Genomic DNA, 288,358 nt, shown 5'->3' on the forward strand with positions numbered 1-288,358 from the left:
ATTCATATTTTATAAATGAATAAACTCAAGTGCAGAGAGCTGCATTTTCCAAGATTATACGAGTGAATGATAGAACTACCTTTCAAAATCAGTAGCAGAAAAATTTGCCTAAATTCACCCATTGTTGCTTAATTGGAATTTGAGCACCCTTCAGATTACTCTAGATGGTTGTTTAAAGTCCCATGGATTCTAGTTTTGCCCTTAGACTTTGTACTTGTACATGTAGCTGTGGCCATTTCTCGTCTTCCTGACTCCAGTCGTCTGATGATTCCTGCTGTGACTCCACTGCTGTTCCCTGAACGTGAAAGGTCTCACGGGCCTGCCTCTTCATCACGTCTCCCACAACCAGTGCTTGCCAAACACTGACCAAAGTCTGCTGTGGGCATCAGTGCTGTGCCAGGGGCACCGGGGACTGAATGCAGGGACGTTTTCTGCTGCAGCTAGAGGTGTTCATATTGATCCTGCTGGCACTTTTTACTGTGATATTTGGTTTCAGTCAAGATACTGTTGCAGGTTTTGTTGTTTGAGTTCAGCAAAAGGCCACATAGCCAAGAATTAAATACGTGAGAGAAAAATACAGTGCTGTACTTGGTATCATCTTTCAATTTATTTTTAAAAAGGATATACAGCAATTTTCCTGCTCCTGGAGTTCATTTAATTTCTAGACTATTGTTCACTCTTATACCTAAATAAGATGTCAAGGGGTAGTTCCTTCACTGGGGTTACAAATGCATAGAATTAAGAAATACTAGGCTAAAGCACAGATGTTTACAATATAAGTTGCTTATTCTTTTCTTGATCAGTGTTATTAACTGTCAAGCACCCTGAAAACAGACCTTGTCTGGAATCTTTTTCTTCAACAAGCGTGAGACGTCATTCAGTGTGTGTTGAATTCCTGGATGCTGGGTCACCAGGCAGAGTATCCCCTTTGGGAAGTGGCAGGGCTCCTGCCCCTGGGAATGGTGAGAGACAGCAATCTTTTTTTTTCCGTCACTGTAATCAATGCTGTCTCTTTTCTGGCAAAATAAAGGAGAAAGGCTCAGAATCACTGATTTTTTGTTGTTCTTATTTGTTTCTTTGGATCAATGAAATGTTATCTAAATCAGTGAGAACTTTCTATGCTTCAAATGGGCCCATACACTTACAAAAGGCAGGAGGTAGGAAGGGATGTACATTATCAGTCTAAATATGTAGTACACTGTGATGACATCTATATGGGATCTAATGCAAAAGTGGCAGGAGCACTGGAAAACTAACAGACATATCTAGTTGGACTGTTGAGTAATTTATGTCTTCAGCATGACTTTAAAGGAAGAAAGAAATGCAGCACAGAAAAATAAATATCAGTCTGTGTTTGTGAGAAAGCAAAACCATGGGGTGTACAAAGGATATGCTATCTAATAGGTGGTCAAAAAAGATAACAAATATGCCAGAAAGAAGTGTACTTCAGCCGGCAAGCAGCATTGCTGACTATTATACGTTGAGTATGATCTTTTTCGATTTTTGTTTTTATGTGTGTCTGAAATTGTAAAGCCTATTATAAACAGGAGCACCAAAGAGGAAAAGCAGGCTTTGTAACATTTCCAGTGTTCTTTTACTTGATGAAAGAGAGGACTATGGAATTTTTAATGTGGAAAGCATTTGTTTTCATTTTTAATAATTTGCATATTAATTGCATACATTTAGATTTTATTGTTATTTTCAATATAACATGTTAATATTAGCATTCTTTCCAGATTATGACATTGCTCATTACTCATTGAAATGTGCATATGGGACTAGCTTCTTTTGTTCAACATGACACCTGTGAGATTCATTCCTACTGTTGCCTGTTGCTCTACTCCATTCTTTCCTCATTGCTATATAGTATTCCCTTGTACAAATATATAATTTACTTACCCATTCTTCTTTTGACAGGCATTTGAATGATTTACAGTTTCAGGATACTATGAATAAACCCATTCAGATCAGATCAGTCGCTCAGTCGTGTCCGACTATTTGCAACCCCATGAATCGCAGCACGCCGGGCCTCCCTGTCCATCACCAACTCCCGGAGTTCACTCAGACTCACATCCATTGAGTCAGTGATGCCACCCAGCCATCTCATCCTCTGTCGTCCCCTTCTCCGCTTGCCCCCAATCCCTCCCAGCATCAGAGTCTTTTCCAATGAGTCAACTCTTCGCATGAGGTGGCCAAAGTACTGGAGTTTCAGCTTTGGCATCATTCCTTCCAAAGAAATCCCAGGGCTGATCTCCTTCAGAATGGACTGGTTGGATCTCCTTGCAGTCCAAGGGACTCTCAAGAGTCTTCTCCAACACCACAGTTCAAAGAATCAATTCTTCGGTGCTCAGCCTTCTTCACAGTCCAACTCTCACATCCATACACGACCACAGGAAAAACCATAGTCTTGACTAGACGGACCTTTGTTGGCAAAGTAATGTCTCTGCTTTTGAATATGCTATCTAGGTTGGTCATAACTTTCCTTCCAAGGAGTAAGCGTCTTTTAATTTCATGGCTGCAGTCACCATCTGCAATGATTTTGGAGCCCCAAAAAATAAAGTCTGACACTATTTCCACTGTTTCCCCATCTGTTTCCCATGAAGAGATGGGACCGGATGCCATGAACTTTGTTTTCTGAATATTGAGCTTTAAGCCAACTTTTTCACTCTCCACTTTCACTCATCAAGAAGCTTTTGAGTTCCTCTTCACTTTCTGCCATAAGGGTGGTTTCATCTGCATATCTGAGGTTATTGATATTTCTCCCGGCAATCTTGATTCCAGCTTGTGTTTCTTCCAGTCCAGCGTTTCTCATGATGTACTCTGCATAGAAGTTAAATAAACAGGGTGACAATATACAGCCTTGATGTACTTCTTTTCCTATTTGGAACCAGTCTGTTGTTCCATGTTCAGTTCTAACTGTTGCTTCCTGACCTGCATACAAATTTCTCAAGAGGCAGATCAGGTGGTCTGGTTTTCCCATCTCTTTCAGAATTTTCCACAGTTTATTGTGATCCACACAGTCAAAGGCTTTGGCATAGTCAATAAAGCAGAAATAGATGTTTTTCTGGTACTCTCTTGCTTTTTCCATGATCCAGCGGTTGTTGGCAATTTGATCTGTGGTTCCTCTGCCTTTTTTAAAACCAGCTTGAACATCTGGAAGTTCACGGTTCACATATTGCTGAAGCCTGGCTTGGAGAATTTTGAGCATTACTTTACTAGCATGTGAAATGAGTGCAATTGTGCGGTAGTTTGAACATTCTTTGGCATTGCCTTTCTTTGGGATTGGAATGAAAACTGACCTGTTCCCGTCCTGTGGCCACTGCTGAGTTTTCCAAATTTGCTGGCATATTGAGTGCTGCACTTTCACAGCATCATCTTTCAGGATTTGGAATAGCTCCACTGGAATTCCATCACCTCCACTAGCTTTGTTCGTAGTGATGCTTTCTAAGGCCCACTTGACTTCACATTCCAGGATGTCTGGCTCTAGGTCAGTGATCACACCATCGTGATTATCTGGGTCATGAAGATCTTTTTTGTATAGTTCTTCTGTGTATTCCTGCCATCTCTTCTTAATATCTTCTGCTACTGTTAGGTCCATACATTTCTGTCCTTTATCGAGCCCATCTTTGCATGAAATATTCCTTTGGTATCTCTGATTTTCTTGAAGAGATCTCTAGTCTTTCCCATTCTGTTGTTTTCCTCTATTTCTTTGCATTGATTGCTGAAGTAGGCTTTCTTATCTCTTCTTGCTATTCTTTGGAACTCTGCATTCAGATGCTTATATCTTTCCTTTTCTCCTTTGCTTTTACTTCTCTTCTTTTCACAGCTATATGTAAGGACTCGCCAGACAGCCATTTTGCTTTTTTGCATTTCTTTTCCACAGGGATGGTCTTGATCCCTGTGTCCTGTATAATGTCACGAATCTCAGTCCATAGTTCATCAGGCACTCTGTGTATCAGATCTAGGCCCTTAAATCTATTTCTCACTTCCACTGTATAATCATAAGGGATTTGATTTAGGTCATACCTGAATGGTCTAGTGGTTTTCCCTACTTTCTTCAATTTAAGTCTGAATTTGGCAATAAGGAGTTCATGGTTTGAGCCACAGTCATCTCCCAGTTGTTTTTGCTGACTGTAGAGAGCTTCTCCATCTTTGGCTACAAAGAATATAGTCAATCTGATTTTGGTGTTGACCATCTGGTGATGTCCATGTATAGAGTCTTCTCTTGTGTTGTTGGAAGAGGGTGTTTCTATGACCAGTGCATTTTCTTGGCAAAACTCTATTAGCCTTTGCCCTTCTTCATTCCGTATTCCAAGGCCAAATTTGCCTGTTACTCCAGGTGTTTCTTGACTTCTTACTTTTGCATTCCAGTCCCCTATAATGAAAAGGACATCTTTTTTGGATGTTAATTCTAAAATGTCTTGTAGGTCTTCATAGAACCGTTCAACTTCAGCTTCTTCAGCGTTACTGGTTGGGCATAGACTTGGATTACTGTAATATTGAATGGTTTGCCTTTGAAACGAACAGAAATCATTCTGTTGTGTTTGAGATTGCATCCAAGTACTGCATTTCGGACTCTTTTGTTGACCTTGATGGCTACTCCATTTCTTCTAAGGCATTCTTGCCCACAGTAGTAGATATAATGGTCATCTGAGTTAAATTCACCCATTCCAGTCCATTTCAGTTCGCTGATTCCTAGAATGTCGACATTCACTCTTGCCATCTCTTGTTTGACCACTTCCAATTTGCCTTGATTCATGGACCTGACATTCCAGGTTCCTATGCAGTATTGCTCTTTACAGCATCGGCCCTTACTTCTATCACCAGTCACATCCACAGCTGGGTATTCTTTTTGCTTTGGCTCCATCCCTCTATTCTTTCTGGAGTTATTTCTCCACTGATCTCCAGTAACATACTGGGCACCTACTGACCTGGGAGTTCCTCTTTCAGTATGCTATCATTCTGCCTTTTCATACTGTTCATAGGGTTCTCAAGGCAAGAATACTGAAGTGGTTTGCCACTTCCTTCTCCAGTGGACCACATTCTGTCAGATCTCTCCACCATGACCCGCCCATTTTGGGTCGCCCCATGGGCATGGCTTAGTTTCATTGAGTTAGACAAGGCTGTGGTCCTAGTGTGATTAGATTGGCTAGTTTTCTGTGAGTATGGTTTCAGTGTGTCTGCCCTCTGATGCCCTCTTGCAACACCTACCGTCTTACTTGGGTTTTCTTACCTTGGGTGTGGGGTATCTCTCCATGGCTGCTCCAGCAAAGTGCAGCCATTCCTCCTTACCTTGGACGAGAGGTATATCCTCACTGCCGCCCATCCTGACCTTCAACGTGGGATAGCTCCTCTAGGCCCTCCTGTGCCCTCGCAGCCACGGATTCTTGGATGTGGGGTTGGTCGTCCTGGACCCCGCCCCTGTCCTTGGCGTGGGGGCGTGGGGTAGCTCCTCCCAGCCGCCACCCCTGACCTAGGATGCAGGGTAACTCCTCTCGTCGCAGCCCCTGACCTTGGACGCTGGGTAGCTCCTCTCGGCCATTCCTGCGCCATCACAGTCCGGTACTCTCGGCTGCTGCTCCTAACCTAAGATGTGGGGTAACTCCTCTTGGTCGCTGTCCTTCGGGCACGGGGTCCTCCCGCCTTTTGCCCCTGACCTCGGTGGCGTGGCTCCTCTCGGCGGTGCTTAGCGCGCTGGTCGCAGCCGCCGGCGCTTAAACTCATTCAGATCAGATCAAATCAGTCGCTCAGTCGTGTCCAACTCTTTGCGACCCCATGAATCACAGCACGCCAGGCCTCCCTGTCCATCACCAACTCCCAGAGTTCACTCAGACTCACGTCCATCAAGTCAGCGATGCCATCCAGCCATCTCATCCTCTGTCGTCCCCTTCTCCTCCTGCCCCCAATCCCTCCCAGCATTAGTCTTTTCCTATAAGTCAACTCTTGGCATGAGGTGGCCAAAATACTGGAGTTTCAGCTTTAGCATCATTCCTTCCAAAGAAATACCAGGGCTGATCTTCAGAATGGACTGGATGGATCTCCTTGCAGTCCAAGGGACTCTCAAGAGTCTTCTCCAACACCACAGTTCAAAAGCATCAATTCTTCGGTGCTCAGCCTTCTTCACAGTTCAACTCTCACATCCATACATGACCGCAGGAAAAACCATAGCCTTGACTAGCCGGACCTTTGTTGGCAAAGTAATGTCTCTGCTTTTGAATATGCTATCTAGGTTGGTCATAACTTTCCTTCCAAGGAGCAAGCGTCTTTTAATTTCATGGCTGCAGTCACCATCTGTAGTGATTTTGGAGCCCAGAAAAATAAAGTCTGACACTGTTTCCACTGTTCCTTACCCATTACGTATATTTTAATAAATATCTTCTTTGCACCTGCGTGCATGCTAAGGTGCTTGTCATGTCTGACTCTTTGCAACCCTATGTACACATGCACTTGTTTCTGTTGTGTATATTCCTATGAGTGGAATTGCTGGTTATAACACATATACATTTAACTTTAGTGGCTAATGACAAGTGCTTTTTCAAAGTAGTAAAATTAATTTACATTTACATAGATAGTATTTGAGAATTACAGGTGGTCCACATTCTTATCACCACCAAAATTATTGGGTTTTTGTTTTGAAGTGTATACACACTAGTATTTCATGGTAGTCTTGATTTGCATGCCTTTCATGAAATCAGTGAAGCATATTTTTTAATGTTTTTCTGGAATTCCCTTGCTTTCTCTATGATCGAATGAAAGCTTGCAATTTGATCTCTGGTTCTTCTGCCTTTTTGAAACCCAGCTTGCACATCTTGAAGTTCTCAGTTCCCATACTACTGGAGCCTAGCTTAAAGGATTTTTAGCATAACCTTGCTAGCATGTAAAAAAAGCACAATTGTGTGGTAGTTTGAACATTATTTGTTATTGCCCTTCTTTGGGATTGAAATGAAAACTGACCTGTTCCCTTCCTTTGGCCATTGCTGAGTTTTCCAAACTTGCTGGCATAATGAGTGTAGCACTTAACAGCATCTTCTTTTAGAATTTGAACTAGCTCAGCTGGACTTCCATCACCTAAACTAGCTTTGTTTGTAGTGATGCTTCCTAAGGCCCACTTGACTTCCCTTCCAGGATGTCTGGCTCTAGGTGAGTGATCACACCATCGTGGTTATCTGGGTCATGAAGATCTCTTTTGTACAGTTCTTCTGTGTATCCTTGCCACCACTTCTTAATATCTTCTGCTGCTGTTAGGTCCATATTTCTTCTGTCCTTTTTTGTGCCCATCTTTGCATGAAATGTTGCCTTGTTAACAGTGCAAATGAATAGAGGAAAAAAATAGAATGGGAAATGCTAGAGATTTTTTCAAGAAAATTTAGAGATACCAAGGGAACAACTACCAGGAATAGTGGTAAATCCTTGTGGGGACCTGCAGGAAGGAACCTGATGCAGGGCCTAGTTGGCAAGCTCCAGAGTGTCTCTTGAATAGAAAAAGTCAGCTTTAATCATCTTCCAAAACCAACAAACTGGAAACACAACAGCCGAGAAAGAAGTTCTCTATTTTATGCCTCTCCTTATTTTTCTAGCCCTATTAAGGCAGAGAAACAGCTGCTAGGGAGTAAAGGAGGGGTGGATAAAGAGGATGGGGGAAAGACCTCTAGCTTCTTCCCAGTTGTTGGTTTAAAATCTGAAACAGCTTACAACTGGAACAAGGAAGAAAAATTGAAGTCTAGTTTATATTCTTACATGGAAGTAACATTATTGTATGGGACTAGGAGATGTGCAGAAGTAAATTTATAGTAAAAATGTGAAGCTATCTTTAAAACCACGGTAGTCATTGTTTTTGCTAGAGATTTTAATTCAGTGAGGAAAAGCTTTCTCACAATGAAGTTTAAAAGGATGGTATGAGACAATATGTTGTGTGTGTGTGTGTGTATGTGTGATTGCTTTTCCAACAAACTGGCTATAAATTAATCATTCTGCCTGCCTTGTGCATCAGTTTCAATGTCTTCTAGTCACTTGTCTTTTACTTTGGTAAACCTCTCTTTAATAGATTCTTATTTGCTATTCAGCCCTGATTTCAGTTACTACATTGTTTAGTTTTATAGCCATTATTTGATGGGTAAAATAGGTTCTGGTGCTTTTGTGAAATTCACCATGTTATCCTATTTTTTTCTTACTATTAATCACAGTTATTTTGAAATCTCTGATTGCTCCAACTTCTGAAACACTTGTGGATCTTTTTTTAAATTTTTAGTTTTTATTTTTGTTCCTGTGTCTTTTTAAAATAAACTATCCTCCTTGTTTTAGAATAGTTTTTTATTTATAGAAAAGTTTTGAAGATAGTACAGAGAGTTCTCATATATCCCCATGCACAATTCCCCTGTTATTTACATTTTACATTATTTTGGTTTATTCATCATACAGAATGATCTATATTCATGCATTATTATTAAAGTACATATTTTGTTCAGATTTTCTTAATTTTTAAATAATGTCCTCTTTTTTTTTTTTTTCCTATTCCAGGATACATTTAGTTGTCAGGTCACCTTAGGCTCCTCATTTTCTCAAATATTTCATGTTGTTGGTGATCAATTGAAGAATAATTGTCAGGTATATCAAAGATTTTACTGTACTGGAATTTGTTATTTTTGCATGGTTAGACTGGAGTTATCTTTCTTTTTTTTGGAAAAAGAACACATCTGTAAGGTACCATTCTCATCACGTCATATCAAGGGTGTATGCCACCAAAGTGATTTGTCATTGTTGATGTTAATCTCAGTCACCTTACTAAAGAAGTGATTGACAGATTTCACCAATGTAAAGTGTTGTTTTTTATATCGCTATCCATACAGTGTTCTTTGAAGAGAAATCACTTTTGGTCAGCCCATCCTTGAGGGAGGGGAGTTATTTTCTATCTCTTTAAGAACAAAATATCTGCATAGATTATTTGGAATTTTCTTTGTAGGAGATTTGTCTGTTATATATTAAGTTAATAATTATTTTACTCTTTATTTATTGCCTAAATTGTTGCAGATTTGGCCATTGGAAACTCAGTTTGCTGCTATGTCCATTTGAGATGCCGCAGTCCCCGTTTTCTTTCTTTTTTAGCACTTCCTTACCCCCTGACATTATAAGAAGCATCAGACTTCTCTTGTATATTTCCTGAGACCTGGAATTGGTCATGTCTCTAAGGAGCCCTGGTTTCTTTAATTGGTATTAAAAACCAAAATCTGGATATTGGGCCTGTTCATTACTAGTGGTTTTGATTGCTTCTAAACCCACACAACAGATAAAATAATGGAATATATTTTTATGCTAACCCATTCCCTGTGTCCTATTTCTTTTAATGCTTAATAATTTTTGATCAATTCCTCAATATTGTATAATAAAAATGCAGACTACCTGAGTGATATTTTCTTCCAACAGTGATATTTTTAACTAATATTAAAAAGTGGCTCAGACAGTAAAGAATGTGCCTGCGATGTGGGAGACATGGGTTCAGTCCCTGGGTTGGGACGATCTGGAGGAGGGCATGGCAACCCACTCCAGTACTCTTGCCTAGAGAATCCTGATGGACAGAGGAGCTGGGCAGGCTACAGTCCACGGGGTTGCAAAGAGTTGGACATGATTGAGTGACTAAGAATAACATATTAATTTTTTTCCCAGCAGGAAGATAGATTGCTGCTGCTGCTGCTAAGTCACTTCAGTCGTGTCCAACTCTGTGCGATCCCATAGATGGCAGCCCACCAGGCTCGCCTGTCCCTGGGATTCTGTAGGCAAGAATACTGGAGTGGGTTGCCATTTCCTTCCCCAATGCATGAAAGTGAAAAGTGAAAGTGAAGTCGCTCAGTCATGTCGGACTCTTAGCAACTCCATGGACTGCAGCCTACCAGACTCCTCCGTTCATGGGATTTTCCAGGCAAGAGTACTGGAGTGGGGTGCCATTGCCTTCTCCAGGAAGATAGATTAGGAGAATATAATTTTAATCCAATTAGAGATTGAGTAGATTAAAGATGAGATTTCGTTCTTCATATGGCTTGGTCTAATTTTGATTTTCACTTACAAGTAGAGTCCCAATGAGAACCAGAGGCATATGTGGGGACCTCTTCATTGTTGGAATCTAAACTTGTCTGCTTAGCACATGAGACTGCCATAGTTCACTTAGCTTCTCAGCTACTTTCTTAGTTGTTGCCCTCTACTTAGATGGTTCTGTTCTGTTCTGTTCTGTTCAGTCGCTCAGTTGTGTCTGACTCTTTGTGACCCCATGAACTGCAGCATGCCAGGCCTACCTATCCATCACCAAATCCCAGAGTCCACCCAAACCATGTCCATTGAGTCAGTGATGGCATCCAACCATCTCATCCTCTGTCATCCCCTTCTCCTCCTGCCCTCAATCTTTCCCAGAAGTACTTCTTGGAAATTGGCAGGTGTTTTGAGTGGAGAACTATAACAGGTCACATTCAATTCTTTAGGCTCTTGTTACTTCAGGATCTTGTCCTCTCAAGTCCAGGCAGCTTTTGTAGCCATAAAGTACAGTTATTGTTTTTCAAACCCTATGAGACTTTTTTTAAAATATAAATTTATTTATTTTAATTGGAGGCTAATTACTTTACAATATTGTATTGGTTTTGCCAATCATTGACATGAATCCACCGCGGGTGTACATGTGTTCCACATCCTGAATCCCCCTCCCATCTCCCTCCCTGTCCCATGCCTCTGGGTCATCCCAGTGCACCAGCCCCGAGCATCCTGTATCATCCGTCAAACTTAGACTGGTGATTCATTTCACATATGATAATATACATATATCAGTGCCATTCTCTCAAATCATCCCACCCTCGCCCTCTCCCACAGAGTCCAAAAGACTGTTCTATACATCTGTGTCTCTTTTGCTATCTCTTATACAGGGTTATCATTACCGTCTTTCTAAATTCCATATATATGTTGTATTATACTGTATTGGTATTTTTCTTTCTGGCTTACTTCACTCTGTATAATAGGCTCCAGTTTCATCCACCTCATTAGAACTGATTCAAATGTAGTCTTTTTAATGGCTGAGTAAAACTCCATTGTGTATATGTACCACAGCCTTCTTATCCATTCATCTGCTGATGGACATCTAGGTTGCTTCCATGTCCTGGCTATTATAAACAGTGCTGTGATGAACATCGGGGTACACGTGTCTCTTTCAATTCTGGTTTCCTCAGTGTGTATGCCCAGCAGTGGGGTTGCTGGGTCATATGGCAATTCTATTTCCAGATTTCTAAGGAATCTCCACACTGTTCTCCATAGTGGCTGTAATACTTTGCATTCCCATGAACAGTGTGGGAGGGTTCCCTTTTCTTTATACCCTCTCCAGCATTTATTGCTTGTAGGCTTTTGGATAGCAGCCATTCTGACTGGCATGGAATGGTACCACATTGTGGTTTTGATTAGCATTTCTCTAATAATGAGTGCTGTTGAGCATCTTTTCATGTGTTTGTTAGCCATCTGTATGTCTTCTTTGAAGAAATGTCTGTTTAGTTCTTTGGTCCATTTTTTGATTGGGTCATTTATTTTTTTTTTTTTTTTTTTACTTTTTACTTTTTTTTTTTTTTTTTATTTTTTATTTTATTTTTTTAATTTTTGACTTGGTCTATTTTAACCACAACATTGCAATTTCACAACTTTGAAAGAAAAACTTTTAATTTAGTAGAAATTTTTTTTTTTTTATAGTTTATCTCTGTCTTTATTTTTTTATTTTTATTTTTATTTTTATTTTTTACCATGAGGTACTTTAGTTATTTTCAGTATTCATCCCACTTGCATAATATCTAAGACAGAACTATGTCATACCATATTTTTTTTTTTTTTTTTCTGAAAAAATTTCACAATATAATGTTGATAGTTTACCATGAAGAAATTAAGAAAAGAGAATAGTTTCTAATGTTTATCCATGTATTGACTGTTGTAGTGCTCTTTACTCCTTCCTGTATTTCCCAGTTTTGTTTTGATATTATCATCATTCATAAAGGACTTTATCATTTTATTATAGCTCGTGCATGCTTCCTTAGCTTTCATTTCTCTGAAGGTGTTTTCACTCCCATTTCAAAAGATACTTTCAATGAATATCTATTACAGAATTGACAGCTTTAATTTTTCAGCACTTTATTTATTTTTTATTTGATAAATTTAATGCCTTTTATTGCCATACCTCATTTTACTGTGCTTTGCTTTAGTGAGCTTTATAGATACGTGTTTTTTTTTTTTTTTTTTTCCTTGTTAATTTTCTGTTTAGTTGATCTATCCATAAGTGTGAGTGGGGTATTAAAGTCTCCCACTATTATTGTGTTATTGTTAATTTCTCCTTTCATACTTGTTAGGATTTGTCTTACATACTGCGGTGCTCCCATGTTGGGTGGATATGTATTTATAATTGTTATATCTTCTTCTTGGATTGATCCTTTGATCATTATGTAGTGACCTTCTTTGTCTCTTTTCACAGCCTTTGTTTTAAAGTCTAATTTATCTGATACGAGTATTGTGACTCCTGCTTTCTTTTGGTCCCAATTTGCATGGAAAATCTTTTTCCAGCCCTTCACTTTCAGTCTGTATGTGTCCCCTGTTTTGAGGTGGGTCTCTTGTAGACAACATATGTAAGGGTCTTGTTTTTGTATCCATTCAGCCAGTCTTTGTCTTTTGGTTGGGGCATTCAACCCATTTACGTTTAAGGTAATTACTAATAAATATGATCCCGTTGCCATTTACTTTATTGTTTTGGGTTCGAGTTTATACACCATTTTTGTGTTTCCTGTCTAGAGAATATCCTTTAGTATTTGTTGGAGAGCTGGTTTGGTGGTGCAGAATTCTCTCAGCTTTTGCTTGTCTGAAAAGCTTTTGATTTCTCCTTCATACTTGAATGAGATCCTTGCTGGGTACAATAATCTGGGCTGTAGGTTATTTTCTTTCATCATTTTAAGTATGTCTTGCCATTCCCTCCTGGCTTGAAGAGTTTCTATTGAAAGATCAGCTGTTATCCTTATGGGAATTCCCTTGTGTGTTATTTGTTGTTTTTCCCTTGCTGCTTTTAATATTTGTTCTTTGTGTTTGATCTTTGTTAATTTGATTAATATGTGTCTTGGGGTGTTTCTCCTTGGGTTTATCCTGTTTGGGACTCTCTGGGTTTCTTGTACTTGGGTGATTATTTCCTTCCCCATTTTAGGAAGTTTTCAACTATTATCTCCTCAAGTATTTTCTCATGGTCTTTCTTTTTGTCTTCTTCTTCTGGAACCCTATGATTGAATGTTGTAGCGTTTAATATTGTCCTGGAGGTCTCTGAGATTGTCCTCATTTCTTTTAATTCGTTTTTCTTTTATCCTCTCTGATTCATTTATTTCTACCATTCTATCTTCTAATTCACTAATCCTATCTTCTGCCTCTGTTATTCTACTATTTGTTGGCTCCAGAGTGTTTTTAATTTCATTTATTGCATTATTCATTATATATTGACTCTTTTTTATTTCTTCTAGGTCCTTGTTAAACCTTTCTTGCATCTTCTCAATCCTTGTCTCCAGGCTATTTATCTGTGATTCCATTTTAATTTCAAGATTTTGGATCAATTTCACTATCATTATTTGGAATTCTTTATCAGGTAGATTCCCTATCTCTTCCTCTTTTGTTTGGTTTGGTGGGCATTTATCCTGTTCCTTTATCTGCTGGGTATTCCTCTGTCTCTTCATCTTGTTTAAATTATTTATTTTTCTGGAATTGAGCTGCAGGAGCTGTTTGTATACTTTCGAGATTAATTTTTTGTCAGTTGCTTCATTTGCTATTATTTTCTCCCATTCTGAAGGCTGTCTTTTCATCTTGCTTATATTTTCCTTTGATGTGCAGAAGCTTTTAAGGTTAATTAGGTCCCATTTGTTTATTTTTGCTTTTATTTCCAATATTCTGGGAGGTGGGTCATAGAGGATCCTGCTGTGATGTATGTCAGAAAGTGTTTTGCCTATGTTCTCCTCTAGGAGTTTTATAGTTTCTGATCTTACATTTAGATATTTAATCCATTTTGAGTTTATTTTTATGTATGGTGTTAGAAAGTGTTCTAGTTTCATTCTTTTACAAGTGGATGACCAGTTTTCCCATCACAACTTGTTAAAGAGATTGTCTTTTCTCCATTGTATATTCTTGCCTCCTTTATCAAAGATTGGTGCCTTTATCAAAAATTGGATTTATCTCTGGGCTTTCTATTTTGTTCCAATGATTTATTTCTGTCTTTGTGCCAGTACCATACTGTCTCGATGGCTGTGGCTTTGTAGTAGAGCCTGAAGTCAGGCAGGTTGAATACTCCAGTTCCATTCTTCTTTCTCAAGATTGCTTTGGCTATTCGAGGTTTTTTGTATTTCCATACAAATTGTGAAATTATTTGTTCTAGCTCTGTGAAAATACCACTGGTAGCTTGATAGGGATTGCACTGAATCTATAGATTGCTTTGGGTAGTATACTCATTTTCACTTTATTGATTCTTCCGATCCATGAACACGGTGTATTTCTCCATCTATTTGTGTCCTCTTTGATTTCTTTCACCACTGTTTTATAGTTTTATACAAATAGGTCTTTTTTTTATTTCAGTTCAGTTCACTTGAGTTCAGTTCGTCAGTCGTGTCTGACTCTTTGCGACCCCATGAATCACAGCACGCCAGGCCTCCCTGTCCATCACCAACTCCCGGAGTTCACTCAGACTCACATCCATCCAGTCAGTGATGCCATCCAGCCATCTCATCCTCTGTCGTCCCCTTCTCCTCCTGCCCCCAATCCCTCCCAGCATCAGAGTCTTTTCCAATGAGTCAACTCTTCACATGAGGTGGCCAAAGTACTGGAGTTTCAGCTTTAGCATCATTCCTTCCAAAGAAATCCCAGGGCTAATCTCCTTCAGAATGGACTGGCTGGATCTCTTTGCAGTCCAAGGGACTCTCAAGAGTCTTTTCCAACACCACAGTTCAAAAGCATCAATTCTTCGGAGCTCAGCCTTCTTCACAGTCCAAACTCACATCCATACATGACCACAGGAAAAACCATAGCCTTGACTGGATGGACCTTTGTTGGTAAAGTAATGTCTCTGCTTTTGAATATGCTATCTAGGTTGGACATAACTTTCCTTCCAAGGAGTAAGCGTCTTTTAATTTCATGGCTGCAGTCACCATCTACAGTAATTTTGGAGCCCCAGAAAATAAAGTCTGACCATGTTTCCACTGTTTCCTCATCTGTTTCCCATGAAGTGATGGGACCGGATGCCATGATCTTCGTTTTCTGAATGTTGAGCTTTAAGCCAACATTTTCACTCTCCATTTTCACTTTCATCAAGAAGCTTTTTAATTCCTCCTCACTTTCTGCCATAAGGGTGGTGTCATCTGCTTATCTGAAGTTGTTGATATTTCTCCCGGCAATCTTGATTCCAGCTTGTGTTTCTTCCAGTCCAGCGTTTCTCATGATGTACTCTGCATGTACGTTAAACAAGCAGGGTGGCAATATACAGCCTTGACGTACTCTTTTTCCTATTTGGAACCAGTCTGTTGTTCCATGTCCAGTTCTAACTGTTGCTTCATGACCTGCATACAGATTTCTCAAGAGGCAGGTCAGGTGGTCTGGTATTCCCCTCTCTTTCAGAATTTTCCACAGTTTCTTGTGATCCACACAGTCAAAGGCTTTGGCATAGTCAGTAAAGGAGAAATAGATGTTTTTCTGGAACTCTTTTGCTTTTTCCATGATCCAGCGGATATTGTCAATTTGATCTGTGGTTCCTCTGCCTTTTCTAAAACCAGCTTGAACATCAGGAAGTTCACGATTCACATATTGCTGAAGCCTGGCTTGGAGAATTTTGAGCATTACTTACTAGCATGTGAGATGAGTGCAATTGTGCGGTAGTTTGAGCATTCTTTGGCATTGCCTTTCTTTGGGATTGGAATGATAACTGACCTTCTCCAGTCCTGTGGCCACTGCTGAGTTTTCCAAATTTGCTGGCATATTGAGTGAAGCACTTTCACAGCATCATCTTTCAGGATTTGGATAGCTCAACTGGAATTCCGTCACCTCCACTAGCTTTGTTCGTCGTGATGCTTTCTAAGGCCCACTTGACTTCACATTCCAGGATGTCTGGCTCTAGGTCAGTGATCACATTATCGTGATTATCTGTGTCATGAAGATCTTTTTTGTACAGTTCTTCTGTGTATTCTTGCCACATCTTCTTAATATCTTCTTGTTCTGTTAGGTCCATACCATTTCTGTCCTTTATCGAGCCCATCTTTGCATGAAATATTCCCTTGATATCTCTAATTTTCTTGAAGAGACCTCTAGTCTTTCCCATTCTGCTGTTTTCCTCTATTTCTTTGCATTGATCTCTGAGGAAGGCTTTCTTATCTCTTCTTGCTATTCTTTGGAACTCTGCATTCAGATGCTTTTATCTTTCCTTTTCTCCTTTGCTTTTTGCTTCTCTTCTTTTCACAGCTATTTGTAAGGCCTCGCCAGACAGCCATTTTGCTTTTTTGCATTTCTTTTCCATGGGGATGGTCCTGATCCCTGTCTCCTGTGCAAGGTCACGAACCTCAGTCCATAGTTCATCAGGCACTCTATGTATCAGATCTAGGCCCTTAAATCTATTTCTCACTTCCACTGTATAATCATAAGGGATTTGATTTAGGTCATACCTGAATGGTCTAGTGGTTTTCCCTACTTTCTTCAATTTAAGTCTGAATTTGGCAATAAGGAGTTCATGGTTTGAGCCACAGTCATCTCCCAGTTGTTTTTGCTGACTGTATAGAGCTTCTCCATCTTTGGCTGCAAAGAATATAATCAATCTGATTTCAGTGTTGATCAACTGGTGAGACCATGTATAGAGTCTTCTCCTGTGTTGTTGGAAGAGGGTGTTTGTTATGACCAGTGCATTTTCTTGTCAAAACTCTATTAGTCTTTGCCCTGCTTCATTCCTTATTCCAAGGCCAAATTTGCCTGTTACTTTGAGGTCAGGGGCGGTGGCTGGGTAAGCTACCCCACGTCCGAGGTCAGGGACCTTTCTTTCTTTAGGTAGACATATTCCTAAGTATTTTATTCTTTTTGTTGCCATGGTGAATGGAATTGTTTCTTTAATTTCTCTTTCTATTTTCTTATTATTAGTGTATAGGAGTGCAAGGGATTTTTTGTGTTGATTTTATATCCTGCAACTTTACTATATTCATTGATTAGCTCTAGTAATTTTCTGGTGGAGTCTTTAGGGTTTTCTATGTAGAGGATCATGTCATCTGCAAACAGTGAGAGTTTTACTTCTTCTTTTCCAATTTGGATTCCTTTTATTTCTTTTCCTACTCTGATTGCTGTGACCAAAACTTCCAAAACTATGTTGAATATTAGTGGTGAGAGTGAGCATCGTTTCTTGTTCCTGACTTTAGGGGAAATACTTTCAATTTTTGACCATGGATGATAATGTTTGCTGTGGGTTTGTCATATATAGCTTTTATTATGTTGAGGTATGTTCCTTCTATTCCTGCTTTCAGGAGGGTTTTTGTCATTTAATGGATGTTGAATTTTGTCAAAAGCTTTCTCTGCATCTATTGAGATAATCATATGGTTTTTATTTTTCAATTTGGTAATGTGCTGTATTACATTTATTGATTTGCATATATTGAAGAATCCTTGCATCCCTGGGATAAAGCCCATTTGGTCATGATGTATGATCTTTTTAAAACCTCTCTTGGGATGTTACTTTCCCTTGGGAATTCTTCTTCAATTCAGTTCAGTTCAGTCGCTCAGTCGTGCTCAGCCCTGACTCTTGCGACTCTATAGACTGCAGCACGCCAGGCTTCCCTGTCTATCACTAACTCTCAGAACTTGCTCAGACTCATGTCCATTGAGTCCGTGATGCTATCCAAGCATCTCATCATCTGTCATCCCCTTCTCCTCCTGTCTTCAATCTTTCCCAGCCTCGGGGTCTTTTCCAATCAGTCCATTCTTCACATCAGGTGGCCAAAGTATTGAAGTTTCAGCTTCAGCATCAGTCCTTTCAGTAAATATTCAGGACTGATTTCCTTTAGAATGAAATTCTTCTTGAGGCCTTTATATTCTTGTTCCATGCTGTTTTAAAAGGGAACCAAATACATTGAAAAAATATATGGTGTAAGATGTCATGATCACCTCTTTGAGTTTCCCTTGTCTTCACAATCTTGGCCACTCAGATCCTAGCATGGGTTGTTGTCTGATGCCTTCAAACACACACACACACTCCTTTATTTAAGTTAATCTTGGTGGGAAATTTGACCTGTTGCATATCAGAGCCAAAAAGGAAAGTTTCAGATGTTTTTCTTGATAATGATATAATACTAGAGCTTGGGAAATTGAAGAATCTCTGTGTTATTTAAAAAAAAAAAATTTGGACCAGAAATCTTGAATCCTTTATTCCTTTGGTAAAGTAAATATCATCTGAAAAATCTTTCATTCACTCTCAAATTTCATGTTTAATACATCAGTATTAATTTTAGTTATGTGTTCCACATATAACCATAGTAATTGAATTATTTTATCGATAATTCCAATGAGATCTTAATGATTAAGTTGAATATTTGAAAAACATTTTTTTTGCTAAGAACTAAGAATAGTCAAGGCCTTGGTTATTCAGTGGTCATGTATGGATGTGAGAGTTGGACTGTGAATAAAGCTGAGCGCTGAAGATTTGATGCTTTTGAACTGTGGTGTGGTGTGGTGTTGGAGAAGACTCTTGAGAGTCCCTTGGACTGCAAGGAGATCCAACCAGTCCATTCTAAAGGACATCAGTCCTGGGTGTTCTTTGGAAGGAATGAACTAAAGCTGAAACTCCAGTACTTTGGCCACCTCATGCAATGAGTTGACTCATTGGAAAAGACCCTAATTTTGGGAGGGATTGGGGGCAGGAGGAGAAGGGGATGACAGAGTATGAGATGGCTGTGTGGCGTCACCAACTCGATGGGCATGAGTTTGAGTGAACTCCGGGAGTTGGTGATGGACAGGGAAGACTGGCGTGCTGCAGTTCATGGGGTCGCAAAGAGTCGGACATGACTGAGCAACTGAACTGAACGGAACTGAAGAATACTTTGTAAAAAAGTCTCTTTTATTTTGCTAAGAATATGAACATGCTATGTATTTTTAATAATATTTATTGAATGTTTATCAATCTGTTTGAAAGAGTTACATGGACTCAGATTGCCTTACAAGTAACTAGTACTTTCATTACTAAGATCTCTGATATATCACATTATAATCTCTGGATTGCTGAATCAAGTAAAGATTAGCCTCACCTGGCATGATCTATTCAAGAAAATAAACTCTATATGTATTTTTAGCTAAAATGGTTAAATGAAATGTCAGTCAGTTATTACAGAATTTCATTACTTGGTTGAATTTGAATGCTCTAATACAATAAATAACACTTAGACTGAACTTTTCAAAATGGTAGCATTTTGCACAAGATAAATTAGATATTTGTAATCTGAAAGTTCAGTGATGATATCGTTCTCAAGTCCATAAGTATGAGTGATTGTAGTAGTGAGATGATTTTCTTTTAATCTCTTTTAGTGTTATTTAAAAAAAAAGGGAACATATATCTTGAATATTAAGTGTGTGTGTGTGTGTGTGTGTGTGTGTGTGTGTGTATTTGTAGCCTGTGTTGGCTTTAAGATTTTGAGAATCCATATATATATATCTATGTATATCCTTTTGAATTTTTAACATCAACTTTATGTATATTTGAAATTCTTATATTAGTTAGGTTAAAAGTAAATATTACTATTTAAATATGCATAAACATGGAGGAAATTGAGTAATAAAGGAAATAATAATTGAATGTAACATAGTATTATCTTAGTCTCTAGTTCCCCTTCCATTTTACTGTATTAATGAATGGATTTAAGGCTGTCATGTTACTTTAAAAAGGTCAGTTGGTTTACACCAGTTTCAATGAAAATTAAACTGCCTGTGCTCTCTAATATTTATTGTTACTTACTCTTCCATGATGTCTTACTATATGTAAAGAGAAACTTACTCTTACCTACCTTACCTTGCATACATGAAAATAGAAGCAAGTTCATTTACGTTGCTCAATAGTGTCCGACTCTTTGCAACCCCATGAATCACAGCATGCCAGGCCTCCCTGTCCATCACCAACTCACGGAGTTCACTCAGACTCATGTCAAGTCACTGATGCCATCCAGCCATCTCATCCTCTGTCGTCCCCTTCTCCTCCTGCCCCCAATCTCTCCCAGCATCAGGGTTTTTCCAGTGAGTCAACTCTTCGCATCATGTGGCCAAAGTATTGGAGTTTCAGCTTCAGCATCAGTCCTTCCAATGAGCACCCAGGACTGACCTCCTTTGGGATGGACTGGTTGGATCTCCTTGCAGTCCACAGGACTCTCAAGAGTCTTCTCCCACACCACAGTTCAAAAGAATCATTATTCGGCAGTCGGCTTTCTTCACAGTCCAAATCTCACATCCATACATGACCACAGGAAAAACCATTGCCTTGACTAGATGGATTTTTGTTGGTAAAGTAATGTCTCTGCTTTTGAATATGCTATTTAGGTTGGTCCTAACTTTCCTTTCAAGAAGTAAGCATCTTTTAATTTCATGGCTGCAGTCACCATCTGTAGTGATTTTGGAGCCCCCCAAAATTAAGTCTGACACTGTTTCCACTGTTTCCCCTTCTGTTTTCCATGAAGTGATGGGACAAGATGCCATGATCTTAGTTTTCTGAATGTTGAGCTTTGAGCCAACTCTTTCACTCTCCTCTTTCACTTTCATCAAGAGGCTTTGTAGTTCCTCTTCACTTTCTGTCATAAGGGTGGTGTCATCTGCATATCTGAGGTTATTGATATTTCTCCTGGCAATCTTGATTCCAGCTTCTGCTTCTTCCAGACCAGCATTTCTCATGATGTACTCTGCATAGAAGTGAAATAAGCAGGGTGACAGTATATAGACTTGACGTACTTCTTTTCCTATTTGGAACCAGTCTGTTGTTCCATGTCCAGTTCTAACTGTTGCTTCCTGACCTGCATATAGGTTTCTCAAGAGGCAGGTCAGGTGGTCTGATATTCCCATCTCTTGAAGAATTTTCCACAGTTTCTTGTGATCCACACAGTCAAAGGCTTTGGCATAGTCAGCAAAGCCGAAATAGATGTTTTTCTGGAACTCTCTTGCTTTTTTGATGATCCAGCAGATGTTGGAAATTTGATCTCTGGTTCCTCTGCCTTTTCTAAAACCAGCTTGAACATCTGGAATTCACGGTTCACATATTGCTGAAGCCTGGCTTGGAGAATTTTGAGCATTACTTTACTAGAGTGTGAGATGAGTGCAATTGTGCAGTAGCTTGAGCATTCTTTGGCATTGCCTTTCTTTGGGATTGGAATGAAAACTGACCTTTTCCAGTCCTGTGGCCACTGCTGAGTTTTCCAAATTTGTTGGCATATTGAGTGCTGCACTTTCACAGCATCATCTTCCAGGATCTGAAATAGCTCAACTGGAATGCCATCATTTCCACTAGCTTTGTTCGTAGTGATGCTTTCTAAGGCCCACTTGACTTCACATTCCAGGATGTCTGGCTCTAGGTCAGTGATTACACCATTGTGCTTATATTGGTCATGAAGATCTTTTTTGTACAGTTCTTCTGTGTATTCTTGCCACCTCTTCTTAATATCTTCTGCTTCTGTTATGTCCATACCATTTCTGTCCTTTATCGAGCCCATCTTTGCATGAAATGTTGCCTTGTTATCTCTGATTTTCTTGAAGAGACCTCTAGTCTTTCCCATTCTATTGTTTTCCTCTATTTCTTTGCATTGATCTCTGAGGAAGGCTTTCTTATCTCTCCTTGCTCTTCTTTGAACTCTGCATTCAGATGTTTATATCTTTCCTTTTCTCCTTTGCTTTTCACTTCTCTTCTTTCAAAGCTATTTGTAAGGCCTCCCCAGACAGCCATTTTGCTTTTTTGCATTTCTTTTCCATGGGGATGGTCCTGATCCCTGTCTCCTGTACAATGTCACGAACCTCCATCCATACTTCATCAGGCACTCTATCTATCAGATGTAGTCTCTTAAATCTATTCCTCACTTTTACTGTATAGTCATAAGGGATTCGATTTAGGTCATACCTGAATTGTGTAGTGGTTTCCCCTACTTTCTTCAATTTAAGTCTGAATTTGGCAATAAGGAGTTCATTGTTTGAGCCACAGTCAGCTCCCGGTCTTGTTTTTGCTGACTGTATAGAGCTTCTCCATCTTTGGCTGCAAAGAATATAATCATTCTGATTTCAGTATTGACCATCTGGTGATGTCCATGTGTAGAGTCTTCTTTTGTTTTGTTGGAAGAGGGTGTTTGCTGTGACCAGTGCGTTCTCTTGGCAAAACTATTAGCCTTTGCCCTGCCTCATTCTGTACTCCCAGGCCAAATTTGCCAGTTACTCCAGTTGTTTATTGACTTCCTACTTTTGCTTTCCAGTCCCCTATAATGAAAAGGACATCTTTTTTGGGTGTTAGTTCTAAAAGGTCTTGTAGGTCTCGATAGAACCATTCAACTTCAGCTTCTTCAGTGTTACTGGTTGGGGCATAAGCTTGGATTACCGTGATATTGAATGGTTTGCCTTGGAAACGAACAGAGATCATTCTGTTGTTTTTAAGATTGCATCCAAGTTCTGCATTTCAGACTCTTTTGTTGACCATGATGGCTACTCCATTTCTTCTAAGGCATTCCTGCCCACAGTAGTAGATATAATGGTCATCTGAGTTAAATTCACCCATTCCACTCCATTTTAGTTCACTGATTCCTAGAATGTCGACGTTCACACTTGCCATCTCCTGTTTGACCACTTCCAATGTACCTTGATCCAGGGACCTAACATTCCATGTTTCTATGCAATTTGCTCTTTATAGCATTGGACCTTGCTTCTATCACCAGTCACATCCACAGCTGGGCATTGTTTTTGTTTTAGTTCCATCCCTTCATTCTTTCTGGAGTTATTTCTCCACTGACCTGAAGTAGCATATTGGGCATTTATCGACCTGAGGAGTTCCTCTTTCAGCATCCTATCATTTTGCATTTTCATACTGTTCATGGGGTTCTCAAGGCAAGAATACTGAAGTGGTTTGCCATTCCCTGCTCCAGTGGACCACATTCTGTCAGACCTCTCCAAAGTTATGAAGAAATTAAAGCCAAGGTACTGTAATAATTATGTTCCTCTAGATCACAGGAGGCTTTCCCAGTATTATTGGGTGATGAACTAAATGTAGATTTTTGTATATATTCTGCTATTTTTCTTTATTTATTTTTAACAAATTAAAGAACAACAAGATCTTATTTTGAATAATAGTTATTTTATTTCATTCACCACAGGTATAATATTTTATTTTTCCCATTTTTAAGAATCAACAGCATATATTATAATTAGTGTTATGTTTGACAAGGCATAATCATTATTAGAAAACCTTTGAATCCTTGGACACCCCTTTTACTAGTTAATAATTATTATCTGTTGTTATAAAAAATAGATCACATTTATTAAATCTGATCTCATTAATTGTATTTATCAAATTAATACTTTTTTGTTTCTTTAAAATCTTAAGCAGGTCCACCAATATAAAATTTTAGCATATGCAAGTCTGTGTTTCCTTCTCTGGATCTTCTGGTTGTCAATGGCTCCTCAGAGCATGCTTCAGATAGAAGTAATGCCATCTATATTTTATCTCAGAATCAATGTTTAAAATGCATCTCATTATAAGAATAGAATAGATAAGAATTCCTCTGCTTGACTTTGAGCTTGAAAATAGAGTCTATCAACAACTTAATAAATGATTTATGCTTATCACCTGGAAGATTGACTGACATATGTACTTTCTTCTGTAGATGCATATATAAAAGTTATACACTCAGATTTTACAAAACAAAGAGGTCCTCAAGGTCATCTAATAAGAATTAAGGATTCTCTAATCAAAAATAGGTATAATCCAAATAGATAGCTAATAGGAGGCTCTTGTAAAATACAAGGAGCTCAGCTCAGTGCTCTGTGACAACCTGGAGAGGTGGAATGGAGGGGTGGTGGGAAGGAGGCTCTAGAAGAAGAGAATATGTGTATATTTATAGCTGATTCACGTTTTTGTACAACAGAAACCAACACAACATTGTAAAGCAATTATCCTCCAATTAAAAAAAAATAGGTACAATCCAAGACTGTATTACTTGTTGATAAAAGTTTATTAATAGTTATCCTACATATTTTGAATTTTGTCTAGAAATATTTTCTGACTCTGAAATTGCATTTTCACTATATGCCTGTATGTATCTTATACATATTTTCACGATGGCACTAATGGCTTTATGGAAGCTGAGCAGCCTTTTGGGATATTTGCACACAAAATCATGCAATACTCACAACTCTGTCAGTAGCTCAACAAAGTTTTTTTTTCTTTTTCTCCCATCAAATTCTCTTTCATTTTTGGTCATTTGCTTATTCTTATGCACTTCTTCAGAATGTAGTGTGTGGTTGAAGTTCATTTCTTTGCTCTGTTTAGTCCTCCTATCAGGGATAGATTTTGTTGACATATGTTTGGCACTTGGCGTACATTTTCTGTATGGTTTCTAATACTTATGCTTCTCCTGGAAAATTATCCTCTGTAACCCAGGTAGTATTGAACAAAATGACTTCGTCAGTATTGATTTAAGCAGTTGATGGTTGCACTGAAGAGGGAAAGTCATTCAGTTGTATCAAAGCGCTTTCAGCAAAAAGCAATTGGTTAAGCCTGAACTGAATGACACCCTCAAAAGACGTCTTGAGCAACAACCTGAAATTTAATTCTGAAGTTTCCTCTGCATAATCGCATTGTGCCTTCTCGTTTAATTAAGACATCTTTAAAGAAAACAAAAGAAAGTTTAGCTATGGCTGCTTGCTAAGCACCAAATTCATGAAGAAATTTTTTTTCCTGCTAGCATAAATCTTCTCAGCTGGCCTGTGAATTTGGTGGCTATAATAGTAGTCAGCTTTCTTAGAAAAAAAGCACAGCAGTCTGTTCTTGGGTTCCTATTTTGGGGACCAGTTTAGACTGGTTGCTACAGTTTTCTTATAGAAAAAAAAATCTTTATATTCTGAAAGTCTTGCTTTAGTTTTTCAGTTTAGAAATCATCACATTAAATAGTTTGAAGCTATTATTTCAGCCGTGATTTTCATGAGTTCTGAGTTAACCAAAATTGCCAGTGCAAGACACTTAAGAGATTCAGGTTCAATCCCTGCATTGGAAAGATACCCAGGAGGAGGGCATGGGAGTCCACTCCAGTATTCTTGCCTGAAGAATCCCATAGACAGAGGAGCCTGGCAGGTCACAGTCTATAGGGTCACAAGAAGTTGGACATGATTGAGGCAACATAGCAGGCACACACATGTGATTTTTAATATACACCAAATTTGATTAGTTGTTGATGCATAGAAAAACTTCCTCATTGCCTCCTGTTTGTTATCACACCAACTGACATTACCTGAGTGATCTCTCCTTTCCCCACTGTTCCCAATGGCCCTTAACTTGCCCTGGTTTGTCTTTTCTTCCATTACACACTACATGTAAACCAAATTTTATTTACTTATTATGATTATAATTTATTGTCAATCTTTCCCACTGAAATGTAAGGTCTATGAAAGCAGGCATTCTAGTGTACATTTAATTCAGTCATATAGCCCGATGACTAGAACAGTGTCTTCTACACGGAAGACACTTGATGAGCACCTTTGAGCAAATGAATCTGTTCTTTCATGCAAATGTTAATAATGATGGTATTCTTTCCAAGAAAGTCATTTACTAAGCAGCTTGTACATGGATATCTGTACACTATTTTGAGAAAAAAATGACAGTTAAATATACCCTTACTCTGCAAGAGTTTACTAAGATTACTTGTGTGTGCATCAGAAAGAAAGCTTCAAAGTCAGGAGGGTTTCTCATTTCTTCTGGCACAGCATCATGAAAAGTTTTATGGTATGGCACTCAAGTCCAGCCCTGAGGTAAAAGCAATATTGTCAGATTTGTTTCATAGGTCTCCCTTTTTATCACCAGTTTCTCCATGAGGTTTAGTAATCCCAAGACTCGTTGGTCCTCTTCTTGAGGGTAATGATTATCTCCCAGTCTACTTTTGTGTGGTCAGTATACAACTGTGGTTGTAAAATCTTTTTGTTCATTTATTAAAGTAGATATAACATTTTGCCTGTAGGTGATTGGATGTTTAAATATTGTGATGCCAACTAATATAAACCTTCCTTTTATTATTCAGACCCTTAGATTTCTTAAGCAGTTGTGTAAGCTTTGTTTAAAAGAGGTAGATCTAACTTAGGTCTCATATATACTATATTTATTAATATATACATTACATATGTATATATTATACATATATGAATTTTTAAAATATATCTCAATATATGATAGTTATGAAAATGCATCACCTATAAAATATATATTTGTATAACTATACCATATATCTTTAGAAAACAGATAATTACTAAGACAGGGAAGAAGAGAGGGAAAAAGAGGGAAATAGGGAGACTAAAATCTGTCCTGTAAGAAATACCTCTCCTGGAAAGTCAGAGAGCTATTCTTATGAAGATCCACATGCCAGACAAATTAAGCACTGTACAGGTTTGTGGCGAGGTCACTTGGACCTCATGGAGGATTCTGTTTATGTTAGAAACAATATAGGGCCTTGAACAAAAATAGGCTGAATAACTTGATTGATGTTAGCTATCTTTCTGAGCTTAGGTTGCTAAGATAACATGGATTATGAGGCTCTAGTAGGAAAGACAGACAAGAAAAAAAAAAAAATATAAGTTGAAGAGTGAAGCAAAAGCACAAGTTACCCAGCAGATGAGGGATATCTCCTCTGTCTCCAGGGCCTCCTGCCCAGTCCTTCTTGCCTGAGCAGAGTGCAGTCCAGCTGTCCACCCAACTCCCAGCTACATGGGAGAGACAGTGAATTAAGAGAGGAAACAAGTGACATGACACGAAGAGATGATTTTACTTTCATGAAATAGCAGTAGTGTCCAGCCATGTTTATACCTCCAGACTCTAGGAGATAGGAAGGTCAAACCATAACCATCATTCTGTAGGTTCCAAACCTTAATCTGGGCCCCTGAACCTAGCAAGTCAGGAGCACTTTCTCTCCCCGAAGGTAAAATGCAGTGAGCAGTAGAACAGGATGGCAGAGAAATCCCATGTTATTGGAGTCTGTTACTGTCAATAAAAATTGAAAACATATGAATATACAGGAGACTTCCAAGTTAAAAGATAAAGTATTGAAGGGAAAGTTGATGTTAAATCTTCAAAGGGAAAAGCCTCAAAGGGACTAAGTAGAGAATGAAAGTTAAATAGCAAAGTCTTTAGTTTTTAGGCAAAATAAAATTTCATTTACATTGTAAGTAAACACAAAAATATTTTATATCTTTCTCATCTAGGGAAATACACTTTGTAATAGGAAGTAGCATCTCTGTATACATTGACAGAGTATATGTTTTACTTGATGTTGAAGAAAACAAATACTTTAAAAATTAGTCTTAACCTGCAAACTTCCAGACTATGTTTGACTCACTGCGGAGAAGGCAATGACAACCCACTCCAGTACTCTTGCCTGGAAAATCCCATGGATGGAGGAGCCTGGTAGGCTGCAGTCCATGGGGTCGCTAAGAGTTGGACACGACTGAGTGACTTCACTTTCACGCATTGGAGAAGAAAATGGCAACCCACTCCAATGTTCTTGCCTGGAGAATCCCAGGGACGGGGGAGCCTGGTGGGCTGCCATCTATGGGGTCTCACAGAGTCGGACACGACTGAAGCGACTTAGCAGCAGCAGCAGAGAAAACTTACGGCTCTAAAAATGTGGTGGGAGGAACATGAACACTCGAGGACCACCCTTGGCTGACTGTTACTTTTTCTTTCATGGTCTTTCACCTGGTGCTTCTTTCTCCTCTTCTTGTTCTTGAAATGGCAGCATCTGAATGTAGATTGTGGCCCTAGAGGAAATACACATTATATACCACATTGTAGGTTTTCTTTAAATTATTGTGGCTTTAGATACTACATATAATAAATACCATATGAAAATGAACTTATTTGCAGAACAAAAATAGCCTCCGACATAGGAAACAAGCTTACAGTTACCAAAGGGGAGGGGAGTAGGAATAAATTAAGAGTTTAAGATTAAAATATGCACAGTACTATATATAAAATAGATAACCAACAAGGACCTACTGAATAGCACCGGAAACTATACTTAACACCCTATAAAAATTATAATGGAAGAAGATATAAAAAATATATATCTTGAATCACTTTGCTGTATATCTGAAACAAGTACACCATTATACATCAAATATATTTCAACAATAAAAAATATATTGTGGCTTTAACCCATGTGTGCTAAAACATGTGAACAATCTAATATTTTTCAGCTCAGTTCAGTCACTCAGTTGTCTCCTACCATTTGCAGCCCCATGGGCTACATCACACCAGGCCTCCCTGTCCATCACCAACTCTCAAAGCTTACTCAAACTCATGTCCATTGAGTCAGTGATGCCATCCAACCATCTCATTCTCTGTCTTCTCTTTCTCCTCCTGCCTTCAATCTTTCCCACCATCAGAGTCTTTTCCAATGAGTCGGTTCTTCGGATCAGGTGGCCAAAGTATTGAGTTTCAGCTTCAGCATCAGTCCTTCCAATAAATACTCAGGAATTATTTCCTTTAGGATGGACTGGTTGGATCTCCTTGCAGTCCATGGGACTCTCAAGAGTCTTCTCCAACACAACAGTTCAAAAGCATCAATTCTTCAGTGCCCAGCTTTCTTTATAGTCCAACTCTCACATCCATATGTGACTACTGGAAAAACCATAGCCTTGACTAGATGGACCTTTGTTGGCAAAGTAATGTCTCTGCTTTTTAATATGCTGTCTAGGTTGGTCATAACTTTTCTTCCAAGGAGTAAGCATCTTTTAATTTCACGGCTGTAGTCACCATCTGCAGTGATTTTGGAGCCCCCCCAAAAAAATAAAGTCTGCCACTGTTTCCACTGTTTCCCCATCTATTTGCCATGAAGTGATGGGACCAGATGCCATGATCTTAGTTTTCTGAATGTTGAGCTTTAAGCCAAAATTTTCACTCTCCTCTTTCACTTTCATCAAGGGGCTCTTTAGTTCTTCTTCGTTTTCTGCCATAAAGGTGGTGTCATCTAATAATTTTAGGCCTTACCTTTCTTTTTCTTAACATTAAACAGGTTTCCTCAGATATTTTACAAATTGGCAAACAATTTTAAATAGACAGTGACTGTATGTATTTTGCATACCTCATCTTTCATGTTTTATTCATTTTTGATAACTCATGATACTGGTTCCATTTCTGTTTAATTGTTTTATATATAAAGTAAAAAGAGATTGGAGTATGGAAGTTGGTTCTATAGTGATATATACTAATAATGTTCTATTGACTTGAAAAAATTTGTACTTCTTTAAATACATAATTTTATTATCAGAAATTGAATCATGGATATTAGGGATTAAAGTTCAGTTTCCCCTTGTCTACTATATTGAATGAATAATAATTCAAAATATGTACAGTGAAAATGTATATTATTCATTGCTCATAAACGTGTTTGGTTACTTCTTTGGGGCTTATTTTATCTTCAGCAGGTAAATTCATTTTCTTTTAAAAATGCTTCCATTTCTAATGCAGGAGGAATAATTTTTGCCTTGCTCTTCTGGGTTTGGTTCTGAGATATAGGATAGAAAAATGTTACCCAGGGAAACTTAGTATTTGGAAAGTATATTTGTAAGTTTGATTTTCGAAGGGAGAAGAGAGTACTGTTAAACAATTATAGATTTTTGATTATATTGATTTTGATTCACATATGAGGAAGGCAGCCTCTAGAATGTCCCTAGGAATCTCCACCTTCTGGTATTTGTGGTCTTGTGTAAGCCCCTTCCCCTGAGGAACTTCTTCTAACTGGCGCAATACAGCAACACTTAATTGTTACTTCCGTTCCTAGGTTACAAAGATTGTACCTTCCCCCTTGCTAGCTGCATCTCTTTATTGTCTCCTTGGTTTGAATTCTTTGATGCAATAAACTGTAATTTTGGAGAACCTCATGTGGAAAGAATCTGAGAATAGTCTCTGGTCAACAGATTGCCAGGAGCTGAGGCTCTTGGTCCAGCGACTCATGAAGAACTGTGTCCTGCCAACAACTGTGTGAACTTGGAAGAGAATCTTTCCATGGTCAAAACTTAAAATGACTACAGTGAAATATTTTGACTGTAGTCTGTGAAATACCTTGCAGTAAAATATTCAAGTAAGCTTTGCCTGAAGTCCACAAAAACTGTTGTTTTCAACTGTTAAGTTTGGGGGTAATTTGTTAGGTAATAATAGACAATTAGTGCACTGAGATATAATTTTTTCTTTATTTTGCCTGCCAGGTATATGAGATAACAAGAATACTTCATAATGGTTTATATAAAATCATTTGATGAAATCTGTAATTAATGGAAATATAAACATGGAGGTTTGTGATGTTTAAATAATTCAGTTCCATTCTTCCATGCATATTTTTATACATGTGCTCATATGCCTATGTAATTTGCATTATTTTATAATATGTCATTTTAGCATATTGAAGTAGCATGTTATTTTAGAATAATCCCATCTTATATGTCTTTAGTAGAAGTTGCTTAATAGTGCATAATATTTGAGGAAACAGATACTATACATTTCATATTTTATAAACAGTCATAATTTCAAAACTTATACCATATGGTTGAAGAAAGAATTAGCATAGATTAATGACTAACCTCCAGAACAAAAAAAGAGATCAATTTATTTTAAGGTAACATTGCTGCTTATATTTGAGAACGTTTTGCTTAGTTCCAAGATGATTCACACATATCCTGAACACAAATTTGAAGATTGGAAATCATTGTCATGAAATGTGGTGAATCCAAACATGTGTTTGCTGTTTTGCTGAAACAGAAGAAACAGCATATATAGATAGCATTGGTATTTAAAATGCACAGCTTACATTTGACTCTGTGTGACAACCAAGTGACAATGATAGATCCAAGTGCAGTCCTGACTTAGAGCATCAATTAGGAAAATGGCAAAGGCCTTTCCAACATTATAAATTACTCTGTGACTGCCAGTAATAGAAGCTCTCTCACTCCCTATAATTTTGCATGATTACACTTTGGACAAAAGATAGCTGATGATGGTGAAGCCTTGTAGTTATGAAGCTAAGAAATATTTCTCACTAGATGTATGACGTGAGCATGATCCCAATAGCTTCTATAACATACGTATTCAAACAAGTCAGAGATTTAACTTGCATTTTTATGTCTTTAAATAACAGCAGTAGTATTTTTGAATTATTAATACCCAAGTTGCTAACATTCACATAGAAAGTTATTTTCTATGAAAAGACATACATGCATGTCTTGATTATCAGTGACTTCAGTTACTGACTATGACAAATGAATCATTTTCTATTTATTGCAAGATTAGCTACCTCTTAAGAATGCCTCAGAATATAGTGTCATTATTGTACTCTGTTGGCTAGAAATTTTTAGGAAAAAATGCACAGCCCACATTTTATTTTGTGTGACAAATAAGTGGCCATTCCTTATTTAATTTGTAAATATTTTATGTTACTATTAAAATATAGTACATTTCTGGATTCCCTACTGCTCATAGTATGATAAATTGTTTGCTGGCACAGGTGTTAAAAACATCAAAAAGTGTAAAAAAGTGAAAGTGTTAGCTGCTCAGTCATGTCCAACTCTTTGTGACTGCATGGACTGTAGTCCACCAGGCTCCATTGAATTCTCCAGCGAGAATATTGGAATGGGTTGCCAAACCCAGGTCTCCTGCATTACAGGCAGATTCTTTACCATCTGAGCCACCAGGGAAGCCCCTAAAAATATCAAGCATCCTCCAAATAATGTTCCACCTTTGGTTCCTGAGACTGATCTTTGTGTATGTGTGTGTGTGTGTGTGTGTGTGTGTATATATATATATATATATATAATTTTTTTTTCCATTTCCAAGAGGTTTTTTTTGGCCAAACTGTGTGGTATTCGGGATCTTAATTCCCTGCCTGGGTATTGAACCCATGCCCTCTGCAGTGGGAATGTGGATGCTTAACCACTGGACCACCAGGGAAGTCTGAGCTTGATCTTTAAACAATAAAAAATTAAACATTAGTGAGAATCCAATGGTTCTAACTTTATTTGCATTCCTAAAATTTAAAGTTAAAAACTCCCTTAAAGTTCATGGTGTCCAAGTCCTGCATTTTCCTATGCAAAAAGGAAAGTATTTTCCTAAGGACATAAGAGCTCAGGAAAGTTAAGTGATTTCTTTGAGGTCAGTAAACTGGAAGTTTCAATAATGTTATAAGAAAATCTGGGGCTGGTGCACTGAGACGACCCAGAGGGATGGTACGGGCAGGGAGGTGGGAGGGGGTTCAGGATGGGGAACACATGTATACCCGTGGCAGATTCATGTTGATGTATGGCAAAACCGGTATAATATTGTAAAGTAATTAGCCTCCAATTAAAATAAATAAATTTATATAAAAAAAGAAAATTAAGTCCATTAATAGACCATAATGTCTTCTTGAAAGATGAGTTAACTTTATCAGTAATTGCTCTTCTACTCTCTCAAAATATTCAGTGTCCAGTCAAAAAAATAGAAACCACTCTAGATATTTCAAGCAGAGAAGTTTAATTCAGGGAATTGATTATAAAAAGTGTTGGAAAGACCACTAATAAAGAAAGATATTGCCAAACACAGAAAGTAACTGGCTTCTTCTTTGTTTCCTTCTGTGCTTCCAAACTCCTGTCAATTGCCCATTGCAGAAGCTTGAAAAAAACAGAAGACAAGAGAGTCAGGAAAATGTAGTTTGCAGGATTCAGCCCAAGAGGTACAAAGGGAATCATAAAAATTGACTGCAGAGCTGACGATAGAGATGATATAGTTGAAAATAAGTACTTTTTAAAGACTTCCCTGGTGGCACTAGTGGTAAAGAACCCACCTGCCAGTGTAGATAGATGTAAGAGATTCAGGTTTGATCCCTGAGTTGGGAAGATCCCCTGGAGGAGGGCATGGCAACTCAATCCAGTATTCTTGCCTGGAGAATCCCATGGACTGAGGAGCCTGGCAGGCTACAGTTCATAGAGTTGCAGAGTTGGACATGACTGAAGTGACTTAGCACAGCACAGCACAAGTATTTTGAGTGCTACAAAATAAAGCATGTTTTGTGTTCTCTATTCTGCAGTATTGCCAAAGATATATCAGCATTTTTATGATTTGCTCAATGGTCAAGTGAGGAAAAGGAAAAGGAGTTTGGCTTTCATCTCATTCAAATAGAGAAATTATATTTGTAACCAAATGAAGCATGTATAACAAGGCTTCTACCTGTGAATGCCATCAGAACCCATCCCTTACATACTGTGACAGATGCTCAGAGTAGAGAGAAGTGAAAAGTTTTCTCTGCAGAGTTTATATTTGGCTGTGTAGTAGCCTTGAAGCAAGTCTCTGATCTTCTTTAGATTTCTCCTGAATAGCATGTACCCAAAAAGGGATCAAGGTAGTCATAAAGTTTTTTTACAAAAATAACCTGAGAATTTAATGAGAGGTCCCCTTAAAAATTTAAATTTTAACCCTTTCTTAAATAATAGCCCACAGGCCTTCCTCTTTGGCACACAGCCACTATTATCCCTTCCCAGTCTCTTCAGGGTAATTTATATCTTACTTCATGTCTTTAAAGTATGTTCACTAGCAAATGCAGAAGCCCTTCAGCTCCAGTTCTTTCAGAAGTGCATGCTGCAGTTAAAGTTCCACAGGAAAAAGAATCTAATAAGTAGGTTTTGTGCAGCAAGTTTGCTGGAGAATGCTCTTAGGATCAGCATTTGTAGGGGGCTAAAAGAAGCAGGAGTAGGAAGAAGCAGAAGGTGGCCTCAGATGCAGTGTTGACAAAGGCTTCAGTGTGCAAAGGAGCTTTGGACCCAGCACAATCCTTCCCATATGGGTGTGAAGGAGTTCAGCCTTCATTCCTCTCACATAGACCCATCATTGGATGTGGCTGCCCTTTGAGGATGGTGTGACTTAGGATGAGGGAGCATATTTTAGCCAAGAGCAGTCACCAGGAATGGGTACTCAGCTGTGAGTTATCAACCATTATCACCATTAGTTGGAGAAGGAAATAGCAACCCACTCCAGTGCTCTTGCCTGGAAAATCCCATGGATGGAGGAGCCTGGTTGGCTGCCGTCCATGGGGTCGCTAAAAGTCAGACACAACTGAGCAACTTCACTCTCACTTTTCACTTTCCTGCATTGGAGAAGGAAATGGCAACCCACTCCAGTGTTCTTGCCTGGAGAATCTCATGGACAGAGAAGCCTGGTAGGCTGCAGTCCATGGGGTCGCACGGAGTCAGACACGACTGAAACAACTTAGCAGCAGCAGCAGCACCATTAGTATCTGGGGAGATGAGAGCTTTTCTCCAGTAGGAGACTTCTGGGCATGCATCACCATGTCCACTACTAAAGGGGTGGGTAGATTCTCCTTATATGACTGTTGTCACTGTTCAGTCACTACAATGTGACTTGGTCATATTAAGCTGCAACCTCATGCTCTCAAGGTCTGTCTTTGTAACTATCCAGCTGTTTTAGATACCAACCAGTCCTTGCTTAAGCATCCTTACTTCTTCTTCTTATTCAATCCCTAAGTCATATCCAACTTTTTGCAACCCCATGGACTTTAGCACACCAGGCTTCCCTATCCTTCAGTGTTTCCCAGAGTTTGCTCAAATTCATGTCCATTGAGTCAGTGATGACATCCAACCATCTCATCCTCTGTCATCCCCTTCTCCTCCTGTCCTCTTTCTTTCACAGCCTCAGGGTCTTTCCAGTGAGTCAGTGCTGTGGCCAGCACAGCAGGTAGGGATCAAAAGTGGTTGGCGCACAGTTTGGGAAAAAGAAACTAGAGACAGAATTAAAGTTTTAAAGATGGGACTGGGGGACTCAAGACCTCTTGGGTCAAGAACCCTGTTCCTTGGAGCCACATCACTTTTATTTAGTGTCTTGGCAAGCAGATAGTATCTGTTGTGCTATGATGAAGTCAGCCTCCAGTGTCCCTGGTCACATCTCCCATTTTACTGATTACTGAAACTATCTTTGTTATTTTCTTGTACAAGAGCTATTACCTAGCTGGAGGTCAGACACCCACATATGCCTTTTGAAACCATCTTAGTGTGAGCGCAAGCAGTGTTCTGAACTTGCACTGACCTGGCATTCCAAGGTCCACACTATGTTTTCCTTAGCTTAGCAGGGCATAACAACCCCAACTAATCAACCCAATGTACTTTTATTTGGGTTATGCTGAACTGCAATATTTTTCTTTTATTCTTTTCCCATGGTGAATTTCTCATTGCTAACCAGAACAACAGGTGGCTGACTATTAACCCCTGCAAGTCGGCCCTTTGCATCAGGTAGCCAAAGCACAGGAGCTTCAGCTTCATCAGTCCTTCTAATGAATATTCAGGGTTGATTTCCTTTAGGATTAACTGATTTGATATCCTTGCAGTCCAGGGTATATCAGTCTTTTATGTCCTTGCAGCCACCACCACAATTCGAAAGTATCAATTATTTGGCACTCAACCTTTTTTTATGGTGTAGCTCTCACATCTGTACATGACTACTGGAAAAACCATACCTTTGACTATATGGACCTTTGTCAGCAAAGTGATGTCTTTGCTTTTTAATATGCTGTCTACATTTATCTTTGGCCACCTGATGTGAAGAACTGACTCATTGGAAAATACCCTGATGCTGGGAAAGATTGAAGGCGGGAGGAGAAGGGGACAACAGAGATGGTTGGATGGTATCACCAATACAATGTACATGAGTTTGAGTAGGTTCTGGGAGTTGGTGATGGACAGGGAAGCCTGGTGTGCTGCAGTCCATGGGGTCACAAGGAGTCAGACATGACTGAGGTACTGAGCTGAACTGAGGTTTATCATAGCTTTCCTTCCAAGGAGTAAGTGTCTTATACTTTCATGGCTACAGTCCCTGTCGACAGTGATTTTGGAGCCCCCCAAAATAAAATTTGTCACTGCTTCCACTTTTTCCCTTTCTATTTGCCATGAAGTTATGAGACTGGATACAATGATTTGAGACTTTTTAATGTTGAGTGTCAAGCCAGCTTTTTCATTCTCCTTCACTCCCATCAAGAGACTCTTTAGTTCCTATTTACTTTCTGCCATTAGAGTTTTATCATCTACATATCTGAGATTGTTGATATTTTTCCTTGCAATCTTGATTCCAGCTTGTGATTCATCCAGTCTGGCATTTCACATGATGTATTTTGCACAGAAGTTAAATTAGCAACGTTACAATATACAGTCTTGTTGTACTCCTTTCCCAACTAGTCAGTTGTTCCATGTCTGGTTCTGTTGCTTCTTGACCTGAATACAGGTTTCTCAAGAGACAGTAAGATGGTCTGGTATTCCCATCTCTTTAAGGATTTTCCACAGTTTGTTGTGAATCACATAGTCACAGGCTTTCACATAGTCAGTGAAGCAGAAGTAGATAATTTTCTGAAATTCCCTTGTTTTCTCTATGATCCAGTGAATATTGGCAGTTTGAACTCTGGTTCCCCTATCTCTTTGAAACCCAGCTTTTACGTATAAAAGTTCTCAGTTCATGCACAGCTACAGGGTAGCCTGAAGGATTTTGAGCATAACCTTGCTAGCATGTGAAATGAGTGCAATTGAATAGTAGTTGGAACATTCCTTGGCATTGCCCTTCTTTGGTATTGGAATGAAAACTGACCTTTTCCAGTCCTGTGGCCACTGGTGAGTTTTCCAAGTTTTCTGACATATTGAGTGTAGCAGTTTTTTTTACCAGCATCATCTTTTAGGATTTGAAATGGCTCATTTGTAGTTTCATCACCTCCACTAGGTTCTTGGTAGTAGTGCTTCCTACGGCTCACTTGACTTCACACTCCAGAATATCTGGTTGTAGGCGAATGACCACACCATAGTGGTTTCCCAGTCACTAAGACCTTTTTTGTATAGCTCTTCTGTGTATTCTTGCCACATCTTCTTAATCTCTTTTGTTTCTATTAGGTCCTTACTGTTTCTGTCCTTTATCATGCCCATCCTTGCATCAAATGCTCCCTTGATATCTGTAGTTTTCTTGAAGAGCTCTCTAATCTTTCCCATTTTGTTTATTTTCCTCTCTTTCTTTGCATTGTTCATTTAAGAGGACTTTCTTGCCTCTGCTTGCTATTCTGTGGAACTCTACATTCAGTTGTGTATGTTGTTCCCTTTCTCTCTTGCTTTTCACTTCTCTTCTTTCCTCAGCTATTTGTAAAGACTCCTCTGATAACCACTTTGCCTTCTTGCATTTGTTTTACTTAGGAATGGTTTTAGTCCTGCATCCTGTACAGTGTTACGAACCTCCATTCATAGTTCTTCAGGCAGTCTGTCTACCAGACCTAATCCCTTGAATCTATTTGTCACCTCCACTGTATAAAGGATTTGATTTAGGTCATACCTGAATGGCCTAGTGGCTTTCCCTACTTTCTTCCATTTAAGCCTGATTTTGCAATAAGGAGCTGATGATCTGAAGTACAGTCAGCTTCAGGTCTTATTTGTTGTGGACTGTATAGAGCTTCTCCAATTTCAGCTGCTAAGAACATAATCAGTCTCATTTCAGTATTGACCATCTGGTGAGGTTCATGTATAGAGTCACCTCTTGGTTTGCTGTATAAGGATGTTTGCTCTGACTTCAGTGTGTTCTCCTGATAAACCTCTGTTAGCATTTACCCTGCTTCTTTTTATACTCCAATACCAAATTTACCTGTTATTCTGGGTTATCTTGGCTTCCTACTTTACCATGCCAATCCTTTGATGAGAAACACATCTTTTTTGGTGTTAATTGTAGAAGGTCTTGTAGGTGTTCATAGAACCAGTCAACTTCAGCTTCTTCAGCACTAGTGTTTGGGGCATAGACTTGGATTACTGTGATGTTGAATGATTTGCGTTGGAAATGAACTGAAATCATACTGTCATTTATGAGGTTGCACCCAAGTGCTGCATTCCAAACTCTTTTGTTCACTAGGAGGGCTACTTCTAAGGGATTCTTGTCCACAGTACTAGACCAATTCAGGATAATGGTCACCTGAATTTAACCCACCCACCCTTGTCCATTTCAGTTCACAGATTCCTAAGATGTCGATGTTCAGTCTTGCCATCTCTGCTTGACCACATCCAAATTACCTTGATTTATGGACCTAATATTCCAGCTTCCCATGCAATATTGTTTTTTATAGCATCAGACTTTACTTTCACCACCAGACACATCCACAACTGAGCATCATTTCTGCTTTGGTTCAGCTGCTTCATTCTTTCTGGAGCTATTAGTAATTGCCCTCTGCTCTTACCCAGTAACGTGTTGGATACCTTCTGACCTGGGAAGAGGGTATCATTTTCCGGTGTCATATCGTTTTGCCTTTTCATATTGTTCATGGGATTCTCCTCATAAAAATACTGGAGTGGGTTGCTTTTTTCTCCTCCAGTGCACCATATTTTGTCAGAACTCTTCACTGTGACCTACACATCATGGGTGGCTCTGGATGCTATGGCTCATAGCTTAATTGAGTTACACATGCCCCTTTGCCACAACAGGGCTGTGCTCCATGAAGTGGAGATTCTCCTGTACATTGATTTCAAAATGGGAATGTTTAACCATATTGTTCCAACTTTCAGTGAGCACGTATTTTTACATCTTGCTAAATCTAACACATTTTTTCCAAGTTGATACTAATGAGAAGACTGAAAACAACAATTATCATGCCCTATCTCCTGGTCCTCTACTCTTACTCCTTAGTCTGTGAAACAGCATAAGTCATCATTGAGCTACTCCTTTGGAGGTCTCATTACTGACCATCACTTCTCTTACTTAAATACTGAGTAAATTCTCTCCTTTCCCATTTGTGGCCTCTTCACCTCCCCATCCTAACCAGATGGGAGCTTTTCTGTGTCAGTGAAGGCATCAAGATTTTTCTTGGAATGTAAAGAATAAGTTACTCTTGATGGCCAGTCAGCAGTATGAGAATGCAAAGGTGATGTCTAGTAAGAAACTTGATGTACAAAATCTCTATGTTGTTGAAAGTGTTAGTTGCTCAGTCATGTTTGACTCTTTGTGGCCCCATGGATCTTAGCCCACTGGGCTTCTCTGTTCATGGTATTTTCTAGGCAAGAATACTGGTGTGGGTTGCCATTTCCTACTCCAGGGGATCTTCCCAACCCAGCGATCAAACCTGGGTCTTCTGCATTGCAGGCAGATTCTTTACCGTCTGAGCCACCAGAGAAGCCCCACAAGTCCTTGTAACTGTCTTCATTACTAAAAACACATTTAAGTGCTGTTAGCCACAGTGAAGGACACATTTGTGAGTTGAAGAATACAGATAATCCTAATGGTGACCCTGATAATCGTGTATCAAGTGCCATAGCTTCTGTCTAGGGGGTCTGACACCTCTCATGTGTCAGCTTGTTCTCAGCATAACTTAGTCATTCTCACTAATCTCTGACACATTTCTCTTTTGCTTTTTTGGTATTGTATGTAGTTTCATTTGTTGGTTCCACAATTTTAAGAGCTAACCACACAATTCTAGTTTAGCAAATGAAAAGAACATAGGTCCTAGAATCAGCCAAAGAACAATTTCCTTTTGAGAATACTCAAAAGTTTTCAGAAGTTTTGAGTTTTTTAAAAGCAGAGCCCAATCCCCTTTGCCAGCCCATGACTTAATGAGAGTTTTTGGATACTCCCAAGGTAGCTCACAAAATGCTCTACAAAAGAATATCTGAAACAGTGCATTCCCCTGACTTACAAGGAAGTGCTACTCAGAGCCCCTTCAGTAACTTTCTTATGATATTGGATCAAACACAAAGGATCATCATTCAAGTCAGACTCCCATCTTAGAATTTAACAGTCATACTAAGAGATGGATTCTGGTTAGTTATAGAGACCCAAAAGCAAGTGCTGCTAAATGTGGTATTTTAGCTTGTGGATTTTAGTTCTGATTTTAATAAGTAACTGGGATATGACTATCCTCTATTTTTGCCCTGTTCAGCTCTGAATCACACCCGCTATGTGCTTGAATTACACTGGTCATTTAGTAAACTACATGGTTTTCCCTGAAAAATATCATAGGGGGAACTTAGTTTGCATTGAGCAGCTCATAAAATTACATTTCTAAACACACACACACACTCACACTGACACACTTGAAATTTGCTTCCTTCTAAAAATTATACTGATAATTTCTATTAGCAGAGACTTTATCTCTCTCCACTTTCCATTATATTTTCAACCATTAAAACCTCCTCTTTTTACATAGAAGAATTTAACTCAATCTCCAACTTTCAATACTATTTTGTACCCACCATTTTCTGGAACTCCAGCTTCCTAGCATTTGGTAAGATTTATTAAAATACTGTTATATACTTAATGGTTATCCAACTGTTATTAAGGGAAGCCTATAAAGTCTTCCCTGGTGGCTCAGATGGTAAAGCATCTGCCTACAATGCGGGAGACCTGGGTTCGATCCCTGGGTTGGGAAGATCCCCTGAAAAAGGAAATGATAACCCACTCCAGTACTCTTGCCTGGAAAATCCCATGGATGGAGAAGCCTGGTAGGCTATAGTCCACGGGGTCACAAAGAGTCGGACACGACTCAGTGACTTCATTTCACTATAAAGTCTTCACTCAACAGGAGTAGATCTAATTCCAGAAGGTGGGATGGAATAGATTGTTCTAGTGGTAACAAGGCAATATACAATTGCCTTTATAATATTATATCAAAAGAAAGGAACAAAAGACAGCATTGTCATTGTTCAGTTGCTCAGTCTTGTCTCTTTGTGACCCAAGGACTGCAGCACACCAGGCTTTCCTGTCCTTCACCATCTCCTGGAATTTGTTCAAATCAATGTCCATGGAGTCAGTGATGCCATCCACCATTTGATCCTCTGTCATCCACTTCTTTTTCTCGCTCTTTCTGCATCAGGGTCTTTTTCAATGAATCAGCCCTTCACATCAGATGGCCTAAGTATTGGAGCTTTAGCTTCAGCATTAGTCTTTCCAATGAATATTCAGAGTTGATTTTCTTTAGGATTGACTGATTTGATCTCCTTGCAGTTCAAGGGACTCTCAAGAGTCTGCTCTAGCACCACAGTTTGAAAGCACTAGTTCTTGAGCACTCAGCCTTCTTTATGGTCCAACTCTCACATCCATGCATGACTATTGGAAAAACCATAGCTTTGACTAGATGGACCTTTGGCAGCAAAGTAATGTCTCCTTTTTTAATATGCTTTCTAGGTTTGTCATAGCTTTTCTTCCAAGGAGCAAGTGTCTTTTAGTCTCATGGCTGCAGTCACCATCTGTGGTGATTTTGGAGCCCAAGAAAATAAAGCCTCTCACTGTTTCCATTGTTTCCCCATATATTTGCTATGAAGTGATGGGACTGGATGCTGTGATTTTAGCTTTTTGAATGTTGAGTTTTAAGCCAGCTTTTTCACTCTCCTCTTTCATCCTCATCAAGAGACTCTTTAGTCCCTCTTTGTTTTCTGCCATAAGGGTGGTGTCATCTGCATATCTGAGGTTATTCATATTTCTCCCGGCAATCTTGATTGCAGCTTGTGCTTCATCCAGCCTGGCATTTCACATGATGTACTTCTGCATAGAAGTTAAATAAGCAGGGTGACAATATATGGCCTTGACACACTTCTTTCCCAGTCTTAAACCAGTCCATTGTTCCATGTCTGTTTCTAACTGTTGCTTCTTAACCTGCAGGTTTCCCAGGTGGCAGGTAAGGTGGTCTGATATTCCCATTTCTTTAAGGATTTTCCACAGTTTATTGTGATCCACATAGTCAAAGGCTTTAGTGTAGTCAATGAAGCAGAATTACATTTTTTTAAAAATTTTCTTGCTTTTTCTATAATTCAACGGATGTTGACAATTTATCTCTGCTTCCTCTGCCTTTTCTAAATCCAGCTTGTACATCTGGAAGTTCTCAATTCATGTACTGTTGAAACCTAGCTTGGAGGATTTTGAGCATTACCTTGCTAGCATGTGAAATGAGTGCAACTTTAGTATGGATATATAGTAAAGAAAAAAGTGTGAAAAATATGTGAAGTAAAGAAGTACTAAAATTAGAGAAGTCTGGACCAATTGTCACTTGTAACTAAAAAGACACAACATGAGCAGAAGAAAAAGCAGCAGTTCAAACCAGAAACCACCTTCAAGAGCCACATGCAAATAAACATTTTTGTAGTTTTTACATATATTTGCATCTGCAGTAACTGCATAGTAACATAGACTTCATTCTTATTTGATATGTGCGGTCTCTCATCTTATAGTTTTACAGAGACATAGGCATGTTTATACATTAGTATATAAACCAAATGAATTCCACATGACTGTTTTAGTCAAGATTTGATGTTTAAAGTGAGAAAGAAAATACTATATGGAATGATTCCTGAGCATCGCTTTTTTATACATGTGAATATACTGCATGCTACACAAACAACAGTAATGTTTGTCACTATTAGAGATACATTTCCCCCACTTTTCCTTTCCTCCTTTATTCTATTAGCTGTGTATGCATAATTCCAGCATAACTTGTATCTGGTGTCTATGAGCACATCACTTTTATAAGCAGAAGATTTTAAGAGGAAAGGAGAGACTACTATAAATATATGTATACATATACATGTATACTACATGTATATCATTATAATAATATATGTATATAGCAAGATATGATAAAACAGACAACACAATCTAATATTAATAACTAGTAACTTCAGAAAGTTTAGCAATTATTCAGTTATATGTCATTTGGTTCCTTAAATAGATTTTATACATTCATTAATATTAAAATTTAAGAGATCTGATTTTTCTTTATTGACATACCATAATCCTAGTTACTCTTACCTTAAAATGACACGAGAGATGAAAGACATGGAATATGTGTTCAAAGGGGTCATGAACAAATGAGAAATACAGGAAATAGTGACCATGACTTTGATGTATCTTTAGGTATTGCAGTTCATTTAAAATGAGAAAACAGTTAGATTTAACACCAGAAGGAATGTTTTACCCAACTCTGTAAAATTATCAGTTTGTACTTTGTGAAAATTTGAATGTATTTACCTTTTTAGGAAGCAGTAAAAATTGTTTCTTTTTTTATAGTATTACCTATTAAAATGTGATTTTCTTATTTTTTTTAATATGGATGGTTTGTAGTTTTATTTTCATTCTAGATGAGAAGGCAGTATAGTATATGTGATTCATGATTTTAACCACAGTGACTTTTAAATTTTATATCTTGATTGTATTTCACAACTCTGCTTCTCAGTTTACATTCTTTTGAATGCAGCTCTAGTCTAATCAATAGATACCCAAATGATTTTCTTTTAAATCCACTTTTGGGGAGCTTTTTAATCACATTGTTTTTATTGTCATCTCTGTCTTCCATTTTTATTAATCAATATGTAAAACTTAAAAGTTGTTCATGATGTCAGATTACTGAGGTTCATAATGAAATGGAGTATCTGTGTGCATATGTGTATTCATATATATATGTGTGAATATATGTGTAAGTGCATGCTAAGTCACTTCAGTCATGCCCATCTCTTTCAGACATGTACATGTACATGTACAGTCCATAGGACTACAGTCCACCAGGCTCCTCTGTCCATGGAATTTTCCAGGTATGAATACTGGAGTGGTTTGCCATGCCCACCTCCGGGGGATCTTCCCAACCAAGAGATCGAAACTGCCTCTCCTCAGCTCCTACATTGCAGGTAGATTCTTTACCCTTGAGCCACTTGAGGAAGCCCATATATATTTATGCATATTATCTATATAGCTATATCCATGTATTTTATCCCAAGAAATTCATTATCTTACAGATAACTTCTGCATATGAGGAATGGGATCTCATCTATGCAAATTTATTTTTATATACCAGTTTCTTATATTTTAAGGAATTCCAGTTCTAACTACCTTGGCTTGTGGTTACTTGACTCTTGATGGCTTAAAAATTATTTTTACTCTGTAGTGACAATTTTTCTAAAACACAAAGATATCATGTGACCCCTTTATGTCCCAAATCCTATGGGATAGGCTTTTAAACTTTGTAGTGTGTCCATAAAGGAGGGAATCTTTTGTTTTCAGCATTTATCCTCCCATGCAAAGTAACAGCGCTTTGATTTTTCCTCTGTGATTTTCCCTTTCTGCAATGCAAGCTGTCTTGGAACACATGTCCTATGAGATATCAAGTCAAATTATATGTTGTGCTCCCAAAGGAGGGAGTCTGTGGTTTTCATCAGACCACGATCAATCCCCACTTGCTCAGCAAAGGCAGTTTGTGTGTGTGTGTATTTATTCCTCTCACAATACATGCAGCCTTTTTGGGGTTGGCTACGTGTCTCTCACTAGTGAAACCACTCTCTACATTCTGGAAATTTAGATTTTAAGAGAAATAAATGGAAAAGAGTTGAAGCAATTGAGTCTAGCATCCTAGAGTGTTCTTTAGTTCTGGTTACTTTTCACCTCTCAGTAAATCCTTTCATCTTAATTATTTCTGTGGATTAGGTCTTTAGCTTTTATCTGAGAGATATAGCAGATAGTACCAACTGGGGTTTTTTTTGTTGTTGTTTTTGCATAAGTAAAAGGGTCAGTTGCTGTTGTTCATGATCAAAGGATGCGTGTCAATCCAGAGTTAATGATGGGCACTTTGCTTACCTCTCTTGCTCTATTTTGTACCATTCCAGAAAAGCTCCTCTGGTAGTTCTTACTCATCCTGATGCCTTATTATTGAGTAATTGTTTTGCCTGGAATGTCTCTCCTGGCTCCATTCTCCTTTATGTGCCTAGCTAATTCTTATCTTCTCCTCTTAGAATTGTTTCCTTTGCAAAGCCTTCCCTATGGTCCTTACCTCCTCCTCACATTAGAATACTTCTAACAGGTACTTCTTTCCTCTATTCCAATTGTGGGCAAGTTGTACGTACTTTAATCATAGCAGTAATAATGTAGGTAACTGCTTACTCCCTAATCAGCCTCCTCCAACAGAAATTTTGCTCCAGAAGTGGTTCAATACCTAAATATTTGTGTCTTCAAGACCCCACCATAAAATCTCCTAATGACAAATATAATGCAGTGTTTGTTAAATAACTGAGTGGGTAAACTCTTGTTTAAAAAGAAAAAAAGCACAGAAAGTTCTGATATATTGTGATTACTCTCTGTTAGAAAGCTCTGATATACTTTTCTCTAATCTTGGAGTTGTCCTTTATATGTCAGTTAAAATTTAACATTGACTTGCAGATGCAAATCAAGGGACATTGGTACATATCTTATGCTTGAGAGTAGTAAATAAGTCTGACTATCTATCATCATTAAAAGTTTGTAGCATTATTGCCCAAACTGTGGTGCTTTTAAAAGAGAAAGAGGGCTTGTTGTGCCAGGGTTACTGGTATAAATTGGCATTGTTCCAGCTGAATTAAAATACTAAGTCATTTCAGTTACAATTAAAGGACTAGATGGTGAAGACCCAGAGAGGTCAGTGTTTCTATGGTCCTTATTTTGATGGCTTCAGCATGTCCTGAAACAGGATTTTTTTTTTTTTTTTAATTCTACATCTTCAGTCTGAGTATGAAAGATATACTTAATGGGTAATTTCTTTAATTGTAACTTATTTTGTTTGTAAGTTCAACATCTATCTGGATGATTTGAAAGACAGGAGTCAACCCCAATTCCCACCATCTTTACTTCAGACAAGCCTGTTTATGAAAGTTATTTTAATGGTATTATTTATAAAGACTTTTGTTTATTTCAAAGACAGTAAGAATATTGGTTTGTAGTATCTCTTTTCAGGTCCTTTTCATTCCTTTTCTTGGGTTTTAGCTATTTTTTAATATCAGTTGGCTTGCAGCCCTACTTTAATGAGTTGAGTAAAGATTTATCCTGAAATTCGGCACTACTCAATCTGTTATTAATGCAGAGCTGAGGGGTCCTTGGGGTGCAGAGAACCATGAACTCAGACTTCCAAGCACTTAACTAAAAATGCTTTAAGCATCCCTTGCCCTCTAGTCTTCTCTGTCTCTGTCCACAGTCTACATTCCTGCCCTAGTTTCGAATGAAGTCTGTGAAAAAAATAGACTTGACATTGACTTTACTCTTTGTCCAAATTCAGTGCTTGAAGAAACATGTCTAAGAGTATTCTGATGAACTTTCCATTGACATTTAAAATCCACTAGACACTATTCTATCCCCAAGAGGAGCTCTGCCATTGGGGCTAAAATCTAATTTGACTGTCACAAAATGTAGAATAAATTTGGAGATTAAAAATAAAATAAAGATCTTTAACTCTCTGGTTAGCAATAATATTGTCTCCGAATAGCAGTCATCCTTTCTCAAGCATATGCAATAGGGCCCTGGAGGAAATCCATGTAATCTTTGAAAGAAATAAATGTTACTAGTCCAATAATACCAGAAGGAAATATAGAGTACTGTGAGGTTGAATACCAGAGTGGATATATTTGTCTTTGGTGGGCCAGTGGAGGGTAAAAGCAAGAGCATAAACATAAGGAAAAATAAAGCCTCCATCCGTCCAGGGACATCAGGGAAGCTGAAAAGCCTCGTGAATGTCCCTGGTGGAGACAAACTAGATTGGCATTATCTACATGGCATGTATCTCCTGGATACTGAAAGGAAAAGGAACAACCAGGGGTGGGCCCAGAAATGGTAGAAAAGACAGTGGCTCAGGATAGAGAGACATGGGTTAGTTATGGGTTCTATCTGTGGGTCAGGAAGATCCCCTGTAGGAGGGCATGGCAACCCACTCCAGTATTCTTGCCTGGAGAATCCCAAGGACAGAGGAGCCTGATAGGCTATGGTCCAGTGGGTGGCAAAGAGTCAGATACAACTGAAGTGACTGAGCACTCATGCTTGCAGGTTAGAAAAAGCTGAGAGTATATCTAGCTGCCCTGAAGACTCAGCACATAATATGCAGGCCTAGGAAACTTAGGAGACTGAAAATCAAGGTGTATCCCCCAAAGTTTCATACCGAAGGATGGAAAAGGTAATGTTGCTGCCATGGTTGTTATGAGAGAATAGATCTTTTTAAACTAATAAAACTTCCTAATTCTGTGATTATCTCCTTTGATTTTAATGTATGTGCTATTGATATTTTGATACGGATCTTGTTAATTATGATTTTTTGTAATTTACTGCCATGATGCTGGATTAAAAATTAATACACAAAATAAGTATATTTGAAAGTTATTTGATGTCAAGGTTGCATTTATTTTTTGTTGAAGTGTAGTTTATTTACAGTAGTATGTAGTTTCAGGTTGTAGAGCATAGTGATTCAATATGTTTGTAGATTATATTTCATATAAGGGCTTCCCAGGTGGCGCTAGTGGTGAAGAACCCCCTTGCCAGTACAGGAGACATAAGAGACACAGATTTGATCCCTGGGTTGGGAACATTCCCTGAAGGAAGGCATGGCAACCCACTCCAGTATTCCTGCCTGGAGAATCCCATGGAAAAGAAGAGCCTGATGGGCTACAGTCCACAGGATCACAAAGAGTTGGATACAACTAAAGTGACTCAGCATGTACACATTTCATATAAGATGCTGCAAATTAATGGTAGGTTGCTTTCTTAATGAAAACTTTCCCATAGAGTAAAATGTCTCCAAGAAGTTCAAAATCCTATGAAATGCTAATTACAACTTACAGCATGCTCTTTCTGTCCATAATAAAAGGTGCTAGAATGAAAGGACCATTTGTACTGTCATTTGCCTCTGCTACAATGAATAATTAATACAATTGTGAGCATATCAGAAGCTCTCTATAAGTATTAAATAAACAACATAATTATATGGAGTAAGTTGGAATAGTGTCTCAGTTTAACAAGATTATCCATACATGTAAATTGTGTGCAATATTCCAGACAATTTTGTAAGTAACATGGACGCAAATGTAAGTCAAGATTTTTCTAGTTGAGCTTTTTTTTTTTTAACTATAAAGAAAGGTAGATTGAAGAAAAAGGAAATAAAAATACTTTGCTAAATGCAATAAAAAATTGTGTCTAAGAAAGAGAGGTTTTATAGAGGAAGTCTATACAAGGCAAAGTCTGTGTTAGGCAAAAATAGGGCTAGAAAAAGCTTTATAGAGTAAATAATCACTTGCTCCTTAGAAGGAAAGCTATGAGAAAACTAGACAGCATATTAGAAAGCAGAGACATCATTCTGCTGACAAAGGAGCCTATAGTCAAAGGTATGGTTTTCCAGTAGTCATGTACAGGTGTGAGAATTGGATTATAAGGAAGACTGATCACCAAAGAATTGATGCTTTTGAAATATCATGCTGGTAAAGACTCTTGAGAGTCCCTTGGACTGCAAGGAGAGTCAATCCTAAAGGAAATCAACCCAGAATATTCACTGGAAGGACTGATGCTGAAGCTGAATCTCAAATATTTTGGTCACCTGATGCGAGGAGCCAACTCATGGGAAGAGACCCTGATGCTGGGAAAGATTGAAGGAAAAAGGAGAAGGGGACAGCAGAGGCTGAGATGGTTAAATAGCATCACAACTCAATAGACATGAATTTGAGTAAATTTCAGGAGATAGTGGAGGACAGAGGAGCCTGGCTTGCTGCAGCCCATTGGGTCACAAAGAGTTAGACACAACTGAGTGACTGAACAACAGCAACAAAGAATTATGAAGAAAGAAGAGTCATTATACCATGAAGAATAGGATGAGGGTATTTTGGATGGAATGAGGAATCTACTCAGAAACAATGAGCAAAATAGCAGTATGAGTTCCTGAAGTACAGATAAATCAGCATTGCAATGAGTCTGAAGATTATCCTCAAGAGGAAGAAAAAGGAGCAGATCATGGAGAATCTTCTGTGTTATGATGAGGAACTTGATTTGGGGACATTCACAATGGAAAGCTATTAAAATGTGGACATTTGAGAGAAGGGCATCTGTCTTTTAATTTTTAAATCCCTAGAGTTTTAAACAGTGTGTGGTACATAGATTAGTTACAGATTTTTATTTATTTATTTTTGTTATTTGTTACTAGTGATTGAAGAAGTGGCTAGGTGCCTAGATCAATTTGCATTGGAGTGATGCCATTAGATGTATATGTTAAAATCAATCTACATGACTATAAGATATATAGTGGGAATTTTTAAACCCAGAAATAGGGAAAACAGATAAAATGGTAATAAAATAGACCTTGTGAGATATAAGATTGTGAATTAAGGTAATATCAATGAGGTGGTCAAAAGAGCATGGATTCGTGACATGTTGAAGAAATATAGAAATTGTATTTGGTAATTTTGTTGGAAATGAAATCATGAAGAGAAAGGGAAGCAGAGAGTAATTCAAATTTTATGAACTAAATAACTAAATCATTTTGGTTATCACCATCTTCAGTAGGGATTACAAAGGCTTGGGGTGGAGGAAAAGTTCAGTATATGTCATTTGTTGAAATGTAGTACTTGTGCTATATTGGAACACAAAAATCAGATATTTATTTGGTAAATCTGAATGGAAACCAGAGATTGAAATGTATTCTCTTAGCTCCTGAAAATCCCTATTTGTGTTTAAATGTACCAATTTGCAAGTGGCAACATGACCGCTTTGCATCCTGATTATAACTTAGGATTTTACTGAGCAGCTTCGTGTATATTGGACTGGACACCTATCTGTAGAGATAAGCTAGGTCTTCTGGAGATTAGCAGATACTTATCCAGGTCAAAAAATGTGGATTCTGAACTTTCAAAAATAAAACTGATTAAACATCCTGTACCCAGATGTTCTAGAAATAATTAGATATAAATTAAATCCTTGCACTAATCCCTGATTTGTGCACTTACTTTTCTATTCAAGCCAGTTACTTTATTTAGGTGCTCAACAATTCTATACCAGGTATGCTCTTTGTACAGTTTCTTTTTCTGTCGCATCTTTGTGCTTTGAACTGCTTTGTAATTTCAGTGATGATACAAGCCTATAAACAACTTAAGACTTCCTCTTGTCAAGAATTTGAAATCATTGTGAAAATTCAAGGAGAGGACGAGGAAAGGACACAAAAGATACAATAAAAGAATTAGAAGACAAAGTCTAGTTTTTAAAAAAAAATGTTAAGTGCTTCGAACAGACAGGAGTAACTTCAGATAACTTGGAAATGCTTTGCTGGGGAATCATAAGTGTTATTCAGACAATATGAAAAAGAGAGGCTGCCACTAAAGCTTGGGATGTTGTTTTCTTTACTTTCACAAGGATTTCCTTGGATTCTTTTTTGTGCTAACATTATAATATCACATTAAAAACATTAGTCACACTTTATGGAGGCATTTATGGATAAAATATAGAGAAATTATTCTAATTTATGTAGACATTTATAGCAAAAAAACAAAAAAAATGAACTCAGTTACTAAAGAAGCACAATGCAGAGCTGCATAACTTAAATTTGTATTATGATTTTCAATAAACAGATTTTTACATAGGAATAGACTTTGAATCAGTAGCAATTATATATTATTTTTGCATATTTGTATGAGCAATAGCACAATAAGCTTAGATCTTAAAATTTCTGTGAATAACAGCTCAAGATTGTGTGCTATGGCAGAATAGCAATAATCATATCAGTGTCAGTACAAAACAGAATTTGAGATCTAGCAATATACTTACTACAATGAGCTTGCTGCATTTAGGAGGTGTACTTCTGAGATTCAGTGAGTCCCACTGTAGTCAAAGCACTAAATATTTGAAAAAATGATACCATTAACCTTACTACTGTACATAAATCCACAGATTTGTGCATATGATTGTTAACAGAATGTATAGTCATAAGGGAGAAGAAGCTTTATCTTAGGTTTTGTCTTGCTATATAACATTTTTCTTAATTTTTTTATAGTAATAGGAGTTTGTTTTTTCATTGTTTGTTTTTCATTTCATACCCACTTGTGTATCTGATGGACATTAAGAATACTTCCCCTTAGAAGATGTTAGTATGAACTCTGTTTTGCTTAAAATGTGAGAGAGATCACAGAAGCTTCCAAAGCCTATCCAAAGAAATAAGATCAATAATTTTTTAATTATATTTTTTTCTTTATGTGTTAGAATTCCCCCTCATCAGATTATTTCTGTCTTCTCAATCAGTTTTCAAATATCTCATCTAGAGCAGTTTTCTTTTACAGTCATATTGTGGGTGTGATTTTTGAAGTGGGATTTGGAATTGCTGTATGTCCAATCCTGATGTTTTCGCTCATATTTCATAGTATCATCTGAGACCAAACTGTGTTTTTAAGATGACATGAGTTAAAAAATTCCACACAATGTGGACAACTCTGAGAGTTAAAGAGTCCAGGAGGACCTAGTTAGAGGAGGGCTGCCATGATTTGTAAGATTTACTTTGAGGAGCTTGATCAGGTTCTCATAATAAATAGCAGACAAAAATCCCTTCCTGCTTCTGGTAGGGGGAGAAGAAAGGAAAAATTTTGAAACATATGAAAACACTCCATTGTTCTTAGCAAGGATTGACCTCAGGAGAAGCCAGTTAACCAGAGCTTTACTGGGGTATTATAAAAGCCTATATGTCATAGGGGAAGGGAAATACCCAAATCCATTCCCACTTAAGGGGGGAGGAAAAAAAAAAACAGAAATACATGTGAATTTCATAGACTACAGACAGAGGGTTACTGAAAGGCTGAAACCTAATTGTAGGACTATAGAAAGCTTCCCTTCCCTTCCCTCACCTAAATATCACATAATAAAAGCCTGATTATAGTAGTTCCTTTTACCTAGCACTGTCCAACTCTTTGTGACCCCAAAGACTACAGCATGCCAGGCTTCCCTGTCCTTCACTATCTCCTGGAGTTTGCTCGAACTCATGTCCATTGAATCAATGATGCCATCCATCCATTTCATCTCATATCATCCCCTTCTCCTCCTACCTTCAGTCTTTCTCAGCATCAGGGTCTTTTCCATTGAGTTGGGTCTTTGCATCAGGCGGCCCAAATACTGGCGCTTCACCTTCAGCATCAGTTCTTCTGATGAATATTCAGGGTTGATTCTCTTTAGGGTTGACTGGTTTGACCTCCTTGCAGTCCAAGGGACTCTCAAGAGTCTTCTCCAGAACCACGTTCAAAAACATCAATCTTTGGTGCTTAGTTTTTTTATGGTCCAAATCTCACATCTGTACATGACTACTGGAAAAACCATAACTTTGACTCTGTGGACCTTTATTTGCAAAGGGGTAGGTCTGCTTTTTTAATACACTGTCCAGGTTTCTCATAGCTTTCCTTCTAAGGAGCAAGCATCTTTTAATTTCATGGCTGCAGTCACCATCCACAGTGGTTTTGGAGCCCAAGAAAATAGTCTGTCACTGTTTCCACTTTTTCCCCATCTACTTGCCATGATGAAGTGATGGGACCAGATGCCATGTTTTAGTTTTTTGAATGTTGAGTTTTAAGCCAATTTTTTCACTGTCCTATTTCACCTTCATCAAGAGGCTCTTTAGTTCCTCTTTGCTTTCTGCCATTAGGGTGTTATCATCTGCATATCTGAGGTTGTTGTAAAGGCAAAATTATATGTTATATGAGCATGAATAAAAATCTGTGCTATTTAAGTCTTATTACAAATTCCCTCAGCTAAAGAGACAAAGCTGTGAACTATTACAGGCAATATCATTAAATCCTAGTGATATTTATGGCTTTTTCACAAAGCCAGTCAGATATGCTGCTGTTACATTTCCTCCCCCAACCTGTATTCTGTGAATGCATAGGCACATGTGTGCACATGTATGCACACATACACACACACACACACACTCACACACACTTACAGATAGCCCATACAAATAACACTTATAAAAAGGACAGCATTGCACACCCAGGCAGAAGTTAGAACAAGGTAGGTATAGAATAGATATTTAGCCTTATGCTTCCTAATGAAATAAACTGTTAAATTGCTCCAAAAATGCTCATAATGCACAGTTTCCTTGATTGTTTCAGAGGAACCCTAAAATTGTGATGAAAGTAGTTTTTTAAAACAATGTACTTTTTTTTAAATTTTATTTTATTTTTAAACTTTACAATATTGTATTAGTTTTGCCAAATATCAAAATGAATCCACCACAGGTATACCTGTGTTCCCCATCCTGAGCCCTCCTCCCTCCTCCCTCCCCATACCATCCCCTGGGTCGTCCCAGTGCACCAGCCCCAAGCATCCAGTATCATGCATCAAACCTGGACTGGCGACTCATTTCATACATGATATTATACATGTTTCAATGGCATTCTCCAAAATCTCCCCACCCTCTCCCTCTCCCACAGAGTCCATAAGACTGATCTATACATCAGTGTCTCTTTTGCTGTCTCGTACACAGGGTTATTGTTACCATGTACTTTTAATAAGACATGCCCGTATCACTTTGTATTAGTGATTATACACAGTCTCATTGTTCACTTGTATTTGTTTTAAAATTTAGAAGAGCCACCGGTTTGCAAGGAAGAAATAATGTCAATTCAAATTTGGGTTAAGGCCAAGTTTTACAAATGACAAACTTGCTGGCAGCAAATTTAGCAGCAGAAAGTACATCCTAGTACAGAGGAGAAGTGTCACATCTATCTTTAGTATGAACATTCAGTGGCTGTGCTGTCTGTAGATATAGTAGCTAGAAAAAAAAAAGATGCAATCTCAAAAAATAAAGAGTAGGGTAGAAACCAAGGGAAACCAAGGAGTTACATCAAAGAAATACCTGGCAACCTGTAGTTATATATGATTGAAGAAATATGCAAAAAATCAATTTTATGATAAATCATGACAAAAGCTCTGGGAGTCATGAAGTGTGCCTGTTGTTGGTAGGAAAGCCATGTATATGAAAAATTGATGCTTGCAAAGAGGCAAGAGTAAGATAAGACGTTGAGGCAAGTCCACAAAACATGAGACATAATATACTTCAGATGAATTAGACTTGAAACAGTAGAATGCACCAAGTGATTAAAATAATTAAAGTGGAGCAATTGAGATGTAAAGATGAAGGTGAATGCCTCACTGAAAGCAGCGTAGCATCCATTCTCCCAGTCAAGGATGCAGAGCAGCCTCTGTCCTGAGAGAGAAGAAGCTTGGTGCCAAGTCTTCACCCCAGGCTGCCTAGCAACCAGCTCTGCTAGGGAGGGCAGTGCCTAAGTTAATCTCTTTGGTAAGCATTTGTAGCTATTAATTTAATTAGCAAATGCAGCGTAGCATGAATGATCCTGGTGCAATAGCAAAATATTAATGAGGATTTTGAAATTCTAACCTTGAATAGGCATATTGGAGACTGTTCCCTAGTCATCTCAGGCCAGTGGAAACTCATTTAAAAAAAGTAATGCAGAAAACTTTCTCTGCTGCAATCAGGTTCTGTGGGGTTTCAGAAAGAGAGTACAATTTAAATTTTCTTCTTTCTTTTCATTGCACAGAAACTTGTTGTCTTGCTTTGAAAGTGGAGATAGAATGAGGTTTTTTTCTAACTCTGAAATTGTGTTACTCCCAAATACCATCCCCCACCAGTATCCCAGTTTTAATTTTACTGTTTCTTAGAAGACCATGGTTTTACCAACATAACTGTCTTCAAGGCAAACTGTATCAGGTATCTTTCAAAGGCTATTAATGCTTCTCTTGTTAGCTGGCTAGAAAGGCAACTGTTCAGTGATAACAAGAAATGTTTTATGGCTTTGACTCCAGGGCTGAGTGTTCTGTCCCCTCAAGGCTCCTGCCCAGACCTTTCCATTTCAATTTTGTGAAAGACAGTTGTGTTTCAGATGTTTCAGAAAGTCAAGTTCCACCAAAGGCAGATTACCTAGCATTTTATGTACTTTGTAACAACTTTTTCCTCTGGCAAAGTGCCTTAATGAGGTACTGGATCTTGACCTTGTAAAAAACAGTGTGTAATAAAGCTTAAATGTTGTCTCAAGCTTTAACGAAGATACACTGGGAAAAAAAAATTTTTAAACCTCCAAAATCCTTTCTTTTGCTCCTCTTTTTTTTTTTTTCTTTTCTAATCGGAGAGTGAAATTCAACTGATTTCTAGTTTCTGCAAAGAAAACTAGTTATTTGCTCTTTTTTTTCCCCTCTGGCTACTACTGTGAGAATGATGCCTTTCCATTTTATGTGAGAATCTGAAGTTCAAAATTAGTTCTGTGGGATACTTGTGAACTGATTATGAACAAGGTCAAGGATGTTAAATGCCTGGAGAAAAATCTTAGGTCAAAAACAAAGGGAAAAACAATAATTACAGTAGCAGAGATGGTTATTTAAAATCATGAACTCAATGTTTTATCTCTGAACATGTAACTCTTACGTGGACAGGAAGGAAATGTATGTGTGTGTGCACACGCGTGCGTGCGTGCGTGTGTGTGTGTGTCTTAATTAATTTACAGTTATAAGAACAGAGCTATTTATCTGGAATTGACTCATCTGGCTTCAATTCTTTACAAACAATGTATTAAAAAAGAAGGCATAGAGACAAACAACTCAGTGTTTCTCAAGCACCAGTTTGGCCAGATGAACAATCAAATCAACTTATTTTTTGTGTCCAAATTGGAAATTATGGTTCCAAAATGGAAATTCTTATCTAGGAATGTAATTGTATGAAACATTTAATATATTACTCTTCAAAGTGCATTTTTAGACCAGTATCATCAGTATCATCTGGGGTGCTGAAATGCAAATTATCAGGCCCTTGCCCAATACGTAAGACATAAAGTCGAGAGATAGGGCTTAGTAAACTGGGTTTTAAGAGACTCTTGCAGTAGTTCTGATGCATGCTCTATTGCTGATTATAGAGCACTGCTTTGATCTGTCATGTGATAGGTATATACTGTGCTTCCCAGGTGGTGCTGGTGGTAAAGAGCCTGCCTGCTAATACAGGAGACATTAGAGATGCAAGTTTGATGCCTGGGCTGGAAAATCCTCTGGAAGAGGGCATGACACCCTACTCCAGTATTCTTGCCTAGAGAATCCCATGGACAGAGGAGCCTGACGGGCTATAGTTGCAGAGTCAGACACGACTGAAGTGACTTAGCACACATGCATGTGATGTATACTGTACATCTTCCCACTAAAAAATTATTTTCCCCAATATCCTAGTAACTATGATAAAATATTGTTTCTTTATATAGGTTGAATTTTAATAATAATTTTTAAATCTGTTCTTATTTTTCTTTTAGTGGGATTTTTAAAATTCACACAGCTCCCACATAGTCACAGGACACTAGGAAAATATATATATTTTTAAGGCAATAAAAAAATGACACTCAGAGAAAGCCTACAGATAGCATTTAGTTAAAGGATGTTCTGGATGCATCTCTCTGTGTGTGTAAACTTGTATGTTCATGATCTACGATATTTGGGGGAAGAAGCTTTTATCAATTTTTTTTTTTGCCAAAACATAAATTCTATATTTTTTGTGAACGTTGTCCGAGTTATGTGTTAACTAAAGAAATACCCAAATCACTGCAGCATACCATGATGAGCTTTCAGTGTTTATCTTGAATATGTGTTTGTTACTGGGTCTTTGTGACTAGCCTGAGCTCCATGAACCTCATTCTATTAGGGCCCAGGCTAAAGGATCAGTCCCCATCTAGAATGTACTATTCTCATTGTCAAGAGCAGAAACCCAAACTGAACCATACAACCCACATGAAGCTTCCACTTTAGATGTTGTATATGCCGCATCCAATCCCATTCCACTGACCAAGTCACAAGATCATGACTGACAATGGAGTCAGAAAGGCTTATCCCCTACAGAAAAGTGCTGCAAGTTACAGGGAAGAGACTGGAGAGTAAGACTCTAAGAAGAAGGGAGCTGATTGTTAGGAACAACTGTCACGGTCTGATGTAAATATTTGTCCCCATCCTGTTTTTCCAACAGAGCTAATGCCACTATTGTCTGTGGTTTCTGCATTTCAGCTATTAAGCAAATCTTATTTTGGTTGCTTTTCCACTTCATTTTCCTTCCCTTAAGACTGTCACTCAAGCTGCTTCCACTGTCAGAATTACTTTTCATCCTCTTCAGCATTCAGTCACTGCTCTCTTCTTCCAAACCTTCCCTAAACCAAGACCATGTCACATCCTTCAGTTACATGCTTTATACTATTTGCATTATTTAGCTGCTATAATAGTCAATAGTGATTATATTCAATAGTGATTGTTTGCTGAATGTTTTACTCCAAAAAGTAGTTTCACGTTTCTATAAAGACAGAAACATGATTGTTTTTCCTCACTGCATCTTTCAATAGGATGTGGAATATAATAGTAGCCCTGTAAGTATTCACTGAAAGACTGAATGAAAATTTCAGTTTTTACCTTTTTATATATATATTTTTCTTCTTTTTGTTATGATAATTTGGGAGATATACAGTCTGTTTGCTTTATTCTTTTTTTATAACTTTAAATAAACCAATTTAATCCATATTTATTATGAACTTCATATCAGAAGCATTATTTTTATTCCTTATAGGAAAGATGAAAGAATTGGAACACTTATACTGTACTTCCTCCTCCAGTTATCTTTCTAGTATTGTGTTAGTCTGTTTTGTGATGTTTGTCTAATTTTGTGGCTTTTATTCCAGAGTATTTCTTTCAAGAAGTTTGAAGTGTACATTTTGCATGATACACATAATTCTAAAGAATTTTATATTTAGTTTTTTGTTTATAGACAATTAAAACTTGCTGCTTATTCTTTATAATTCATGATCATGATTATGTCTTCTTCATTTGGGGTACCTCTGTGTTAGTTCTGGTTTGCACTACTGAACAGGGCTTTGTGGAAAGAGTATAAACAGAGTAGAGCTTCTGAATTTTCACACGAGAATTTTTATGTTAGCTTTACAAGTGAAAAATGGCATTACTGGTGTAGAATCAAATTAAAGCATATTCTTTTTCAATTTGATTCTCTACACGTTTACCCTGGGTTTTGTTTTGTTGTTGTTTTCTTTTGTTGTTAAAAAGTTTATTATCTTTGGGGTTGATGCAGAAGTCTTTATTTAAAATCCTGGGCCTCAAATCCAGTTCTAATGCCTGACTGGTTGCTATGGGGTGAATTCTCAGGACTCATATTTGACCCCAAACTTCCCTTCCACCTCATGTGAGTTATCAGTTATGGATGTGTGCTAAGTCACTTCAGTCGTGTCCGACTCTTTGTGGCCCTGTGACTGTAGCCCACCAGGCTCCTCTGTCCATGGGATTCTCCAGGCAAGAACACTAGAGTGGGTTGTCATTCCCTCCTCCAGGGGAACTTGCTGATCAGGGATGGAATCTGCATCTCTTATGTGTCCTGCATTGTCAGGCAGATTCTTTACACTAGTGCCACCTGGGAAGCCCCATCAATTATGGATAATTACTCTTAAGATAAAGACCAAAGTCCTTAGCAGTCATCCAATTCCAACTTCCTCTTCTGCTCAAATTTACTGAGACCAAACAAATATTTCTGTCTCCAGTTGCTGTGCCAAGAGGAGATATATTATTTTTAACCAAAAAGTTTCTGTAAGAGGAATACTCCCTTCATTACGCCAAACTATGGTCTAAGAAGTTCATAAAGATTGAAATTCCCTGAACTAATAATGTGTCATCTCTCATTGCCACTCTTTCAACATTTGGCTGTGACAGTCAGCCTTTCAGAACGATTGAGAATCCAACTTTGTTGCTCTGCTCTTGAGGGAACATGTACATCAAATCCTAAGCCCAGTGGCTCCAACCAGTCTCTTTTATCCATTAATTTTACACTTTCTGTAAAACTAGTGGCTGATACTCAAAATGGATCTTCTCTCTTCCCGCCTAGTGTGCAGACTGGGGTATTACTGACATTAATAACTGACAAGTGAGAAAGAAGCAATGAAACCATTTAGGGTGGGCTTTAGGAAGCTTCAAGAAACCTGAGATTGGCTGTTATTGTTTGTGCAGGAGGTGATGTCACCTCTGTAATAGGAACTAGCAGCATAGTGGGAATTAGAGAACTTGTGTATCATATAAGTGTAAAGAAGCTAGAGGAAAGAAAATATTGTCCTGCTTCTTAACTTCAACTGAAAGAATACTTTACTTATCACTCTATTTTAAAGCAAATTTTTATTTACTAATATTTCTTTATTTTTCTAGAACAATTGACAAATATCGAGTTTTGTTTGGTCATGGACAAGAGTTTTTCTGTTTTCCTTAATCAATAGATGTAGATACTTTAAGCATCCTGTTATAACTTGAAATCTGGCAATAAACACTATTTTTCTCATGCAAAGTTACATTACTAAGGTAAAGGCTCAGGCAGTTGTTCTTTCTTTAATATTCAATAAATGAACATTTTGTGTGTGAACATGTGCATTGGTATGAGTGTGCCTATGTGCTTTCAGAGAAAATATTAATAGTTATGGCAATGGAGTTACAGATACTTGACTCAAGTGGCTAAAATGACAAGGGCATTTTTTTAATTTCACACAACCCAACGTCAGGAAGTAAGATAGTTTGAGACTCATTTGAGACTCCATTTATCTGCCCTTTCCTCGGCTCTTCCCTCAGTGGTATGCAGGTGTTTTGCTGTTTTTTTGATTGTTGCTTTCTGAGACTGCCTTTTCTCATGATCATAAGATGGTTGTTAGCAGAAAACAAGGCAGTGAGCTTCCTTGTTCACTTGTACAAGTAAGAGAAGAATATGTCCCAGGGCCATAGAATATAACATTCTTCCATTCATTCTGCCTGGCCCAACTTAGGTGAAGTGTTCATTCAACAACAATCATCAGAACATAAAATGCAGTGAGTAGTGTCAGCCATGATTCCTTAACCAATCTTTGGCAAAGAGCTGGGATGCCCATGAGGATCTGTAATATACATCCACCCTGGAGTTGGATAAGGGATCAATTTCTCCTGATTCATGTGGATTTCTTGGGAATGGGTGGCTCCTAGAGAAAATTAGAATTCTGAGGGGCAGATGGATCACTGTGAGGGCTTCCCTGGTGGCTCAGATAGTAAAGAATCTACCTGCAATGCAGGAGACCTGGGTTTGAACCCTGGGTTGGGAAGATCCCCTGGAAGAGGGCATGGCAAGCCATTCCAGTATTCTTGTTGGAGAATCCCCATGGACAGAGGAGCCTGGCTGGCTACAGTCCATGGGGTCAAAAAGAATCAGACACAGCTAAGCGACTAAGCACAGTGCAGCACAGGGTGACTGTGAAGGCCATAGACAATTTCTCCTCAAGAGAAAGTGTATCTTATTTTAAGAGATTCTGAGACCAACTATATTGGTAGATTCGACTACCAGGTAAGTAGTAAATGAGAAGTTTATTTTCTATTATCTTATAGAATGTAGAACAACCGTTATGAACTTAGCTTCTGTGGTGGCATGGTTCTCAAGTCCAAATTAAAATCTGTTGTTCATAGGCTGAATGAGTTTCACCAAGTTGCTCTTCTGTAAAATGAGGAAATAATAGTACCTACCACATATGTTTTTTCTCCAGTAATTATTTAAGTCTTATAGTTCGTGGGTTTGACAACCAATTTAATTATATATTTTTCATTCAAATTTTATTTTCACTCTAATCATTCTTGTTTTGCCATTTTATTTACATTTAAAATAATATTTGTTAGCCCTATTCTGCACATAACTGGTTTAGGTTTCTGTGCTGTCAACTGTACTCCTTAATGTTTCTAATATGTTCCTTGGTTGAATAGACAGTTTTGTTTTTCCATTTATTTCTGACAACTTTTTCCTTCTATTGCCCTAGCATTTCACTTTGAAATCTCATTTCATTAAATCTATGTTATTTAAAAATTTTAACATTGCTAAGTAGTGACTGTGTTTTGTTTTTGTATTTGAGGAGCAAATCAGTTTCCAGAATTGATTATTGATCTGCATTTTGCATAATAAACCCTTGGACTTATATATACATACATTTATTTACTTTCCTACTTACTACTTAACTTACTAATTTTTATTTTGTATTACCACATTAAACTGGTCTTATTTTTCTCTTCTTGCATATTTATCTTTCACTGGGGGTAATCTGGGTCTACTGTTGGCTTCATAAAATAAAAGGAATGAATAATCTTTGATGTTGCTTTGCATTCTAATCTTTCTGGTCTTGAGGTTAAGGCCTTGAGAATTGGCTGTGTTCGGTTGTCATTCTATTCTATGTTCTGCATGAGACAGTACCATACCTGTTGTGATGAATATCCAAACTTAAGCTTTTCCTATAACTTTAGGATGAACTAACCATTATGCAAAATTTGACTTTGGAGTACAAAATGAAGCAGGGCAAAGGCTAATAGAATTCTGCCAAGAGAATGTACTGGTCCTAGCAAACACTCTCTTCCAACAACACAAGAGAAGACTCTATACGTGGACATCACCAGATGGTCAATGCTGAAATCAGATTGATTATATTCTTTGCAGCCAAAGATGGAGAAACTCTATACAGTCAGCAAAAATAATACTGGGAGCTGACTGTGGCTCAGATCATGAACTCCTTATTGTGAAATTCAGACTTATATTGAAGAAAGTAGGGAAACCACTAGACCAATCAGGTATGACCTAAATCAAATCACTTATGATTTGGAAGAGACAAATATTTCAAAGATTAGACCTGATAGACAGAGTGCTTGAAGAATTATGGAGAGAGGTCATTGTACAGGAGTCAGTGATCAAGACCATCCCCAAGAAAAATAAATGCAAAAAGGCAAAATGGTTGTCTGAAGATTCCTTACAAATAGCTGAGAAAAGAAGAGAAGCGAAAGGCAAAGGAGAAAAGATATACCCAATAAATGCAGAGTTCCAAAGAAAAGCAAGGAGTTATAAGAAAGCCTTCTTCAATGATCAATGCAAAGAAAGAGAGGAAAACAAAAGAATGGGAAAGACGAGAGATCTCTTCAAGAAATTTAGAGATACCAAGGGAACATTCCAGGCAAAGATAGGCACAAAAAAAGGACAGAAACGGTATTGACCTAACAGAAGCAAAAGATATTAAGAAAAGTTAGCAAGAATACACTGAAGAAATATACAATAAAGATCTTCATGACCCAGATAATCACGATGGTGTGAACACTCACCTAGAGCCAGATCCTGGTATGCAAAGTCAAGTGGGCCTTAGGAAACATCACTATGAACAAAGGTACTGGAGGGGATGGAAATCCAATTGAGCTATTTCAATTCCTAAAAGATGATGCTGTGAAAGTGCTACAGTCAGTATGTCAACAAATTTGGAAAACTAAACAGTGGCCACAGGACTGGGAATGGTCAATTTTCATTCCAATCCCAAAGAAGGGCAATGCCAAAGAATGTTCAAACTACTGCACAATTGCACTCATCTCACATGCTAGCAAAGTAATGCTCAAAATTCTCCAAGCCAGGCTTCAACAGTACATGAACTGTGGACTTCCAGATGTTCAAGCTGGATTTAGAAAAGGCAGAGGAACCAGACAGCAAATTGCCAACATCCATTGAATTATCAAAAAAGCCCAAGAGTTCCAGAAAAAATATCTACTTCTGCTTTATTAACTATGCCAAAGCCTTTGACTGCATGGATCACGATAGAATGTGGAAAATTTAAAGAGATGGTAATATCAGACCACCTTACCCACCTCCTGAGAAATCTGTATTTAGGTCAAGAAGCAACAATTAAAACTGGACATGGAACAACAGGCTGGTTCCAAATCCAGAAAGGCGTACATCAAGGTTGTATATTGTCACCCTGCTTATTCAACTTATATGCAGAGTACATCATGCGAAATGCTGGGCTAGAGGAAGCAGAGGTTGGAATTAAGATTGCCAGGAGAAGTATCAATACCTCAGATAGGCAGATGACACCACCCTTATGGGAAAAAGTAAGGAACTAAAGAGCCTATTGATGAAAGTGAAAGAGGAGAGTGAAAAAGTTGGCTTAAAACTCAGCATTCACAAAACTAAGATCATGGTGTCCGGTCCCATCATTTAATGGCAAATAGACAGGGAAACAGTGGAAACAGTGAGAGCCTTTGTCTCCAAAATCAGTGAAGATGGTGACTTCAGCCATAAAATTTAAAGACACTTACTCCTTGGAAGAAAAGCTATGACCAACCTACACAGCGTATTAGAAAGAAGAGACATTACTTTGCCAACAAAGGTCCATGTAGTTGAAGCAAAGGTTTTTCCGGTAGTCATGTATGGATGTGAGAGTTGGACCATAAAGAAAGCTGAGCACTGAAGATTTGATGCTTTTGAACTGAGGTGTTGGAGAAGCCCATTGAGAGTCCCTTGGACTGCAAAGAGATCAAGCCAGTCAATCCTAAAGGAAATCAGTCCTGAATATTCATTGGAAGGACTGATGCTGAGGCTGAAACTGCAATACTTTGGTCACTTGATGCAAAGAACTGACTCATTGGAAAAGACCTGATGCTGGGAAAGATTGAAGGTGAAGGTTAAAGGGACGACAGAGGATGAGATGGTTGGATGGCATCACCGACTCGATAGACATGAATTTGAGAAAGCTCTAGCAGTTGGTGATGGACAGGGAAACCTGGCAGTGCTGCAGTCCATCAGGTCGCAAATAGTAGAACACGACTGAGTGACTGAACTGAACTGAACCATTATGGTGTGGATTCCTAGAGCACATATTTGTGTTTTAAGTGGTAATCTTTTAAACCATTTACTAATATTTATGCTGTGTTTGTTTGCTGAAAGAAAGTGAAAGTCACTCAGTCGTGTCCAACTCTTTGCGACCCCATGGACTATACAGTCCATGAATACTCCAGGCCAGAATACTGGATTGGGTAGCCTTTCCTTTCTCCAGTGGATCTTCCCAACCCAGAGATCGAATCCAGGTCTCTTGCATTCCCAGCAGATTCTTTTCCAGCTGAGCCCCAAGGGAAGCCCTTGTGGGATGTTTGTGTGCTACTGTTATCTACTCTGATAGTAGAATACTTTAGAGATTATTCTCTGTCCTTATTTCATGTTCTACACACAAAAAAATGGGAAACTGTTGATTTTTAGTTCTTCTTCTCATCCAAGCATTGGGATGTGACTTTTTTACTATAACAATAAAGGATTGTTTGAGAATACTTGGAGTTTTTCTCCAGAGTGCACTCATTTTATTCATCCCCACTTTATTAAGGGTGTGATATCAGTTAGGAATGTTCAGCAGGAAAGAACAGAATCTTAATGAACATAGAATAAAGAAATTGGATTTTATTACTATTATTATCTATTAGCAAGTATGAATATTTCTGAGGCAGAGATAAACTTCTAAATGAGAGCATGATTGACATCTCTTTATTTTCTTGGTCTTTCTTTCCCTCATGAGTATAGAATGCCATCGCACCCTGTATAGGAAATGAAAAAGATATTTTCAAGAGAAACTTAATGTTCCAGGAGAATAAACCCACAAATAATAAACTTTTATGGTCTACTGCTGAAATTCCTAGACATCTGCCCAATAATTAAAAAATTAACAAACTCAGTTTGAACACAAAGGACTCTCTCATGCATCACACTTGAATATGAGATGCACCGGATATTTGAGAAAAACCTACAATATAAAAGAGAAATATATAAACCAATATAAGCAAAACATTTTTTTTGGTATTTTTTAGGGTGGCTGGTAGCTGCGTGGTGTTCAGTTCTTTTTCCTTAGCTTGTATATAGATAATACACACACTCATTTGTATGCATTATACATTTTACATGAAGCAGCTGTTTAAAAAGAAACAGAATTAGTACACATGAAGGCAAGAGAAAGGACAGCACCAGCCCACTTTCTTTTCTATGTTAGTAGAACAGTTTTTTGTGGCCAAACACATTGGGCAGTGAAACTGCCAGAGGGGATTGGTCACTTTCCCATCTTCTGGGCTGGAGGAAGGTGAGGGAGAAGAGGGTTGGATCTGGTGTTGCCTAAGCTGAAACAGTGTCCACTGCCCATCCAACTCCCAAATTACTTTCTTCTCAATTCTTAAACTCTGTAGCCAAGAAAAGGCAGAATGCTTATCATCACCTGGATCTATGTAGGTTTTATTCCAGAGCATGTTCTCACCAATTCTGTCTCTTTGCCTGGCATATCCTTCATAGCTTTCTCTACCTGTGAAATTTTTACTTAACCTTCAAGCCCTGGCTAATGTGACAACACATCCATGAACACCCAGTCTTACTCATCATTCTTGATTAGCTCCTCTCTTTCTACTTTGAGCTGTGATTGCATTTTTAAAAATTTTCAAATCGCTTTATGTTCTGATATTGTACTAAGATGATTTCTCTACACTTGCCATTCTCACTAGATTGCAAGATCTGTAAAATTGACCTTGTATTTGCTTATCTCTTCCAAAGCACATTGTAAAGTGCTTGCATAGTAAATGCTCAGTTTTTGTTTCAGGAAAATTGTTCAATTGAATGCATCTTTTTCAACCAGAAAGTTGATGGATATTTAAAAATATTTCTGGTCTTACGTTTAGATCTTTAATCCATTTTGAGTTTATTTCTGTGTATGGTGTTAGAAAGTGTTCTAGTTTCATTCTTTTACAGGTGGTTGACCAGTTTTCCCAGCACCACTTGTTAAAGAGATTGTCTTTAATCCATTGTATATTCTTGCCTCCTTTGAATCAGTTCTAATGAGGTGGATGAAACTGGAGCCTATTATACAGAGTGAAGTAAGCCAGAAAGAAAAACACCAATACAGTATACTAACACATATATATGGAATTTAGAAAGATGGTAACAATAACCCTATATACGAGACAGCAAGAGACACTGACGTATAGAACAGTCTTATGGACTCTGTGAGAGAGGGAGAGGGTGGAAAGATTTGGGAGAATGGCATTGAAGCATGTATACTATCATGTATGAAACGAGTCGCCAGTCCAGGTTCGATGTACGATGCTGGATGCTTGGGGCTGGTGCACTGGGATGACCCAGAGGGATGGTATGGGGAGGGAGGAGGAAGGGGGGTTCAGGATGGGGAACACGTGTATACCTGTGGCAGATTCATTTTGATGTTTGGCAAAACCAATACAATATTGTAAAGTTTAAAAATAAAATAAAATTTAAAAAAAATAAAAAAAATTAAAAATAAATAAAAATATTTCTTTGCAAGAAAATATAAATATGTGTTTTAGTTTTTAATGTTTCAGTAAACACTCAAGCTAATTTTATCCACTTAGATACTTTTAAAAAGATGAGTATCTATCCTTGCATACTTCCAAGCTCTTCATTTGGTACATAGACTCTTTAGGAGAGTGGGTGATTTACCAGAGGGACATCAGTTTGATTCATCTTTTTTCATTCAGTCTCAGGGTAGCTACACTTTATCGGGTGAATGGCCTGCTGAACAGAGTTTCATAGCATTCTCCACTGATGTGAAAGTCAGTGACATTATGTAGTGACTGCATATACAGATGATAAATAATGCCAGACTCCATGCTACCTTTATATGTCTTTTTGGAGCACAGACTAACCTTTAAAGCTCTTAGTTGCAATTTCCCACCATCTATTACACTGCTAACAGTAAGATGGGTCCCTGGTGTTCAGCTGAACTAACCACAGTTCTACAGTTCAGAGGAAAGACATGGGGATTCTTGCTTTAAGGTTGCATTTCACTTCCCCTCTCCCCTTTTAAATTCTTATATGTAGTTACATTTTAGAGTTCTGTGGTTTTTTACACATTGCTGAAGGTTCAGTGCCCGGGTTAAGGTAAACACAATCCTTTATAATCCTTTCCCAATCCCTTTTGATTAAATACTGCTTCACGACTCTGTCTGAGTGGGAGCAGAGGTGCCAGTGAAGCTGCTTCAGCTTAATTGTTGTTGGCATTCTTTTTCTCTTGGGTCTTTGATGGGATGTTTCTCTTTGACATTTTTCAGCAGGAAAACTGCCTTAAATTCCCATACACTATGTTAGAATGTTTGCATTGGTTCGAGAGTCTAGATTTCCCCCCGCCCCTAAATTAACTCCTACAAAGGGAATGAGAATCTTCACGGTAAACTTTGTTGAGGCTCTCAGGGCCCCAGATGCCTTTATTATAATTTTCAAATATCATAGGCTACTTCTGAAAATATGTGTAAACTCATATATATATGAATGTATATGTATATTATAAATAAACATAACAAACATAACAATCTATACTATATTATATATTAATATATATATAGTATTTTAAATATGTGTAGAATATATTTCTTTGTATATATCATATAAAACAAAGTTTCAGTGTTGAAATTAAGTTTACAGTATCAAGTATATATGATCTGAAGTCTTGTTTTGTTTTCCTGGTTTAAACAATTTGTTGGTTTGGATTCAATAATATAGGTAGTTACCTGTATTTTATTTGATACATTTTAAAATATTTTCAGCAAAATGGACATAAGACCTCAGTCTAATATGTATGTACTTCAAAATAATAAGAAAATACTCCAGTAGCACATCTCAGTGTTAAATGAGAACATACCTTTCGTCCAACCTAAGCTTCTGTTAGGCTCAGTCAGCCAGAAAAATGCCAGAAGACCAGAACTTTCTAGAAAATAAAGGATTCATTAAGGAGTATCTTTAATCTACTTAACTATACATTTTGATATAGTTATCAAAATACAACTATTTTGTAGTAGTATTTTCTGTAACATTTTGTTAGTAATTTTCATTCACTGTACATATGAATGCTTTTGATAATTTTAGCACCTAATCTATTTAAAGGTAGAGTTTAGCTCTGAGGATAATCCTGTAATCCACTACTAGAATCAGTTCATTTGCTGTAAAGTAAAATTTTACTTAGAACAGTGATTCAAAATGACTATTGAATTAAGGGACAACTTATATTGACACCTTCTAACTAGGAGCTTCTTTATTCAAAATATTATGAAAGTTGATAGTCTCTATTTTTCCTACATTGCCTAAAATATGAAATACTCATGAACTGTAAGTTTTCAGCTCATACTTCTTCAAAAGAGGTCAAGGATTTCTGAAGTATATTTTAAAATAGTTATTCTTATAAATAAAAAAATATGTCCTCTTATCATCAGTACACAAAAAGACCATCAGGTATATTCCCTTTAGTTTTTTAAAATTTATTTACTTTTAATTGGAGGAGACTTGCTTTACAATATTATGTTGTTTTCTGCCAAACATCAGCAGGAATCAGTCATAGGTATATATATGTCCCCTCCCTCCTGAGCCCCCCTCCCACCTCCCACTCCTATATTTCCTTTGGCTACCACATTGCTATGGTTCACCTTACCTGTCTTAGCCACTCACTCCTTAGCAGATGTGTAGTCCTCTGCTCAGGTGTTAGCACTGCTCCCAGAGCAGAGCATTTTTCTTGCCTTCTTTCTTCTTATCATACTCAGTTATTTTTAGTTTCAGTCAAGTTCTTTTGGGGGTTTCCGCAGTGGCTCAGCAGTAAAGAACCAGCCTGCCAGTGCAAGAGATGTGGGTTAATTCCCTGGGTCAGGAAGATCCCCTGGAGAAGGGAATGGCAACCCTCTCCAGTATTCTTGCCTGGGAAATCTCATGGACAGAGGAGCCTGGTGGGCTGCAGTCCATGGGGTCACAAAAAGAATTAGACAGGACTGCCTGACTAAAACAAAAGCAACAACTAGCCATTTTACCATAACAAGCTGGAAGAGCATCAGTGTTTACAATGAGATTTTTAACCTCTTTGTGTAGCTTTCTCCAGGAGCCAAAGTCAGTTCCAAGAGCTTTGGATGAGAACTGCTTCTGGATCTTGTCATTTCACAGAATCTAAACTCTCTTCCTCCAAGAACCCAGTGAATAAAACTCTCAGAAGTTGCTTAATCTTTCTTTTAAATGCACAATGAAAAAGGTGGTGATGTGAACAATTTTTTTCCTTGTTTGTTTGTAATTTTAAAATTATTAATTAATGATTTTTAAATTAATTTGTTTGTTTTGAGTGTGTGGGACAGCTGCCAGTTTAGGAAATTACTATAAAATATTAATGTTTCAAAGATATCCTTAAAATTCAAAAGCAACTAATATACTTTCTTGAAATAATGAGGGAACAGATGTATTCATTAAAGCTTTGATTGTGAGATTTATTTCTTCGTAATATTGACCAAACAAGAGAAGTTAGTATGGAAAATGACATTAGAGTTACTGGAATGTGTTAAAATACTGGGGTAAGGCAAGCACTTAAATTAACAGAAAATGATTTACCCTAGTATTTTAAATGTAGGGTGTGTGTGCTCAGTCGCTTGGTCATGTCCGACTCTTTGCAGCCCCATGGGCAGTAGCCCACCAGCCTTCTCTGCCCATGGAATTTTCTAGACAAGAATATTGGAGTGAGTTGCCATTTCCTGTTCCAGGGGATCTTCCCGAACCAAGAATCTAACCCGCATCTCTTACATCTCCTACATTAGCAGACAGATGCTTTACCACTAGCCCAACTGGGAAACCCATTATTTTGGAATGATAATGCAAAGGCTTTAAAAAATATTACAAATAATATCTGAAACATGAGGGGTCTACATGCTGAGGAATCTCAAAGTAATTTGGCAGAAAGACTAAATAATCATATTTCTTTTCATGTGGAATGTTAAATTGAAATACAAGTAAATCTGATGGGTCATTAGTAACCTTTGATATGCAGAATACACCTCCCTTATAGCAGAAAGCTAAGAACAAAAAAGTCTCTTGATGAAAGTGAAAGAGGAGAGTGAAAAAGTTGGCTTAAAACTCAACATTCAGAAAACTAACAGAATGGCATCTGGTCCATCACTTCATGGAAAATAGATGAGGAAATAATGGAACAGTGAGAGGTTATTTTTTTTTTTGGGGGGGGGAGCTCCAAAATCACTGCAGATGGTGACTGCAGCCATGAAATTAAAAGACACTTGCTCCTTGGAAGAAAAGACATGACCAACCTACACAGCATATTAAAAAGCAGAGATGTTACTTTGCCAATAAAGGTCCATGTACTCAAAGCTATGGTTTTTCCAGTACTCATGTATAGGTGTGAGAGTTGGATCATAAAGAAAGCTGAGCACCAAAAAACTGATGCTTTTGAACTGTGGTGTTGGAGAAAATGCTTGAGCATCACTTGGACTGCAAGGAGATCAAACCAGTCCATCCTAAAGGAAATCAGTCCTGAATATGCATTGGAAGGACTGATGCTGAAGCTCAAACTGCAATATGTTGGCCATCTGATGGGAAGAACTGATTCACTGGAAAAGACTGATGCTGGGAAAGATTGAAGGCAGGAGGAGAAGGGGATGACAGAGGAAAAGATGGTTGGATGGCATCACTGACTTGATGGACATGAGTTTGAGCAAACTCCGGGAGTTGATGATGAACAGGGAAGCCTGGCGTGCTGCAGTCCATGGGATCACAAAGAGTTGGACAAGACTGAGTGACTGAACTGAACTAAAATCTGATGGGTCATTAGTAGTCATATAAAATATAATTATTGATTAAATCTTAAAGATATATTGGTATTTGGGGTTTTCTTGACTTTGAAAATTGTGCTTCAATGTGTGCATTTAATCTTTATCATATAATTTTAAATAGAAATCAGTTTAAAATTTGTTTAGGTAGCTTTACCTTGTCTAAATACAAAGAGGCTTTTTGGAGAATACACTTTATTTTTTAAAAGTTCAAAATTATAGAAAAGATTGCTTTGGTATACAGAACTCCTGTATATCTTTCAACCATATTCTCCAGTTATTAAGTTTACCATATTCCCTCTCTCTTTCCCCCTCAGTCACTTTGTGTCTCCATCTCCTTTTCACTCTATCCCAGTTCCTTGTCTCTCCATCTCTGTCTTTTTGTCTGTCCCTTTCCTCTGATATATCTAAAACCCTCTCTCAGATATTTAGGGATATCAGGAGAGGAGAGAGACAGAGAGAGATAGCTTTAGGAAGAGGGAGTGAAATGCACTTCAAAAATTTTAGTGTATATTTAGTTAAAAATAAGGATATTCTCTTATATAACTACAACAAAATCATCAAAATCACTGGTATAAAATTGTTATCTAGGACAAAACCTATACTCAGATTTGACAGTTATCTCAGTAAAGACTTCCAAAGCAAATAGTAATAGTAGCAATTATTATTACTCTAGTGCAATGCTATAGAAGACATTTATATTTCATTTATTTTATTATTCTTTATTTTGAAACAGTTCAGTTATTAACAGAATGTCTCATAATTTCCCTATTTGTAATTTTTCTCAATTACACTTAGGTTATTTTGTTTGGGAAGGCAATAGCACAAAAGCCATGTGTTCTCAGTGTAACATATCAAGAAGCATATGAAATTGGTTTGTCCTTGTGGTCAGTTTGATTGTTATTGTTGTTCAGTCACTCAGTCGTGTCCAACTCTTTGCAACCCCGTGGACTGTCCCTTGCCAGGCTTCCCTGTCCTTCACCAACTCCAGGAGTTCTTTCAAACTCATGTCCGTTGAGTCAATGATCCCATCCAACCATCTTGTCCTCTGTTGTCCCCTTCTCCTCCTGCCTTCAATCTTTTCCAGCATCAGGGTCTTTTCTAATGAGTCAACACTTTGCATCAGGTGGGCTTCAGCATCAGTCTTTCCAAAGAATACTCAGGATTATTTCCTTTAGGATTGACCGGTTTGATCTCCCTGCAGTCCAAGGTGCTCTCAAGAGTCTCCTCCAAAACCACAGCTCAAAAGCATCAATTCTTTGGTGTTCAGCCTTCTTTGTGGTCTGACTCTCACACCCATACATGGCTACTGGAAAAAAACATAGCTTTGATTACACGGACCTTTGTTGGCTAGTAATGTCTTTGCTTTGTTATATACTGTCTAGGTTGGTCATAGCTTTTCTTCTAACAAGCAAGCCTAAGTGGTAAGTGTGACAATTTTGATCATTTTTCTAAGGCTATGTCTGCCAGGTTTGAAAAACTGGTTCAAGACTGATTCATTTTAGTTCCCAGATTTCATGTTTGTGTGTGCTTTGGAACAGTATTTTTATAACTGGCCATTTAAAATCTCCTCAGTTGCCAAATGTAACCAGATGAAAAACTAATAAAAAATATATCATAATTTTAATTTTAATAATAATAACATAAAATATGAGTCTTATTCAGTTACATGTTGAGTAATTTGCTTTCCAAAAAATGCAAATTTTTCCATATAGTGATCAAATGAGTTGTCTAATGGTTCCAAGGACAAGTTCATTTGTAGAACATATTCTTCTTTGTCTAGCCCAGGGTCTATCTGTAAACCCTCATATTTTAATTGTTATACAAATAGCTATGAGTGTAACAATAAAGAAACTTAATGTTTGTCTCTCACTTGTTAATAAATTTTATTTATTAGAGCCGTTTTAGGTTCACTGGAAAATTGAACATCATATGCAGAGATTTTCTGTATACATCCTGCCCTCATACATGCATAGTCTACCCCATTATAAACACCATCTACCAGTTTTGTATGTTAATTAAAATTGAGACCACATGTGTATATCACTATCACCCAGAGTCCATAGTTTACATTAGATCTCCCTCTATGTTGTACACTGTAAGAGTTTAGACAAATGTTGTTTTCATTCAGTCGCAACGTCATGTCCAACTCTTTGCTACCCCATGGACTGCAGCACGCCAGGCTTCCCTGTACTTCACTATCTCCCTGAGTTTTTTCAAACTCATGTCCATGGAGTCAGTGACGCCATCCAACCATCTCATCCTCTGTTGCACCCTCTTGCCCTTCATCTTTCCCAGCATCAAGATCTCTTCCAATGAATCAGCCCTTTGCATCAGGTGGCCAAAGTATTGGAGTTTCAGCTTCAGCATTAGTCCTTCTAGTGAATATTAAGGATTGATTTTCTTTAGGATTGACTGGTTTGACCTCCTTGCTGTTCAAGGGACTCTCATGATTCTTCTCCAGCACCATGGTTTGAAAGCATCAGTACTCAGCTTTCCTTATGGTCCAACTCTTACATCAATACATGACTACTGGAAAAACCATAGCTTTGACTCTACAGCCCTTTGCTGGCAAAGTGATGTCTCTGCTTTTTAATACATTGTAAAATAATTCTCAAAATTCTCCAAACCAGGCTTCAGCAATACATGAACTGTGAACTTCCAGATGTTCAAGCTTATTTTAGAAAAGGCAGAGGAACCAGAAATCAAATTGCCAACATCTGTTGAATCATCAAAAAAGCTCGAGAGTTCCAGAAAAAACATCTATTTCTGCTTTATTGACTATGCCAAAGCCTTTGACTGTGTGGATCACAATAAACTGAAAAATTCTGAAAGAGAGGAGAATACCAGATCACCTGACCTGCCTCTTGAGAAACGTATATGCAGGTCAGGAAGCCACAGTTGGAACTGGACATGGAACAACAGACTGGTTCAAATAGGAAAAGGAGTATGTCAAGGCTGTATATTGTCACCCTGCTTATTTAACTTATATGCAGAGTACATCATGAGAAACGTGGGGAAGAAGCACAAGCCAGGAGAAATATCAATAACCTCAAATATGCAGATGATGCCACCCTTATGGCAGAAAGAGAAGAGGAACTAAAAAACCTCTTGATGAAAGTGAAAGAGGAGGTGAAAATGTTGGCTTAGAGCTCAACATTCAGAAAACTAAGATCATGGCATCAGAGGGCAGACACTGAAACCATAATCACAGAAAACTAGTCAATCTAATCACACTAGAACCACAGCCATGTCTAACTCAATGAAACTAACCATGCCCGTGGGGCCACCCAAGACGGGCGGGTCATGGTGGAGAGGTCTGACAGAATGTGGTCCACTGGAGAAGGGAATGGCAAACCATTTCAGTATTCTTGCCTTGAGAACCCCATGAACAGTATGAAAAGGCAAAATAATAGGATACTGAAAGAGGAACTCCCCAGGTCAGTAGGTGCCCAATATGCTAGTCAGATCAGTGGAGAAATAACTCCAGAAAGAATGAAGGGTTGGAGCCAAAGCAAAAAAAAATACCCAGTTGTGGATGTGACTGGTGATAGAAGCAAGGTCCGATGCTGTAAAGAGCAATATTACATAGGAACCTGGAATGTCAGGTCCATGAATCAGGGCAAATTGCAAGTGGTCAAACAGGAGAGGGCAAGAGTGAACGTCGACATTCTAGGAATCAGTGAACTAAAATGGACTGGAATGGGTTAATTTAACTCAGATGACCATTATATCTACTATTATGGGCAGGAATCCTTAGAAGAAATGGAGTAGCCATCATGGTCAACAAAAGAGTTTGAAATGCACTACTTGGATGCAATCTCAAAAACTAAAGAATGATCTGTTTGTTTCAAAGGCAAACCATTCAATATCACCATAATTCAGGTCTTTGTCCCAACCAGTAATGCTGAAGAAGCTGAAGTTGAATGATTCTATGAAGACCTACAAGACCTTTTAGAACTAACATCCAAAAAAGATGTCCTTTTCATTATAGGGGACTGGAATGCAAATGTAGGAAGTCAAGAAACACCTGGGGTAACAGGCAAATTTGACCTTGGAATACGTAATGAAGCAGGGCAAAGACTAATAGAGTTTTGCCAAGAAAATGCACTGGTCATAACAAACACCCTCTTCCAACAACACAAGAGAAAACTCTACACATGGACATCACCAGATGGTCAACACTGAAATCAGATTGATTATATTCTTTGCAGCCAAAGATGGAGAAGCTCTATACAGTCAGCAAAAACAAGACCAGGAGCTGACTGTGGCTCAGATCATGAACTCCTTATTGCTAAATTCAGACTGAAATTGAAAAAAGGAGGAAAAAACCACTAGACCATTCAGGTAGACCTATATCAAATCCCTTATGATTATACAGTGGAAGTGAGAAATAGATTTAAGGGACTAGATCTGATAGATAGAGTGCCTGATGAAGTATGGATGGAGGTTCGTGGCATTGTACAGGACACAGGGATCAAGACCATCCCCATAGAAAAGAAATGCAAAAAAGCAAAATGGCTGTCTGAGGAGGCCTTACAAATAGCTGTGAAAAGAAGAGAAGCGAAAAGCAAAGGAGAAAAGGAAAGATATAAGCATCTGAATGCAGAGTTCCAAAGAATAGCAAAAAGAGATAAAAAAGCCTTCCTAAGTGATCAATGCAAAGAAATAGAGGAAAACAGCAGAATGGGAAAGACTAGAGATCTCTTCAAGAAAATTAGAGATACCAAGGGAACATTTCATGCAAAGATGGGCTCGATAAAGGACAGAAATGGTATGGACCTAAGAGAAGCAGAAGATATTAAGAAGAGGTGGCATGAATATACAGAAGAACTGTACAAAAAAAGATCTTTCTGACCAAGATAATCACAATTGTGTGATCACTCACCTTGAGCCAGACATCCTGGAATGTGAAGTCAAGTGGGCCTTAGAAAGCATCACTATGAACAAAGCTAGTGGAGGTGATGGAATTCCAGTTGAACTATTTCAAATCCTGAAAGATGATGCTGTGAAAGTGCTGCACTCAATATGCCAGCAAATTTGGAAAACTCAGCAGTGGCCACATGGGTGCAAATGGTCAGTTTTCATTCCAATCCCAAAGAAAGGCAATGCCAAAGAATGCTCAAACTATCTCACAATTGCACTCATCTCACACGCTAGGAAAGTAATGCTCAAAATTCTCCAAGCCAGGCTTCAGCAATATGTGAACCATGAACTTCCAGGTGTTCAAGCTGGTTTTAGAAAAGGTAGAGGAACCAGAGATCAAATTGCGAACATCCACTGGATCATCGAAAAAGCTTGAAAGTTCCAGAAAATCATCTATCTGCTTTATTGACTATGCCAATGCCTTTGACTGTGTGGACCACAATAAACTGTGGAAAATTCCGAAAGAGATGGGAATACCAGATCACCTGACCTGCCTCTTGAGAAACCTATATGCAGGTCAAGAAGCCACAGTTAGAACTGGACATGGAGCAACAGACTGGTTCCAAATAGGAAAGGAGTACGTCAAGGCTGTATATTGTCACCCTGCTTATTTAACTATATGTAGAGTACATCATGAGAAACCCTGGGCTGGAAGAAGCACAAGCTGGAATCCAGATTGCCAGGAGAAATATCAATAACCTCAGATATGCAGATGACACCACCCTTATGGCAGACAGTGAAGAGGAATTAAAAAGCCTCTTGATGAAAGTGAAAGAGGAGAGTGAAAAAGTTGGCTTAAAGCTCAATGTTCAGAAAACGAAGTTCACGGCACCTGGTCCCATCACTTCATGGGAAATAGATGGCAAAACAGTGGAAACAGTGTCAGACTTTATTTTGGGTGGCTCTAAAATCACTGCATGGTGACTGCAGCCATGAAATTAAAAGAGGCTTACATCTTGGAAGAAGAGTTATGACTAACCTAGATAGCATATTGAAAAGCAGAGACATTACTTTGCCAACAAAGGTCCATCTCGTCAAGGCTATGGTTTTTCCAGTGGTCATGTATGGATGTGAGAATTGGACTGTGAAGAAAGCTGAGTGCCGAAGAATTGATGCTTTTGAACTGTGGTGTTGGAGAAGACTCTTGAGACTCCCTTGGACTGCAAGGAGATCCAACCAGTTCATCCTAAAGGAGATCAGTCCTGGGTGTTCATTGGAAGGACCGATGTTGAAGCCGAAACTCCAATATTTTGGCCATTAAACGAAGTGTTGGCTCATTGGAAACACTGAGGGATTTGAGGGCAGGCGGAGAAGGGGACGACAGAGGATGAGATGGCTCGATGGCATCACCGACTTGATAGCCATGAGTTTGAGTGAAATCTGGAAGTTGGTGATGGACAGGAGGCTTGACTTGCTGTAATTCACGGGGTTGCAAAGAATCGGACACAACTGAGCGACTGAACTGACTGAACTGAGGTTTGTCACAGCTATTCTCTGAGGAGCCAACATCTTTTAATTCTGTGGCTGCACTCACCATCTGCACTGATTTTGGAGCCTAGGAAAATGAAATCTGGCACTGTTTCCACATTTTCCTCATCTGTTTGTCATGAAGTGATGGGACCGGATTCCATGATCTTAGTTTTTTGAATGTTGAGTTTTAAAAGTTTTTTCACTCTCCTCTTTCACCTTCATCAAGAGGCTCTTTAGTTCCTCTTCACTTTCTGCCATAAAGTGCTATCATCTACATTTCTGAAGTTGTTGCTATGTCTCCCAGAAATCTTGATTCCAGCTTGTGATTCATCCAGCCTGGCGTTTCACATGATGTACTCTGCATATAAATTAAATCAGCAGGGTGACAGTATATAGCTTTGATGTACTCCTTTTCCAGTTTTGAAGCAGTCTGTTCCATGTCTGATTCTGTTGCTTCTTGTCCTGCATACATGTTTCTCAGGAGGTAGGTAGGTAATGTGGTTAGGTATTCCCATATCATTCGGAATATTCCAGTGTGTTGTGATCTACACAGTGAAAGGCTTTAGTGTGGTCAATGAAGCAAAAGTAGATTTTTTTTTTTTTAATTTCTTTTCTTTTTCTATGATCCAGCTTGACACTGTTGGCAATTTGATCTCTGGTTCCTCTGCCTTTTCTAAATCCAGCTTGTACATTTGGAAGTTCTTGGTTCACATATTGCTGAAGTCTAACTTGAAGAATTTTGATCATATTCATGCTAGCATGTGAAACGAGTAGAATTTTATGGTAACTTGAACTTTCTTTGGGATTGCTTTTCTTTGGGATTGGAATGAAAACTGACCTTTTCCAGTCTTGTGGCCACTGCTGAGTTTTCCAAATTTGTTGGCATCTTCAAACAGCATCTTCTTTTAGGATTTGAAATAGTACAATGACATATATCCATCATTTTAATAACATAGAGAGTACTTTCACTGCCCTAAAAATCCTCTGTGACCTATTCTCCTTTCCCCAACCACTTAGCCTTTTTACTGTTTCCAGAGGTTTGCCTTTTCTGGAATATAGTTAAAATCATATAGTATGTCAAGTTTCAGGTAGGCATCTAATATGTATTTAAGATTCTGCCATGTATTTTCAGGGCTTCCTTAGTGACTTAGATGGTAAAGAATCTGCCTGCCAATGTATAACACATGGGTTAGATCTGTGGGTTGGGAAGATCCCCTGGGGGAGGGCATGACAACCCACTCCAGTATCCTTGTTTGGAGAACTCTATGGACAGAAGAGCTGGGTGTGCTTTGGGGACACAAAGAGTCAGACATGACTGAGAAACTAACACTTTGACTTTTTCATATCTTTTCATGGCTTGATCGTTCATTTCTTTTATTGCCAAATAATATTCCAGTATAAAGATGTACCATGGTTTGTTTGTCTATTTATCTAACTGAAAGACACCATAGGAACTCCTAAGTTTGGGCAAGTATAAATAAAGCTGCTAAAAACATCTAGTGGAAGTTTTTGTTCATAGATATATGTGTAGATTATTTGGATGAGTACTAAGGATTGGAATTGCTGGATTGTATGGTAAGAATATGTTTAGTTATGTAAGAAACTGCCAAACTACCTTCCAGAGTGACTGCACCATTTTGCATTCCCACCAGCAATGACTGAGGGTTCATATTTGTTCCGTGTCCTCACCAGCATTTGTTGCTGTCAGCTGGGGACATCCTAATAGGTGTGTGGTGGTATCTTGTTTTAATTTTATTATTTTTTTATAATGTATGATGTAGAGCATCTTTTCATATGCTTATTTGCTGTCTGTATGTCTTCTGTAGTGGAATGTTTGTTAAGGTCTTTGGCTGACGTTTTAATTGGATTGTTTGTATTTTTTGTGTTAACTTTTAAGAGTTCTTTTTGTATTTTAGATAACAATTGTTAGTCTGATAAATCATTGCAGATATTTCCTCCCAGTTTGTGATATTCTTTTTATTCTTTTGACAGTACTTTTTGTAGAGAAGAATTTTCAAAATTTGATTTCAATCTCTCTCTCTTTTTTTTTACTTTCATGGGCTGTGACTTTGGTGTTGCATCTAAAAAAGTTGATGCCCAACCCAAAGTCACCTAGATTTTCTCCATATTATCTTTGAGAATTTTTACCATTTTGCATTTTACTTTTCTGTCTCTCGTCTGTTTTGAGTAAAATTCTGTTAGAAGTGTAAGATCTATACTTTTTTGCATGTGGATGCACAGTTTTTTCAGCACTGTTTATTGAAGACTTTTTAATCTCCATTACATTGCCCCTGCTCTTTTGTCAAAGACCAGTTTGCTCTATTTATGTGGGTATATGTCTGGGATAACTTTATATTTTGTTGAGCTATTTGTTTATTTTTTAAATACTATACTTTCTTGATTACTGCACTTTTATACTAAGATTTCAAGGTGTATAGTGTCAGTCCCTCGACTTTATTCTTGTCTTTCAATATTGTGTTGGCTATTCAGGATCTTTTGCCTCTTCATATAAACTTTGGAATTAGCTTTTCAATTCCTACAAAGCAACTTGCTGAGATTTTAGTGGGATTGTATTGAATCCATAGACCAAGTTGTAAATTCTGACATCTTAACAATATTGAGTCTTTCTTTCCAAGAATATGGTTTCTCTCTCCATTTACTTAGTTTTTTATTTCACTCATCAAAAGTTTTGTAGTTTTCATCATGTATATCTCTTATTTTTTTTTACATTTATACATAATTATTTTATTTTGGGAAGATGATAGTATAATGGTATTATGTGGGTTTTTTTGTTTTGTTTTGTTTTTGATATTATGTTTTTAATTTCAGATTCTACTTGTTCATTGTTGGTATATAAGAAAGTGATTGACTTTTGTTGGTAACCTTTTATCCTATAAAGCTGCTGTAATTGGTTATTAATTCTAGGAGAGTTTAGTTGTTGTTGATTCATTCAGACTTTCTACATACATGATTATGTCATTTGTGAACAAAGACAGTTTTATGTCTTTCTTCCCAATCTGTAATCATTTCCTTTTTCTTTTTTTTGGTCTCAGTGTACTATCTAAAATTCCAGTATAATATTGAAAAAGAGTGATGGGAGATAGCATTCTCGCATTGTACCTGATCTCAGTGGGAAAAAGTTGAGTTTCTCACCATTAAGTATGATGTTAGCTATATTATTTTGTAGATATTCTTTATCAAGTTAAAAATGTTTTCTGTATTTTTAGTTTGTTGAGAGGGCTTATCATGAATTGGTGTTAGATTTTGTCAGATACTTTTCTGAGTCTGTTTATATGATCATATGACTTGTATTCCTAAGTCTGTTGATATGATTATATGAATTCATTTTCAAAATTTGAACCAGCCTTGCATGGCAAGTGAGATAAATCCTACTTGATTATGGTGTATAATTCTTTTTATACATTGTTGGATTTTATTTGCCAATATTTTGTTAAGGATCTCAATTTTTAAAAATGTTTATTTATTTATTTTTTAAATTTATCTATTTTTTAATGGAAGGATAATTGCTTTACAGAATTATTTGTTGTGTTCAGTTTTTAATCTCAATTAAAAAAATATTGTGGGGCTATATTATAGATTGATTAACTGACTTATCCCCTGCCTTTAAAATTGAGCAGACCCTAGGTCTTCTCTGGTTACTTTTAAGTAATGAAAACTCCTGTAACTAAGTTACAAAAAGTCCCATTCCAGTCATCTTAAGTACTTTTTACTGTGTAGTAATCACAACTATGCACATGAATTAAAGGTAATTATTCCCTAATTCCTTGGTCTTCACAGGAGGTAGTCTGAAATCAAGGAAAATATAGGAACCCTTGGTCTAATCCTTTTCTCCTTTTTCTCAAGTCACTTTAACTTCTTGCTCCATTTTGGTAGCTGTGATCTACGCATTTACTAGGCTTATATCAAGGAAAAGTGGGAGCAAGGTTTAAACAGGTTGCTAGGGAACATGCTGAGAAGAAAAGTTATTACTCCATGCATATTGTGGTAGTCTATGCATATTGTGGTAGTGGTCTAGCATCAGTGTTCTCAGTAATGGAAAGAAATCTGTAGATAATCATGTAAGTCATGGAGATTTTAAGGAATTCTTCGGAAATATCTGTTAATATTATGAAGATTATTTGCCAATGTGTTTGTAATTTTTATGATGATTATTTTAAAATCACTCTTTCTCCTAACATCTGTGTCATATCTGAATCTATTTCTTGACAATGTGTTGCTAATCTTGCTTTCTTGTATGCCTTTAAAGTTGGTTGGATAGTCAGACATCAAGTATATGATAATAGAAATGGAGATAAATGGTTTTAATGCTTAAAATGTCATGTGCTTCCTTCTGCTAGACCTTTAATTTGGGGTTTTGAGTTGATTTAGTCAGGAGTTACCACATTGCTAGTGCCCCTAGCCACTTGCCATAAATAAATGTTAACTGTTTCTAGAGAAAAATAATATACTCCTAGGTCTTGAATTATTCTATAATTTTTAAAATACAGTATCCTGACAATGAAAAATTATCAAGTGAAAAGCAAGACCAAATGAGCAATCAAAGGAAGAAACAATATCAAGTTAAGCATCCCCAGAGGGACCTAAATATTTGAGTTACCAGAGACATTAATTCTATTTTCTTTGTTCACAGAAACAGAATATAATTTTCAGAGGGAAATGGAAAATAAAACACAAAATATGAGACAGAACACATTTGAGAAATGAAAATAAGGTAATTTCAGAACTAAAATGAGAACCCTCAAAACTCAGTGAAAAACACCATAGCAATGAGCACACCCAGGTACTGAGATTTGGGTTTCCAGTATCATGCTCCAGTAAAAGGAACCAGGGCTCCATGGAGAAATGACTGTTCTAGAATTGGGCAGGAAATATACAGGAGGATCCTAGAGCAACTTATAGTGCCAGGAAATAAGGAGGTGAAATAACAAGCAGACACAATAGTGGGGGTATGCAAAAGAGATATAGGAGCCAAATGAAAGAGGTACCAGTGACCAAAACTGGAACAATTTGAGCAATAAAACAAAACAGAATTTTATTAAAACTCAAAGTATAAATATTTGGCTCCACACTGATACAAATATACAATTGAAGAAAGAAAGAAAGATAAATATACTATCTAGAATTTTTTATCATTCATGTAGATAATATGACCTAAATGAAGAGGAAAATAATTCCTTAATCCTTCGGTACAGACTGCAGAGGGTGGCTTCCTTCCAGATAAAGTAGTATGGAAAAGGGGTAAAAAGAGTAACCTTACAGTAGAGAAACCTGACAGTCACTACTTCAGTGAGGAGGTCAATGTCAGCATTAGTACGACATATACCCTTAATAAAGTGATATGAAAATAGTACTTTACCTGCATTATGTCCCTTCCAAAAATGTATCAGTTCAGTTCAGTTCAGTCACTCAGTCATGTCCGACTCTTTGTGACCCCATGAATCTCAGCACGCCAGGCCTACCTGTCCATCACCAACTCACGGAGTTTACCCAAACTCACGTCCATCGAGTCGGTGATGCCATCCAGCCATCTCATCCTCTGTCGTACCCTTCTCCTCCTGCTCCCAATCCCTCCCAGCATCAGAGTCTTTCCCAATGAGTAAACTAATCGCATGAGGTGGCTAAAGTATTGGAGTTTCAGCTTCAGCATCAGTCCTTCCAATGAACACCCAGGACAGATCTCCTTTAAGATGGACTGGTTGGATCTCCTTGCAGTCCAAGGGACTCTCAAGAGTCTTCTCAAAAAACACCACAGTTCAAAAGCATCAATTCTTCGGTGCTCAGCTTTCTTCACAGTCCAAATCTCACATCCATACATGACTACTGGAAAAACCATAGCCTTGACTAGATGGACCTTTGTTGACAAAGTAATGTCTCTGCTTTTGAATATGCTATCTAGGTTGGTCATAACTTTCCTTCCAAGGAGTAAGCATCTTTTACTTTCATGGCTGCAATCACCATCAGCAGTGATTTTGGAGCCCAAAAAAATAAAGTCTGACACTGTTTCCACTGTTTCCCCATCTATTTCTCATGAAGTGATGGGACCAGATGCCATGATCTAAGTTTTCTGAATGTTGAGCTTTAGGCCAACTTTTTCACTCTCCTCTTTCACTTTCATCAAGAGGCTTTTGAGTTCCTCTTCACTTTCTGCCATAAGGGTGGTGTCATCTGCATATCTGAAGTTACTGATATTTCTCCTGGAAATCTTTGATTCCAGCTTGTGCTTCTGCCAGTCCAGTGTTTCTCATGATGTACTCTGCATATAAGTTAAATAAGCAGGGTGACAATATACAGCCTTGACATACTCCTTTTTGTATTTGGAACCAGTCTGTTCCATGTCCAGTTCTAACTGTTGCTTCCTGACCTGCATATAGGTTTCTCAAGAGGCAGGTCAGGTGGTCCGGTATTCCAATCTCTTTCAGAATTTTCCACAGTTTATTGTGATCCACACAGTCAAAGGCTTTGGCATAGTCAATAAAGGAGAAACAGATGTTTTTCTGGATCTCTCTTGCTTTTTCAATGATCCAGCAGATGTTGGCAATTTGATCTCTGGTTCCTCTGCCTTTTCTAAAACTAGGTTGAACACCTGGAAGTTCATGGTTCACGTATTGCTGAAGCCTGGCTTGGAGAATTTTGAACATTACTTAAATAGCAACCCACTCTAGTATTCTTGCCTGGAGAATCCCATGGATGGAGGAGCCTGGTGGGCTACAGTTCATGGGGTCTCAAAGAGTTGGACACAACTGAGTGACTTAACTTTTACTAGCATGTGAGATGAGTGCAATTGTGCAGTAGTTTGAATATTCTTTGGCATTGCCTTTCTTTGGGATTGGAATGAAAACTGACCTTTTCAGTCCTGTGGCCACTGCTGAGTTTTCCAAATTTGCTGGCATATTGAGTGCAGCACTTTCACAGCATCATCGTCCAGGATTTGAAATAGCTCAACTGGAATTCCATCACCTCCACTAGCTTTGTAGTGATGCTTACTAAGGCCCACTTGACTTCACATTCCAGGATGTCTGGCTCTAGGTGAGTGATCATACCATCATGATTATCTGGGTCATGAAGCTCTTTTTTGTACAGTTCTGTGTATTCTTGCCACCTCTTAATATCTTCTGCTTCTGTTAGGTCCATACAATTTCTGTCCTTTATCGAGCCCATCTTTGCATGAAATGTTCCCTGGATTTTTTCTTGCAATTCTTTGGAACTCTGCATTCAGATGCTTAAATCTTTCCTTTCCTCTTTTGCTTTTTGCTTCTCTTCTTTTCACAGCTATTTGTAAGGCCTCCTCAGACAGCCCTTTTGCTTTTTTGCATTCCATTTCCATGGGGATGGTCTCGATCCCTGTCTCCTGTACAATGTCACAAACCTCCATCCATAGTTCATCAGGTACTGTATCAGATCTAGTCCCTTAAATCTATTTCTCACTTCCACTGTATAATCATAAGGGATTTGATTTAGGTCCTACCTGAATGGTCTAGTGGTTTTCCCTACTTTCTTCAATTTAAGTCTGAATTTGGCAATAAGGAGTTCATGATCTGAGCCACAGTCAGCTCCCGGTCTTGTTTTTGCTGACTCTATAGAGCGTCTTCATCTTGGCTGCAAAGAATATAATCAATCTGATTTCGGTGTTGACCATTTGGTGATGTCCATGTGTAGAGTCTTCTCTTGTGTTGTTGGAAGAGGGTGTTTGCTATGACCAGTGCGTTCTCTTGGCAAAACTCTATTAGTTTTTGCCCTGCTTCATTCTATCCTCCAAGGTCAAATTTGCCTGTTACTCCAGGTGTTTCTTGACTTCCTACTTTTTCATTCCAGTCGCCTATAATGAAAAGGACATCTTTTTTGGGTGTTAGTGCTAAAAGGTCTTGTAGGTCTTCATAGAACCATTCAAGTTCAGCTTCTTCAGTGTTACTGGTTGGCATATAGGCTTGGATTACTGTGATATTGAATGGTTTGCCTTGGAAACGAACAGAGTTCATTCTGTCGTTTTTAAGATTGCATCCAAGTTCTGAATTTTGGACTCTTTTGTTGACCATGATGGCTACTCCATTTCTTCTAAGGGATTCCTGCCCACAATAGTAGATATAATGGTCATTTGAGTTAAATTCACCCATTCCACTCCATTTCAGTTCGCTGATTCCTAGAATGTTGACATTCACTCTTGCCATCTCCTGTTTGACCATTTCAATGTGCCTTGATTAATGGACCTGACATTCCAGGTTCCTATGCAATATTGCTCTTTACAGCATTGGACTTTGCTTCTATATCCAGTCACATCCACAACTGGGTATTGTTTTTGTTTTAGTTCCATCCCTTCATTCTTTCTGGAGTTATTTCTCCACTGACCTCCAGTAGCATCATTGGGCACCTACCAACCTGGGGAGTTCCTCATTCAGCATCCTATCATTTTGCCTTTTCATACTGTTCATGGGTTTCTCAAGGCAAGAATACTGAAGTGGTTTGCCATTCCCTTGTCCAGTGGACCACATTCTGTCAGACCTCTCCACCGTCTTGGGTGGCCCCACATGGCATGGCTTAGTTTCATTGAGTTAGACAATGCTGTGGTCCATATGATCAGATGGGCTAGTTTTCTGTGATTATGGTTTCAGTGTGTCTGCCCTCTGATGCCCTTTTGCAACACCTACTGTCTTACTTGGGTTTCTCTTACCTTGGACATGGGTTATCTCTTCACGGCTGCTCCAGCAAAGTGCAGCCGCTGCTCCTTGCCTTGGACGAGTCGCCCCTCCTGACCTTGAACGTGGAGTAGCTCCTCTCGGCCCTCCTGCACCCGTGCAGCCACTGCTCCTTGGATGTGGGGTTGCTCCTCTCGGCAGCCACCCCTGACCTCAAACGTAGGGTAGCTTCTCTCGGCCATTGCCCCGACCTCGGATGTGGGTAAGCTTCTCTCAGCTGCTCCTGCACCATCGCCGCCTGGTGCTCTTGGTCAACCCCAGTATAATCATGAAAATTTCCAAATATCAGATACATTTCATAAGGGCGTTTTACAGTATATCTGACCAATAGTCTTGTCTTATGAATAGAATTGTCAAGGTCATGAAAAAAAAAAAAGAAAGTCTGAGAAACTGTCACAGTCAAGAATAACTGAAGCGTATAAGATGATTAAATGTAATATGGTATCTTGCATGGTATCCTGGAACAGAAAAGGGCAATAGATAAAAGCTTGAAAAGTCTGAATAAGCAATAGACTTGAGTCAATAGTAACATACCACTATTAGTTTAAGAATTGGAACAAATGTACCATGTTAACATAAGATGTTAATAAAAGGAGACGCTCCATAAATGTAAAATTATTCTAACAATTAAAGTCTGTAATTTTTTTTTTTCTAAGCCTCAGTTGTTGCTGTTTTTCTCAACCTCAGTTGTTGTTGTTCAGTCACTCAGTTGTGTTCAACTCTTTGTTACCCTATGGACTGCAGCACGCCAGGCTTCCCTGTCCTTCACCAACTCCCAGAGCTTGCTCAAACTCATGTCCATTGAATCGGTGGTACCATCCAACCATCTCTTCCTCTGTCATCCCCTTCTCCTCTTTCCTTCAATCTGTCCCAGAATCAGGGTCTTTTCCAATGAGTTAGCTCTTCACATCCGTTGACCAAAGACTTGGAGCTTCAGCATCAGTCCATCCAATGAATATTAAAGGTTGATTTCCTTTAGGGCTGACTCATTTGATCTCCTTGAAGTCCAAGCGATTCTCAAGAATCTTCTCCATACCACAGTTTGAAACCACGATTCTTTGGCACTCAACCTTATTTATGGTCCAACTCTTACAAGCATACATGACTATTGGAAAAACCACAGCTTTGACTATACAGATCTTTGTCAGTATAGAGGTAATAATGGATCTGATATGTCTGAAAATAGAATAAGTGAACTAGCAGACAGAATTGAAGGAAATATCCAGATTAAAACATAGACAAAATGGTGGAAAATACAGAGGAGAAACTGCAAGACATAGAAGACACAAATGTCTGAACATAATGTAATTAGATTCCCAAGAGGAAGGTAAAGAAAAAGGAAACCAAAGCTGTAAGTTATGAGAAATGGTTAAGAATTTTTAAAGATTGAATACAATATTGACTACAATATCAATACGGAGTTGAAAATGACTACTAACTCAAATCAGTTTAGTTATAATTAATTACACCACATAAAATCACAGTGAAATTGCTGAAAATAAAAAAAGTAAATTATTAATAGTATTCAGAAGGACAAATAATAGACACACTATTTTGAAAACAGTGATAAACTAAGCAGACTTCTCAAAGAAAAAAATAGAAACTGAAAGACAATGTATTAGCATCTTTTGAGAAAATTAAGTACAAACCTAGAGTTTTATATCTAATTAAAAGTATTATTTTAAGAATGAAAGTAAAATATGAATGTCTTTTACAATAAAAAATAAGAAAATTTGTACCAGCAAGTCATCTTAAAGCAAGTGTTAAAATGTGTTCCTCAGGCAAATGGAATGTGATCCCAGATAAGAGGTTTAATAAAAAGGAAGTAAAAATTTTAATTACAGGGTAAATAAAAATAGATATTAACAGGAAGGGTGCTCTAACATTCTTAGTATGTTTTTAAGTTATTTGAACTATTTAAACGTATAGCTGCACTTCGGCAAATAGGACACACTGATGCATCTGTCATCTTGGGGTTTAACAGCAGTAGCGTTAAGTGAAGGTGCAGTCCTTGATGATGTTAAAACACATCAAACTTATATTTGACTTTTGTAAGTGAAGATGTAGTAACAATTTTGACATGAGTTTTCATGTTTGACCATTGACAGGATTCAGGCTTCACATTTTCCTTCCTCACCACCATACATCTGGTATTTTAAATAAGGAAACTCATCCCTCTCTTGATCCATCTGCCCTGAAAGAAAGTTTGAGCTCCACAGTCCTCCACCGTGTTTATGTTTATGTTTAACTGGTGTGAAATAGGATAACCTTTTTTAAAAATACTAATATAAGTTTCTTGAGTCTTTTAAAAATGAAATTTCTCTTATTTTAAAGAAATGATAGTAGCCAAACCTCTTTTAGTTGAACACTAACTCTGATGCTAGGAAGACTGAGGGCAGGAGGAGAAGGAGGCAACAGAGAATGAGATGGTTGGTTGGCATCATTGACTCAATGGACATGAGTTTAAGCAAACCGTGGGAGATAGTGAAGGACAGAAAAGCCTGGCATGCTACATTCCGTGGGGTTACAAAGAGTCAGACATGACTTAGTGACAGAACAACAACAGCAATATGTATATGGATGTGTTAGTGTGTGTATGTTTGCTTGGAATTATTCCACCAAATAAAGGAGGAGAAAATCCTGAAGAATTATGAATTGCTGAAATGAAACAGATAAGTTTCCACTTCTGAAATATAATACCTAATGTAGTAGAAATAACAGTGTGATCTTTTAGTTTAGATATATCATACTACAAGAAATAGAAAGGCCATTAAAGCAAGAATATAAACTGTAGAAATTGACTTTTTGTGTGTGAGTGTATACAGATGAATATTTAAAATGCTTTGGAGCAGTTCAAGTAATTGAGGGCCATCGTTTCTTGCTAAAAAAGATACATTGTTAAATATAATTATGGAAAGTTGAAAATCTCTTTGTTCTTTAAATATTCTACCTAGAGAGAACTTGGGTGCTTGTCTCAATTCCAACGTCTGTACAGTACTGGTAACAGCTTCGTGCGCACCCCATACAAGGGGAACTGTCAGAACCATCAACCTTTGAAAGTTTTTACTCCTCCTCATCCTATTATTCTGTTTAATCTTTTGTTTTAACTATTCTTATTCTTAGGAGAGTAATAAATGCACATAATTTAAAAAGTCAACTAGTACTACTAGGCTACAATGAAATATTAAAACTCTATTACCTCACTAATTCTGTCTGACTCCCAATAGACAAATATTTTTATCTTTTTAAAGGAAATTTTGTTTATTTCCATATTTGAATTTTTTTTTCTGCTGCTGTTTTTTGAAGTTTCAACTTCAGACATGTCTCATTTTGTAAAAGGTAAAGAATTCTCACTCCTCACCACTATTCTTGCTCCCTTTCTCTAGCTTTCTATCAATAAATTAATGTTACAGTTTTTATTGTATCAAATCCTGCATCATGATAAAACTGTCTAGATATTGTAAGCATTCACCATGATTATGTTTCCTTTCTTCTTTTCCTATAGGAAATAATTTTTAAAAGTCTTGCATTTTCAGATGTATCTATTACATAATTTCCTAAACTAGATTGCTGCAGAGCTGTCATGCTGAGAGTTTTCTTCACTCAATTCTCATTGTTTTCCTTGTCATTCTCCTCTGGTAAACACACTCTTTGCTAGATCCTGTGTCTTCTCTTTCCTTTTCTGTTTCTTTGTCACTTAGTGTATCACTTGAGAAACATATGTTCTAGTTCCTTCTTGAAATGAGGTATACGGTCAGTAACTTTTCCGAATCACTTTGAATAGTTCTTCTGTGCTGTCTCCTCATTGTTTGTCAAGTTTGAGAATTTTTAGGTTAGAATCATTTTTATCAGAATTTTGGTGGCTTTGTTTTGTTATTTTCAAATTTCCAATGATGGGGAATTCTTGTGAAATTTATATACAAATTTCTTTCTATGTGACTTGCTGTTTTATCCTTTTCAACAACTTGAGAATTTTTCTTATCCCTGATGTTCCAAAATTTCATTAAAATGTACACTTTATAGAACTGTTTTAATTTTTCCTAGGTTTTGGTGAGTTATTTTATACAGTTTCTGAAGATGTTTTTGAACTATTTATTTCATCAGTTCCTTTCCATTTATTATTTTGTCTGAATTCTTACTAATTATGTATTAAACTTCATAATTAATCCTCTTAAGATTTCCTTTCTATTATCCATCTCTTTTTATTTTCATTTTGTCTTCTTCAAGGTTTTCTCAAATTTAGCTTTTGTTTTTATAATGTTTTACCATAGTATGTATTTTGTATCTGCATCTCTTCCCTGGCTTCACATTTTTTAATTACATCCTTTTCTGTTTCTGAGGATATAAACATCTACTCTTCTGTGATAATGAACAGGTTAACTTCTTATGACTCAGCAGGTAGAAATTCCATGTGCAATGCAGGAGACACAGTTGATGTGGGTTTGATCCCTGGGTCAGGAATATCCTCTGAAGAAAGAAATGTCAACCCACTCCTTATTATTGCATTAAAAAATCTCATGGACAGAGGACCCTGGCAGGCTACAGTCCAAAGGGTCGCAACGCATTGGACATAACTGAGCAACTAAGCACTTCACTTCTTATCAACATCCTCTACTTCAGACATTCTGCTCAGTTATTCAACATGCACTTTAACAAGATAACTATAGTAGGTTTTAGAACAGTTTTAGGTTCAGAGCAGAACAGAATGGATATAGACTTCCTCCACCCCCTTCAGTTTCCTATTATTATCAGTTTATATTAATATGGTTATACATTTATTGTAATTGGTGTATCAACACTGACACATCATTAACAAATAAAGTCCAAAGTTTACATTAGAGTTCATTGTTGGCATTGTAGGTTCTCTGAAATGTGAAAGATGTGTAATAATTAGTATTCACTTTGTTCATATCTGTAAGTCTCCTGTATTACACCTGTTCATCCTACTCTACCCTGAAAATCCTGATGACCACCAATCTCATAGTTTTGCTCTCTCCATGATATCACATATTTGGAATCAGTAACTATGTAGACTTTTAAGATCGACTTCTTTCGTTTTGACTTCTTTTGTTTAAAAACAAGGGAACCCTCTTACACTGTTGGTGGGAATGCAAACTAGTACAGCCACTATGGAGAACAGTGTGGAGATCCCTTAAAAAACTGGAAATAGAACTGCCTTATGATCCAGCAATCCCACTGCTAGGCATACACACTGAGGAAACCAGAAGGGAAAGAGACACGTGTACCCCAATGTTCATCACAGCACTGTTTATAATAGCCAGGCCATGGAAGCAACCTAGATGCCCATCAGCAGATGAATGGATAAGAAAGCTGTGGTACATATACACAATGGAGTATTACTCAGCAATTAAAAAGAATACATTTGAATCAGTTCTAATGAGGTGGATGAAACTGGAGCCTATTATACAGAGTGAAGTAAGCCAGAAGGAAAAACACCAATACAGTATACTAATGCATATATATGGAATTTAGAAAGATGGTAACAATAACCCTGTGAACGAGACAGCAAAAGAGACAGTGATGTATAGAACAGTCTTATGGACTCTGTGGGAGAGGGAGAGGGTGGGAAGATTTGGGAGAATGGCATTGAAACATGTAAAATATCATGTATGAAACGAGATGCCAGTCCAGGTTCGATGCACAATACTGGACGCTTGGGGCTAGTGCACTGGGACGACCCAGAGGGATGGTATGGGGAGGGAGGAGGGAGGAGGGTTCAGGATGGGGAACACATGTATACCTGTGGTGGATTCATTTTGATATTTGGCAAAACTAATACAATTATGTACAGTTTAAAAATTAAAAAAAAAAAAAAAAAAACAAGCCTATAAGTTTTCTCCTTTTGTGTGTGTCTGTGGTTTGACAACTCATTTATTTTTAGTGCTGAATAATATTACATTGTATGAATGAATTATACTTTATTCATTTACCTATTGAAGGGCATCTTCATCACTTCTAAGTTTCAGTAATTATGAATAAAGCTGCTATAAAACATTCATGCACCATTTATTTGTTGGACATAATTTCAACTCATTTTAGTAAATACCAAATAGCAGAATTGGTGGACTATTTCATAATAGTATATTTAGTTTTCAAAGAAACTGTAGAACTGTCTTCCAAAATTCCTGTAACAGTTTTCATTCCCACCAGCAATGAGTGAGGGTTCCTGTTGCTCCATATCCTCACCAGCATTTGACATTGTAGTGTTTAGGATATTAGCCATTCTAGAGTGGCATCTCATTTTTTTTTAAATTTTCTAATAACTGATACTAACTATCTTTTCATATGCTTAGCTGCCACTGCCAACTACTTAGCTTTTTAGGTAAGGCACCTATATAGATCTTTGTCTATTTTTTATTTGGGTTACTTGTTTTCTTGTCACTGAGTTTTAAGAGTTCTTAGTAGATTTTGGATAACAATTATTTATCATATTATTTATCAACAATAATTGTTCAGTTTCTAAGTCATATCCAAATCTTTGCGACCCCATGGACTGCAGCATGACAGGCTTCCGTGCCCTTCACTATCTCCCAGAGTTTGCTCAAACTCATGTCTGTTGAGTCAGTGATGCTGTTCAACTGTCTTATCCTCTGTCACCCCCTTCTCCTACTACCCTCAATCTTCTCCAGCATCAGGGTATTTTCCAGTGATTTGGTTCTTTGCATCAAGTGGCTAAAGTATTGGACCTTCAGCGTCAGCATCAGTCCTTCTAATGAATATTCAGGGTTGATTTTCTTTAGGATTGCCTGGTTTGTTCTCCTTGCAGTCCACAGAACTCTCAAGAGTCTTCTTCAGCACCACAATTTGAATGCATCAGTTCTTCGATGCTCATCCTATTTTATGCTCCAGCTCTCAGATCTGTACATGACTACTGGAAAAATCATAGTTTTGACTCTATGGACCTTTGTTGGCAAGGGATGTCTCTGCTTTTGAATACACTATCTAGGTTTGTCATAGCTTTCCTTCCAAGAGTAAGATGTCTTAATTTCATGGCTGCCGTTACCGTCTACAGTGATTTTGGAGCCCAAGAAGATAAAATCTGTCACTGTTTCCACTTTTTCCCCTTCTATTTGCCCTGAAGTGATGGGACCAGATGCCATGATCCTTTTGTTGAATGTTGAGTTTTAAGCCAGTTTATTCACTCTTCTCTTTCCCCTCATCAAAAAACTTTTTAGTTCCTCTCTGCTTTCTGCCATTATATATGTCTTTGCAAATATTTTCTCTGAGTTTGTGTCTTGTCTTCTTATTCTTTTGACAGTATCTTTAGTAGAGTAGCTTGATCCAAGATATATTGACTTACTCCATTTTCTTGATGGTATGCTTTCTTGATAGCCTTCACCTTTTGCTATATATATTAGCAAATATATATTTGCCATATATATGTGTATATATATACATAAACATATATATATATTTGCTATATATTTGTGTGTTTAAGAAATATATATATATATATATATGTATGTGCATGAATACTATGTAGCTTTAGTAATGTCCAACTCTTTGTGATCCCATGGACTGTAGCCTTTCCAGCTCCTCTGTCCATGAGATTCTCCAGGGAGGAATACTAGAGTAGGTTGCTGTGCCCTCCTCCAGGGAATCTTTCAACCCAGGGCTCAAACCAGTTTCTCTTACATTTCCATTGGCAAAAGGATTCTTTACCACTAGCACCACCTGGGAAGCCCCGCCATACGTGTGTGTGTGAGAGTATTACACATTATGTTATTTTATTTAATCCTTAGTCCTGATAAGTCAGTTTAAAATTCTTCTTCCCCTTATCATTTATAATGCAATATCACATTTCTTGCTCTGTCTTCTTTAAAATATTTACTGCTATCCACCTGCTTTTCTTTATATCAACTCCCACGAGGGCAAGGATTTTTGTTTCTCTTGTATACAGAAGCATGCTGCCACATTTGAACAGTCATTACATACTTGTTGGATTAGTGAATGTAGAGACAGTTTTTCAAATTCATATGCTATTATATCATTTTATGAGAGTTGTCCTTTTGTTTTTGTCCTCTGAAATTGCTGTGTACCATTTTTATAATCTAAATATAAGACAAATCCTACTAATCATTAAATTAAAATTTAGTGCCAACTTTATCACTGATGATATACTAACAATTACAAATATTACATTTTTATTAAAATACAAACATAATTTGCATTTATTTAACAAATATATTATGCAAAGAAGTAGATGGTGGTCAAGAGGACTTATGGGGGGTTATAATATAATCAAGCATATTACCTATCATTAAGAAGCACAGTAAATGTAGAGAAATAATAATGTATTGCATATAAATAGTTAGAATGTAAGACAAAAAATTTGTATCATAATCTGATGATGCATAAAATGTAATGGCCTTCAGACATAAAAGTCTTTGTTTGCACACATGATTTGTGCTTGATAAATTCCACTAAAATATGTGCTTGCTAAATAAATAGATTGCACTTTATAGTTCTCACTGTTTGACGGTTTTAAATTTAATGCAAGTGAAAACTCTACAGGGTTTACAGAGATTGACAGAATTAAAGTAACTTTCATTCTGTTTCTTAATATTTATAATTGCTGTGTTTTTACTTATTTTGAGCCTAGTCTTTATGTTTAAGAATATTAGTATCATTGTGCAAACAGCAAGCTTAGTCATCCTGAATAGGCCCAAGTGTGTTCTTGAAAATGAGCACAGTTAGTTGAGTCCAGAGTTCCTTGACTGACTATATAACTGGAAGCAATTTGAATTAACTTCTGTATAGAAAATGACATTTCTTGTAGGATAAGTAAAAAGTGTTATTGTGAAGCTGTAATCTCTCTAACAAGCTTACTTAATCAAAATATATGGTATAACAGAAAGTGCATTTTCTTGGCAAAACTCTATTATCCTTTGCCCTGCTTCTTTCCGTATTCCAAGGCCAAGTTTGCCTGTTACTCCAGGTGTTTCTTGACTTCCTACTTTTGCATTCAAGTCCCCTATAATGAAAAGGACATCTTTTTTGGGTGTTAGTTCTAAAAGGTCTTGTAGGTCTCCATAGAACCGTTCAACTTCAGCTTCTTCAGCGTTACTGGTTGGGGCATAGACTTGGATTACTGTGATATTGAATGGTTTGCCTTGGAAACAAAAAGAGATCATTCTGTTGTTTTGAGATTGCATCCAAGTACTGCATTTCGGACTCTTTTGTTGACCATGATGGCTACTCCATTTCTTCTGAGGGATTCCTGCCTGAGTAGTAGATATAATGGTCAGCTGGGTTAAATTCACCCATTCCAGTCCATTTGAGTTCACTGATTCCTAGAATGTCGACGTTCACTCTTGCCATCTCTTGTTTGATCACTTCCAATTTGCCTTGATCCATGGACCTGACATTCCAGGTTCCTATGCAATATTGCCCTTTACAGCATCAGACCTTGCTTCTATTACCAGTCACATCCACATCTGGGTATTGTTTTTGCTTTGGCTCCATCCCTCATTCTTTCTGGAGTTATTTCTCCACTGATCTCCAGTAGCATACTAGGCACCTACTGACCTGGAGAGTTCCTCTTTCAGTATCCTATCATTTTGCCTTTTCATACTGTTCATGGGGTTCTCAGGGCAAGAATATTGAAGTGGTCTGCCATTCCCTTCTCCCGTGGACCACGTTCTGTCAGATCTCTCCACCATGACCCGCCCGTCTTGGGTTGCCCTACGGGCATGGCTTAGTTTCATTGAGTTAGACAAGGCTGTGGACCTAGTGTGATTAGATTGACTAGTTTTCTGTGAGTATGGTTTCAGTGTGTCTGCCCTCTGATGCCCTCTTGCAACACCTACCGTCTTACTTGGGTTTCTCTTACCTTGGATGTGGGGTATCTCTTCACTCCTGCTCCAGCAAAGCGCAGCCATTGCTCCTTACCTTGGATGAGGAGTATCTCCTCGTCTCTGCCCTTCCTGACCTTCAACGTGGGATAGCTCCTCTAGGCACTCCTGCACCCGCACAGCCACTGCTCTTTGGACATGGGGTCATAGCAAACACCCTCTTCTAACAACACAGGAGAAGACTCTACACATGAACATCACCAGATGGTCAACACTGAAATCAGATTGATTATATACTTTACAGCCAAAGATGGAGAAGCTCTATACAGTCAACAAAAACAAGACCAGGAGCTGACTTTGGCTCAGATCATGAACTCCTTATTGCCAAATTCAGACTTAAACTGAAGAAAGTAGGGAAAACCCCTAGACCATTCAGGTATGACCTAAATCAAATCCCTTATGATTATAAAGTGGAAGTGAGAAATGGATTTAAGGGCCTAGATCTGATAGATAGAGTGCCTGATGAACTATGGAATGAGGTTCATGACATTGTACAGGAGACAGGGATCAAGACCATCCCCATGGAAAAGAAATGCAAAATAGCAAAATGACTGTCTGAGGAGGCCTTACAAATAGCTGTGAAAAGAAGAGAAGTGAAAAGCAAAGGAGAAAAGGAAAGATATAAGCATCTGAGTGCAGAGTTCCAAAGAATAGCAAGAAGAGATAAGAAAGCCTTCCTTAGCAATCAATGCAAAGAAATAGAGGAAAACAACAGAATGGGAAAAACTAGAGATCTCTTCAAGAAAATTAGAGATACCAAGGGAACATTCCATGCAAAGATGGGCTCAATAAAGGACAGAAATGGTATGGACCTAACAGAAGCAGAAGATATTAAGAAGAGGTGGCAATAATACATAGAAGAACTGTACAAAAAAGATCTTCACGACCCAGATAATCACGATGGTGTGATCACTCACCTAGAGCCAGACATCCTGGAATGTGAAGTCAAATGGGCCTTAGAAAACATCACTATGAACAAAGCTAGTGGAGGTGATGGAATTCCAGTTGAGCTATTTCAAATCCTGAAAGATGATGCTGTGAAAGTGCTGCACTCAGTATGCTGGCAAATTTGGAAAACGCAGCATTGGCCACAGGACTGGAAGAGGTCAGTTTTCATTCCGATCCCAAAGAAAGGCAATGGCAAAGAATGCTCAAACTACCTCACAACGCACTCATCTCACATGCTATTAAAGTAATGCTCAAATTCTCCAAGCCATGCTTCAGCAATACATGAACCGTGAACTTCCTGATGTTCAAGCTGTTTTAGAAAAGGCAGAGGAACCAGAGATCAAATTGCCAACATCTGCTGGATCATGGAAAAAGCAAGAGAGTTCCAGAAAAACATCTATTTCTGCTTTATTGACTATGCCAAAGCCTTTGACTGTGTGGATCACAATAAACTGTGGAAAATTCTGAAAGAGATGGGAATACCAGACCACCTGACCTGCCTCTTGTGAAATCTGTATGCAGATCAGGAAGCAACAGTTAGAACTGGACATGGAACAACAGACTGGTTCCAAATAGGAAAAGGAGTATGTCAAGGCTGTATATTGTCACCCTGCTTATTTAACTTATATGCAGAGTACATCAGGGGAAACGCTGGACTGGAAGAAACACAAGTTGGAATCAAGATTGCCGGGAGAAATATCAATAACCTCAGATATGCAGATGACACCACCCTTATGGCAGAAAGTGAAGAGGAACTAAAAAGCCTCTTGATGAAAGTGGAAGTGGAGAGTGAAAAAGTTGGCTTAAAGTTCAACATTCAGAAAACGAAGATCATGGCATCCGGTCCCCTGAGGTGACCAAAGTACTGGAGTTTCCGCTTTAGCATCATTCCTTCCAAAGAAATCCAAAGAAATTAGGAAAAGACTCTGATGCTGGGAGGGATTGGGGGCAGGAGGAGAAGGGGTTAGAAGGAGAAGGCAGCCATTAGATGGCTGGATGGCATCACTGACTCAATGCACGTGAGTCTGAGTGAACTCCGGGGGTTGGTGATGAACAGGGAGGCCTGACGTGCTGCGATTCATGGGGTCGCAAAAAGTCGGACACGACTGAGCAACTGAACTGAACTGAACAGAAATCAAATTCAAAAGACCTGTAAGAGGAGTGTCATTTATTCTGAAACACAGGATGATCTAAGGCTTGACAATAATGGTGAAAAGGTGAGTATTTTGACTTTTGTCCCCTAACCTCACTATCCTTAGTGTATAATCTTTCAGCCTACATGTTTGTTCAGTAATGATCTAATTTCCATGGCTAGGGAAAATTAGTCCCTGCCAATGCAGAAACACATCAATTCATGATTTTGACAGATTTCAAAAACTCCAGGGAAGGATAGAGTTGCCTATTATTGACATTATCATTAGTCATTCCGAAATGACTAGCCAAAGGTGTCATTATCTAAGACTACACAAATAGATGAGCAAACTGTGATCTTTCCTAAATCAAACTGCATGTAACTCACACTTCATAATACCATGCCATTCTGTTTCCTGTCTCTATACTGGCCACTGTAGTTGGCAGATTTCAACTATTTACCGTGTTCATGTTATTTTCCAGTCAACACTCATATAACTGGGTTCAAGATTTTGGAAATTTTTCCATTTTTATCTTTTAGTGTATTCATTTATTTGTAGTATTCATTTGACCACAGATTTGCTGTACATATATTTCATGCAGAATCTTGTTTCAGTGCTTTGCACTATTCGAAGGGAAAATAATGGTTCTCATCCATCATTAAGGAGATTTAAGTATATGTGAAGTGATGAAAGTGAAAAAGGAGTGTGCAAAAGTTGGCTTAAAGCTCAACATTCAGAAAACAAAGATCATGGCATCTGATCCTTTCACTTCATGGGAAATAGATGGGGAAACAGTGGAAACAGTGTCAGACTTTATTTTTGGGGGCTACAAAATCACTGCAGATAGTGACTGCAGCCATGAAATTAAAATATGCTTACTCCTTGGAAGGAAAGTTATGACCAACCTAGATAGCATATTCAAAAGCAGAGACATTACTTTGCCAACAAAGGTCCGTCTAGTCAAGGCTGTTGTTTTTCCAGTGGTCATCTATGGATGTGAGAGTTGGACTGTGAAGAAGGCTGAGCACCGAAGAATTGATGCTTTTGAACTGTGGTGTTGGAGAAGACTGTTGAGAGTTCCTCGGACTGCAAGGATATCCAACCAGTCCATTTTAAAGGAGATCAGTCCTGGGTGTTCTTTGGAAGAAATGTTGCTAAAGGTGAAACTCCAGTACTTTGGCCACCTCATGAGAAGAGTTGAGTCATTGGAAAAGACTCTGATGCTGGGAGGGATTGGGGGCAGGAGGAGAAGGGGACGACAGAGGATGAGATGGCTGGATGGCATCACCGACTTGATGGATTTGAGTTTGAGTGAACTCCAGGGGTTGGTGATGGACAGGGTGCTGGGATTTATAGGGTCGCAAAGAGTCGGACACTACTGAGTGACTGAACTGAACTGAAGTGAAATATATTTACATACAATAATATAATTCCAGATGGACAGTCATAAAATCCACAAGAAAAGTACAAATTGATATGGATGTTCAGATATAAAAGAGAAAATTCTTGAAATACACAATGTTTGAGAAAAAAGTTTTATATTTTGACAATAGCTTGGAAGGGAACTTCAAAACAAATTGATAATTGCCCTTTTATTACCTTTAAACTTTTGACGTAAAAATTTTGAGGGTTACTGTCTTAAAATTACTCAGAAGTAGATAAATCAATGAGTAGAATGTAGCAGTTTTGTTTTCATGATATGGAATCTTGATTATTATATCTTTTTGAAGTTTATATACAGGAAAAGAAACATCATTTGTTTGGGAGCTGTATTGATTCATGGGTTTAAGTCACTTTTACATGTATTGGCATGTGTGCATGCATATGTGTGGTCGTGTCTGACTGTAGCCCACCAGGCTCCTCTGTCCATGGGGTTTTCCCAGCAAGAATTCTACAGCAGGTTTCTACTTTCTATTCTAGGGGATCTTTCCAACCCTGTGATCCAACCCACGTCTCTTGTGTCTCCTACATTGGCAGGCAAATTCTTTAACACTGAACCACTTGGGAAGCCCATATACATTGGCAATGCATTTAAAAATATTCAAAACTAGCAATTTATCACTAATAATAATCCCAGTGAGTACTACTACTACAATTCAGTTTTATGTGACTTGTCTTTTTAATTTTTAAATGTTACTTTATTCAAATATCTTTTTATATTGATGCCCACCTTCTAACAAAGGTTTATTTCTCTCCCACCTCTCCAGCATTTCTTCTTGTTTGTTTTCCTGGATTTTCTTACATTCCAAATACACAGAAAGCCCTGAGTTTCCTAGCCTCAGCACTCTCTTCTTGCTCCCAACACTCTGTAGGTACTTGCATACATTTTTGTATTTTTGATCACTATTGATGTTGATAACTCCTAAATCTCAGTTCTAACATAGACTACATTCTTGAGTTTTTATGCCTGAGTGTCTGTTCAAATGGACCTCAGGGATTTCAAGCTCAATATGTCTAAAAAGAAAATCATATTTGAAATACATTTTTGAACTGACATATAGTTGTTTTAAATGTTGTGTTAGTTTCTGGTGTACAGAAGATTGATTCAGATATTATATATATATATATATACACACACACACATACATATGTACACATATATTCTTTTTCATGCTTTTTCCCATTATGGCTTATTACAGGATATTGAATGTAGTTCCCTGTGCCATACAGTAGGACCTTGCTGTTTATCTATTTTATATATAATAATTTGTATCTGTTAATCCAAAATTTCTAATTTATTCTTTCCCCACCCTCTTTCCTCTGTGAATCTGTTTCTGTTTAGTACCTAAGTTCCTTTGTATCATATTTTAGATTTCACATATAAATGATATCAAATGATATTTGTCAATCTCTTCCTGACTTACTTCACTTGGTATAATAATTTCTAGGTCCAACCCTGTTGTTGCACATGGCATTATTAAATTATTTTTTATGGCTGAGTGGTATTCCACTGTATTGTGCATATGTGTGTTTATATATACATATCAGTTCAGTTTAGTCACTCAGTTGTGCCCGACTCTTTGCGACCCCATGAACTGCAGCATGCCAGGCCTCCCTGTCCATCACCAACTCCTGGAGTTCACCCAAACTCTTGTCCATTGAGTCTGTGATACCATCCAGCCATCTCATCCTCTGTCATCCCCTTCTCCTCCTGCCCCCAATCCTCCCAGCATCAGAGTCTTTTCCAATGAATCAACTCTCCCCATGAGGTAGCCAAAGTATTGGAGTTTCAGCTTTAGCATCATTCCTTCCAATGAACACCCAGGACTGATCTTTAGAATAGACTGGTTGGATCTCTTTGCAGTCCAAGGGACTCTCAAGAGTCTTCTCCAACACCACAGTTCAAAAGCATCAACTCTTCGGCGCTCAGCTTTCATCCCAGTCCAACTTTCACATCCATATATGACTACTGGAAAAACCATAGCCTTGACTAGACAGACCTTTGTTGGCAAAGTAATATCTCTGCTTTTCAATATGCTGTCTAGGTTGTTCATATCTTTCCTTCCAAGGAGTAAGCGTCCTTTAATTTCATGACTGCAGTCACCATCTGCAGTGATTTTGGAGCCCCAAAAAATAAAGTCTGACACTATTTCCACTATTTCTCCATCTATTTCCAATGCAGTGGTGGGACCGGATGCCATTATCTTAGTTTTCTGAATGTTGAGCTTTAGGCCAACTTTTTCACTCTCCTCTTTCACTTTCATCAAGAGGCTTTTTAGTTCCTCTTCACTTTCTTCCATAAGGGTGATGTCATCAGCATACCTGAGGTTATTGATATTTCTCCCAGCAATCTTGATTCCAGCTTGTGCTTCTTCCAGCCCAGCATTTCTCATGATTAACTCAGCATATAAGTTAAATAAACAGGTTAACAATATACAGCCTTGATGTACTCCTTTTCTTATTTGGAACCAGTCTGTTGTTCCATGTCCAGTTCTAACTGTTGACCTGTATAGGTTTCTCAAGAGGCAGGTCAGGTGGTCTGATATTCCCATCTCTTACAGAATTTTCCACAGTTTATTGTGATCCACACTCAATAAAGCAGAAATAGATGTTTTCTGGAACTCTCTTGTTTTTTTTCATGATCCAGTGGATGTTGGCAATTTGATCTCTAGTTCTTCTGCCTTTTCTAAAACCAGCTTGAACATCTGGAAGTTCACAGTTCATGTATAGCTGAAGCCTGGCTTGGAGAATTTTGAGCATTACTTTACTAGCCTGTGAGATGAGTGCAATTGTGCAATAGTTTGAGCATTCTTTGGCATTGCCTTTCTTTGGGATTGGAATGAAAACTGACCTTTTCCAGCCCTGTGGCCACTGCTGAGTTTTCCAAATTTGCTGGCATATTGAGTGCAGCACTTTCACAGCATCATCTTTCAGGATTTGAAATAGCTCAACTGGAATTCCATCACCTCCACTAGCTTTGCTTGTAGTGATGCTTTCTAAGGCCCACTTGACTTCACATTCCAGGATGTCTGGCTTAAGGTGAGTGATCACACATCATGATTACCTGGGTCATGAACCTCTTTTGTGTACAGTTCTCCTGTGTATTCTTGCCACCTCTTCTTAATATCGTCTGCTTCTGTTTGGTCCTTACCTAACAGAAGTTTAAGTATTTCTGTCCTTTATCGAGCCCATCTTTGCATGCAATATTCCCTTGATATCTCTAATTTTCTTGAAGAGATCTCTAGTTTTTCCCATTCTGTTGTTTTCCTTGTTTCTTTGCATTGATCTCTGAGGAAGGCTTTCTTATCTCTCTTTGCTATTCTTTGGAACTCTGCATTCAGATGCTTATATCTTTCCTTTTCTCTTTGCTTTTTGCTTCTCTTCTTTTCACAGCTATTTGTAAGGCCTCCCCAGACAGCCATTTTGCTTTTTTGCATTTCTTTTCCATGGGGATGGTCTTGATCCCTGTCTCCTGTCCAATGTCAGGAACCTCCGTCTATAGTTCATCAGGCACTCTATCAGATCTAATCCTTTAAATCTATTTCTCACTTCCACTGTATAATCATAAGGAATTTGATATAGGTCATACCTGAATGGTCTAGTGGTTTTCCCTACTTTCTTCAATTTAAGTCTGAATTTGGCAATAAGGTTATATGTATACACACACACACACACACACACACACACACACACACACCCATATCACTTCTTCCTTATCCATTTATCTGTCAGTGGACATGTAGGTTGCATCCCTGCTTTACCTATTGTTGATAGTGCCTCTGTGAACATTGTGTTCATGTATCTTTTCCAGTTAAGAGTTTTCTCTGGATATATGCCCAGTGGTGGGCTTGCTGCATCATAGGGCATATGGAGAGGGTGTGAAGGAAAGGGAACCCTCCTGCACCGTTGGTGGGAATGAAAATTGGTGCAGGTTCCTTTAAAAACTAAGAACAAAGTTGCCATAAGAAACCTACTTTCTATACTTTATACATCTACTCCACCCACATAATTTTAAATACTTGTTAATGGCCTCACAATATTGTCAATGACCTAAACTAGAAATCAGAATTTAATCAAAAAAGCCCCATCTCCTAATTTTCCACGTTCACTTGCTCACCGTCATTGTTGATATTACCTGCCACATATGCTTTACATCAGTTTTGGCCTCCCTATCTCCAATGACACTGTATCTGGATAGTTACAAGGTGTGTGACTCTGTTACAATCAATGTTACATTCTCCTTCTTTCATTGTGGTAACCAAATAATGTCTTTAGAATATAAATCTTATGTCGTATCCATACCCATGCCCAGTCTAAAACCGTCAGGATAATTTTTTAGGGGGGTGGGGAGGTGCTTGGCGCACAGAGTCCTCTAGGATCTAGCTCCAGTCATACTCTATGCCTCCTCATTTCTCATACCTTGTGTCACAATTATACTGAATAATAGTACGAGCAATTACCTGGATGCACTGTGTTGTGATGCACTATGTTATGTTACTGAGCTTTTCCTTTTGCCTGACACAGTCCATTTTCTCTTCATTTTTTCTAGCAAACTCCTACTCATCATAGGAGAGTCTGTTCCCTGGAGACATCTCCGTTAATTTTCCAGTCAGATTTCACTTCTTTTTTTGCTCCCCTTATAACTACCTGTCGGAGAAGGCAATGGCAAGCCACTCCGGTACTCTTGCCTAGAAAATCCCATGGATGGAGGAGCCTGGTAGGCTGCAGTCCATGGGGTGACTACAAGTTGGTCGCGACTGAGCGACTTCACTTTCACTTTTCACTTTAACACAGTGGAGAAGGCAATGGCAACCCACTCCAGTGTTCTTGCCTGGAGAATCCCAGGAACAGGGGAGCCTGGTGGGCTGCCGTCTCTGGGGTCGCACAGAGTCGGACACGACTGAAGCGACTTAGCAGCAGCAGTATGACTACCTGTATATTATTCATTATGACTGTTCTGTCAGCAGAGGTTTCCCCAACATTTCTTCCCACAGAACTTAGTGCTGTGTGTGTCTGGTGTACAGTATATTCTTATTTATAGTTTCTTAAGCTTTCCAGGTGGTTCTAGTGGTAAGGAACCTGCCTGCCAGTGCCAGTGACTTAGGGAACGCAGGTTTGATCCCTGGGTTGGAAGATCCCCTGGAGAAGGGCATGGCAACCCACTCCAGTATTCTTGCCTAGAGAATCCCATGGACAGAAGAGCCTGGCGGGTTACAGTTCACAGGTCGCAAAGAGTTGGACACAACTTAAATGACTTGCATGCACACATGTTTGCAAGCATATGAATGATTAATTGAATGGTTCATTTTTCTTAACAAAATAAGTTAGTAAAAACATCTTTGAGATCTAATCAGGATTACTTCCTCTAAAGAGAAAGCAAAAAGCAAATGGCTGAATTGATGTAACTAAGTCAAATCAGGTTTCTCTTTAGAAAAAGGAAAGGTAATAAAGAGAACAGTGAAAAGACAGTTAATCGTATCTGCCACAATGGCATCATTTTCATGATGACTCCTAAGTGATATTGAATATTTATGACATTGAAATTACAGGAAAGGTGAGACACAACTTTTATTACATATATACATATATAAGTGCATATGCAATACATATCTGTTGGGTGTTCTTATATTTTATAATATATCATAAAATATTCTTTCAGATGTATGTCAGCTGTCTCCCACTACTAGAGAAAATAGACTTCTAAATAGAGAGAATGTGAGGAGGAGGCAGGCAGTAATATTCTGGTGGTGATTTAGCGGGTGAGCCAGCTGATGCTCAACTATTCATCGAGAGAACAACTCTTGAAGAGGGTTATGAATTAGGCTGGCTGAAACTCAACAAATCTAGAGAAAAACAACAACAACAACAACACAGATTTAGCCAAGAGGAAGTAAAGGACTGAGCACTGTTGAAGACTTAATGAAACAGATGGCTCATTGTTCTACAGTGGAGCCACTACAATCAAGTCTGTTTTTAACTCATTTTAACGACTTATGTATTGATGTTTCGAAAAGTAGACTCTAGTCCTAGAGAATCTATCAAGCAGTAACCGTTTTTGTCCTGAGCAGTTGACTGATAGTGATGAACTAAGCACTACTTAGAAGAGTAATGTGCGAGGAGCTCTGTGTTTATTTTATTTAATCTGAGATACTTTAATTTATCTCTTGGATGAATTTCTTGGTACAAGATTATAAAAACAGAGTGGAAAAATATATTAATTAGTGGTCACCAGTTTCCATGGTGGTAAAGTTGAAATAGCTGCAAATTATGATGTCCTTAATGATTGAGAATAAACAATGTTATTCAATGACACATCATTTTATAATTCATTTATCATATAAAAACTAGCAAGCATAGTTTGGCCAGACCAATTTCCAACTTAGGCTCTATTCACAGGGAGGTATATCTCTCTGTTCGGTTAAGATCAGGATGACGTTTACATGCTACAATTAAAAACTTATTGATAGGTCAGTGTGATCCAGAATATTTGGCTATGTTTCAAATCTTTCTTTCCACCAAGCTTATAATTTTAATTGTTTTTAAGATGAGTTTTATAATAATTAATTATTGTTGAATAATGGATATTAAATATAATATTTATGTATTCATTCAGCCACGTTTTTTCTGAAATGGATGATAGAGTCAAGCACAAACCCCTTTCTTTGCCATGAATATCAAACACAATTCTTTTCTGTTATATAATAACACAGAATAATTGATTTCATTTGTGCCTTTTAATGAAAAGGAACAGTGTCTTGAGGAAGTGGAGTTCTGACCAGGTGTTGATGTTTGGGGCTGCTTCCCTTGTCACTGCTCTATAACTGTCTTTTTTTTCTTGCCCAGCGTTTTCTGGAAGAGGCCATCTGTACTCATTATTTGTACTTTCACAAGTGCCATTCTTTATTCTGAACACTCTTGATTTTGCCTCAGCCACTGTTTTGAATTTATCTTACTTAGTTCTTCAATTTATTTAATTGCCAAAAACAAATGTTTCTTTTCAGATGTCATCAGCTTGAAATCTCTGCTACATTCCTATTAGTCCCTGGCTTTTTGTATCTTTTCAAGTGAAAAGTGTTGCAGCCCTCTTTGAAGACTCCGCTTCTCACCTTCCCTGAGCCCGCCATTCAGATGGTTTGTCATCAGCTTCAGATCTCCAGTCTTTGAGGCCCAGTATTGCTGCTGTGCACCTGGTTTTCATTTTATATTATTTTTTGTGTGAGTCCTAGAGTCATGTACCTACTAAGTTCCAGCTTCCTAAAGTGTTTTACTTGTCTAAGACGCTCGGACCCCTGTTTTGATTCCCCTAAGGATTAGCATTCTAAATATACCTCTTGCCATTGGTACTAGTGGTAAAGAATCTACCTGCAAATACAGGATATGCAGTGATGCAGGTTCAGTGCCTGAGGAGGGAAGATCCCCTGGAGAAGGAAATGGCAACCTGCTCCAGTATTCGTGCCTGAGGAATCCCATGGATAGAGGAGCCTAGTGGGTTACAGTTCATGGGGCTGCAATGAGTCAGACACAACTGAGTACACACACACACAGCCTTTATGTTAATCTACAGAAGAATCCCTTTGGAGTATTTTTTTCTTAATACATATCCATGAGCCATTCTGAATTGGTAGTCTGAAAACAGTAAGGCCAATAAATAGATAAATTTTAACAAGTATCTTCAAATGATTGTGATTTGCCTGTCTTGGAAGGTACTCAGAAAACAAACAAGTTAGCAATCAGACATTAACTAGAAAGCTTTTTTTAAAGCATTTCTAGTTGCTCATTAGTGAGCATCACCTACCATCTTTATTTCTTGCTGTATCTCTGATTTGAAAGCAAGTGATTTCTCATGTTAAAATGTCAAAATCAAACTGGTTGCCATTTTATTAACTCTTGTCTCATTTTATTGCATTGTATAAAGTATTCTGAGCTGTGGTTGTCTGACCACAAGTGGATTGAACAACAAGGGTATTAATTAACCTTCTTGACAAAATGTCCAGGGGTTGGCATATTAGGGTTAGTTTGGTGACTCAGTACTGTTACTGAGGACCCAGGTTCTTGATCTTTTTTTGCTATTTCATCACAAGTATGCTAATTGTAATGCACAGAACTAGAAAAGTTCTAGTTTTCTAGTTTTCATTCCAGTCCTAAAGAAAGTCAATGCCAAAGAACATTCAAACTACCACACAATTGCACTCATCTCACACGCTAGCAAAGCAATGCTCAAAATTCTCCAATCCAGGCTTCAACAGGACATGAACCATGAAATTCCAGATGGTCAAGCTGGATTTAGAAAAGGCAGAGGAACCAGAGATCAAATGCAAACATCAAAAAAGCAAGAGAGTTCCAGAAAACCATCTACTTCTGCTTTATTGACTACGCCAAAGCCTTTGACTGTGTGCTACTGCTAACTGCTAAGTCACTTTAGTCGTGTCCGACTCTGTGTGACCCCAGAGACGGCAGCCCACCAGGTTCCCCCGTCCCTGGGATTCTCCAGACAAGAACACTGGAGTGGGTTGCCATTTCCTTCTCCAATGCATGAAAGTGAAAAGTAAAAGTGAAGTCGCTCAGTCGTGTCCGACCCTCAGTGACCCCATGGACTGCAGCCTTCCAGGCTCCTCAATCCATGGGATTTTCCAGGCAAGAGTACTGGAGGGGTGCCATTGCCTTCTCCATTTGACTGTGTGGATCACAACAAATTGTGGACAATTCTTTAAGACATGAGAATACCAGACCACCTTACCTGCCTCATGAGAAATCTGTATGCAGGTTAGGAAGCAACATTTAGAACTGGACATGGAACAACAGACCAGTTCCAGATCAGGAAAGGAGTACATCAAGGCTGTATATCCTCACCCTTCTTATTTAACTTATATGCAGAGTACATTATGAGAAACGCGAGGCTGGACAAATCACAAGCTGGAATCACGATTGAGGGGAGAAATATCAATAACCTCATATATGCAGATGACACCACCTTTATAGCAGAAAATGAAGAAGAACTAAAGAGCTCCTTGATGAAAGTGTAAGAGGAGAGTGAAAAAGTTGGCTTAAAACTCAACAATCAGAAAACTAAGGTCATGGCATCTGGTCCCATGACTTCATGGCAAATAGATGGGGAAACAATGGAAATAGTGACAGGCTATATTTTTGGGGGCTCCAAAATCACTGCAGATGGTGACTGCAGCCATGAAATTGAAAGACACTTGCTCCTTGGAAGAAAATCTATGACCAACCTAAACAGCATATGAAAAAGCAGAGACATTACTTCGCCAACAAAGGTCTATCAAGTCAAAGCTATGATTTTTCCAGTAGTCATGTATGGATATGAGAGTTGGACCATAAAGAAAGCTGAGCACTGAAGAATTGATGCTTTTGAACTGTGGAGTTGAAGACTCTTGAGAGTCCCCTGGACTGCAGGGAGATCAAATCAGTCTGAATATTCATTGGACTATTTGCTGAAGCTGAAATTCCAATACTTTTGCCACCTGATGTGAAGTACTGACTCACTGGAAAACACTCTGATGCTGGGAAAGATTGAAGCAGAAAGAGAAGGGGACGACAGAGGAAAAGATGGTTGGATGGCATCACCAACTCGATGGACATGGATTTGAGCAAGCTCCAGCAGTTGATAATGGACATGGAAATCTGGCAGTGCTGCAGTCCATGAGGTCACATAATTGGACACGACTAAGCAACTGAACTGAACTTATGCTGATACTTATTTTTAAGCCCTTAAAGGTATAAGACAGGAAGTCACACACAGTTAAAACAGCTATCACAGCTTTGGGGATTATGTGCTCTATAGTGTCTATAGGCAGGACAAAGGAGAGGAGCATTTTCACCATGTTGCTCTTTATTTTTACATGGGAGACTTCTTTATTTTTTTTTTTAAACATTCCAGTGGACTTCTTCATATATCAGTGTCCCAAAGCAGTCTTATCTGTTCATCCTGATGTGTATCTTGTATTATCTCTAACTACATATATAAAAGGACTCCCTATAAAATAAAAATCATAAGAGCTCACAATGAGGTGCTCCATATTTTCTGGAGGTTAATTTTCAAGGAGAAAAATTCACATCATATTTGTGCCTATATAAGAATTTATCTCAATAACTGTAGCATCTTGGAGTTGGGTACTGTGAACTCTAGAAATAGAGAAGAGAGGGTAGATTTCTACTGTGGAATTCAGAATTCTTTAGGAAAATGGTAGGAAGGTTAGGTGTATCTGTGATTTGGATAAAGTAAATGATGGTTGGGTCATTTCAGGTTGAGAGAGCAGGGTAGTTGAAAGCTTGGCTTTAGAGAGGAGTGCAGGCTAAGAGTGGAAGAAATGGAGCTTCGTTTATTACACACTGGTATTTTGGCTTGTCCAGAACCTCGATATTAAAAAGCCTTGAAAATGAACATGATTTTTTGATGCAAGACTTAGTTGTCTTGGTAAGAAGATTGGTCTTTAATCCATAGTAAAGAGACTCTACAAATCTCTATAACATTAGGATGAATGTGTTTCTATCATATATCTGCTGTTTGTCCATAGATTACACATTTAATCATCATAGTAAACCTGAGAGAGACTTATTATTTTCATTTTACAGATGAGGAAAATCCAATATTATAGCAATAAAATAATATCTGCAAGTGACACTGAAACAGACCTGAAAATCTTTCTCATGTTTCTACTGTTTTCTGTCTCTGCTTTAACAAGATAATAGTGTGGAGAATGGTTTGGAGAGGGGAGAGATTAAAATAGAAGTAGGGAGCCTACCTGGGAAAGTATTGAAATAGCCTACATTAGGGGCAATGAGAGTGTTAATGCAAACTAAGGAGTGAGCATAAGGGAATTTTATACCTGTAATTACTAGAGATCAACAATTTATTTGCTATTAAATTTATTTTGAAGAATATTGGAAAATATTGGTGATAAGAGATATTTGATAATTTAATTTCTGTCTGATGATAAATGTACAAGATTATTAATCCCAATATCAATCGCATTTAAAATTGTTAAATAGACCTACTACTTATCTTAGTCACATTAAAAACACAGTGATAGGCAGTGTAATAGCATCAATAAGCAGTTTATTTCAAAAGGTCCTTTCATCCAAAGAACTCAAAATTATCACAAACATTAATTACGTTGAAAAGTCTCTCAGGTTTCGATTCATTTGGTTTAGATTCATTTGGGTAAACTTCTCTGATAGAATCACCTGCAGATAATGGTGTTGAATAACAAGATGCTTGATAATCATGGCATTTAAGGCCCAGGATTGACATAAATCTTGATAAAAGAGGATACTAATAGGAAATTTTATTTTATGTTGTTTTGCTTTTTTATTGTTCACACAATATTCATAAACCATTCTCTAAATCACAGCAAAATTTTAAGAAAAACACATAACAGGGATCAGAGGCAAATTTTCTCTGTAGATAATGAATTGTGAACTTTGATCCCCTCCCTTGCACATCCATTTCCATGGCCCAAGTAGATGTCCTAAAAATGTGTTGTTAACAAGGTCATAGCCAAGACCATAGATGTATGTGGAGAATGAAAGTCCATTGATGTTACTTCCTGGGTAAATGAGTTGATATTTGTGGCCCTAGGTTGAAATAAATGTACATTTCTCATTGTGTCATTAGCAATCTTACATTCCAGCCAAAAATAATCATATTGCTCATGAGAGCAATTTCAGGAAGGGTGACACAGGAAGACAAAACACAGAAGGGATGAAGTTGCCAGTGTAGTTGGAAAGTGTTTTCCTTCTCCAAAAAATATTAGTTTTAAGCTTTTGTATGTTCTAGTATTGAACTGTTTAATTTTAAAAGTGAAACAATGTCATAGAAAATATTTTGGATATTTTTCCAGTATATTATCTGCTAGTTAAACTAGCTTCCTTGTGGCTCAGCTGGTAAAGAATCCTCCTGCAATGCGGAGACCTGGATTTGATCCCTGGGTTGGGAAGATGTCCTGGAGAAGGGAAAGTCTACCCACTCCAGTATTCTGGCCGGGGGAATTCAATGGACTGTATAGTCCATGGGGTCGCAAAGAGTTGGACACAACTGAGCAACCTTCACTTCACTGCTAGTTATCAGTTTCCAGCCTAATGAAATTTTTTTCAAAAAAAAGGAATGGGACAAACTAAAGAATCAAAGCTTATACTTGTTTGTAGGAGGAAAACATCAACACTAGCAGATAGTTTGTAATCCTGTGAAATGGACTTTCTATCTGTGAAATGGAGAAAAGAGAGAATACTAGAATTTGCTGCCCTCCTCACATGCACTGCAAATTGTACAAGAGATCTTTTTTCTTTTTATTGGAGTATAATTGCTTTACAATTCTCTGTTAGTTTCTGCTGTACAATGAAATGAATTAACTATATGTATACCTATATCCCCTCCCTCCTGGACCTCCCTTTCACCCATCCCCATCCCACCCATCTAGGTGGTGGTACATATATACAGCCACTAAAAGGAATGAAATACAGTCATTCATAGAGATGTGGATGGACCCAGAGTCTGTCATATAGTGCAAAGTAAGTCAGAAAGTAAAAAACAAATATCATATATTAACACATATATGTGGAATCTAGAAAAATGGTACAGATTAACCTATTTCAAGGGCAGGAATAAAGATGCAGATGTGCAAGAGATCTTTCTCTTTTTAGTCAAAGGTGATTGGGCCAAGGATGGACACCTAATTCTCTCAGGGGATTAGAAAATTGCATAAAATATCTCAAATGAATTGAAAATTTGAAGTGAGAGGCATGGAAATTATAAACAACACATGATAGGCAAAGAATAACTTGAACAGTGCTATTCAGTAGAACTTTCTGGAATGATAGAAATGTGGCTAAAAAGACAGAATAACTGAATTTTTTACATTATTTAATTGATTCTAATTTAAATAGTCATATGTGGCTAGTGACTACTTTTGATGACAGCAAAGTTCTGGAAGGTCATGGTAGTGATCAGAGAATTAGCTCTGTTGGCCTAGATATACATTGAGTAAAGGGGATCAACTGAAGGAGAATACTACTAATATGGAAAAAAAGAAAAAAATAGAGACGAGAAAATCCATATGGTGCTGTGGAGGCTGAGAACATAGTCTTGGTTTTCTGAGTTTTAGTTCCAGTCTGCATGGGACCCAGCTCTTCTTTGCTCAGTCATCAAATTTGGTAAGAAATCTGTTCTCTTCCAGTAAAGCTCATAAATACTTTGCATTAATTTAAGTGAATTATTTTCAAACACACTTGATTTAGTGAGATAATCACACGTCAAAAGGTAAACTGTCTCCAGAATCCCAGGGAAATAACAGAAAACAGTCGCAGCCCAGCAGTTCCTACATGGATCAATGGAGCTACCTGTTTTACTCCCAGTATGATGTAGTAGACAGAACTTGAATTTACAAGATGTATAGATCTGGACTGATATTTTATTTTTTTAATTTTTTTAACCATATTCTTTTTTTAATTATTTTTTTCGTATGTATTTTTATTTTTTTTTTTTTTAAATTTTTTATTCCTTTATTTCTCATGTGTTCCCCATCCTGAACCCTCCTCCCTCCTCCCTCCCCATACCATCCCTCTGGGTCGTCCCAGTGCTCTAGCCCCAAGCATCCAGTATCATGCATCGAACCTGGACTGGCATCTTGTTTCATACATGATATTTTACATGTTTCAATGCCATTCTCCCAAATCTTCCCACCCTCTCCCTCTCCCACAGAGTCCATAAGACTGTTCTATACATCAGTGTCTCTTTTGCTGTCTCATACACAGGCTTATTATTACCGTCTTTCTAAATTCCATATATATGCGTTAGTATACTGTATTGGTGTTTTTCCTTCTGGCTTACTTCACTCTGTATAATAGGCTCCAGTTTCATCCACCTCATTAGAACTGATTCACATGTATTCTTTTTAATGGCTGAGTGATACTCCATTGTGTATATGTACCACGGCTTTCTTACCCATTCATCTGCTGATGGACATCTAGGTTGCTTCCATGTCCTGGCTATTATAAACAGTGCTGCGATGAACATTGGGGTACACGTGTCTCTTTCCCTTCTGGTTTCCTCAGTGTGTATGCCTAGCAGTGGGATTGCTGGATCATAAGGCAGTTCTATTTCCAGTTTTTTAAGGAATCTCCACACTGTTCTCCATAGTGGCTGTACTAGTTTGCATTCCCACCAACAGTGTAAGAGGGTTCCCTTTTCTCCACACCCTCTCCAGCATTTATTATTTGTAGACCTTTGGATCACAGCCATTCTGACTGGTGTGAAATGGTACCTCATAGTGGTTTTGCTTTGCATTTCTCTGATAATGAGTGATGTTGAGCATCTTTTCATGTGTTTGTTAGCCATCTGTATGTCTTCTTTGGAGAAATGTCTATTTAGTTCTTTGGCCCATTTTTTGATTGGGTCATTTATTTTTCTGGAGTTGAGCTGTAGGAGTTGCTTGTATATTTTTGAGATGAGTTGTTTGTCAGTTGCTTCATTTGCTATTATTTTCTCCCATTCTGAAGGCTGTCTTTTCACCTTGCTAATAGTTTCCTTTGATGTGCAGAAGCTTTTAAGGTTAATTAGGTCCCATTTGTTTATTTTTGCTTTTATTTCCAATATTCTGGGAGGTGGATCATAGAGGATCCTGCTGTGATGTATGTCAGAGAGTGTTTTGCCTATGTTCTCCTCTAGGAGTTTTATAGTTTCTGGTCTTATGTTGAGATCTTTAATCCATTTTGAGTTTATTTTTGTGTATGGTGTTAGAAAGTGTTCTAGTTTCATTCTTTTACAAGTGGTTGACCAGATTTCCCAGCACCACTTGTTAAAGAGATTGTCTTTAATCCATTGTATATTCTTGCCTCCTTTGTCAAAGGTAAGGTGTCCATATGTGCGTGGATTTATCTCTGGGCTTTCTATTTTGTTCCATTTATCTATATTTCTGTCTTTGTGCCAGTACCATACTGTCTTGATAACTGTGGCTTTGTAGTAGAGCCTGAAGTCAGGTAGGTTGATTCCTCCAGTTCCATTCTTCTTTCTCAAGATCGCTTTGGCTATTCGAGGTTTTTTGTATTTCCATACAAATTGTGAAATTATTTGTTCTAGCTCTTTGAAGAATACCGTTGGTAGCTTGATAGGGATTGCATTGAATCTATAAATTGCTTTGGGTAGTATACTCATTTTCACTATATTGATTCTTCCAATCCATGAACATGGTATATTTCTCCATCTATTAGTGTCCTCTTTGATTTCTTTCACCAGTGTTTTATAGTTTTCTATATATAGGTCTTTAGTTTCTTTAGGTAGATATATTCCTAAGTATTTTATTCTTTCTGTTGCAATGGTGAATGGAATTGTTTCCTTAATTTCTCTTTCAGTTTTCTCATTATTAGTGTATAGGAATGCAAGGGATTTCTGTGTGTTGATTTTATATCCTGCAACTTTACTATAGTCATTGATTAGCTCTAGTAATTTTCTGATGGAGTCTTTAGGGTTTTCTATGTAGAGGATCATGTCATCTGCAAATAGTGAGAGTTTTACTTCTTCTTTTCCAATTTGGATTCCTTTTATTTCTTTTTCTGCTCTGATTGCTGTGGCGAAAACTTCCAAAACTGTGTTGAATAGTAATGGTGAAAGTGGGCACCCTTGTCTTGTTCCCGACTTTAGAGGAAATGCTTTCAGTTTTTCACCATTGAGGATAATGTTTGCTGTGGGTTTATCATATATAGCTTTTATTATGTTGAGGTATGTTCCTTCTATTCCTGCTTTCTGGAGAGATTTTATCATAAATGGATGTTGAATTTTGTCAAAGGCTTTCTCTGCATCTATTGAGATAATCATATGGTTTTTATTTTTCAATTAGTTAATGTGGTGTATTACATTGATTGATTTGCGGATATTGAAGACTCCTTGCATCCCTGAGATAAAGCCCACTTGGTCATGGTGTATGATCTTTTTAATGTGTTGTTGGATTCTGATTGCTAGAATTTTGTTAAGGATTTTTGCATCTATGTTCATCAGTGATATTGGCCTGTAGTTTTCTTTTTTTGTGGGATCTTTGTCAGGTTTTGGTATTAGGGTGATGGTGGCCTCATAGAATGAGTTTGGAAGTTTACCTTCCTCTGCAATTTTCTGGAAGAGTTTGAGCAGGATAGGTGTTAGCTCTTCTCTAAATTTTTGGTAGAATTCAGCTGTGATGCAGTCTGGACCTGGGCTTTTGTTTGCTGGAAGATTTTTGATTACAGTTTCAATTTCCGTGCTTGTGATGGGTCTGTTAAGATTTTCTAAATCTTCCTGGTCGAGTTTTGGAAAGTTGTACTTTTCTAAGAATTTGTCCATTTCTTCCTCGTTGTCCATTTTATTGGCATGTAATTGTTGATAGTAGTCTCTTATGATCCTTTGTATTTCTGTGTTGTCTGTTGTGATCTCTCCATTTTCGTTTCTAATTTTATTGATTTGATTTTTCTCCCTTTGTTTCTTGATGAGTCTGGCTAATGGTTTGTCAATTTTATTTATCCTTTCAAAGAACCAGCTTTTGGTTTTGTTGATTTTTGCTATGGTCTCTTTTGTTTCTTTTGCATTTATTTCTGCTCTAATTTTTAAGATTTCTTTCCTTCTACTAACCCTGGGGTTCTTCATTTCTTCCTTTTCTAGTTGCTTTAGGTGTAGAGTTAGGTTATTTATTTGACTTTTTTCTTGTTTCTTGAGGTGTGCCTGTATTGCTATGAACTTTCCCCTTAGGACTGCTTTTACCGTGTCCCACAGGTTTTGGGTTGTTGTGTTTTCATTTTCATTCGTATCTATGCAAATTTTGATTTCTTTTTTTATTTCTTCTGTGATTTTTTGGTTATTCAGCAGCGTGCTGTTCAGCCTCCATATGTTGGAATTTTTAATAGTTTTTCTCCTGTAATTGAGATCTAATCTTACTGCATTGTGGTCAGAAAAGATGCCTGGAATGATTTCTATTTTTTTGAATTTACCAAGGCTAGCTTTATGGCCCAGGATGTGATCTATCCTGGAGAAAGTTCCATGTGTGCTTGAGAAAAAGGTGAAATTCATTGTTTTGGGATGAAATGTCCTATAGATATCAATTAGGTCTAACTGGTCTATTGTATCATTTAAAGTTTGTGTTTCCTTGTTAATTTTCTGTTTAGTTGATCTATCCATAGGTGTGAGTGGGGTATTAAAGTCTCCCACTATTATTGTGTTATTATTAATTTCTCCTTTCATACTTGTTAGCATTTGTCTTACATACTGCGGTGCTCCTGTGTTGGGTGCATATATATTTATAATTGTTATATCTTCTTCTTGGATTGATCCTTTGATCATTATGTAGTGACCGTCTTTGTCTCTTTTCACAGCCTTTGTTTTAAAGTCTATTTTATCTGATATGAGTATTGCTACTCCTGCCTTCTTTTGGTCCCTATTTGCATGGAAAATCTTTTTCCAGCCCTTCACTTTCAGTCTGTATGTGTCCCCTGTTTTGAGGTGAGTCTCCTGTAGACAACATATGTAGGAGTCTTGTTTTTGTATCCATTCAGCCAGTCTTTGTCTTTTGGTTGGGGCATTCAACCCATTTATGTTTAAGGTAATTACTGATAAGTATGATCCCGTTGCCATTTACTTTATTGTTTTGGGTTTGAATTTATACACCGTTTTTCTGTTTCCTGTCTAGAGAATATCCTTTAGTATTTGTTGGAGAGCTGGTTTGGTGGTGCAGAATTCTCTCAGCTTTTGCTTGTCTGAAAAGCTTTTGATTTCTCCTTCATACTTGAATGAAATCCTTGCTGGTACAATAATCTGGGCTGTAGGTTATTTTCTTTCATCATTTTAAGTATGTCTTGTCATTCCCTCCTGGCTTGAAGAGTTTCTATTGAAAGATCAGCTGTTATCCTTATGGGAATTCCCTTGTGTGTTATTTGTTGTTTTTCCCTTGCTGCTTTTAATATTTGTTCTTTGTGTTTGATCTTTGTTAATTTGATTAATACGTGTCTTGAGGTGTTTCGCCTTGGGTTTATCCTGTTTGGGACTCTCTGGGTTTCTTGGACTTGGGTGATTATTTCCTTCCCCATTTTAGGGAAGTTTTCAACTATTATCTCCTCAAGTATTTTCTCATGGTCTTTCTTTTTGTCTTCTTCTTCTGGAACCCTATGATTCGAATGTTGTAGCGTTTAATATTGTCCTGGAGGCCTCTGAGATTGTCCTCATTTCTTTTAATTCATTTTTCTTTTGTCCTCTCTGATTCATTTATTTCTACCATTCTATCTTCTAATTCACTAATCCTATCTTCTGCCTCTGTTATTCTACTATTTGTTGGCTCCAGAGTGTTTTTAATTTCATTTATTGCATTATTCATTATATATTGACTCTTTTTTATTTCTTCTAGGTCCTTGTTAAACTTTCTTGCATCTTCTCAATCCTTGTCTCCAGGCTATTTATCTGTGATTCCATTTTAATTTCAAGATTTTGGATCAATTTCACTATCATTATTTGGAATTCTTTATCAGGTAGATTCCCTATCTCTTCCTCTTTTATTTGGTTTGGTGGGCATTTATCCTGTTCCTTTATCTGCTGGGTATTCCTCTGTCTCTTCATCTTGTTTAAATTGCTGAGTTTGGGGTGTCCTTTCTGTATTCTGACAGTTTGTGGAGTTCTCTTTATTGTGGCTTTTCCTCGCTGTGTGTGGGTTTGTACAGGTGGTTTGTCAAGCTTTCCTGGTTAGGGAAGCTTGTGTCGGTGTTCTGGTGGGTGGAGCTGTATTTTTTCTCTCTGGAGTGCAATGAAATGTCCAGTAATGAGTTATGAGATGTCTATGGTTTTGGGGTGACTTTGGGCAGCTAGTATTTTGAAGCTCAGGGCTGTGTTCCTTTGTTGCTGGAGAATTTGCTTGGTGTGTCTTGCCCTGAAACTCGTTGGCCCTTGTGTGGTGCTTGGTTTCAGTGTCGGTATGGAGGCATTTGATGAGCTCCTGTCAATTAATGTTCCTTGGAGTCAGGAGTTCCCTGGAGTCAGGATTTGGACTTAAGCCTCCTGCTTCCAGTTATCGGTCTTATATTTACAGAAGTTTCAAAACTCCTCCTTCTATACAGCACCATTGATAAAACATCTACGTTAAAGATGAAAAGTTTCTCTACTGTGAGGGTCACTCAGAGAGGTTCACAGCGTTACATGGAGAAGAGAAGAGGGAGGAGGGAGTTAGAGGTGACCCAAATGAGATGAGGTGGAATCAATAGTGGAGAGAGTGGGGTAGCCAGTAGTCACTTCCTTATGTGCACTCCACAACTGGACCACTCAGAGATGTTTACGGAGTTATACAGAGAAGAGAAGAAGGAGGAAGGAGACAGAGGTGGCCAGAAGGATAAAAGGGGGGAATGAAAAGGAGGGAGACAGATCCAGCCAGTAATCAGTTCCCTAAGTGTTCTCCACCATCTGGAACACACAGAAATTCACAGAGTTGGGTAGAGTAGAGAGGGGTTAGGGAGGAGACACAGGCGACCTGGTGGAGAAAAAGGAGAGTCCAAAGGGAGAGAAAGCAGTCAAGCCAGTAATCTCGCTCCCTAGTCAAAAATGGGTCCTGAAGATTGGGTTCTTAAAGGTACAAAATTGGTAACAAATACATAAAAGCAAAAATTAAAAATCTAGAGTAGAGTTTGGAGTTTCAAAAATACGATGTTAAAGAAAAGAAGAAGTAAAAGAAAGAGAGAAAAAACGAACAAAGAAAAACAAACAAGGTCACGAAAATTATAAAGAAAATATAGGTATAAAATTGATAACTGATACCAAAAAGCAAAAATTAAAAATCTAGAGTAGAGTTTGGAATTTCAAAAATACAATGTTAAAAAAAGGAAGAAGAAGCATAAAGAGAGAAAACAAACAAACAAACAAAAACAAACAATGTCGCAAAAATCATAAAGAAAATACAGGTACAAAATTGATATCAAATACCAAAAAGCATAAATTAAAAATCTAGAGTAGAGTTTGGAATTTCAGATATACAATTTTATATAAAAGAAGAAGAGAAAGAAACAGAAAAAAAAAGTCACAGAAATTATAAAAAAACTATAGGTACAAAATTGATAACATATACCAAAAAGCTAAAATTGAAAGACTAGAGTTTGAAATTTCAAAAATACAATGTTAAAGAAAAGAAGAAAAAAAAAAAAAGGTCAAAAAATTATAAAATATATATATATGAAGTTTGCTGAAGAAGAAAAAATAGGGTCTTTTTTTTTTTTTGCAAAGTAATAGGTTATAAAAGTGAAAATAAAACGAACAATAGAAGACTTAAATTTTTTTTTAATTAAAAAAAAAAAGAAAGAATGATCGTAAAAATAGTAAAAATATATCTAGGACTTTTTCTGGTTTTGTTGTGAGTATTGTGGGTTCAGTTCATTTTTGGCTAGTTCCTTTGTCCGACATATTTCTCAAGATCTATAGGCCCCTTCCTATGTAGTCCGTAGTAACCACAGGGTTTTCATCTATTGCCTGTAGCTTCCAGGGCGTTTCCCTCTGTTATAGCTTCTTCTGTTTGCTGGTCTCTTCAGTGTCTGGTTTCCGCCCTGACACAAAGGGGACAGTGGAGGAAACTTTTTTTTTTTTTTTTAGGCTCACTTGTTCAGTCGCGCTGTGGGGAGGGAGGGAGGGATGCTGCAAACAAATAACACTGGCATGCGCTTGCAGTGCCTCAGCCACACTGGGTCTGCCCCTGCTCACGGTGCGTGTAGCCACCCTGCCCACACTGCTCGGGCTCTGGGTTGTTCCGCCGGGATCAATCCGAGGCCGGCCCTGGGCTGCATGTACCTCCCAGGTCCAAGCCGCTCAGGTTCAGGCACTCGGGTAGTCCTCAGAGTCACAGACTCAGTTGGGCCTGTGTTTTGTGCTCTTCCCAGGTCCGAGCAGCTCAGGTGATGAGGTGTTTGGTGAGCGCCAATGCTTCGACTTATCGCCTCCCCGCCACTCGGTTATCTGGGTGTAAAACTGGCGCACCTTCTCAGGCAGATGTTAACCGTCCAGACCCCTAAGAAGTTTTAGTTAGCAAAGAAGCCTGCTTACAGTTTTATAGATAATGTCTCTCTGGGGCTGCAATTGCCCCCTTCTGGCTCTGGCTGCCTGTCACCAGAGGGGGAAGGTCTGCAGCCGGCTATCTCTGTTCAGTCCTTTGTTCCGTGCGCGGGCCTGGCAGTGTCTTAGGTTGGGGCTGGCTTTTCGCGTGGTAGATATCCCACCGTCTGGTTTGCTAGCCCAAATTATTTGGTTCAGATAGCGCTCAGGGTATTCAGGCCAGATTCTTACTCTCAGCGATGCAGCCTGCGCCGCGCCTCCCTGCCCAGCCCCCGCTTGCTAATGGCGGATGCAGGCGTCTGTGCTGCTTCTCAGCTGGGGGGGTTACCATAGGGCTCGCAATTTGCGAGTTTTAATTGTTTATTTATTTTTTATCCTTGTTATGTTGCCCTCTGTGCTTCCAAAGCTCGGCACAGATTCGGCAGTGAGAAGGTTTCCTGGTGTTTGGAAACTTCTCTCTTTTTAAGACTCCCTTCCCAGGACGGAACTCCATCCCTCCCTCTTTTGTCTCTTTTTTTGTCTTTTATATTTTTTCCTACCTCCTTTTGAAGAGTTGGGTTGCTTTTCTGGGTGCCTGATGTCCTCTGCCGGCATTCAGAAGTTGTTTTGTGGAATTTACTCGACGTTTAAATGCTCTTTTGATGAATTTGTGGGGGAGAAAGTGTTCTCCCCGTCCTACTCCTCCGCCATCTTGGCTCCTCCCCTGGACTGATATTTTAGCTCAGTTGCTAAGTTGTGTGAATTTGAGAAAACGTTTCAGTGTCTGCTAATATCACTTTATCATCTCTAAAATGAGGTGAAGAACAGTCAATAATAATAACAGGGAACTGACGCTTAGATCTGATCGTGTGTGTTCAGAATCTGTGGTAGTGAGTGGCACACAGGAGCTAGTTTACACTGTCCCTCTTACCTGCTGCCCATGCTAAGCTGGTAGACCATGTGTTGAGATGAGATCACTGGTCACAGAACTTTACACACATACTGTCATCTTTGTAAAGGAAAAGAAAAGGAAATGGGGTCGTTTTTAATGTTCATATTGTAGAGAATAACTTAAGATTTGGAAGCTGTGTATGAAAATCTCCACATAGCATTTTGATACTTAATTAATAGTAGTATTAATAGAAAGGTAGTATCAATGAAACATTGAAACAAGATGTCATAATTAAGTTTAAATTATCTGAAAGATTCCACAGCAGAGCTAAAAATATGTTCCTGATGCACTGCTATCTCCTTACCTAAACTTTGGTGAAACTAAATAATTTCATGAAAGAGAAATATCCATATAAAGGAACGTTCTTCCTTAGGCAAGATACAATCTTCCTGAAAATGAAACGAATCACATTAGAAATTATAATGTGTTACTTTCATTCCAGTCTTAAGCATGGTTGAAACAACAACAGAAATTCCAATTTCTACAAAAATGTTCTCTAGGCTATCATTTGCATACAATTGCAATGTATATGTAATAATATGTATAGAAAAATAAATGTTTGACTGTCAAGATGGGAAATAGAAATTCTAACTATATCCCTCCCTGCTTATACATTGGTCATAATATCAATTAGATGAATGAAATGTAGTTTATATCTTTTTTATAAGTTTTATATAAGTAACCTATACTAGATAAGTAACCTATATTCTCACAATCAGTTATTTTAATAACTAGCCTTAGTGTGGCTGAGTCTGACTCTATTACCTTTACTCGAGGCACTGCTACCTTGTTTTGATATGTAACATTAGATTAGGTGTTTTCAGGTTTGTTTAATAGTAGAAATTTCTGTACTGATTTGTAAAATGCATTTAATTTTTTTATATGTCTAGAAGCTAAACAAGTCATAATTAAAAAGGCAAGCTGGTCATTATTTTTCATTGAAATAAAAACATACATAGCATGTAGCATGTATATAGCATGTAGACTTGATTCTGGTCTATAATAACAGAATTAAAAGGAAAGCATATATGTGAGAGTCACCTGCACATCTCCCTGCTGCTGCTGCTGCTGCTGCCAAGTCGCTTCAGTCGTGTCCCACTCTGTGCGACCCCATAGACAGCAGCCCACCAGGCTCCCCCGTCCCTGGGATTCTCCAGGCAAGAGTACTGGAGTGGGATGCCATCGCCTTCTCTGGCGCATCTCCCAGGCACCTCAAAATCTTTGTGATTAAATAAGAATTGATTTTTCTTCTCAACTTCCCCCCTTCCTCACTCTAGTATTCTTTAGCTAGAAGCCATCACTTGTCTCATAGGAAGTAAGTAGAAATCATCTTCAGATTCTTTTTAACCTATAACTTCTCTGCCTCTAATCCAATAAGCAACTTAAGTCTGTTCTCTTTAAAACATATTTTCTTTATTATTTTAATTTTTATTTCCGTGGCCTACACTGTGTGGCTTGTGGAAACTTAGATCCCCAACCAGGAATTGAACCTGTGCTCCCTGCAGTGCAAGTCTTAACCACTGGACTGCCAGGGAAGACCCAACTCTATTTTCTTTTTAATGTCTATCAACTTCCTTCCTCTATCACCTCTGATTTTCACCTAACTTAGGTTCTCACCATATCTCACTTTAAATATTAAAATAATCACTGTAATCCATTCTCCATACTGCAACTAGAATGGTTTTTATAAAATGTAATTCCGTACTCTTACTGTTCTGTCTACCAACAAACCCAGTACTGTAGCTACATACCATGGCTTCCCTGCTCGTAGTGGAACACAGGTTTCCTTTCACATCTGGTCTTAACTCCTTTTCCACTGAGCTCTGGCTATCTTGCCACTTCAGAACATTTCTCTTTACCTTTTATAAAATTTAAAATAATTCCCTTGATTCCATGTTCTCCTCTTAATACTTCTCTATTTTTATTGTCTTCTGTACTACAGGACATACTTCTGAGATTTGCATCTGACCTCATTTTATTCACTTCTTCACTCAATTTCTTTCTCTCTAGACAACCTATTGAAATTGCTTTTGTCAATATCAAAAATAACTTTTTTTGTTGTTGTTGCCACGTCCATTAACACTTATCTGATTTTGTCTTATTTGACATCTCAGCAGCATCATTCTTGCCTTACTTTTCTTTCTTAGATTTTGTCATGAACCAGTCCTGATTTTTTTTTTTTTTTCACAAAATACTTAGTCTCTTTTGCAAGTTTCTTTCCTTAAACCTTTAAACTCAGGTATGCTGCTGCTGCTGCTGCTAAGTCACTTCAGTCGTGTCCGACTCTGTGTGACCCCATAGACGGCAGCCCAACAGGCTCCCCCGTCCCTGGGATTCTCCAGGCAAGAACACTGGAGTGGGTTGCCATTTCCTTCTCCAATGCATGAAAGTGAAAAGTGAAAGGGAAGTTGCTCAGTCGTGTCCGACTCTTCGCGACCCCATGGACTGCAGCCTACCAGGCTCCTCCGTCCATGGGATTTTCCAGGCAAGAGTACTGAAGTGGGATGCCATCGCCTTCTCTGAAACTCAGGTATATCTTAGCGTTATTCTTGTACTTTTTTCTCTGTATATAAACTTATTTCTTAGGAAATCTCATTTAATACCACATCTTTAAGTATCTTGTGGCCAAATTTAAATCCATTTTACTAGCATTCCCATGAACATGAGACATATAGCCAACCACATTATCTGCAAAATAGATAAGGACTATTTTAAACCTAACATATTCAAAATAGAACTCTGATTGTATCTTCTATTTCTAGGATTTTCCCCATTACAGTTGATGATATCACTGATGACACAATTACTCATTTCAAAAACGTAGACAGTTTTCTTGATTTCTCTTTCTCCATCTAGCTTATCAGTATGTCCCCCTGAATTATTTCATTTCCTTCGTTTCCACTTCATGACTGCAAGGTAAGGTAAGGTAAACACTGAAAAAAATTGCATTTCATTAAAATTACAAATGTCTGTTAATGAAATTAACAGAGAAAAGATAAGTCACAATGTGACAAAATTTGGCCACATGTATAAATGACAAAGGACTCATTTAGAAGTGAAGAATTCCTATCAATGGACATATGAAATTTGGATATATATATAATAACATTGCTTTGTAGTCTAATTATAATAATATCATAAATACTAACAGTGCTCACTTACTAGTACAAGACAGTTTGTGTTAAGTTCGGTTCAGTCTCTCAGTCACGTCCAATTCTTTATAACCCCATGGACTGCAGCACGCCAGGCTTCCCTGTCCATCACCAGTTCCTACAGCTTGCTCAAATTCATGTCCATTGAGTTGGTGATGCCATCCAACCATCTCATTCTCTTGTCATCCCCTTATCCTTCTGCTTCAATCCATCCCAGCATCAAGGTGTTTTTCAATTTGTGTTACATCAGTATCATTTTAGTATCACAGAGTTTCGACTGAAGTAGAGGTCACTATTATCTCATTTTTATAGATGAAAAAACTGGGTTTTTTAAAACATAGGTAAATTAACCAAAACCATATAGCTTGGGCCTTGGATTTGCATTAGAAGAGGTCAAACTTTAGAACCCAAGGAGCCACTGGGCCCTGATACTGTTATGTGTGCTTTTAACTACTCTGGACCTATATGTTTCACAGAAATGGATTATCACATTTCCTTTTCCTATTATTTTTATTGTTTTGAACTTTCATATTTTGGCAGAAATATTGACCAACACTCTCATTGACAGAATGACCAGATCAGTTTAAAAGTTGGTAACTGAGTTTGATTTTTAAAATAACAATATCATTTGCTTTTCTTCTGGAGTGAGGCTGGCAATGTGACTTTTAAACACAAATGAATCAAATTTCCCATTTATATTGGGATGTCCTCCATATTGGAATTTGGCCAGCTTTTTGTTCAGATTTTCAATATAGTTCTAAATGTGTAGACTATAGTGAGGACAATCTCAGGAAAATATCATGTTAAATTTTACATATATTGGGAACAAAATTCCAAGGGCTGATAATGATTCCAGTTGACCTTCAATGTGAAGGAAATTAGAGTAAAGGACCAGACAGCTCTGCCATATTGTGAAAGGATAATACTAAAGAGGGACAAAATGTATATAATCTACAAATATATAAATCAGATGAAATGAGCATGGTGAGAATGCCACCCATTCTACCTCCATGGCATGCACACATTCACAGAACCATAGAAAGACACTTCTGTGCTGCCTGTGATTCTATCTCAATGAGTGGCACCTTTCAGTTGCCAAGGGCAAAACTCTGGGCACCTGTGTAGAGTTACTCACATACTCAGCAACAATGCTCTGCTCTCTAATTCCTTAGCCTTGTCATGTAATTCAGGGCTTGATTATTATCATTATTTGCTGAACTCTCACAGTACTCCTAATTGGTCTCCCTGATCACAGAATTTCTTTGTTTCAATTCATATGCTGGATTCTAGCCTCAGTGATCTATCTGAAATGATTATGTGGGAAGTTATATTCATAGATAATGATGATCAGTAGGGGGATGGGCAGAATAAGTTCCACTAAAGGAATGTTTCCTAAAATGTGGAGAGGGAATGTGATCAAACTGCAGAAAAGTCAGAAATAAGCTCAGTTCCTGAGAATGAATTAAAAGGTCTATATTTAAGAACTAATGATTGAAGAGAGGGTTTAAGAATTGCTCTTGTACTGTTTCTTTAAAGAAAAAAAAAAATTGGTGATACCACTAGATCAAAATAGGAGGAAAAAATCCTCACATTGGACATTCATGGTAAGTTACATAATAGTTACAGAATCAAAAACCATACGAACTATTTTGCTAAACTTATGTCTAGCTGATCAGCATATCTCGCTCATTTAATCTTGATGACATTGCAAATATTTGTAATACATTTGTACCTACTACTTATAAATATTTTTTCTTTAACTCAGTCACCTCACAAATACTATAATTTGTTATGAAAAGGTATGGCTCTACAAGGTATGACCTAATAAACAACATATCTTTAAGAAAACCACTTGCAATGTTTTTCTTGGGCATTATTAGATTAATCTACTTACCTACTGATATTTTTCATAAAAATATTTAGTTTAAAAATTAATGAAATTGCAATTGATATAATTTTTAAATGCAGTAGTCTCTCTTTAAAATCTCTTAACATTTTTAACTTTGAATAGAAATTTTTACTTTCTAGTATAAGGCCGTCAGTACCTTGGCCACATCTTCTCAGAGTGCGTACCCATTAAATGGAATTCATAGGCCACTTTAAAGCATCTCTTAGACCTGAAAGTAGTATAGTAACTGGTTGGCATAGTAACTGGTTTTAAAATTCCCAGCAGAATAATTCAGTTGTCCAGTATGTGGCTACAGAATGGCTTTCAGATTAGCTTCAATTATTTGCAGGCTGCTGACTTCATTTTCCCTATAGGCCCCCAACCTCTCACCTCTGAAAATATACTTTTATAGTCAAAGCAGTTTTTCATTTGAGGTAGATGTGGCTTCCAGTGAGTGCAGTAATCCTTTCTTTTGTACCATGGCCTAGTTCAGAGTACAAACTTCAGTCATATCTCAGAAGGAACTTGAAACACAGACTTATGTTTAGCGTAGCACATAAATATGATGCATGCAGTATGAAGTGCTTCAGCCTTTAATGTTATCCATGTTCAGCCCTTTCATAATTTTGCCATATATACTTCAGTGCATGCAATTAGAGCAGGGAAGCTTTTGCTGGCCCCATACCTGAGCTCACTACTCTCTCCTTGGTTATTTCCTCCTAAAACCAAGTGTGACTACATTTTTCTCATTTTAAGTTCTTTTAATTTTTTTGACTTTGGAGAAATGGTAAATAAGTCTAAACCCCCACTCCCCTTCTCTGGTACTTAACATTTCTCCACATGCTGGTCTAATTTCCATTTGCTATAAGTACATACAAGATGGCAGAGTAGAAGGACGTGCACTCATCTTATCCTGGGAAAATTCCAAAATTACAACATGCTGATGAACAACCACTGACAGGAGAATGTTGGATCCAAGGTGAGGCCCCAGCAAGACTGTAGGAGGGGCAAAATCATATTTAGAATCAGACCCCCAACCCACCAGAGACACTCAGAGGGCTCAGACAAACCTTGTGTGCACCAGGACCCAGAGACCCCAAAGAGACTGAGTCAGAACTGTGTTTGAGTGTCTCCTGTGGTGGTATGGGTCAGCAGTGGCTTACCTCAGGGGCAGGGGCTCTGGGTACAGCAGACCTGGGTATGGCATAAGCCCTCTTAGAGGAGATCACCATTAACCCCATCATAGAGCCCCCAGAGCTTACACAGGACTGGGGAAACAGACTCTTGGAGGTCACAAAGAAAATATTGTGCCCACCAGGACCCAGGAGAAAGGAGCAGTGGCCCCACAAGAGACTGACCCAGACTTGCCCGTGAGTGTCCAGGAGTCTCTGGTGGAGGTGTGGGTTGGCAGTGGCCTGATACAGCATTGGGGGCACTGAGTGCAGCAGTGCATGGAACCTTTTGGAGGTCACTATTATGTTCATTACCTCCACCATAGTTTGGCCTCAGGTCAAACAACAGGGAGGGAACACAGCCCCACCCATCAACAGAAAATTGGATTAAAGATTTACTGAGAATGGCCCCACCCATCAGCCCATCAGAACAAGACCCAGTTTCCCCCTCAGTCACTCTCAGCATCAGGAAGTTTCAATAAGCCTTATCCTTATCCATCAGAGCACAGGCATAATAAAAACAACAATCACATAAAACTAACCAAACTGATCACATGGACCACAGCCTTGTCTAACTCAATGAAATTATGAGCCATGCTGTGTAGGGCCACCCAAGATGGACAGATCATGATGGAGAGTTCTGACAAAACGTGGTTCACTGGAGAAGGGAATGGATGGCAAGGCAGTATTCTTGCCTTGAGAATCCCATAAACAATATGGAAAGGCAAAAAGATACGACACCAAAAGATGAACTCCCCAGGTGAGTAGGTGACCAATATGCTACTGCAGAAGAATGGAGAAATAACTCCAGAAAGAAAAAAAGAAGACAGAGCCAAAGCAAAACAACACACAGTTGTGGATGTGACTGGGGATGGAAGTAAAGTCCTATGCTTTAAAAAGCAATATTGCATCGGAACCTGGGATGTTAGGTCCATAAATCAAGGCAAATTAGAAGTGGTCAAACAGAAGATGGCGAAAGTGAACATCAACATTTTAGGAATCAATGAACTAAAATAGACTGGAATGGGTGAATTTAACTCAGATAATGATTATATCTACTACTGTGGGCAAGAATCCCTTCAAAGAAATGGAGTAGCCATCATAGTCAACCATAGTCCAAAATGCAGTACTTGGATGCAGTCTCAAAAGTGACAGAGAGATCTCTGTTCATTTCCAAGGCAAAGAATTCAATATCACAGTAACCCAAGACTACGCCCTGACTAGTAATGCTGTAGAAGCTGAAGTTGAATGGTTCTATGATGATCTACAAGACCTTCTAGAACTAACATCACAAAAAGATGTCCTTTTCATTATAGGGAACTGGAATGGAAAAGTAGGAAGTCAAGAGATACCTGGTAATAGGCAAGTTTGGCCTTGGAGTACAAAATGAAGCAGGTCAAAGGCTAACAGAGTTTTGCTAAGAGAACTCACTGGTCATAGCAAACACTCTCTTCCAACAACACAAGAGAAGACTCTACACATGGATATCACCAGATGGTCAATACCAAAATGAGATTGATTATATTCTTTATAGTCAGAGATGGAAAAGCTCTATACAATTAGCAAAAATAAGACCAAGAGCCAAATTCAGAATTAAATTGAAGAAAGTAGGGAAAACCACTAGACCATTCAGGTATCACCTAAATTAAATACCTTACAAATATGCAGTGGAAGTGACAAATAGATTCAAGGGATTGGATCTGATAGCCAGAGTGCCTGAAGAGCTATGGACAGAGGTTCATGACATTGTACAGGACATGGGGATCAAGACCATCCCCAAGAAAAAGACATGCAAAAAAGCAGAATGGCTGTCTGAGGAGGTCTTACAAATAGCTGAGAAAAGAAGGGAAGCTAAAGGAAAAGGAGAAAAGGAAACATATACCCATTTGAATGCAGAGTTCCAAAGAATAGCAAAGAGTGATAAGAAAGTCTTCCTCAGTGATCAATGCAAAGAAAGAGAGGAAAATAATAGAATGGGAAAGACCAGAGATCTCTTCAAGAAAATTAGAGATACCAAAGGAACATTTAATGCAAAGAAGGGAACAGTGAAGTACAGAAACAGCTTCTGGTGTGGAACTATCAGAAGCAGAAGATATTAAGAAGAGGTGGCAAGAATACACAGAAGAACTATACAATAAAGATCTTCATGACCCAGATAACCATGATGGTGTGATCACTTACCTAGAGCCAGACATCCTGGGATGCGAAGTCAAGTGAGCCACATCACTACGAACAAAGCTGATGGAGGTGATGGAATTCCACTTGAACTATTTCAAATCTTAAAAGATGATGTTGTTAAAGTGCTTCAATCAGTATCCCAGAAAATTTGGAAAACTCAGCAGTGGCCACAGGACTGGAAAACATCAGTTTTCATTCCAATCTCAAAGAAAGGCAATGCCAAACGACCACACAATTGCACTCATCTCACATGCTAGCAAAGTAATGCTCAAAATTCTATAAGCCAGACTTCAATAGTACATGAACTGTGAATTTCCAGATATTCAAGCTGGTTTTAGAAAAGGTTGAGAATCTGGAGATCAAATTGCCAACATCTGTTGGATCATTGAAAAAACAAGAGAGTTTCAGAAAAACATCTACTTCTGCTTTATTGACTACATCAAAGCCTTTGACTGTGTGGATCAGAATAAACTGTGGAAAATTCTTCAAGAGACGAAATACCAGACCACCTTACCTGCCTCCTGAGAAATATGTATGCAGGTCAAGAAGCAACAGTTAGAACTGGACATGGAACAACAAACTAGTTTCACATCGGGGAAGTAGTACATCAAGAGTGTATAGTGTCACCCTGCTTCTTAAACTTATATGCAAAGTACATCATGCAAAATGCCTGGCTGGGTAAATCACAAGCTGGAATCAAGATTGCCATGAGAAATATCAATAACCTCAGACATGCAGATGACACCACCCTTATGGCAGAAAGCAAAGAACAATAAAGAGCCTTTTGATGAAAGTGAAAGAGGAGAGTGAAAAAGGTGGCGTAAAACTCAACAATCAGAAAACTAAGATCATGGCATCCGGTCCCATCACTTCATTGCATATAGATGGGGAAACAATGGGAACAGTGTCAGAGTTTATTTTGGGGGGCTTCAAAATCACTGCAGATGGTCACTGCAGCCATGAAATTGAGAGACACTTGCTCCTTGGAAGAAAAGCTATGAGAAACCTGCTGCTGCTAAGTGGTATCAGTCATGTCAGACTCTGTGCAACCCCATAGACGGCAGCCCACCAGGCTCCCCCGTCCCTGGGATTCTCCAGGCAAGAACACTGGAGTAGGTTGCCATTTCCTTCTCCAATGCATGAAGGTGAAAAGTGAAAGTGAAGCCGCTCAGTCGTGTTCAATTCTTTGTGACCCCATGGACTGTAGCCTACCAGGCTCCTCCGTCCATGGGATTTTCCAGGCAAGAGTACTTGGAGTGGGGTGCAGTTGCCTTCTCAGATGAGAAAACTAGACAGTATATTAAAAAACAGAGACTTTACTTTTCCAACAAAGGTCCATCTAGTCAAAGCTAGGATTTTTCTAGTATTCATGTATGGATGTGAGAGTGGACTATAAAGAAAGCTGAGTGCTGAAAAATTGATGCATTTGATCTGTGGTATTGGAGAAGACTCTTGAGAGTCCCTTGGATTGCAAAGAGATCCAGCCAGTCCATCCTAAAGGATAATCAGTCCTGAATATTCATTGGAAGAACTGTTGCTGAAGTTGAAACTCCAATACTTTGGCCACCTGATGTGAAGAACTGATTCACTGAAAAGACCCTGATGCTGGGAAAGATTGAAGGTGGGAAGAGAAGGGGGTGACAGGGTGAGATGATTGTATGACATCACTGATGCTGCAGTCCATGGTGTTGCAAAGAGTCAGACATGACTGAGCAACTGAACTGAACTGAACTGTGATTGTTTGGCTTTCTCTGGCTTCCAGAGTCCTCTGCAGTCACACAGTTGTATGCAGCAGGACAGACGTGAGGATTGGAGTACATTCTCCCCAGGAGAATTTTCAACCAGGAGTCAGTGGGAGTTAGTGGATGTGCATGTGTGCATGCTCAGACATTCGGATTGTTTGCAACCCTATGGACTGTAGCCAGCCAGACTCCTCTGTCCATGTGATTCTTCAGGCAAAATTTGTGCTGGAATAGGTTGCCGTGCCCTCCTTCAGGGCATCTTCCTGACCTGGGGATCAAACCCATGTCTTTTACATCTCCTGCATTGGCAGGTGGGTTCTTTACTACTAGTGCCACCTAAGAAGCCCAAGTTAATGGATAAATATCCTCAAATAATAATACAATGTCTTCTCTATTTGTTTTTTTTTTTTTTTTTTAACCTCACCTTTGCTCTGTATATCTCAACTTTGCTTCTGTCTATTGAGTGGGTTTCTCAGTTTTACGGGACTTCTCTTTCTCCCCATGGCTTCCCTGATAGCTCAGTTGTTAAAGAATTTGCCTGCAAAGCAGGAGACCCTGGTTTGATTCCTGGGTTGGAAAGATCCACTGGAGAAGGGATAGGCTACCCACTTCAGTATTCTTGGGCTTCCCTTGTGGCTCAGCTGGTGAAGAATCTGCCTACAATGAGGGAGACCTGGGTTTGATCCCTGGCTTGGGAATATCCCCTGGAGGAGGGAAAAGCAACCCACTCCAGTATTCTGACCTGGAAAATTCCATGGACTATACAGTCCATGTGGACACAAAGAGCTGGACATGATTGAGCGACTTTCACTTTCACTTTCTCTTTCTCCCCATACATGTATCCTGTATAAATCCTGCAGATTCCTAGTACTGACTTCATCATCCCTGATTCTACATGACTCTTAGATTCTAGCGCCCTTCACATTCTAACTGGCTTACTGGATCTGTAAGGGTGTTCTTATTACAGATTTTCGAAATAGTTCAGTGCCATCAGCTTAGCCTTAGAATCCATTCATATGGGTGCAGGTCCATTCAGATCCAGTCACCTAGGGGCCTAGGAGTTGTGGTCCGGCAATATAATCATGGCAATTGGATCCTCTTTTTTTCAGGAAGATTGAAGAAGTGATATTCCTAGAAGCTGTTTGGACCCAGGAGCAATAATTATAATAATATTTATAATATCTAATATACACATCCTGGAGGAGGACATGGCAGCCCACTCCAGTATTCTTGCCTGGATACTTGCCATGGACAGAGGAGCCTGGTGGGCTACAGTCTATGGGGTTGCAAAGAGTTGGACACGACTGAGCAACTAAGCACAGCACAGCACAATATACCCATAAAGAAGTGGGCTTCCGTGAAGTAGGCTATTTCAAATGCTACTTAGGCTTTCCCCAACCAGGGTCTAGATCTATGCTACTTAAAAAGCTGAATCATCAGATTGAAGCATACATGGATATATGGTATGTATTTTGGTCCAAGATGTACAAGAAATAACACATTTCTTTATTATTCTTTAAGCCCTTCTTCAGCAAACACATAGATACACTGTCTGCTGCAATCATAAAAAAGTTTAGCCTCCTTTATTTCCAGTAACCCCCTAACAATCCTCAATTTACATTAACATCCCACCAAGGAGATATTTATTATTTTTATTTCATGGTCTTTGCATAGCTCAAGGCTTTCTGCTGTTTCTATGCTGTCCTCAGAGCATAGGAATCTTTTTTCCAAGCCTGAGAATCCCAATGGCTAAAATCTTATCTCCTTTAGATGTGGAAAAATTAATTTTTTAAACTTTATCTCTTATACAGAGTATTGCTGGGGTTAAAACTTCCATCCAGGCCATTCTTGAACACACAGAGCTGTTTGCCTCCCCCATTTCAAGGACTTTCTGATCACTCGTGCAGGAAATTCTTCCATACCTTCTCTGTACCTTCCTGCAAATGGCATAGTAGGCAGTGGGCTTAGGTTTTTGTAAAACCCAGACCAGGAAGTTTTGGAGTCTTTCCATCTGCCTACTAGAGATGAGTGAGCTATTCACTTAGGGCACAAAATTGAAGGGGACCCCAAAAATCTCTGTAATCATGATGAATGATACTTAATGTAATGTAAAATCAAAATTAATGTAGAAATGCACGATGAAAGTATCACAGTTTTAAACAAAGACAGGATCAGTATTGCTGATATTTTTCTTTTGCAATAGGTTCCATCATGGCTCAGAATAGCATGCAGTTGGCCACATACTGTCCCTAAGCGCTGAACATGAGTTTTATTTACACAGAGGAGAAAGCAAAGACGGAACCACATATGTTAACTCTCAAAATGTTATCCCGTGAAATACGGAGGAGATGCTCTTTGGAGAATAATCTGTCAAGCACAGCAGCCTGAACTCACATATTTAGAACTTGATTTTCTTGAAATTGCTTGTTAGGATGAATCACATGCTAAATGTCTGATACTAGCAGAGCCTAGTGAGAAGCTTGAGAACCTCTTATTCTTTGGAAGAGACAGTTAGATGTCTTACTCCATGCTGCCCCAGGTGGACTGAGAACAGTGACTTAGAGCTGGACTCAGTGTACGATTGGGGCCTTGAAAGATGTCCACAGTTCCCAACTCTGGTAGAAGATAGGGGGTAGTAAGGGACCCTTGTACATTTTTCCTAAACACCCAGGGGAGATTCATCTCTTTTATCTCTTGGACACCCCAGAATTTCTTCACACTAGTAGTCCTTGTGATCAGTCACCGTATGAGCTAAGAATGGCTTCTTAGAAAAAGTCCGCCTGCTTGTCAAGCCTCAACAGATTCATTTCAGCTTTTCAAACTGGTTAGGTAAGTCATCAGACTGATAAATGAACATTCTAAGAAACTCTTCCCTATCTTACTCCCCATGAAAATGACTGAGTTTTCAATAAAAAAAAAAAAAATCAGCTGTTTACTTAAACTCTGCATTTATTTTCTGGAATTAGTTTTCATTTTCTTATCGTCAAAAAACTAAAGGTAACTAAAATAATCTAATACCTTCCTATTCAAAATGTAGCTATGAGACCAAAAGAATCAGTATTAACTATTAGAAATACAGAATCTGAGACCCCTTCCCATGCCTAGTGAATTACAGTTCTCATTTATCAAGAAACCCAGGTGATTTGTATGCATAGCAAAGTCTGAAAAATGCTGATACAATACAGACTGTTGTTTTTTCCCCTTCCAGTTCATATTTATCTTGTTCTTCACTCTCCGGTGTGTGTTTTGATGCCCAATTGTTGCTTTCAGTTTCTCATTATTTACCCCACATCTTTTCCTTGATTTTGTTCTAAGTAGAATATTTTTAAAACACAGATTTTCAGCATTTAAGTCCTGCAGAATACTATCTCCCCACTCCGTTATACTTTGCAAAATGCTTTTTAGATATTAGGACTAAGTCTGAGCTCTTTGTGAAATTGGTTGCTCTGGAATTTGCACTCATCGTAGCATCATGAGTTTTTCTGTGGATGTTGTAATTTTTCTATAGTGGGGGATGTTTTTTCCTTACCCTTGGGGAAAGTTATTTTGTACATGGGGCACAAGCTGGTGAGAATTCTACACTTGGTAGAAGCAGTGATGTACTGAAACCAGATCATACTGGCTCAAGAGAGCCAAATGTATGCTTATCTTAATGCTGCATTCATCCACATCATTATGGTTGCTTGAAATCCCACTAAGTGGATTTCACTTAGTGGTATAAATTCACAATTTATACCACAGAAATTGGCAAATACTACGTATCAAGGCTTTTTTTTTCTTTTTCACATGTGTTTCTGGAGTATAAACATTCCAAGTTGTCCTGAAAAGTAGTAAACATTTTCCCTGAAACTTCAGTTGAGGCAGTTATCATTAGTTTGTTTCCTTTATAATATTGTTTAGCATTAATATAAAAAGATAAGATTACAAAAATCATAATCTCAAACAGTAGTACATGGTAGATAAATAGGTGGGGGAAAAAAACTCTTAGGCATGATAAGTAGATTGATGAAGAAAATGTAATTAGGAAACGATGTAATAAGTATTGGAGTATCTATATTTCTCCAAAGCTCTTACTGTTTTTGACATAAGTCAAGGTACGACTTGAGACAGGTCTGTAAGGACCTTGATGTTTGTGGGTAGATTGCTAACCCGTTTATACCTTAAAAAAGTAATTACTATGAACCAGGTATTATTTTAAACATGTCATAAGTATTTTAATCCTCATGAAAACAGCCAACTGGGAATACTGTATTTTACAAATGAGGTAAGAAAACTTGACCAAGACCAGACAAGCAGTATATGGTTAGTTTGGGATTTAAACCCAGGTCATTTCACATTGGTGCTTCCCAAGGGGCGCTTGCGGTAAAGAATCTACCTGCCAATGCAGGAGACGTGGGTTTCCATCTCTGGGTTGGGAAACCTCCCAGGAGGAGGAAATGGCAACTTGCTTCCAGTATTCTTGCCTGGAGAATCCCATGGACAGAGGAGCCTGGTGGGCTACAGTCTGTGGTGTAGCAAAGAGTTGGACCAACTTAGCACACACACATCTCACATTATTGCTTTCAGAAACGCTCCTTGGCTGGAGAGTCACAGGACCTGTCTCTAAATTGTTTTAATCAGGTTGGCCACATATTTCAGGTAAAGGAGGTTTCAGAGATGGCTGTCTTTCATAAGCCTTGGGTAGTTTTGACTTGTAAAATGTACATTTTCTTACAAATATGTTGTTATCTGTTAAACTTCATCATTTTTCCTGTTTCAAAAACCAAGAGCTCTTCCAGTATATAACTTGAAATATCCCCTTGTTTAGATTAATGTCATACTAAAAAGGCATCTTAAGAATTTTCTGGTTTTGAAATTAAAAAAAAAACAAAAAACAAACTTTCTTATTATTTACATAATTACTATGAATACTTTTAAAATTAAATTTTAACTATATAGAATACATTCACTCCACTTTTTTTCAGTCACGTCTTCATCCACTAAAATATTTGTCTTTAAAAATGTAGAGACACTTCAGTATCAGGCCATACGTAGCCAGAAATATATTCTGATGAAAGAAAGGTAATGTGCATAAATTATCCTGGAAGAAAACATTCCATTAACTATAGACAACTGACCTTCGTTGCATGCAAAGTGATTTATAATGTAGGCTGTTTTTGTAAAAGAAATTCTAGGAGAGGCAACAGTTGTCTAGATCTTGGCAGTGGTTTTGAGTCATTTTGTAATTGAGCATTAGATTTATGAAGTCAGTAACATCAACAATGTATTCTGATTTTATCTTAATTGGATGCAATTAGACCTAGGTGTGCTTTTCATAAAATTAAAGATCTGAAGCACAGCAATATCAAAGACACCAGTGTTCTTTTGTTTTCCTAGATGAAACAGGTTGAGCTTTTATATGCTATTGGGATTTCTACATATTTATGGAGATAAAGGGTAGGAAGTAGTTTGTGTTCTCCTTGATTTTCCTCTCAGGGTTTATATATCTATATATTCTTGTTTTTCAGTTGCTCAGTCATGTCCAACTCTTTGTGAACCCATGGTCTGTAGCCTGCCAGGTTCCTCTGTCCATGGGATTCTCCAGGCAAAAATACTGGAGTGGGTTACCATTTCCTTCTCCAGGGGATCATCCTGACCCTGAGATGGATCAAATCCAAGTCTCTTAAGTGTCTTGCATTGGCAGGTGAGTTATTTACCACTAGTGCCACCTAGGAAGCCCCTATATATGTATATCTATATATAAACCTATGTAGATAGAGATAAATATTTCCTGAGACTTCAGTTTTAATTCAGTCATTCATTTAGCAAATAGAATTTGAGGCCCATTAAGTGCCAGGCATGAGTCTATTCTCTAGTGATATTCTGGTGAACACTCATGAACTCTCTTGATATTTGAGGAACTGAAAATAAAAATGTAGATTAATATAAATAACATAATATAGAATATAGTCTATAGGGTTTATATGTATTATATACACACTGTATATGTGTACATTATAAAATATTACATGTGTATATATATTGTAAATTTTATATACTATAATGTTCTGTCTATGGGCTTCTCCACTGGCTCAGCAATAAAGAATCCACCTGAGGTTCAGGAGTCTCGTGTTCAACCCCTAGGTTGGGAAGATCCTCTGGAGGAGGGCCTGGCAACTAACTCCAGTATTCTTGCCTGGAGAATTCCACTGACAGAGGAGCCTGACAGGCTACAGTCCATAGGATCACAAAGAGTGGGACATGACCAAAGCGACTGAGCATGCACACACACATATTCTATCTACAGTCCTGGCTTTGGAACTCCATGGTGAAGTAGTTTAAGAAAAAAGAGAAAATTCAACTGCAAATGCCAAAGGGAAAACAGTCAATTTTCAGTTAAAGTTAGGAGATACAATTAGTGTGCTTGTGGAGAGGTAAATAGACTTGAAATACTTATTTATGAAGGAAGAAATTTTCTGTAATCACAAAACACATTCTAGAGAAAGATGAACTAAGGACTTTTGGATAAAAGGCAAGCAAGCAGAGAGTGTTTGGGAGTTAAGAGGGGTAAAAAAAAAAAAAAAAATCAATGACCAAAGAGATAGAACCTATAGATGACTTAATGCCATTCTCACAGTAATTCTATCATATAGTCAATAGAAATTTCCTAGGATAACAGAGTCTGGGATTTGACCTCGTTCTATGTAATTGTGGGACATAGTGGAGTATACTTTTTAAAGGGATGACTTTAAATTCAAAGTAAATTCTGGCTCTTCCATTTACTTGGAATAAAAATTTGATCAAGTTTCTTAATCTCAGCATTTCATTATCTGTAAAATAGGGCAAAAATAGCCTTTACTACAGGAAGCTTTTGTGAAGATCAAATTGGTAGTAGTTTATTTTACTTGCTGAAAAGAATGCCTGGAATCATAAGGGATTAATTAAATTTAGCTGATAATCTTTAAACTAATTGTAATCTTACCCCTACCCATGTCTTTTAGTTGCATGAGAAAAATAATTCATGCCACAGCGCGGTGAGGCATGGGCTCAGGGAGGAAGAAGTCATGCTCAATCGCTAGAGAGGGGCTATTACATCTGACTTGGCCTAGATTTTTCTCAGGTACATGTTCATGGAGGGGCGTTGCTTGAATGGTCTTGTCAGAGTCTAATTGGACAATTACTAGTAAACAGGTTTGCTGTGGATTAAAAGGTGAACACCTGAGGGATATTCTATTGCGTTTCTGCCCTCTGCATGGTAGGAAGATGAAGGCAAGGCCTAGACATTTAGTGTAGAATAGCTATCTTAATCTCTTTCTTTCTACAAGTCTTTGTATATAGCTTGCATATAGCTTGGGGGCATGGCCATGGAGATCAGTTCCTTTTGTCCACAACTCCCTCCCTGCTTCCTTCTTGCTGAGTTCTGTTTTGTTTACTTCTTTCCTGTAGGCCCAAGACAGTGTGTTGAAATCATATGATGTAGATTTGGGTTCAAGAGATGAATGAATGCTGCGTAGCTAGCCTGGGATCACATACTTCAGCTCAGCATTGATATAGCAGTTGGTGGTGAAAATCTGTCTCCTAACATTCTTCTGTGTGTTGAGGATACTCACAAACTGCAGAGGTGGTGAGCTGTGGGCAAGAGCTCACCTGCTATCCAGACTCTCACTCACATTTCTAAATGTGAAGTCTTTTCGCCGTTGTTGCTGCTGCTGCTAAGTCACTTCAGTCGTGTCCGACTCTGTGCGACCCCATAGATAGCAGCCCACCAGGCTCCCCTGTCCCTGGGATTCTCCAGGCAAGAACACTGGAGTGGGTTGCCATTTCCTTCTCCAATGCATGCAAGTGAAAAGTGAAAGTGAAGTCGCTCAGTCGTGTCTGACTCTTAGCGACCCCATGGACTGCAGGGAGAAGTTTTCCAACAATATTTATGTGTGTTGAAATTTTAATTGAAGATTTCCATTAAAATAATAAATGTGTGAGTGTGTGTGTGTGTGTTAGTCACTCAGTTGTGGCCGAATCTTTGCAACCCCGTGGACGATAGCCCACCAGGCTCCTCTGTCCACATGGAATTCTCCAGGCAAGAGTACTGGAGTAGGTAGCCATTCCCTTCTCCAGGGGATCTTCCTGAAACAGGGACTGAACCCAGGTCTTCTGCATTGCAGGCAGATTCTTTACTGATGAAGCCACCAGAGAAGCAATATAAAGTAATATACTAGTTTTAAATAAAGATACCGTAGCTTAACATTATTTATAAAAAAGTGTCAAGTATATTCTTACTTGTATTTATATAGTAACATAAAAATGATGAAATGTATTAATTTCTACTTCTAGTGGAAAATGAAACTTGTAACATGATCATTTATATAATAAAATTATCCAACAGTCTCATTGTTTTAATAAATAATAAATTATTTAATAAAAATTATGTAGTTATACTTCATTATTTCTATTTTAACATTATGATTTACTTACCATTCAATATGCATCAGTTTTTTAAAAGTATTTTTTATTGAGCTATAGTTGATTTTCAATTTTACAGCAAAGTGATTGTTATGCATAACATATATATTGGTTCTTTTTCAGATTCTTTTCCATTATAAGTTATTACAATACAATTAATATAGTTCCCTGTGCTATCACATCAGTTTTTGTTTGTTTGTTTGTTTGTTTTTAATATGTAACTATAGAGGTTTTTTTTTTTTTAGGAATTAGGTTAGGCAAGTTAAGTTTGTCTCTAAGTTTTTGTCAACTTTCTTTTGTCTCCTCAAAGTTTAAAATGCAAAGAACCTTTTTATGCATCATCATCAGAAGTAGAACTATTATTATCATTAGTAATTATATTTAAGACAATCTTCAGATCCCACTCTTTTCAGTTTGTAACACAAATTTTCCACGAACCCTGCAAATCACCGCCCTTGAGAGAATCTTCATAGCTCTGTTTGCCTCAGAAATGTGTGGCTCCTTCCTCAGAACCACTTAAGCTAACCAAACTATTAGCACCTGCTGAACCTCCTTTCCATCAGTCATCAGTCATCAGCAATCAGGCAGCTACTTGATAATTAGCTGAGAGGTGGAAAAAACACTTCAAAGAACTAAAAATATTTTCCACAGTGACTTTGTGCATAAAATACTTATTTTCCCTCTATTAATCCACTTACATGTCTCCGTGCAATAGGAAAATTAAAAATGCAATACACAAACGTCAATATAATTCAATGTATGATATACTTGTCTACTCACAGTTACCAGGAAAGCAGTATATGACAGATACAATTCTAAGGCATTATATGTAACTTAATTTTTTATTTTATGCATGCTGCCTTTATCACCTTACTTGATTAAAAAAAAAAAAAGTTAAAGAAAGGCACATAGGCTATCTTGTGCCTAGCACCAAGCATGCACTAGTATAGTAGTATATATTAACCCATGGAATCATTACAAATATCCTATGTGTAAGCTTCTATTTTTACCTTCATTTTACAGAGGAGATCTGTAACAGAGCAAGACTTGCCCAAGATCACACAGCTTAAAATGGCATGGCTGGGATGCCATCTCAAACACTTTGGCTCCAGATTCCATATTCTTGACCACAGCAGACAGGTAAGATCCAAAAATAATACACTCAGTGATAGACACACACAGGCAAATCAGAGGGGAACACAATGTGCTTACTGTTTTGGTCAGTGTCCACCTAATTATAACCCTGATACATATTTTCACTAAGCAATATGTATAGAGATGATTTCTAACAATAATCCAGTAATAACAATAAAGATAATAATACTAAATAGAGTAGTAGAGAATCATCATTGTGTTACATTGCACAAGACTATGCAGCTTTTTACACATTTAATCTCCTATGATAGGTTACAAACCCAACTCAGATTCATATTTTCTTAACTACTGCTCATAACTTAAATGAATGGACAAATTTATTTTTTTTAAGTCCTCAATTTTCAAAGCTTGCCAAAAACTAGATAAAACATTTCCAGTGTAACTATAAAGATATAAGTTCATAATCTTTATTTTATTTCCTGAAGTCTATATGTTTCTAATTTGAGAATTTGCCTCCCTACCCCCAAAAATGTATCTTTACAGAGAAGCAAAATGTAGAGAAACTTTTGCTGTAAAATTATATTAGATTTTGGTCTACAATTCACTAGCAGTTTTAATCACTACCTATATTTATGCATATACAGATGTATCAACTCTACGTTTGACAACTCTAGAAAGCATTGCATCTACAGGATGAGAATATAGAAGTTTATATGAGGTGTGAATTAGAAAAGACGCAATGAACATATATATATATATATATGCACTTTACTTCATTAGTTTCCCTGACATTAGAAAAACTTGGCATGTATTTTAAATATCTACCCTAAAGTTTTAATAAACTTACCTTGCCCAGCAACTGTGCAGGGATGTCTAATATGGCTGTTTGTTTCTGCAGGGCAGTATTCTGTACATAGAGATATAAATGAAAGAAAGCAGGAGCCTAGAAAATGTATAGGTGCATTTCACATGCATATTTCATGAATTAATTTTTACTTTCCTGCAGCTATAGCTTAATTGACCAATCATTCTGCTCTTTGTAAGTGAACACACTTTTTTGTCGTTTTCTTTTCAGTAATTACGCTTTTATTTATAAGTAAATATGAATATGCTAAGACCATAAAATAAAATATTAGGATGAGAGAAAGAAATAATGAGGAATAAATGATACCATACCATACTGATAGTTTTCATTTCTTGAGTCACCCCTTATTTTTAGGAGAGACTTTAAAAATAAGAGCTCTTTAAATATTTAGGCTTGTTTTTCTGAGTAGAAACCATTTCCAAAAATAGAACTTTAAAAGGGAAAATATTGATTATGTTTTTGTTTTGTTTTCTGAGATAGGAGTCATTTTTTTTTTCACCCTTAAATGTATGTGTCCGTAATTATACTGACCCAGATGCTAATTCTCTTTTCTGATGGATTTACATGCAGGGAAGATGCAAATAAAATCTTAAAGCAGAGCTTAAGGAAAAAGGGTGAAAAGAAAGAGAAAAGAGGAAAATTAAGGTAAGAAAGGGGAGAGATGCTGTGGCGTCTTAGAAGGAATACACACCTCATATGTATATATCTAGCCACATGGTGTACATATTTTGTAGCAATAAAAGCAAGAGAAAAAAGGTGCCTTATGTTCTTTAAAGATGGTAACAGTGTGCATAAAACTTAATTACGTAACTACCAAAACCCTACCAAATTTGTTTTAAAGATAGCTCAGATAGAGATCCAACATGGTTAAGCAAGGAAGTAAAAAGAGAAATGAAAAAGTAACAGAAAATCATAGGAAGTACAACTAACAGATACCTAGAGAAAATGAGAACAAGAGAGGGTAGACACTAAGACTGGGATAGAAATAAAGAGATACAATACTATAAGAGATAGACAACTTTGCAGAAACAAGGAGGAGTAAAATGTTAATATTGAAAGCATGTATGCATTTCTTACTAAATATCTGATATTTCATGATTATTTATCTGAGCATCATTTTTTCACATATAATAACAATAAGCTTGATATCAACTCTTTAAATGGATTATTATGAGCATTAAGTGGTATAATTATGTGAAAGTGCCCAGGACAGAGAATATTTTAAAGATGCCTTACAAAATTATTTTATATTGTTGATTAACAGAAATGGAGAAAATAATAACTTAAGCCATATTTAGACAATCAGAAAGAAGAAAAAATGAAAGATGAAGAAATGAAAAAAATCAGTATATTTATAAAGAGAAAGAGATACAAAGTAATTTTAACTCAAGGGATACATTCTTCAAATGCCTGAAAATCATCATCATTTCACTTTATGGATGTTATCTCAGAAAGTACAAATTATCCTGACTGAATTTTAGGAATACATAATTGTAGTGTTTGCTAAAGCACTGAAAGACCAAGATCAAAATCATTTTCCTTTTATTCCCTTTAGTGAAAAGTAAATTGGTTCCCTTAGCTAAAGGAAAAAGTCAGCTTTGCAGGAACTTGCAAGTAAAAATTTCTGTTCTTACACCTGTGACCTGGAAGTTAAACACTCAGAAGCTTGATCTTTTTCTTCTTGCCAATGGAAAAACACTAACATTCTCTGCTCTGAGAATTATGACATAGAGGTTTATGTGTTCCCCAAAATGAAAATAATGTTTTCAGAGAGAAGCCTTCAAAGTCATTTCCACCAAAGAACCTTAAAGTCATTTTTCATTTGCACAATTGTAAATTGAGATCTCATTTTTAAGTTTTGTCTTACAAATTTCACCTATCTAGGCAAGGAGTTGAATTGAGTTCAGCATTCACATGCTCTCCTCCCTTCATTTTAAAAGTTTGTAATTTTAGTCTTTTTTTAAAGGTTTGATATTTTTTCAGTTGATCATTGTTCCAATATAATCTCCAAATTTCAGGTGAGAAACTACTATATAAGTGAATAAATTAAAACAAGACATTTCTTAAATAATATCATGTGCTGAATAGATATATGATGAGTGAACTTGCTTTGATGGTATCAATTTAAATGTCAAATAAATGTAAAATGATAGGTCTTTGGACCCACAAATCATTGCATTTAAATAGATGAATAAACATATAGGGCCTAGTTAAGAATTGATTTCATTGAAGAATGGTAATGATTTATTGAAGCATTTTGTTTTGCTATTGAGTTATTAGCTAGGGTTTTGTTTTTATCAGAATATTTTTTTCATGTATTATAAAAGGTTGGTTGCAAGTGAGAAGTATTTGCGGAATTATTCTCATTAATAATGCATGTATTAATGGCCAAGCTGGGTTTTTTGTTCCTTTGGAAAATGTTTCTCTGTAGCCTCGTTTTTGTCTGAGTTGCTATTTGTATTTTCTTTTTTTTTTTTTAATGGATGGATTTTTAAAAATTTATTTATTTTAATTGGAGGCTAATTACTTTACAGTATTGTAGTGGTTTTTGCCATACATTGGCATGAATCAGCCATGGGTGTACATGTGTCCCCCATCCTGAACCCCCCTCCCACCTCCCTCCCCATCCCCTCCCTCAGGGTCATCCCAGTGCACCAGCCCTGAGCACCCTGTCTCATGCATCAAATCTGGACTGGCAATCTATTTCACATATGATAATATACCTTTCAATGTTATTCTCTCAAATCATCCCACCCTTGCCTTCTCCCACAGAGTCCAAAAGTCTGTTCTTTACATCTGTGTCTCTTTTGCTATCTTGCATATAGGGTCATTGTTAACATCTTTCTAAATTCCATATATATGCGTTAGTATACTGTATTGATGTTTTTCTTTCTGGCTTACTTCACTCTGTATAATAGGCTCCAGTTTCATCCACCTCATTAGAACTGATTCAAATGCATTCTTTTTAATAGCTGAGTAATACTGCATTGTGTATATGTACCACATCTTTCTGATCCATTTGTCTGCTGATGGACATCTAGGTTGCTTCCATGTATTTTTGTATATGTGGTAGGTTACTTTTCTTGATCTTGGAGAAGTGGCCTTCTGTTGGAGATGCCCTGTGCCTCCCAACAGCATAGTCTCCTCTTGTTATTGAAGCAACATGCTCTAGGGGGCCCCCAAGAGGGCTGTGTAGGTCCTTCTGTTGTGGCAAGTTGACTCTGGGGGGAGTCTGACAGGCTTGGCTGTCACCTAGCCCAGTTGGTTGCCGGATGCTGCTTTGTGTAGATGCTGATGGTTAGTGGGGCATGGTCTCTTGGAGGCTGGCTGCAGAACCCCAGGATTAATGCTGTTTCAGCAGTGGACAGAGTCACAGTTCAGTAGACTCTGAGGCCTGTCCACTGGTGGGTGGAGCCATGCCTCAGCCCTCTGTAAGTGACTGTCTGCAGATGACTGTGGGCTCAGGAAGTCTTTAGGCAGCTGGTCTGCTGATCAGTGGGGCTGTGTTCCTGCCCAGTTAGTTGTTTGCCCTGAGGCCACCCAGCAGTATCTGTTAGGTGCAGACAGGTCTTTTAAATCCTGTATTTGTTTTTGCTGTAGTATGCTGCTTGATATGGGCTTCCCAGGTGGCACTAGTGTTAAAGAACCCACCTGCTAATGCAGGAGACATAAGAGACAGGGGTTCAATAACCTGGGTCAGGAAGATCCCCTGGGTCTTGGAATATTCCACTCCAATATTCTTGCCTGGAGAATCCCATGGACAGAGGAGCCTGGTGGTCTACAGTCCATAGGGTAGTAACTGAAGTGACTTAGTAACCATGCACATGCTGTTTGATGCAGTGGTTTAGTTCATAGGTTCTGGTTCTTCACTGTTGTGTTTAAGATTCTTCCTTCATTTATTAGCTGTTTGAAATTGAGAAAATTAATCCTTGTAGGTCTTGGTTTCCTCATCTATAACAGAGGAATGATAATAATAATGTATCCTTACAAGGATAGCTCTATAATTTGTAGAAGCCATTAAAAACAAAAAAAGGCCCTGTGTTCAAAAAGAAGGGAAAAAAGTCATTAAGTGTACTAAAATATAATGCTTTTCCCTTATACAATGTATATCTCTTGTGATTTTTTTGTTTTCTATTTGTTATCTTTGTAAGAGAAGAAATATTGAAATTGTAAATTATTAGCACAAATTTACAATTTATTTTTATATTATGCAATGCCAATTTTAAATTCAAACATAAGAATGTTTAACCTGTATATAGAGTCATTGATATCACACAGTTCTTATTTCATAGCTCATACATGCATGAGTTTTGTCTTCCCTGAAGAGTAGGAACACTGTACAAACTAATTCACTTGTTTCGTTTTACTTTTTGATTGATGCACATTCTACCAATAGCCTGTAGCTGTAGTGTATAGCCTATAGGCAGGACAAAGGGAAATTGGTTTGCCCTGTCTTTCTCTTCTTTCTGTATCATTCTTTTAGCATAAATGTTTGAATACAGGGAATTGACATGAGTAAGAACAGATATGATAGAGTTCCTTGGCTGTTTGTGTTTCTTGGAATGGCATTACCTTCTTTCTGTGTTGAAAGAGTCTGATTTGAAGTGATTGAATGGCCTTTTGGAGGTATCAGTGCCTCTGCTCATGCATTGATAGAAGTAACATGCTTACACTTGTTTTGAGCCCTTAAACTTGTTCTGAGTCCCCTGACCCTCCCACGTCATTGTGGGTCCATGGGAATTGTATACTCTTGGAGCACTGTGAATGGTGTATGCAAATAAGGCAGCAAGGAACAGGACATGTGTATTGCATGTAGCTTCTCAGCTCTTGTGCATGCTTTATTATACCATCAAACTTCATTTAAAAACACATGTTCACTGTTGAAGTTACTTAGAATATGAAAATGTTGACTGCAGATCATTAAACCAAGGGCAGTCCCATCTGAACATGATCCTCTGTGCAACTGCTCAGTTCGTACATCCCTAAAGCTGGTCCTGTTGTCCTTAAAGGGTTGTTGGAAGGACTTGATGAATTAATAAATGTAGATTATCTGGGAGAATTCTTCAGTCTTAGTCAGCACTTAGTCAGTGTTAACCTATTCTTATTAAACAGAGGTAAGTCATTTTGCTGTTCAGTAGCTCAGTCATGTCTGACTCTTTGGGACCCCATGGACTGTAGCATTAACTATACTTGAATAAAATTAATAAAATTTTGTTAACTAGAGAATTTCAGTTGAGATGAATGACCCCAGATTTCACATTCAATAAAAGAAAAAAGTCTGTGTCAAAGTACAGTATCCACTGAATCAGAAATCCATTCAGGTTCCATAGCACATGTTTGGTAACACTCTGAGAGCAGTGTTTTAAGAAAACATTCCAGAATATAGTGTTAGGTAGTTAGAATAGGAAAAAGGAGTCCAAAATGGTGGTGGCTAAAAGGCAAAGAAGGGAAAAGCCTGTGAAAATAGTACAAAGGAAGATCAGAGGACTGGAGTGAGGACCTCAGGTAAAACAAACAGCCCTCCTGGTTAGCCCAATTTACATAGGGCAGGTTCAGGGGGAGGAGGAAAAAAACATGTAAAAAGAGGAGCCAAAATTGAGCTGGGGGCTTCTCTTCTCTTCACGTCTTTTGGGTTGGCCTGCCCTTATGCCTCAAGGAGCTGTAACACGGAGCTGTAACATTGGTCTTTCTGAGGAAGTCACATGGGGCTATAACAGGTACTACCTAACAGTAGTATACAAAAAAAAAAAAAGTCTAGTGTAAATGTTGAAAGGACATGCTTAAGAGTCAGACAGATCTATATTCTTAACCTTAACGAGTGCTCAGTGGCGTCCTACTCTTTGTGACCCCACCAACTCTAGCCTGTCAGGTTCCTCTATCCGTGGGATTTCCCAGGCAAGAATACTGGAGTGGGTTGCCATTTCCTCCTCCAGGGGATCTGCCTGACCCAAGGATCAAATCCGTGTTTCCTGCACTGGCAGGCAGAATGTTTACCTCCGAGCCACTTGAACAAGTTGTAGATAAAGTTCTAGTTTCTCTCTTCCCCCTGCCCCTTTATGAATGTCCAATTGTTTCAGCATCATTTGTTAAAAAAAGGCTATTTTTCTTCTATTGAACTGCTCTTGTACCTTCTCAAAAATCGGTTGAACATAGTTATACTGGTCTATTTTTCTACTTTGAGGTCCTTTGTTCTATTAATATTCCATGGGGCTTCCCCAGTGGCTCAGGTATCTGTTTCTCAAATTTTGGTTAACACATGTAAACCATTTTTTAATTACTCGTATTGTGGTCATCATCATTATTATCATCATCATTATAATTAAAATGTGAAAATTTAATTAGCATCAGCACATAAAAGGAATTGTCCTGAGAGGAGGGTAAGGGCAATTAAAAACAAACATTCAGGGACATACATTTGTAATTTATTTCTGTTGTTATCCAGTTCAAAAAACGTTCTAGCTATAGAGAGACAAGAAAAATGCTACTATATTGTTTCCTAAATTCCTAAACCAGGCACATTCTCTTTCTCAACAGGGCTCCCTGTGCCCATACTGTGCTGGCTTTGTCACTGAGCACAGCCAATTCAGTACCATTGTAATGTAAAGTTTCATCCTACTCTAAAGACTTCAGGAGTGAGCAATAAAAGTAATCATGTGCCAGAGATTACATCAAGTTCTAGAAAAAAGAACTTAAAAAATAATAACTTTGAATTTACATATCTCTTTTGCAATATATATCAACTAAGTTCATTGATAATATTTCAGCTTTACTCCAAAAAAGAGAGAAAACAACATTAAACTATTCAAGTTATATGAATTTTTTTCATTGTTGTTCAGTTCAATTCAGTCGCTCAGTCGTGTCTGACTGTTTGCGACCCCATGGAATGCAGCACACCAGGCTTCCCTACCCATCACCAACTCCTGGAGCTTATTCAAGCTTATGTCCATTGAGTCAGTGATGCCATCCAACCATCTCATTCTCTGTCATCCCCTTCTCCTCCCGCCTTTGATCATTCCCAGCATCAGGGTCTTTTCAAATGAGTCAGTTCTTTGAATGAGGTGGCCAAAGTATTGGAGTGTCAGCTTCAGCATCAGTCCTTCCAATGAATATTCAGGACTAATTTCCTATTCTTTTTGAGAGTTTTGTGTGTGATACCAACTACAGAAACAGTAGTTTAAAATCATTCTATTTCTCTTTGTGGTGTGTTTTATATTGTTAATCAACTGTTTAGAGCCTTTTCCTCTAAATCCAACTGATCTTATGTAGCAGTCATATTAGATCATCTTAGAACTCCCCTTGTGGCTCAGATAGTAAAGAATCTGCCTGCAATGCAGGAGATCAGAGTTTGATCCCTAAGTCAGGAAGATCCCTTGGAGGAGGGAATGGCCACCTACTCTAGTATTCTTGCCTGGAGAATCCCATGGACAGAAGAGCCTGGCAGGCTACCGTCTATGCTGAATCTGCTGCTGCTAGATCGCTTCAGTTGTGTCCAACTCTGTGCGACCCCATAGACGGCAACCCACCAGGCTCCCCCGTCCCTGGGATTCTCCAGGCAAGAATACTGGAGTGGGTTGCCATTTCCTTCTCCAATGCATGAAAGTGAAAAGTCAAAGTGAAGTCGCTCAGTTGTGTCTGACTCTTAGCGACCTCATGGACTGCAGCCTACCAAGCTCCTTCGTCCATGGGATTTTCCAGGCCAGAGTACTGGAGCAGGGTGCCATTGCCTTCTCCGATGCGGAGTCACATACCCTCAAATAAGTTAAGTTGGTCAACTAATGAATACTTTAAATAGTTGGTATTTTAATAAACATTTGTTGAAATAAGTTTCTGGACCAAAATAGGGCTGCTTCTGCCTTGGTGCCTTGTCAGTAATCTGAAACTAAGGTAACTTTCATATTCCTGTAAATGCTCTTCTTGACTAGAAACTCAGTATATGCAGTCAGCCAACCCCCAGTTCTGGGCCTTTTCTTCCTAATCATGGTTTACTGTGTGGCCTCAGACAGTCAAATATTTTCTATTCCTTGTTCCTTATTCTTTAGCTTATAACAGCTTCCTGCCTTCTGCCCCATCTTGCAGTTCTCTGAGTGGAGACTATCCATTTCATGAAGTGTTAAAAGAAATTTGTTTATATCATCTAAATTGTTTTATCATTTAAAAATATTTTTAAGGTGTATAAATCTGTGAAATATTTAGTCAATTATAGGTCTGTGTGCTCAGTCATGTCCGACTCTTTGCAATCCCATGGACTGTAGCCTACCTGGCTCTTCTGTCCATGGAATTGTCCAGATAAGAATTCTGGAGTGGGTTGCCATTTCCTCCTGCAGGGCATCTTCCCAACCCAGGAATTGAACCTGCATCTCCTGTTAGAAATTTTAGAGCACAAACGTCTTTTTCTATACTATGGTAGCAATTAGAACATTTTAATAGAAAAAAGGTGTCAGTCATTCTCTCAGAACTTACTTTGTTTACTTATTCAAATCATCTTTCTAGAATATCTTGTATGCCACAAGTATTTTTGTAGAAACTGAGTGCTTATCACTGAACAAATAGAAAATGTTTCTTCCTTTTTAGTGTTTATTTAAAAATAAATTTTTTATAATCATCAAGTTATTTGAATTAATTCAATATAAGCCTGTTTATTTAACATGTATCATATAAATCATCTGAAAATGTGAGCATAAACTTTTTTTTGTAATCCTTTGCAACCATAAAACACAGTAGGGCAAAAGGTTTTAAATCCATGTCCCAAGGCTGGTGCTAAAACTGTACCCTTAGCAATCAATAGCAAAGAAAGAAAGGAGGGAGGGGATGGAGGGTAGGGGTGGGAACAAAAGCTAGAAGAGGGATATTATATTGCACTTAATTCATTTAATGTAAATTTCTCATTGCTAATTGTGCAACTGGTTATTTCACACCTTGTTGAAATGTTTTTTCTTTTATTGAATGGATATATATATAATAAATTTGCACATGTATAAATTAAACATGGCTATTCCATTAAGAAAAACAATTTTCTTTGAAATTAAAATCAGACAGGATTAGTAGTTATTTGACTAAGAATGAAATATTAAATAGCTTTATAAGGTAGAAATGAGTTTTTAAATTTGATAATTAGCCTCCATTTTAAGATATATTTTATGTCATTAGTGCCATAGACATAAAGTTAAAGTATTTTGAAGTACTAGTTCAAATTAATGTTCAATAGTTCAATGACTAATAGCGTAAGTCAGTCATTCTGATACATACACCCAAGTTTATATTCTCTTAAAATAATGATAATGAGGATACTAGCAGCCTGGTCATGTTTAATTAGGCATATGGCCCTAATGGTTTACTTGGGAGTTCGAGTCCTGGCATGTTTGGTTGGCACAAAAAGAAATCGGATAAAGCCAAGCCATTTCCATACATTTGAAAAGGGCCACATTCATGATCTCCAGACCCTCTGTTGGATATTACTGAGACGGAAAACAGAGCCAGGTTAAATGTTTCCTCTCACAGTAAAAAAACATTAAGCTAAACAAAAGGCCTAATATCTTTGAAACAATGTCATTATAATGACTTAGGCATAAGTACAAAGTAATTTGATTCCAAGTAAAATGTCGACATATATATCATCATTAACGTTTACCATGATGCCTGTAATATACTATTTTAGAAATTAACAATCGCCTAAAACGTCCTTTCTCATACAGACATATTTATTTTTGTGATTGTAGACAAATCTTTCTGGCAAGGTTTGATTTTAAACCCATTTACTCACTTTTCCTTAAAAATGTCTTAGATACTAGCAAACTGGCGTTAGTATTGCTCCCAGAACATGGCTACATATTTCCCATTTGTACTTCTTTTTGCTGTGATTTCTGCTTAAGACACTATTTCAACATGGTGGGATGCAGTGGAATACAGTGGTCCTAGAATGAGATTCCCTGAGTTTGAATCCCATCTCTGTTACCTACCAACTGTGTGGGATGTCAGGATCTGTTTCAACCTGAGTTAAATTTTAGTACAAAATTATAGTACAGAAATTAAAATTTGTCTAGAAAATAAGTACAAAAATATAGTACAAAAGTTTGTACTAAAAATTATAGTACAAAATCTTTGTCTAAAACATATAGCACAAAAGTTACAGTGAGGAGTAAGTAAGATAATGTTAAGTAAATCGTACAAAGCAGCTTGTGGCACATAGTAAGCCTACTACAGGTTTAACAGGTTATTGTCTCACAAGTCCTACTTATCCATCAGACCTCTCATGAACACTACTTTGCAACACTACCACCATGATCATTCTCCCCCGTGTCCCAAAGGCTTTACTTCTCCTTTGGTTCCAATATTCAACCTTATGTTATTGTTATTTCTGTCCTAGTCTTTCTTCCTTAATAGACTATAACTTTCTTAGGATATACCTTGTGTCTTCTTTATAAAATTCTAAGGTATATTCACTTGAGAAATATATGATAACATGAAAAATTGAGAATCCAAAAGTTTGTAAGGATAATATGTCATTGAAACCTACAATGGCATGTAACTTATTATTATTTGCTCTAGTGCATATGTGTAATTATTCTGTCTTTGGACATATGGCAAGGGGGCAAATATCTTGTTACTTGTTTCAGAGTTGTAGTAAATTCATGCAAGTTTGCACAGCTATACACTGATGGTTCTATAAGTGAAAGAAGTGTTTTTAAGATGGGGCCAATGCAGCCACTGTATATATTGCCAACTGTTGTGTACATACTTATTCTCCTTCTTCTGGCCACAACATAAGATTTCACTTGTTACTCATTTTGACATTAGGTGTTGCTAGGTGACCTATTGTGACTGATGAAATGTGAGTGGATATGTCCTTGTGAAAGTTTTAAAACCAACATGTAGTTTTTATGTATCTTCCCCCATCTCCTGCCATCAAAAAAAAAAAAAAAAAAATTGAGAATAAAACATGTGGGCCTGGATTTCTGACTGATTGCTATTATCATGATCTCTATCCTTCTACCCCATGCGCCTGTATTAAAAATATCCTGTGAAATACTGGTGCCCTGTTTAGCACCAGCCTGCTATTTGATTGGGGTTGTGATTGTTGTCCTGAAGTTAGGAGAAAAGCTTAATGTTATATGGCAATGTTATATGACATTGGAGACTTTGGGAGATTATTAAGTTATGATATTAGAGCCCTCGTGAATGTGATTAGTGCCCTTATGAAAGAGACCCCAGGATTTTTTCTTGTCCCTTATACTGTGTTAGGACACAGTGAAAATATGGCTGTTTATAAACCACGAAGTGAGCCACCACCAGGCAACAAATCTTCCAGTCCTTTAGTTCTGGCTTTCTCTGCATCCAGAACTGAAAAAAAATTAATTCTGCTATCTATAAACTACCAAGTCCATGGTATTCTGTTAGAGCAACCTTAACAGACTAAGATTCCTACTAAAATAAAAGATTTTAATAGAAACTAGACACTTCTAAAATGACAAAGTTCTACAATTGAAAATTACATATCATAGCAAGAACTAAGAAAATCATGACGATTAAGAAAAGGCAATCAACTGATGATAACACCATGGTGTAATATCTTTAAGGAATTCTAAATTAGCCATTATAAAACTATAATCAACAAGGAATTATAAGTTCACTTGGAACAAATAAAAGAAAAGAAAATCAAGGCTTGTAGAAGTGATAAAGAAAAATCAAATGGGAAGTACATAATTTTTAAAAATATCACAAAAAAGAACAATTAAAACTTGCCAAATTGGCTCAATAATGGAATATAAGGGACTGAGGACAGAGTTAGTGCACTTAAGAAATCTGTGAAACATTTAAGAAAATATAAGAGGAAGGAAATCTTTCCATCTCATTTTATGAGACCGGTATTACTTTTCCCCAAAATCAGCCAGACCAGTATGACTTATCTTAGATACAAGAATCCTTAACAAAATATTAGCAAACCAGATCTAACAATGTAAAAATAATTATGTACCATAGCTATTCAAAATTTATTCTAGATATTCAAGTCTGATTCAACATTTAAAATCAATCAGTATAATTGATAATATTAACAAACTATAGAAGAAATATATGATCATACCAGTTGACATAGGTTAAAAAAATGAAAAATTTCTAGTGCTTGTTAGTAGCAAAAACCTTTAGCAAGTTAAAAATAAAGGGTAGTTAATAACATGATAAAGATTGTCTCCAAAAAACTTAAAGCTAACTTTATGCTTAATGGTTAAAACTAAATATTCATCACTTAAAGATCATAATCAAGACAATATCACTACTCCTGTTCAATGTAATTCTGGAAATTCTAGTCACTGCAGTAAGTCAAAAAGAAAATAAGGGACATGCAGATTGGAAAAGGAAGTAATAAAACTATTTTAATATGGCATGAATATCTACATTAAAAGTTCCTAATAAATCTACAGAAATTAACTCAAAATGGATTACAGACTTAAATTTTAAATGTATTCTTTTTAATGTCTGAGTAATACTCCATTGTGTATATGTACCACAGCTTTCTTATCCATTCATCTGCTGATGGACATCTAGGTTGCTTCCATGTCCTGGCTATTATAAACAGTGCTGCGATGAACATTGGGGTACACGTGTCTCTTTCCCTTCTGGTTTCCTCAGTGTGTATGCCCAGCAGTGGGATTGCTGGATCATAAGGCAGTTCTATTTCCAGTTTTTTAAGGAATCTCCACACTGTTCTCCATAGTGGCTGTACTAGTTTGCATTCCCACCAACAGTGTAAGAGGGTTCCCTTTTCTCCAGCATTTATTATTTGTAGACTTTTGGATCGCAGCCATTCTGACTGGTGTGAGATGAGTTGCCAGTCCAGGTTCGATGCACGATACTGGATGCTTGGGGCTAGTGCACTGGGACGACCCAGAGGGATGGTATGGGGAGGGAGGAGGGAGGAGGGTTCAGGATGGGGAACACATGTATGCCTGTGGCGGATTCATTTCTATATTTGGCAAAACTAATACAATTATGTAAAGTTTAAAAATAAAATAAAAATTAAAAAAAATTTTAAATGTAGACTATAAACTTCTTGGGAGAAAACAAACAACAACAAGCAGAAAATGTCCTGGAAAGAGGGTTAGGCAAAGTTCCTAGACTTGACCCCAAAAGCACAATATATGAAAAGGAAAGATGATATATTGATCTCATCACAATTTAAAAAATATATATATAATTTGGCAAAAACCCATGTAAAGAGAATGTAAATTCAAACTACAGAATGGGAAAAATATTTGCAAATCTCTTATCTGACAAAAAACTAGTACCTAGGATATATAAAGAACTGTCAAAACTCAACAGAAAAAAATGCAGTTAGAAACTGGGCAAAAGAACCACAGACATTTCACTGAAGAGGATCTGCAGATGGCAAATAAGCACATGAAAATATGTTCAGTATCATTAACCATTACAAAAATGCAAATGAAGCCTACAATGAAATATCACTATATACCTAGTGAATAGTTAAAATAATAAATAGTGACAGTATCAAATACTGGCAAGGATTTGGAGAAGCTGAATCACTCATACATTGCTGGTGAGAATATAAAGTAAGACAGTCTCTCCACAAAGTAATTTGACATTTTTGTATAAAACTAAACAAGCAGTGTGCATATGGCATAGCAATTTCACTCTTGATCATTTATCCCGGAAAAAGAAAGCTTAGGTTTACTCAAAGTCCTGTACATGAATATTAACAACATTGTATATAATATTTGTTTTATTTGTAGTAGCCAAAAATGAGAATCAAACCAGATGTTCTTAAACAGGTAGATGTTTAAAAAAACTGTGGGGTGTATATGCCATGGGATACTGCACAGCCATAAAAAACAATGGGCTGTGCACACATGCAGCAACTTGTAGGCATAGTCCCAAATTAGTTGTCAGATATTATTTTCTTGATTTCAAGAAGGAACATGGCATGTTTATAAATTAGTGCAAAATGTATTTATCAATGAAAGATATAAAGTTAATTGACCTTTCATGAGAGAGAGAGAGAGGGGGGAGAAAAAGAGGAGAGAGAGACAGAGAATATAGTTTGATTTATCTTAATTCCTAATTTTTCCTATTGTAAAATGTGGCTCAGGATTCTAAGACTATTTTAAATAATAAGCATTTTTGTGATTTTTTTTAATCTGAAGCAGTTAAAGCATCACTTACAACTGCCAAACACTAAAAGCTGCAGTATAATAACCCTCAAAATTTTTTTAGGAAAAATGTACAAACTGAATTTACCAATAATATATAGCACTAATACAACCACATTGAACTAAATTTGAACCACTGCTAAGAACATATAGTACAAGCATATATGCGTGTATTTGTTTTGTTTCTTTGAAGAGCTATCTTGATGTTCAACCAAAATCCTTAGCTTCTTAATAGAGGGTTTAAAAATAGATTTTTTTTCTTTAGGAACCTGGCTCCTTCAGCCACTTCATTCATCTATTCATTTTCCCCTGTTTAACCTTGTACTTTAAGTTTTGTTCTTCTACTCATAGCTCCTACTTTTTTCCCTCAGTGTGATAACTAAAATGAAAGCTTTAGATTCTCATTAAAGTTTCAGTTGCATTCAGACAGCATTCAGCTGAGTGTTCAGAATATACTGAAACAGAAAAAAAAATTGCTGCAAAATGCTGTGATTATGTGATTATTCGTTCTGCCTACAAAGAACTGCTTTGATGATCTCTTCTGTAGAGCTTTTGAAAGTACATGTTTTCCTTTGGAATCTTGAATTCAGCTCAGGGGGAGTCTAAACTAAAATAGAGATTTAGATAAATTAAGAATACCACATTAGAAAAGAACTGGTCTGTACCATGAAGAGTTAAAGATACTGAGAATATTTTACCCAATAGTGAGCAAGCATCATGAAGGGTGAACATACATCCCAGTTCCCCTGGTACAGTACATACCTGTTATCCTAACATACTTTTAATATTACTCCTTTTATTTACATAAGTGTCTTGGTTTTGACAAGGATTTTATGGCAACCCTAATTATGAAGTGCATAGTAACTGCCTTTAGTTGTTTGAAAGAATGTCATATGGGGAAGGCATTAGTCTAAATTTGCATGAATCAGGGATAGAAATAAAATAGTTCAGTGAGTAGAAGCTTTAAAACCCCACATTTCTGGATCAATATAAGCAGGATCCTTTAAATTTGGGAAAAGCCTTCTTCAAAAGAAGAGATACTACTATTTAAATGTAGAAAAATAGCTTGTCAGGTTTTGCAAGAGATTTCAGTGAATTATTGGATTAAAGGATATATATGTTTTCTTACAAATTTTGCAGTTTTTGAATAGGATAAGAAAAGTAAGAATAACATTATTTCTTGAGTACAGTTATCTAATTCTTCTTCATAGTTTGACATTTAGTTATCTCTCTAAATTTATAAGACAATGTCATTATCCATTCCTTTCCCCCTTTGTAATGAAGAAACTGAAATTTACTGTGGCTTAGTAACTTGCCCAAAGTCACCATCAACTTTCTAGTCATTGTATTTAAATCCTTAGCATTCTGGTTCCCATAATGATACTATTGATCATGCTTATCATAATTAATATGACTAAAATGACATGCATATTTTAATAGTGAAATGCTTTATTGAGTATTCACTACATCCAGGTACTCTGGTAGACACTTTTCACATCTTCTTCTTATAAGAACCCTATGAAATATGTATTGGTCAGGACTCTCTTGCATGCAGGTGATTGAAGTCCAGTTCAATTTGATTTAAAATGCCAGCACACAACTGAAAACCCATTGTTCCTACTGGCCTTGAAGCTATTGGATCCAAGTGCTTCAACAAAATTATCAGGTAAAACATATCCATAATCTATAGATAGTCTCATCTCTTTAAAGGTTTCATTTTACCCTGTGTTTGCTTAATTCTTAGGCAGGCTTTCTTCATGTATGGCAGAATAGCTCTGACAGTTCTGTGTTTATGTCATCTTCCCAGGCAACAATATCAAGAAAGAATATAAAGTGCCCATGCTTTGGGTTAGCATTTATTCCTGAACTGTGGCTGTATACGGAAATGTAGGATAATTTGGTTGGCTGACCTATTAACATGACCATCACTCAATATCAAGACACATTAATTGGCAGCTCCACTACAACCCAATGGATGCAGTTCCTAAAAGGAAATAAGAAATGTCATTATCAGAAGGGGAAGATATACTAGACTGGCTAAGATATAAATATCAAATAAATGTTAGATATCCAAACAATCATCACAACCTACTGCATTAGCCCTAAGTTATATGCCCAATGTAATGATAATTTTCAAAGGACTGTATATTTTGAAATTTCTATACCTGCTTTGTAATCACTTTATAATCTCTATTAACAGTAAAATTTGTTTAATATGTATATTAATACATTCTGGTTAAAGTTCTGACACATGAATTTTTCTATTTTTTCTACTATATTTTTATAGTTATTTTATTAATGAAAATCAAACACTGTGTATTAAAAATGACCTAAATGAATAATTGACTTCTCAAATCTTTAGCTTTAAAAATAAAGTAATGCAGTAATTCAGAATAACTAAGCCACATCTCCCCAAACAAAACAGATCACATCAACAAAGGATGCATAATACAAACTGGTTAAATTTTTGAGAATGGCAGTAGTTATAATTGGTCATATAATTGATAATTAATGAATTTTTGTATGCCATGTAAATAGTTTAGAAGCATACATTATTATCAAATTGCATGCTTCTTTGAGTTTTCTAGTTCTCTAGCATATTGAGCAGTTATCTTTTATGGCATCTCATTTTGAGTAAACACTTGCAACAAATTGTTTTCATCTTTATCAAGCAAACAATGGCCATTGTATTCCTACTCATTTCTGAAAAATTCTGGAAATCATTCATTATTCCTTTAATAAAATATAGACTGGAAATGTAATTCCTTCTCTCTTTTAGAAAGGTGAGGAATACCTGTTCTAATTCCAATGCTGTTCTATTAAATCTAGTGAGGGAAAATTAAGATTGTAAATTAAAGGCAGAAATGTATTATTAATGTCTATATGCAAAAAAGCAAAATGGCTGTCTGAGGAGGCCTTACAAATAGCTGTGAAAAGAGAAGTGAAAAGCAAAGGAGAAAAGGAAAGATATAAGCATCTGAATGCAGAGTTCCAAAGAATAGCAAGGAGAGATAAGAAAGGCTTCCTCAGTGATCAATGCAAAGAAACAGAGGAAAACAACAGAATGGGAAAGACTAGAGATCTCTTCAAGAAAATTAGAGATACCAAAGGAACATTTCATGCAAAGATGGGCTTGAAAAGGACAGAAATGGTATGGACCTAACAGCAGCAGAAGATATTAAGAAGAGAAGGCAAGAATACACAGAAGAACTGTACAAAAAAGATCTTCACGACCCAGATAATCACGATGGTATGATCACTGACCTAGAGCCAGACATCCTGGAATGTGAAGTCAAGTGGGCCTTAAAAGCATCACTACGAATAAAACTAGTGGAGGTAATGGAATTCCAGTTGAACTATTTCAAATCCTGAAAGATGATGCTGTGAAAGTACTGCACTCCATATGCCAGCAACTTTGGAAAACTCAGTAGTGGCCACATGACTGGAAAAGGTCAGTTTTCATTCCAAACCCAAAGAAAGGCAATGCCAAAGAATGCTCAATTACCGCACAATTGCACTCATCTCACACACTAGTAAAGTTATGCTCAAAATTCTCCAAGCCAGCCTTCAGTAGTACATGAACCATGAACTTTGAGATGTTCGAGCTGGTTTTAGAAAAGGCAGAGAGGAACTAGAGATCAAATTGCCAACATCCGCTGGATCATGGAAAAAGCAAGAGAGTTCCAGAAAAACATCTATTTCTGCTTTATTGACTATGCCAAAGCCTTTGACTGTGTGGATCACAATCAACTGTGGAAAATTCTGAAAGAGATGGGAATACCAGACCACCTGACCTCCCTTGTTGAGAAACATATGTGCAGGTCAGGAAGCAATAGTTAGAACTGGACATGGAACAACAGACTGGTTCCAAATAGGAAAAGGAGTACGTCAAGGCTGTACATTGTCACCCTGCTTATTTAACTTATATGCAGAATACATCATGAGAAACTCTGGGCTGGAAGATGTACAAGCAGGAGTCAAGATTGCCGGGAGGAATATCAATAACCTCAGATATGCCGATGAAACCACCCTTATGGCAGAAAGTGAAGAGGAACTAAAAAGCCTTATGATGAAAGTGAAAGAGGAGAGTGAAAAAGTTGGCTTAAAGCCCAACATTCAGAAAACTAAGATCATGGCATCTGGTCCCATCACTTCATGGGAAATAGATGGGGAAACAGTGGAAACAGTGTCAGACTTTATTTTTGGGGTCCAAAATCACTGCAGATGGTGATTGCAGCCATGAAATTAAAAGACACTTACTCCTTGGAAGGAAAGTTATGACCATCCTAGATAACTAATTAAAAACAGAGACATTACTTTCCCAACAAAGGTCCATCTAGTCAAGGCTATGGTTTTTCCAGTGGTCATGTATGGATGTGAGAGTTGGACTGTGAAGAAAGCTGAGCACTGAAGAATTGATGCTTTTGAACTGTAGTGTTGGAGAAGACTTGAGAGTCCCTTGGACTGCAAGGAGATCCAAGTAGTCCATTCTAAAGAAGATCAGTCCTGGATGTTCTTTGAAAGGACTGATGCTGAAGCTGAAACTCCAATACTTTGGCCACCTCATGCAAAGAGTTGACTCATTGAAAAAGACCCTGATGCTGGGAGGGATTGGGGGCAGGAGTAGAAGGGGACGCCAGAGGATGAGATGGCTAGATGGCATCACCGACTTGATGTACATAAGTTTGGGTAAAATCTGGGAGTTGGTGATGGACAGGGAGGCCTGGTGCGCTGAGATTCATGGGGTTGCAAAGAGTCGGACACAACTGAGCCACTGAACTGAACTGAACTGATGTATCGATATGATTCTGGATAAGGAGGTTTGAGGTCAGTATCTCAATAAAAGAATGATATATGCCATGATTTAAACTTCCAGAATGCGATGGAGGGTGATAATTTTGTTTGACTGTCCTCACCCAATAGAGTAAATGATGAAAAACATAAACAACCAAAGGAACAAAAGTAAAACACCGACACGTTAAAATTAGAAAGCAAAATTGAAGGCTAATCCAAAGTTACACACTGTTAAACACATGGTACCTACATACGATTGACTTTCAAAGTGAAAAAAGTTGAAGTGAAGTTGTTCAGTCATGTCCGACTGTTTTTGACCCATGGAATTTTCCAGGCAAGAATACTGGAGTGGGTTGCCATTTCCTTCTCTAGGGATCGAACCGAGGCCTCCCGCATTGCGGGCAGATGCTTTAACCTTTGAGCCACAGTAACTTCCAATAAAATTCTTGGTAGTAAAGGATCTATTTGGCCCTCCCAGGTGGCACTAATGGTAAAGAACCTGCCTACCAATGCAGCAAATATTAGACGTGTATTTTGATCCCTGGGTGGGGAAGATCCCTGGAGGAGGGCATGGCAACCCCCCGCTGTATTCTTGCCTGGAGAATCCCTTGAACAGAGCAGCCTGGTGGACTATATTGTACATAGGGTCAAAAAGAGTTAGACACAACTAAAGCGACTTAATATGCACATGAAGGATATATTTATCTTTTTTATGGATAAAATGTCTTGATGTAGATATAGGTTGAGTAAATATCTCTGCTCTATCATGTACCTGAAAAGCTTCTAGTGAATAAGTCTTTCAAAACAAATAGATTTGAAAACCATACAGTTATCATCAAAGATAGTCACTTTTTCTTATAAATTTCCTATTGATTCAGCAGTGTAATATACAAGTCTCCTCAGTTAAAAGCACGATAACAAAACATTCTGTTCCTCTTGAAACATGTTCTAGCATTGTAATATGTTTTGGAGGCTTTCCCAGTGACTCAGTGATAAAGAATCCAGCTGCTAATGCAGGAGACACAGGTTTGTTCCCTGGGTCAGGAAGATCACCTGGAGAAGAAAATGGCAACCACTCCAGTATTCTTGACTAGAAAATCCCATGGACAGAGGAGCCTGGGAGGCTGTAGTCCATGGGGTCACAAAAGAGTCAGATATGACTTAACAACTGAACAACAGTAGCAGTATGTTTTTACATGTGAATTTTCTGGTCTTAATGCTTACTTTTATAGTATGTGGTTACACAAAGTATGTAGTTCACACAATCCCCGCATGACACTCAGACTGCCTTTTCAGTTCTCCTGACTTTGGAGTTCTAGTTCTTGAGTGTAGTATTTTACTCTCTACTTTCAATAAATGTAAAGAATCTCAAGTACATTCAAACCCAAAATCTGTGGCAGTGGAGATCAGCTGCCAGCTCAAATCCTAAAAGGTAATAGCAATATAACATAATTAAGAGACAAGAAATTGAGTTGTAAATAGATTTGAAGACTTGGGGTTTGCTTTATCTAGAAAAGACAAAGTATGTAGTGATTCTTTGCAACATCCCCATTTCTGTTTCTATCAAATTCCTAGTGAGTTTTGTTGTTGTTGTTTAGTCCCTAAGTCATGTCTGACTCTTTGTGACCCCTTAAACTGCAGCACACCAGGGTTCCCCCTCCTTTGCTGTTCCCAGAGTTTGCTCAAACTCATGTTTGTTGAGTCTATGATGCCATCCAACCATCTCGTTCTCTGTTGCCCCCTTCTCCTCCTGCCCTGAATCTTTCCCAATGAGACAGCTGTTTGTATCAGGTGGCCAAAGTTGGAGCTTCAGTTTCAGCATCAGTCCTTTAAGTGAATATTCAGGGTTGATTTCCTTTAGGATTGACTCATTTGATCTCCTTGCTGTCCAGGAGACTCTAAAGAGTCTTCTCCAGCACAACAGTTTGGAAGCATCTATTTTTTGGTGCTCAGCTCCTCTGTCCATGGAATTCTTCAGGCAAGAATACTGGAGTGATTAGTTATCCCCCTCTCCAGGGGATCTTCCTTACCCAGGGATCAAATCTGTGTCTCTGCATTACAGGCAGATTCTTTACCATCTGCACCACCAGGAAAGCCCATCCTAATGAGTTTGGCTCTAAAAATTTTGATGATTTATTTACTCATATTTTTCTCTAAAGCATCTCATTAGATAATCTTGCATCCTATATTTTTCTCTGTGTGGACATGCAGCTTACTGGAATTGGCAAGCATCAGTCATCTTTACTCTTAAACCCATTGTCAACTGCTTCCAAATAAAGACAACACTTTATTTTCCATCAAGTGATGTTTTAATCTTGAATTTTTATATTAAATGACTGCATATTATTTAAGTATTTTTGTTTTATGTGGGATCCATTAATGTATCCACATGATTTTTCTGCTTAACAATAACATAGTTTTTTTTTTCTTTTCTTGCGCTTTGCATGAAGAAACTATCAACCCCCCCCCTTTTTTTTTCAAAGACAACATATGCAGGAGTATTCATTACTCCACCAAAATAGATCTGATATTTTGGTACCCAGAATTCTCCATCTGTATGCCAGATGCTTGAAGCCACGTGGCACTTATCATATTTTAAACAAATAAATGTGAATTATACAAGATGGGTAAAGGGCAGTGTTACATGTGTGCCATCATTATTCAGACTATATTAATCTTCCCTGAAATGTTAAATATTATTTAAAGAAGGAATTCTGCAATTCAGGGAATAGATACAGCAAATAAATCAACATATTGAACTAACCTCATGCATAACATTGGAAGTCTTTGAGACAAAGAACAAATACTTTATGTTGACATAAAACACAAAATGTAAAAGGTCATTGAATTGTGGGCATATTATTTTATATGAACAACTGTCTTCTTTTTCTCAAAGAGATTTTTTAAAATTATTATTTCTGGGAATATTTTATGTTAGATAAAAGAAAGATTTCTATAAATTCAATTTCAAAATTTGTGATGAAAATAATGTCTTATATTAAGTGTATAAATGTGTAGTGTGATACAACTTAAAAATCATAAAAATATATATATATATTTGTATATTTATCATTTTATTACATGTTGATGTTGAAATTTTCTAACATCCTTTTTGTTGATATCTGATAATGAGTATAGTTGTTAGCATAGTTTTTTTTTATCTTCTTCATTTCTTGTATGCTTCTGCTCTCTCTATTAGATTTGTCTTTTGTGCATGCATGGTAAGTCGCTCAGTCATGTCCAGCTCTTTGCGACCCTATGGTTGTTAGCCTTCCAGGTTCCTCTGTCCATGGGATTCTCCAGGAAAGAATACTAGAGTCAATATCCATTCCCTTCTCCAGGGGATCTTCCTGACCCAGGGAATGAATCTGCATCTCTTTCATTGCAGGAAGGTTCTTTACCCACTGAGCCACCTGGGAAGCCCAGTTTTCTCATTATTACATCCTAATTCTATTTAACTGACTCCTTAAGTAGTTTCCCTCCCCATAGACTTTTTTCTTTTAGAAAATCCCCCTTAGGTGCTTATTTATCCTAACATATTACTGTTTCAGGCCTCCTGTTTCACTTCAGCTTCCATGGTTTTCTGTCTTCTAGACATAAAACTCAACTGTTTCAGCATAGCTCCTATATTGCACCAGAAGATAGACAAGAGTTTCTGAATCCTCTTCCTTACCTTATCCTCAAATCACAGACTACTCAGTATGCTTAGGATTTCTCTTCATTTTGCTTTCAGCAGTCAAAAGCATGGAAGATACCCTACCTGTCTCTCAGACAACACTAAACACCTCTGATGTTTATCAATATTTTACTAATGTTCATCAATATTTAAGCTTAAAATGATAAAGAGATAAATGTTAGTTGTCTCTTTCTGTATGGAAAAGCTTCATACACACCTATGAAAAGATTATGTGCATGTAAGCATGCATGGAAGAAATATACACAAATCTATGGATCTCTGGGAAAAATAGTGATAGGTGGAGGTTATATTTTAAATAATGTTGAAGGTTTTCTTCAATAGTTATATAATACACAAGGAAAAAGCTGTATGAAATTTTAAACAGGAAAACTTGTGAAAATTGTTTGTAAAGCACCTCTTTCCTACTATAATTAATTTAGTAATTAATTGTGTTTTATGGCACCGTCTTTCAGTGTTCTTAAAAATTATTTGTGTTCTTGAACTGTTATTTAAATCCTCTCCTGTTCATTTTTCACATGCAAATCTGGTCTCCTCAACTAGGTTGTTTGGGTCCTTGGGGAAGATGACTTTTTCATATGTTACTATGAAGAGTTAAAAGTAACTCATAGAGCACCTGATATAGAGTAAGGAATTTAGTATTTTTTTATATGATGTAATTTGATTTGTCATTTTCTATGAGAATTCTACTCATAGAATTGCTCATAGCTACTGTCTATGTAGAATTTTTTGTTCTACACTTTAATGTTTTGAACATATAATCAAACTTGCACTTTAATTTTATATAAATATGTATGTGTGAATTTAGAAAATTTCCTCTGGATAGCAGATTTATTAAATCCAAAAGCTGATTATATCCATTATCCTTTCTAACAAATATTTCTTATTTGTCTTAATTCTCAAATTCTCCTAATAATTAAACATAGGCTATTAAGAGAATATTTTTACTTTAGTAAGAAACATAAGTAGTATATTTTCTTGTGGTCCATAGATTGATAGAGTGAATAAAAGAGTGAAAAATGTGAATATTTGTATAACTTTGCATTGTGATACTTTTAATAGTAGAGAACTTTTCAGTTTGTTCTTATGAAATTTTTTGCTATAGGTACAAGATACCACAATGCAAACTACCTGAAACCAAATGTGTGACAGAGATTTGGAGATGGAATACAAATTTTAGAAGACTTAACAGGGCAGGTCACAAAAATAAAGTGTTTCTCCTTCAGGGTCAGTTTCATTTCATCATGTTTCTCACATGGCTGAGATAGAAGCTCTTTGAAAGCTGCAGTGTTAATTGCTCAGTCCTCAGCATCTAGAATGGTGTGCCTGGTTTATTGCATGCAAACAATATTTGTTGCATGGACAGAAACAGTTGGATCTGGTATCCCAGGGACAGAATAGTATATTCTCTTTGCTCCAGTAGAATAGTTCTGAAAGTGAAAGTGAAAGAGTTAGTTGCTCAGTTGTGTCCGACTCTTGTGACCTCATAGACTATAGTTCACCAGCCTCCTCCATCCATGGAATTCTCCAGGCAAGAATACTGGAGTAGATTGCCATTCCCTTCTCCAGGAGATCTTCCCAACCCAGGGATCAAACTCAGGTCTCTCTCCTCCATTACAGGCAGATTCTTTATCATCTGAGCCACCAGGGAAGCCAGTACAGAAAGACAGCTACTGATCTTGCACAGTTCACATTCTTACTCCTGATTATCAGCAGGGACTTTAAGAAAGTTGTGGTACATATACACAATGGAGTATTACTCAGCCATTAAAAAGAATACATTTGAATCAGTTCTAATGAGGTGGATGAAACTGGAGCCTATTATACAGAGTGAAGTAAGCCAGAAAGAAAAACACCAATACAGTATACTAATGCATATATATGGAATTTAGAATGATGGTAACAATAACCCTGTATGCGAGACAGCAAAAGAGACACTGATGTATAAACAGTCTTTTGGACTCTGTGGGAGATGGAGAGGGTGGGATGATTTGGGAGAATGGCATTGAAACATGTATAATATCATATATGAAACGAGTTGCCAGTCCAGGTTCGATGCACGATACTGGATGCTTGGGGCTGGTGCACTGGGATGACCCAGAGGGATGGTATGGGGAGGGAGGAGGGAGGAGGGTTCAGAATGGGGAACACGTATATACCTGTGGTGGATTCATGTTAATATATGGCAGAACCAATACAATATTGTAAAGTTAAATAATAAAATAAAAAAAAAAGAAAGTTGAATCAGGGAAGATTCTTCTGCCAGGAAGACAGACCAGACCAAAAGCCTCAGAAAACTCTTGTAAAGTGTATGTATTGATAGCTGTGTCTCTGCCTTCATGTATTTGTTCAGTAGCAACAATAAAGACAGAAACCACAGCTGGAAGTACAGCATATATGCAATTTTTTTTTTCTGAGAAAATGCATGAGCTGCAATCTTCCAGAAGCAAATTAATTCCAATTCATTTGAATGTTGTTTTCCATACCATCTCTTTGAATCCCCAAACTGCTCAAAAAGTAGTAGAGTTCCTTCCAACAATACTTCTAAATGTTCTTTGAAGTTTCTAGAAATTCTGGTGAAATGGTATTAAAAAGCAGTGTTTCAATTCATGTAGTGGGTGTGCCTTGTGCTAAGCTGCTTCAGTCCTATCTGACTCCGTGTGACCCTATGAATTGTAGCCTGCCAGGCCGCATGTCCATGGAATTCTCCAGGCAAGAACATTGAGCTGTTGCCATGTCCTCCTCCAGGGGATCTTCCGTACCTAGGGATTGAACCCACCTCTCTTACGTCTGCTACATTGGCAGGCAGGTTCTTTACCACCAGCACCACCTGGGAAGCCGCATGTAGCAGGTGCTTAGTGATAAATCTCAGCTACAATTTAAATCTGAAATATGTTATTCGGTTTTAAGTGGCTTTGCTTGTTGTATCAAAATATGGGTGATCATTTTAATATTAACACCAGGCTACAGAAATAGGGCTCCAAATTGGAAAGCTGGAAAGCAGTTATTTTTGGTCTAGGAATAACGTAAGCAGAAAAGCTAGGACTTTAATTTTACCTCTTATAAAAATTATCATTCTAAAATGAAAGTTTATCAGTTTTCCAAATTGTTCTCCCTACTCTTCTACCTTCAACTTCCGAAGTTGCAAGTACTACTGAAAAAAGTAGTACTTGCTGTTATCTTTGGAATGATTTAGAAATGACTGTTATGTTGTTGCTGTTATTAAACCTGTATTTGTATAAATATGACAAAGTCTTATTCCATCAAAAAAGTCATAATTTAAATTAGTCTTCACACATTTTAATGTTGTTCTGCATTGTTCTTAATGAAGGTCGGACCTGTGAGATCATATGCTATTACTGGCTGAATTCTAGCTGTTTTGTATGCATTATACATTTTACAAGAATTCAGCTTCAGAAGAAGCAATTCATTTACATAGAAAATGCTTTGCTATAAGCAAACCAAAGCATGCCTGTATCCAAATATAGAAACATGTTGGTAGATCGATAGTTTTACATTGCAGAGAATACACATATACACACACAGACACACGTAGCACATGCACATGTATTCTCTTGGGCTCAGATGATGAAGATAAAATGCGTCTTCTGCTTGAGGGCATTTGACTTCCTCTCATTTACACTTGATATTTTGTTCACTTGTTATATTTATTTTTTGTATGTTTCATAGTTCATTTATCATTTAATTAATAAACACTTAATGAGAATACCATATTTACCACTCTATACATGTTTTCTCATTTAAGAATCCCCCAAAAAGTTAAAGATAAGTTTTTTCACTTATGAAGAGACTGAGGTCTTAGTCTCAGCAAGTTTTTAAATGACAAACCTATTTTAAAATATATCCCCATGCTGTGAACCAATATTCTGTACTTTCTGCCCTACAACGAAGGGGGTAGGGTGGGTGGAATGAAATTTTGTTGCCTTTTCTGAACTTAAATAATCAGAAATTATGTACATGGTTACCAGCATTATTATGCTTTATTTAAATCTCATATCACTTTGGGGGGCATATGAAGAAGCATGCTGTGAATAATGTTAAAGTTTTATGGTGAAACTCTTAAGCTGTAGTGAATTATTTTTATTTAGATTATATTTTAACATGTTGAAGAAATCTGACAGTTGAGCAATTTTCCAATTAATCTAATCAATACACAAGCACATCTGTAAAGAAACATTAGAATCATTCAAAGTTAGAACTGATATGGATAATTGATTTAACTTTTCATTTTAACCCTTGAAAGCAGCCTAAATCAGAGTGGAATTTATAAATTGATTACTCTTTGAATGAGTACAAATACCTAAGGCTAGGTCTTATATTTCATTCCATAGCTTTCTCACAGCTCCTTAAATGTGTTGTCTTTCTTGATTCATTTTGATTTTCAAACCTGAGCTTGATTTACTTTAATGTGTTGTCAAAGAGCATGGAAAGGAGAAATAGTTTTCTTATAACTTTTATTCATTATGGCCAATTGAAACTAAATAGTCAGTCAATTGTTACCTGATCCATGACCACCAACATTGATTGGCTTCTATCTTTTCAAAAGACAGAGGCAGAAAAGAAATGTCTAAAATGTTTAGATTAGATGGCTTTCTATTTCTTTACTCAGCCTGGACACATATGCCTTTGTGACTCTGGGAGAGGTGACAGTCATTAATTCTGTTCAGTTCAGTCGCTCAGTTGTGTCCTACTCTTTGAGATCCCATGGACTGCAGTATGCCAGGCCTCCCTGTCCATCACCAGCTTCCATTCCAGAGTTTACTCAAACTCATATCCAACAAGTTGGTGGTGTGATCCAACCATCTCATCCTCGTCCCCTTCTCCTCCTGCCATCAATCTTTCCCAGGTTCAGGGTCTTCTCAAATGAGTCGGTTCTTCGCATCAGGTGGCCAAAGTATTGGAGTTTCAGCTTCAGTATCAGTCCTTCCAATGCATATTCAGGACTGATTTCCTTTATGGTGGACTGGTTGGATCTCCTTGCAGTCCATGGGACTCAAGAGTCTTCTCCAATACCACAGTTCAAATGCATCAATTTTCCAGTGCTCAGCTTTCTTTATAGTCCAACTCTCACATCCATACATGACTACTGGAAAAACCATAGCTTTGACTACATGGACTTTTGTTGGCAAAGTAATGTCTTTGTTTTTTAATATGTTGTCTTGGTTGATCATAACTTTTCTTCCAAGGAGCAAATATCTTTTAATTTCATGGCTGTAGTCACCATCTGCAGTAACTTTGGAGCCCTCCAGAATAAAGTCATTAATAGTGAAAAGCTTATTCAGGAATTATGCATGGAAAGATGGAAGTTACATTTAATGGAGAAAATTATAGATACTATTAGTAGTGTATTCTCTGCAATTAGTATACTCTTGTCTATCCCTTAATTAAAACATATTAAAGTATCTGCGACAGAGGAGATAAATTGAAAATACTGTTTCTGAGAAAGAACAGCCAGAGAGGATGGATTACGTATACTCTGCCCCCAGTTTTGCCTCAGATTTGAGGAGCCACAAGTCCTGAGAAGCAAGAGCAGACTGACAAAAAGTAGGCGAGGAAGACACAAACCTCTTCTTTGAAGTTTTGGAACAGGACTGAATACTTGTAATGTGGTACACACATTTTAATCAGCTAATCTACGACTCTTACACAGCCAGTACAGGAAATTAAGTGAAACAAATGGGATCTAGATTCAGGGTTTTGTTTTTAACTTAATTTTGGGCAACACATGAATGGGCAAACCCTGAAGAGATAGTGAGGATTTTGAAGACATTTCTTATCTTCTGATACCCAGGATTCCCATAAGCCTGAGTTCATGTTGGGCTTAACTGCTGTTCTTTTTCATAGAAAATCAACCCAGAAAGAGATTCACATCATACTCTAATTTTGTCAACTAACAATGACAGTAAGTATATGCTCTAAACACATTAAAATTGCTTTTTTGTCTTTAGAAATTAGTCCTGAAAATTATACTTGTAGTTCTCTGGTATCAGATGAAGAGGATCTATCATCCTCATTTCATTTATCCATTGTTTCACAACTTTTTTTGGAAACTCTCCCCTGCAGGGTAGTTCTTAAAAAAATACTCATTCATTCCAAACAGGGAGATCATAACTAAATTTACGTGCATTGTTGAAATAGTATACCTCTATCCCCAATCTAGGTGAAACGAATCACCTTTAGTTCAACAGTTTTATTTTTGATCTTGCCAGATTTATCACCTGGACAGTGAATTACCAGGTGCACGTGGAGGACATTAATGACACATTCATATAATTTCTTTTTCTCTGGCAATCCAAACTACAAAAAAATGTAATTCTGATTGCTCTTCAGTTTGCAGCTATACCAGAATTTATTACTGGAACTCTGACTTCCAGTATCATGCCACTGGCAGGCCTGGAGGTGAGATCCTTTCCCAGTTCTTTGAAATGCTCTGACAGAATTCATCTTCTTGTTTTATGTCCACAACCCCCTTTTGTGGTCACTTATTTCATCTCACTTCTGAATATTTCATTGTAAAACGAATGGAAATACGTGTGCTTTTAGCCTTATCTAGTCAAGTGTTCTCTGGCTACTTGCTTTGCAATAAAGCAGGCAGTAATGCACTCACTGGCAATAGAGAGGAGTGTTTCCTTTCTTTTTGTGTCATCACTTCTGCTTATTTCTGCAAATAATAAATGATCACTTTGCCTCATGTTCTGTTTTATTAATGATTTTGTTTTATAAAAACACATATGTATAGATAGTGGGTATTAAATATGTATATATTCAGAAATAAAATTATATTTGTAAGAGTAAAGTCAGATATCATTTTACATGCATTAGGGAAGGTTCTATTGGGAAGTATTCTCATGTTTTCATATTTCTTGTCTCTGCAAGGGAGGTAGATAGAGGTCACATATGGTGATTATAAGCATGTGCTTTCTCTGAATTTTATTCCTGTCTCTGTCACTTAATTTGCTGTGTAACCTTGAGCAAGTTATTTCAATCTTCTGTCTCTCAATGCTTTCATCTGTAAAAGTGAGGAAACCAGCAATATACAAAGGTTAGCATTAAGAGCAAATTAAGGAATTAAAGCAACTGAAGATAGTCCTTGACACTTATTAAGTATTAAAGTTAGATATTATACCTGTAGTATTGATAAGGTTTCAACAAATAAATGTATCTGAAAAGTGGCTTTATAGCTTGATGTTACGGAAACAATGGTACTATTCATGAAGAGTATGGTTTTTTTCACTCTTGTTTTTTTTCTGGCAGGTAGAACAGTGCTTGGACATAAAATTGGTATTCAACATAATATTTTGTGATAGACTGAATTAAAGAATGAGTGAATGAATGATTATCTGAAGGAGAGAGTGTATATACATATAAATTATGTTTAGAATATATGGATAATTTATATATTTTATGAAAGATAAAGTCATTAGTATAGTTATTAATTATACTATATAGATTAGGGAAGCCTGACATGCTGCAATCTATGGGGTTGCAAAGAATTAGATACAACTGAGTGACTGAAATGAGCTGATAGTTATTGATTAGCTACTTTGAAAACAGGCAATTTTGAGCATAGAAAATATAAGGAGAGACAACTAAGTGTTGGTTAAGAAATCCATACACCTAGCAGGACTTTCAGTCAGTTCAGTTCAATCACTCAGTTGTGTCTGACGCTTTGCGACCCCGTGGACTGCAGCATGCCAGGCCTCCCTGTCCATCACCAACTCCTGGAGTTTACTCAGACTCATGTCCATTGAGCTGCTGATGCCATCCAGTCATCTCATCTTCTGTCGTCCTCTCCTCCTCCCACCTTCAATCTTTCCCAGCATCAGGGTCTTTTCAAATGAGTCAGTTCTTCGGATCAGGTGGCCAAAGTATTGGAGTTTCAGCTTCAGCATCAGTCCTTTCAATGAATGTTCAGGACTGATTTCCTTTAGGATGGACTAGTTGGATCTCCTTGCAGTCCAAGGGACTCTCAAGAGTCTTCCAACACCACAGTTCAAAAGTATCAATTCTTCAGCATTCAGCTTTCTTTTTAGTCCAACTCTCACATCCATACATGACCACTGGAAAAACCATAGCCTTGACTAGATGGACCTTTATTGGTAAAGTAATGTCTCTGCTTTTTAACATTCTGTCTAGGTTGGTCATAATTTTTCCTAAAGGAGGACTTTAGGATCTGATATACTGTGGGACAGACCATGAACTCCTTATTGCCAAATTCAGACTTACATTGAAGAAAGTAGGGAAAACCACTAGACCATTCAGGTATGACCTAAATCAAATCCCTTATGATTATACAGTGGAAGTGAGAAATAGATTTAAGGGCCTAGATCTGATAGAGTGCCTGATGAACTATGGACTGAGGTTCGTGACATTGTACAGGAGACAGGGATCAAGACCATCCCCATGGAAAAGAAATGCAAAAAAGTAAAATGGCTGTCTGGCGAGGCCTTACAAATATCTGTGAAAAGAAGAGAAGTGAAAAGCAAAGGAGAAAAGGAAAGATATAAACATCTGAATGCAGAGTTCCAAAGAATAGCAAGAAGAGATAAGAAAGCCATCGTCAGCAATCAATGCAAAGAAATAGAGGAAAACAACAAAATGGGAAAGACTAGGGATCTCTTCAAGAAAATCAGAGATACCAAAGGAACATTTCATGCAAAGATGGGCTCGCTAAAGGACAGAAATGGTATGGACCTAACAGGAGCAGAAGATATTAAGAAGAGGTGGCAAGAATACACAGAAGAACTGTACAAAAAAGATCTTAATGACCCAGATAATCACGATGGTGTGAGCACTGACCTAGAGCCAGACATCCTGGAATGTGAAGTCAAGTGGGCCTTAGAAAGCGTCACTATGAACAAAGCTAGGGGAGGTGATAGAATTCCAGTTGAGCTATTCCAAATCCTGAAAGATGATGCTGTGAAAGTGCCACACTCAATATGCCAGCAAATTTGGAAAACTCAGCAGTGGCCACAGGACTGGAAAAGGTCAGTTTTCCTTCCAATCCCAAAGAAAGGCAATGCCAAAAATGCTCAAATTACCACACAATTGCACTCATCTCACACGCTAGGAAAGTAATGCTCAAAATTCTCCAAGCCAGGCTTCAGCAATATGTGAACCATGAAATTCCTGATGTTCAAGCTGGTTTTAGAAAAGGCAGAGGAACGAGAGATCAAATTGCCAACATCCGCTGGATCATGGAAAAAGCAACAGAATTCCAGAAAAGCATCTATTTCTGCTTTATTGACTATGCCAAAGCCTTTGACTGTTTGTATCACAATAAACTGTGGAAAATTATGAAAGAGATGGGAATACCAGACCATCATCTGATCTGCCTCTTGAGAAATCTGTATGCAGGTCAGGAAGCAACAGTTAGAACTGGACATGGAACAACAGACTGGTTCCAAATAGGAAAAGCAGTACATCAAGGCTGTATATTGTAACCCTGTTTATTTAACTTATATGCAGAGTAAATCATGAGAAACGCTGGACTGGAAGAAACACAAGCTGGAAGCAAGATTGCCGGGAGAAATATCAATAACCTCAGATATGCAGATGGAACCACCCTTATGGCAGAAAGTGAAGAGGATTTAAAAAGCCTCTTGATGAAAGTGAAAGAGGAGAGTGAAAAAATTGTCTTAAAGCTCAACATTCAGAAAACGAAGATCATGGCATCTGGTCCCATCACTGCATGGGAAATAGATGGGGAAACAGTGGAAACAGTGTCAGACTTTATTTTTGGGGGCTCTAAAATCACTGCCAATGGTGACTGCAGCCATGAAATTAAAAGACGTTTACTCCTTGGAAGAAAAGTTATGACCAACCTAGATAGCATATTGAAAAGCAGAGACATTACTTTGCCAACAAAGGTCCGTCTAGTCAAGGCTATGGTTTTTCCAGCAGTCATGTATGGATGTGAGAGTTGGACTGTGAAGAAGGCTGAGCGCTGAAGAATTGATGCTTTTGAACTGTGGTGTTGGAGAAGACTGTTGAGAGTCCCTTGGACTGCAAGGAGATCCAACCAGTCCATTCTGAAGGAGATCAGCCCTGGGATTTCTTTAGAAGGAATGATGCTAAAGCTGAAACTCCAGTACTTTGGCCACCTCATGTGAAGAGTCGACTCATTGGAAAAGACTCTGATGCTAGGAGGGATTGGGGGCAAGAGGAGAAGGGGACGACAGAAGATGTGATGGCTGGATGGCATCACTGACTCGAAGGATGTGAGTCTGAGTGAACTCCGGGAGTTGGTGATGGACAGTGAGGCCTGGCGTGCTGTGATTCATGGGGTCGCAAAGAGTCGGACATGGCTGAGGGACTGATCTGATCTGATACTGTGGGAAGGATACTTACATGCCACAGGGCCTGGAACCCTGCTTTTAGCTATGATTTTGAAATCTTTCATAATGCACTTAACAGCTCTGAAACTGTTTTCTATTATATTATCTGCTAGTTTCACTGAGCTGCTGAAATCAATATAAATTGTAATATTCCTAGTTGATTTCTCATGAGTTAGAATGACGTAACTCCTTTCTCTTCCCCACTTATACTGCTAGCCAGCACATTTACTGTGTTCCTCCTCCCCACTCTGGAAGTCTCTTAAAACTGGGTAAATCATGTATCAGCTTGGTTTATCCACCTGGTCAGGTCTAGGTGAAGATAGACTTGAATTCCTACATCATGCCCTTTTCTATGGAAAAGCCTCAAGTCTTTCCTAAAAATTGTACAAACTCCTCACACTGTCCTGTTTTTTCAATTATTTCTAGCTCCTTTATGCATTCATCTCCACTCCTGCATTGGGCAGCAGTAGAGTCTTGGGCAGCAGTCTTATCTACAGTGTCCAACCAAATATGGTGTGGAGTTAGAAGCAATGCATTGTGACAGTGAAACAAGCTATCTGATGTTGAACATTTGATATTCCTGTGTTAAAATAATTCTTTTTATCTTGTATGTGGCTCAGTGATTCCCATTCAGCCTTCCTATTCTTCCCAGTCCCAAATCCCTTTTCTTTGATGATACCCATTGATATCATTATTTCTTTGAGTCTTTTTCTTCCTGCTACGCAACCTTCACAGAGCAATTACCTTCTACCTCAAGCTCCTTATCAAGATGTTTTCCTAAAAAAAAAAAAAAAAAAGATGTTTTCCTGAAAATGACAGCTTTTCCCCCTAAAATATTTTGTTACTGATAATATTCTGTACCTCAAAAATTTTATCAGGCACATTCATTTTTTTTTGGTGCCAATGAAATATGAGAAAAAGTTATGTGTTAAACCTCCTTGTTTTGCCTCAGAGCAAGTCTCGGATTCCTCCTCTTTTACCTGCCCTCCTTACGATATTCTCATTGACAGTTGTCTTGGTCATCTGCCTCAGAAATCATAAAGAAAGGGTGACATGCAGTAGATTCAAGGATCTTGAATCTTGATGCTTTTGAAAAGCAGGATTGTATGAGCTTGGATTAGTATAAAATGAATATAGACTTCTCTTTTTAGTTGATCTCTTTGCTAAGCTGGGTCTCAGTTACATGTGGTGAACATATCTTAGTTAATAAATTAATCATTTTCCTGAGAGCAAAGCATTCAAAACACAAATTTGCTTTTATAGTCGCTAAATTCTTTCCTTAAGGTAATTAGCCAAGAATTATCAGTTGGTTCAGGGAATTTCATGACTAGGTAATGGGGGAAACAAATATAAGAAATAAAATTCCAAGAAAACAATTGTATATTTTATTTAAAATGTGATACTGCCATGTTGACAGGAATGAGTCATCTGTTAATATATTGAAATCTGAAATGATTTCAGTCGGCTATAGGATTATTTGTAGGAAGAAAGCAGTGCACCCTCTCTACTTTGAGATGTCTTTTTTTTTTACCTGCAGTAATGCCTTGAACATGTGTATACCTGTGGTGGATTCATGTTGATATATGGCAAAACCAATACAATATTGTAAAGTTAAAAAATAAAATAAAAATTATCAGAAGGAAAATAAAAATATATATATGTATCACAGGAATTAATTGAGAAAATTAAAAAATGATGAAAATAACAATTTAAAAACATTATTATATTACCACAAAAAAGGTGGATACATTTTATTCAATTGATTGACTTCAGTTCTCTAAAAAAAATAACTGGGGTACCACCTCATGAAACTGGTAAAACCAAATTTGTACAAGCAATTTGTTAATTCCCCTTAATAATAGTCTTATCAGTATAGTTCTTACCACCTGCAGTTTTGAAAAATCAAGGATATAGCTACACCCTTGGATTATTCTATAACATTCAAAGATATACAGTGATGAGTATTCTACTAAGAGATGGTGAATATAAAACACCATTAGAGACAGTGAACAATGGGACTCATTATCTTTTGTGTACGGAAATATTTTTATTTGAAAGTTATAATTAGTCTTTCCTAGGTTAGCAGGATAACCATGTAGTTAAAGCAAGAGATGATGAAAGAGCCTTGGATGTCAATCAAAGAAAATTGATAACCAATCATAATAAATTAAGCAGTGGGTTGTACATATCAATCTGCTCATCAGAAGTAGATCTGGGAAGAAAAAGGTGACAACGGTAATGTGGGAGGTGAGAAGGGAAGTTAACTTCAGACATCATGTCTTGTCAAGTGTGTGTCATGGAACACGCTCCTGTCACTCAAAAAGAAAAATTATGCCATGAAAGAAAGTGGTTTTAAAAAATAGTTTTATGATGTTTGCTTTCAGTTGGCCACTAAACATTAAGACACACTTTCAAAACCAAAGAGTGAATGATAACAATTTGGAGTAACTGCTACCAGGATCTGCAGAAACTGTGAAGTAGATTCACACATATGAGGTTGGTGCAAAAGTGATATCGGTTTTGCATTGCTGAACGTTGCCATTTGATACTGGAATACATGGGCTTCCCAGGTGGTTGAGTGGCAAAGAATCTGCCTGCCAGTGCTGGAGACTTAAGAAACTCGAATTTGATCCCTGGGTTGGGAAGATCCCCTGGAAGAGGGCATGGCAACTTACTTCAGTCTTCTTGCCTGGAGAAACCCTTGGACAGAGGAGCCTGGCAGGCTACAGCTCATAGGGTTGCAAAGAGTCAGACGCGACTGAAGCGACCTAGCATGCATACACAGGAATTCCTTGTTAAATAAATGTGTTTATTTGTTAATGTATTTTTATTTTAATGTGCATTTCTTGCTTTATGTTGTTTATGAATTATTACTTGCTGTTTATTTTATATGTACTCTAGACTGTGAAAATGATATTAGACAATAAGCAAATTTGAGTAATTTTCTTATTCAAGTTACAAATGGATGGTAAAACAGTGCAGACAACTTGCAACATCAACACCACATTTGGCCCAGGAACTGCTAATGAGCATACAGTGCAGTGATGGTTCAAGAAGTTCTGCAAAGGAGACGAAAGACTTGAAGATGAGGAGCTTAGTGGCCGGCACTCAGAAGTTAACAACAATCAACTGAGAGGTTCATCGAGGCTGATCCTCTTACAACTACACAAGAAGTTGCCCAAGGACTCAACTTTGATGATTCTACAGTTGTTTGGCATTTTAAGCAAATTGGAAAGGTGAAAAAGCTCAAAAAGAGGTGCCTCATGAACTGACTACAAATCCAAAAACAAAAAAAAATCATCATTTTCAAGTGTTGTCTTCTCTTATTCTATGCAACAACACTGAACCATTTCTTGACTGGATTGGGACATAAGAGGAAAAGTGACTTTTAGATGACATCATGATGCCTAGCTCTGTTAGAATGGAGAAGAAGCTCCAAAGCACTTTCCAAAACCAGACTTGTACCAAAAAAACAAAGCGGGGGTAGGGGTCATGATCTGTTTGGTAGTCTGCTGCCAGTCTGATCCACTAAAGCTTTTTGAATCTTGGTGAAACCATTACATCTGAGGAACTCTGCAAATCAGTGAGATGCACCGAAAAGTACAACATCTGCAACTGGCATTAATGAAAAGAAAGGGCCTAATTCTGCCCCACGACAATGCCTGACCACATGCCACACAACCAACACTTTGAAAAATTGAATGAATTGAGCTATGAAGTTTTGCCTGATCTGCCATATTCACCTGACCTTTTGCCAACTGATTACCATTTCAGCATCTCAGCTTTTCACAGGGAGAATGCTTACACAATCAACAGAATGAAGAAAATGCTTTCCAAGAGTTCATCAAATTCGGAAGCATGGATTTTTATGACAAAGGAGTTAGCAAACTTACGTCTTGTTGGCAAAAATGTGTTAATTCTAATGGTTTCTATTTTGATTAATAAAGTTGTGTTTGAGCCTAGATTTAAATATTAGGATCTGAAACCACAGTTACTTTTGCACCAGCCTAATAGAACCTTTGCCATTCTATTGCTTTCATCTATTTCTTTGCACTGATCATTGAGGAAGGCTTTCTTAGCTCTCCTTGCTATTTTCTGGAACTCTGCATTCAAATGGATATATCTTCTCTTTTCTCCTTTCTCTTTAGCTTCTCTTCTTTATTTTTTCTTCTTTATCTTTACCTTTATTTCTCTTTATATTTGCTTTTATTATAAAGACATCTTACTTATTTTTGCCTTTATTTCTCTGCAAATAAATAGAGGAAAACAATAGAATGGGAAAGACTAGAAATCGCCTCAAGAAAATTAGAGATACCCAAGAAACACTTCATGCAAAAATGGGCACAATAAAGACAGAAAGGGTATGGATCTAGCAGAAGCAGAAGATATTAAGAGGTGGCAAGAACACAGAAGAACAATAAAAAAAAAAAATCTTCACGACCCAGATAAACATGATGGTGTGATCACTCAGCTAGAGCCAGACATCCTGGTATGAGAAATCACGTGGGCCTTAAGAAACATCACTACAAACAAGGCTAGTGGAGATAATGGAATTCCAGTTGAGTTATTTCAAATCCTAAAAGATGATGCTGTGAAAGTGCCGCGCTTAATATGCCAGCAAATTTGGAAAACTCAGCAGAGGGTGCAGGACTGGAAAGGGTCAGTTTTCATCCCAATCTCAAAGAAAGGCAACGCCAAAGAATGTTCAAACTACTGCACAATTGCGCTCATCTCACACGCTAGCAAAGTAATGCTTAAAATTCTCCAAACCAGGCTTCAAGCCAGTACATGAACTGTGAACTTCCAGATGTTCAAGATGGATTTAGAAAAGGGAGAGGAACCTGAGTTCAAATTGACAACATCCATTGGATCATTGAAAAAGCAAGAGAGTTCCAGAAAAACATCTACTTCTGGTTTATTAACTACGCCAAAATCTTTGAGTGTGTTTATCACAACAAACTGTGAAAAATTCTTCAAGAGATGGGAATACCAGACCACCTTACCGGCCTCTTGAGAAATCTGCATGCAGGTCAAAAAGCAACAGCTAGAACCAGACATGCAACAGCAGACTGGTTCCAAATTGGGAAAGGATTATGTCAAGGTTGTACATTGTCACCCTGCTTATTTAACTTACATATAGAGTGCATCATGTGAAATGCCCAGCTGAAATGATGAAGCACAAGTTGGAATCAAGATTGCCAGGAGCAATATCAATAACCTCAGATACACAGATGACACCACCTTAGTGGCAGAAAGCAAAGAAGAACTATAGAGCCTCTTGAATAAAGTGAAAGAAGAGAGTGAAAAAGGTGGCTTAAAACTCAGCATTCAAAAAACTAAGATTATGGCATCTGGTCTCATCATTTCTTTGCAAATAGATGGGGAAACAATGGAAGCAGTGACAGACTTTATTTTCTTGGCCTCCAAAATCACTGCAGATGGTGACTACAGTCACAAAATTGATATATGCTTGCTCCTTGGAAGAAAAGGTATGACCAACCTAAACAACATATAAAAAGCAGAGACCTTACTTTGCTGACAAATGTCCATCTAGTCAAAGCTATGGTGTTTCCAGTAGTCATATATGGATGTGAGAGTTGGACTATAAAGAAAATTGGATCAAGTACCAGAGACTTGATCCTTTTGAACTGTGGTGTTGGAGAAGACTCTTGAGAGTCCGTTGGACTGTAAGGAGATCAAACCAGTACATCCTAAAGGAAATAAATCCTGAATATTCATTGAAAGGACTGATGCTGAAGCTGAAACTCCAATACTTTGGCCACCTGATGTGAAGAACTGACTCATTTGAAAAGACCCTGATGCTGGGAAAATTGAAGGGAGGAGGAGAATGGGATGACACAGAGTAAGATGGTTCGATCCCATCACCAACTTGATGGACATGAGTTTTCAAGCTCTGGGAGTTGATGATGCACAGGGAAGCCTGGCGTGCTACAGTCCATGGGATTGCAAAGAGTTGGACACAACTGAGAGACTGAACTGAATTGACTCAATAGAGTCTTGGAGTCATCAAAGGAATTGGGGAGTACAGTTCTGACTATCTCAAACAGCCTTGTCCCTCTAATTTCTCTTGATTTGCTGTGAGAAGTAGTTGGTGAAGAAGGTGGTGGCAGAGAGAAATGCTTTTGGAAGAAACAGGGAGTCTGTAGAATCATAGGTAGGATTTACCCTTCAGGTGTCACAGATAGTATCTTTTGAGAAAGGCATAAGTTCTATACTTATTTTGTTATGTATATGTTATGTACAGAAGGAGCTGTGGGTTGGGTCACTATTCAAAGTAAACTAGGTGAGCCAGAAGGACAGACGAGTGTGTGAGCTGCAGCATTGCCCACCCTATATCCAACTTCAGAACATCAAAATGACTAATCCTCCAAATCTGCCTTTCCAATCTCATGCAGATTTCTCTTGTGAACAACTCTATCCTGAAACAATATAGGGAAGATAGTTTTTCAATAAATACTCCCAACTTCGCTGAAACCAAAGTTCATATATTACATACACATCTATTTTTAAAAACTTTAATCATGGTTAACTTCCAAATGAAGAAAATGGCTAATAATACCCTGTGTACTTTGTGCTCAGATGCTCAGTCCTGTCCAACTCTTTACAACCCTATTAACTATAGCCCACCAGGTTCCTCTGTCCATGGGATTCTCTAGGCAAGAATACTGGAGTGGGTCACCATGCCCTCCTCCAGGGGATCGTCCTAACCCAGGGACTGAACATGCAACTTTTATGTCTCCTGCATTGGCAGACAAATTATATACCACTGTGTCACCTTAGAACTCAGTTTTACCTTACATGACACAAATAACCCACGCATAGCTGACAACATGCCAACGTCCAATGAAAGATCATATGAAGTTTTTTAATCCATTTTCATTCAACTTCAGTATTTTGTAACATTAATATGAAAAGGTTAACTATTAATTCATCTTATGTTAATGTAGGTAACTTGCTAATAGGAAGGAAAAAGGAAACTTTAATTAATAAATGCATACTTAAATATATTCACATCAAGACAAGAAAGAAATGTTCATAATTATTACAGTTTAAAAATATATTTATTTTTATTTATTTTTTTGACTGTGCTCGGTCTTAGTTGCAGCATGCAAGATCTAATTCCCAGATCAGGAACAGAACCTGGGTCCCTTGTGTTGAGAATGTGTATTCTTAGCCACTGGACCACCAGGGAAGTCCCAGTTATTAAAATTTTAATTTCTTTTAGTTTTTCCAAAACAATCATTTTTTTTTTTCGAATTCAAAGACTGTTTTTTCCCCCTTAAGGAAAATAAACATCTTTTAAAAATAGCTCGATACACATAATCTTCAGTGTCTAGCAATATGCTAATACAAAGTGCTTAGTATACTGCTGTGTTTGTTGTTTAGTCACTCAATCATGTCCGGCTCTGTGACGCCATGGACTGCGAGCCCACCAGACTCCTCATACTACAATTTTAGTTTCTGCGATCTTTTTAAGCCATTTCTTCAGGTGGTCAGATGACAAACCCCATAAGAAGTTTCTTTCCCTTCATGATAAAAGAACTACCTTTATCTGTTAAGCATCCTATTTCACTTTGAACTCAGCAAATACTGGACTGGCTGTGTTTCCTTGCCTGTGGAGTCACACGAAAGATCTAGGCTAAGATTTCCAGAAATAGTGAGGACACCCAATTAAATTTGAAGTTTTGTTAAGTAATTAATAGATACTTGTTTAAATATTACATGAGACACCCTTAAACTTAAAAAAAAAATGTTGATTATCTGAAATTCAGTTGTAACTGGAAATGTTTTTATTTTTTAAATACAGCATCTGTCACCTAGGCCATTTGTAGTTCTGCCTGTACTAGGTTTATTATAGTTTCTGTTGACTTTATTGTAGAGCATGAGAGTATAAAGAATTTCTCCAATGGTTCTCTTGGAATCCAGACATTCTCTTTATACTCATTGTGAGTTGACAACCCAATTTCCCCTTGATAAATTGCATCAATTCCCTCCAGCCTTGATATTAACATTCAAACCCCATTCCTGACCTGCTGATTTGCTGACATGAGAATTCAATGTTCCCAAGTAATAGTCTCAACTTTCAGTTGACTGAAACTGCTTCTATTTTGTTGAGTAGTAGCATGCATTCTTTGGGAATTAAGAACTCAGGATAATCAGAACCCCAAATTATAGAAAACAGAAACACAAATTCCTTCGTGGATCGCAGAGGGTCCTAGTGTGAAAAGCTAGTTGTGTGTCCATCCCTGAGTCCTGTAGCCACAAACTTGGCTTTAAGAGAAGCAGTATCATATATAGATTATGCACATAAGGCAATCACCATAGCCTAAAAGACATTAATGAACACTGCAGATTATTGCTACCCAACTAGGATTGTAACTGTATTATTAAAAAGGCCATTCTATCTTTCTATCATCCCATATGCTTAAAAGTGACAGGTAACATGGTGAATTCCATGAGCTTGACTCATCGTCATACTTAATTTCTCATAAGATGAATCCTTGGCTAACAGCAGTGCTGTGTGAAATAATATGAGGATGAGTAAGGCATTTATATATTGTATTTTTTGGCAGAAGCATTGCAGGCCAGAAAGGCAAATTCATAACCACAGAAGTTGTCTGTCCCAATAGGAACTGGCATTACCCTTCCATGATGGAAGTGATCCAAGGAAACCAACAAGCCACCAGGTGGTTGAAGATTTCCCAAGGGAATGGTGCCATATTGCATTCTCAGTGCAGTTTTGCAATTGGCAGTTGGGACATTAAGCACAATTGTAGCCAAATTCATCCTGTGGATAATAATCCATCTTGTTTAGCCCTTGCAAAACCTCTGTTCCTTCTGTCATTGTCACTTTGTCCTTGAATTCATTGACTAAGGATAGAGGTGGCTGGAGAGAGAGACTGTCTGAAATCCACCTAACAATCCATCTTGTCTACCTGCTTCTTAAGATCTTTTGCTAAGGTCACTCTTTAGCGAGTGTTTGTATGGGAGACACATATTTTCACATTCTGGGCCCATGTAAAGTGATCTATTTGCATACCTATTCCCTAGACTAACTCGTCTCCAATTATCCAATTATCCAGCTTGTGTGCCTTCCAAGTCCCTGTTCATCCTGCCAGAACATTAGTGACAGTTCATGAATCAGGTCTACATCTCCAGCTCTCTACATTTTCAAGGGAAAATGAACACTCAATTATATTAGTTGAGGTTCTGTTCATTGACAAGATTTCTCTTCACTTCTGTCCTTCAGGCCATTATGGTTATCACTGAGTAAGATTGTAGTTTAATAGCATTTTATTCAGGTGGTAAAAGCATAAATAGCAGGACCACTGTAAGTCAGACATGAGTGTTTTCTTTCTCGAACAACTGGGCCATACCGAATTGCCCAGGAAACCATAAGAGTTGTTCTGTGAGGGAAAGTATTGGAACAAAAATAGGATTCTTGGGCTTCCGGGCCACTTACTCCTGAAACTTACTTGTACCCCCAAGACCTGCTTGAGCCTGCTTTCATATTCCATTTGAAGATAAAGTGCAATTGTTTATGACAGATTTATGGCTGGACTATAAATTGACTTATGGCTACTGGGTCCAATGGTTGATGGCCTTCTTGTTAAAACCTAACTAAAACCCATAAGCAGTTTTCCAAAAGGAGAACTGTTACCTGTAGGGGCTGGCATAGTTCTGATCCAGATTGTGTGGGTTTGGGATTAATTCACCCATGAGGGCCTGCCATACACAGTCCCCTCTACCAACATTTAGAGCATCGTGTGATTTTAAAACTCAAGGGGAAGATCAGCCTTTATGGCATTTTGGATTTGTTGAAATCCTTCTCTTGTTTTAGGCCTCACTCAAACCCGCAACCGTTTTAGTCACTTGGTAACTAGATGAGAATAGCACACTCAAGTCAGATATATATTGCCTCCAAATTCCAAAAGAGAGCAATAGTCATTGTGGTTCTTTCTTCTAAGAATGGCCAAATGCAGCAACCTTTCCTTATACCTTAGATTATACTAAGATGCTCCAGGTCGCTAAGCCTTTCGAAATTTTGCTAATGCAGTAGACACCTGATTTTTATGGGATTTATTTTCTAACCATTGGTGCTCCCATATGTCTCACCAAGGTGTCTAAAGTAGTTACTGCTTCTTGCTCACCAGATTCTGTTGCCTGAAACCATCAAGATAATGGAGTAGTGTGATGTCTTGTAGAGGGAAAGGTGATCAACTGCTTGCAGACTAGGTTATGGTGTGAGGTGGGGGAGTTGAAATAACTTTGAAGGAGGACTATAGAAATGTATTGTTGGCTGAAAGAAAACAATTTCAGAGGGTCTTTATTAATAAATATGGACCAAGTGGCTTGACCAGATTAAGAACTAGGTACCTGATCATGGACATGTATTGAATTTTATATAAGCTATTTATCAGCTCCTAAAATTTTTATCTGTTTATTAACACAAGCTTATAAATGGCATGATAAGACATATACATTTAATAGGCATGTACTTACACATACCTAGAAAGTCTAGAACACACATCCGGAGTACCAGCTACAATCATATGTTAAATTATGATAATACATTGCCCTTCTCCAAATACTTCTGTCTTCTGCACAGGCCAAGTAGGCAAGTTGATGGGCATAAATGGGTAATCAACATCCTGCATTTGTCAGGCCCTAGATGGTGTCACAGATCTCTGATGACCCTTTAGAGATGCATACTGCTTTTGGTTTACTGTTTCGATCAGTAGAGAATATCGCTTGGCTTTCCCTACCATAACAGCCTTTACTCCACAGGTCATCCAGATAATGTAGGAGTTCTGCTGTGTTAAATATGTTTCAACTATGCATCCTAGACCTGAGGAAATAACACATACTCGCCATGGACAATAATAGTCACCCAGAAAGTACAAATATATTTTTGTATGTTTTTCTTCCATCTATTCCTCCATTCTCTAAGCTACTTTTATCTAAACTATCAAAGGAAAGAATTTTATGTCCTGATTATATTGGGAGATTAGTTCAGTGATTGTGTTAAATATGCAAACCAAAACATATTGAATTTTAATAAGCCATTTATCAAGATCTTGACAAAAAGTTTTCTGCTTATTGACACAATCTTATAAATGGCATGAAGGGACACATACATTTACTAGACTTAAATATCTCTCTATTATGTGCCTTCCATTTATAGTGATACGTTTAAATAATATTTGAACTTCTCTCATCATCCAACTGTTTTTTAAAACTTTGAATTAAAATTCTAAGTTGATTGTGAATATAGACTTTCATTTTTGTTTTAAGATACTATTGCTAGTTAATTTAAAGTCTTTCCTTCATCATTGCTAACTGCTGTAGCCTGACATCCATTCTCCAAATGAAATGTGACTTTGATGGATAAACTCAATTAAAGCTCAGGCATTAGATAAGTTAAACAGAGAATTGGGCTGATCTTTACCAATCTACCTTTAAAAATACAATAAGCATTTCAAAATGAAGCAGTCATAAATTATACTGAAAATGTATGTTAGTAAAATTGGATTGAAATTCAAATCAATTACTCTATGTAAATTTCTATTGCTTTGGAAATAACATGTTTCTTCCCCCTTAGTATTATAGCTTATAAATATTTTAATAAAATAAAAATTAGAGAGAAATTTGTTGTCTTTTACTTTTCTAGAAATTTCTACATCTTTTATGCTGCTTCAGCTTGTTAAAATGTCTAGTTTTAAGACTGATAATATATATTCTATCATAATCTGAGAATGTAAGTAAGTATATTTAATTGTCTTGAATGGTTTTTAGAAATAACTTGGTGAATGATTTGCCTATGAAAACTTCTAATATTAGCAGTGATGTATCATTCATTTATTTATTAAATCATTAAAATCTATACCTTCTTTAAAATAGAAGAAATTGAACTTGGTTATATAGGTAAATAAAATATGTAGGGACATGTAAGGAAACAATTTGGTTTGATGTGATAAATCCCCTGCTAGACATATATAGAGGATGCAAAAGGAATATAGATTCAAAGGCAACTAACAGGAAATTGGGGAAATTGTTGACCCACATTTCAACTTAACCTTTATATTTTAATATTCAATTACTTTATTTTGAAATAGAAATAATGAAGAGGGCTTGATTTTTTTTGAACTAATATAACCAAGGGAACAATATTCCCTGTAATTAAGAATTTGTATTTGAGATTCTGACAAATCTTAGATTTGTCAAAGATTCAAATCTTAGATTTGGATTCAAATCTTAGATTTCTATCTTGGCTTTAATATACATGTAAGCTTTTAAATTCAGATTTCTTATTTGCCAATTGAAGGCAAGAATAATTAACTACTGTATAGCTTTATATTGTAAATGTTATGTGAAATATTTAGCAGAGGGCACATTACACTGTTCATGGGGTTCTCCTGGCAAAGAGAAATATCAGCAATATTAACACTTTCAGGTATGCCAATGATACCGCTCTAATGCCAGAAAGTGAAGAGGAACTAAAGAGCCTCTTGATGAAGGAGAAAGAGGAGGGTGAAAAAGCTGGCTTGAAACTCAACATTAAAAAACTAGGATCATGGCATTAGATCCCATCACTTCATGACAAATAGGTGGGGAAACAATGGAAACAGTGACAGACTATTTTCTTGGGCTCCAAAATCACTGCATTTGGTGACTGCAGCCACAAAGTTAAAAGACACTTATTCCTTGGGAGAAAAGCTATGACAAATCTAGACATATGTATTAAAAAGCAGACATCACTTTGTCGACAAAGGTCAGGATAGTCAAAGCCGTGGTTTTTCCAGTAGTCATGTATGGATGTGAGAATTGGACTATAAAGAAACCTGAACACCAAAGAATTGATGTGAACTGTGGTGTTGGAGGAGACTCTTGAGAGTCCCTCCAGCCAGTCCATCCTAAAGAAGATCAGTTCTGGGTGTTCATTGGAAGGACTGATGTTGAAGCTGAAACTCCAATACTTTGGCCACCTGATGTGAAGAGCTAACTCATTTGAAAAGACCCTGATGCTCAGAAAGATTGAGGGCAGGAGGAGAAGGGGATGACAGAGGATGGCAGAGGAGAAGGGGATGGCAGTTGGATGGCATCACAGACTCAATGGATATGAATTTGGGTAAATTCCGGGAGTTGGTGATAGACAGGGAGGCCTGGAGTGCTGCGATTCATGGGGTCACAAAAAGTCAGACGACTGAGCAACTGAACTGAACTGAACTGATGCAGTAGAAAATTTATATAGCTACTCTGACCTCAAGGAGGGTGAACATAATTCCCCATTCCTTAAATAAGGGCTGGACACAGGTGACTTCATTCCAAATGCTACAAATGGAGAGAAAGAAAAAAGGGAAATTACAGTGAAGAAGCCTAATAAGCACTGCTCACCTAGGTGAACAAGACTAGCATCCACAGTGATAAGTCTTATCGATAGTATATACCCTTTACATGATGTGATGAAAATTCCACCTAAGGTCCTGGGCTCCACTGCAAAACACATCAGTTCAGTTCAGTAGCTCAGTCATGTCCGACTCTTTGTGACCCCATGGACTGTAGCATGCCAGGCCTCCATGTCCATCACCAATATTTGTTTTTTCAAGTAAAAGTCAAATTTATTTTTACCGTTAGGCCTAGGGCAAGAGGTAACTCGGGGCCTAAACAGTAAGTTTAAAAGATCTTTGTTTGGTGTAATGTCAGGTTTTCTACTGTTTAAATTAGGAACAGTTTTTTTTTTTTTTTTTTTTCCCCAACTAGGTGAGAAAAGAGATAATGGGAAAGAAAAGAGACCTTTAAAGTTCTGGGTTTCTTAGCTAAACTAGAGCCTTTGGCAAGCCAGCTCTGTCTACTCCATGCATATGATTTTCCAACTAAATGATACTGAGAAAAACACACAATAATGCTGAAAAAATTGTTAGATGTACAACCAACAACCTCATTTGGCTTCTTATGCTACATGAAAATCATATTCCTTAAGTCAGTAACTTCCCTCTCCCTGTGACTGTTTCTAGCTTCTTCTCTCCCCTGACATCTCCAACACATCTTCCTCTATTGTTACTCACAGATGACCTTGTTTTTGTTTTGCTGAAACCTTCCAAATAATTGGAAGAGAGTTTCCACAAGTTCCACAGCAAATTTTTCACCTAGCTGCATCAATTTCTATATAACATGCCTTTTTTTTTCTTGAATGATATATATTTCAAATTTTTTCATATCTCTTTTTCTTCCACCTCTAGAAAGATATGGCTGAAGTCAAACCAAAATCTCCCCTTTGTTTCCCCTTTTCCTGCTTCACTGATATTTGTTTGTTTTATTTTATTAGAACTTCTTCATAACTATACCAGTGTGTTGTCATCTGAAGTGAACAAAAATTCTGAGTCCTGCTTTTCTCTCTAGATATTGTATCATTTCCCCCCTTGCCTTTGTAGAAAAATCCTTTGCAAGGGTTGCTGTACTGCCTATCCCCATTTTCTGTCTTCCCAGATTCACATGAACCCGCACCAGGCAAGCTGTCAAAGCCACAGCTCCAGGGAAACTGCTTTGTCAAGGTCATCTTTGGTTATTTCTCTCTGTATATTTTACTTGACTGAGCAACGGCACTAAACAGTTGGTCATCCCCCTTTTCTTTTAGATACTCTCTTTACTCCTAACATACCACAGGCTTTTCACTTTCCACTGAGTCCCTGACAGCTCCCTCTCATTCCGTTGTCCTCTTTCCTCCTCAGAGATCACTTGAGTTTATATTGCCTCAATGTCTAGTCATGGTATCTCTGCGATTTTATTTTACAGTAAATCCTTTCATGAGGTCTTCAAATCTCATGGCTTTGCACCCCATAAGTTCTTTTTTTGTGCTGCTGCTGCTGCTAAGTCGTTCAATCATGTCCAAACTCTGTGCGACCCCGTAGACGGCAGCCCACCAGGCTCCTCTGTCCCAGGGATTCTCCAGGCAAGAATACTGGAGTGGGTTGCCATTCCCTTCTCCTTCTTTTGTGCTAATAACTAACAAATGTGTCCCTGTATCTAGACCTCTTCTTTGGTTTCTGGTCTCATATACCCAATGGCTGACTCAAAATCTTCACTGGGATGATTAATAGAGATATTAAACATAACTTGTCTCAAACTGACCTCTTGTTTTTCAAAAAAAAAAAAAAAAAAAAAAACTTGTTCTGACAAATTTTATCATTTTCTATTACTGGTCACTCTGTTCTTCTACTTACCTAGGCTTTGGTTCTGAGAATTTTACTTGACTCTACTCTTTCTCTTATACCCAAAAGCCAGTTTTATCCACCTTATCTTTAAAAAATACCTAGACTGAGAAACCGTCTTACCGTCTCCACCTCTACCACCCTAAAGGCACTATTCCATTTCATTTGAATTTTTCAGTATCTTCCTATTTGTTCCTTTATACACCTTTTGTGCATACAATTTGTCATTCTTGCTTCTGTACTGATATAACTTAATTATATTACTGCTCTGCCCAAAATCCTCTAGTAGCTTCAAATCTGGTCTCAAAATTGTCTGCAGTAATTTTCTCCTAGAAATCTACAGGGTCTTGCTTATGCATCTCCTCTGATAGTTTAGTTTCTTTTGGTGGCTTCTCCATAAAGACTTCTACATAGACTCTCTTTACAGTTGCCAGCCCTTCATCAACATATCCTGTCTCTATGCAAGTGGTTTCCGCCCCCCTTTTAGTATCCATCACCCTTTATTGTTCTATATAGTTTACTAACTTACACATTTTATCTTTTATTTCTCTCTTGCCACCCCCCCCCCACACCTGAAACTAGAAAGCAAATTTAGGAAGTTAGGGATTTACTGTGTTTGATTGGTTTTGGTTCCTTATAAATATAGCTCTACAAATAGCACCTGGCTATAGTAGTCAAATAAAAAAATGTTTATTGCCTGTTAAGTGACAGAGATGTTTCTCTTCTTTCTCTTACATGTGGAAGATAACCTTGGATTGGATTTATGCTCTCATTCAATTTATTGCTTTTTTTTGTTACATAAAGTTAATCCCTGACTTTGATTTCCACATGTTCAGACTCGTAGATTTTCTCAAACTTTGGCCATATCTTATTGAAAAATAGCAAAGTTTCAAACTGTAAGCTGTATCAAAGTACAATTTTGGAAATCTAGTATAAATTTTTTTCATTGTTTAGTATTCTTGAATTTGTGGAAGATGGTGTATTGAAAGATGTAAAGCTGATTATATTCTTGTAAATTTCTAAAAGCAGCTGCCTTTAAGGAAACTATAATAAAAGAAGTGTAAAAGTCTTTTGGTCAAGGGAGACTTATTAGAACATATTTAAAATCACCCAAAGTTTTTAAAATTAAAAATTTGTTTATGTCTACTAAGAAGCAAAATCAAGTGTAACAGTAAAGTAGTCATGGTTTTAAATTTGAAGTCCTAACTTATCATTTCTAATAATTTTTCATATAGACTATTTATGACAATGTAGAATAAGAACATTGCTTATTGAATGATTATCAGTGGCTTCTTGTTGTAGTTTAGTCACTAAGTTGTGTTCAACTGTTTGCAACCCCATGGACTGTAGCCTGCCAGGCTCCTTGGTCCCTGGGTTTTCCCAGGCAAGAATACTGGAGTAGATTGATGTTTCCTTCTCCAAGTGATCTTCCCCAGCCAGGGATCAAATTGTATCTCCTGCATTGGCAGGCAGATTCTTTACCCCTTAGCCACCAGGGAAGCCTTGTCAAATAACTACAAAATGTTTACTTTCCCCAGATTTACTGTATCAGTATTGGTGAGTCATATATTTTTAATAATAAAATATTTAATCATGAAATAATATTATATTTTTATTCCTTTGGAAATTAGTTTTAAAAGCATGAACTATTTAAAGGTAAAATGAGTAGAATGAAATGGATAGTTACAGAGGAGCAGCCTGACAGCATCTCATTCATGGAGATATAAAGAAACTGTGGTTGAATACACGGTAATTTTTCCTTTGAAAGAGAACTTACTGATCTAAGTTATTATGTCATAAGGACTCTATTTTGTCAAATCATCTCATTTTCTAGATGGCAGAGCTATTGTCAGAAGTGGCTGCTTGGATATAACTTTTGTAATATTCAACTTTGTAAGATATTTTGGTTTCATGTGCTCATGATTTTTCTAAGCTTGAATTTAACCTTTCCCTTATAAAAGTAATTGAGGGAAATATTTTTTAAAGAGTGGCTTTTCTTTTTTATTTTGACATGATTTACATTATATAAATGTCACAAAAAGAAATGTCTTATTAGTGTGCTTTGGAAATTTTTAGTAATGGTAACAGTGAAATAAAGAAATACAGGAAGAGTGATATGTTAGTCATCCAGTAATCCAGTGTAAACTGCTACTTATTTTATAAACTTTCTCTAGATCTTAATTTCAACTTAAATTTGAAAACTAGCACATTGAACTACAGTAATATGGCATTGTTTATATCTTTTTGGATCTCTTAAATATATCCCCTGGTAGCTCAGTTGGTAAAGAATTTGCCTGTAGTGCAGGAGACCCAGGTTTGATACCTGGGTTGGGAAGATCCTCTGGAGAAGGAAATGGCAAACCACTCCAATATTCTTGTCTAAAGAATCCCATGAACAAAGGAGCCTGGTGTGCTAGAGTCTGTGGGGTTGCAAGAATTGGACATGACTTAGCAACTAAACCACCACCACCAAATATATTATTTCCTTCTACATGACTGATATTTCTTACAACTTGAAATATAATGTAAATACTTTGAGACCATGGTTTTTATTTTAGTTTTTGCCTTTCCTTACTTAGAACTTAGCTGCCTGACAAATATTTGGAATCATTAAGCAGTTATTGAATGCACAAATAAATGAAAGCTAATTTATAGACACAATTAACAGTGTTTTAATCAATGATATAAGTATTTACATTGGCTAGTCATATAATGAATGCATTTATATGTCTTCCTCTGTTTAAGAATACATTAATATAATGAGGCATGTTTCATTTTGTGAGGCATTTATGTACATGTTTTTGCACATTGGTCAAGTGCCAATATCAGTGTCAGCAAGTACTTAATAAGCATCTACAGTGTGTTCAATACAGAGCTTATTATTATTTGTGATGTCAGCTTGACAATCCCAGGGGAGAAGAAGCAGGAAACTCAGTATCTTGATAAGTAGAGCTATGTACTAGGTAAATAAGGATTTTTTTTTCTGCTCTTTATAAATATGCTCTTTCTTTATTCAACAACATTATTAATCGTCTACCATGTATCAGGTACTATGTTGGAGGATATTTTAATTTTTCTTACTTGTAGTTCTTTTTTTCTCAGAAACACATCAAGCACAAGAAGCAACTGAAACTTGAGATTTCTGTCTAAATCAACTTTTCCTTTTTTTATTCATTGGATTTTAATTATTGGACTAATAATTAATAAATCACTACTGTATATCATGGAACAACAGACTGGTTCCAAATAGGGATATATGGAGTACATCATGAGATGCTGGGCTGGATGAAGCACAAGCTGGAATCAAGATTGCCAGGAGAAATATCAATAAACTCAGATAAGCAGATGACAACACCCTTATGGCAGAAAGTGAAGAAGAACTAAAGAGCCTCTTGATGAAAGTGAAAGAAGAAAGTGAAAAATTTGGCTTAAAGCTCAACATTCAGAAAACTAATATCATGGCATCCAGTCCCATCACTTCATGGCAAATAGATGGGGAATCAGTGGAAACAATGGCTGACTTTATTTTCTTGGGCTCCAAAATCACTGCAGATGGTGATTGCAGCCATGAAATTAAAAGACGCTTACTCCTTGGAAGGAAAGTTATGACCAACCTAGATAGCATATTCAAAAGCAGAGACATTACTTTGCCAACAAAGGTCTGCCTAGTCAAGGCTATGGTTTTTCCAGTAGTCATGTATGGATGTTGAGTGTTCAACTATAAAGAAAGCTGAGCACTGAAGAATTGATGCTTTTGAATTTTGGTATTGGAGAATACTCTTGAGAGCCCTTTGAACTGCAAGGAGATCCAACCAGTCCATCCTAAAGGAGATCAATCCTGGGTATTCATTGGAAGGACTGATGTTGAAGCTGAAACTCCAATACTTTGGCCACCTGATGTGAAGAGCTGACTCATTTGAAAAGACCCTGATGCTGGGAAAGATTGAAGGTGGGAGAAGAAGGGGACGACAGAGGATGAGATGATTGGATGGCATCACAGACTCAATGGACATGAGTTTGACATGAGGTTGTCCACCAAACTCTAGGAGTTGGTGATGGACAGGGAGTCCTGGCGTGCTGCAGTCCACGGGGTCGTAAAGAGTCAGACACGACTGAGCGACTGAACTGAACTGACTGTATATTAGATCTTGTTTAAGATACAATAGATAAATCAATACTTTGGGAACATATTTCATTCTCATAGAAAATGTAGACTTTAAATAATAAAGACAATAAATGGACAAATCAGAAATAATCTCAGAAGAGGATAAATATTTAGAGAAAATTTAAAGTACTTCTGCTTCTCAAAATAAAGGACCCCTTCCACTGAAACAGAATAATTGGACAACATATTTCTTTAAAAACAGACTTGAAGAGATGTGTAAACTAAACAGAGTTGTGAAAAATTATGAGGCCACAATCTAAGGGGAGAAGAAAGTACAATAGAAAGTCAATATTTAGTTCAATTTTTTTTTCTAAAAGTATTTAGAGAAGATAACCAAGAAGCCAGAAATCTTATCAAATTTTGTCACTCTTATAAAGCAGGGAGTTAGAAATTCGAGTCATTCCTAGGAGTGAAAGTTGTTTTTAAAGCTTTCAAGGTTTTATCCTTAAGAGTTAAACTATGAGTATGAACCTAGATTCATATATATATATATATATATGAATCTAGATTTGTTAAAGGTGATCCTGAATTGCTAACAGGTCTGGAACATCAGCAAATGCAAATATTTCTCTCTGGGGAAAGATAGATTCATAAAATATTTCTAATTCCTTCTAAATCATTTTATATTTAATTTCTGTCTCTAGTGTAAAATAACTAGGCATATCATTCATACCAGGTTACAAACGTAATAGAAACAATAAGAGAAAATAAAAAGAGATTCAAAAAGGGTCCAGAGAATGGCATAATAGAACAAAGACTCTAAAATGACTGTGCTAATATTTTCTTAAAATGGCATGTTTGAAAATTTGTCAGTCTTAAACACAGAATATTAAAGTCTTGTAACTGTTTTATAACTAGCACCCTGCATCTAGTACTAATAACTGAAGGGTAGGCTTAATAGTTATCTTAGTCCACTCAGACTGCTAAAGAACTACCACAGATTGAATAGCTTAAACAGTAAATGCCATTTCTTATAGATCTGGAGCCTGGGAAGGGCAAATAAGTCAGATTTGACATCTGGTTCATAGACTGCCATCTTCTCACTGTGAACTCCTGTGATAGAAAGGGTGAAAAAGGTATCTGGTACAGTTTAATAAAGGCACAAATCTCATCATGATTAGTCCACCCTCATGATCTAATCACCTCTGAAGGGCCCCACTTCCACATGCTATCACATTAGGGATTAGGTTTCAGCATTTATACTTGAAGGATTCACAAACATTTAACCTATAGCTAAGGGCAAAGCTGAAGAAATGAGAAAACATGTCTTAGTAAGAGAGACAGTTTCCATGAGGTTCCTTCTAATATTGCTGTGATTGGTATGATGAAAGCTATGTAGCCTAGCGATGACCTCTCAGCATGATTATTATCTTTTGCATTTCAGTTGTACATAAATTAACTTCAGGTGATACATTTACCTCTTTCATTCTAAATACAGTATCAACAAATCTACTGATTTCTGTCAACTTATTTAACCAGTTTTAATTATATTTTGTTTCTGTATAATAATTCTTTGCAATGTTATGCTAATATTGACCCTCTAAGTACTAAACATTTATAAACCATATTGAGGCTATGACTGTGCCAATATTTGTATGATTGGACTCATAAGTAAAGGAAATGTAATAATGTGTTGCATCATCTGTGCTGCTTGAAAGTATGTTTCTAGTATTTGGGACAAGCAAGGTCTATTTATGTTTTATACATTGATCAGGACAAAGCCATTCTTCAGATTATATATATATATATAAATTGTGCCACAAGATCCAAATTGGAGAGTCCTCAGTTATCTTACTAAAATGTTTCCACTACAGAACCCCTTGCTGGGGTAGATCAGGGTGCTGACTCTTTTTTATTTATTGTGAATACTACTCTGTAGAAAGTGTTTCAGTCTGAAGATTTGTCCTTTATTTGGACCAGGAAAATGTTTTACTTTATTGATTCCTGTCTTATTTTCTTCCTGTCCCTGTTTCTTTCCATTCCTATTGCAGTAAGTTTTAGGCAGTTGCTCAACATTTTGTATTCTCCAGCTGTTTTCTTGATGCTCCAGTATTTTGATTGTGTTCTCACAGCTTATTTCAATTCTCATTCATACTTCTAGACTGTCTCTCCCTGGGCCTTGACCTGGACAATTGGCACCAATGTTCTTGGCAATTTTCTCCAGGTGTCCCTTTTTCTGTTTCCTTTATCTGTGAGTATAGTCTTGCTAACTTGCAGGTCCAGAAATCCATTGATATCTCTGGATTGCTGTTTTGTTATTGGCATGATCAAAGAATTTTTTTTTTCCAAAGCAGAATAGGAGGATTGATTTGTGTTCATAGATTCCATTTTATTTACATAATTGTATCTATGTAATGATATTATGTACCACAAATAACAAACAAAATACCTTTAAATTATGTCTGCAGAATCAAAAACAAAATTCTCACTTAAATAAATGAGAAAATATTAAAATAAGACCACCAGGTAATTAGGGAGGGGGGGTCATTTTCATAATGACTGTGGCTCAGATCATGAACTCCTTATTGCCAAATTCAGACTTAAACTGAAGAAAGTAGGGAAAACCACTAGACCATTCAGATGTGACCTAAATCAAGTTCCTTATGCTTATACAGTGGAAGTGAGAAATAGATTTAAGGGCCTAGATCTGATAGATAGAGTGCCTGATGAACTATGGATTGAGGTTCCTGACATTGTACAGAAGACAGGGATCAAGATCATCCCCATGAAAAAGAAATGCAAAAAAGCAAAATGGCTGTCTGAGGAGGCCTTACAAATAGCTGTGAAAAGAAGAAAAGCAAAGGATAAAAGGAAAGATATAAGCCTCTGAATGCAGAGTTCCAAAGAATAGCAAGGAGACATAAGAAACCTTTCTCAGCAATCAATGCAAAGGAATAGAGGAAAACAACAGAATGGGAAAGACTAGAGATCTCTTCAAGAAAATTAGAGATACCAAGGGAAAGTTTCATGCAAAGATAGGCTTGATAAAGGACAGAAATAGTATGGACCTAACAGAAGCAGAAGATATAAAGATATTAAGAAGAGGTGGAGAGAATACACAAGAGAACTGTACAAAAAAGATCTTCACAACCCAGATAATCACGATGGTGTGATCACTCACCTAGAACCAGACATCCTGTAATGTGAAGTCAAATGGGCCTTAGAAAGCATCACTACAAGCAAAGTTAGTGGAGGTGATGGAATTTCAGTTGAGCTATTTCAAATCCTGAAAGATGATGCTGTGGAAGTGCTGCACTCAATATGCCAGCAAATTTGGAAGACTCATCAGTGGCCACAGGACTGGAAAAGGTCAGTTTTCATTCCAATCCCAAAGAAAGGCAATGCGAAAGAATGCTCAAACTACTGCATAATTGCACTCATCTCACATGCTAGCAAAGTAATGCTCAAAATTCTCCAAGCCAGGCTTCAGCAATACGTGAACCATGAAATTCCAGATGTTCAAGCTGATTTTAGAAAAGGCAGAAGAACTACAGATCAAATTGCCAACATCTGCTGGATCATGGGAAAAGCAAGAGAATTCCAGAAAAACATCTATTTCTGCTTTATTGACTATGCCAAAGCCTTTGACTGTGTGGATCACAATAAACTGTGGAAAATTCTGAAAGAGATGGGAATACCAGACCACCAGACCTGCCTCTTGAGAAACTTGTAAACAGGTCAGGAAGCAACAGTTAGAATAGGACATGGAACAACAGACTGGTTCCAAATAGGAAAAGGAGTATGTCAAGGCTGTATATCGTCACCCTACTTATTTAACTTGTATGCAGAGTACATCATGAGAAACGCTGGGCTGGAAGAAGCACAAGCTGGAATGAAGATTGCCAAAAGAAATATCAATAATCTCAGATATGCAGATGACACCACCCTTATGGCAGAAAGTGAAGAGGAACTAAAAAGCCTCTTGATGAAAGTGAAAGAGGAGAGTGAAAAAGTTGGCTTAAAGCTCAATGTTCAGAAAACGAAGATCATGGCATCTGGTCCCATCACTTCATGGGAAATAGATAGGGAAAGAGTGGAAACAGTGTCAGACTTTATTTTGCTGGGCTCCAAAATCACTGCAGATGGTGATCGCAGCCATGAAAGTAAAAGATGCTTACTCCTTGGAAGAAAAATTATGACCAACCTAAATAGCATATTCAAAAGCAGAGACATTACTTTGCCAACAAAGGTCCGTCCAGTCAAGGCTATGGTTTTTCAAGTGGTCATGTATGGATGTGAGAGTTGGACTGTGAAAAGAGCTGAGTGCCGAAGAATTGATGCTTTTGAACTGTGGTGTTGGAGAAGACTCTTAAGAGTCCCTTGGACTGCAAGGAGTTCCAACCAGTCCATTCTAAAGGAGATCAGTCCTGGGTGTTCATTGAAAGGACTGATGTTGAAGCTGAAACTCCAATACTTTTTGGCCACCTGATGCGAAGAGTTGACTCATTGGAAAAGACCCTGATGCTGGGATGGATTGGGGGCAGGAGGAGAAGGGGACGACAGAGGATGCCATGACTGGATGGCATCACTGACTCGATGGACATGAATTTGGGTGAACTCCAGGAGTTGGTGATGGGCACGGAAGCCTGGCGTGCTGATTTCAGGGGTCGCAAAGAGTCGGACACAACTGAGCGAATGAACTGAACTGAAGTGATATTCATAATACTATAATCTAAGTGAGGCATGAATTTAGCCATTCCAGCAAAATAGAGATAATTCAGGAACAAGGACAAGATGGTATTTATTGTTGAATTTCTTGTAATGTCTATATCTTTAAGAAATAAACCGAACCAGTGTTCATAAAATGAAGTAATGTTTTGGTGGTTAGATACTTTCGAATGTAGACTGGTAAAGTCTGTTCCTACTAAGCCACAGGGATAGCTTAATATAAAACTTTTTGTTTTCTTATAGGTTCAGTGGGAAAAGCGAGTAAAATTACTCATTATTAATGATATATATTTGATGTGTGCTTGAGAGTGAGGGTTTGTATGTATTTCAGCTGAGTTTGAAAGTTTTTAAGTTCTTTAATTTAGAAGAAGCTCCCATAATTAAATAGTACAGTAACTTCTCTCACTTCTTCATCAAAGTGATGTGAAATATTTTATTTAAATATTTAATTTTTGTATGAACTAATTGTTGAATGTGCCAATTTGCCATTCATTTTGGTTTTATATTTGTGAGAAATTAGTGTGAATAATAGGAAATAAGTTTTAATTCTTTCTCATCAGACACAACCTTTTTCCATTATATGCTTAGTCAGTAGACTTACTGAAATAGCAATGAAGTTCAGGTCACTCTTTTGGAAACTAAGTCTGTCCAAGTTGGCATTTCCTATACTGTAGTACAGCCTGGGAAAGCAGCCTAATACTTTCTTTCCTTGCTATAAAATTAAACAAGCAAAGAGAGGAAAGGTTGGTCTGGATGCTCCCCTACATATATAATGCCTCCTTCCCTACAGGGAGATTGCTTGCATATTGTGATGTTATTTGCCCTGACTGATAAAGGGTAAGTCCATTTCAAGATGAAAAACAAACCACATACTAAAATTAATAAACACTCCTATGAATGGATTTCCCTGGTGGCTCAGTAGTAAAGAATCTGCCTGTAATGCAGGAGACACAGGAAACATCAAACCTGACCTAAGGTTTGCTCCTTGGGTCAGGAAGATCCCTTGGAGAAGGAAACAGCAATCCACTCCAGTATTCTTGCTAGGAAAATCCCACAGACAGAGGGGTCTGATGGGCTACAGTCCATGGAGTCACAAAGAGTTGAATATGACTGAGCACACACACATTCATATGAATAGTAAGGTATAACATTTCTTTCACTATTAAAAACAAAAGGCATTATGTTCATTAATTGTGCACTTTTATAAAAGTTTACTATTGTAATAATAGAGCTAGAGATAATAAATTAGTCCCTAACAAATTATACAACAAAATAGATATAGATGTGATAGGTAAAATTTACACATTAGCAAAGAAAATGTTTAAGCCATTCTCAAGCAGTCTTTTAAGTTTTGTCAGTTCCAGTTGGGTCATTTTTTATTATCTGTGTGTGTCTTTCTGTGTGTGAGAGAGATTATTTGGTGTAATCAATAATTTCTATTCTAATATTAAATATCTATTTTCTTTTTATAAAAATTTTCCTGTTAAAATGCCAAGTGCACCTAGTGGATGGAGGTCTGTTATTATTTAGTAAATAGAACTAATACACTTAAATGTAATTCTTGTAAATATGAACTAACACATGACACAGAATTAGCATGCTTTCTCTTAAAATAAGGTCCAACAGATCAGAAAGTCTTTTAAAACTAACTTTTTTTTCTACTCTCTCAAAGTGGCAAAATGGAATTATACTTCTAATAACATACAGTTTTTTTTTTGTAATCTAAAATCATCTTCTTTGTGACTTGGTAAAATGTGTAAATGTCTAGATTTGCTTATTATAGTGATCACTTTACAACATATATATATATATATATATATATATATATATATATATATTTCCTTTTCTCCTTTGCTTTTCACTTCTCTTCTTTTCACAGCTATTTATAAGGCCTCCCCAGACAGCCATTTTGCTTTTTTGCATTTCTTTTCCATGGGAATGGTCTTGATCCCTGTCTCCTGTACAATGTCACGAACCTCAGTCCATAGTTCATCAGGCACTCTATCTATCAGATCTAGGCCCTTAAATCTATTTCTCCCTTCCACTGTATAATCATAAGGGATTTGATTTAGGTCATACCTGAATGGTCTAGTGGTTTTCCCTACTTTCTTCAATTTCAGTCTGAATTTGGCAATAAGGAGTTCATGCTCTGAGCCACAGTCAGCTCCTGGTCTTGTTTTTGTTGAATGTATAGAGCTTCTTCATCTTTGGCTGCAAAGAATATAATCAATCTGATTTTGGTATTGACCATCTGGTGATGTCCATGTGCAGAGTTTTCTCTTGTGTTGTTGGAAGAGGGTGTTTGCTATGACCAGTGCATTTTCTTGGCAAAACTCTATTAGTCTTTGCCCTGCTTCATTGCGTATTCCAAGGCCAAATTTGCTTGTTACTCCAGGTGTTTCTTGACTTCCTACTTTTTCATTCCCTATAATGAAAAGGACATTTTTTGGGTGTTAGTTCTAAAAGGGCTTGTAGGTCTTCATAGAACCATTCAACTTCAGCTTCTTCAGCGTTACTGGTTGGGGCATAGACTTGGAATACTGTGATATTGAATGGTTTGCCTTGGAAACGAACAGAGATCATTCTGTCGTTTTTGGGATTGTATCATGGTATTGCATTTCGAACTCTTTTCTTGACCATGATGGCTACTCCATTCTTCTGAGGGATTCCTGCCCGCAGTAGTAGATATAATGGTCATCTGAGTTAAATTCAGCCATTCCAGTCCATTTTAGTTCGCTGATTCCTAGAATGTTGACGTTCACTCTTGCCATCTCTTGTTTAACCACTTCCAATTTGCCTTGATTCATGGACCTGACATTCCAGGTTCCTATGCAATATTGCTGTTTACAACATCGGACCTTGCTTCTATCACCAGTCACATCCACAACTGGGTATTGTTTTTGCTTTGGCTCCAACCCTTCATTCTTTCTGGAGTTATTTCTCCACGGATCTCCAGTAGCATATTGTGCACCTACTGACCTGGGGAGTTCCTCTTTCAGTATCCTATCCTTTTGCCTTTTCATACTGTTCATGGGGTTCTCAGGGCAAGAATATTGAAGTGGTTTGCCATCCCCTTCTCCAGTGGACCACATCTGTCAGGTCTCTCCACCATGACCTGCCCATCTTGGGTGGCCCCACAGGCATGGCTTAGTTTCACTGAGTTAGACAAGGCTGTGGTCCTAGTGTGATTAGATGACTAGTTTTCTGTAAGTATGGTTTCAGTGTGTCTGCCCTCTGATGCCCTCAAGACCAACCCCATGGAAAAAAAATGAATCAAGACCATCCCCATGGAAAAGAAATGCAAAAAAGCAAAATGGCTGTCTGGGGAGGCCTTACAAATAGCTGTGAAAAGAAGAGAAGCGAAGCAAAGGAGAAAAGGAAAGATAACCCATTTAAATGCAGAGTTCCAAATAACAGCAAGGAGAGATAAAAAGCCTTCCTCAGTGATCAATGCAAAGAAACAGAGGAAAACAACAGAATGGGAAAGACTAGAGATCTTTTCAAGAAAATTAGAGATACCAAGGGAACATTTCATGCAAAGATGGGCTCGATAAAGGACAGAAATGGTATGGACCTAACAGTAGCAGAAGATATTAAGAAGAAGTGGCAAGAATACACAGAAGAACTGTACAAAAAACATTTTCACGACCCAGATAAGCACAATGGTGTGATCACTCACCTAGAGCCAGATATCCTGGAATGTGAAGTCAAATGGTCCTTAGAAAGCATCAGTACCAACAAAGCTAGTGGAGGTGATGGAATTCGAGTTGAGCTATTTCAAATCCTGAAAGATGATGCTGTGAAAGTGCTGCACTCAATATGCCAGCAAATTTGGAAAACTCAGCAGTGGCCACAGGACTGGAAAAGGTCAGTTTTCATTCCAATCCCAAAGAAAGGCAATGTCAAAGAATGCTCAAACTACTGCACAATTGTACTCATCTCACATGCTAGGAAAGTAATGCTCAAAATTCTCCAAGCCAGGCTTCGGCAATACGTGAACCGTGAACTTCCAGGTGTTCAAGCTGGTTTTAGAAAAGGCAGAAGAACCAGAGACCAAATTGCCAACATCTGCTTGGATCATCAAAAAGACAAGAGAATTCCAGAAAAACATCTATTTCTGCTTTATTGACTATGCCAAACCTTTGACTGTGTGGATAAGATTAAATTGGAAAATTATGAAAGTGATGGGAATACCAGACCACCTGATCTGCACCTTGAGAAATTTGTATGCAGGTCAGGAAGAAACAGTTAGAAGGGGACATGGAACAACAGACTGGTTCCAAATAGGAAAAGGAGTACGTTCAAGGCTGTATATTGTCACCCTGCTTATTTAACTTCTATGCAGAGTACATCATGAGAAACGCTGGGCTGGAAGAAGCACAAGCTGGAATGAAGATTGCCAGGGGAAATATCAATAACCTCAGATATGCAGATGACACCACCCTTATGGCAGAAAGTGAAGAGGAACTAAAAAGCCTCTTGATGAAGGTGAAAGAGGACAGTGAAAAAGGTGGCTTAAAGCTCAACATTCAGAAAACGAAGATCATGGCATCTGGTCCCATCACTTCATGGCAAATAGATGGGGAAACAGTGGAAACACTGTCAGACTTTATTTTTTGGGGCTCTAAAGTCACTGCAGATGGTGACTGCAGCCATGAAATTAAAAGACGTTTACTCCTTGGAAGAAAAGTTATGACCAACCTAGATAGCATATTGAAAAGCAGAGACATTACTTTGCCAACAAAGGTCCGTCCAGTCAAGGCTATGGTTTTTCCAGCAGTCATGTATGGATGTGAGAGTTGGACTGTGAAGAAAGCTGAGTGAAGAAGAATTGATGCTTTCAAACTGTGGTGTTGGAGAAGACTCTTGAGAGTCCCTTGGACTGCAAGGAGTTCCAACCAGTCCATTCTGAAGGAGATCAGCCCTGGGATTTGTTTGGAAGGAATGATGCTAAAGCTGAAACTCCAGTACTTTGGCCACCTCATGTGAAGAGTTGACTCATTGGAAAAGACTCTGATGCTGGGAGGGATTGGGGGAAGGAGGAGAAAGGGACAACAGAGGATGAGATGGCTGGATGGCATCACTGACTGGATGGACGTGAGTCTGAGTCAACTCCGGGAGTTGGTGATGGACAGGAAGGCCTGGCATGCTGCAATTCATGGGGTCGCAAAGAGTCGGACACAACTGAGCGACTGAAGTGAACTGATATATATATATATATAAAATCATTATGCTATATACCTGAAGCTAATATAATGTTATATGTCAGTTAATATAAAAAAAAATCTAGATTTGATTCCTAATTTTTACACTAAGATTCTTTATTCTACCAAGGTAAGTAGTTGTGGCCTTGGGCACTTTATGTAAATTATTTGTTCTTCCAATTTGTTATGTGAAAAACTGGAATACCTGTATTTTAGAATTGGTCTGTAAATTAAATGAGTTCCAGCATTGACAACACATAGAGCCAAGGCTGACTAATGTTCCATAAATATTGGTCACTGTTACTATTTTATATACTGCTAACTCCAGTACTTTGGCCACCTCATGCGAAGAGTTGACTCATTGGAAAAGACTCTGATGCTGGGACGGATTGGGAGCAGGAGAAGAAGGGGAAGACAGAGGATGAGATGGCTGGATGGCATCACTGACTCGATGGACGTGAGTCTCAGTGAACTCCAGGAGCTGGTGATGGACAGGAAGGCCTAGCGTGCTGCGATTCATGGGGTCGCAAAGAGTCGGACACAACTGAGCAACTGATCTGATCAGTCCAATAGAAAGTTGATCTTTTCTCTCTCCCCTTATTCCCATTTTTCCATTTTAAATCTAACATTTTTCCTTTTCTATAAATCCTTGTGCTCTTCTCTGTCTACCCTGTTTCTCTTTCTCTGTTTCTCATTGAGCTTGCTGGGTAACTTCCCAACTCTCTAACTTATTTGATTCTGCCACATAAAGTGTCAGGAATATATCAGGCAAAAATTGAATTTTTCTTTACTGGCAGCTTAGTTGCCAAGATTAAGCATAATTGTAACTAAAGGACTCAAAATTATAGGGAATGAGAGGTTGCCGATTTTTATTGAGGTAAATTATCCACATGTTAAAATTATTATATAACCTTGAAGAATTGCATCAGGTTGAAAAACAGCCTTCTTCTTGACTGCTTTCCTTCATTGTGGATTTTTCCAGAGGTCATATATAAGCTAGATGTAGAATTCATTCAATTTAGCGTTCATAGAATGTAAATAAATTTACCTGTTTTCCATTCTCTTAATTACTTGTGCAAGATATACTTATATTTTGAACTTCATAGGAAGTTTGAAAGAAATGCTTTTGAAATATGGGAAAATCCAATTTTGAAACATACAAGCTTGTAAGCAGTTAATTATTAAACACATCATAGACTTACTTTGTAAAAGATTATAAAAGAATTAAACATAAATGGATTGAGTTAAAGGGTTGCATTAAAATGTGCAATGCATTACTGTTTGAAACATACTTATTTTTTTTTAAATCCTTACACTGTAACTATCAGAAGGGTTTTAAAAATACATCATGACCCCAAAAGATGCATTCATAACTTAAATTAACATAATCAAACTTGAATTGGCAAATATTCAATTTTGGTTTTGAGAAATTTTAATTATTAACTTCAACGGAGTTATAAAACTGGGAAACAGCATTCTGTCAGAAAATAATCAGGTAATTGACTTTTAGTTATTTGAGTAGAAAGTATGTTGCAAAATCTTTTGTTTTCCCAGTAAAATACTGTGTGTTGCAGAAGGGTAGTAATTTAGGTAAAAGTATAGAGGCTTAGAAGCAAAAAAAAAAAAATGGCTTCTAATATTGACTGTGCTGAATTTAAAAGTATGACCTGGGCCTCTGTGTCTCAGTTTCATTGTTTGGAAAATGAAGGATTTGGTCTAGTGATTCTGAAACTCTCTATTCTCTTGGAAGTCAGTAAGTTCTATTATAAGCTCAATTACTTCATTATCTTTGATGGTCTAAAGAAAGTGTGATTAGCAAATATATTAAAGGTTTTGAGTTGATTTTAGAGTGAGTCTTTGATTAATGTCTCAGCTTAGCATAGTATCTAGAATAAAGTAGAAGAGAGAAAGACTTCTGAAGTAGTTATGAGGAATGGAAAAACTTTCAGTTATGGCTTTAAGTATATTTATGCATGTGTGCTCAGTCATTCAATCATGTCTCATTCTTTGCAAACCTATGAATTGTAGCCCACCAGGTTCCTCTGGCCATGCAATTCTCCAGGCAATAATACTGGAGTGGGTTGCCATTTCCTCCTCTAGGGCATCTTCCTGACCCAGGGATCAAACCCAAGTCTCCTGGGTCTGCTGCATTGACAAGCAGATTCTTTACCACTGAACCATTTGCGAAGCCCCAAATATATTTATAGTTAAATTAATTGTTGAAGATCCAAAAAAAGAAGAAATAGATTTTTCTTAGGAAAATGTAAAGATGAATAGTCCCTCTTTCATCAATCCTTCTTATGGCTTGCTTCATCATAAGGTTTGAACTTGGGTATGTCATCCAAAACGTATTCTGTAATTCAGAGTCTGAAGTAATTTATTAAAAATTGTGAAAGAAAAATTAAAACAGCTGATATTGCTCAGAAAGTTCTCTGAAATGGATCAGAGAGGCCAAAGAGGAAGCACAATTTAGGCACGTCTCAGCCCAGATAGAATTTCATCTTTTGACCACGTATTATCTTACCTCAGGCACCCAGAACATCTGCCTATTGTTCTAGAAATTCAGGATACTTATTGGATCCTTACCCTAAAATAGCTTGTGACAGTCAATCCCTTAAGGACAAGTGTTCCCTTTCTTGCAGTCATAATTCTTGCCAGTGAACTTTAGTAGTCATGGATTTGCTTTTATAACCCACCGACTCTCTCTTACTCAAAATACTTTTTTGGTTTTACCCAAATCTGTGTCTCCCAAATTGCAATGCTTAAGACCCTTAATAATGCTGTTTGTCCTTTGAGTCTTAACACTGATTCAGTTCAGTTCAATTCAGTTCAGTCACTCAGTCATGTCCGACTTTTTGCGACCCCATGGACTGCAGCATACCAGGCCTACCTGCCCATCACCAACTCCAAGAGTTGACTCAAGCTCATGTCTATTGAGTCGATGATGCCATCCAACCATCTCATCCTCTGTCGTCCCCTTCTCCCACCTTCAATCTTTCCCAGCATCAGGATCTTTTCAAATAAGTCTGTTCTTTGCATCAGGTAGCCAAAGTATTAGAGTTTCAGCTTCAAAATCAGTCCTTCCAATGAATATTCAGGACTAATTTCCTTTAGGATGGACTCGTTGGATATCCTTGCAGTCCAAGGGACTCTCAAGAATCTTTTCCAACACCACAGTTCAAAAGCATCAATTCTTCAGCACTCAGCTTTCTTTATAGTCAAACTCTCACATCCATACATGACTACTGAAAAAACCAAAGCCTTGACTACGTGGACCTTCGCTGACAAAGTAATGTCTCTGCTTTTTAATATGCTAAGTTGGTCATAACTTTCCTTCCAAGGAGTAAGCATCTTTTAATTTCATGGCCACAGTCACCATCTGCAGTGATTTTGGAGCCCCCCAAAATAAAGTCTGTCACTGTTTCCACAGTTTCCCATCTATTTGCCATGAAGGATGGGACCGGATGACACTGATTACTGTTTGACAAAATAAATCTGCAGACTAGTTTTGGTTGTCATTTAATTTTATCAAAATAGTTTCCTGAAAAGTGTCAAAATGCTTTTTTTATTCACCTTTTTATTTTGAACAATTTCAAATTTAAAGATGATGATAATATTGTTATGAAATGTCCATGAATCAGAAACATGAACAAATACCAGTATAGAAATCCTTGTATAGTAATCACCCTATGGTAATACTAAGGCTTGCATTTTATTTAGAATAAATTAATAGAAAATATTCAAGATCTTTTTAAAAAAAAATTTAGTCACCATTCATGAAAATAAAAAATAAGGTCCAAAATTATTAAGATCTCATTTTTGACTGGTGACAAGGGTCTTGATCATAATATCAGATCAGATTGGATCAGTCGCTCAGTCGTGTCCGACTCTTTGCGACCCCATGAATCGCAGCACGCTAGGCCTCCCTGTCCATCACCAACTCCTGGAATTCACTCAGACTCACGTCCATCGAGTCAGTGATGCCATCGAGCCATCTCATCCTCTGTCGTCCCCTTCTCCTCCTGCCCCCCAATCCCTCCCAGCATCAGAGTCTTTTCCAATGAGTCAACTCTTCTCATGAGGTGGCCAAAGTACTGGAGTTTCAGCTTTAGCATCATTCCTTCCAAAGAAATCCCAGGGCTGATCTCCTTCAGAATGGACTGGTTGGAGCTCCTTGCAGTCCAAGGGACTCTCAAGAGTCTTCTCCAACACCACAGTTCAAAAGCATCAATTCTTCTTCACTCAGCCTTCTTCACAGTCCAATTCTCACATCCATACGTGACCACAGGAAAAACCATAGCCTTGACCAGACGAAACTTTGTTGGCAAAGTAATGTCTCTGCTTTTCAATATGCTATCTAGGTTGGTCATAACTTTCCTTCCAAGGAGTAAGCGTCTTTTAATTTCATGGCTGCAGTCACCATCTGCAGTGATTTTGGAGCCCCCAAAAACAAAGTCTGACACTGTTTCCACTGTTTCCCCATCTATTTCCCATGAAGTGATGGGACCGGATACCATGATCTTCGTTTTCTGAATGTTGGGCTTTAAGCCAACTTTTTCACTCTCCACTTTCACTTTCATCAAGAGGCTTTTGAGTTCTTCTTCACTTTCTGCCATAAGGGTGGTGTCATCTGCATATCTGAGGTTATTGATATTTCTCCCGGCAACCTTGATTCCGGCTTGTGCTTCTTCCAGTCCAGCATTTCTCATGATGTACTCTGCCATATAAGTTCATAATATAGAGAAGACCTAAAATTTTCTAGATGGGTGGCCATGTCAATGAAAAATAAACTTGTACCTTGTTATTTCATGGGCAGTTTATTGAAGACTCTGCCTACAGTTAGAATTCTACAGTAGAACTAGATAGCAACTTGATAAGGCAAATAGGAGCTTCAGATAGGAGCTTTCCATATGAGACAGAAGAAACTGCCAACCAGAAAATCATAGTTGGACCAAGACCCTCATATGAATATAGCTTAGAAATGCAGGTTGGAAAAGCTGTCAGGATTGGAGAAAATATTTGACTGAAGATTTGATAGAAACTAAGACAGAAATTCAATTAAAGGGTAAGATAACAGCATATAAATATAGGCTGTGAATATTACCTCTGCTATAAAAGGAAAGAGAAAGTAATGAAATAAGCATGTGGAGACTTTATGAGAAAAAAAGGTATGAGGTTACTTTCCATTACAAAATTATGTTGCTCGTTACAAAAAAGAATAAGAAGAAAATAGGAAGAAAAAAAGAAATAATACAGTAAAGGGATAGTACTTGGAAATCACAAACGCATTTATAGCTTTTAGCATTTATATGCGTGCATGAACACACACACACACACATATGTATATAAGCACATATATCAGTTTAAGCCCAACAGATGAAAAATGTCTGCTGAAAGACAAAGAAGAAAAGAAAATGAAAGAATATTACAACAGTTATTAGGAAACATCATCTTCTATTTTTTTAATTTTGAAATAAAGAAAATAAAGGTGCACTAATGAAAGATTACCTAGCAGAAGAATTATTTTTGTCTTTAAAAAATTTCTAATGATTATCTGACTGCCTTTTGCCTGGTCAAAACCTGGAATGAAGTATATCATTTGTCACAATTAAAGGGGAATGTTAGTCCATGTAATATTCTTAAAATTTGTCATTAAGTTCAGAAAGCTTTGAGGGCAAATGAAGCTATAAAGAGTCTCTGTAAGCTCTTACAGAAAATAATTGTTTAATTAACTTTGTAGAATGGTGATATTTGGTCAGTTACCAAGGTTCTTTGGATCCTAATATTAAGGAGGTCAGGGACATGAGTTCAGTCCTTCAAGGAACTATAACTGTGTTCTTGAGCAAAGACTTTCTTAATCATACTTCAAGACATCGCCTGAATTATCCCATTAGTCTTAGGATGGAACAGGGAATATGAATGAATCACTGCTATGGGAAATTAAAGATAATGGAGCCAGTGATACCATGATGGCCTTATAAAGGCAATGACCACCTAGGAGGCAATACCCAGTAATTTTCCATAAACTAATATTCCTTTCTTTTTTAGTTTTATTTTCTGTGTGCAAGAATCTTTTTTATTATTGTTTTTTGGCTTCTCCTCAGCCAGATTTGCCATGATCAGTCTATTCAATGTGCCTACATGTTTCAGGAGCAAATAGAATGTGCAGTGACAAAGACAGATAATTCACATTAGCTGGAATATCCCTTAGGTCTTCCCACTGGAGGAATCTCCAGTACAAATTTAGTGCAAAGGTACTGTTGTCTGCAATCTTGAGAGAGGCAAATTAGGGCAGGGGGGTTCACAAAATAATTTTGATTCTTATTCAGATTGACTCAATGTCATTTTGCATGTCTCAAATCACAAACTCAGTTCTTTACCTATTTATATTTTAAAAACCACATTTTGGGAGCCATTTTAGTTGAGCTGAAATAACTATACTTTGAAAGACATACAAAATTGATTATTATAAGTAATAAAAAAAACTCATTAATTTTCTGTAGGTAGAGAATCCTCTTTGTATTTACAGTTCAAATTATGATGACTTCTATAATGTTAACATTAATAATAATTTAGCACCAAGTGTGGAATGAGTGTCACCTCACCTATAATGCATCATGTGTGATTATGTAAGCAATATCATAAGATATTACAGATAGAAAGTCATTAAAATTTGTTAAGATCAAAATTTTACTGATTAATCTTGTGGAAAAATACTAGTATAAAAATTGCATATTATCTTGACATTAGACAATAATGTATATTGCTGTGTAAAATATCTGTAATTAGGGATCCAGCTAATGAATTTGAAAATATCTTTCACACTGTTCCCCAGCTATCTTTTTAAATTGATTATTTCAAAATATTGAGATTAATATTTTGTTTAGGAATTAGATGTCTTAGATAAAGATCTTTCAAAGCCATTTTAGTTCACAGCCCCATCAAACAGCTTCTTAATGTATTTTTTGATTTATCAAGAAGATTCAAGTCTTGTCATGGTCTGTTGAGCTGACTGACTTTAAATCTTGGAGCCTCATGGGTTTACCCCTGGAAAGGAAAAAGAATGAATTCAGTACCATACCTCCTTTGAAATCCAGCTCTTTTGTCTAATAGCTTTAAAATTAGCAATGAGCCCAGGGGAGTCATTTAGTGCTGCTCTGAATGTTAAAGCATGAAGCCTTTTGATTTGAATCTTGGGAAGCTTAAAAATTTTGTTTTATCTTAATATGAATCCAAGCCTTTATTTTTAGTTTGATAAATATGCAAGGCACAATGCCATTTCTTGTCAACCATTTCTTACAGATGGCATACCAAAAGAAACAAACTTCCTCTGCTTTAAAAACAAAGTCCTGAATGAACAGCTTATTTCTTCACATCTTATCTTTTCTTTAAAGAGGAAATATTGGTGCATATGAAGTTGACTTAATCAAGTAATCGATATCCTACTCTCAACTGATAAACTGTGTATAACACTCTACCCTGATTAGCCATATCTTGGATACTCTGACTTTTATCTGAGTGATCCTGACTTATTTCTGTGTATGAAGTGAACCTGAATATTATTTTAAATAAAAGTGAACAGTGATCACATTGTTAGTTGACAGCTTTGAGTTTGATTATTACATGTGTTATCTTGCTTCAAATTCATAGCAGTGAGGTAGTATAGTTTCCCCCATTTCATTAGTGAGGAGAGTAAAATTAAGAAAATTTAGGTAATTGTCCAAGGATTTATAACAATTTTAGCCTGATCCTATATCTATAAAATGCAGCCAGCTATATTTTCATCTCTAAACTGTCATAAAGTAAAATAAGAAACTATATATAAATGATCTGGCATGTAGTAGACTCTCACAACGAATAGTATTATATAGTTTGTGTTACTGTCATTATCGTGACCATAGTAGGTATGGATGCATGATTTAAATCAGAATATCTCTGACTTTGAAACCTCTTTTACCAATATTTTTTCAAGAAAATCTGTGTTTGGTATTTTACAGTTTATGTGGAAATTTTCTGTGAAAGTTTGATTTAAATTTTGTAAGAAATAAGAACCGTGCTTAAGTATAAATTAGATATATTTTAGTAGAGCTGTGGTCTATAGTGTTGTCTTACTGAAAATAAAGGTCAAAGAAGTATTACTATTAGGTTTACTTATAGTTAAACACACTTTTCCTGAATTTCAAAAAACTGAAGATTGACTCCTAAACTGCTAGTATGGCCTAATGAATTCTTAGTGAACTACAAACTTTGTAAGTCAGAATGTGCTCTCATTCTTTTTATTTAATATCAACCATAATTAAATGTTCAAATCATGAATATTTAAAACATCTTTAAAGAGAAATGACTTTTTCAAAATAGAATACCATTTGAATTATACTGATGATCCAAAATAGTCTACCTTTTTTAAAAATGGAGGTTGATTGATTTTTACTGACAATAAAGATTACCACATGCTGATCTGAATAGAGAATGAACACAGGCATTCATTTAAGAAGGATCAACTGGCCTTTATTATTTTAAGTTTCTTTGTGTGTATGTTTTATTAATTGAAATTTACTTCTTGTGATCTGCCTCTACTTCTGCACCACCAACATCTTTTACTTAGACTTTGTATATGTGTGCCCACACATGTACAAACATGTATGCCCACTGTTGATAAAGAGAATGTTCTAATTTCTCTCTTTCTTCTATGTGAATGTCAATAAAAAGTTATATGTATACATCCTTTTCACACCTAAGTTGTATACTTGAAATAGTCCCCTAATATTTTCTATATTAGTCTAGTCAGAGATATTTGGAGAAATGGAACCAGTATTATGTATAAATATAAGAAATTAGCTCACACAATTATAGAGGCTGAGAAGTCCTAAGACCTTGGCAAATAGTAGAAATTAATGTTCCAGTAGTAGAGTCTACTATTTCCCAAGGTTGGGAAGTGGTTAAGTTAAAATGACAATTTTCACTGGTGAAGAAAGAGCTAACTAACTGTCAACTTCATTCTTCCTGGATTATTTTTTTTGTTTTCCCTGATTCTGGAAATCTCCTACTTACTTTTGTCTGGTTTTAGGAGCAGAGCCTGTTCCTAAGTGTCAAGTTTTCAGAGAAACAATAGAAATTCAACTTGAGGCTGCATGCCATGTCTAGTGTAAATAAAAAGACCAAACCAATCACCCTTTCTTAGATTCACTAGTGATATGGAGCTGCAGCATAAAACATGTTAAAGGTAATTTTTCCTTAGTAGAGTATAATATTTAATTGTGTATTAAGTTTTGTTTAATTTAATTTTGTTCAAATTTGGAATACATTTTACAGTCTGAACACTTCTCTAATTCAAAACTGAACCATATAGATTATACTATCCTCAAGCACAGGGGTTATCTTTCATCTGTTGTTTATCACCAGCTCCAGTCACTGTGACTCATGCTTATTAGATGATGGTTGATTCAAGACCTAAATGGCAAGAAGGAGTTAGCTGAGATCTGGTGGCAGAATGTTTCAACCATGCAAATGTCAAGGGCATAGAAGAGAACACAATAAGCAAGAGCCAAACATGTATTATAAGGACAGAGAGGAAAAGATTGTAGAAAGAGAAGACCTGTGGAATGAGCTTCATAGTGTTGGGATATTTGTAAAATAACTTCTCAATAAATCTATATATAGTCTTTTTCAGATTCTTATCTAAGTTTACAAGATATTGAATGTAGCTTCCTGTGCTATAAAGTAGGACGTTGCTTTTTATCTGTTTTATATAGTATTGTGTGTATCTTTTTAATTCCAAGCTCCTAATTTATTCCTCCCTCCTCTTCTCCTTTGGTACCCATACATTTGTTTTCCAGTCTGAGTCTGCTTCAGTCTTGTAAATAAGTTTATTTGTATCACTTAAAAAAAAATTCCAAAAAGAAGTGATACCGTATCATCTTTGTCTTTCTCTGTCTTACGTCACTTTCTATGATAAACTCTGGGTCTATCCATGTTGCTGCAAATGCCATTATTTCATTCTTTTGTACGATATATCTAAATATCACATCATCTTTATCCATTCAACTGTAGATGGACAATGAAGTGTCTTCTGTGTCTTGGCTGTTGTAAACAGTGCTGCTATGAATATCGGAGTGCATGTATCTTTTCAGAGTTTTCATCTTCTCTGGGTGTATGTCCAGGAGTGGAATTGTTGGGCCATAAGGTAACTCTGTTTTTAGTTTTCTAAAGAACTTCTATACTCTACTCCATAGTGGCCGCACCGATTTACATTCCCAGCAGTAGTGTGAGAGGATTCTCTTTCTCCACATCCTTAACAGCATTTATTATTTGTAGACTTTTGATGATGGCAGTTCCGATTGGTATGAAGTGATACCTGTTTGTAGATTTGATTTGCATTTCTCTAATAATTAGTGGTATTGAGCATCTTTTCATGTGCCTGTTGCCATCTGTATGTCTTTTTTTGGAAAATGTCTATTTAGATCTTCAGATCATTTTTTTTAATTGGGTTGTTTGTTTGTTTTTAATTTTATTTTATTTTTAAACTTTACAATATTGTATTAGTTTTGCCAAATATCAAAATGAATCCACCACAGGTATACATGTGTTCCCCCATCCTGAACCCTCCTCCCTCCTCCCTCCCCATACCATCCCTCTGGGTCGTCCCAGTGCACCAGCCCCAAGCATCCAGTATCGTGCATGGAACCTGGACTGGCAACTCGTTTCATACATGATATTATACATGTTTCAATGCCATTCTCCCAAATCTTCCCACCCTCTCCCTCTCCAACAGAGTCCAAAAGACTGTTCTATATATCAGTGTCTCTTTTGCTGTCTCGTACACAGGGTTATTGTTACCATCTTTCTAAATTCCATATATATGCGTTAGTATACTGTATTGGTGTTTTTCTTTCTGGCTTGCTTCACTCTGTACAATAGGCTCCAGTTTCATCCACCTCATTAGAACTGATTCAAATGAATTCTTTTTAATGGCTGAGTAATACTCCATTGTGTATACGTACCATAGCTTTCTTATCCATTCATCTGCTGATGGACATCTAGGTTGCTTCCATGTCCTGGCTATTATAAACAGTGCTGCGATGAACATTGGGGTACACGTGTCTCTTTCCCTTCTGGTTTCCTCAGTGTGTATGCCCAGCAGTGGGATTGCTGGATCATAAGGCAGTTCTATTTCCAGTTTTTTAAGGAATCTCCACACTGTTCTCCATAGTGGCTGTTTTTTGTTTTTTTATAGTGAGCTTTATTTGCTGTTTGTTGATTTTGGAAATTAAGCCTTGTGAGTTATATCATTTGCAAATATTTTCTCCCAATCCATAGATTGTCTTTTTGTTTTGTTTATGGTTTCCTTTTTCTGTGCAAAAGTACAAAAGCTTATAAATTTGGTTATATTTCCATCTTTGTTTTTTGAGTTGAGTTCAGTCACTCAGTTGTGTCCAACTCTTTGTTTTTTAACCATGTTTAAAGTCCTCCAATTATATTAATGACTTGTATCAAAGGGAATGATGCATTCATTGGAATCTTTCTTTTATTTCTTCTGTTTTTGTAGAAATGTAAGTAATGCCCTGAGTCTGTGTTGAGAATGGCACCAGTGGAAAGGCTTTGACAAAGCTTGGTGGCATGGCCTTTGTTATGTCTCTTAGTGATCCTTTCCTTAGTTTGGCTGGTGAAGATGGGGTATAGGGGTACTTCCCTATCTTTCTTTTGGGCTCTGTGGTTGCTCACTTCAGAAAGAGAGCTGAGAAGAGACAAATTTGTACCCATAAATTTATTTGACCTGCTGTATGATTCCAAGAATAAAAAGATGTTTGTTATTATGATATTGGAGTTCCAAGATGAAGGAGGTAGGGGAAGGCCAATACTTTTTGGAATTCTTCTTTAAGGAAAAATAAAAAAAAAACTCAAGAACCTTCATAAAATATTCATTAGATCTGGGGTGGCTCAGATGGTAAAAAAGCTACCTGCAATGCAGGAGACCCAGGTTCAATCCCTGGGTGGGGAAGATCCCCTGGAGAAGGGAATGGCAACCCACTCCAGTATTCTTGCCTAGAGAATTCCATGGACAGAGGAGTCTGGTGAGCTACATACAGCCCATGGGTTGCAAAGACTTGGACACAAGTGAATGACTAACACTTTCACTTTTTCATAAAATATTAATATTCTACTAAAGTTAAGTTGAGCATTTGTGGTTCTTAATCTCACTTGTAACCCGAAACTACTAACTGTCTTCCCTCCAGGGCTCAAACTCTGCTGCCTCACCCTTTGATATACTCTTGCTGTAGTTTCATTGCCTGTGGCTCCTCGCAGGGTGACTTGGAAGCTTTAAAATCTGCTATGATCTTGTGATTTTTTTTTATCAAAAAGTGACTCTTGTGCCTCCAAATTAACAACCCACTGGCATTCACTCAAATCTCTGTATGGCTCCAGGTAATTCTCAGAATTGTAAACTGTTTGATGCAAACTTAGGTTGTTAATATTATAGCTATCCTTTGACTATTTTTTAATTCCCCTTGATTCTTTTAGCAATTTACTTTCCTATAAAGCAACCAAGGTGGAACAAATTCTGCCTACTGCTAAGGCATTCAGTACATACTATTAATACCTAAAGCTTGAAGGTCCCAGGTCCATCAGTTCAGTTCAGTTCAGTAGCTCAGTCATCTCCGACTCTTTGCGACCCCATGAATCGCAGCACACCAGGCCTACTATTGAAACTGTAAGTATTCTAATTTTCTTATGAGTAGGTTTATGTCACTGATTGATGGAAGTTAGTAGTTAAAGCTATGCCAATTCAATTTCTCAATTTCTTGGATTTAGCTTGTCACTGACCTAACTTCTTGTTCTAGGCTATTTGTGACTACTAAAAAATTCATTTAGAAATGAAAAGACAAGAACTTCTCTACTATTTACAAAGCTGAGCTAAATCCAGAATGAAAACATGTGCTCTTTGTTTTGTCTGGTTTGCATTTGTGCTTTAATTTTATTCAAAACAATTTGAAGTTTTATGTCACTCTATTCTGCTATGACATGACACTTTATGGGAACGTATTTAAAGAAATAAACACTGGATCTGTATACTTTGAGTATAGTTTATAAATAATTAGTTGCAGGCATAGGAATGGAAACTACCCATCTTCTTATTTTCTTTGCCAGGAGTTTTATCCCCTCAGGCTTTCTTTTTCCTTCTGTGAAACTGCTGCCAGTAAATCAAGATTTTTAAATATACCAGGCCCTCAAGAAGGATAAGAGAAATTTCACTTTAGATGTAAGTGGTCTAAATGAAGATGCTCAAGAAAGATAGTGTCTATGAATGTTTTCAGATGATCTAGAATGCAGAAAAATATCATTATCATATTATGCCATTCCTTTGAATGTGAACTGGAAATGTATCTGAAAAATCTCCTATAAACGTTTGTTAATCTGGATCTTTAAAGATGCCAGTGGAATGCAATGTTCAGCTTGATTTTTTTGCTATGGAATGTTTTCCAGAAATAGCATGAATGAAATTTAGTGGTGACATCATTTTTAAAAATTTAAATTCATTTATTTTTAACTGAATGATAATTGCTTTACATTATTGTGTTGGTTTCTGCCAACTATCAGCATGAATCACCATAGGTATACCTATGTCTCCTCCCTCTTGAATGTCCCTCCTACCTTACTCCCCACCCCACCCCTCTAGATTGTTATAAAGCTCTGGTTTGGGTTCCCTGAATCATACAGCAAATTCCCATTGGCCGTCTGTTTTGCATATTGTAATGTATGTTTCCATGTTTCTCTCTCCATACATCCCAGCCTCCCCCCGCATGTCCATAAATCTGTTCTCTGTCTGTGTCTCCATTGCTGCCATGCAAATGGCAGGTTCATCAGTACTTTCTTTCTAAATTCCATCTATATGTGTTGGGATATGATATTTGTTTTTCTCTTTCTGACTTGCTTGATTCTGTATAATAGGGTCTAGCTTCATCCACCTCATTAGGACTGACACAAATGCATTCCTTTTTATGACTGAGTAATATTCCATTGTATATGGGTACCGTAGCTTCTTTACCCATTCATCTGTCAATGGACATCTAGGTTGCTTCTTTGTCCTAGCTATGGCAAATAGTGCTGCAATGGACATTGGGGTATGTGTTTTTTTTTCAATTTTGGTTTCCTCAGGGTATATGCCTAGCAGTGGGCTTCCCTGGTGGCTCAGATGGTAAAGAATATGCCCACAATGTGGGAGACCTGGGTTTGAACACTGGGTTGGGAAGATCCCCAGAGAAGGAAACGGCAACCCACTCCAGTATTCTTTCCTGTGGAATTCCATGGATAGAGGAGCCTGGCAAGCTATAATCCATGGGGTCACAAAGAGTTGGACATGCCTGAACAACTAACACATACACATACACACATGGTGGTTTTATTCCTAGTTTTTTAAGGAATCTCCATACTGTCTTCCATTGTGGCTGTATCATTTTACATTCTCACCAATGGTGCAAGAGGTTCCCTTTTCTCCACACTCTCTCCAGCATTTATTGTTTGTAGATTTTTTGATGCTGGGCATTCTGACCAGTGTGAGGTGATATCTCATTGTAGTTTTGATATGCATTTCTCTAATAATGAGCAGTTTTGAACATCTTTTCATTTGTTTATAGCCATCTGTATGTCTTCTTTGGAAAAAAATATATTTTTAGCTCTTTTGCCCACTTTTTGATTGGGTTGTTTGTGATGGTAACATCTTAAGGAAGAGAGGAATGCTTCTCTTTTCAAAGCCCCATATTGAACTATCAATTCAGTTCAGTTCAGTCACTCAGTCATGTCTGACATTTTGCCACCCCATGGACTGCAGCATGCCAGGACTCCCTGCCCATCGCCAACTCCCAGAGTTTATTCAAACTCATGTCCATTGAGTCGGTGATGCCATCCAATCATCTCATCCTCTGTCATCCCCTTCTCCTCCTGCCTTCAATCTTTCCCAGCGTCAGGGTCTTTGCAAATGAGTCACTTCTTCCCATCAGGTGGCCAAAGTATTGGAGTTTCAGCATCAGTCCTTCCAATGAATATTCAGGACTGATTTCCTTTAGGATGGACTGGTTGGATCTCCTTGCAGTCCAAGGGACTCTCAAGAGTCTTCTCCGATACCACAGTTCAAAAGCCTCAAGTTCAAGCCTCACAGTTCAAAAGTCTCAAGAGGCAGGTCAGGTGGTCTGGTATTCCCATCTCTTTCAGAATTTTCCACAGTTTGTTGTGATCCACACAGTCAAAGGCTTTGGCATAGTCAGTAAAGTAGAAGTAGATGTTTTTCTGGAACTCTCTTGCTTTTTCGGTGATCCAACAGATGTTGGTAATTTGATCTCTGGTTCCTCTGCCTTTTCGGAATCCAGCTTGAACATCTGGAAGTTCATGGTTCATGTACTGTTGAAACCAGGCGTGGAGAATTTTGAGCATTACTTTGCTAACTTGTGAGATGATTACAATTGTGCAGTAGTTTGAACATTCTTTGGCATTGCCTTTCTTTGAGATTGGAATGAAAACTGACCTTTTCCAGCCCTGTGGCCACTGCTGAGTTTTCCAAATTTAGCAGATGAAAGTTGAGAAATTTGACAAAAAGAATGAAGACTAAGAATAGTTCTGTTTCCCAATCATGAACAAACTACAATCATAGTAATTATTCAAACCTCTGAATATATAGGTAGAAGCTTCCCCAGTGGTTCAGCCGGTAAGGCGTTGGTTTTTCCAGTCCTTGGCCACGTCAGTTTATAATTATGGATTTTATCTGTAGGTGCAGAGTCCTGCCATTCAAGTTAAAATGTACATATGCGTGTTATAAAATGGAGGAAAATATGCGGATTACTGTTCAGCACCCTCAGCCTCTTTTTTCAAGCAGAAAACTCAATGGCTTAGAGTGAGGATGCCTGGTCCAGTTGATAGACAAACACTGGTGCTTTCCAGCCAACCACAGAATTTGAAACGAGCATCAGAAGCACATTTCAGCATTCAGTAGGATTATTTCCATTGGTAGTGAAGGATAATAGAGACAGATTAAGGATGGTTTCTTTAAAAATTACTGTGGCCGCTTGGTTTACAACAGTGCAAGTTACTTTACATTGCCATAGTACCTCAGGCTTGTAACACTATTTGGGAACACTCAGATATTTTTTACATTTTGCAATGAATCATTTTTATGGATGGTTTTCTCAAGTAGTTCAACTAAATTTATACCTCAAGTCTGAATTGTAGACAAAGAGACACCACAAAAGGAAGCTTACATAAAAATGAAGAGTGTTTTTAGTTACACCGTAAATGTCACAATGGAGAGGTTTGATTTTAATTTCAAACTTTAAGAATATGTAAAAATATTGTTGTAATTTCTCCCTTATAATATTATATATAAAGCAATCATATTTTTGCCTCCAGTAAATATTGCTTTGCAATCAGTTTCTCATTCTAACTTCCTTCACAATGAAAGTCACCTATCTCCTTATCAAAAAAGATTAATTTATGAATTACAACTGAATGCAAATAAAAAATTACTTCATGAAATGTAGGTTATTCTTCAGAGACATGAACCCAGTAGTTGTTCATGAGCCATTTAAACCTATAAATACAATTTAAATTGCAAATACAAACTATCAGAAAGAAACACCTGTAAGTTTTCAATCAGGCATCCACTGATTTTTAACCAAATCAATAAATTGTAGCAGGACAGTGTATTTGCACCACCCAGTCAAAACAAATAAAGACTATCTCCTTATTATCATAAAAGCAATAAAAGAGGCTTGCACAGCATTCTTCCCTTAATTTGTCTTTCACTCTGCACCATAAAGATAACAAAGTACTGCATTTCCAAAGAGCATACTGTTTTACTCTGTATGTTTTTCATCACTGAAGTCTAGAGAGTACTGTTTTTTTTAATTTGCTGATGGAATCCATCAATTAGAATTAGTCTGAAAGTTGTAGGAGGATAATGACAATGGGTGTGAAAGGGAGAAAGATGTGTAGTATGAATTAATGGTGCTTTCATGGCACTTCTCATTGGATTCATGGCAGGGCTTATCTGATGAGTACATAACTTATGGATATGTCAAAGTACGGGAAGGAGAATGTGGTTAAAGTCATCTGATTAGAGACCCTGATGTAAGAAAGATGGAATCAACCTCTGTGATTAACTGTTTTTAAATCCTTATATATGAATATCATTTTTAAAATTGCTGACACTGTCCTTACTTCCTTGACCGCAGTGTCAACTAAGCAAAGTTTTTATTCCTGTCTGCTAATATCTAACTGCACGATTTAGGGACATTCACCATGGTGAAATTTTGAGTCCTCCTATTTTACCCTGTAAGAATAAATCTTTAATTTTTCTTCCATTTTTAAAACACTATGACTCTGGTTATTCTAATAGCGGGTGATCCAGGTGACCAAAGTTCACTACATGCAAGTCCTGATTATAAGTGTTGACTGCCCTCTCTAGTGTCATGAAGATATGATGGTCAATAAAAGGTAGATTTCATCTGTTTCCAGTGTGGCTCTCTAAATTAGAAAGCTTAAACAGCTGTCTTGATGAAATTTGAAGTGAAGCTTCACACTATCAGATTTCAGATGTTCTCACAAGGACCTCTGCTCTGAACCAGAAAATTTATTGATAATAACAAACATAATACATGAATTCCTTCCTGAAACACATAACTGGCACACAAGCATGGGCCAGCCTAGGATATCTTGGATATTTTGTTTCTGAGACCAGTTATTAATAAGTATCATTGGTGGGTAAGGCAATGAAAAAGGCAATGAAACTTGGTTTATGGGAAGGAAAGATAAATGATGGGAATAAGCAATCTAAAATGTTTGGTCATACTATGGAGAAGATCCAGCCTAGGATAAAATACGTTTTCACATAGAGTGTCTGAGAGTCACTAACAAATGGAATAGAAATGAGCATGAGCAAATCTTGAACAAATTCGGAAAAAAAAAAATATGAATACAACCATTAGTTTTTATTCATTATGCCTCAGCAAAGACCTTCTCTGAGCCACAAATAACCCTTTATAAATAGCCTGCAGAAAATTGCTTATAATATAAATGAAAAGAGCACATGGTGGAATTTAGCAAATAAATTAGATCATTATTCTGCAGCTTTACATATGATGTCAATAATGTTTAAAATCTACTGTGTATTATACCATTATTTCAGGAAAGAATAGTGAAGTTTCATGTATTTTAATTTCGTGAAATGAAAGAAAAAATACTTCTGTTTCAACCAAGTATGGCACTATAATTAAGTCAGTCAGATTGAATTAAAAGAGCTAAATTAACTTGAAGCCCTTCCTGCCATCCACTGGAAGTCTGCAATTTTTAATTAATGTTTGAAATGCAGTTTGCTTGTAGTTGATATTTAATTTATAGCTATAAACAAAATATGTAAGCTTATGGTAATTTGAATGTTTTCTCCATGAAAGATTCTTTTGGCCTTAAAATAATAGAAAATGAATACAAATACAATTTAGCCCTTTTGTAATTAAAATAAATGTTTCACTTTCTTGTTGTTTTACTTTTAAGTAAATTAAAACTTAATATACCATAAACTCAAGTAACTGGAGTATTAATAGTCTTTAAAATATAGCTCACAAACTATGGACTGTGAGCTATGTAGTTACAGATTTTCCAAGCATCCCATTTGAAATTCAGGGTAATTTCATATTATATTCCTTTATCAATTATGGATAAAATGATGTTCCCTTAAGGGAATATAAATTCATCAAAGTACATAAAATCTATAATCTGGGCCTTATTTTTTTGTAAAAAGGCCTATGATTTATTCAGATGCTTATATAAAAACTTCATTCTAAGCAAATATAAAATTTAGTGTCAAAATCTACATTTAATTTATATTTTAAAGGAAACATGACTTACCATACCATATCATAATTTTATATAAATATACTAAATTTCCTATGTATATAGTAATGAAAACTGTTTTTTGAGGAAAATAAATATAATTTTTCTAAATGTAAAAATTATAGAAAAAAATCAAATGATCCAAATCAGACTGAAAAAGAGCTTATGATTATGTTACTGATTTATTGTGCTATTGGAATCTGTGAAATGTGGAATAAAAATGTATGAAAATTTTGCAAATTTGACCTAATGTTTGACAACAACGATTGGACAAACAACTTGTCTTGCTGAAGTAAAGCTTCACAGAGAATTTGCCAAATCTTTAGATGCATTTTCCAATTGTGCTGATTTTAGATTTCAAGGAGTATGAATATATAGAGACCCAAAGATATTCCCAGTGCTGAATAAGCAGAGTTATCTACATTTTAAAAAACTTAAATCTTGATGAAATTGTGTTATGACTCTTTCTGTGCCAAGAACAGTAGTGATCATACATCTTTCTCACTTATTTTAATATTTCAACCACTTGTGTAGGTATATCTATTTAAAAATAAATTAGCTTTCAAGAATATATATAATAATTTACTAATGAAATTCTCACCAAAGTCAGGATAATGATAAAGAAAATTAGTTAAAATCATTGTCTTTGAGATTAAAAAGATGTTTCTGCATCTAAAAATGTGTTTTGATCATTCATGCATTTTTTAACTAGAAAAATTACTTGTGTCAAAAATATTTTATAATATTCTAGCTAAGAATTTTTTGTTTTCCTGTAATAGTAATGTAAAAATAAATATAAACTGTGTATTTTTAATTGTGAAAAATATAGGAATATAAAAATATCAATAATACACCAAACATAATAGTAGCACTTAAAGTGAACATGTTTGTGATGGTTTTAGCCTTTTTATTTTTAATACTTTCCAATGTTATATATTACTTTAGTAAAAACAAACACTGGAAATTATTTAGAAATAATCTTCATATGTTTATGTGTGTACTCCAAGGGATCTTCCCAATTCAGGTATTGAATCCACGTTTCTTGCATCTCCTGGCTTGGCAGGCAGATTCTGTACCACTAGCATCACCTCAGAAGAGCAGTGTGCTTTTACTTATTAGAGAAAATACATAGAGTCAAAAGCTGAGAAGGAAATACACTATAAAATTTAAAATGGCTATTTCTGAGCATTGTATTTTTAGCTTAAGTCCTTCTTTCTATTTTTTAAAACTTTCCAGGCTTTTTTATTGAGTATATTGATGGTAAAAATATATTTATTTTTAAAATTGTGGATTGTCTGTAACATGATCACATTTAAATAATAATATTCAAATAAAAGTGACTGTTAGATCTGTTCACATTTGTTCTTTATCTTTATTAGGGGTATATATACTCTCCAAGGAAATGCTTTTACTCAGGATTCAAAAAAAAAGCTTACTTAGGTGAAAATTTATATAGGTGCAGGTTTTTGGTAGCTCAATGAACCTTGAGACATATGCATTTTAAAATTTTAGGTTTCAAGTTTCTTAACTGTTGATGTCACCATTGAGTAAAAATTCTATCGAACAAAAATTTTTGGTTAACACAATGAATTAATCAATATTCTCAGACAAATTTAAAAATTTATTTCATTAAAATATTTTTAAGTTAAAATTTTAAAGGGCTATAAAAATTTATAATGGAAAATATATTCAACCTGTACCAATATACTTTGTAAGTGTGATTCATTAAATATAATTCATTCTTTCTTTGATGGCTGAAAATTTTACAATATCCATGTTATCATTGTGAATATTAGCTTGACGGTAGAATGTAACTGCAGATATAGTGAGAAATAGAACCACACACTGCCTATCAACTTTAACGCAACATTTTTCTGTAGTAAATGTAGTTCTCTTTAGCATTCCATAAGCATGCCTTGATTATATCTACTTCAAGCAATCCCAGGAAGTGAAGTTCTTCTCATCAGCCTTAAAGGCCTACACATTCTTTCCTTTATCATTTCAAGTATGTCCTTCTCAGAAACAGTTCTCCAGTCTGACACCAGTGCATGTTGGCTTCTTCTTTGAAATCTTATATAGATTTTTTAAAACAAGTTATAGTCAATGAGCTTCAATTTCTTCATAACTTGCAACCTAATTTACAAAATATAATATTTAAAAAACTGCAGTCTACTTAAAGAGGAGAAAGTATTGATTCTTAATGGGATGATAATCATACCAAGTCCCTCAGAGTTATATGACTATATTTTTTCTAGATGTGCTATGGTATTTTTACAAGTAGGAATAATCATTTACATTCATCTGCAAGAAAAAATAATTTTTCTCTTATAAGTAAATCAAAAATAAATCTAAGTCCTTAAATAAAAGTTATTAAAGAATGTATTGGCAATAACTTCATACTTATTTTATTAAGCATCTAAGGAGAAAGGAGCAGTGACTCCACAAGAGACTGACCCAGACTTGCCTGTAAGTGTACAGGAGTCTCCGGTGGAGGCCTGGGTCCCTGGTGGCCTGCTGCAGGGCTGGGGGCACTGAGTGTAGCAATGCATGCATGGGACCTTTTGAAGGAGGTCACCATTATCTTCATTGCCTTCACCATAGTTTGAAAGTGAAAGTGAAGTCGCTCAGTCGTGTCTGACTCTTTGTGACCCCGTGGACTGTAGTCCACCAGGCTCCTCCATCCATGGGATTCTCCAGGCAAGAATACTGGAGTGGGTTGCCATCACCATAGTTTGGCCCCAGGTAAAAAACAGGGAGGGTACACAACCCCACCCATCAACAGAAAATTATATTAAAGATTTACTGAGCATGTTACCACCCATCAGAACAAGACCCTTTCTCCCTCAGTCAGCCTCTCCCATCAGGAAGCTTCCACAAACCTCTTACCCTTCTCCATCCAGGGCAGACAGACTGAAAACCACAATCACAGGAAACAATCCAATCTGATCTCATGGATCACAGCCTTGTCTAAGTCAATGAAACTATGAGCCATGCCCTGTAGGGTCACCCAAGACAGATGGGTCATGGTGGAGAGTTTTGACAAAATGTGGTCCACTGGACAAGGGAATGGCAAACTACTTCAGAATTCTTGCCTTGAGAACCCCATAACAGTATGAAAAGCAAAATATAGGACTCTGAAAGATGAACTCCCAGGTCGGTAGGTGTGCAATATGTTCCTGGAGATCAGTGGAGAAATAACTCTAGAAAGAATGAAGAGAGGAGCCAAAGAAAAACCAACACCCAGTTGTGGATGTGACTGCTGATGAAGGTAAAGTCCGATGCTGTAAAGAGCAATATTGCATAGGAACCTGGAATGTTAGGTCCATGAATCAAGGCAAATTAGAAGAGGTCAAACAGGAGATGGCAAGAGTAAACATAGACATTTTAGGAATCAGTGAACTAAAATGGACTGGAATGGGTGAATTTAACTCAGATGACCATTATATCTACTACTGTGAGCAAGAATTCCTTAGAAGCAAGGAGTAGCCATCATAGTAAAAAAAAAAAGTCTGAAGTACAGTACTTGTATGCAATCTCAAAAATGACAGAATGATCTCTGTTTATTTCCAAGGCGAAACATTCAATATCACAGTAAACCAAGTCTATGACCTGACCAGTAATGCTGAAGAGCTGAAGTTGAATGGTTCTATGAAGATCTACAAGACCTTCTAGAATTAACACCCAAAAAAAAGATGTCATTTTCATTATAGGTGACTGGAATACAAAAGTAGGAAGTCAAGAAACACCTAGAGTAACAGGCAAATTTGGCCTTGGAGTACAGAATGAAGCAGGGCAAAGGCTAATAGAATTTTACCAACAGAACACACTGGTCATAGCAAACATCCTCTTCTAACAACACAAGAGAAGACTCTACACATAGACATCACCCAAGGAAAAGAAATGCAAAAAGGCAAGATGATTGTCTGAGAAGGCCTTACAAATAGCTGTGAATAGAAGAGAAGAGAAAAACAAAGGAGAAAAGGAAAGATATACTCATCTGAATGCAGAGTTATAAAGAGTAGCAAGGAGAGAGAAGAAAGCCTTCCTCAGTGATCAGTGCAAAGAAATAGAGGAAAACAGTAGAATGGGAAAGACTAGATATCTCTTCAAGAAAATTAGAGATACCAAGGGAATATTTCATGCAAAGATGGGCACAATAAAGGACAGAAATAGTACAGACCTAACAGCAGCAGAAGATATTAAGAAGAGGTGGCAAGAATACATAGAAGAACTATACCAAAAAGATCTTCATGATCCAGATAATCACAATGGTGTGATCACCAACCTAGAGCCAGACATCCTGGAATGCGAGGTCAAGTGGGCCTTAACAAGCTCACTATGAACAAAGTGAGAGGAGGTGATGGAATTACAGAATAGCTATTTCAAATCATAAAAGATTATTATGCTGTGAAAGTGCTGCATTCAATATGCCAGCAGATTTGGAACTCAGCAGTGGCCACAGAACTGGAAAAGGTCAGTTTTCATTTCAATCTCAAAGAAAGGCAATGCCAAAGAATGTTCAAACTACCACAAAGTTGCACTCATCTCACAAGCTAGCAAAGTAATGCTCAAAATTCTCCAAGTCTGGTTTCAACAGTAAGTGAACAGTGAACTTCTAGGTTCTAGGTTCAAACTGCATTCAGAAAAGGCAGAGGAACCACAGATCAAATTACCAGCATTCGTTGGATCATCGAAAAAGCAAGAGAGTTCCAGAAAAACATCTACTTCTACTTTATTGACTATGCTAAAGCCTTTGACTATGTGGACCACAACAAACTGTGGAAAATTCTGAGATAGGAATACCAGACCACCTGACCTGCCTCTTGAGACATCTGTATGCAGGTGAGAAAGCAACAGTTAGAACTGGATACAGAACAAAAGACTGGTTCCAAATAGGGAAAGGAGTACATCAAGGCTGTATATTGTCACCCTGCTTATTTAAGTTATAGGCAGAGAACATCATGAGAAATGCTGGGCTGGATGAAGCACAAGCTGGAATCAAGATTGCTGGGAGAAATATCAATAACCCCAGATATGTAGATGACACCACCCTTATGGCGGAAGGTGAGGAAGAACTAAAGAGCCTCTTGATGAAAGTGAAAGAGGAGAGTGAAAAAGTTGGCTTAAAACTCAACATTAAAAAAACTAAGATCATGGCATCTGGTCCCATCACTTCATGGGAAATAGATGGCGAAACAGTGTCAGACTTTTTTTGGGGGGCTCCAAAAATCACTGCAGATGATGATTGCAGCTGTGAAATTAAAAGATGCTTGCTCCTTGGAAATTAAAAGACGCTTGCTCCTTGGAAGAAAATGTATGTCCGACCTAGACAGCATGTTAAAAAGCAGAGACATTGCCAACAAAGGTCTGTCTAGTCAAAGCTATGGTTTTTCCGGTAGTCATGTATTGATGTGTGGTTTGGACTATAAAAAAAGATAAGTGCCAAAGAATTGATGCTTTTGAACTGTGGTGAAGACTCTTGAGAGTCCCTTGGACTGCAAGGAGATCCAACCAGTCCATCCTAAAGGAAATCATCAGTCCTGGGTGTTCATTGGAAGGACTGATGCTGAAGCTGAAACTCCAGTACCTTGGCCACCTGATGTGAAGAACTGACTCAATGGAAATGACCCTGATGCTGGGAAAGATTGAAGGCGGGAGGAGAATGGGATGACAGAGGATGAGATGGTTGTATGGCATCACTAACTCAATGGACATGAGTTTGAGTAAACCCCGGGAGTTAGCGACAAACAGGGAGGCTTGGTGTGCTGCAGTCAATGGGGTTGCAGAGCATCAGACACAACTGAGTGACTGAACTGACCTGAACTGAAGGGATTTGTTTAAATTGAAAATTTTTGTTTCATTATTTTTCTTCCTTTTCATTAGTGAAGTCTCTTTAAGTGTGTTGAAGGAAATATTAAATTTGGCTGAATCAATTATGCAGTGAATGAGATAATATGTGCTTCAGGTATTATTATTATTATTTTTAATTTATGCAGACTTCATTCACTATTGGGTTGAAGTAGCATTCAGACTTTTTAACTGATACTTTCAACTTGGATAACCAAATGTTGAGTGCAGTTTTCAACTAGTGTCTTCTGATCTAAATATATATTTTTAAGTAAATATATAAATATACCTATAAGAGAGATTTCACAAGTACAGTGTATACTAAAGCATACTTATATTGACAAACTGTGCATTGTGGGTACTGGTCAAGTCAGGGCTGGAGAAGTGAGGGAAACTTTAAATATACTGAGCAGTGGAAGGCTTTCTGAAGATACAGCATTTGATCTGAATCCTTTAGAGTCTGAGAGATTAAACTTAGTATAAATCCAGGGAAAAGCAGAGGGACTAGCCAGTGCATGGGTCAGAAGCTTGAAAGGCCTTCAAGTAGTTAAGGAACCCAATACTGGAAACTGTGAGCTAAAGACCGAGATGAGATGAGATTGGGAAGGTAGTCAGAGTCCAGATCACACAGGGTTCTGTACATCACAGTTAGGAATGTGAACTTTTATTCAAAGTGTATGTGAAGAAATAACAAGTTCTAACCAGTTCTGCTGTGAGTGGGCAGGATGCATGCAGTGATCAGTAGTTATACTTTCAAAACTCTGCTAAACAATGTGTTGTGATGAGGTTACTGAAGATGAGAGGACTTTGAAACTTCAAAATGGTTAAAGTGATATCCTAAGATAGTTAATATTTTACTCAAAAATTCTGTAATAACAGCAAACATTTTATGTCACATATTAGTATGAGGTTCCCTTGTCAGCACTTTCTGTGTATTAACTCATTCAGTTTTTACATAGTTATGTGAAGTATCACAATTTTCCTGACAAAAAAAAAAAAAAATTAAGGGACAGAGAAGTTATGGAACTTGCCCAAGGTTTCACAGGTAGGATGTTGCAGAATTAAAAATTGAGCCTTATAACATTTTATTTCAGATTGAATTATATGATATGACTTTTAAAATTTGCTTTTATCCTAAGTATGTTAGATTCTAAAATATTACAAAGCAAAGATTGATTTCCATTTCTTCCACGTACAGCTACTTAGTTTACAGTTCACTATTTAAGATCCAAGACTAGATACACCTCACAAACTTTTCTTTTCCCATATATATCACTGAAATTTGGAAACCAAAATTAAGGGCTCAATAAATAATGACTGGTTAAATATGCAGTAAGCCAATATAGGTTCCAGTGTCTGATAGATATATAGTTAGAGATTCAGATAATTCCAAATATAATTTTGATAATAGTTTTTCTAAAATAATTTTACTTATTTTTGTCTGTGCTGGGTCTTCGTTGCTGTACAGACTTTCTCTAGATGTGGTGAGCAGTTGCTACTCTCTAGTTGAGGTGCAAGGGCTTCTCATTGCGGTGCCTTCTCTAGTTGCCACGCACAGGCTCTAAGGTGCATGGGCTTCAGTGGTTGTGCCACATGGCCTCAGTAGCTGAGGCACCCCGGGTCTAGAACACAAGCTCAGTAGTTGTGGCTCACAGGCTTAGGTGTTCCAAGGCATGTTGGATCCTCCCATATCAGGGATGGAACCCATGTCTCCTGAATTGACAGGCAGATTCTTTACCACTGAGCCACCAGGGAAGTTTGGTATGAGTTTTTACATTTTTTACCTTAGTATTAAATGAAAACTTAAATATAGTTAATTTAACTTACATTTTAGCAATAGACAATTCATACAGCTAGGAATATCCAATTTTATAAATGAACTTGCAAATCAATCTAAGGGATCTGCCTGAAATTCTGAAGGCACAACCATGTAAAAAGTAGCATGTAGAAATTGTGAGTGAAAATACGCAAATGATGAAACTTTTACAGTGGGCATGTGAATTTGTAGAGTCACTTTCAGAGAAATTAGAAATAACTATGTCCAAGGTAAGAGAAACCCAAGTAAGATGGTAAATGTTGTGAGAGGGCATCAGAGGGCAGACACACGGAAACCATAATCACAGAAAACTAGCCAATCTGATCGTATGGACCACAGCCTTGTCTAACTCAATGAAACTAAACCATGCCCTGCGGGGCCACCCAAGTATGGTAGACTCATGGTGGAGAGGTCTGACAGAATGTGGTCCACTGTAGAAGGGAATGGCAAACCACTTCAGTATTCTTGCCTTGAGAACCCCATGAACAGTATGAAAAGGGAAAATGATAGGATACTGAAAGAGGAACTCCCCAGGTTGGTAGGTGCCCAATATACTACTGGAGATCGGTGGAGAAATAACTCCAGAAAGAATGAAGGGATGGAGCCAAAGCAAAAACAATACCCAGATGTGGATGTGACTGGTGATAGAAGCAAGGTCTGATGCTGTAAAGAGCAATACTGATAGGAACCTGGAATGTCAGGTCCATGAATTAAGGAAAATTGGAAGTGGTCAAACAGGAGATGGCTAGAGTGAACATTGACATTCTAGGAATCACCAAACTAAAATGGACTGGAATGGGTGAATTTAACTCAGATGACCATTACATCTACTACTGTGCGCAGGAATCCCTTAGAAGAAATGGGGTAGCCATCATGGTCAACAAAAGAGTCCACAATGCAGTACTTGGATGCAATCTCAAAAACGACAGAATGATCTCTGTTCATTTCCAAGGAAAACCATTCAATATCACGGTAAACCAAGCCTATGCCCCAACCAGTAACACTGAAGAAGCTGAAGTTGAATGGTTCTATGAAGACTTACAAGACCTTTTAGAACTAACACCCCAAAAAGATGTGCCTCTCATTATAGGGAACTGGAATGCAAAAGTAGGAAGTCAAGAAACACCTGGAGTAACAGGCAAATTTGGCCTTGGAGTATGGGATGAAGCAGGGCAAAGGCTAATAGAGTTTTGCCAACAGAAGGCACTGGTCATAGCAAACACCTTCTTCCAACAACACAAGAAAAGACTCTACAGATGGACATCACCAAATGGTCAATACCGAAATCAGATTGATTATATTCTTTGCAGCCAAAGATGGAGAAGCTCTATACAGTCAGCAAGAACAAGACCAGGAGCTGACTGTGGCTCAGATCATGAACTCCTGTTCACCAAGTTCAGACTTAAATTGAAGAAAGTGGGGAAAACCACTACATCATTCAGGTATGACCTAAATCAAATCCCTTATGATTGTACAGTGGAACTGAGAAATAGATTTAAGGGACTAGATCTGATAGACAGAGTGCCTGATGAACTATTGATGGAGGTTTGTGACATTGTATAGGAGACAGGGACCAAGACCATCCCCATAGAAAAGAAATGCAAAAAGGGAAAATGGCTGTCTGAGGGGGCCTTACAAATAGCTGTGCAAAGAAGAGAAGCAAAAAGCAAAGGAGAAAAGGAAAGATATAAGCATCTGAATGCAGAGTTCCAAAGAATAGCAAGAAGAGATAAGAAAGCCTTCCTCAGCAATAAATGCAAAGAAATAGAGAAAACAACAGAATGGGAAAGACTAGAGATCTCTTCAAGAAAATTAGGGATACCAAGGGAACATTTCATGCAAAGAAGGGCTTGATAAAGGATAAAAATGATATGGACATAACAGAAGCAGAAGATATTAAGAAGAGGTGGCAAAAATACACAGAAGAACTGTACAAAAAAGATCTTCATGACCCAGATAATCATGATGGTGTAATCACTCACCTAGAGCCAGACATCCTGGAATGTGAAGTCAAATCGGCCTTAGAAAGCATGACTACGTGTGGAGATTCCTTAAAAAACTGTAAATAGAACTGCCATATGACCCAGCAATCCCACTGCTGGGCATACACACCGAGGAAGCCAGAATTGAAAGAGACACGTGTACCCCAATGTTCATCGCAGCACTGTTTATAATAGCCAGGTTATGGAAGCAACCTAGATGTCCATCAGCAGATGAATGGATAAGAAAGCTGTGGTACATATACACAATGGAGTATTACTCAACCATTAAAAAGAATTCATTTGAATCAGTTCTAATGAAGTGGATGAAACTGGAGCCTATTATACAGAGCGAAGTAAGCCAGAAAGAAAAACACCAATACAGTATCAGTTCAGTTCAGTTCAGTTGCTCAGTCGTGTCTGACTCTTTGTGACCCCATGAATCGCAGCACGCCAGGCCTCCCTGTCCATCACCAATCCCCGGAGTTCACTCAGACTCACGTCCATCGAGTCAGACGCATATATATGGAATTTAGAAAGATGGTAATGACAACCCTGTATGTGAGACAGAAAAAGAGACACAGGTGTATAGAACAGTCTTTTGGACTCTGTGGTGGGGAAGGTGGTAATTTGGGAGAATGGCATTAAAACATGTATAATATCATATAAGAAACAAATTGCCAGTCCTGGTTTGATGCAGGATACAGGAAGCTTGGGGCTGGTGCACTGGGATGACCCAGAGGGATGGTATGGGGAGGGAGGTGGGAGGAGGGTTCAGGATGGGGAACACGTGTACACCCGTGGTGGATGCATGTTGATGTATGACAAAACCCATACATATTGTAAAGTAAAAAAAATAATAATAATAATAATAGATCAGTAAAAAAAAAAAAAAAAAAAAAAAGCATTACTACGAAGAAAGCTAGTGGAGATGGAGGTGATAGAATTCCAGTTGAGCTATTTCAAATCCTGAAAGATGATGCTGTGACAGTGCTGCACTCAACATGCCAGCAAATTTGGAAAATTCCGCAGTGGCCACAGGACTGGAACAGGTCAGTTTTCATTTCAATCCCAAGGAAAGGCAATACCAAAGAATGCTCAAACTACCGCACAATTGCACTCATCTCACACACTAGTAAAATAATGCTCAAAATTCTCCAAGCCAGGCTCCAGCAATACGTGAACTGTGAATTTCCAGATGTCCAAGCTGGTTTTAGAAAAGGCAGAGGAACAAGAGTTCATATTGCCAACATCTGCTAGATCATCAAAAAAGCAAGAGAGCTCCAGAAAAACATCTATTTCTGCTTTATTGACTATGCCAAAGCCTTTGACTGTGTGGGTCACAATAAACTGTGGAAAATTCTGAAAGAGATGGGAATACCAGACCACCTGACCTGCCTCTTGAGAAATTTGTATGCAGGTCAGGAAGCAACAGTTAGAACTGGACATGGAACAGACTGGTTCCAAATAGGAAAAGGCATACGTCAAGGCTGTATATTGTCACCGTATTTATTTAACTTATATGCAGAGAACATCATGAGAAATGCTGGGCTGGAAGAAGCCCAAGCTGGAATCAAGATTGCCGGGAGAATTGTCAATAACCTCAGATATGCCGATGACACCACCTTTATGACAGAAAGTGAAGAAGAACTAAAGAGCCTCTTGATGAAATTGAAAGAGGAGAGTGAAAAAATTGGCTTAAAGCTGAACATTCAGAAAACGAAGATCATGGCATCTGGTCCCATCACTTCATGGGAAATAGATGGGTAAACAGTGGAAATAGTGGCAGACTTTATTGTTTTGGGCCTCAGAATCACTGCAGATGGTGATTGCAGCCATGAAATTGAAAAATGGTTACTCCTTGCAAAGAAAGTTATGACCAAACTAGATAGCATATTGTAAAGCAGAGACATTACTTTGCCAATAAATATCCGTCTAGTCAAGGTTATGGTTTTTCCATCAGTCATGTATGGATGTGAGAGTTGGACTGTGAAGAAAGCTGAGTGCTGAAGAATTGATGCTTTGAACTGTGGTGTTAGAGAAGACTCTTGAGAATCCCTTGGACTCTAAGGACGTCCATCCAGTCCATCCTAAAGGAGATCAGTCCTGGGTGTTCATTGGAAGGACTGATGCTAAAGCTGAAACTCCAATACTTTGGCCACCTCATGCAAAAAACTGTCTCATTGGAAAAGACCTTGATATTGGGAGGGATTGGTGGTAGGAGGTGAAGGTGATGACAGAGGATGAGATGGCTGGATGGCATCACCGACTCGATGGACATGAGTTTGAGTAAACTCTGGGAGTTGGTGATGGACAGGGAGGCCTGGCGTGCTGCGATTCATGTGGTCTCATAGAGTCGGACACGACTGAGTGACTGAAGTGAACTGATGAAGTAAAAAATGCGTCTATACTTACTTTGGCCACCTCATGTAAAGAGTTGACACTGAGAAAGTCTCTGATGCTGGGAGGGATTGGGGGCAGGAGGAGAAGGGAACAACAGAGGATGAGATGGCTGGATGGCATCACCGACTCGATGGACATGAGTTTGAGTGAACTTCGGGAGTTGGTGATGGACAGGGAGACTTGGTGTGCTGCAATTCAAGGGGTCGCAAAGAGTTGGACACGACTGAACGACTGAACTGAACTGAACTAATACCTAACAAGCAGCTCTGCATACATGCATATATGTGTGTGTATACATATATACACATGTGTATGATAAACACATATATATACATAAATATGTTATATAAAATTTTAACTAGGAAGGAAAGATATGCATTTAGTACTATTTACAATATATAAAAACTAGAAACAAGGTAAATTCCCACCAATGTGAGAATAATTATAAAATTGTAATTGAGAAATGCAGTGGAATAATTTACAGTAGTCATAATGGGCTTTTATCTATATATGTCAGCATGGCTAAGTCTAGAAAGTATAATGTTGAGTAAAATCAGATTATTACATAAAGATACATAAAGATGACTTGAGTAAAATCAGACTATTACAGAGAGATACATAAATTAAGATAAATATAATAAGATTTTTATAGAAAGATATATAAATTAAGACCTATATTTAATATTAAAATACCTTAAGTAGCATATGCTATTTTAAATAAGTATAGAAAACAATAGAAAGAAAGGACTTCAACTTCAGGACAGTGGTTACCTCTGGGAAGGGTGAAGCAGATTATATTGTTAACATGCTGTTACTGTTTGCAACATACCGCAAATGAAGATCCTTTCACCCTTCCCAAATTAACTGAAAAAATCAATTTGGGAACTTGATAAATATGTTTTAAAGGATTATGGATATATCTAACACTAACATTTGGTTTTGATTTTAAGCTTTTTTTCTTTTTCAAAAGTTATACATATTTGCTATGTAGATTTATAGATAGCCCATGATTCAGGAGTTATGTTCAAGGTATTTTGTTGTTGTTTAGTCACTAAGTCATGTCCGACTCTGTGACCCCATGGCCTGCCAGGCTCCTCTGTCTGTAGGATTTACCAGGCAAGAATACTGGAGTAGGTTGCCATGCCCTTCTTCAGGAGATTTACCCAGTCCAAAAAAAATCAGTAATTACCCTCACATGCAAGCATTTCAGATTAGAATCAAAATCTTGTTAAAAATCAAATGCCATTTTCATTTTCAAGATCCCATTTTTTAAAAAACTGAATTTTCTCCTATTTACTTCTCTTTTATCCCAAAACTATTTGACTCTAATTAGTACCAACCCCAGCCAGGCAGCCTTTGACTTCCTCTTTCTTCTTCCCTCTCCTCCTTCCTCTTCCTCTCCTCCTCCTCTTCTTCTTGAAGTATAACTGACAAAAGAATTGCAAAATATAAAGTGTACAGTGGGATGATTTCATTTATGTCACACTGTGAAAGAATTCCCGCCATCCCTTACCTCACAAATATACCTTTTTTTTTTTTTTTTTGGTGAGGATATTTAGTTCTGTTGTTCTCTTAGGAAGTTTCAGTGTTATCAGTTTAGTCACACTGGATCCTCAGATCTTAATCTTCTTATAGCTGAAAGTTTGCATCCTTTTCCCAAACAATCTCACTAAAAAAGAAGATAAATAGGTTGCCAAACCATACATAATACTGTAACATCATCCTAATAAGCAATTAAGTGAGGTATATTTTCTCCTGCCAGCATAGTAACTTCCATATAAAGTAGATACTGTGTTAGCGATACAGATTAAAAAAAAACAAAAAACAAAAAAAACCCAAAGGTTTAGAAAGCAACTTGACCAAGTTCACATATCTCAGAAACACCAGAGTAATTTTTAACCTAAATCTATTTGATTGAGGAGGCATCATTCTTAGCAATTATCTCATACTTCTGCACAAGCAGAAGTCTCCTGAAATTGTTTGGGCCACTCACATATGTGCAATTAATATATCATAAAAGTATATTTCTTGGAGCTTTGTGTCCAATCCAGCTCAAATCATGTTCATAGCTATTAACTTCATCACCCATTCAAAGAAAGTGGCTAAAGGAATTTAAATTTGTGTTAAATATCAGATAAATGCCAATTAAAACTTAATTTTGAGAGGAAATGAAAACTGACTAATATATCTGAACAGTTGGATTTAATTAATATTCACATAATACTCATTTAAAAATGAGGAACCAAATGGAATATAATTTTTAAATATAATTAACATTTAAAAATATGTTTTTTATTTATATCTGAATAACTGGAAAATTTTAAAATGTCTATGTTGCTTATAGTAAAATCTGTTTTTAAAATGCAGCTATTTACATCACATTATTATATTAGATATATTTTAGGGAAGGATCAAAGAAAATAAATGAAGATTAAAGGTAAAATAAGAATAAACATAAAACTTACCAGGTAGATGATTTAGAAATATATATGGGCTTTCCTGGTGGCTTAGATGGTAAAGAATCTGTCTGCAATGAGGAAACCTGGGTTCCATCCCTGGATTGGGAAGAGCCCCTGGAGGAGGGCATGACAACCCATTCCAGTATTCTTGCCTGGAGAATCCCCATGGACCGAGGAGCCTGGCAGGCTACAATTCATAGGGTTGCAAAGAGTAGGGCATGACTGAGCAACTAAGCACACACAAACACGTGTGTGTATATATATATATATATATATGTGTGTGTGTGTGTGTGTGTGTGTGTGTGTGTATACTATAAGTTACTCTCTGAATAGCTTACAATTTGACATATGAATATAAATAATGTTACAATTAACTTTTCATTCATAGTTATACACCATATAATAAAATACTGTAATTAAAATGAAGCTAATACATGTATATCTGAAGTATGTCATGTTTAGTGTCTTACAAAAGTAATTACATTTTTCAGAAAATTATGCTGTTTATAGTTGCATATAGTAATACTCTGAAGATAATTTGACATTTATAATATTATTGTTAAAGACACATTATTATAAATATTTGTTGCTTCCCTGCAATAGATTTGTTTGTTTTGCTTTATATTTATTTTTAGGCCTTTTTTTTTTCATGAAAAAGATTTGTGATGAAGCATTATTTATTTCCTCTTGTCTGGCAGCTCAATTTACAGGTAGAACACTTAGATTGGCACGTTTCTTTTCCTTCCCTTGTTCTCATTAGCAGGGAGTCTTAATTTCTTTCCTGCGCCTTTCTGAATAATCACACTATATCACTACCCCAGTGGGAAATAAACAAAGATTGAGTAGAAAATTAGGATCACAACAAGTAAGTTTAAGAATAAGGTCATAATAATGAAAAATCAATACAACATACAAAGAGGCATTTTAAAATCAGTTTGATGCTTATTTGTGTGGTGTTTATGTTACAGTTTCTGTGATTCTACTAAATTTCAATTGAAATCTATGACAATCAGTTCCTTTACCCTCCCCAGAAAGCATATCATACTGAGCTTCTCTATGGCCCCCCAAAACTGGTATCAGTCCTCATGAACCTGGTCAGTGCTGTGCTTCATGATCATGGGAATCCTCCTGTGCCTTTAAATGGATCTGTGTGCAGGGAGGAGGACATTTCTTCTTCATCATCAGACTGACATTAAAGCCTTGGAGATTCCAGGACAGCTGCCTGGAGAGAGGACTAAGTGCTTGAGCAGCAGCCTCTTGACCAGCTGCCAGGGTAGGGATTGCGCTTCTGCAGGAGGCACCCAAGCTGGTTATGAGAGCAGGTGCAGACAAAAGCAGAAAATGAAAGTGCAGCACGCGCAGGTTTTTCACACATGGTCAACCAGGAAGGGAAGAAGCTTTTATAATAGAAGCTGGATTACGCAGAGCTTTCCATGAAAATTAGAACAAAGTTTTAGTTGATAAAGTGATCATTTTCCTAGCATTCATGGTTCCAAAGACTAAGAACACTTCAAGAAACTCAAGATGGGGACAGTAGAAACCAAACATTCCAGATAGCAAAGACCAAGAACACTGTGGATTTATAGAAGAGGCATCACGGAATTTCAAGCAATAAAACTGCAGTTTTGATATGATCATGTGTTGGCAGCACTGATTACAGTTGTTTTCATTCTCCAGAATGAATAGTAAAGTATTAACAGATGAAACCCTTACTGAACATTTTTTAATGTCTGAATGAATATTGGCAGTATGTTAAGGAATGAACGGAGTATCTTACCTGCATTAGGTCTCATTATATTACTTGATTCTCAGAACAGTCCTATGATAGAATACAGAATCTACAATGGAAAGAAAAAGCAACACATACTCAGAGAAATAACAACAAGAGGTTGAGCTTGTCCTCAAGTAAAAAGATCATATTGTCTAAAAGTATAGTAGAATCAAATCAAATGCCTCTCGACTCACTGTATGTGACTTGGATAGTAAATCATTTCAGGCCTGATTGGAGAGTAAGGGTGCCATTGTTTTTTTAAGCTTTTTTTGCAATGTTGATCAAATTCCAAGTTAAAAAAGCTCTCAGATGTTGTTTTCTATATATATATATATCTATTCATACCTACAACTTGGCTAGCTTTACTCTATATTAACCAAACTTTTGTGGCCCAGAGTGGAAAAATCTGATAATTAGGCTTGTTGTCTGATATTTCTATTTCTTCACTCATTCATTTATGAAACAGCCTAATGAGATAAAAAATTGTGAACCAGAAAAACATGGTTCCTCTTATCATGGACATTATAGAGTTTTGATTTAATATAAATTAATTACAGCTGGGTGTTCAGTAGAGTTTAGTAGCATAATACCATTTTCATATAGATTGAAAGCAGAATACTTCCAAAACAAACTTCTAATCCGTATTTAGCAGATCTGTTAATCCAAGTAGGGGGACCAAATGTATAGAGATTTAGGACTCAGAGAAGCTATCAATGTTATTGAAAGGAGAACCCAAAGCTGTGCCTTCAGTTCAGTTCAGTTCAGTTAAGTTCAGTCGCTCAGTCGTGTCCGACTCTGCAACCCCATGAATCGCAGCATGCCAGGCCTCCCTGTCCATCACCACCTCCCTGTCCCTCACCATCTCCTGGAGTTCACTCAAACTCACATCCATTGAGTCGGTGATGCCATCCAGCCATCTCATCCTCTGTCGTCCCCTTTTCCTCCTGCCCCCAATCCCTCCCAGCATCAGAGTCTTTTCCAATGAGTCAACTCTTCGCATGAGGTGGCCAAAGTACTGGAGTTTCAGCGTTAGCATAATTCCTGCCAAAGTAATCCCAGGGCTGATCTCCTTCAGAATGGACTGGTTGTATCTCCTTGCAGTCCAAGGGACTCTCAAGAGTCTTCTCCAACACCACAGTTCAAAAGCATCAATTCTTTGGTGCTCAGCTTTCTTCGCAGTCCAACTTTCACATCCATACATGACCACTGGAAAAACCATAGCCTTGACTAAATGGACGTTTGTTGGCAAAGTAATGTCTCTGCTTTTGAATATGCTATCTAGGTTGGTCATAACTTTCCTTCCAAGGAGTAAGCGTCTTTTAATTTCATGGCTGCAATCACCATCTGCAGTGATTTTGGAGCCCAGCAAAATAAAGTCTGACACTGTTTCCACTGTTTCCCCATCGATTTCCCATGAAGTGGTGGGACCGGATGCCATGATCTTCGTTTTCTGAATGTTGAGCTTTAAGTCAACTTTTTCACTCTCCACTTTCACTTTCATCAAGAGGCTTTTTAGTTCATCTTCACTTTCTGCCATAAGGGTGGTGTCATCTGCATATCTGAGGTTATTGACATTTCTCCCGGCAATCTTGATTGGAATCTTGATTCCAGCTTGTGCTTCTTCCAGCCTCGCGTTTCTTATGATGTACTCTGCATGTAAGTTATATAAGCAGGGTGACAATATACAGCCTTGAGGTTGTCCTTTGCCCTGCTTCATTCGGTATTCCCAGGCCAAATGTGCCTGTTACTCCAATGTGTTTCTTGACTTCCTACTTTTGCATTCCAGTTCCCTATAATGAAAAGGACAACTTTTTTGGGTTTTAGTTCTGAAAGGTCTTGTAGGTCTTCATAGAACCATTCAACTTCACCTTCTTCAGCGTTACTGGTTGGGGCATAGACTTGGATTACTGTGATATTGAATGGTTTGCCTTGGAAACGAACAGAGCTCGTTCTATCGTTTTTGATATTGCATCCAAGTACTGCATTTCGGACTCTTTTGTTGACCATGATGGCTACTCCATTTCTTCTAAGGGATTCTTGCCCATGGTAGTAGATGTAATGGTCATCTGAGTTAAATTCACCCATTCCAGTCCATTTTAGTTCGCTGATTCCTAGAATGTCGATGTTCACTCTAGCCATCTCCTGTTTGACCACTTCCAATTTTCCTTGATTCATGGACCTGACATTCCAGGTTCCTATGCAGTATTGCTCTTTACAGCATCAGACCTTGCTTCTATCACCAGTCACATCCACATCTGGGCATTGTTTTTGCTTTGGCTCCATCACTTCATTCTTTCTGGAGTTATTTCTCCACCGATCTCCAGTAGCATATTCGGCACCTACCAACCTGGGGTGTTCCTCTTTCAGTATCCTATCATTTTGCCTTTTCATACTGTTCATGGGGTTCTCAAGGCAAGAATACTGAAGTGGTTTGCCATTCCCTTCTCCAGTGGACCACATTCTGTCAGACCTCTCCACCATGACCTGCTCATCTTGGGTGGCCCCGCAGGGCATGGCTTAGTTTCACTGAGTTAGACAAGGCTGTGGTCCTAGTGTGATTAGATTGACTAGTTTTCTGTGAGTATGGTTTCAGTGTGTCTGCCCTCTGATGCCCTCTTGCAACACCTACCATCTTACTTGGGTTTCTCTTACCTTGGATGTGGGGTATCTCTTCAGGACTGCTCCAGCAAAGCGCAGCTGCTGCTCCTTACCTTGGATGAGGGGTATCTCCTCACTGCCGCCCCTCCTGACCTTGAACGTGGAATAGTTCCTCTAGGCCCTCCTGCGCCTGTGCAGCCACTGTTCCTTGGACATGGGGTTGCTCCTTCCGGCCGCCGCCCCTGACCTCGGACACTGGGTAGCTCTTCTTGGCCACTGCCCCTGACCTCAGACGTGGGGTAGCTCCTCTTGGCCGCTGCCCCTCGGGCATGGGGTCCTCCCGGCTTCTGCCCCTGACTACCAGTGAAATTCACTGCAGCCAACAGGAGAGTATGTATTGCACAGTATTTACTTCTTGCTGAGATGCTGAAGGACAGTGGATTGAAGGGCTGATAACTTTCCATTAAGGCCGCTCATGTGTCTGTTCTCTGCAACTGTTCTTTTCAACCTACATTTTCTCTTGACATTTTGTCAATAACTATTCCTTACCACTCTTCTTGATAAAATCCAGATTGTCCAAACAAAAAATGCCACCTGCAACCTAATACTTCTGTAAATTGGTTGAATTGTCTCTGAATTTAAACCTCCTACTAAACCCCTATTCAGTATTCTGCTTTCAGGTCAGAAGTTAGGACATTCCTTAAGAGTCTTTATCCCAACATTTTTTAATGTTCTACTTAGTTTCCTTCAATGACACTCATTATGGAGACGTGTGTGTGTGTGTGAGTGTGTGTGTGTGTGCGCATGTGCATGCACAGGCATGCACTAAGTCGCTTCAGTCGTGTCCAACTCTTTGGGAGCCTATGGACTGTAGCTCACCAGGCTGCTTTGTCCATGAGATTCTCCAGGCAAGAATACTGGAGTGGGTTGCCATACCCTGCTCCAGGGGATCTTTCTGACCCAGGGATTGAACCCACATCTCTTAAGTCTCCTGCATTGACAGGCAGATTCTTTACCATCTGTACATTGCCTGAAAGACAAAGAGGAAAAGTAAATCTAAAATATTCATTGCTTACTCCTATTTATAGATAAGACACAGAGTCAGTCTCTTGTTATAGCATGTGCTATGTGTTCTCCCTCTCTTATCTTTCCACAGAGCGCATAGGGAGGTTATTCTCAGCCAAATGGGACTCTTCTTCCTGGGGACATTTGGCAAAGTTGGAAGACATATTTGTGTCACATCTGAGAAGGAGCAGTTATACTGGCATCTGGGGATAGAGACCATGGATGCTGCTAAACACCCTACCATACACCAGACATTCCCCCTCAACAAATAATTATCCACTTCAAAATGTCAAAAGTACTGTTTAACTTAGGGGAAGGAGTTCAGTTACTATTATGTGTAAGAAATACAATTGTTAGCAAATATTTTAAATGGAAAGATTTAAAATTTTTATTTAGCATATAATGTTTGTTTAAAAGTGGTTGAGTTGTCAAACTTCCTTTTCACCCATAGATTATTTTTTTCCTTATGTTAGAAACAGAATCTTTAGCATGAATCACTGGGAATGACAGTGCAGTGAATTTTTTTTTTCCATTAGTGATTTTAATTTACAAAATTCCATTTTTTTTAATGTTTGGGGACTACATGGGCATGAGTCACTTGAACTGAGTTTCCCCAGCTTTTCAATTCTAGGATCGTCTGGAATTCTTGAGGTGCACCAGCCCAACCACATACTGTCTTGATGAACTCCAGACTTTGATGACAGTGTCACCAAGGTGAAGGGAGTGAGGTTTGGCTCCAGCTCTCAGAAATAGAGAAAGATGCCAAAATTACCCAGCCAGTGCATGGTCACACGTGATGGAGGACTCAGAACCTTGAAACCAGCCCCACGAATTGCAGAAAATAAGAGTTGCCGATGCTGACATGGATGGCCAGTAGGAGCTGAACTACCAAGACAGTGCTAGACATCTGCTGGAAAAGAGGGACTGACCCAAAAAGCCATCCCCAGTGAGCTCTTTAGTGGTTTCCCAACATGAGTGAAGGGAATTTCAGAGGGCAGGCTTGGCTGGGGAAGAGGTGACTCTGCAAGTCTCAGTGTCCATACAGTGTGTGCACAGACCTCTGTTTCTCAGGTGATAGGGGAACACACTTCACACTGAAAACAACCTGTATCTATAGAACCCAGTCTCCAAGGCTGCCAAGCCCAGAGCTTATAGACTTCTGGGATGGAAAGTGGATGCTTAGCTTGAACCCGTAATAGATCAGTCCTTCTAAAGGTAATCTGCATCAAAGCAGTGAGGCCTCCACCTACTCTGAACAGCTTTGACAGGCACCACCTGGCAGTGTCAGCATTTTATCTGCTCCATCAGCTGTCCTCTGTCACTGGCAACTGGCTTGAGGAGCCTCTTCTGCTCCTCTTTTCCTAGGGCTTCACTGCAAAGGATCCATCCAAAAGCCTCACTTTACACCTAGTATCTCCACACTTTTACTGTCAGTCATGTAATATGTTCAATTACCTGATGAACTGATAAACGGATAAGTCTGTAGGCAGCCATGTTCCAATGGAAGAACATGTGAAGTTAGCCAGGAGTTCCCTGGTGGCTCAGATGGTAAAGAATGCACCTGCAAGTCAGGAGACCTGGGTCAGTAAGATCCCCTGGAGGAAAGCATGACAGCCACTCTAGTATTCTTGCCTGGAGAATCCACTGGACAGAGGAGCCTGGCAGGCTACTACAGTTCATGGGCCGCAATTAGGTGATAGTCTCTTAGTTGTGTCCGAGTCTTTGAGACGCTATGGACTGTAGCCCATCAGGCTCCTCTGTCCATGGGGTTCTCCAGGCAAGAATACTGGAGTGGGTAGTGATTTCCTTCCAGGGAAGACCAGCCATTCCTAGCTCTTGTCATCCTCTGTATTTTGGGAGTGTGTTTTTTTTTTAGTTCTTCACTAAATAAAATTCCTATAATTTAGTTAACTCCAAGGAGCAAATAAATCACTAAGGATGAAAACAAAAGATACACATTTGACATTTATGCAAAATCATAGAATATATTATTTTAATGATTTATATGTGTGTCTTCATACTTAACTAGGCTGTGATTTGTTGGTATTTATAGACTACCTTTTTAAAAAAATATTTATTTGTTTATCTATTTGGTTGGGTCTTAGTTGTGGCATGCATGATCTTTGATCTTTCTTGTGGCACGCAGGATTTTGGTTTTGGCATGCACACTGTTAGTTGAGGCATGGGGATCTAGTTCCTTGACCGGTGATTAAACCCAGGCCTCTGCATTGTGAGCACAGAGGTTTAGCCACTGGACCACCAGGGAAGTCCCCTACTTTCTTTTATTAATTGAGGTATAGTTGATATTGTCAAGGCTATAGTCTTTCCAATAGTCATGTATGAATGTGAGAGCTGGACCATAAGGAAGGCAGCCTGCTGAAGAATTGATGCTTTGGAACTATGATGCTGGAGAAAACTCTTGAGAGTCCCTTGGACAGCAGGGAGATCAAACCAATCAATCTTAAAGGAAATCAACCCTGAATACTCACTGGAAGGACAGATGCTGAAGCTGAAGCTCCAATACTCTGCCACCTGGTTGGAACAGCTGACTCATTGGAAAAGACCCTGATGTGGGAAAAATTGAAGGCAGAAGGAGAAGAGGATGATGACAGAGGATGAGATGGTTGGATGGCATCACTGATTCAATGGACATGAACTTAGGCAAACTCCAAGAGATGGAGAGGGACAGTGAGGCCTGCTTCGTGCTGCTGTCCATGGAGTTGCAAAGAGTCAGACACTTAGAGACTGAACAACAAATAGTTGATGTAAGTTACAGATGTACAATATAGTGACTAAAAATTTTTAATAAAATAATTGACTATATCCCTTGTGTTGTACAAGATATCCTTGTAGCCTAGTTGATATATAATATTTGATCTATCAAACATAGTTTATCTTTAAAAACATGGAATTTAAAGTAGGTTCCTAGTACTCAAGGAAATTTTTAACATCCTCCAAACTTTTACCAATTTCTTTTCCATTTAGCACATCTCCATAATTAACTCCAGTTTTTTCCAAATATATAATGAGATTGACACTAATAGTATGACTTATTTGTGCTGATTAAATTGTCTCCTAATTATAAAAGGCTAAAAATAGGACTAAAAATTCATTTTGCATAATGATTTTTTAACAAAACAGATTTTCTTGTTCAGTATAAAAATGATTGCCTTTCCTTTTGATTGCACATGTATATTTAAACTTTTAAAAGTGTTTGTATTAATATGTATTAGCATTAAACCCTTAAGAATACAGTCTTTTATTTTACATGTGTAAAATATTAGTCCTATTTTGGGCATCAGTATTCATGTTTCTAACTAAAAGCACAATTGACCATTACATAGTTTTTAATTGTCAACTTGGGAATGTTTAAAAACTATAATTAGGCACAGCTTAAAATGTAGAAGTGATGCAGATCTAAAATTTGTATTAACAAATAAAGATAAATGGTATTTGAACTCAAATTTTCTATTCGAATTTTAGAAAATTAGCACCAACTTAAGAGCAATATATGTTATACAGAAAATGTAATCAAAGTAAAAGATGACAAAGCAAGATATCTAAAATATAAGAACTCTTCTGCAGAATACATCCTTATTCTAAATTTTAATAAAAATGAAATTGTTAGTCGTCCATTCATCTCTATGGTTTTAATGTTTTTCACAAACTAGACCAATCACATAAACCAACATTTATATAAGAAGTTTCTAAATCAGAATGAACTGAAATCTCTCTAATATCTGAGAACAGTTCTTCAAAAGATTGTTTATGTGTGTGTGTCTGTGTTTTGCCCGCAAGTTAGAACAGGTATATGCATATGCGTATGCGTCTGTCCTCTTAATGTCCATTATCATTGTATTGTTGAGTGAACTTAGTCTGAAAAAGGGTGAGATGGAGAGATGGGACTAAAAGCAGAGATTGGACTGTTAAGGGAAAACAGAGTACAAGAAATTAAATAGTCTCAATATCCACATTTAAGATTTGTTTATAGCTCTTCAACTGAGTCCCCTTTGGTGTGAATAGATGAGTAACGTGAATTCTGGTTTTTTACTAACTTCCCATGGTTAAAATTTCTGAGAAAACATTATTTTATGTATCAGTCACTGCCTCAGGGACACTTTTTATCAAGGGCAAGACACTAATAGTAGCCTGTCTATGCTGCAGGCAATAAGAGGCGCCTGTTATTTGTGGAAAATGTGGAAGTTTAAAACAATAATAAAGCCAACGAAAAGTGTCGTCTGCTTTTTATTATCACCGTGCACTGACAATTCTGAATAATGTTGTGATAAATACTTCTCTGTGCGCAGGCTGTTCCCACTGTTAGCCATCTCTTTTGGTAGGCCATTGCTCATTGACAACTTCCCCACTCACTCAGATTGGATCATATGCTCTAATCATCCATTTCCTTACAATCCTAATTATCTTTGTGCTTCTCACAATTAAAATAATTAATTACATATTGATTAATCTTGTGACACCTTTCATTCTCTAGATGATGATCTTTAAGAAAACAAAGCCTTTTTTAAGTTTTCCAGCATAGTTCCATATTCTGAGTTTTACATATGTAGATCCTCCGTGAATACTTAAGAAATGACTGCATGAATGATAAATTGCTAAAGAATGAATAAATGAATGGATGAATAAAACATTCATTAAACATTCCTGAACATTTTCAAGAATTGTGTCTAGATTTTAAAGCTGAATCATAACTGTCATTTATCTTGGCATCTCTAATGGATTAGATAATTCATTCTCAACTAAATCTTTATTTAGCTTAGACACTGTCAAATGAACTTGACTAATGTCAGGGAAGAAGAAATTTTTCTTTACTCTTCCAAGTTCTCTGACTGATCTAAGAATTAAACTGACATGAGACAGATTAACAGAAGAAAATCAAAAAGTTTAATAACATGTACATGGGAGAGACCCAGGAAAACTGAATAACTCACCAAAATGGCTGAACACACCACAACTTAGGTGACATTTTTAGTTAAAGACAAAAGAGGGTGTTGGGAGTAGTAGTTTGGGAATTCAGAAGAGAAGATGGCAATTCACAGGGAGTAGGAAAAACACATATTTGGTAAATAAGTGTTTACTTGAACTTGCAGAGAGGATAGATATAGAGTGGACTCTGATCTGTAGGCTCTGCCCAGTTTTCCACACCACACCTAACTCGTATTCTTTGCAGATATTTTTGGCAATAGCTGTGTTCCAGAATAGGCCTTCTATCTAAATTAGGCAGCTAAGGGTGAGGTAAAAAGAAAGACTTCCTGAGTTTTCATTCTTAAAAAAATAATCCTCCTAAACTAATCCTCATGCTAAAGAGATACGTTAGAGTGGCAAATTTTACTCACCTACACTAAGCTATGTTTAAAGATACAACTCTTTGTACATTTTTATGAAACTGAAGGTGAGATGATCTGACCACTATCTTAAAAAAAAAAAAAAAAAAACTATTCCGACTTGATGGACATGAGTTTGGGTGAACTCCAGGAGTTGGTGATGGACAGGGTGGTCTGGCGTGCTGCAATTCATGGGGTTGCAAAGAGTTGGACAGGGCTGAGTGACTGAACTGAACTGATTCTAATGAAGATATCAAGGTGAAATTACTTAATATTACTTGATAAACACATCATATTTTTTTTAGAATTTCTTTTACTTGTTTCTTATTTTATTAACTTTTAAATGATTTATTATTTACACAGCACTGCTGCATCCACATCTACTTCCTTGTGTACTAGGGGTGGCGCAGGCATCAGCCCTTAGCTCAGGACCCTTAGCTCAGTCGTTAGAGGTCCAGTTCTGCTAACAGTCTGGTTGTGGTCATCGTGGTAGAGAGTGTGGTGAGAGGCCAGTTGCAGCCTTCTCCCAGAGCCCTGCACACCCTCCAGCCTAGGGGTTGACAGGTAAGCTGGGGAGCCCAGGGAGAGGCTGAGAATGGTGTCCTGCAGTGGGCATAGCCCTCACCATGGCCTCCTACTGTTTGGGCCCAGGCTTTGAATCAGCAGTGAGCCTCTCTCCCATCCCCACCTCCACAACCAAATGGAGGTGGTTGTCTCCATGGGTCTCAATCCTGGGAGGCCTCAGCAGCTGGAGTATATGGACACTGCCATTAAGGTCACAGCTTCAACCAACTTCTGTCTCCCCATTCACATGTCAAAAATTGGTGCAGCTTAGATCAGCTGTCTGCCCCTAAGACATGGCCAGAAGTCTGGGTTAAGTTGCAAGGAAATTGCACATTATTTCAGATCTGCCTCTGTGGTTGGGGCTATTCTCAAAGGAGGGCAGTTGTGGCCAGCTGGGAATTAACCTTATTGATATTTGCTATTTAATTTGATTGGTATTTGCTATGCAAATGATTCTCTCCTGTTTAAATGAAAAGCTTGACAGTTGGATGTGTCCTGTGTGCCTTGCTCCCTCAGTGATGATGATTGGGCAGAGTCTGGGGACATGTCCCTGAGGATGCCCAGCTGGGCCTGGGCACTGGCAGGAGCACCCAGATTTGATCCTCTGGATGAATGCTCCCAGACAGGGTGCTCAGCCTACATAGGGACCCCCTCCTCTTATCTGGGCCCTGCACCTTAGAGGGTGGAATTTGAACCTTGCCCTTTCTGATCAGAACAGAGAATACATTTGTTTTGATGGAGGTTTACAGGAACATCATAACCAATCTCAAGAAGAAAGGATCTAACACCAAGAAGTTTGCAACAACTAACTATACCTCTCCTTAATCTTTCCTATAAAAGGGCTTTGCTGGAAGCTTTTGGAGTGTTCAGGGTTTTTAAAGCATGAGGCACCCATCTCTTCGCAATAAACTTTTCTCTGCTCCAGACTCCAATATTTTGGTGTGGATTTGGCCTCATTGCATCAGGCAGATGGCAATAACAGTTGCTGAATTACAACCAGCTGTATCCTCAGCTTATCAGCCATTATGTCTTCAACCAGAAGTCTGAGACACTAGATATTTAATACGTATTTGTCATGTAACTGGAAGTCCTGATGTATGAAAGGTTGCAAGATTGTTGATATTGTATATAGCATCCAGGTTCTTTCCTGGGATCAAACATCTTTTTTGGCTTTGCCCCTAGGCTAGCTCTCTTCATAGTTAAAAAATGACTGCAGCACTTTCCAACATCAACTCACAGCAGTCTTCACAAAATTTTCTCCGAGCCTCAAACCAATTTGCATTTGAGTCTTATTGGCCAGAACTGGGTCACATGTCCATCTCTAAGCCAATCACTGGCAGAGAAGAATGTGATCATTGTGAATGACCCAGGCTCACAGCCTCTCTTTAGAGTTGGAATTTGAAGTCACCACCACCTAAGTAAAGTGGCAAATGAATAATTTCCTGAATTTAAAAAAAAAAAAAAAACAACTTCTTTTAGCAAGATGGAAAGGTTGAGGGCTCTCATAAGTAGACAATGATAGTTTCTGTCAAACTAAGGATCTTGTAAAATTTTCTTATTAAACAAGTTATATAAAGAGCTTAGAAACTATTATTTGTACATTATAGATCACTGATATAAATATTTGTAACTTGGTTTTGAGATTTTAAAATGATGTTCTTACTCCCCCTGTTTAGTTGATATTGTGAGGTTAATATCATCCGGGTTTATCACAAAGTATTTTGAAGATATTGAATGTGATTGAAGGATAAAAATCGCCTTATAGTTTTTACATATAAAAAGGAAAACTATTTGTTATTTTAAAAATGATCATTGAACCATTTCTTCCCATTTTGATGGACTTTAATCTCTTTTCTGGGAAATACATTTAAACATTTCTCAGTGCTCTTTTACAATTAGGTTTTGGAAAGATACTGTTTTTTCTTTCTTTTTAAGAGTTAAATTTTGGAATAAGATCACTCTGCTAGCTTGGTCCACTCTCTGGGCCTTGTTCAGATGTATGATTCAGTTCTTTCATGGTACTGTTCTTGTACTGAATGGTAGATTAGTATTTCACTAGTGGAGAATTTATTATGCTTGTCTTACGAAGCCCCACTTCTGATATTTAAAGTCATTTCACTTAGAAATTTAAACAGAAGTATATTTTGTATTTATCAGTTATTAGCATGTTGGATGATGTTGAAAATATCTGTCAATGCATGAGGAAGTAATTCATATGTCTACAGTGATATGCCTCAAAGCAGAGAAATATTATCTAATATGAAACCATTAAACAGGACATTTATTACAAAATGTAAGTTGTATAGAATGAATACTTCTTTTAGAGTGTTAGAAGTATACCCCAGAAGCCTAAAATATCCCAGGGTTAACCAAAATTTGCATAGAGTCAGACATGACTGAAGCAACTTAGCACTTAGCACTTACTATGATCCAGCATTTCCATTCCTGGGTATATATCTGAAGATAACAAAAGCATTAATTCATAAAAATACATGCATTCAAATGTTCAAAGAAGCATTATTTGGAATAGCCAAGTTATGGAAGCCATTCAAGTGTCCATCAACTGATGAATGAATAAAGGATGTGTGGCATATAAATATATATGAAATATTATTCAGGCATTACAAAAAAGTTTTGCCATTTGCAACAATATGGATGGACCCAGAGGGTACTACTATGCTTAGTGAATTAGGTCAAATACAGAAAGACAAATTCTGAATGATATCACCTATATGGGGAATCTAAAAAATAAACCAACAAATAAATATTAAAAAACAGAATCAGGTTCACAGATATATAGAAAAAACAAGTGGCAACCCACTCCAGTGTTTTTGTCTGGAGAATCCCAGGGATGGGGGAGCCTGGTGGGACACCGTCTCTGGGGTAGCACAGAGTCAGACAGGACTGAAGCGACTCAGCAGAAGCAGCAGCAAGTGGTTATAAGTGAGGAGAGGGCAGAGGAGAGGGGCAAAGAGGTAGAGGATTCAGATATACAAACTACTATGTATAAAATAAAGAAGCTATAAGAATATATTGTATGGCACATGGAATATAGTTAATAGTTTATAATACCATTAAATAAACTATAAGCTATAAATATATTTAATCACATTATATTACACATCTGAAACTAATAAAATATTATAAGTCAATTATGCTTCAATTAAAAATTATTCAATTTTTAATTGAATTTTTATGACATTTTTAATGAAAATTTTATGAAAAAAATTTTAATTAAAAAAATTAAATGAATTTAATTAAGTGAATTTTATGACATTTTTAATGAAAATTTTATGAAAAATTTTTTAATTTAAAAAATTAGCTATATGAAGTAGTCGCTTTGAAAACCCAACAGAGTTTGAGACAGATTCTTAATTTAAAATAGTATAATAGATCAATAGAAAGTTTAGTCTAGAAGAGATTAGAAATGAGCACAGTTGATTCTCATATTCAAGAAAGAGACCACTTATTCTTAGGAAGCTTAAATTCCTCATCTAATTTCAGAACAGTGGAACAGATGACAGCCAAACTCTCTGCTCTGGTGTTGTGTCTTTTCGACCATATTTTCCTGTTTAGCTTAAATTTTTCACTCTGAAAAGAACTGTAGTTGGAAACAATGACTGTTTAAAAAGAGAAATCCTATTAAATACTTTTCTGTTAAGACTTGAAATATGTCTTATTTTTTGGGACTCCAAAATCACTGCAGATGGTGACTGCAGCCATGAAATTAAAAGTTGCTTACTCCTTAGAAGAAAAGTTATGACCAACCTAGATAGCATATTCAAAAGCAGAAACATTACTTTGCCAACAAAGGTCCGTGTAGTCAAGGCTATGGTTTTTCCAGTAGTCATGTATGGATGTGAGAGTTCGACTATGAAGAAAGCTGAGCACTGAGGAATTGATGCTTTTGAACTGTGGTGTTGGAGAAGACTCTTGAGAGTCCTTTGGACAGCAAGGAGATCCAAACAGTCCATCTTAAAGGAAATCAATCCTGAATAGTCATTGAAAGGACTGATGCTGAAGCTGAAACTCCAATACTTTGGTCACGTCATGCGAAGAACTGACTCATTTGGAAAGACCCTGATGCTGGGAAATATTGAAGGTGGGAGGAGAAGGGGATGACAGAAGATGAGATGGTATGATGGTATCACTGACTCAATGGATATGAGTTTGAGTGAACTCCAGGTGTGATGGACAGGGAGGCCTGGTGTGCTGCAGTCCGTGGGGTCGCAAAGATTTGGATATGACTGAGCAACTGAACTGAATTGAACTAATAGTGTCTTATAATTTTTCAGCTTTTCGTAGCACTTAGATTTTATGATAATTGACATACTGTACTTTTACAATGATCTAGAGTATGGTGTAACTTGTGTGCTTCATTCTCTGCATTAGATTATATGATATTTTTAAAAGATTATAACATTTTTTCCATGGTATGTAATTTTCTCAGTGAGAAATTGTTTATATTATATTATTTCCCAGAAAATAATCTCTGACTTTGATCTGGTGTCAGATGAGCTTTTCTTTTGGATGTTTCTGCATCAATTGATGTAGCAAAGACAAAGATCCAGAAATAGTAATATCAATCTCTTAGTAAATCTGTAGAATTTAAAGTTACAGGGTAAAACTGGCTTAATGCATTTTAAGAAAATTTATTTAGAGTTAACCTTTCCAAGTCAAGTAAAGTTGGTTGTAGGGATGCTAAGCTTTAGGAATGTTATGTGTCAGATCACAAAAGGAAGCTCTAATATTGAAAGCTATGGTTTTTCCAGTAGTCATGTATGGATGTGAGAGTTGGACTATAAATAAAGCTGAGCACTAAAGAATTGATGCTTTTGAACTATGGTGTTGAAGAAGACTCTTGAGAGTCCTTTGGACAGCAAGGAGATCCAACCAATCCATCCTAAGGGAAATCAGTTCTGAAATCATTGAAAGGACTGATGCTGAAGCTGAAGCTCCAATACTTTGGCTACCTCATGTGAAGAACTGACTCATTTGGAAAGACCCTGATGCTGGGAAAGATTGAACGTGGAAGGAGAAGGGGACACCGGAGGATGAGATGGTTGGATGGCATCACTGACTCAATGGACATGAGTTTGAGTAAACTCTGGGAGTTGGTGATGGACAGGGAGGCCTGGCGTGCTGCAGTCCATAGGGTTGCAAAGAGTCGGACACAACTGAGCAACTGAACTGAACTGAATATTGAAAGACTAAAATCTAAGATGCTCTACTCCTCTGGTCAGACTTTTAGGGAGGTCTCCATTAGATTGAATTATGTGTTTCACAGTTTTTGGGAGACATTGATAAAGGAACTGTGCTTAAGGGTAGAAATGACATCAAATTAGGAATAGTTTTGTTGAGGAAAAGGTAAATGTGGGCTACATAGTTGCCTTCAAGCACTTAAAGGGTAAACGTGTGCAGGAGAGATTTGGTTTAGCTAAGGAAAAGAGTGGATAGAATAAGGCTGATTTTGGTCCTGTATGTAAACATATATTAATAGCAAGTGGAGCTGTCAAAGGAAAAAAAAAATCAGCTTACTTTGCAGGTGGTAAAGCCATGGTCCTTCCTGGCTTTCCTGAGCTGGAAGACAGTATCAGGTGGAAAAGTTGATACCACAGTCTTCAGCACTTCTCCCAATATACTCTCTGTGATTCTATCTTTAGTAGCAGCTTCAGGATGATAAAGAACCATCCGCTTAGAAAATGACAGGGCATGTTTCATGAAAGGGAGGGGAGATGAGAGCTTACTTTTATATTTTATTCCTTTGCTCATAATCAACTACATTATGCATTCCTGAAACTTAAAATGATATAATAAAATCAAGCTAAATGTTTATCCCCCCGTAGTCTCTAATCATGAACTATGTAATTCTCAATGTAAAATGAAAGAATAAGTTAAGAAAGAAAGCTTAGAATGCCCTTTGAGCTTACAATTTCAAAAAGAAAAAATGGGCCTTAGGATAACCAAACATACACATACATCCCACTGAAATGCCACTCTCCAATTTCCATTTCTTGTTTGTTTCTCCATGCTCTCTTTTCATATTTAACCTAAAACCATGTGATCACCATCCTTTTAGGTAGAAACTATCTGCAGGTGTATAGTTGCTCTCTTGGTAGTGAAGCCAAGAGTAAAAAACAGGATTTTTCTAATGTTAGACTCAATACACTTATGGAAGCAAGTAGAGCTTGTTTCTCTGGCTTTGTAATCAGTCAGGAGAGGCTGTAGCTTGGCAAGAAGAATGCTTGCAATTATGTATGAGCCTAGTGCTTCTCTTGCAAGGAGCAGCCTGCCATTTGTGCTAATACTGTATTGGGGAAACAGGTAAAACTGATGAATTGAACTCTTAAGCCACTAAATCACCAAAATATTGCTTCCCAAATATTGTAATTTGGAGCTAGTCCTTTTTATTATTATTACTATCATTATTTTTTTTAATCTAAGCCACAGTTTCTAAACATTAAAAGAAGGGAGGTAAACAATAATATCTCTTGGATAGCATTGTTAAGAGGACTGAGAATGATACTATGTAAAATGTTTAATAAAGAGCATCACACATAGCACAAAATAATTTTTACTTTTATTATGGCTCACTAAAACTATTTTGTCATGCTCATAAACTAAAATATTTAAACCCAAATGTATAACTTTACTTTTCTGCCAAATAAATTATACACTTTTTGAAAGATTGTTCCTGCTTAATGGGAGACATGTAGCTCTAACATACTAGTTATATATTGAAAATTGTTCTATCATCCCCATTTGATGGTCCTGCCATGTATATGTTCACTCAACTAAGAAGAAGTATTCAAAAGTACATCTACAAAGATGTTTTGTTATTCTGCTAATATTTTCTCTCCAGGTTGCTATTTATTCATTGCTCAATACACTTCAGTGAAGTGTGAACATGTTAATTGCTCATTCGTGGCTGACTCTTTGTGATCCCACAAACTGTAGCCCACCAGGTTCCTCTGTCCATGGAATTCTCCAGGCAAGATGCTGGAGTGGGTAGCCATTCTCTTCTCCAGGGGATCTTCCTGACCCAAGGATGGAAATCAGGTCTCCTGCATTTCTCTTTATATATTACTCTTTATAGGTTATAAAACTGATTATGAATTATTGTATCTACATTATAATTCATTTCATTCACATATTTCATCTTTTCCAAAGGGAATAGTGAGGTATTTTAGAAAATGCTTTGTACACTTATGTATTGAGTCCTTATATAGTTGAAACTGGGAAAATTTGTTAATTTCTGCTTGTTTCTGTTACAAATATTCACACCATTATTTAAAAATTTATTTGACAATATGGCCAGACAATAGGACTCTGTAGTTTCTATGAAATTATATTTATCTATTTTTCAAAATAATTTCTGAGGGAAAAACAAGCTTGTGGAATGTTATTAAGTAGCTGAATATTCTTGCCTGGCCTCTTCAAGCCTGCTTAGTGGGCTTGTACTTCCCAGGAGAAAATGTAGGTCAATTCCTAGTCATTCTCAGGTACTAAATGTTCCTCTTCAGTAGTTGATAAGGCCTGACTTTGCCTGGAACTGCTGATGAGGGAAAGGCTTGCTTGGATCCTTTTTCTTTTTATTTTGGTGCTTTTCCTTTTCCTGCCTAAGCTTGTTTAACAAAGTTTCTGATCTTTTCTAGGAAAGGCCAGGGAATAGGAAGGAGAGGACAAAGGAGGCTGAAGGTTCCTAACTGACTCACAGGTTCTAAGCTATTGATATATTCTCTGGTCCTGACACATAATTAAAGTGGCCTTTTTTTCCTCTTTTCCTCTGAGAGATCTTTAATCAGTATCCTCTGCAGGACGATTAAATGTCCCAGTTTCCCCAGGACTGAAGCACAAAATTTCAGTACTGATACTGAACACTCTCAGGCTCACGGGGGGAGACTGTTCACACTGGCCCTCAGAATCCTCTCCATTGAGTGTGTAAGTGGAGAAAGACATGCTGAGCCATGCAAGGGAGGTTTGCATGAGCCAGATCTGAAAGTGGCACACATCGCCTCTAATAACATTTTATTACACAGCTTATTGTAAGTAAAGCTGAAGATAATCTATGGGTGCCTTGTAAGAATAAGGAAATAAGAATATTGGAGAACAGAAGCAGGGACTGCAAAACTCACTCTTCTGTACACCAAAATGGATTTAACATTTGTCCACATATAGAACATCTCCTCAGGAGAGAGAAGCCAAAGCCCCAACTAATCCAGCAAAAAAATCCAAGATTCATTAATGATGGATATCAGGTCCTAATACAATCCCTTGGCAACCTGTGAACTGAAAGGTCAAGTTATCTGCTCCACAATAAAAGAAGACTAAGCAGTGATAGAAATCAACAGTAATAGAAGTTTGCTTCCTGTGACGGTAAGGGTGGGGCATACAACAGTTATTCATTTAGAACAATTTGGTCATTTTTGGGGGGTCATGATCATGAATGTTCCCTGCACATGGAACTAAGTGGAAATCCTTGATGATATTTGGATTTAAGGTGAACCGAAAGCTTGTTGATTTTTGCATGTTTTGTTGTGTGTGTGTGTGTGTCTTTGTGCACATGTGCATCCATGTATTTTTAAGGGATTATATTAGTTGGCTAGGGCTGCTGTAACAAAATACCACACAAACTGGTTGGCTTAAATAACAGTAACTTACTGTCTCACTGCTGTGGAGGCCAGAGGTCTGAGATAAAGGTATAAGCAGAGTTGACTCCTTCTGAGAGTGATTAGGGAGAATCTGTTCCATGCCTCTCCTCTAGCTGTTGGTAGTTTTTTGGCAATCTTTGGTATTCTTGGCTGTAGATAATCTGCCTTCCTCCTGTCGTGGCATTCTCCCTGTGTGTCTGTGTGTCCACATTTTCCTTAGGACACCAGTCTTATTGAAATATTGGAATATAACTTCCGTCTTAATTACTTAACCTCTGCAGTGATCTTAAAGGACCTTATTTCTTAATATGCCCACATTTTGAGGTACCAGAGGTTAGAACATATAGAATGTTAGGAGGACAATTAAACCTATAATAGGTATGAATACCCAATAGCCAAAAAACTTTGTTTTAAGCACATATAGTATCTTTAGAAATAAATTCCTTTGAAAGGTAGTACAGTTCTAATCTTTTTAAACTTCCAGTTCACTCTCTGTGCCAGTAACTATACCCAAAGTGTCTTCTACACATAATTCTCAAGCCTGATTTATGTCTTTGCTTTCTTACCTCTTGAAATCTCTTTTAACTTAATGAAGCCTACTGTGCTATCTTCTGGCTTAGGTGGAGAGGCCACTCTCCATCTGATCTTTGCTGCAACACTTATTTTTAATAAACTCTGTTGCTCAAAGGTTTTTTTAAACTCTTATTTCTTGCTTTTAGTGTATAGAAACTGTCAGCTTTTCAAATTCTTCAGAGCCCCAACTGTCCCAATTCTATTTTATTTCATTTTTTGTTTGCAAACCAACTAGTCCTCTTCCTGGGTTCATTTCTTTTTGATGATACATCACTAAAGTCAGCTAGTCATAACCAGCATGCATTATAGTTATGATTTTTCTTAAACATTCCCCTCTTGAGCTGGTAGACATGTGCTCTGCCTTCCAAATAGTCATGGGCTATAGTTTTTCCAATCATTTGGCTAACAGGTCTCTCCAGTGCATTGGTTTCTGTTAATTTTGCCTTTCTGTCACCAAAAGCTTTTGTTTGTTAACACTGAACTCTAAATCGAAACTCCAATACTTTGGTCACCTTATGTGAAGAGCTAACTCATTGGAAAAGACCCTGATGCTATGAAAGATTGAGGGCAGGAGAAAAAGGGGATGATAGAGGGTGAGATGGTTGGATGGCATCATCGACTCGATGGACGTGGGTTTGGTTGGACTCCGGGAGTTGGTGATGGACAGGGAGGCCTGGCATGCTGCAGTTCATGGGGTTGCAAAGAGTCGGACATGACTGAGCGACTGAACTGAACTAAATTCTATGATCCAGTTATTCCAGTTCCGGGCATATACTCAAGAGAAATGAGTGTACATATCCAGCAAAAAGAAGATGTACAAGAATGTTCATATAATCAAAAAATAAAAAAAAAACAGAAACAACCAGATGTCCATCAGTATAGAATGAGTAAATAAACTGGGTGTATTTCTAAAAAAAAAAAAAAAAGAAATATCTATATTGGTGTGGGTTGGCGAGATCCTGTAACAATAATCTTCTTGCCATTAGGTCTTGCTTTGACCAATAGAATATTGTGGAGATGATCTTGTGTGAGCGCACATCCCAGCCTTTCAGAGTCCCTGGTTTTCCTTTCTCACCCTCCTGGGATTCTGACATCACTCTGCTGTACAGAAACCCTCTCAAACCTAGAGGGAGATGAGAGGCTACACTGAGGGAAGTTGAGGCACCCTGTCAGAGATCAAGCACAAAGGCTGCAGGCTTGTTAGTGGGAACATTGTTAAACTTCTCCCATTGCCCAAGTACCAGCTGAGGAAAGCTGCATTCGTTAGCCCCAATGTGACAAGCAGAACCAACCAGTAAATCCACAGAATTTGAGAAATATCATTGCTGTTTTATTTTATTTAAAAGATGTTTATTTATTTGGCTGCACTGGGTCTTTTTTTTTTTTAATTTTATTTTATTTTTAAACTTTACAATATTGTATTGGTTTTGCCAAATATCGAAATGAATCCACCACAGGTATACATGTGTTCCCCATCCTGAACCCTCCTCCCTCCCCATACTATCCCTCTGGTCATCCCAGTGCACCAGCCCCAAAGCATCCAGTATCGTGCATCACATCTGGACTGGCGACTCGTTTCATACATGATATTATACATGTTTCAATGCCATTCTCCCAAATCTTCCCACCCTCTCCCTCTCCCACAGAGTCCATAAGACTGAGTCTTAGTTGCAGCACTTGACATTTTTTTTTCTTTTTTTTTAAGTTGTGACATCTAGTTCCCTGACCAGGAATTGAACCTGGGCCCCCTGCATTGGCTTTCACAGAGTTTTAGCCATTGGACTACCAGGGAACTCCCATCATTGCTGTTTTAAGCCACTAAATTTGGGACAGGTTTTTATGTAGTGGTAGATAACTAGCATCTATTCAAACATGATAAAGTGAGATTAAGTATTGTACTCTATAGGCCAAAACTAAAGAAGTGTTATATCCTTAATATAAAATGTTTCTTTTACCACTGTGTGGATTATTTCCAAATTTTAAAATGAATCACTATCATAAAATTTTGGAAATGATGGAGTTTGCACAATTACCCACTAGTCTTAATTTTTCAGCAGATATATTTTATGTGATGAGTAATCTAAGGACTTTATTCTTTTTTTGCAACATTTATTTTGTATAAATTATAATTAATAGAAGATCATAAAAATGAGATGATAAAACATGAAATGTTGGAAACTATAAGGAAGATGTGAGTTGGATTTTTCAAATTATATGCCATACCTAAATGCTAATGAATGATGAGATAAAAATAGAAACATTTAAAGATACTTTCTTGTCAGGAGTTTTTATAGAGAAAGCAGAACTTCATTTAAACTGATTAACTGTAAAAAAAAGTAGAAAATATTAATAACAGCATACTTTAAAATTGATCACCACTCCTCCCATTTCTCATTACATCAAGCCTCTTGATGAAAGTGGAGAGTGAAAAAGTTGGCTTAAAGCTCAACATTCAGAAAACAAAGATCATGGCATCTGGTCCCATCACTTCATGGGAAATAGATGGGGAAACAGTGGTAACAGTGTCATATTTACTTTTTTGGGCTCCAATATCACTGCAGATGGTGACTGCAGCCATGAAATTAAAAGACGCTTACTCCTTGGAAGGAAAGTTATGACCAACCTAGATAGCATATTCAAAAGCAGAGACATTACTTTGCCAAGAAACGTCCATTTAGTCAAGGCTATGGTTTTTCCAGTGGTCATGTATGGATGCGAAAGTTGGACTGTGAAGAAAGCTGAGCACCGAAGAATTGATGCTTTTGAACTGTGGTGTTGGAGAAGACTCTTGAGAGTCCCTTGGACTGCAAGGAGATCCAACCAGTCCATTCTGAAGGAGATCAGCCCTGGGATTTCTTTGGAAGGAATGATGCTAAAGCTGAAACTCCAGTACTTTGGCCACCTCATGCGAAGGACTGACTCACTGGAAAAGACTCTGATGCTGGGAGGGATTGGGGGCAGGAGGAGAAGGGGGTGACAGAGGATGACATGGCTAGATGGCATCACTGACTCGATGGACATGAGTCTGAGTGACCTCCGGGAGTTGGTGATGGACAGGGAGGCCTGGCGTGCTGCGATTCATGGGGTCGCAAAGAGTCGGACACGACTAAGCGACTGAACTGAACTGAACCTCCTATTTCCTGTTTATGTGGTGTTGTGTAAAATATTATCTCGTCTTGTATAAGGGAGGGTTTGGAAATGTGACAATATATGTAGTTAGCTTTTATCTTCTGGCATCTTCTTGGTGATAGATTATTGGATTTTTTTCCCACGTCAGTTTTTGTCTTTCTTTTTGACAACCTCTGGAAAATAATAAGTCTTTAGAGCTCTTTGGATCTGATAAAATTTTTTTGTGATTTTTTTAAAGTAATTACAGAAGAGTATTTGAATTTGATGATTAAAGAAGAACTCTGACTTTCATTGAGTTTTATTTTTAATATAGACATGGATGTATGCTATGTTATATGAGCCAAATGTTTTGCATATCCTCTTCTTTGGTTTATTTACAAGAATACTGAAGATAAAAGAATTTAAACATTGACTACAAGTCAGAATTTTTTGTTATAGAGAATGTAAAAAATGAATGTCTTGGTTTGAAAGTATGGACACATGATAAAGTGAATTAGAAAATGTGTGTGACTACATATTAAAATGTCACACAACACATTTTAAAAAAAGGCTTGGACAAATAATTTTCTACTTGCTTTGTGTTCAGATGTTATAAAATATTAATAGTATTGACACATTAAAAATGGAAGCATATTTATTGTAATACATTTCTAAAATAGTTAAATCAATGGTTAATGGACTCAACACGTTTGAATTTGAAGAAACATTAGAATCTTAGGTTTGGGAAAGTAGTTTAAATCATGTCCTTGACTTCTTATATTTTAAAAGTGTAGTATATGAGACCAGTTGAAGAGATTATGTCACCTTCCCTAGACAGATCATGAAGTGTTTCTTTAGTGTCCACCAAATATGTAGTTTCATTTTCAGGATTAGCTGGAGGCAGAAGAAGCAATGTATTAGAAGTTCATAAAACAACACATAGATCAAGTTCCATATGACAGATTTCCTAACAGCTGTGATGTTTGTTAAGGAAATTCTGCTGGGAGCCTCAGATACTGAATTCAAAATAAGTCACACATCCCATTCAAGAAACAGCATAAATATGAAAAATTTGCTTTGGAGAACAGGACCTAGAAAAGAAATTCAGTCTTGCTTGCAATTCTCAAGAGTACTTTGATGCATATTCCATTCATGGTAAATTTGATTTATTGACTTATGTACCTTGACATTATGTTATTCTTTTAGCAGATAGGACTCATTCCCAAGTTAATTCTAAAATAAAAATCATTAAGAACCTGCTAATTAATTACCCTTGGAATTAAAGAGCTTCATTATCCCTAATTTATGTTCATTTAACCTAAGTTCTGATTTTTTTAATAGGTGCACTGAAAATTAAAACTTAGAGAAGTAGATTTTCAACCCTTGATTACATTAAATTCAAAGCTCACTCAATTTGTGATGTTTTGTTTAAAAGGCAAAATCTTGATTTGAATAAATAAACTCATTTCTTATTAGAGTCTATTTTGTTTTCTTCTACCTTTTCTATAATAAGTTTGATATGTCCTTTTTTCTGTTGTCAGTTTTGAGAGTCTATAGGAATTGTTCAACCTGGCATTTAAAAGTAATCCATAAACATTTTCTCTCTAAATGATCCCCATCAAATGTATGTGTCTTACCTTTCAGGTGTATGCTGCTTGTATTTTCCTTTTGAAGGCTTCTCTTATTTTTATTTTATTAATAGCAGAGAAGATTTTTTTTTTCCATTTTGATCTCTTGCTGTTATTTGTTGTTGTTCAGTCACTAAGTTGTGTCTGACTCTTTGCAACCCCATGGACTGCAGCATGCCAGGCTTCCCTATCTTTCATTATCTCCCTGAGTTTGCTCAAACTCATGTCCACTGAGGCAGTGATGCCATCCAACCATTTCATCCTCTGTTGCCTTTTTCTCCTCCTGCCTTCAATCTTTCCCAGCATCAGGATCCTGTCCAAAGAATCAGCTCTTAAGTTGGGAGGGAGGAGGGAGGAGGGTTCAGGATGGGAAACACATGTATACCTGTGGTGGATTCATTTTGATATTTGGCAAAACTAATACAATTATGTAAAGTTTAAAAATAAAATAAAATTAAAATAAAATAAAAGAAAAAGCAGAGAAAAAAAAAGAAATTGATTGATTTACAATATTGTGTTTCAGGTATACAGCAAAGTGACTCAGTTTTTATATATGTGTATATATATACACACACACACAGATTCTTTTCCATTATAGTTTATTTCAAGATATTGACTATAGTTTCTAGTGCTATATAGCAGGACCTTGTTGTTTATGCTATATATAGTAATCTGTATTTGCTAATCCCAAACCACTAATTTGTTCCTACCTCCATTGGTAGCCACAAGTTTGTTTTTTATGTCTGTGAGTCTGTTTTTATTTTGTAAATAAATTCATTTGTATTATTAAAAAAAAAAAAAAAAAAAAAACATCAAGTGGCCAAAGGATTGGAACCTCAGCATCAGTCCTTTGAATGAATGTTCAAGGTTGGTTTCCTTTAGGATTGACTCATTTGATCTCCTTGCTATCCAGAGGACTCTCAAGAGTCTTCTCCAGCACCACAATTTGAAAGCTTCAGCTCTTTGCGCTCAGCCTTATTTATGGTCCAGCTCTCACATCCATATATGACTACTATAAAAAACATAGCTTTGACAATGCAAACTTTGGTTGGCAAAGTGATATGTCTGCTATTTAATATGCTGTCTAGGTTTCTCACAGCTTTCCTTCCAAGGAGCAAGCATCTTTTAATGGTGTGGCTTTTGTCACCATCTCAGTGTTTTTAGAGCCCAATAAACTAAAATCTCCACTGTTTACACTTTTCCCCATTTATTTGCCATAAAGTGATGGGACTGAATGCCATGGTCTTAGTTTTTCGAATGTTGAATTTTAAGCCAGGTTTTTCACTCTCCTCTTTCATCTTCATCAAGAGGCTTTTTAATTACTCTTCACTTTCTGCCATTTGTGGTTTCATCTGCATATCTGAGGTTGTTGATATTTCTTTTGATAATCTTGATTCCAGCTTCTGATTGATTCAACTTGGTGTTATTTGAAGTGTACTCATTTTTTTTTAGCAAGTGTTTACTGAGTAGCCAGCATCTTGCCATTGGTGTATATATGAATTATGTATCAATTGGCATGTTTACTTGTTTATTTGGATTGAGATTTCAAAGAATTCAACTGAGAAATGTAAAAGAATGAAATAAAGGAATACAGATAAATGTTATGATAACTAACATGATCTGGTCTTTTTTTGGTTCTCAGAAATCATTTTCTACCACTCTTTCTTACTTATTTGAGACACACTGACCTTATTTCTTGATTTCTCCAAGCATCAAATTTGTCTGCTTAGAGTGGCCTTCTCTGAGGAGTCTAGAACACTATTCACCTCCATCCTTCTCTATTTCCTTATCCTTCTTTTTAGGATATCACATGGTATCACTAACATACTATGACATATTATACATTTATGTCTTTATTTCTCCTTCCTTTCTAAATGTAAGTTTCATAAAAGAGGGAATTTCCCTATTGTGTTTATTTCTGTATCATCAATAACTAGAAAAATGACTGGCATAGAAAACAAAACATTCAATAAATCATTGTTGAGTAAGTGAAAGAAACAATAATGCTTCCTTTCCTACATGGTGTGTCAGGCAAAAATTCACGTTTATTTAAGGTGGGGATTATAAGGAGTTATCCAAATGATGAGGCAAACTAAGAAGAGAGGGTTTGAAGAGTAGAGACAACAAAATTATTTCTTAGCTTTTGCACAAAAAATTGGTCTTAACCAAATGTTTCCTATGTTAGCAATCCAGAAATGTTTGTAAATTAAAGTAAGATGAGGACAGTGTATGTCTTTCTCAACTACTAACCCACATTCTTTCATAACAGTATAAAAATTAAGAATTTTAATTTTATGTATATATATATATATCACCTATTCCTATAAGAATTATCTCAAATAGATAATTATGGCATTGAATGAAACATATATATCCATATTAAACACTTTTAGTTTTATTAGTAACATGGGATTATGTTACTAATATGTTACACAAAATATGATTTGAAAATTCATGAGGTGACATAGGTCCATAGTTGCTTATCCTTAGTTGCAAAATTAAAAAATGCATGTACATCTAGAGCTTATTGTCTTTGTTTGTTTATTTGTTTAGGTGGCACCAAAACTCATTTGGAGGACTTGACCTGTCCAGATATGAGAATATAGTGTGAATATTTATGGTTTTCACCTTAGAAATGCTGTGTCCAATTAGGTCGTGCTCAGGGAGGAGCAGTGTTACATATAGCAATATAAAAGTACTATTTCTTCCCAAATTGAATAGAATTCTGAATTTTGGGTTAAAGAGTATGAAGTAAAAGATTGTGAATGATTATCAGCATACAACACAAATTAAAATCTCTATGGCAACCCACTCCAGTACACTTGCCTGGAAAATCCCATGGATGGAAGAGCCTGGTAGGCTCCTGTCCATGGGGTTGCCAAGAGTTGGACACGACTGAGCGGCTTCACCTTACCTTACCTTATACAAGTAAAACTCAACATTTTTCAGCAATATGATATGAATAATAGTTACATTCAGTTCAGTTCAGTCACTCAGTCATGTTCAACTCTTTGTGACCCCATGGACTGCAGCACACCAGGCTTCCCTGTCCATCACCAACTCCTGGAGTTTATTCAAACTCATGTCCATCGAGTCAGTGATGTCAACCATCCTCTGTCATCCTCTTCTCCTCCGAATCTTTCCCAGCATCAGGGTCTTTTCAGATGAGTCAGTTCTTTGAATGAGGTGGCCAAAGTATTGGAGTTTCAGCTTCAGCATCACTCCTTCCAATGAATATTTGGGAATGATTTCCTTTAGGATGGACTGGTTGGATCTCCTTGCTGTCCAGGGGACTCTCAAGAGTCTTCTCCAACACCACAATTCAAAAGCATCAATTCTTTTGCACTCAGCTTTTTTCACAGTCCAACTCTTACATTGATACATAATTACTGAAAAAAACCAGAGCTTTGACTAGATGAGCCTTTGTTGGCAAAGTAATGTCTCTGCTTTTTAATATGCTGCCTAGGTTGGTCATAACTTTTCTTCCAAGGAGCAAGTGTCTTAATTTCATGGCTGCAGTCACCATCTGCAGTGATTTTGGAGCCCAAGAAAATAAAGTCTCAATACTGTTTCCATTGTTTGCCCATCTTTTTGCCATGAAGTGATGGGACTGGATGCCATGGCCTTAATTTTCTGACTCTTAAGTTTTAAGCCAACTTTTCACTTTCCTCTTTCATCACGAGGCTCTTTAGTTCTTCTTCACTTTCTGCCATAAGGGTTTGTCATCTGCATATTTGGGGTTATTGATATTTCTCCCGGCTATCTTGATTCCAGCTTGTACTTCATCCAGTCCAACATTCCAACATTTCTCATGATGTACTCTGCATATAAGTTAAATAAGCAGGGTAACAATATACAGGCTTGATATACTCCTTTCTTAATTTGGAACCAGTATGTTGTTCCAATAGTTATATTAGGATCATATAAATTAAAAAAAAAAATAACAGCACAAAAGGAAATTAAGAGTTAATGGTAGGTAAATTAAAAAATAGATATTAAGAAGAATGACTAGTAAATGTATAACATATTTAATTGCACTAATAAATTAAGATACTATATTTTACCATTAATCTATGAAATTAATACAAATTTTCTATTTAGATATAATCAGTAGGCAACCTCAGACTTGTACTGAAGAGATGAATAGTGTAGTATGTTTGGAAATATTTTGGGAATACATACATATGAACCAAAATATTTTTTGAATACTTAATGAACTAAAATCAACTACTCGGTTAACAACTTATGTACAAAGAAAGCGTCCTCGATATTGTATATAAAAACAACAACAAAAAACAAATGCATGGGATAAAGGATTTGTTAAATGTGCCATAGTGTAATCATATAATCAGTCATAATGCATGTTTAAAACAATTACAGATAATTTTAATAACAAATTTAAAGTTTTACATTACAGGATTTTATATAAAGAAATGATACATTAATATTTGGCTCAAACATAAATCTACCATTTTTTTGGGGGGGGGGCTTACATAATTTTAAAATTGTTTATTTTCCAGTTTTTGTTTTTTTTTTTAAATTAAAAAAATTTCAGGTATACACGTGCTCCCCATCCTGAACCCTCCTCCCTCCCCCCTCCCCATACCATCCCCCTGGGCCGTCCCAGCACACCAGCCCCAAGCATCCAGCATCGTGCACTGAACCTGGACTGGCATCTTGTTTCATACATGACATTTCACGTGTTTCAATGCCATTCTCCCAAATCTTCCCACCCTCTCCCTCTCCCACAGAGTCCATAAGACTGCTCCATACATCAGTGTCTCTTTTGCTGTCTCGTATACAGGGTTATCATTACCATCTTTCTAAATTCCATATATATGCGTTAGTATACTGTATTTATGTTTTTCCTTCTGGCTTACTTCACTCTGTATAATAGGCTCCAGTTTCATCCACCTCATTAGAACTGATTCAAATGTATTCTTTTTAATGGCTGAGTAATACTCCATTGTGTATATGTACCACAGCTTTCTTATCCATTCATCTGCTGATGGACATCTAGGTAGCTTCCATGTCCTGGCTATTATAAACAGTGCTGCGATGAACATTGGGGTACACGTGTCTCTTTCCCTTCTGGTTTCCTCAGTGTGTATGCCCAGCAGTGGGATTGCTGGATCATAAGGCAGTTCCATTTCCAGTTTTTTAAGGAATCTCCACACTGTTCTCCATAGTGGCTGTACTAGTTTGCATTCCCACCAACAGTGTAAGAGGGTTCCCTTTTCTCCACACCCTCTCCAGCATTTATTATTTGTAGACTTTTGGATCGCAGCCATTCTGACTGGTGTGAAATGGTACCTCATAGTGGTTTTGCTTTGCATTTCTCTGATAATGAGTGATGTTGAGCATCTTTTCATGTGTTTGTTAAATATATATGCACCCAACACGGGAGCACCGCAGTATGTAAGACAAATGCTAACAAGTATGAAAGGAGAAATTAACAATAACACAATAATAGTGGGAGACTTTAATACCCCACTCACACCTATGGATAGATCAACTAAACAGAAAATTAACAAGGAAACACAAACTTTAAATGATACAATAGACCAGTTAGACCTAATTGATATCTATAGGACATTTCATCCCAAAACAATGAATTTCACCTTTTTCTCAAGTGCACATGGAACCTTCTCCAGGATAGATCACATCCTGGGCCATAAAGCTAGCCTTGGTAAATTCAAAAAAATAGAAATCATTCCAAGCATCTTTTCTGACCATAATGCAGTAAGATTAGATCTCAATTACAGGAGAAAAACTATTAAAAATTCCAACATATGGAGGCTGAACAACACGCTGCTGAATAACCAACAAATCACAGAAGAAATCAAAAAAGAAATCAAAATTTGCATAGAAACGAATGAAAATGAAAACACAACAACCCAAAACCTGTGGGACACAGTAAAAGCAGTCCTAAGGGGAAAGTTCATAGCAATACAGGCACACCTCAAGAAACAAGAAAAAGTCAAAAAATAACCTAACTCTACACCTAAAGCAACTAGAAAAGGAAGAAATGAAGAACCCCAGGGTTAGTAGAAGGAAAGAAATCTTAAAAATTAGAGCAGAAATAAATGCAAAAGAAACAAAAGAGACCATAGCAAAAATCAACAAAACCAAAAGCTGGTTCTTTGAAAGGATAAATAAAATTGACAAACCATTAGCCAGACTCATCAAGAAACAAAGGGAGAAAAATCAAATCAATAAAATTAGAAACGAAAATGGAGAGATCACAACAGACAACACAGAAATACAAAGGATCATAAGAGACTATTATCAACAATTATATGCCAATAAAATGGACAACGAGGAAGAAATGGACAAATTCTTAGAAAAGTACAACTTTCCAAAACTCGACCAGGAAGAAATAGAAAACCTTAACAGACCCATCACAAGCACGGAAATTGAAACTGTAATCAAAAACCTTCCAGCAAACAAAAGCCCAGGTCCAGACGGCTTCACAGCTGAATTTTACCAAAAATTTAGAGAAGAGCTAACACCTATCCTGCTCAAACTCTTCCAGAAAATTGCAGAGGAAGGTAAACTTCCAAACTCATTCTATGAGGCCACCATCACCCTAATACCAAAACCTGACAAAGATGCCACAAAAAAAGAAAACTACAGGCCAATATCACTGATGAACATAGATGCAAAAATCCTTAACAAAATTCTAGCAATCAGAATCCAACAACACATTAAAAAGATCATACACCATGACCAAGTGGGCTTTATCCCAGGGATGCAAGGATTCTTCAATATCCGCAAATCAATCAATGTAATACACCACATTAACAAATTGAAAAACAAAAACCATATGATTATCTCAATAGATGCAGAGAAAGCCTTTGACAAAATTCAACACCCATTTATGATAAAAACTCTCCAGAAAGCAGGAATAGAAGGAACATACCTCAACATAATAAAAGCTATATATGACAAACCCACAGCAAACATTATCCTCAATGGTGAAAAATTGAAAGCATTTCCTCTAAAGTCAGGAACAAGACAACTATTCAACATAGTTTTGGAAGTTTTGGCCACAGCAATCAGAGCAGAAAAAGAAATAAAAGGAATCCAAATTGGAAAAGAAGAAGTAAAACTCTCACTATTTGCAGATGACATGATCCTCTACATAGAAAACCCTAAAGACTCCACCAGAAAATTACTAGAACTAATCAATGATTATAGTAAAGTTGCAGGATATAAAATCAACACACAGAAATCCCTTGCATTCCTATACACTAATAATGAGAAAACAGAAAGAGAAATTAAGGAAACAATTCCATTCACCATTGCAATGAAAAGAATAAAATACTTAGGAATATATCTACCTAAAGAAACTAAAGACCTATATATAGAAAACTATAAAACACTGGTGAAAGAAATCAAAGAGGACACTAATAGATGGAGAAATATACCATGTTCATGGATTGGAAGAATCAATATAGTGAAAATGAGTATACTACCCAAAGCAATTTATAGATTCAATGCAATCCCTATCAAGCTACCAACAGTATTCTTCACAGAGCTAGAACAAATAATTTCACAATTTGTATGGAAACACAAAAAACCTTGAATAGCCAAAGCGATCTTGAGAAAGAAAAATGGAACTGGAGGAATCAACCTACCTGACTTCAGGCTCTACTACAAAGCCACAGTTATCAAGACAGTATGGTACTGGCACAAAGACAGAAATATAGATCAATGGAACAAAATAGAAAGCCCAGAGATAAATCCATGCACATATGGACAGCTTATCTTTGACAAAGGAGGCAAGAATATACAGTGGATTAAAGACAATCTCTTTAACAAGTGGTGCTGGGAAATCTGGTCAACCACTTGTAAAAGAATGAAACTAGAACACTTTCTAACACCATATACAAAAATAAACTCAAAATGGATTAAAGATCTCAACGTAAGACCAGAAACTATAAAACTCCTAGAGGAGAACATAGGCAAAACACTCTCTGACATATATCACAGCAGGATCCTCTATGACCCACCTCCCAGAATATTGGAAATAAAAGCAAAAATAAACAAATGGGACCTAATTAAACTTAAAAGCTTCTGCACATCAAAGGAAACTATTAGCAAGGTGAAATCTACCATTTTTATGTTTTTTAAATTATTTTATATTGGCAACTTTATATAGCTCACTTTAATGTATAGATAAGAAAAAAACTGTGAGGAAATACACCAAAAATGCTGTTAATAGTTATCTCCTTATATAGAGTTGGGATTTCTTCATTTATTTATTGTATTTTTAGTAGTTTCAGATATACAAATTAAGTATACTATTTTACTGTTTGAGGTCAAATATTATCTTAAAAAAGAGTTTGAAAAAAGTGTGATTGTCATATTTATATTCAATAAGTTTACATACAAGTTTGGCTGTAAATAAGTAGCTTATTTCCTCCAAAATACTTTCAAATAATTAGAGTAATCAATAGATAAATGACTGTTTTTGTTTTATAGCTTCATGAGTTTCTTGAAGATAATAATGAGACGGATTTAACTAAATTTCATTTTATTCATTTTTCATACCAGTCAGTATTACATATATAATATACATATTATATATAATATGCATACAATTAATAAGAAAATTATGACTATATAATGAGAATTAAGAAATTTTTAACTACTTTTAGTTACCTCTCTTGTGAGTAAGAAAAGAATTTAAATCTGTAGAGTGCTATTTGCATTGCAGTTGCTAAGGTGTTTCCAACTCTCAGCTAGAAGAGTTTGATGAATTATTTGAAGAAACAAAAATTCTTTTGTTAATTTTATTCTACTTTTCAATCTTTCAATTTAGGGTACTTTCTTCTCTTTAATTTCAAATTATGTTACCAGGTCCTTAGTTTCAGGAAGTCTCTTGATATAAAGTTCAAAAACCTAAACAGTTTGTTCTGTAATCTTAAAGCTAGAAATATATGACTTTCATTTGGATTTTCTATAGGTATTTTCTTTTTTCTTTTTTTTTTACTATAGAGCAACAAAGAAATTATGAAAGGAAAGATTATGAAAAGAGTATTTCTATTGTTGTGTATTCCCTTTTATTGCTCTTCTCCAACAATACTTCTTTCTGCACTCCTTTCACCTTCTCTTTCTTTATACCAATTATATTAGAGGCAATTCAATAGTATGACTTTATGCTAGGCAGGTTAGGTGAAAACTTTTTTATTCTCCTGTTAAAGTAGCTGTGCACCCTGTATGGTTTATATTTTCACCATAAATTCTCAAAGATGATATTCCATAATGCCCATCACCGCAATCAGCACACTAGGTGTAGAGTAATTGAGAAAGAAAAATCAAAAGTTAACAAAAGATTGGATGAAATACAAAAGTTTCATTTCCTCATATCAGAAAAGAATAGTACCCTCAGGAAATTCAAAGCTATACACCAAGGCAGAGTTGTCTACATTTATTATGTGCCTTCTTGTTTTCTCAGAGGGCAGATCAGTTATTTTAATATTTTTCAAAGGAGAAGAGAAACACAGACTGGAAAATAAGTTTTGGAATATGAACAGCAGTACCAAAATGAAGTCATACATATTTAAGATGACTTATATTAGGAACACTTGCTCATATACATAGTATATAGCACTAATGCAAGACAGATATATATTTTTTTCCTCATGAGTCCTACACTCCCAGAGTGGGATTACTGCTTCATTAAATTATTTGAAGCTTGTCAAATCCCATATAGCATGGCATCATAACCCAAAGTAGTAATCTCAGTGCTGGGGAGAAGTGAAGGGTAACATTACTATGATTCATTCGTAGAAGTAAGTAATGCACCAAGATGCATCATGCATGCATCTAGTAGAGAGGTGGGATTACTCCACAAAGAATACAGAACCTTTTGAAGAGGAGTGGAATGTAATGCATACTGATCTTTATAGCTAGGAGGCTGGAGTTAAAACTTGGCTGACGTTTCCATTATCAACTTGTTTTTTTTTTTTGGGAACTTGTAAGTCAGCTCTAAACAATAAACTCGGCAGAAAAATCTGTATCTAGGAAACTAGGAATGGTTAACATTTAAATACATTCAGATAAACTGGATTTAAAGACAGATATCCAAATAGAAATGGATCCAGATTTTAACTGTTTGCTTATGAGAACAGGTCAAGCCACAGATGACAGTTTTGGTTTTAAAACTGAGCAGATTTAAGACCCCCAACTCCCTTGTGATTTTTTGTAGTTAGTTTACTGGAAGACGAAGAAACAGAGTAAAGGACGTGGCCCAGCATGGGTTGAAACAGCTTTCCCAAATCTCTTTATGTCAGTACAGTGATTTTTGATGGTCAGTGCCAAGTGACCACCGTCCAGAGTTCAGAGAATTTCAGGGCTCAATAGAGGAGGAGAAAGGAAGCTGGGACTGAAGCTTCTGTCTTCTAATATGTGCATGCTCAGTTGCTCAGTCATGTCCAACTCTTTGTGACCCATGGACTGTAGCCCACCAGGCTCCTCTGTCCATGGAACTTTCCAAGCAAGAATACTGGGGTGGGTTGCCATTTCATCTCCAGGGGATCTTCCTGACCCAGGGGTCAAACGTGCGTCTCCTGTGTCTCCTTCATTGTCAGGCACACTCATTACCACTGAACTATCTGGAGAGTCCTCCTTGGCTCTGCTAATTGCATTTCAAGTGTTCACTATCTGTGATTGGTTAGTGAACTGTTTAGACAGTATAGACAGGGCATTTCATCATCACAAGTTCTATTGGACACTACTGGTGTAACATGTAGGGCAGTTCTTTCTTTACTACAATAACTAGTGCTGCGTTTTGTTTCTTATAGGACCATTTGGTCTTCAGTAGGTCTAGCTGTTGCCTACCATAGAGTTGTGAAGATATAATACCAATGAATATACTAAATAGATACATATTGTTTAAATTTTTTATGGGCAGCACATGTGTTCCTTTTCTTCATGAAGTAGAAGTCAGCTGTTGTTGTTCAGTCACTAAGTCATGTCCAGCTGTTTGCAGCCCAATGGACGGCAGCATGCCAGGTTTCCCTGTCTTTCACTGTCTCCCTGAGTTTGCTTAAACTCATGTCCTTTGAGTTGGTGATGCCATCTAACCATCTCATACTCTGTCGCCCCTTTCTCCTCCTGCCCTCAATCTTTTCCAGCATCAGGATCTTCTTCAATCAGTCAATATCATTATAATATACCAGAATAATAAAAACAGTAAAAGACTTAGAATGGTAAAGGTTAGGGAGAGTCAGCATGGTGAGCAAGAGGGAGGTGACCCAAAAACACATAGAAAAAAAATTCTGAGTATCACAAAAGTTCAAACAGATAGGTATAGATCATTTACTTAATATGATTTGACTCTGATATAAAAAGTCATACTTTAGGTATTATACTTCCTTTGCATCAGCCTTCCAACTCTAGGGTTTTTGCAGAAAATAAATTGTGTTTATTATACAGAATCTACTTTTTGCAAGAACATTAATTATGTTTATAACTAAGGTTTAAGATTGTAGAACATTAAATATGCAGACTGTAATAGAAAAAAATAATAGCCCCTCCAAAAATATTCACTCTCTAATCCCTGGATTCTGTGAATATAATACATGGCAAAATGAACTTTGCATATGTAATTAATGTTGCAGATGAAAAAGTAAGGATTTATCATGTATGAGTGGATGCATTATGATCAGTTAAGCCCATAAAAGCAGATAAATGTCTGAAGTTGGAGTCAGAAGAGGTACCACAGAAAAGTTTGTCTGGAGAGATGAGACAGAAGAGGAGGGCAGAGAGATTAGAAGTTTGAGATGGGACTGGGTGAACCAATGTTGTCTGAACCAAGAGTTGAGGGTGGCATCTGGAAACTGAAAACAGCCAGTGGCCAACATCCAGCAAGGATGTTGGGTCCTACTAGGAAATGGAATTGAACTCTGTCAACAACCTGAATATGCTTGGAAGTGGACTTCCTTCAGATAAGAGCCCAAGCTGGTCAATATCTTGACCTTAGGTCCTTGGTACTGTAAGCATTATACCTAGAGAAGCCTACTGGACTTACAGCCTATAGAACTGTGAAATAAAAAGTGTATACTGTTTAAGCTGATAAATTTAACTTCTTATGGCAACAAAAGAAAATTAATACAGGTTTGTATATGAGAGCATGGAGTCCACTAATGTTTCTCATGAGTTCCCTCAAGCATGGCAATGTTCCAGTGCATTAAGGAAGAAAGAGGAAGAAGAATGTGGAATTCTACTGTTTTTAATTATTCACCTTCTGATTTGTAATTCCTTCATCTTCTTATTTGTAATTCCTTCATCTGGCTTCCCAGGTGGCACTAGTCATAAAGAACCCTCCTCCCAATGCAGGAGACTTATCCCTGGGCCAGAGAAGATCCCCACGAATAGGAAAAGCAACCCACTCCTGTATTCTTGCCTGGAGAATCCCATGGAGAAAGGAGCCTGGCAGGTTACAGTTCATAGGCTCGCAAAGAGTCAGACACAACTGTAGCAACCTAGCGTGAATGCATCTTCTATAACCACTTTATATTCTGATTAAAATTGAAGGAGTCAATTCTTCTGTTTCATCTCTTGTCCAGAAAGAACTTTCTTTATAAACATTAGTAAGCAAGTAGAGTTTTCCTGATATTTTACAAGGGGGTGAGACTTTTTGTCTTTACGCATTTGAGTACACTTTTAATCAGTTTCCTCTCTACACGTGCTGTCTGTCTCCAGCCACATTGCCAACCCTGACTCTACTTTGACCTTCCGCACACACCATTCATCCTGTTTCCAGGACTTCCTGCTCTCACATCTTTCCGCAGATCTCTTCACCTCTTCTTCTTTCTAACTTAGAGCTATTCCTCTGTTTCACTTCTAATTTTTAGAATAGCATATTGTGAGGGATACTTAAGGGCTAGACCCAGAAGAACTGAGAATTTTCCTCTGTGGCCCTCATATGTCCTTGTCTCCACAGCTCTTTCCCCCCATCCTCTCCTGAATGTGACTTTAACCCCTAACTATTTCTCTCCACATTGATTAACTTGAAATTGCCCCCAGATTAACTGCAAAGCCACTAACACATTTCCTTTATTCCTAGATTTTGCTTCATCCCTTGCTGGTAAAGCCCTGTAAACCATCCTGTCCCCCTTCCCTGAATTAGAAGCACTCATTTGGAGCCTTAGCATGGTTGGCATTCATTTCTTCAGTGTTTTGTTCTATATACAGAAGTAGAAAGCAGGTTCCACCAATCTCTCATAGCTTAATGTCCTAGATAAGTTGTGGACTAGAAGTGAAAGGTTTAAGGATCAGGCATGAGGCAAGGCAGTGTATGCTAGTGTCTTTATGAAGTTGCTCAGGACCCAAACAGATTGTGCTGCTTGTGGTGGTGAATGTAGATGACCTGTTTGGCCATGGAACTTGAAGGCAGTGAAGCCAAGAGAAATGGACATACTGCTTATATGTTAGCTACATATTAAGGGTGATATTTTGGAAAAGAGTGGGCTCTGTGTATATTCCAGAGAGCAGGATTTCTATGCTACAAGTACATTCTTTATCTGCCCACCCGGAATTCTTTATAATTCTGACCTTTTAGCTTCTTAAAAGAAACCTATGGGAAATAACACAGCTCTCTACTTCATCTAACAGACTGACCTAGGATACAGCTTAGGTCAGATTTATACAACTTTTCAGCACAGCCATTTAAACAGTCTTAATGATTTGGGATCTCTGTTGCATAATCAGATTAACCATGACAATACTGAGAATCCATAGACCAAATTGAGAGGGTTTGCAAAGTAGCCGCTTCTGATTTAGCAACCAGATATAGATCTGACATTTATCATAATTATTTTCTTATAGTTTCCTCTACCTCTTCACTCTGTTCTACTGCATGTGACCTGATAATTCCACTCCTTATTCCAAGTTATATACGTATAAGTGTAGAACTTATTCAAACTGGGACTTTCTTTGAAAATAAAAGGAGATATTCTCTATTCTGAGCCATAACTCAGGATAGTAACAGGCACACCAGAATATATGGACACCTGACTGATCACCCATCTGTTAAAATCATTCAACTGATTTTAACAACTGAAAATGCAATATCACTAGTTTACATTAAAATAGATTACTTGTTAGCATAGGATAAGTGGTGGGAAGACAAATCAATATACAAATATGATGTCAAAGGCTCATCTTGCAGTCAAAATATTATTGAAGGATAGAGTAACGTATCATTAGTGGTCGCCAAAGCACAAAACTGAGGTTGGGTGACAGTCTTTACCAGGTAACGGTGTTTCCTTTAAGTTAGTGAAACACACAACATGAACTATAAGTATAGCAATAAACATATCTGGCAGACATTGTGTATTTCCAAAAGAGAAAGATGTATATGGATGACAATTGAGTATATCTGAACATCACAAACATCAAAACATTTAAGCATATCTGATCATCACAAATGTTACATAATCAGTATTTAAATAATGTGAGAAAAATGCAGTCTTGGCATTAATAAAAGACTGAAGAAAAAAGAAAGATAAAGATGGGTGGCTCCCACTCTACATTTGCTCATCAAATCGTAACTGGGACATGTCTTCATAAAAATACTAACACAGGTATTATAGAGGACTTCTACTTTCCCCTTTGCCTTATACTTTGTCCTCCTTTTATTCTTCATTATTATACAAAAATCACGTGAATTTATATCCAATAACAATGAACTACTGGAGAAAGAACTTAAGAAAACTATATCATTTAAAGCAGCATCAAAAAGAATAAAATTCTTAGGAATAAATTTTACTAAGTGGATATAAGACCTATACACTGATACTATATATATGTAATATAAATATGTATATACACACATATATATTGAAATGATATTCAGTCTTGAAGAAGGAAACCCTACAGTTCACAAAATCATAGATGAAGGTAGAGGGCATTATGCTAAGTGAAATAAATCAGACAGAGAAGGACAAACACTGCATGGTATCACTTACATGTGGATTCTAAAAATAGAAAAGAAAATCAAATAGAATGATGGTTACCAGGGTTTAGGAGTATGGGAAATTAGGAGAGTTTAAAAAAAGGTTACTAACTTTCAGCTCTAAAATAAAGTCTCAAGATTTAATATATAGCATGTTGACATAGTTGATATTATTGTATTGTGTAATTTGAATTTGCTAAGATATTAGAGTTTAAGTATTCTGTGGTGCTAGTGGTAAAGACACGCCTGCCAATGCAGGAGACATAAGAGACACAAGTTCAATCCCTGGGTTAGGAAGATCTCCTGGAGGAGGAAATGGCGACCCAATCCAGTATTCTTGCCTGGAGAATCCCATGGACAGAGGAGTCTGGCAGGTTAAGTCCATAAGGTTGCAAAGAGTCAGACATGACTGAAGCAACTTAGCAGGCATGCATACACACAAGAGATTAGAATTTAACTGTTCTTACCAAAAAAAAAATCACTTTCACCAAGAAAAAGAGAGAGAAATGTGTGAGGTGATGAGTGTTTTAATGGTAGAAATCACTTTACAATTTATACTTTTATCAAATCATCACTGGGTACACATTAAACATAATTTTCTTTGTCAATTATAATTTAATAAAGATGAACAAATAGTTTGAAATGCTAAGTTAAGTAAGAAATAATATTTTAATAGCCATTTGTAGCCAAATTTATCATTACAATCCTGTCATGTGATGAACCCAGGCTATATTTTGTATTACAACTTCTAATGTTTTATTCGGAGAAGGCAATGACAATCCACCACACAAAATTTTTGTATACATTTAAACATTTATATGTATATAATTTGGGGGAGGATGATTCTGTTCAGGAAATTGTTCTCATTTGCTATGTGCATTTAAAAATGAGACTCATACTCCCAAGTTATTTTTGTTCTCAGGGAATGATTTATGAATAAAGTTTGCTTAAGAGGCAGACAAAGATAGGTGGCAGTACAAGACCTGACTCTGTAAAATGCTTTTATATCTCCTCTTGTTAGCAAGAGATTAAAAAGTAAAAATATTTTGGAGCACTATAATGTTAAAAATTACATAATGTAGTTTTCTCAGGGGACAAATGAATTAGAGACAAATCATTTACTGTAATTTTCAATTCTGGGATGAATGTTGCCTGTTATTTTCAACTCTGCGAGTTGAATGGTAGTTAATTTTTCATGGACATTTTACTTAGAATTAAATACAGAAGACCAAGCACATTTACTAAGAATGCAGGATTATTTCAGTGTAGATTCCATGCACATGGCTTCAGTTAGTCTTCACCTCAGTAAAAGGTATCTTTGGATACTTAATTTCACTGTGTCCACTATTCCTATTATATGTAATCAATGACATGGGAGGGAGTTTAAAAAGGGAGGGGATGTATGTATACCTATGGCTGATTCATGTTGAGGTTTCACAGAAAACACCAAAGTTCTGTAAAGCAATTATCCTTCAATTAAAAAATAAATTAATTAAAATATATATCTATAGTTGAAATTGTATTTTGTCCTCTACTATGTACCAACTTAATTCTGAAACTGAAATTTCTGTCCTTCTGTACATACTGTTTTTCTTATCCAGAATGCCTGTTGCCATCTTCTGTGTTCCTTTTTCTATTGTAACCAATTTTTTTTTTTTCTGTGAAGCCGTTCTAAGCCGTGTCCATGGCTTTAACATCATATAATTTAATCTATGTTTAGCCTGTTTAATGGTATTTCTTATGCTTATACATTAACTCCAGGGTTTAATATTCAACTTATGTTTATACAATATTTTTTCTACTTAAATCTTCTTTTCTTTGTTTGCAAATGCCTGTATGTTTTATTTACTTAACCCCCCAATAAGGATATCTGCCTTGTGCATGTGAACCCCCAGTAAATATTTGTTGAGTAATTGATTTACATCAGTTTTTAATTAAAAATAGGAGTTTGCATATAAGAAATCCATCAAGTTCAAAATGTGTCATAAAGGTTGGTAAAGAGAAATAAATGCATTAGATGGTTCAGACTTTTGACTCTGTTTCTTGTGGTGTCTTCTCCCCTCTAGAGTGTTCACTGCACAGTGTCTTTATATATGTCCTTTATATATGCTACAGTTGCTGAAGATGAGCCTACGTATTACTGACTTTCTCTGTCTTTAGCTAAGCCAATATTTTATTTCCTTAGTTCTAAGCTACTCAGCTTAGACCAACCTAGACAGCATATTAAAAAGCAGAGACATTACTTTGCCAATGAAGGTCTGTCTAGTCAAAACTATGGTTTTCCAAGTAGTCATGTATGGATGTGAGAGTTGGACTATAAAGAAAGCTGAGTGTTGAATAATTGAAGTTTTTGAGCTGTGGTGTTGGAGAAGATTCTTGAGAGTCCCTTGGACTGCAAGGAGATCCAACCAGTCAATCCTAAAGCATCAGTCCTGAATATTCATTGGAAGGACTGATGCTGAAGCTGAAACTCCAGTACTTTGGCCATCTGATGCGAAGAACTGACTCAATGGAAAAGACCCTGATGCTGGAAAAGATTGAAGGCAGGAGGAGAAGGGGATGACAGAGGATGAAATGGTTGGATGGCATCACTGACTCAATGGACATGAGTTTGAGTAAACTCTGGGAGTTAGTGTTGGACAGGGAGGCCTGGTGTGCTGCAGTCCATGGGGTCGCAAAGAGTAGGACACAACTGAGCGACTGAACTGAAATTACTAGGATTATAAGAGGCACCAAAGCTTTAGTAATATCTTCAAGGGGAAAATGAAGAAAAAGAAAATGAAGAGCTACTACATAAATGTATGTTCTAATTTAACAACACATCTAGAGTGTAATAAAATTAAAACTTTGGAGAAAAATGTTTTGTTTCAGCTAAGGCAAACATTGATAATTAATCAGTTTTCTCTAAATTTTTGTTGCTCTGATAATGACTTTTTTTTTTTTTTTAATAATAGAAGCTACGGGTGTTCTGTGGTTTAGCTCACAAGAAAATCCTGTTTTCAGATAGTTAATGGGAAGTTGCTCTATAGTACAGGGATCTCAGTCTTGTGCTCTGTGACAAACTAGAGGGTGGGATGGGTCCGGAGCTGGGAAGTGGGAGGGAGATTCAAGAGGGAGGGGATGTGTGTATGCCTATGCCTGATTCATGCTGATGTATGGCAGAACCAGACATAACATTGTGAACAATTATCGTCCAATTAAAAATAAATACATTTAAAAACTGAGTAAAGAAAAGCCTATTTTCTTTTTTTTTCTTTTTTTACAAAATAAAGTTTTTTTATTTTTCTTTTTAAGCTTTGGGGGCATCTGATTTTTGAGCACAATTTATTACCTGAATTTAGCTGATATTTAACTGACAATAGCCACAGATACGTGTACTTAGTTTTAACTGGTAAATGATTGTTATCGATTGTCACCTGTAGTCCTTCTAATTTTCATAACTTTTGAATAAACCATGTATATTCTCCATATCATGAAAGAGATTTCATATTGACTGTATGCATTTTTGGATTTGCACAGCAGCCCTTTACCTCTAGCCAGTATGTTGTTAAGATCCTGTAATTCTCCCTCCACTTAACAAGAGAAGGGTGTTACTTCAAAGATTATCATTGCCTAATTGGTCCTTTTGAATGCTTTGCCTGCTGAATCTAGTTTACTGTATTTAACTTAATATATATTTTAAAAAATATTTCCTTTTAATTCAGTACAATTTTTTTTTTTACTTGTGACGCAAAGAAATAGAGGAAAACAACAGAATGGGAAAGACTAGGGATCTCTTCAAGAAAATCAGAGATACCAAAGGAATATTTCATGCAAAGATGGGCTTGATAAAGGGCAGAAATGGTATGGACCTAACAGAAGCAGAAGATATTCAGAAGAGATGGCAAGAATACACAGAAGAACTGTACAAAAAACATCTTCATGACCCAGATAATCACAATGGTGTGATCACTGACCTAGAGCCAGACATCCTGGAATGTGAAGTCAAGTGGGCCTTAGAAAGCATCACTACGAACAAAGCTAGTGGAGGTGATGGAATTCCAGTTGAGCTATTCCAAATCCTGAAAGATGATGCTGTGAAAGTGCTGCACTCAATATGCCAGCAACTTTGGAAAACTCAGTAGTGGCCACATGACTGGAAAAGGTCAGTTTTCCTTCCAATCCCAAAGAAAGGCAATGCCAAAGAATGCTCAAACTACTGCACAATTGTACTCATCTCACATGCTAGGAAAGTAATGTTCAAAATTCTCCAAGCCAGGCTTCAGCAATATGTGAACCGTGAACTTCCTGATGTTCAAGCTGGTTTTAGAAAAGGCAGAGGAACCAGAGATCAAATTGCCAACATCCCCTGGATCATGGAAAAAGCAACAGAGTTCCAGAAAATCATCTATTTCTGCTTTATTGACTATGCCAAAGCCTTGGACTGTGTGGATCACAATCAACTGTGGAAAATTCTGAAAGAGATGGGAATACCAGACCACCTGATCTGCCTCTTGAGAAATTTGTATGCAGGTCAGGAAGCCACAGTTAGAACTGGACACGGAACAACAAACTGCTTCCAAATAGGAAAAGGAGTTCGTCAAGGCTGTATATTGTCACCCTGTTTATTTAACTTATATGCAGAGAACATCATGAGAAACCTGGACTGGAAGAAACACAGGCTGGAATCAAGATTGCCGGGAGAAATATCAATAACCTCAGATATGCAGATAACACCACCCTTATGGCAGAAAGTGAAGAGGAACTCAAAAGCCTCTTGATGAAAGTGAAAGTGGATAGTGAAAAAGTTGGCTTAAAGCTCAACATTCAGAAAACGAAGATCATGGCATCCAGTCCCATCACTTCATGGGAAATAGATGGGGAAACAGTGGAAACAGTGTCAGACTTTATTTTTTTGGGCTCCAAAATCACTGCAGATGGTGACTGCAGCCATGAAATTAAAAGACGCTTACTGCTTTGAAGGAAAGTTATGACCAACCTAGATAGCATATTCAAAAGCGGAGACATTACTTTGCCAACAAAGGTTCGTCTAGTCAAGGCTATGGTTTTTCCTGTGGTCATGTATGGATGTGAGAGTTGGACTGTGAAGAAGGCTGAGCGCTGAAGAATTGATGCTTTTGAACTGTGGTGTTGGAGAAGACTCTTGAGAGTCCCTTGGACTGCAAGGAGATCCAATCAGTCCATTCTGAAGGAGATCAGCGCTGGGATTTCTTTGGAAGGACTGATACTAAAGCTGAAACTCCAGTACTTTGGCCACCTCATGTGAAGAGTTGACTCATTGGAAAAGATTCTGATGCTGGGAGGGATTAGGGGCAGGAGGAGAAGGGGGCGAGAGGATGAGATGGCTGGATGGCATCACTGACTCAATAGACGTGAGTCTGGGTGAACTCTGGGAGTTGGTGATGGACAGGGAGGCCTGGCATGCTGCGATTCATGGGATCGCAGAGAGTCGGACACGACTGAGCGACTGATCTGATGTGACTACATACTGGGTCAAAGAGAACACTGATTTAGAGTTAATTTACTTCAACTTAAATACTATCTCTCTAATAATGTACTGTTAAAACATAAAGCCTGAGGAAATGGCCCTCCACTTTGAATTATATTGTAAAAAATTATGTTAAATAACATTAAAGACATTGATTTTATGCTGATGTAGTAGTATCGAAAATAATATACTCATTTTCAGTAAAATTTAAAGAACTGGATTAATTTCAAAGGGTTTAACTCTATCTTCCTTTTGACAATTACCATTTACCATTGGATAATTTATTTCCCTTTCTGCTTCCTTGAAGTTTGAGCACTTATGCTTTTGCAGAAGAAAGGAAATTTCTGTGGTCATATTTTTTGGTAGACTTTCAATGTTATGAAAAAACAAAATGAAAACAGAGAAAAAAATCTTGCTTTCTTAAATTATGATACATGAGCATTGATATGTTATTTACCCAATCAATGAATATTTAGTCTTCCCATCCCAAATTCTACTATCTACTCTCTCTTCTTTGTTGTGTAGTTAAGGATAGGCTGTATACAATTTGTAAGAAGGTCTGATATGTATTGCAAATTTACTAATTCATCTACTTTTGCATAATTTTTCCTTTCTTTTAAATATCATAAAATGGTGTGAAAATAATGAAAATCTCAAAAAATTTTCAACTGTTACTTAATAAAACTAGTCTTTTTCATCTATACTTCATACTGGTTAAATAAGTAAAATAGATTTTTTTTCAAAGAAAAAAATATGGATGTAAATGCTATTTCTGGAATTTTCTAGCTGTTTAAATGCAGTTAAATCTTGTAATATTCCTGAGGATATATATATTTGGAATAATAATTTCCACCCACATTCACTGATAACTGTTGAAATAATTGGCAGAATCTAAGGTTATACACATATTCAAGGAAAAATGTGGGATTGTAGTTTTATCTTTTCAATAGAGTTGATGTTGTTTCTTGTTCTACTAGGAACTTTTTCCATCTATGGGTTTATTTTTCATATGTAAAAATATTGCAATGGTATATTACTAAGGCTTGTTTCCTGACAGTGCAAAGAAAGTCTGGTTTTTTATCTTTACCAAGTGTGTTCCCAGGATTGATCTAGATTTAAGCTAGTGCTATGACAGATAGACATTTTTTTTTAAATCAGTAACTCTATTAATAAACTGTCCTACAGGTGTCTCTAAAATATTTGAATCCCTCTTTAATCAGCAAAATGAAATATCAATAGTTTAGTCATCTGTCATAGCATTTAACGTTGGATTGACTTTGAATCATCACTTGCCAAAAGGCTTAACGGATTCACCTGGTATTTTCCTTTGCCTCGCATGTTAACTAAACATTGCTTTAGGCTCTATATTAACTGAAAGCAGTAAGTAATGTGAAGGGACCATTTTATTTCAGTTCTAGGAGAAAAGCTTTCATTATTGCTACTCTGTAATACAGATGCAAGTCCAATTAAAACCTCAGTCACTTCTGAAAAGAAGAAAGTAGGAAGGAGATCTACAGTGTGCTCTACAGCTGTTTGATTGGCTTCCAAAAATGTCCCTTTAGTTAAGTGTTGAAATGCCCATTTTATGAATGAGATAATAAAAATTTTGCACATCACGTATGGGCTGTGATGGGCAGAATGGCCCCCAAAGAGGCCCATGCCCTCATCCTTGGAACCTAAATAGGTTATATTATGTGGTAAAAGAGACTTTGCAGATGTAATTAAGGCCACAGACCTTAAAATATGGATAATATCTTGAATTATCCCAGTGGGCACAGTCTAATCATGTGAACTCTTAAAAGCAAATGAAATGTTCTTTAGCTGGAGGTGGGAGATGTGAAACAGAGTGTCAGTTTTGAAGCATGTATCATGATAGCATAGCTCTCATCTAGTCTTAATGGCATTTAGGGTATTCTTTATGTAGCTGAAATTGAAGATCCCCTAGAGGTGGGATTGGCAACCCACTCCGGTATTCTTGCCTGGGGAATTCCACGGAGAGAGGAGCCTGGTGGGCTACAGTCCATGGGGTCTCAAAGAGTTGGGCACAAAAGAGAAACTAATACTTTCCCTTTCATTTACCTAACTGAAATATTTAGTTTCCATAATTTTATCTTTATTTTAAAAATGAAAATGATTTAATGGAAAAGGGAATATCTTATTTAAAACTTTCTGCTCCATGAAAGTGAAAATGTTAGTCACTCAGTCATGTCTGAACCTTTTAGATCCCATGGTCTGTAGCCTGCCAAACTCCTCTGTCCATGGAATTTTTCAGGCAAGAATACTGGAGTGGGTTGCCATTTCCTTCTGCATGGGATCTTCCTGACCCAGGGATTGAACACAGGTCTCCTAGACTGCAGGCAATTTCTTTACTGACTGAGCCACCAGCCTATCCATAGTATTAGCTAAATTTTTCAGGTTCAATAGATACAAATATTTGTTTAAAAAATGTCCTACACTCACTTTTGCAAAGAGTCTATATAAAAAGTGTCCAGTGGAACATCCTAACCATATTTTGCTGTATCTTATTTAAAAATATAATTATTAGTTATATATGTATATGAAAGAGGACATGTACATGCACTTAAGTGTGAAGCTTCTAGGTCAGAAAAAAAGTTTATTACTCATAAAGTAGCATTTTGTGTCAATTCATATTCCAAATCCCCACAAGGTGACATAACTTGTGATCATATTTCATCTGAATATGCAGTTGGTTTACATCACAGAAGAGCAACTCCCAATTCATGAGACTATGAGCTTATATAGATGATGCTGGCCCATCTGCCCCTTCCTTTGCCCACCTCTCCAGAGAAGGACTTAAATCTTCTTTAATGTAAACAAATCCTCTACTAAGGGGTGGAGGGGAAAGTTTTTATCCTTATTTATTCTACTGCAATGGAAGCAACTCTCTCTGGGTAGACATCTTTAAACTTCTAGCTTTCCATACCTTTGTTATGCAAACATTTCCCTTGATTAGAAATCTCGGACCATGCAAATCATGAAATATTCATAGAAAATTCTCTTTAAGCACACAGTCATCCTGAAAATTAGTAAACATGCCCAATTATTGCTTGCAAAACTAATCAGATCACCTTATCTATTTTACATAACCCCTAAATTATTTTTCTAGTTCAAATAGTCTTCCAAATCTCCGTGTTTAAGTTTAATATTTGCTCTAGATTTTTAGCATACTAATTTTATACACCACTATCCCACTAAATGGGATAGCTTATATTGAAAAATTAATCACATGAAATGTAGTTTTTGCATTACTGTTAGGTTTAGGAAAAGCTTTCAAATCTCAGTTGCTGGAAGTTCTGAGGGTCCTCTAGCATTTTTCAAAACCACCTTAGGTCCATCTACAGTTTGATCCTTTCTGGAAATAGTATCTACTCCAAGTTAAATATTGGCATGAATGATTTATGGTCCTCTGACTGGCCAGAAAGTCTAGGAAGTGATTCTAAGAATTTCTCAGGTGTTGCATACCTGTTTTATTGTTACTGTCTGACTCTATGGGACTAAGAGCAACAAGTCTAATGACAAGCAGAATTATCTTCATAATTTTTGAGACAGTAAAATCATTTTGTTCCTGAAAAAAAAATATCCCTCCTATTCCAAAAACTTCCAAATCTAAAAGAAACTAAGAACTTCAACCTACTTGTATCAGTCAGGGTATCCAGAGAAACAAAAGTTATATTTATAATAACTATATTTATTTGGACAAAGTATACTTTTTTAAACATGATTTTCTTTTATTAAAAATAATATAATATTTAAGATGGAAAGTTCAGAATTTTTAGAGTCACATTTATCACAAACTTTTACTCCTTTAATATTATTAACTATTAGAAGTAGCCATCTTGCCAAAGATTTATTAAATTTTTCAATTTTATAATTTTATATAAAGCTGGATATTTGATAATACATTTAAATATATATCATTCTCAGAAATAGTCCACAGTATGATTAAAATTTATCTATTAAATAGTGATGCATTATCACTGTATGAAGGTTATAGTTTATAATAATCATATCAAGACCCATAATGTATACAAATCAGTTATTTTTATGTAAGTTAGAAGATAAGCAATCAAACTTTAACACAAATTGTGAATACATTTTTTTTTTCTCTTCTAGGAAAAAGCATACCTAGAGATAAAACAGATGAATGAGAATTTGGATATCAGTTACCTTTTATACAGTGCTTCATTATAGAAAGCTTTACTATCTTCTGCTAACCCACAAATGAGATTATATTAAAAATGCTAATACAATATGTTTTTTTCAAAACTATTGATGGACTCCTGTGGTAATGCAAGCGATTCCCCAGTGGTGTTTAACTCGATAAAATGACTGACGCCTTATGGCAGGAACATACATTTGGCTGTTGTGTGTCATGTAAGTGACAGCAATTATCTCACTATCTGTTTTCTTGATTGTTTTTTCTTTTGTAGAGTACAGCACTTGGGATGCAATAGAAAGACTGTCTATCCTACAATTAGAAAATATACCATACTGTGTTCTGAGTAAGTTTCCTTTTCAAATTCAGAAGACTTGGAAAATGTAACCATTTTGTAATGAAATGTGTAAGTTTAATACTAAATCCTTTTAGAAAATATAGAGTTAATAAATTATTAATGTGTTGGGTCATGTTTCCCAGAAGTACAACCTGCAGCAAAGATTCCTGTGTAAGTGATTTATGCAGAAAGTACTTCTAGGAGAAATCATAAAGGAGTATAGCACACAGGATAGGCTACTTGAAACATGTAGTTTTTTTTTTTTTTTAATTTAATTTTATTTTTTAATTACAATATTGTATTGGTTTTGCCATATATCAACATGAATCCGCCACGGGTATACACGTGTTCCCCATCCTGAATCCTCCTCCCCCCTTCCTCCCCATACCATCCCTCTGGGTCGTCCCAGTGCACCAGCCCCAAGCATCCAGTATCGTGCATCGAACCTGGACTGGTGACTCATTTCATATATGACATTATACATGTTTCAATGCCATTCTCCCAAATCATCCCACCCTCTCCCTCTCCCAAAGAGTCCAAAAGACTGTTCTATACATCAGTGTCTCTTTTGCTGTCTCGTATACAGGGTTATTGTTACCATCTTTCTAAATTCCATATATATGTGTTAGTATACTGTTTCAAGTAGTAGTATATTAGTTAACATTTGCTCTTAAAAACCATACCTAAGTCTACTAATTTAAAATAAAAAATCATGTATTGACTCATGATTTCAGGAGTTGGAAATTGGACTGGGCTCAGCTGAGTGGTTGTTTCGTTGGGTTTCATCAGCTGGCAGGTTAGCTGTGGTCAGATTAGATTAAAATGGCCTTACTCACTTATCTGACACTTGGTCCTGGTTCTTAAATGCTGTGCTTTGGTCATGTGTCTCCAGCCAACTAGGGCAGCTTCATTCACATGGTAATATCTGTA

The sequence above is a fragment of the Bos mutus genome, chromosome 17 (genome assembly GCF_027580195.1).
Source record: "Bos mutus isolate GX-2022 chromosome 17, NWIPB_WYAK_1.1, whole genome shotgun sequence".
NCBI classification, from domain to species: Eukaryota; Metazoa; Chordata; class Mammalia; order Artiodactyla; family Bovidae; genus Bos; species Bos mutus.